The sequence below is a fragment of the Scomber japonicus genome, chromosome 3 (assembly GCF_027409825.1).
Source record: "Scomber japonicus isolate fScoJap1 chromosome 3, fScoJap1.pri, whole genome shotgun sequence".
NCBI classification, from domain to species: Eukaryota; Metazoa; Chordata; class Actinopteri; order Scombriformes; family Scombridae; genus Scomber; species Scomber japonicus.
This window is the reverse complement of record NC_070580.1, coordinates 26,847,441-27,135,798: the sequence shown is the minus strand read 5'-3', so window position 1 is coordinate 27,135,798 and position 288,358 is coordinate 26,847,441. Positions and strand designations below refer to the sequence as shown.

At 38.2% G+C, this 288,358-nt stretch overlaps 8 protein-coding genes across 11 annotated transcripts; 3 read left to right on the top strand and 5 right to left on the bottom strand.

Moving 5' to 3' along the window:
- The first annotated feature begins 8,884 nt into the window (after positions 1–8,884).
- On the top strand, positions 8,885–9,490 carry ngfb (nerve growth factor b (beta polypeptide)). Its single transcript, XM_053316323.1, has one exon. It carries the CDS (start codon positions 8,885–8,887, stop codon positions 9,488–9,490), a length of 606 nt encoding a protein of 201 aa, XP_053172298.1.
- Positions 9,491–16,394: 6,904 nt separating this feature from the next.
- On the top strand, positions 16,395–25,719 carry tspan2a (tetraspanin 2a). Its single transcript, XM_053316290.1, has 8 exons — positions 16,395–16,526; positions 19,143–19,245; positions 24,033–24,130; positions 24,858–24,932; positions 25,032–25,124; positions 25,214–25,285; positions 25,464–25,547; positions 25,654–25,719. Exons 1-8 carry the CDS (start codon positions 16,458–16,460, stop codon positions 25,717–25,719), a joined length of 660 nt encoding a protein of 219 aa, XP_053172265.1. The 5' UTR covers positions 16,395–16,457.
- Positions 25,720–28,926: 3,207 nt separating this feature from the next.
- Positions 28,927–35,588, bottom strand: slc25a55a (solute carrier family 25 member 55a). Its single transcript, XM_053316341.1, has 10 exons — positions 35,481–35,588; positions 34,650–34,766; positions 33,727–33,852; positions 33,197–33,252; positions 31,246–31,336; positions 31,046–31,164; positions 30,738–30,933; positions 30,481–30,635; positions 30,312–30,387; positions 28,927–30,209 (listed from the first exon to the last, which is right to left on the bottom strand). Exons 2-10 carry the CDS (start codon positions 34,667–34,669, stop codon positions 30,050–30,052), a joined length of 999 nt encoding a protein of 332 aa, XP_053172316.1. The 5' UTR covers positions 34,670–34,766; positions 35,481–35,588; the 3' UTR covers positions 28,927–30,049.
- A 5,281-nt stretch (positions 35,589–40,869) lies between these two features.
- On the bottom strand, positions 40,870–42,132 carry tshba (thyroid stimulating hormone subunit beta a). Its single transcript, XM_053316079.1, has 2 exons — positions 41,943–42,132; positions 40,870–41,496 (listed from the first exon to the last, which is right to left on the bottom strand). Exons 1-2 carry the CDS (start codon positions 42,099–42,101, stop codon positions 41,218–41,220), a joined length of 438 nt encoding a protein of 145 aa, XP_053172054.1. The 5' UTR covers positions 42,102–42,132; the 3' UTR covers positions 40,870–41,217.
- A 2,210-nt stretch (positions 42,133–44,342) lies between these two features.
- slc5a8l (solute carrier family 5 member 8, like) lies at positions 44,343–51,723 on the top strand. The gene is made up of 15 exons (XM_053315758.1): positions 44,343–44,714; positions 45,093–45,158; positions 45,374–45,425; positions 46,443–46,510; positions 46,747–46,901; positions 47,189–47,329; positions 47,413–47,542; positions 47,665–47,753; positions 48,088–48,200; positions 48,981–49,048; positions 49,163–49,249; positions 49,381–49,568; positions 50,259–50,368; positions 50,887–50,972; positions 51,093–51,723. Exons 1-15 carry the CDS (start codon positions 44,358–44,360, stop codon positions 51,204–51,206), a joined length of 1,824 nt encoding a protein of 607 aa, XP_053171733.1. The 5' UTR covers positions 44,343–44,357; the 3' UTR covers positions 51,207–51,723.
- A 2,373-nt stretch (positions 51,724–54,096) lies between these two features.
- sycp1 (synaptonemal complex protein 1) lies at positions 54,097–63,172 on the bottom strand. The gene is made up of 34 exons (XM_053315563.1): positions 63,083–63,172; positions 62,483–62,567; positions 62,344–62,387; positions 62,067–62,231; positions 61,836–61,903; positions 61,667–61,740; positions 61,523–61,581; positions 61,357–61,423; positions 61,104–61,177; positions 60,886–60,994; positions 59,613–59,707; positions 59,342–59,526; positions 59,187–59,254; positions 59,045–59,106; positions 58,837–58,966; positions 58,370–58,476; positions 58,106–58,209; positions 57,889–58,006; positions 57,682–57,752; positions 57,521–57,602; positions 57,360–57,422; positions 57,220–57,282; positions 57,065–57,127; positions 56,850–56,966; positions 56,658–56,768; positions 56,466–56,558; positions 56,293–56,367; positions 56,092–56,178; positions 55,849–55,995; positions 55,310–55,363; positions 55,099–55,167; positions 54,906–55,013; positions 54,731–54,793; positions 54,097–54,595 (listed from the first exon to the last, which is right to left on the bottom strand). Exons 1-34 carry the CDS (start codon positions 63,170–63,172, stop codon positions 54,461–54,463), a joined length of 3,105 nt encoding a protein of 1,034 aa, XP_053171538.1. The 3' UTR covers positions 54,097–54,460.
- A 2,444-nt stretch (positions 63,173–65,616) lies between these two features.
- On the bottom strand, positions 65,617–74,555 carry slc16a1a (solute carrier family 16 member 1a). 4 transcript variants are annotated; one of them, XM_053315351.1, is made up of 5 exons: positions 74,544–74,555; positions 70,134–70,403; positions 67,597–67,740; positions 66,616–67,389; positions 65,617–66,494 (listed from the first exon to the last, which is right to left on the bottom strand). In XM_053315351.1, the coding sequence occupies exons 2-5, from the start codon at positions 70,348–70,350 to the stop codon at positions 66,265–66,267; spliced, it is 1,365 nt and encodes a 454-aa protein (XP_053171326.1). In that variant the 5' UTR covers positions 70,351–70,403; positions 74,544–74,555; the 3' UTR covers positions 65,617–66,264. The 4 variants fall into 4 exon arrangements, with proteins under 4 accessions (XP_053171326.1, XP_053171324.1, XP_053171325.1 ...); XM_053315349.1 differs by lacking the exon at positions 74,544–74,555 and adding an exon at positions 73,857–73,893; XM_053315350.1 differs by lacking the exon at positions 74,544–74,555 and having other exon boundaries at positions 70,134–70,476.
- A 65,449-nt stretch (positions 74,556–140,004) lies between these two features.
- tafa3a (TAFA chemokine like family member 3a) lies at positions 140,005–242,177 on the bottom strand. Its single transcript, XM_053315562.1, has 5 exons — positions 242,154–242,177; positions 241,374–241,488; positions 211,716–211,865; positions 210,774–210,898; positions 140,005–140,124 (listed from the first exon to the last, which is right to left on the bottom strand). Exons 1-5 carry the CDS (start codon positions 242,163–242,165, stop codon positions 140,005–140,007), a joined length of 522 nt encoding a protein of 173 aa, XP_053171537.1. The 5' UTR covers positions 242,166–242,177.
- Positions 242,178–288,358: the final 46,181 nt, after the last annotated feature.

Below are 288,358 nucleotides of genomic sequence, written 5' to 3'. Positions count from 1 at the left end.
TTTTTCTGGCAATATTAGTTTTTTTTTAAACTCAATATATTTGTCAACTTCTTCCACTAGAACCTGATCACATTTCATTTTGCTCTTGCAGCTTTCTGCTCGTCCAAACTCTCATTTAAATACTGCTGTCTCCACCCTGTTGCACCTGTTTTAATTTACGCAGTTATTCTTAGTAGATCACCCGCTAAACGCTGTGTACGCAATTCAGTACCCTTTATTTGGGATCTTAGTAAATCAGGCCCCTATGCAGGTACTTAGCATCATTTTTATCTGACCAGAACATATTTGTGTCAATAACAGTAATTCAGCCTCAACCATATCGACCATAACATTTGTCCTCAGACACAACCCTAAACTGTTTAGTAAAAAAAAAGCACATCAAAAATGTTTTAACTGTGCCTGTAGAACATATGCCCCCAAAATAAACAGTAATGAAAAAATCTGGCCCATGGTTGAACCCAATGGTTGACCCCTGGTCTAGACCATATGCACCAGTGTTTTGCATTGGGGACTCCCCCTACTGGATAGTAGATGGTAATTGTCAGCAATTTAATATGCAGGCATGTAAATTAAAGACCAAAGGAAAGGAATCTGTGTTTAAAATCTTCAATCTTCAACTTACACATAATAAAATCATGTGTAAGTTGAAGATTGAAGATTTTAAACACAGATTCCAGAATTTGGTAGCTTTGATAAACAGCCATATTGAGCTTCAGGTATGGCAGGACAGGAATCTACTCATCTTCATGACAGCCCTCTTACACTTAAATATTCATATCTCTCAACACTGACATTAACAAAACATTAACATACCAATGACCAACAACAACCAAAGAAAACCAAGATCAGGCACGGAAAGATATTAACTGACAATTAAATACCAAAGGAAATACGGCATACTCTTACAGTAAATGACAGCAGCAGAAAAGCAGACACTAGCAGACAGTAGACGCTGAAACATTAAACATAAACAGATGAGCGGAACAGCAAGTAGACCAGCAGACTGGGAGAATTCTTGGGTAATTGCTAAGCACACAAACTGCAACTGAAGAAAGCCCAAGCAAAACACATCTCACACTAAGCGCGTTACAAAAAATAGCAAACTTAGGTTGATGTTGCGATTTAGTTTGATCCCCGGCATCTCAGCATTGAACTTCCGTTATGAGTTAACGGCCCAGACATCAGCCTCGCCTGCTGTGAGTGGAGTTCAAAGCCAACAGTTGATAAGACCAATGTTCTAGAATTGAATCAGAAAACATGGCGGGAACACCAGTATTGCGTCATGAAGGATTTCACATAAATGCTACGTGAGCGACGCTACATTAGCATCACATTTTAAAGTAGTCTATAAGCTAAAAAGCTAAAGTCTAAATAGAAAAAACTATGAGTTCACATGCCATGGTTTGAATTATTTCAAAGTCGTTTCTGAGCTATAAATCAGTGTGGTGATGGTGAATGGTTCTAAAAACTGTAATACCTCGAGAATTGAGGCGGGAATTATATATTAGATTAGATTATTTATTGACATTGTACAAAACATAGGTTACAATGAAATTCAGGTGTACTCTTAGGACCAGGCTCAAATATAGATATAGATAGATAGATATTATTTACGTAGCCAAAAAAAAAAAAAAATGTAATTGTGGCCACAATATAACTATAACATGTGCACGAAATAAGTATAACGTGTGCATGAAATACTAATTAATAATATTAATATTAATATCATTCCTGGGTGCTCGGTGCACTCTCAATGCATTGTAGAGCTCTGAAACTTTAAACTTGATTGCAGCTGATTTAAACATTATGTTCAAGCTCTGACACTGTCCTATGAAATCACTTTAGTCTTTGGCAAATCAAAGTAGTATTACTTGTTGTATCTACTTAAGGCCTCGTCAGACCTTAAGTAGATACAACTTTACTTATTCCACTTTACTGAACAGTCAAAAAGAAGTTTAAGTAACTTAAAGACTGTGTAAAGTGAATTCAGACATTTTCTTCTAAACACATTAAATAGGTCATAAATGTATTTCTAAAAAAGGTGTAAAAAGCATTTCAACCATTTAGATTTGAATTGTGGAGCTAGGCTTCACAAACTATGTTTCAAGATTTCTGTGTTCAGGATTTAGTGGGCGGGTCTGAGTAACGCAGTGGTGATTAGCATAAACCCGCCCCTGCTGTTGTAGATGTATAAAAACATTCAGCGCACACTACTACTACTACAGTCTACAGTTAGCCAGTTATTTGAGTTAGCTGTCGAGCTAGCAGCCGAGCTAGCAGCAGAAAACTCTCAGACGTAGCGTCCATGTTTCGGGTAGAGGTGGTGACTTTGATTGACAGGTGACACTTGGTTTCAGCGGACTCGGCGGGCACTCCCACAGTGTTTGGCAGCAGAGAAAGAGGTTGCTTTTTACACAACTTTGAAGCCTAATTTCATATATTTGGCGATTTTTTTAATCATTCAAATTTGACAGGGTGCTTAACAACACACTTTTCTGTGGTCTGTGATCTATCTATCTATCTTTCTATCTATCTATCTATCTATCTATCTATCTATCTATCTAAAAATAAAGAATAAAGAATAAAGGTATAACACTACACTTAAATAGCAACCAGCAAGTATATTGAGACACAAATTGCCACTAAGTACATTTAATACAAAAACTGTGACAAAGTGGGTCCCAGTATTGAATCTTATCCCAGTTTTGATCATATCCATATACTAGTGTGCATGTAAATGCACTCACTGACAAAAAGTCAGTCTTTGCTTTGAAGATGTTGTGTCTGCTGATAGTGTTAGCAGCATGACATACAGTTATTATAGTTACTTACTAAAAAGTACAGTTTTTACTTTCTTAACTTTTGTCCCAAATAAACGGGGGCAACTTGACCACAGTTCAGCCTGATTTATCGGAAATGGGTTTTATTGGACATTTTCCGCAGAGATCTTGTCCATGCCGACTCCACTATCATCTCCTGCAGTGTTATCATTGGCAAACTGTGCCGCAAACATCCTGGCCAACATTAACTGTGTTTTATTAGGTTAGGTCTGGGAAGTGTTAAGCCTTTTTCAGGAAGCCAAAGTCAAATCAAAACAAAAATGACTACATAGCAATGTCTGTTCCATGACATGGCACATTATCCGGTGGAAAGCATCTAATAATTATATACAATGGGGCCTTAGATGTGCCAAGAAACACTTCTCTCACTGTTCTTCCATTACCATCATCTGGCCAAGCAGCATTTTCCACTTTCCAGTCATCAGGTGGTGCTGATCACAGTCACCATGCAGCTTATTCGTTCCAGCATGGTCTTGTGCTGCTGTAAGACATCTACTTTAAGCCTGAATGAGTTGTGTGATCTAGGATGGTCCAGTGCACACTAATGTTGTACAGCAGTGTTGCATATTTGTAGCCCACCTAGTAGCTTGAATGAATGTTGCCATTTTCCCCTCACCACAGGATGAGACTGCTGACTACATGTTTCTTAACCACTGAGTAGCTGTTGCAGCTGTGAGTCAAGGGCTAAAATCAGATACTCCAAATAACAGAGACATTTGTTTTCTATTAACATGATCACTTTTTTATGATATACTAGATAATAATGCTGTTGTTGCTGTTGTTCTATTATTCTTATTTACTCCTTGGTGTTCTTACTGTTGCTGTTTCCAAACTGATATGATTGAAGTTTCTGTATTGCCTGCAGTCACTGAATCATTCTGGGATGCGATTTGAACAAAATCACAGATCATTTATGTCTTCAGAGTCTGACACTCACATTAATCTTCAACATGACATTTCTTGTCCAAACATTTAGTGAGACAGTAATTGAGCCTACGTATACACGTATTGTATGTCTGGATGCTTTTTTACAGAGATTTTTGCAGTTGTGTTCCTTTAATATACTTCAGTATTGTCAGGAGCAAAACGCAGCATGAATACACAGCTGGAAAAGACTTCCTGCTAGTTTTACAACAGTGTTAATCCAACAGATAATTGTGTTCATGAACACAATGATGTTCATGAAAGACATTCACTGGTGCTAGGATATTTTCAGTGCGTACTGTGGGGTCACAGGATACAAACACAGCGTGACCTGTTTCTTAAACAGTCCGTTCTGCCATTAAAAGGTCACACGTTTAGATCCTTTGACAGCCAGAGACCACCTTTGTTGAGGTGCCATAAAGCATGAACACTTCCTGTGCCAGAGTACATTCTTCACAGGAGTACACCACCGTCATTCAGATTTACAGCCCATTTACTTCTGTTTATGTATAGCTTCCATCCCTGTCATTTTGCAGGTATGCCATATCCTGTTCAGTGTTTCTTCAGCCATGATCGAACAGAAGTTAAAAACACCCACATTAAAAAAAAGGATTATTTCTCAGTTTTTGGCCACTTTGGACATTTGCTTTCAGTGTGTGCCAGATGATTGACACAATGCAAAGTGTAATATGACACATAGTTTGCTAACATGAAAACATGCAACTCAAGCATGCTTGAGTGCAGTGACATAATAGCAAGATAAAATATCAAAACAAAATTAAGGCTTCTGGGTAACTCTGATTGATTGTCTAACTCAACTGCTGACTGTGTTTCATGCTGTACATAAACTAATCACAGTGCTATAAATGTTCTTTCTGATTTTAAAATAAATACTACGTAATGCTGACATCTCTTTAACCCCTCTTGTGTGGCTTCAAAGTACTGAATTCCTAAATGTTCTGGTTTCTACTTGCTCCTAAATAACCCTCAGACTTTAAATATCCAGCCATATATCTGTCTGTTAAGGCACAGTAGTGTTCAAGTCGCAACAAACCTGTCAAGGCTAAAATATATCCAAGAATGCTGACTTTATCTACGACATTACCGTTAAACTGTGCTACATGTTTTATCGTAGATAATCTACATTATGCAGGTCTGCTTCTTTATTTCGGTATGTTCAGTATGTGAGTATCTGGCAAGCAGGAATAGCACATTAACTTTCTCTTCCCGTATCACGCTCACAAAGAATGTGTTTATAGTGGGTTTATGAGCTTGATGAGACACTTTCTCTGCTTCAACAGGGCTGAGGAGTGGAGGCAGAGGTGTGCTGAATGGGGGCCACAGCCAGGTCTGATGGCAGGAGCCCAGAACAGCGTATGCTCTAATCACATCCTCTAGGTGCCCCCGAGGTGCTACAGTTCCCTGAGGAGACACTGAAAAGGTACTGAGACGAATACATGAGAGCTAAAAAGAAGAGAACAAAAAGTATAGAGTATACAGTATATCCTGCTGATCGCTGTAGCAGCATGTATATCAATCAGTGTGTTGAGTCACAAAACAAATATCAAACATGTCATGAATACATGTATGTCATGACTGTTTTCACCTCATTTAATCATGTGTAAAACAAAGGCAGTGCTTGCACACTACTGTACTTCATAACATCCTAAAGTGTGACAAACGTTTTAGGTTAGTTAAAACTTGAATTGGTTGAAATGCCATATTTTTTATAACAGAGTTCATCTTGGCATACATAGAAATTACAGTAATGCTTGAGAAGTTTTTTATTTTTATTTCTGCATGACATATAAAAGATTTATTTTGGAGGAAATTCACTCACTACATTTAATTTACTTGACTTTGCAATAGTCAGTGGAATCAGTACAAGCTCAGTTCACAGTGTCAGCAGCATTGAAAAGAGAATCATCAATATAATATAAAACGCAATAATTAATAAGCATACTATTTGTAGTTTGGCAGAGGAAGCCTCACATTTAGACCTTTCTGGTGTAGTGCCCGTTCAAAACGTGCCTGTTCAGCTGATTGCTCATTATTGTATGTATGTATCAATGACAAATGTATCAATTAAAACAATAATGACTGAACCATTTAAATGATTTAAATCCAGACAGAAACTTCACTAGTAAAACTTAACAGAGGTTGAACCAGTGAAGAAGCAGTTTATGGCCTATCCAAGGTTGATTCTGCAGCCAATTAAACATGTCTGCCTTCCTATTGGCTACTTTTACTGGAGAGATCAGATGTACAATTTTGAAGATATGCAAATGACATACATCTAGACAGAAAGACAGAAAGACAGATTTCTTGAGAACTGCTACACTCAACACTGCACCCGCTTGGGTCCCTAGCATCACATCCACCAGGTATGAAGTAGATGGGATGAATGGTTTGTTTTATATGTGAAGGATTAACATACATATAGATTGGCAAAAATTCCTTGCTTTATAGAAAGAGAGATTTCAGAAGTCACCTCATCTCTCTGTTGTATGGGAGTAAATAAACTCGATATACGATACGATAGTAAGTTTCAAGTCAAGTTAATTGTCTATAACATGCATTTGTATAACTCACAAATATGACTTAGACCCTCCTTTCAGACCGGTCACTTGTTTAAGTGTCCTTAACAGCCTCACATTAGTGATTCTTAGTGACTCTTTTGCTTCCTACACACACACACACAAAAATGTTGTTGCTAGGGAGACAGTATGCTCATTCAAAGGTTTTTCTTTTCTTTTGTAACATTTTCATCACCCAAGGGTTGTTTTCAGAATCTTTAGAACTTTTCACACTGTACACATATTTTAGGTTGTATGCTGTTAATCAACTTATATGTCCTACAGCAATTACAAATAAAAAAAAACAAACAAATTAGCGCCTAATTGTCTCTTACTTGTCTCCCCTCCAGTGGTCTTATCTGTTCATCACAATTATGTGATATTATGTGTTATTTTATTTTTTTATACAAATGCTTTACCACACACAGAAGGAGAGAGCAGAGAAGTGTTAGAACTGACACTAAGCTGAATTGGACAGACCTCACAAAGGTCTAAAGGTGATTATAACTCGAATGATATACTTCTAGGTATAGACTATGATTTTTCTTTTGATCTGTTTTGCCAACAGTTTTAATCCATGTGCATTCACAGCTACACCTGAGGCAAACACAGAATATAATAAACCTGCCTGACAGCCTGCTAGCAGTGCCGTCGCAGGTGTTAACACGCCTGTGATTCCTGCTATTCTGTGTTAAATACAGTACACAGGCTGTCAATTTATGCAAGCCAGCGAGGACAGATGTTGTGCTGTGTGTTCTAGTGTGTGGAGTGTGATGTGCGATGTCACAACAGTGTCTGTTATATTCTAACACCTGACACTCTTGGTATGTGGTTTCATGGATATCCTGTAAGATCTACAGTGTGTATGTATATCATATTCTTCACTGGTCCAAAGGGAACTCAGCTCTGTTTCTGGGGAATTGTACTATTTTATCCTGCAAAACCACAGATGATTTTATTATTTTCTTTTTTGTGCCTCCAAGTACAGTTTGACAATTATATTATGTGAGTTTAGCCAATCTCGCTTTATATTGTGAATGTCTTTTGGCTCAAGAAGCAATTTCCAAAAATGTATGGTTAGTCTAATTAAACTACATATGATAATTCACAAATAGTCATGGTTCAAGTTTTCAATTTCATCCACAAAAACATGGAAAATATAGTCTGAAAAGACCCATTTTAAAAGTCTCATTAAAATTATTTAATTTAGATTACATTTATTTCTCTGGTTGTACTGCTCTGTCCCCTGAGGGGAAAAAAGTGTGTGTAACACATCATCCTTAGCCTGCCGCTGTATCAGCTATATACTGTCCACATGCAGCAGACGTCCTCCATAGTCATGTCACTGTCCTCTCTGTGGATATTATTAAGTTAATCATTTAGCAATTAACCAATAATTAGATATTAAACATTCAATCTTCCTGTTTGCATGTACAAATACAAATGAACTGAGCCTCTCTGGTTATGCTCAGTATCCTCCCTCCTTCAGTAGTGATGGCATACTCTAACTTTTACCCAGATCCAAATGATTAGATCTTTAAGTTATCTAGAACCAAAACATAACCATTTAATCTGTGCTCCTTGGTCAATTAGGACAAATCCTTGGTGGAAGCACTCTCTATCCAAAATATTCCTGTAAATTTCCTGTAAAACTATATTCTATTAGCCACACAAGAATTTTTTCATGTATTGTATTACTGTGTAGGCTAACTGTTGATGCAAGACCATTATAGCATTAGTGTTAGGGAAGGAGTGTTTTCCCACTTTAAAGAGGAGACGCTACATGCAAGCACCTAAGTTAAAGCGACATATGCACCATTACGTCTATCTAAACATCGCCCCAGCCCTTTTTTTTCATTTGGTCGCAAATTAGTGGAGTTAGAGCCATCAGCCGAATGGCTTAGTACAGGCACTAATGGAACCGACATTGTATCTCGTAAATTGCCCCACTAATAATGCCTGGATTGTTATCAAACTTCTACAGTAGTACAAATAGGGTCTTTACTCACAAATCAATGCATCGGAAAGTTTGTAAGTACACCAGGCAGGAGTTTATTAACGAAATCTTGCGCGATCACTGAAATACCGTGTGGTCGTGCGAGATCCAGCACAGACCACCTTCTTCACGTTCGATGTGTAGCAGCAGAGTAAAAGCTATCAGGTAAGTGTTATTTTAATAAACTCCTGGTGTACTTACAAACTTTCCGATGCATCGATGTATGAGTAAAGACCCTATTTGTACTACTGTAGAAGTTTGATAACAATCCAGGCATTATTAGTGGGGTAATTTACGAGATACACTGTTGGTTCCGTTAGCACCTGTACTAAGCCATTCAACTGATGGCTCTAACTCCACTAATTTGCAACCAAACGAAAAAAAAGGGCTGAGGCGGTGTTTAGATAGACATAATGATGCATATGATTCTAGGTCGAAATTACGCTGAACCCTCACTTTAAGTTGATTACAGCTCAACATGATGTACCATGAAACTGCACTAACAGGTGTATTTTCTCTGTTTGTTGACTCTTTCAGGTTGTGTGCCCATGAGGTCGTCTATGCTGGTCCTGCTCCTTTTCTTCAGTGCCCGGGCTGCGGCTGCCATCAGAGGGGACTCGTGCGCCGCCACGACAGCACAGCAGCAGGATCCAGGCAACAACCCCAGCTTCATCCCAACAGTGGACCCCAAACTCTTCACCAAGCGCCGCTACCTCTCACCCAGGGTGCTGTTCAGTGCTCAGCCCCCTGATGCACAGCCGGCAGGGCCACGGGGTGCCGGCAGGAGGACCCGCAGGGAGGCGGGGAAGACGCCACATCGTGGGGTATACTCAGTGTGTGAGAGTATCAGCGTCTGGGTGGGCAACAAAACCAAGGCCACGGACATCTCAGGCAACGAGGTGACAGTGCTACCAAACGTGAACATCAACAATGTCAACAAGAAGCAGTACTTCTTTGAGACGACGTGTCACAGCGCCCGTGCAGGCAACCAAGGCTGTCTGGGAATCGATGCGAGGCACTGGAATTCCTACTGCACCAACTCACACACTTTTGTACGTGCCCTGACTTCCTCTAATAACCTGGTGGCTTGGAGACTCATACGTATCAACGTGGCCTGTGTGTGTGTGCTCAGCCGCAAGTCATGGCGGCAGTGAAGACCTCACTTGCACATGACACACACAGAGACTCACACACTCAAAAAGGTCCAATACAAACATACAGTATACACTCAAACATGTCACACAGACATACTCATGCTAACATGCCAAAAGTTGTGACATTCTCTGCATAACTTTATCACCAAAGACTTCTCACCTTCTGCACAAAGTAAATTATTGGTAGGTCAACGTATCAGGACTGCATGTACAGTATACACCAGGCCTGGGTCAAATAGTATCTGCGGCTGGTTTGTAGCTTTTGAGTACCAAACACTGAGCTGCTGTCACTTAACATCTGCCTGTCTTCACTTTGGTTCAGCTTACAGAGGTTTAAAAGTTGCACCTGTTTGCTTTTTCAAACAAGCACACAGGAATTACTCCCAAGAATACAACAACAAGAAAAAAACACATCTATGAAGTGATTAACTGTATTCCTACTCAGAGCGAAGTGTTAGAGTAACCTTTAAAAGCAAGTGAACACAAGATTAATCACATTTCTAGAGCATGAACAACCAATCAGAGACAAGGATTTACGCTACATCTACACATAATCAATACTATACATTTAAGAAATACTTATATTCTACACAGTGTCATGTTATTCTGGGAAAACATATAGATATTTTTTAAGTCCTTAATATTTTCAGTATCAATTACCATGTGAAATAGCAACATTGCAATATATTTCTAATAAATACAGTTTAATAATATGGTTTATATAGAATAATATAAAACTGGCTACAATGGAAGCGAAAAGAAATCAGAGAAATAAATGAATACAGATAATTTAAGTTTCACATTGACATAAAATACTTCACCATAGTAAATGCCAGCTTTAGTCTCGTTTGAAAATCTAAAGTTTCCAAGTTTTTATCTTCAACTTCAAAAAGACAGAAAATGCTACAACTGCTTTCAGCTGTCAGCTGTCAGGTTTTCCTTTGTAACTAACCGCTAAAGAAAGAGAGAATTACCACTGGAACAATATTAAGTGCGTGCCTTTATTGCATTTATGGTCTAGTTACACTTTTGAGTATCACAAAAATAAACTTTTGTAAGATTTTGATACAAATGTAAATTATGAAATAAAAATGATATATATAATTATTACATATTGCCTAATACTGCCTAAATCAGTGACAAACTGACCTCATTTCTGCAGGTACTGGACTTGTGCTGCTCCATAAAGAGCAGATATGACATATATTACTGTAAATGTAATTTACACTGTAAATCAGAAATTTGCCTTTGTGGGATCACACAAGGTGGAAAAAAGCTGTAGAAATGACAGATTGCATATGATTTTGTACAAGATCCTTGCGCCAAAAGATGGCCACCTTGGAGTGCATGCACCAAGTCAAATTCCTTGTGTTACTTACTTGGCAAAATAAAGTAATTCCGAAGACAGTTCTGGTTTAAACCTGTCTAAAACCTAAACCACAGCTAAGCAAGTGAAAGCAAGAAAGAACACAATCTTCATTGAAGTCTGTTCCTGTTTTATTGTTTTGCCCTGTAGCACAACTCACTCACTTAAGTAGTGTGACGAAACCCAAGCTCTTTGGAAATACAATTTGACCCAGGTCTGATATAAACAAAACTTTTGTTAAAACGTTGTTGATGATATTGTTATTTATTAAACACTCACATACTTGCACTGTGTGTTTTATGATGTTTATTGAATGGAAAGTATGCCTGTTGTCCCTATCCAGCTCAGATTGAGTAAACAAGATAGAAAAATGAAGAGGAAACCCACATGGCTTCATTTTGCTGACATTAATTTGCTACTGTGGCTTTGTATTGGGGTTTTTGGTCCTGCTCTTCATAGTAAATATAAAACCACAGACAGACTTAAATATGAATAAAACCGCCCATGATTCATCATTCAGGCTGCAGCTTACAATAGCATGGCTTCTCATTTTCTTTGTTTTGGCAGTGATATTTCAGAGTAGGCAGTTGGCCTACTCTACAAATTGAGCTGGAGGCTACCCATCAGTATCAGTTGTGATTTTTTTAGGCTCATCGCCTATTTTTCTATTGCAGCTGACATGTAAGATGTCTGATGTGAGCTCGGAGAAGTGGAAACAGACACAAGGAAGAGCCCCTGAGATTATGTTTCTGGGAAACTAACTAGCTGTTCTGGGAGTTTTCATTTTACTACTGACATGTGTGAACCATCTCCACCTCACTGCCCCAACACAGCACTGCCATCTACAGGTTAAAGGCTGGAACATGTGTCTTCAAACAAAACCTCTCCTGCTCATATACTATTGTGATCAAGTAACATAGAACCAACAGAAACATCCTATATTGTATTCTTCAGGCATCATGATAATTATTGTTAATGTTTGTTATACTTGCAAACTTTAAAAGCAGCACTAAGGCTTCATGAATTTGATAAAACACGCCAAAAAATAATTTATTGTTCTTACAAAATTGTGTTTTCATAATCACCAAACAGTATTTTACAGGAAAACATGTCTCATAATGCTCAGCAAACTGTATTAAAGTTGATAAGCTCAGAGAAAAGCTAGAAGCTAGTGAGTGTTACCACTTCACATGCATCATGCTGAGCTCAGGCAATCCACAAAGACAAAATAGCTCTTCATTCTGTTTATCACTTCTTTACTGAACCAAACAATAATACAATAATACAAGGAGGGAAAACACAACCTGCGGATGCGATATAGATGTGGAGCAACACATCATAGTTAGATAAAAGTCCCATTTCATCTCAACACATTGTGTTGAGAATATACTGCAAAGTAACATCAGTGTGTACATTCCCATACCCTGGAAAGGCTTGTGTTATGTTTGAATTATATTTAGATCTATGAGTGTGTTCCTGTAATATATGAAACCAAAAATCTGACTTTCATCTTTGAGTCAAGTCATTAGTGTAAATTTACACAGGCTGCATTTTGTTAATCACAATAATAACAACATGCGTATAATGTATTGTTTAATGTCCAAGAGTAATGACATGAAGGGTAAAATTACCTTTGTAAACAAAAGTAATGAATTGAGCATGAAAGCTCATTCTGGACCTTGAAAGTAGTATTTTAGCTAAACAAAAACAGTTTATAAAGACCATGAGGTGGTTAAAAGCTTCAGAAAACGCAAGCATGAGGACCATGAGATTACTTGACAAATAATGTATGAAACAAAAGTACAAGCATCTATAAGACAAGAATTTTTTTTTAAATATTAAATATATATATTTCAAGTTGATGTAAAAAAAAAAAAAAAAAAAAAAAAGGTTCATCATAAGAAATACGTAGAATAAAATAGAACAGACCGACAGAGGAACTTCTTTTCTCTCATTTAAACTTTTGTACATAAATGCAGCACAACAGTCTCTACTTGCTTTTCTCTGTTTGTCCACTAGATGGAGACAACGATGAGGGCAGACACCTCTGTGTCTGTGTCCTGTCCATTTCTGTTCTTTGCCCTCTTCGTGATGCTGCATGCCTCAAATGCAAATATGTGCTTCTGTTTTTCACATTAATAGAAACTGTAAAGAAACTAAAGATCATTCACTTACAGGCATTTAATGTGAGTCTACCAATCTATTTTTTTTTAACTCTGTCTCACAACCCAAGAAGTCCTTTTAAGGTCCTTGTGATCTGAGCATGACCTCTCTTTCATATCACCACATTATCTCCCTTCACCTCTGATGTCTCTTGGATCATAAGGATGACGCACAGTTGCACCATATGGAGATCAGGTTACATTATTTCGCCAGATTTATGTATCAAGCACAGACGAGCAGGGTGTGGTGGGGGGTATTGTAGAAGGATAATGGGATTTTGACTCCATTATACCCTGAGGATATGGTTTCAGTTTGGGTATACTTCCACTGTGATAATTACAGCTCTGAATTCATGACAGTATTGGATGACCAAACTGATATTAGATTAAAATCGATGCAGTTCAGTGATCACATTCAGAATAATTAACCAGTTCTATCTATCTATCTATCTATCTATCTATCTATCTATCTATCTATCTATCTATCTATCTATCTATCTATCTATCTATCTATCTATCTATCTATCTATCTATCTACTTTCATAAAGGAATCCTTTCATAATTCTGCAGTTTTTTGTTGAAGTAGGCAGTGATGTGATGTGTCTCATGATCCGCCCGGACTGAACTGATCCTCACTGATACCCTGGCGGACAAACAGGGTGTCGCTGTTTCCCTCCCACATCAGTGCAGCAAACAAAGGCACCACAAACATGAGAAGCTTGAATGTGAGAGCGGGTGAACCAAAGCTGACCCCCCTTTGGCCTGTGGAGAAGACACATAGAGGAGCTTTGGAGATGTTCCATGCTGTATATGATCCTCATTCATATGCAGTGATTTTCAGCCAGTGTGCAACACTACAACATATGTACACATACATGTTTGAATTATAGTTGTCATTAAATAAATAAAGGAAACCAAGTTTACTAATTTACTAGTTTAATTTACTAACAGATACAAAAATAATCCAGAGGTTCACTGACATGTACTCTGCAACTCACTGTTAACATGCTACAAATTAAAGCTATAAGGTTGATTTCTTTTTGTTAGGCAAACTACATTTTATTTTTAATATACTTTAATATTACATATATTGAAGTCTGAAAGTTTTTTCAATTTTTTTTATTTCATCATTTGCACAAGATTGCTTGTCTCACTGGTGTGGGATGTAAATGTAGTTATACTTCTTTATGATACAGTATGTGTACAAATATTATCTTCTTCCATGCATGATATCAAAAGTAGATGTGTGAGGGTGTATTTATAACAGCTTTCATGGCAATCCATCCAGCAGTACTCGTAGTAGTAGATATTTCACTTTAAACCACAAATGTCAACCTCGTGGTGGTGCATTTTTTTTTTAAAGGCAAGTGATCATCAAAGTCAGGTTTCATCCTCTGGACATCATGAAAGTCTGTGTAAAATGTCATTGTAATGCATCCAATATATAAAGATAAAATGAAACACTGCTATCCCATAGAGACACAAGGCTAATATGTAAAGATATCATCATTCAGGACTTTGGGGCTCCATAGTATTCAGTAAAAGTTTTTAAGACTAAATCTAGATGCTTTAAATCTTCATGATGTGATATACAGTATATTCTACAGATAATATGTAACATTTAACTAGATAATAACAATTTATTTATAAAAGTGCTTTTCAAGGACCTCAAAGATGCTTTGAACAGAAGAAGAAAATACATATTTAAATATATAAAACAAGAGACACACTACATTCTACATTCAGTAAAATAAATATAAAATAGTTAAAACTCATCACAGACTTTATTGTTTGTGTCGGGTCAAAACTCTTCTGCAGGTGTGCAGGAGGACTTGTGACCTATAAAATTCTGGCTACAGCTCTCATGCAACTTCCTTTAAATGTTTAACGGTCAGTGATTTACAATAATCTCAGGTCACTGTGTCTTCAGGTGCGACTGTACACAAGGTCCCTTATTTCCATAATAAAAACGGTTGTTGGTAGTGTGGTGAAGGGCGATATACAGATTAAAAGTGACTCTGTGAGAAAAGATTATTAGGATGATAAACTCCTCTCTTATTTCATGAAAACCAACATGTCAATGGCTGCTGAGAAGATATGAATGTGGTTAAAAATGTTTTGTTCAGTCCTACATTGAGTCCCAAAGATCTGGAAGAGGCGGTATAAACTTCATCATATTTACTCATAGCACAAAGAGGTGGGAGATGCAAACAGATGGCAGGTTTCTACACCAGTTTTTCATCTTCCACCCACTTAGATTGTTACATAATTTGATGTTTTGTCATATCTGCAAGCACATTTATTTTTACAAGGGAGGTTTATTGAGCAAAATGTGATCAAACAGTCTCCAGATTTGCATTTAAACATTTTTTTGACAGGGATCATTTTCCAAATCGTTTCCTTATTCTCACCGTACACACCCTGAAATCAACCTGTTTCTCTGGGGACTTCCTTAAAGCTTCCTCAGGGGTCCCAGATTGTCCCTGAACCCCACCTTGGGGTGCATCTGCCTGGCCTAACCCTCCCTCACACACACATACAGGTTTACTTAAATCACTTTTGGGGTACTTACAGTAATCTCCTGGAGATTTACCCTAACCCATACTTGCCTAAACCAAACTCCAACCCTGATCTAATCCTTATCCTAACATTCATCACAGGCCCACAAATCAGGCTCCTGATAAATCTGGTTTATGTCCCCTTGCCTAATCCTGATCTTAACCCCTGTTGGGGACTAGAACCCTGATCCTGACTTTAATCCTGACCTTAACCTCCATGAAGGAGAACTTTGTAGTCAGATGCTTAAAATCCTGGAATTGGCATACTATACAATAAGACACAAAAACAATTTAGTGGGTATTATGGGAATGGAGAGCTGCATAGGATGTATGTCACCTTTGGCTCCCCAGTTCAACTTCCCAGTAAAACAGTCAGTCACTTTTGGAGTATGTACATAGCCTTACATTAGTTTGATGGAGACTTACCATTACTAACCATAACCACTACTTGCCTACCCCTAACACTGACCTTAACCACTGACCCCAAAATCTGCATTTTAACCAATTAGGGAAATTACTTTTGCCCCCAGTTGCACAAAATATCCCAAATAAACTCTGGTGTAATGTCTGGTTAGTGTCCCCGAAAGTGGCTTAAGTCATGCCCCTCCACACACACACAAACACAGAGGGAGAGAGAGAGAGAGAGAGAGAGAGAGAGAGAGATACACACGACGATGGGCGGTGCAAGACAGCGTGCAGCCAGCTTGTGCGCATGTGTTCATGTGTGGATGGATGTTGGTGGGTGAAGCGGTGCAGCTCTTATCTTCATCATTGCATGCTTGATGTCCAGCTGGAAGAAGAAGAAGCGAGGATTTGAAGAATATTCGTGTCCAGAGGGCATCGCGCTTCAGATCGGAGATATCGACAAATCAGGTGTCATCATGAGCAAAGTGCAAGGAGGGATGAAATGCGTGAAATATCTGCTTTTCATCTTCAACTTCATCTTTTGGGTAAGTCCATTTCACAAACGGGTTGCAAATGTATATGTATTCATTTTACCCACATATATTGAGCAGTCTGGTGATATTTATGTGTGTTTTTGTTAGAGATGGATTATCAGGTTTTGTTTTCATATGTCAGTGTCTCAGTTTATTGCAGTGTTTACATGTTAAACACACATAAGGCACAGGCTGTCTCATGGCTTTGTTTGACAAGGTTTTTAATCAGCCTGGTTTCAATATTAACTGGAGTTGGGAGTGATAATGTAATCGTGCAGACTGCCTTTATCTATCTGCTGTGTGCACACAACTCTGACTCCTCCACATTCTCAAACACATCCTGAATTATATTACCACTCTTCTTCTTTTCATTCATGTCAGTTAAGCAATTTATAAAGTGCTGAAACCATCTTCTATCTCTGAAATGTTTACCATCACTAGTATTATAATAGATCACAAAAGACCTTCCAAAAACACTAAACCTTTTAATATTCCTATGACTTATGTAGTACTTAGTGTACAATAGTCACACTGCAGCACGTACATAACATGTGTTGCAACTTTTCCAACACACCCACTCTTCAGATCCTCTCATGATTTGACATTGTGTTGTGACTTTACTGTGACAAGTCTGGAGGTGTTTTGTTTTTTTTCTTTCTGCAGACTGTGTTAATCTGTTTTAGGCACATCATGGAGGTTTTAGTTTTTGTCTGTTATGCTTCATCAGGTTTACTCAGATAAGGTTACTAGTGACGCCGGCTGGCAGCAGAGGCAACCATGGAATCACTTTCGTTTTGCTGTGCTGAGACTTATCATCTGACGTTATGGATGTTATGTCTGGTCTTGTTAATATATGTCTATATGAGGGTGTGCACATCTGGTTGAAATGTGCAAATGCCAATTTAGTTTGCTCATTCTCTCACCTAAGGTTGTAGGATCTGCCATTGCATCACACAGTGTTATTAATGTAACCAGTCAAATGAAAGTTGCTTTTTGGGCTATAAAAAGGAGGGGATTATTTTCATTTACATGTCAGAAAATAGTGAAAAGTCTAAGCAGACATCTTTAAATAGCTTATTTAGTGTGACGAACAGCCCAAAGTCAAAAGCTATAAACATTAAACATCACATAAGACAAAGAAAAGCACTATAACAGTGCTGGAACTGGGTGGTGTTTGGCATATTGCCTCGAAAAATTACTTTTATCATTTTATCAACAATCAAAATAGTTGACGATTTATTTTGTATTAATTGACTCATTGATTAACTGGCTAATTGGTCCTGCTGTAGATGCTATAGACTCATGTAACTGTATCCAATGGGTTCTCATGTCCTGCTGCTAGATGATACAGTATATATGGGTTTAGACAGTGGCGTTGGCTCATCTCCGCTCTGTAAGACGATCACTTGTGTCCAAAGTAGTGTCACCCAAACAGACAGCATCCTCTTTGTTCAGGAGTTTGGGGACTGAAAGCAGAGCTGTTGTGGTCCGAGCCAAAAGGGGCGTACAGTACGCTGTCATTTTGGGGTGCAGAGCCAACAAGCCGCCAATGCCAGCGTGAGTTACATCACCCAGGCACTGTGAGGCTGGCACAGCCTGTGGCTGAAATGCACCATGGGAGATAGACCACTGATGCTGATGGTGATGCTGGCGTTCAGATATGATACTTTGAAGGCCCATATGGAGACAGGAGCTGCCTATTCCATCATCATATTAACTCTTACTGCCAGCAGATACTTCCCTTTCCTGGGGCCTGATGAATAGAAAGAAGAGGCTTAATAAACGACTAAACAGACAGGTTTGGTTATAGATATGTTCAAAGAATTTCAGAAGAATTTTTCTGAGTTCACAGAGGTTTAAAGATTAAAGTGATTTTGACTATGCTGTACTTTACTTTTGCTCACAAGTCTGAAATATAAGATATAAACGATAGATGTGGTTTATTGTTATCCAACCTGTTTAATATTTTTTCACTTTTAGATGTGTTTTATGTTAAAAAACTGAACTTCGACACTGATGCATCTGTACACATTTAGTATGAAAACCACTCACCTGTCTTTTGATTAAATATAACACATGGTGGTTTAAACCAAAACATGTTCTTTAGGTGTCTTGAAGGCCGTGAAGATTAACTTTCTCATGGTGACAGATGGTGACTGAACTCATCAAGAACGTCACACTTGACATCCTGTTTTAATTTAGTGTTACCTCAGCATATAGTATTTCCACTAAAAATGGATCCTTGTCTTAAACAGAGAAGATGCTTTAGCTAACTTAATTTAATCGAAACACGTTCATTTGGCCACACATTCGCACAGTCTAGTCTGAAAATTCTCACGCTGTTTGATTCTTTGAAAAACCTTTAGTCATTCAAGAGGTGATGCATTAACATTTCTGGCAGCAGTTTGTTTAGAACAAACAGAAGAAAAGCAGGCAATGAGCATCAATAGCCACTTTACTGATGAGACAAAGAGAAGAGAAGAGCGCCACTTGCAGAATCTTAATCTTAAGCCTAAAAACAAGGAACATATGTCAAGTAATGAGTGTATTGTTGTTCTAAAATTATTAGTATTATCCCGTAGATGATGTGTCTAATTGTGATAAGATCTTATTTCCATTATTCCTCAGCTGTCAGGCTTGTTGGTGCTGGCTGTGGGACTTTGGCTCAGGTTTGACCCGCAGACAGTGGAGCTCTTGACAAGTGATAAAGCCCCCGACACCTTCTTCATAGGTACGTGACCGTTTCTGCAACACCTCAGTTCACATCTACAGAACATGAAACACGACTCAAGATAACTGAGTCGAGCATAGTGATGAACCTAATTTCTTGTGATTGTGTTAATGATACGACGAGGGAGCAAGTCACATGTTATTTTCTTTACCAATAAATCTGTCCATTATGTTCTTGGTTTAATCATTGGGTGTAAAAAAGGTAAAAGGTGGAAAAGTTCCCTAAAATGTCTTGTTTTGTTCTGTACCAAATGTGTTTTTTTCTTTCTCAAAAAATGACTTGACACAATTAATCAAGCATCAAAATAGTTGCCGACTAATTTTCTGTCAATCTATTATTCTTTACAGCTTTAAACCACAGTTCAACATCTGGTAGAACTTCACTTCATCCTTTTAACATTCAGAATACACAATCATTTAATACCACACTCTATAATGCAGTTCTGTATCAGCACAAATCGATAGATATAAGTGCTTACTAATGGATTTATCAGTAATTATAACTCCTCCTTTTGGCATCTATATGTGGAGGCTGGTGTATAAACAGATGATGAATGGCAATGTAGTAAAATACTGTTGCAATAATATGTCTTCATAGGAGAAGGTGTAAATGCTGACAAACATTGTACTTTAAAAAACACTTCAAAATGTCTTTTCCTGTGCCTATAACTACATTATAGTGTCTTATAAACCACGTATTAAACATCTGCTCCTTATAAATGCTAATAAGGAGGACTGAGCTGCTTGCTATAACAAGTATAGCGAAACTGATGACAATAATGAAGCAAGCTCAAAGAAATAATATATCGCTTCCAGGGGTAAAAGAAAACTAAATTAAGTGTAAAAACAAACTTTCAGTATGTTCTTTAATCAGTCTCCTTTTCAGAGTACACAGGCCAGGGTCAGACTTCATGCCCACTGACATCAGCGTTTATGATGTAATCATCACCCCCTCCGCCAACTTACTGTAGACCTGTTCAGGGGCCGCAGGTGTGAATGAGAGATGATGAATGGTTAACAGGCACTGTGATGTTTCCCTGCTTCTTTTGCACGAAGCAGAAATGAAGCTGGCAATTCTAAAAGGTTTTAATCTTTACTTATATCTTCAACCATCAGGTCTGCTTAGGGGCAAAAGTTTTCTGATTTAAAAAGTGCAGATCCCGCCCCGCCTTCTCTCTGCCACATGGGGAATGACGACATGTCAAATGATTATTGAGAGGCACAATTAGTGTTAGTGTTGGCGTTATGGAGGGAATTGCTTGTGTTTAAAAACATTGATTTGAGTTTGATTTTTTCCTGGAATAAAACAAATCAATCAATCAGACATGCACAAGTGGTGACAAATGGACTCCAGAGCTTTTATCTGATTAATGAACAGCTCTATCTCTGCATTACAACATCTCATTAGTTCTCAGCACTTCAGGCTAAGGTATCTTTTGATCAATCTTGAAAGAGTTGATTGCTAAGATCCCAATAAAACACACAGAAGACAATTAAAAGATACAATAGATAAGACAAACACCCTTCAGTGTTCAGTAGTGTTGCAGTACTCCCTACAATAGGCCCTCTCTCGCTCCCTCGCTCTCGCTGTGGGCGCTGATGATTAGAATGAAGCCTATTCTTGTTACTCCCGTTTAGACCATGACCTAAAATGGTGACTTCACTTCATCAGCTCTCTGCTGTGCTTTCATGGAACTGGCTGCCTCCCTCAGGATAAAGGAGCAGGCTGGGTGGGGCAGGTGACAGGAGTTTATCCTGAAGACACTGACAAAAAAAAAAGAGATCATAAGGGAAGTTATTTTTCTTATATATATATATATATATACATATACATATAACAATTATCTGATCTGATTAAGAATAAAAAAAAAATTTTTCAAGTGGGAAGGCAACATAAATGTTACAGTAAATATAAAACAGAACATACACAGCATATTAATGTCATCATACACAGTAGAAGAGAAGTATTATGCAGCTAAAATATATATTCTCACAATCTGTCTGTCCATGCAAACTACCACAGGTGTGATAATTTTTGTTCAGTTTGGTTTAATTTGACATGCAAATATTGTGCAGCTCCTCCGTTTACGTCAAACTTAATCACACACATTTTTTAACTTGTACATTTACTCAAGTGAATGGATAACTGTATTGCATTTACATATATAGAGCTTTTCAAGTCTCCTGACCTCTCATGGCGCTTTGCACTGCGTGTCAACATTCACCCGTTCACACATATATTCATAGACTGACAGCAGAGGCTGGAAGATCTAATCTAATACTCATTCACACACAGAGTCACACTCTGATGTTTTGCAAGCAATTTGGGGTTCAGTATCTTCCCCAAGGACACCACAGCATGCAGACTGGAAGAGAGAGACAGGGATCAAATCGCTGTTTTTTCTATTAGTAGACAACCTGCTGTGGAAGTCTTAGAAAGTATAATTTTGATATTGTACTGTATATCACTTTTCACATCTACTCTACTACATTCGGAAACAAATATTGCACTTTTCACTCCGGGACTATTTCCATCACTTCCCAGAGTCTCAGCTGGTTGCCTGGCAACCTCACAACAGCAACGACTGGACTCGAGGAAGTGGCTGCTGCTGTTATGAACAAAGTTATTTTAACTGATTGTTAGAGGTGCTTGTCGACAGAGTGAGGCTAGCTGTTTCCTCCTCTTTCCTAAGCTAAGCTAACTGTCTGCCGGCTGTAGCTTCATATTTACTGTGCAGACATGAAAGTGATCGCAATATTCTCACCGACGCTCATCAACAAGAAAACGAATAAGCAGATTTCTAAAAATCCTTCTGAGGTTTAAATACAAATCATTCATACGATTACATAAAACTTTACAGCTATGACATTAAAGTGTGTCTTACTCATTAATGTATTAGTAATAATAATGAATAATTTGTAGTAAAACACTGAAAAGGGGACACGCTGCATAATGGGAAATATATTTAGCTAGTGGTAACTCTAAAATGTATAATGCAGGTATTTTTCCATATACCTAAATAAAAGATCTGATTCTGAATATTTGGTGCACAACAGTTGATGTGATCTTGAACAGCCTTTATTGTTTAGAAGCAACAGTCACACTACCTAATGCAAAGTTGTCAATTTATCTACATATCTGTAAGATCCTTCATGAAGATCGATCACGGCGGAACCATAGCAACAAAGTAAATATCATGGCGAGCTGCTGGAGCAGAGTGGTGGCTGCCTACATGCACCCCGAGCAATGAGACTAAACAGAGTGATACCATAACAAGGCAAAGCGGCGGCATTCCCTGTGGATGATTCATTTTCCATTCTGTCACCTTTGTTGCCCCGTGCACCAGCCGGTAAACAGCCGTGATGTGCGCATGTGCAAAAGTTATAGACAGAAAGAAACATACAAATGCACTCTCTAATTTGTATTTCTAACTGATAACTGCTACCAGTTTCAATCAGGAGGAAGTTTACTCCTCCCACTGTCTGCTACAGATCACCGGTTTCACTCAGAGGAAGTGCTTCAGTGAAAACATCACAAGCTACGATCAGTTCAGTTTAGACGTTTTGTATATACAATAGAAGCTGTCTAGGCTCATTATATTTTCCATTGCTAACACAGACACTGTTTGAAGAAGTGCATCCCTCATTTCCAGTTCCCTTCAGCACTGCGGTCTATTCACCGTGGATGGCCTCGTCTTTACCTCCCCTTTTGTTCAACAGCAGGAAAACAACAGCTTGCATCCCCTCCCATGTGGATTAATTAAATTGCTGCAGTGGTTGCTGTCTATGTCACTGATTAGGCCCTTAGCATGGACCTCAGGGACCAGGGCTGGTGTACAGTTACAGTGTAGAGGGCTCGGTAGCGAGGGCTGGGAGCAGAGGAGGTGACGACATCCCGGCTTGTTGGGAGCCAGGCGGTTGAGGGTTGTAGTCTAATTCTCAGGAATCAGAGCCCCGAAAATTTGATTTGGCTTTTTACCAGTAACGTAGCATCTGTTCTGCTGCTTTACCTTGTAAGACTGTAAATGCACAAAGCCTGAATATACTAGCATATCAAAAAAAGTAAACCCTGTTTCTGATGGTTTCCAGCTATTTGCAGCTGTGCAGTGTTTTATATAGCGCTCAGATAGGAAGGCCTACTACAGGTATTTATTGGCAGCAGTTTCACATATTACACTGCCTCTACAATCCCTGGGCGACCTCAGAATCAATACTTTTCAAGGCATTTATGTGTCTGTTCTGTCTAACTTGCATAACTCAGACACAATGGCCACTACTGACCAATTCTAAGTTGACAGATGTAATATTATACTCATAATGTTATACTATAGTAATATGCAATGTGATCAGAGAAACAGAAAGCCAAACAAACTCAAAGTGCCTGTAGTAGTATCAAGTTATGTCAGGGATTTAGTGAATTTCAGACATTTCAGTCTTTCATCTCCACACACAAAGCTTCAAATTCACATGTGGCTGCACTAAAGCAGCACGCTGATAATCAGACTGAATGGTGGGAAGCAGTTCAAAGGTTTTAGGCTACTAAAGGAGTTTCAACCTACACGTTTCTGCTGGTAGTGAAGCACAACAACAGTCCTTTCATTAAATTCTGCTTCAACAAAGAGCTGAAAGCACTTGGACCATGCTGCCACCTTCAGTTGAAGCGTTGAACTGCAGTCATGTGACAGAGAGAGAGACAATATCATTAGATTTGAGACTTTTCCCATTAAGCAGAATTTCCTCATTCTAATCTATCTCTTTTTGTTTTTCTATCTTATTTTCTCTCCATAGCTGTGTACATCCTTCTTGGTGCAGGAGGGTTAATGATGATCGTTGGGTTCTTTGGTTGTTTCGGGGCTGTACGTGAGTCTCAGTGTCTTCTTGCATCGGTGAGTTAAAGTGTTCAAAGGTGCCGTGTCTCCTCTCGGGGCATCATTTGTGCACTGCAGTGTTGTTTTTTGATGTTTCTTTACTGGCATTTTGAAGTTAAATGTTGCACCAATATGATTTCTTAGTGATAACCCCTGATTTCTGAAAAAATTATGTTTTATTGAAATAATTATATGTTTTTGCTTATTATTGGAATAATACTGTTCACACTTCCAATTAATTGCTAGTGTAACCAATACTCTTTTCACTGTGTGGAAAGTAGGTCAGCTGAACATGCAAAAATGTGAAATTTGTTTATGGAGAAGCACACAACTCAGCAGAATGGGAGAATACTGTATCTCATTATGAATTAATAATTAATTAATTAAGTGAAGTTTTAAGTTTTCCTTTCATGGATATTCTGTTTTTTTTCTATAATTAGTACCAAAATACAATATATTTATGATTAGGTAATTTGACAAAACAATGATTTTGCCAACTGCTGTTTTCAGGTTGTCCACAGTTTGTCAATAATGTGTTCAGTGGAGACATATTTTGTATTATTTTAACTGTTGTGTTTTACTATGTTGTCATTTATTCACTTCATTATAATGTGTTGACTAACTATTTATTAAATGTATATAGTGCTTATAAATGCTGAATAGAGGTACAAAGTGTTCACAGCTTTTCTTTGTGACAGATGGTCTCCTTTTGAATGCAATAATAAGCCTGTCTCCTGTTCTGCAGTTCTTCGCCTGCTTGCTGATCATCTTTGGTGCAGAGATTGCTGCTGGCGTGTTTGGATTCATAAACAAGGAACAGGTGCAGTTTTATTGGGTTTTTTTATCAAAAAGCTGTCTCTTCAATTTTTAAAAACTCACTAAGTAACCATTTTTTTGTTTTATGTTTCATCAATAACAGATTGTTGAGGAAGTCCAAAAGTTTTATAGCAGCTCCATTTCTGACGTCTCCAATTCAAATGAAACCGCAATAGCATTCATTTACCACCAATCTGTGAGTAAAGCTGGGCTTGTGTGTAGTTTCCCTCTTCATGTGGTTACAGTTGATGCCTTAAACCTGCACGTTATGTTTTACATTTACAGTTGAACTGCTGTGGAGGTTCAACATCAGAAGCTGCTGCTACTCTGTGTGCAGATGTTCCAGAGGGCACTCAGGTAAACCTGTCTGCAGCAACACTTTACACCCACATGGTGGCAGTATAAGACCATTGTGCTGCAATTAAGTGTTAATTACCATAAGTGTCACTGATCCTTTTTCATGTAAAATAACTCACAGCAGGGTTGTGTAACTGTAGTTATTAGTATGAATGTCTGAGTGTTTTATTTGTTTTAGGACTGTCTGACTGCAATAACCGACTTCTTCAATGAAAGGCTGCACATTATTGGATTCACTGGGATTGGTATTGCAGGAGTAATGGTGAGAATTTACAAAATATATGAAGTCTACAGCTTGTAAACCCAACATAGTCATTCCTCTGTCAGTCTACACAGATGTTTTAACATGTTTTTAAAATCTCTTTCAGATCATAGGAATGATCTTCAGTATGGTCCTGTGTTGTGCCATCAGGAACAACAGGGAGGTTATATAGTTGATGAGATGACCCCCACCCACCCACCCTACACACACACGCACACGCACACACTGCCACCCTGACCAGCAAGCCCACTACAAGCTCACTGAACCCTTCATAATCAACCCGTCTGCATAAGAAGGGAAACACCAAAGTTACATTTTTAAAGCCATTTCTCATAGTCCGGACTGATCTGGTGGGGAGGTTGACTGAACAGCACAAAGACAGAGAGAGAGTTACAATAAATCCCACGGACCAAATTCAACACGATACGCTGGATTATCATCCTTACACCTTCCTCTCGACTCCACCAGCACTGAAACACTGATTCATTTCTCTTCTTATCCATAACACATGCTTCGCTTTTGGCACAACTCTGTGACATTCCTGTTTTTTAACGTCTTTTTGTTACACTGCTGGCTCTCCATGGAGTCTACAACACAGTACATGAAGCCTTCTTAGACACAGTAATGTTGTGACTGAGGAGTATTTCTGTAAATATGGACACCTATTTTATGCATCTGCTATTAACATTATTTATTGTGTGCCCTCTGTCACCCTTTTTGTCATTTATTGGCCTAATGCCAATCATAATTTGTGTGCTTAAATGTTTTGAGGACTAGCCTGACTGCAGAATACATTTCCATTATGTGCCTATTTAGTCACACAGTCGAGCCTCTCAGCTACTCTCCTACTTATCTATTCCTTGTGATTTGAATATGTTCATAATTACTTGCTTGTTCATTGCCACCACATTCAAGTATTTATACTTTAAAGCACAATAGAGGAAGTGTAGACATGATATCAACCCAAAGGGTTAGGAAAGGTCTGATGATAAACTGCCACTCTGTAAATCTCTAAATTCATCTGAAAGGTCAGGAGTAACCCGACATCCTGAGCTCTTCTGGAGCATGTGTGAACTGTAACATTGAGCTAGTTTGCATTTTGTGTGAATTATTGTGGATGTAAATTTTGTTGGTGTGCCAATAAGATGTGAATTATAGAATAATATAGTTATGTCACACTGTTAACACTAATAAAAATATTGGGTGCTTTTATTGAGATGTTTGTCTGGTTTCTGTTTCCCACATTTTGAGAGTGTGAACTGCAGGGCTGTTTCTTGTAATGGTGTCACAAAGCAGCAGTGTCATAAATGTAAATGTGGTCGGTGAGTTTCCTGAACACATCAGCTCTGTGCAGACTCACAGACATGAAAAGGCGGAGGTACAAAGTAGCAGCTCAGTGCAACACTGTAGTCGAGCTTTATTTGCAAATGCAAAAAAACGAGATCTTGTCATGTGACACTCAGCACAGTGAGACTCACTGAGCAATTTCATCTACACGTGCCATCTGTATGCACATGTAAATGTCTAAAATGAGGTTATAGTTATAGTAGATAACTTTGTCAAGTGGTGCAACAGTAATTATATTCTCCTAAATGTGAGCTGAAGCCTGGAGACATTTGAGTCAGTGAGGAATAGTAGGTCACTGAACAACCTGCTCTCCATCATGAACAATCCTCTCCACCTTCTCCATGACACTACAGAGACAGAGGAGCTCATTATCCAACACACTCATTCAGCTCTTTGTCAGAAATGATACCACACATTATCATTTTTACTGTTCATCATAACACTGCACAACAGCTCACCTCTGTGTGACACACCATTGCACCACATTTACAAATATTGCTTCTTATCACACTTGTATTAGGTATATTTATTTCTCATTTAACTTGTGCACCTTATTACTCTTTTTCTGTAATGTTACGTTTACTGTTTTTGATGATATATTGCACATTTTATAACTATTTAATACTTAGTGTCTGCTATCAATGCAGAACTGTAATTCTGCCTTTTACTTTATTGTCATTTGTTGTCATCCATCACGCAATACTGATCGCTCCCTAATTTATTCTGCAGCAGGTCAATAACTCCAAACATCCAGCCAGAGTCATTAAGAACTAACTATAAAGAAGAACAAGGTGTCTTGCAACAGATAGTTTGGCCCCCACAGAGCCCTGATCTTATCATCATCTAGTCAGTGTGGGATAACACAAAGAGACAGAAATAGCTGAGACTCCTCGATCCACTGAAAAAAACTGTGGCAACTTCTCCCAAATGCTTGAAACAACTAACCTGCCAAGTACCTATGTGCAGGTATACCCAAAAGGAGTGGAGCTGTTTTAAAGTGTGCTTTTTTTTTTTTTTTTTTTTGCTCTACTGAACTTTAAAATTAACTGAAGAATAAAAACTATGTATTGCATTGTTTTTTTTAAAGCATCTTCACTTTACTTTTAGTGCCTAAAGTTTTTACATAGTACTGTATGTAATGTGCATCATGCATCTCAAATTTGTCCACAAATTATGATACAAAATGTACTTACAGACACAATGAGTAACTCCATCTAATCAGCCACAAGATGTGCTTCAAACTTTTACAAAAACAGCTGTAGATGCACATTTAACCAGTTTATTATTGCATCAGCAGTGGATTTAGTGGCTGAACACTTCAATGTTGGATGACTTTTCCTATACAAAGGAAATATTAGAAAATATTACAAATTTAAAAAGTTGGTTATCATTTAAATTCACACCATTAATCCACATTCATGACATGTTTCCTCTCCTTCCTTAACATAGGACAAAACACAGCAATCTAGCTTAATGCTATACAAAATAATGTCTTGAACTTTCAAGTAATACATGCCCTATCAGACGTATACAGGATATTATAATGGTGAAGAGTACGTATTGAAACTTGCAACAGTTCCTTCTTTGTTCTGCATGTAGCAGTTAGAGGAGAAAAAAGGGGTGGAGGCAGGGGCCTGCAGGGTAGACTTATATAACGTTGGGGGAGGGTCTTCTTCAGGAGTTGTAGTCTCTGCACACAGGGGCAGGTGGGTTGGAGATGTGTTTTAACAGCTATCTGGACTTATATAATTGTCAAAGTGCAATTTTCCTCAATAGCTTCCAAAAATATGAAATATCAGAAAAGTGTATGTTAGTTGACACTTCTATTCCAATACATATTATATAATGTTGCCCCTGTTTGAAAGACTGCCATCATCTTAGCTTAGTCTAATATTTCAGTGTCTGTGACAAAGTGATAGCCCCACATAGTATAGATGTTTATTTCCGTTTTCTGTAGTTGTTTATCATCCTTCATGCAGCCTCACTAAGTATTCAGTCAATAAATTCAGTCACACAGCATGAATGCATTGCAAATTTTAATATATATATAATATATATGTGTAATGTATGTACAAAAAGCATCACAAAAACAAAGTATGGTAACAGGAATTTCTCACATGCTCACAGTAACAGTAATAATGCTTCTTTTTACTCCTTTTTTTAGTGGGGAGCTTTGCTTCCCCAGAATCAGACAGAAATGTCAATCTGCTCCGTTAAGGCATAAGCCAAACACGGCTGAAATTTAAGAGCGAAATCCAAAAAGGTATGCATATGTAAATACCTAGAACACGGAGGTTATGTGGACAAACACATACATATATAATGTGCATGAATGCATCTCAAGTTTCTGCAGATATTAGGATACAAAGACTGTGGTTCACAGATTGCTAAACAACTGTAGGGTTAATATCAAGTATATATCAGGACACTGTTTATGGTTTAGTAAACCGTATGGTCCCTGTCAGTAGGAAGGTTCATGATCAGTTAAATTAAACACGTACACTCAGTTATTCCTGAAAATGTATGTAAAAAAAATAAAAGAGACAACAAAGATCCCTTTGCAATAAATGATGTAAATTGGGCCCAAAAGTAAACCCTCGAAGCATTTAGCTCCAATTTGAGGGTTTTGTAACATGAGACAGATCAGATAAGAAAGAAACACATACAAAGAGCTACTGCAAACTACTGCATTCAGCAAGTCAAAATGAAACTGTAGCATACACATACAAAATCTTTTGAAAAAGGGATAGCATGGAAGAGAAAACAAAAACCAGGTCTGTCTCTTTGGTGGAGTGATTAATAGCCCCCCTCCCTCACAGAGGGAAACAGAACAGGACTCTTTGGGGACAAAGAAATAACACTGCAACTTTGAGTCCCACAACTCAGTAAGGCTAATAGCTTCAACTACAAACGTTGGCAATAGCCTACTGAATAAGCCACAAAAGTGTTTAAGTGCAACACAGCTTTTAGACCATACAGAAGATGGTAAGTGATAGTCTTCAAACCCGGAAACATTTCTGACTCATCAGACCCAACGGTCTCATTTCTTTATCTTTTCTTTTTTTTTTTTAAACTGTAAACTGATGGTGTGTAGCTGCCACTTGTTCCATCCGTCTACGCTCCTATGCACATCCGGCCAGCACGCTGGTACAGTCTTATGCCGACAGGAGGCTCAGAGGAGAGTTGTCCATGATATACTCTCCAACACCAACAAAGTACATAACTTGAGCGATGCCGAATAGAGGAGCGATGACCAGAGCTCGACAGCCGGCGCCTTTCAGGAAGGCAGACGGTCCCTCCTTCTGCATTATTTTACTGTGGGGGCACAGATGGGATGGGTTTATTTATAAACATGCACACAAAGACATGAGAAAAAAAATGTTATGTGACATATATTAAATGACTCAGCTGTCTCACCTTACACAATCCACTACTCCACTGTACGTCTCCTCAGCGGACCCCTTGTTCAGCGATTGCAGTCTCGTCTTCACAACTGGAGAAAGGGAAACAAAAGTTAGACAAACACTCCAGATTCTTTACAGTGATGCTACTCATACAATGAACACATTGTGGTTCTCAAACTCACCATCACAGGGGTTCACAGCCACTGCAGCTGTAGATCCAGCTGCACAGCCTGAGAGGAAAGCCCAGTAGAAGGGTGACGACACATCTGGGCTGGGTTGGCCAAGGCGGTTCAGGTTGGCGAACAGCGGGAAGTAGACCATAGAAAAGGGAACATCCCTGAAAGAAATCAAGCAGAAAATGTTTCAAATTTGAAAACTGAAAATAACCTGTCTAACAAGTTCACACCTGCTTCCTCTTGAGCAGGGAATAAAACTGTACCTAATTAGCGTTGCCCCGAGACCCTTGTAGAGCCCCTGGATGCCCTGGGTATGGAGGAGCTCCTTTGCTATCTGTGTGGCTGACACAGCTCGAGGTGGTGCGACCACGGTGCCGGAGTTGTAGGAGCGGCTGAGCATTGTGTTGGTGGCCACGAGCTTTGTGGGAGACATCATGACTGGCTTTTGCTGCTGAGCCGCTTTGGACAAAAAAATAAAAATAAAATAAATATACACAATCAATCCGAGTAAGACCTACACAGATGATTCAATACACCACTTCTTTATACATGTTATTCAACATTTTCTTACCAAGTCTGCCGGCGTCCTGCAGCTGTATCTTCAGCATTTCCATCGGGGTGGTGATAACGACTTGGCACATACCAGCACCACACCCAGCCAGCATTTCTTTGAACACTGTCAGTCCCTTTCTGATAACAAATATTTTGAAATGAGCCATAGATGATATTGATTTTTTGCCAGATTACTCAGTACGGAGGATTGTTGCTTACCCATCTTTGGAAAGATGATGGCGGAAAAGGTCATTAGCGGCCAGCTTGATTGCCTTCTCGGGGGTAACGAGGGTCAAATTTACAGCGGCACCTGAGGAAAAAAACCCACACAGTTACCACTGAAGCCACAATCGAGTTGTTTGCAACATTTTAGCACATGTACAAAAAACATTCCCCGCCACTATCATTACTCCATTGTACAGCTAATGTAAAATAAAAAAAAAGGCATAATGATGAAGGAGAATTACGTCAAGAAAAGTTACATTCAAATATGAGCTTCAGAAAGAAAATGAGAAATGAGCACAAAACACATGACAAGAAAAGAAAATTAGGAGGTTAATGAAATGTTGAGAAGGAAATGCAAACATCAAGTCTATGAAGTGAGATGCTTTATGATGAAAAAAAAAAAGGGGGTTGAGTTTGTGTGGGGAAAACTTAAAAAGAAAGAAAATGTGTGCATCTAGAGAAAAGCTACCAGTCAGTAAGTATGTTAATGACAATAAAACAGAGACAACACATGAATAGATGTAAGTGACAGGACAGACTGAATCACTGATTATGTACTGTGTTCACTGACTTCAGGTCAACTTTGAAAATCAATCTTTGAGTCTGTTGATGTTTCAAATAAACATCTTATTATAAATTCCCCACAGATTCATTTACAAGATCAACCAAAGCCCGTAAGTGCACAATCCATAGTCTGGAAACGGGAGAAACCAACTACGAAAATCGACAGGAGAGTAAAAGAGACAGCCAAGTAGTTATTGACGAGGAGTCAAAATACAGGACAAGTAGATGGCAAAACAAAAACAGTGTGCCTATAGTTTTAAGTAGAGCAATATTGTAAGAACCATGTAATGATTTGCCTCCAGCGTGGCTGCGCCTTATCGGCTAGCCTTCAATATCCCAGGGGGACCCAAGTCTGTAATATGAAAAACACAGATGCAAACAAACAGCATTCCTCACACAGGTAGAGACCCACACTAAAAGGCCTCCATTTTCCTCACATTAAAGACTCTAATACTTATTTTTTTACATTGACATAAATGAACTGATAATGAAACAGTACATTTGTTTTCTATTTCACTACATGTCATGTATGTTACTAAAACAGTTTACATACATAGAAGAGGTAAAAGTTGAAAAAACCCACTTAACCCTTACATACTGTTTGGGTCAAATTTGACAGCAAAAAAAAAAAAACAACCCAAATGTCATCCGTCCAGTCTGAAATTCCTAAAGTGGCTCAAAATGCACAACAATGAAAATATTTTAAAAATTGTTATGCTTTTGTAAAAAGGTGTTACAAATGTGTGTCCATCGAGGCTGTTCTGGGTCAAATCTTTGACCTGGCTTTTTGTAAAATTACTAGTTAATAGTTTTAATAAGATAGTAGTTATGAAGATTTCTTTTTATGATCCAGATTCCATAAAGTTCTAAAAGCTATGTTAAATTTGAATTTCTTACGTAAAATAGGACATGAAACAATCCAAAAATACACTCTCTGCTCTCTGAAACATTAATTAAAAGGTTTAATGATCCATTTACTGATCAGTCAGATCGACTATTGGTGTGTTTATAAACAGATCTGTGGTTCACAATTTGGTAAAGACACTTTTTACGGAGGGGATTCTTAAACCGGGTCAAAGTGGACCCAGAATATACTGTGAGGGTGTAGAATATGAACAGTATGTAAGGGTTAAACATGAGAACAGCTTTGGCTAATTCTCTTTTTTTATTTTTTAAAACTAATCACCATATTACTAAGTAAATCAAGCACTGACAATACAATGTGTCTCAGTAAAGACCAAGTATACCCAGTTAGTAATCATGTCACTGTTCTACCTCACCAGAGAAAAATCTCACCCCCCTCCTATATTTAAACCTCTTGTAAACACTTCTATATGTTCTAGCCTGCTGGTTCTTATATTCAAATGAGTTTAAATCTTACCTCTGTACATGCCAAAGTAGCCCTCTGATCGAACTGTTTTGCTCAGGCAGTCCAGCCTACAGAAAACAGAGCAAAGAAAAACATCAGTAAGACTAATTTTTTTTTTTATTTTATTTATTTATTTTTTTAAGGAGCAAAGAAACAAATATTCTACTTAATTATTTAAACTCAGTAAGTGCTTAACAGGAGTCTGGATGAGTAGGGAAAAGAGGCTGCTCTGTAGAAACATGGGCGTCAATAGATAAGTGGAATTTTCCACTCTGTAAAGGTTGTTTAAGGGGTTGGTCCAACTCATAGGACAGGAATGACAGAGCAACACTAGTTGTCACGGCCCCATGAAGTCAGAAATGTCACCCTTTACTCAACACGTTCATTTGCATATATATATATGTGTGTGTGTGTGTGTGTGTGTGTGTGTGTGCGTTTGTGGGATTTGCAAGCACAGACGTGGATTTAACAAGGGATGTAGTAAGTGTAGTGACGAGAGAATGAGTGTGTCGTGTAAGACAAGCGTAACTAAAAATACTCACATGCTCTTGTAGACCTGCTGACCTCGTCTCTGATTCTGCAACCTGGTCTTTGCCAAGTCGATGGGGAACACACAAGTGACCCCAACGATGCCAGCGATGCCTCCATTAATGAGCTTGGCTGGGAGACTGAAACAACACAACACCACAAACTATAAACATTGTGAAAAATAAATGGGTAGAAAGAAAATGAAGGAAGGAATATGAATTGAACAGGAAGTGAATTGCCACCAATTTTGATTACTGATCAATTGTTGAAGTCTTCTAACAATTAACTTTGCCAAATGTTCTCCAATTCCAGCTTCTGGACTTTGAGGATTTGTGGCTTTTCTCTGTTGTAAATTGAGTAAGAGTTGGGATTGTTGGTCGGCCAAAACAACCAGTTTGAGAATAAAAATGTGATGGACATTTTCTCCATTTGTTTGATGTTTTATAGATAAAAATAGCAGATTATTTGATGGTGAAAATAAGCAAGCTGTGAAGAAAACTGAAAAATGTCAATCACCATTTCTTAAAAGTTTAAGATTTCTAAGACTAAGACTTTGTTAAATGTCTTGTTTAGTCCCAAACCAAAAGATATTTGGTTCATTAGGGCTGTAAATAAGAATTATAGTTGTTTGGTCCAGAAAATGGTAAGAAAATGGTGTATATGTTCACTTCATAAAACAATAATCACATGAATTTTTGAAAATTTCCTCTCCAAAAAATAATAAAAAGATGACCAAATAGTTGACTCTAACTCTAAATAACATTTAAAAAAGAGAAAATGAGCAAATTCTCTCAATAGAGAAGCTGAAAGAGAGTACCGGTAGTTATATATAAAATAATGGACTAATTGTTTCTACTCTTGTGCCACAAATGAAACAAATGTCTACACCTGTCTACTTATACTATATTAAGTAATATGAGAAATGAATGACACTCACCTGATCTGCTGCTGAGACATGATGACTTTGAATTCAAAAGACAGGAAATGTAGTAAGAACTAGTAGTAATGAAGTGTAGGACCAAGTCTTCTTCAGTCAAATCAAATGAGTAGGTTCCTAAACACAGATGAAAGTAAGAGTTAGACTTAGACTGTGTGTGTATATAAATAAAGGCGGGTTCCTGAGTATTTAACAGACTAGGCCGTTATATCTAGGAGCTTATCCCGCCCACAGTGGCTTATCTCTGAGCCTCAGAGTCACGGGACCATGAGGCAGCAGACTGACTGAGACTTTGCAATCTGAGTAGTACAAACTGTGGGTGTGTCTTAGCTCACATACCGGAACTCCATAAATGGGCATGACTGCCTTTCATACATTCAAGATAATGGTAGCTAGATAAAAGACCCAAATTTCCAAGTAACATGCATGCATGTTGGTGCCCCAAGCTCTTAACCAAAGTCCCTAAGAGTGTTTAAAAGGAGATGCAAATCAATGAGGAAGACGCTTTTCTTTTTTTTCCTTCCTCTCCTCTTTTTTTAATCACGTTTGAAAAGAAGAAGAAGGAGAAGAAGTCCACAGTATTATCTTCTAAGCATCTTCCATCACAAGAACATTTGGGGTTTTTTGGGGGGGTTTAATAAAAATGTTAGGATAGAAATAAGGAAAATAAAAGCGTTGTGTCACTCCCATACATTACGAATGGCTAGCATCGTGAGCTAAGCTATTCATTCAAGAACAATACCGTGCATGAAAACCAACAAAAATGGCAATAAACGACAACTTTGTGACTATAAAATCCATCTTATATAATTAGAAAAGCCTTTTACTCACCTCAAAATTGCTCTTGTAGTTGCTCTTTTGGTGTGTTTGATGCCGTTTAAGTTGTGTTTCGTAGCGTCTGTCTCGCCGGTTGTGTCCGCTATTATATCTACGAGTAAGACAGACTGGAAATTTCCATTCAGCTTTAACCGGCGAACTCACCCCCAGTCTACACTGCGGTTGGACTGTTAAACCAATCACCACTGGCGGAATTCACAGACGAGAAGCTCATTGGCTAAAATTTACAGCCCCCTGTTTTTCATTGGACAACAGACCCATCAATCAAACTATTCCACAAATCAGTCAGCTACACACATGTTTAAGGGTGTAAAATTACAGATACATCCCCTTTGACTTAAAAGTTAAATGTAATACACGAATACACAAATGCGTATTATTAGATAGAGCTAAATTTGGGTTAGGGTTTTTACTATGAGATGTTAACATAAGGTCGGTGACGTGGCCAGGGCTCATTTCCTGACAGGATCTTAGGTTTAAGATGATCTTAGTCTCATGGTAAATCTCTGGGTTAAGATGATAATTGCATTAGATCACTTAGACTCATCTAGTAAAATGACATCATTCCCCACTTTACTCTCTCTACTCTTGTTTGGTGCACATTGGTTGATGCTGTGAGTTAGTTTTATGCATTTTATGAAATATGTACGCCATGTGTGAACTATGTCTTGGATTAGTTCATCTTAATCTCCACTGTTTTGTAGATTAATATTTTACACACAAAACATGTTTTCACTTTATAAAATGTGACCCAATAGTTTGCAAGATTGTTAAAATGACTTCCCAGTTAACAATAAGATGCTGCAGTAATTCTGGTGAAGGCATTTTTTTCTGCAATATGAATACTTTCACTTTTTATACTGATACTTTCATGCTTTTTTCAAAACGTAAGATGAATGTCAGACAATTTCTGAACTGTGCAATTGCTACTTTTACTGAATTGAAGTATCTGAACACTTGTTGGTACTGGTTTCTTCATTCTTCAGTAAAATAAATTTGGGTGGGGAGGTTTCACCTCTCATTACCCATTGTTCAGATGTCCACAGTTGAGTGCTCTGAACTGCTGTAATTGTGCAGGGCAGGTACTCACAGATTGTGTGCAACAGCGTCTACATGAAGCACACCTTACAGTGAAATTGAGCCTTTATGCTCAGTGACTCCACTTTGGCTAAATAAAAGTAAAAAAACATGTATTGAAGTGGGGAGACAAACATTGTCCATCTCTTATCTTGGTTAAACCAGGAACAATAATTGGCCTATTGAATTTCACAAAGGGTTTCCTGGTTTTAGTGAAGTCTATTGAATGTGTTGCAATCACAGGTGCCCTTTTTAATAGGAACTGGTTTATCTGACGTGTTAGGACAGGCCAAGCCATTACAAACCTACATATCACTGAAGCTGAAAAGTAGGCTAACACTTTGTAGTGCATATACATTTTGGTATGCAGGATCTTACACTTACATAACTATTACATTCTTTCTAGTCATCCAGTTTTCTGACAGTAAGTGAAGCAGAGCCAGGGCTCAGATCACTATTCATTGTGAACCCTAAGGCCAAACAAGGAGCAATCATTCAGATGGATTCTCAAGCACTTGAACAGATGGTCTATTTTGCAAACAATTTTTTAAATGTAATGTATTATACTGTAAGCTGCATCATACTACGATGTTATCTGTTGATCAGAAAAAAACTCAAAAGTTGATAATGAAGAACATGTATGGTATGGGTGTCTTACATTTACATTCTCAAGTCAATAGAACATATCTATCTTTGAAACCAGGTGTTACACACATTAGAGGTTGCATAACAACCTGCATATGCTATGTAGGCTGTTATGCACTTTATATTTATGTAGAGCAGAGTAAAGCTTTAAAGTATAGGTTTACATTTTTCAAGTGTGTCTTAAAAGAACAGTCAGGTGCCCATATGAACACTGTAAGAGGTTTTTCCTCTCTGTAATTATTCTTCCTGTTCATACTGGCAATTAAAAGGTCGTCCTCAAATGTGCTTCCAGTGTAAATGATGGAGGCCAAAATCTACAATTCATTTAAATGTATATCTATTTTAAATGAGGCTTCAGTAGTCTCAGTTGGTCATATCAAGTGGAAATCTGCCACATTTACAGTCTTTTTAGCATCACGTTCCCCCTATGTGTTTCCCTGTTGAGCTACGGTTGAAGTATCGTAACAAAAAATAGAACTTTGGTACTAAAAAGACGTGAATGATATCTACTTGATTTGACACATTTGGACAGCTGAAGCTTCATATTAGCTTCATATAAACCTTTAAATACATTTTTAAACAGAAGGAGGCTTGTTGTTTCTTGCTTCTACAACTTACATTGTAAGTTCATTATGAAGGGATTTTCTAATAGCAAGTATGAACAAGAGGAGTGATTATAGCATGAAAAGCCTGTTTCATTGTTATTTCAGGCACCTCACTGTTGTTTTAAGAAAGACTTTAAACATTGTGAAGCCATCCTTTAATGTCCCCGAGTGGCAATTTGGCTGCCAGCAGTCAGTGGCAGATATACAAAACACAGAATAAAAAACCTACATACATACATACATACATACATACATATTGTACAGTACAATACATACCAAAGAAGCCAAACACTGATGGAATAAAAAAGCCTCATACATCTGTTTGTTTTGTCTCCATGGAGATAAAACCTCCAGCCTAGGGGAAGCAGATTGAACTCACTATGTAAATGGTGCTCAGGTTGCAATAAGATTACCTGGGCTTTCTGTGTGGCTCAGACATGATACAAGTGGCAAAGATCATTAAAATGAACATCAGTGACTTTACAGCCAACATTCACAATTTAAGACAGCGTGTTCTTTGTTATATACACTGAGGTTACTAAACCAGCAAATCATAGCAAATGTTAAAAGTTACCCAATAAAACATGTGTAGAACATGTTTCAATAGTGATTTGTTAACACCAAAATTTCTGAGCTGCATTTAGAAAAAAGATCTTAGATGATCTTTTTTATAAATGAATTCAGTGTTAATGATGATTCTCAAATATTTGTACTATTTTTGTTTCTCTATTCTCCTTTTTCCTTCTTTTACAAGCACAGTCCAGCAGTTACAGTGAACTTAAATAAACACAAAGATAAAACAAAAAGCAGTTATTATCTTTAACAATGCAAATTCACACACAAGCAGCAGCGTGCAGTTGGTCATAGTGCCGCCATGGAAAAAAAAAAAAATCTCACATTTTTTCTGGTTGAATAAACACAACACAAACAAAACTGTATGGATTGTTTGAATGAAAGAGTGATCGGTATGTGCGCCACATAGCTGCCCCTCTCGGAGTGCTGAGGGAGGCAAATTCCATTTCATCCACTGCTTTATCCATTATAGTATTAGGGTTTTCAAAACACCACCACGCAGGGAATTTAGGCCGGGCAATTCAAACCATTGTGCCATATCAGTCCGATGATTTGATGAGTCAAATCAGGTCAGCTGTCAGTATGAAGTATGGAACATAATTCAGCCCCCAGTTATGTGTAATTACAGGTGCGGTAAGGCTAAAGTGGACCATATAATGTTTTTAAATATAACATTAAAAAAAGTTTTATTGCACTCCGTAGTTCACCTAAAAGTCTAAAAGTAAAGGGACACTCTTTTGAGAACATCAACATGGATATTTTGGATAGGGGCGGACAGATGAAAGAAGAGTTTGAAAGAGGAGCGAAGGTGGTTATTTATGTCAAAGAAGAAAAAACTTCCCTAAACATAGGAGGAGGTCTGCAACACCACTTACCCCCACCCCCACCATTCACATTTGACCTCATGAGGCAACTCCAAAGACTGCTGTTTACACTCTGCCACAGATGACTCTGATGACCGTCATTACAACAGCCAGGAGTGCTAATGAACCAAATATATATTGACCTTGATAATGACCCACACAGAGCTTAAATACTCGGGACTTCCCACTAGTCAGAAGGGGAAAAAGCCGCTTGGATGAGAGGAAATACACCTTCAAGTATCAAAAGCCAAGTCCAGTATAGTCCTTGATCCAACCCTCCTTGGAGAATGGTCACCATCTTGTCAGTGACTGTTGGCAAGGTTAAACAGAGTGTCAGGTTGTCAGAAGTTGTACAAGCTCCCTGAGGCTATAGTGGCTCAAGAACTCTGTCTGTCAGCACATTATTAGCTGGTTTTCCACTGATATTTCCCACATACAGTTAACTGGGAGTCATTCCACTTCTGCCCCCTGACAAACACGCATCACCTTGTCATTTTATCGATCAAATGTATGAGTTGATAGGGTAATGCAGATGGTGATGCTGTATCCTTTTAAATCTGATTATTTCATGTCCTTTAAGTCAATAACAGCTTTCTTTTTCACTCTATTTTCATAAAAAATGTGAGAAGCTGTGTGAGAAGCTGTAAAAAGCTGCAGAACCAACGAAACAAAAACTGAACCTGAGCTTATTTTACCTGACAATTGTATTTTATTGACATGAAGACACCTTCACACACACTAACAGAAGAATGCTGTAATATAAAGCAGTGACAGAACATGACATAAGGTGAAGAAAGAGCAATGTCACATGGGTCCACATGATGGGCTTATCATACAGTCTCCCTCTCTGAACTGCTGCGCTATTAATAAGCTCCAGCTGTCTTCCAAAATTCCCTTTGTGAATGACAAACTACAGACATAACTTAGAGCTAGGATTACTAAACAGTTACACAAACTCAAATTTAAAGTTTGGTAACGCTTCTGTGTGAACCGTGACTAGTATTAATATGTGTACACTCTTAGAAGGCATGTATTGCACATTTACTGTGTACTACTTTCTTTTACACATGTTGTGTGCATGTTAAATCAAGTTATGTTGGATAACAGTTTTCACACAGTTAAAAAACTATATTCATACTGAAAAGATATCTTTACCACCACTAATAGGCCAAAAGAAAAAGAAAAAAAATACATAGACATACACACATATGCAGTATACACATAATAGTGTTGGTTTTCAGGTTGTTTTTAGTGTGTAGCTAAAGTCAGCACATGTTCATATTACACATCTACATTTACACTCTTTTTTAAATGGAGTTTACAGCGTCACACCAACAAAATGAACACAAATGTCGTCCCCAAACCTATTTATGTGTTAAAATTTGACACAGTTTGTGTTCATTTGAAGACATCCCAAGAGTGTGTTTCATCATCCTGACTGATAATCCATTTCACAAGACGAGGTGAATCAGCAATCTCGTGCCTTCCAGAAAGAGTGTTGAGGCAAATATAGTATCTCGAGGTGACATTGTGGAGCGTCATGGAATTGTGTTTGTTGTGCGGTAAACAGAAAGCTATGGGACGAGATGTGATTAAGTCAAGCACAGCTTAGTCAGGGAGCTATTTAGAGGCTTTGGCTTTAATTGAGTTGCTTTCAAAGTAAATAAGTCTGGGAGTCACACACACATGAGTGTACAGGAGGATAAATAATGACGCTGACAAAAATACATACCAGGATCAACTCCATTGTCAACTGAGAAGCAGAGCAGACTGCAGCACACACACACGGAGGTTCAACAAAGGCACAATAAAACTGGCTGGTACAATAGGTAACAGGACAGGCATCACAGACATTACTGTCTCCATTAAAAGCTAAACGATACAACTTGACTTTCCTCAAAACATTCATGCATTACTAAGTTTCATATTGGTCATTTTAACATAAAAGAGACAAGAAAAGCAAAAGAATCAGAAAGGGATGACGTAGTTGCTCTGGCCGGGGTATGGGTAAATACGTCTAACTGGTTTGGTACATTTAGCTCCGTCCATACTGGCTCTGTGGGCGCACTCGTCACTGTCAGTCCTGCAGGCACCACAGTGGCAGCTGAGAGCCACGGGGTAGGTGAAGATGGGGTTGGCGTTGACAGGACAGCCGGGCAGTATGGCGGTGCGATACTCCACCTTGTCATAGGTACAACCTCTCTGGATGAGGAAGCGTGGGCCCAGGATGTCCCTCATGTTACTGTCCTAGTTACCAAATAAGCACATGATGAACAAAACATTAATGATCTCATTCACATTTCAGTCCCTTAAGCACATAAGTAAATATATAAATGAATCACACTCATATCTTTGATGATTGAGATTGGAGACCTTACTGCAAAATTCTGGTCAGATTTCAGTCATCTTTTTCAACATTACAGTCACAATTTTAAACTTTCTGCTATGCTTCTGATAAACTCTGATAAAAATGAATAAAACCAAAAAATGCACAAACTATTTTCATACATTTAATTCAATCTGACTTTTTTCTCATTGTGTTCTAATATTTTACTGTTTTTTCTTCTTTATTATCCTAGTCTCTTTTTCAAAATTTCATATGATTTGACTTTTCTCTCAACTTACACCGAACTGGAAATGGACTGTTTTATATCTCTTCCTGTCTTTTTTTTTATCACAAATGACATACATACCCTTGAGTAGCAAAATCCCATGCAAATTGTGGTGTTTATCGCCACACAGAAGTCACACTCTGGCTTCTCCGCATACAGGGTGAAGTCAGTGGGTAAACACATGGGAACAGCTGGGCTGAACAGCAGAAAAAAGAGCCAGCAGCTGAACATCGCAGTCATGTTAAGCAATGTTATTTCTTTCAAATCAATGTAAGACCTGCACAAAGAACAAAGGTAAAGAGACAAATTGACAGATAAGAGAGGGTCAAACATTTAGTATAGTATCTTAAATATTTCACACTGTGTGAAAGTCACTTGCTTGAGAGATGTGGGCACCTGCAGGCCGGATGATGCTGTGAGTCTGAGCATCCCTGTTGAACAGTATTTATAAGAACATTTTATAATCCACCAAGCTGTTATCTTCGATCTGTGATGAAAGAAGCACTCAGCTTTTAGTCCATTATGTTGATGGCATGAATTAATGATTTCCTTCATGAACAAAGTCCATGCAATAACCAAGGAAATCGACGCAATGGACTCTGTACCAGCTGAAACCTCTGTGCAATTATTCTAAAACATTGACCACTAGATGTCTCACATGTTCAAAAGCATGTTTTGTGTTTGAAAGACTGCAGATTTAATACAGACTCTCTCTTTTCTTCATTTTTTAAGAGACAATTTTGAGAGTTTAACTACCTCTACCAAAACAAACCCTAAACTGTCACCGAATGCTTGTCTGTAATGCAAAATATTTCAGCGCACTTTCTGAATGTGCATGCACAAGTGATGCTTTGTTAATTGTGGGTTAAAAAAAAAGTCTACACCAAAGAATAGTCAGCACTGTGCAAAAATCAATGAACAAACTGTCACAGCCCGTATTGTGCAGAACATAAGTCGAAAACATTCAGAGCAAGTTTATCTAATCTGCATTCACAGTAAGGCAACTAAAACTGCTGCAGTAGACATTCATCTCCACACCAGAGTCTCCAGATACGGACTAAAAACTAATGTCAACGTCAATGCCAGTATTTTGTCTCATAGAGAGGAAAGACACTACCAAAATCTTCCACCCAGCGCGTCCACACTACAGGGATTTCCTTATCTTCTTTTGTTTAATGATTGTTAAGGATAGTCTTCATGAAACATTAAGTCACGAATGCGAAGCACGTGATTGTTCTTTAATGGTTTTTTGATATTATCTCTTTTGAAAGTTTATTGTTTTATTTTGGCGCTGTAGCTTAAGTAGGCTTACCTTATCTTATGAGACACAGTGGACAGAGCATAACTGTTCTTGGCTTGGCATCACAATGTGTCCACATGGCTAACTAGTTAATATCCTGTGCGTTATAATTTTCTATCAGCACGTGGGATCAATTTCCTTGAAGAATATTACAGTGTCATTTTAGTTCAATCAATGCACGTTTTAACTGCCCACTCCTTCTCTTTTTAACAGCTCTTGCTCATCTTTACAAACATTAACAGTATCTGCCATTTTACATTAACTTTCGAAGAATGTACTGCATGTGATTTTCTCACCAAAAGTGACTGAAATTAAATCAACCATAAAATCTCTTTTCATTAGATAACTAACATTACAAGTAATCACACTTAATATCCGTGGTACTTACATAACTGTCCCTGACAATAGCTTTGCTGACACTTTTTTTGTTATTGTTTTTTTTTCTTTTCTGTAGTAGTCACATTTTACACTGACTCCTCTGTTTTTCTTAATTTGAAATGATAGGCTTCTCTATGCATCACTAATCCAAGACGTGGGAGTGCTGTGTGACACATAAAAACGATGTGACAGTAAGAGTAGTGACCATACATTAAGGCGTACATTTAGATAAAGATTTAACCTCCCCTGCCTCCTGAAATTCCTGACATAACCAATAACTACTGAGTAACCTGAAGGTTTAAAAAGACAACCACTTCACCTCAGACACACCTCAGAATCCTGTCTTTTATAGTCACTGAAATTATGGCTGACTTCAGTATCGTGTCCTTGATGGATTATTAACTCAAGTGAACTAATCTTTATAGTCTGTTGAAAAAAACAACGTGGACCAGACTCCTGCCAACTGCAGGAGAAGAAGTTCAGAAGTTCATCTCACTGTTGATCAGTAGGAGCAACTTTACTGTTAGTCGAGACAACAGAGCACTGTAGACCTGAAACTTCTGGATTTTTCTTTTCTTTGTTGAAGGTTTGAAGGGAAACTTACATTACTAATATACATTTTTCTTGTGGTCTTTAGTGAGCATTTTTGCTCTTGGCGTTGGCAAATGTACAACTGGACTTGAGGACCATTTTAAGACAATTTAACATTAAACATTAGCAAGATTGCATAATACAGAAATCCAGCTAAACATAAGAAATCGTCACTCCAGCTCAAGGAGCAGTGTTAGTACAAGGAAACTTCTTCTGCTGAACTAACCATGACTACAGGTACAGGTGGTCCAGTAGCCACATTCTCTGTGTGGGACTATGTGGTGTTTGCTGGAACAATTTTGGCGGCTGCTGGCGTTGGCCTTTTCCAGGCTATCCGGGGCCGTAAGGAGACCAGCAGCGATGAGTTCTTGTTGGGTGGACGGCAAATGACAGCTGTGCCAGTTGCCATGTCGCTCACTGCCAGTTTCATGTCTGGCATCACAGTCATTGGCACACCTGCTGAGGCCTACCGTTATGGAACTGCTTTCTGGCTCTTTGGCTTCTCCTATGCCGTCATGTCTGCCGTCACTGCAGAGATCTTCGTCCCTCTTTTCTACCGACTGGGAATCACCAGCGCCTACGAGGTATGCAGATATGTCATACTGTAAATTATTATAATGGTACAAAGTCTGGCAAACAGGTGTTGCAGGAAATGTAAGTAAAAGTAAAACGTAAGTAAAATGTAAGTAAAGAAAACATGCTTTATTGGTAGGTTACAGAAATACTTCACTTTTATTTACTTTTTTTACTTAAAAAAATTGTGACTAATAATTTATCCATTAGTCGGCAACAGTGCTGATTTAAAATGATCTGGGGTTCATGGCTGTCAGACAGCACTACAGTACCCAATTAAGCTAGTATCCAAAACTAAAAATAAATGTGAATGTAAACTGAGCTGCAGTATGTTAACAAAATATTCAGATAATGTTGTCTGACTGTGAAGGATTCCCTTTCAATTCCAGTACCTGGAGATGCGCTTCAGCCGGCCCATTCGGTTGATTGGGACGTCAATGTACATTGTGCAGACGGTAGGAAACTAAAACATGATTCTATTACAAGATTTTGCATTTAGATGACGAAACCATGAAGAATGGAACAAACGCCCATATTAACATTGTAAATGTAACATAGTAAAGAGCACCTGTCCTTTTTCCTCGTTGACTTTATGTAAAATTAAACATTCATATTAATCACATGCTTGTTGTGTTTCCATCCAATCAACTAATGGTGGCATCTTTATCAGGCTCTGTACACAGGTTTGGTAATCTACGCTCCAGCTCTCGCACTAAATCAAAGTAAGTCAAAACTGAAAAAAATCTCACAAAAAAAAAAAAGAATAGAAAAGTTTTTTGTTTTTTTTCAGTTTGAATCCTTACTGACATGTAAGTGAACTGTAACTACAATCTGCTGATAGTGTATCACATCATATATCCTCACAATTATCTTTTTAACAGAGTGATAACAGAGTTTATATACTATCCACAGAGTTGTTAAAGACCGTGTAAAGTGAATTCAGACATTTTCTTCTAAACACATTAAATAGGTCGTAAATGTATTTCTAAAAAAGGTGTAAAAAGCATTTCAACCATTTAGATTTGAATTGTGGAGCTAGGCTTCACAAACTGTGTGTACAGTATGCAGCAGAGCATATTCACAAACTTCACAAGAATACAAACACAGGACTCATATCTACAGTGTGGACTCTACAGTGTGTGCATGGCATAAACCCGCTCCTGCTGCTGTAGCAGTATAAATACATTCAGTGCACACTACTACTACTACTACAGTCTACAGTTAGCTAGTTAGCCGCCAAGTTAGCCACTGAGCTAGCCGCCGAGCTAGCAGCTGAGTTAGCAGCAGAAAGCTCTCAGACATAGCGTCCATGTTTCTGGTAGAAGTGGTGACTTTGATTGACAGGTGACACTCAGTAGGGGGTGGGGTTTCAGCAAACTCAGTGGACACTCCCACAGCAGCAGAGAAAGAGGCAGATTTTTATACAACTTTGAAGCCTATATATTTGGCGATTTTTTTAATCATTCAAATTTGGCAGGGTGGCTAACAACACATTTTTTTGTGGTATGTCAAACTCAGAACACATATTACTACATATACTTTACACAGACTTTAAACTTAAAGGAGCTGTTTACGTTTATCTGTGGTTAATCTTAAAGACAAGCCTCATTATTAAAATAAGAGAGATGAACAAATGTTTCCTTGTTTTAAGTTATATAACAACATGACTGTAGTGTCACAAAAGATGGACAATTTTGATATACAAATTACAATTATTATTATTTTTTCTTATTATTCAGTAACTGGACTTGATCTATGGGGGGTGCTGGTGGCTACAGGAGCAGTATGCATCGTCTACTGCAGTTTGGTTAGTACTGTGTATTTCAAAATGTAATTGAATCAATAATTTTCTTTGTACCAAAAAATTTTTTATAGAAGATGTGTCTAGTGTATTTAAACATGGACTCACATCTCTTTTGTGTGTGCAAGTTACTCTTTTCATGATGATCTATAATTTTACACATCTTAACATTACTGCAACTAGCAGTAGTTAGTAGTTAGTAAAGTATTTGCATTGCTATGCTGACAGGTATTTTGTTTCAGGGCGGCCTAAAAGCAGTAATCTGGACAGATGTGCTGCAGATGGTGATCATGCTGGCAGGTTTTGTGGCTGTCATAGCTAGAGGAGCTGTACTGCAGGGAGGCCTGACGAGGATTTGGGAAGACTCCCGCGAAGGAGGCAGACTTGACGCTTTTGAGTAAGCACACAGACAGTATTTTTTGTTAGTTTTAAACTGTTTACGTTCCCAGGTGGTTAGGGCTTCCTGAATCAGAACAGTTCAATTAGTGTCTTTTGCAAATAGAGGAAGACAAATTAGATCTTGTTTCCTGTAACTCTTAATTGCTTACGTATCCAAGGAAGGAAACCTCCCTGGAAACTGAGTGTCAATACTGGAAAGATTTCTTATCACTATATTATCACATCATATGTATACTGATATGTCTCCATACACTGCCCTCAGTTATTTTCTCTCTTTTATCACAGTTTTGACCCAGATCCTCTGAAGCGACATACTTTCTGGACCATTCTGATTGGTGGCAGCGTGATGTGGGTGTCTATCTATTCAATCAACCAGTCCCAAGTGCAACGCTACATCTCCTGTAAAACCTTGGGTCATGCCAAAATGTGAGTGTACCTGCATGGAAAGCAAACTAACACTAGCTGAGCCTGAGGGTTCATGCACTGACACGTCTTCTCTCATCACTCAGGTCTTTGTATGTAAACATGGTTGGATTGTGGGTTACTGTGAGTCTGGCTGTGTTTTCTGGTCTCACCATGTACTCCATTTACAAGAATTGTGACCCACTTGAAAATGGTGATGTAACTACTCTTGATCAGGTAATTATACCTGCAATTGTCTTATAACTCATCATCACATATATTGTAATAGTCACACTATTTATTATGTATGAATATTATGTTTAATGGTAAAAAATGTTTCTTTCAAATTTGTAAACCAGATGCTTCCTTATCTTGTAATGGATATTCTGGCAGCGTACCCAGGAATCCCTGGCTTGTTTGTGGCTGCTGCATACAGTGGGACCCTGAGGTGAGATCTGAAACCAGCAAACAAGGAAAAAATTATTGTTTTTTAAAGCAAGGAATGCTGTGATGGTAAGGACATATTCAAGTGTAACAGAAGATAAGCTATGATGGGAAACGAATGAGCTGGCAATGCCGCTATCATGTTACTTACAGAGAAATTTCCACTGACTCAGCCACAACTTGTTATTGCTTTCACAATTCTTGCCATTGTTAATAAATGATGCATCACACTACCACCTGCACTTTACCTGAAAACGGATCTTATCTGTAATTTAATATCTTTTGAATGTTTCAGTCTTTCTGTTCTGACTAAAAGTTTACCTGTTCCTATTTTTCAGCACTGTGTCTTCAAGCATCAATGCCCTAGTTGCTGTCACTGTGGAAGACTTTATAATGCCTGTGTGCAAAACCCTCACACCGAAACAGGTGACCTGGATGAACATGGGCCTGAGTAAGTTGTGTTTAAAAAAACAGCTACTTCCAGGGTTAGTAACAATCAGGCATTAGAAAAGCAAAAGGTAAAGAGTGAGTCAAGCTTGGATTGCACATTAACCGTCATATATGACTCCCATAAAGATATAAGATTACGGTAGGCACAAAAATAACCGCTATCTTATCTTGTTTTTATCTTGTTTATCTTAAAAGGTTGTTAATAGATCTACTGTTTGAGTTACACAATAATTGGAAATTTTAAGAAATAGGTGGGTGTAATTTAGGTAAATTAAAAGAAAATTGTCATCATTCATTCATTCAGCCTTGTTTAGAACAAAACAGTAATTAGAAATACTGGTCGACAATTAAATTGTTACGCTAAACTTTAGTAGCAATATGTTTCTTTAAATAGACTCAAGAGGACTTACTGCCCACACAGTAGTTAATGCTACAATCTTCTACAGTATTTCATCAGATCTGAGAAAATCCTGGACAGGCATGAACATGCAGGTCACATTCAGGAAAGACAATTAAACTGCTTCCTCGTGAAACTAGAAACAGCTAATTTTGGGTCACAATGTTCATCACTCAGCAAGAAAGCGAAAAAGTTATTTTGTTTTTAAATTAATTGATCCCTAGAGACACTATTCCATGAATAAAAGTAACTAAAAAGGCATTTTAATGGCAAAACTTCTAATATGTAGGGGATTTTGTTGTGAATTCATGTTGATAAATCTAGCTCATCTGCACTCATTGAATTTGATCTGATTATTAATCATTTTAAACTTCAAACTTCAAGGTGTCTTCTATGGTGCCGTGTGTATTGGGATGGCCGGAGTTGCCTCCACAATGGGAAGTGTCCTACAGGTAAACCTCTTCAACCCTTTGCATGAACTCTCCCGCAACCATTTATTGCTCTACAGCACCACCTGGAGCTGAAGTTTTAAAACTACATGCCACCTGATAGTTTTCTCTTTCCAGGCAGCTCTGTCCATATTTGGTATGATCAGCGGGCCTCTTCTCGGTCTTTACCTATTAGGCATGCTCTTTCGCACGCCAAATTCAATAGTGAGTATCTCCTGTTACTGGCACATTCACTAGCACCACTGTGCCCCTCTAAAAACACAAAGAAACCCTGCTAAAAAAATACATGTGACACATCAGGAAGCATTTTGACTGCACTGATATTTACTTTGCAGGGAGGACTTGTGGGAATGATCATTGGTCTGGTGTTGACTCTGTGGGTGGGAATCGGAGGCCAGCTTTATCCACCAACATCTGAAATGACAATGCCTCTCCCAGTCAGCACTGTAGGCTGCACAATAGACCAGAATTACACGACTATAGCTCCCTGGACCAGTCCGGTGCCTCTGACCACGCAGCAAGAGTAAGTCATATGATATCCCATTAAAAGTCCATCTGTGGTTACTCAAGCACATGATATGGCCACAGTTAATAGGAAAACTCATTAGCATTTTTAATATACCGAATGCATGCATTAATGGCTACAGGTGCTACGATGATATGTCACGGGCCACAAATCTGATGCACCCTCTGCTTTCACACCATCTCAGATATAGATTAACATTTAATTCTTAACCCTTACATACTATTCATATTCTGACTCATAATGACTCATAATTAGTCTCTACACCAATTCACATTCATAAATTCCCCCATCAGTCATTAATAAATGTTGTAAATCCTTCTGTTTGATTAATCTTATGGAAAAACAGACATTCACAATCACTATTTTATGCTCCAGGAGAACATTTTATAGAATATTATTAGTACTTCATTTGCATATATAAAATGTATTTCAGCTGCACAAAATTAATAATAAAAAAGCATTTTATTTCCATTTTTGTATACTGTGGGTCACATGAGGAAAAGTACAGCTGAAAAATGCATATAGGTTGTTTTTACAGCTCTAAAATGTAAAAATGAACAGTATGTAACGATTAAATACTTTACATGCAGAGCTACAGAGTGATAATCCAAGAACCTAAAGATAAGATCCAAACACATACTTTAATGGGTGAATACTGGTATAACTCCCTGTGTGTGTGTATGACAGGTTCAGGCCAGAACTAGCAGACTCCTGGTACTCCCTGTCCTACCTCTACTTCTGTCTGTTGGGCACAGTGACCACAATTGTGTCCGGCATGCTGGTGAGCATGATGACAGGTAAGACGTCTTTCTCTTAACCTCCAAATCCACTGCAGAGACACATGGATGCTTGTATTGGTCTAAATGTTATGTCTAAATGTTAATGCTAGAGTTTTCACAAAATCAAAAAAGAGGGATCACATCACTCCCATTCTCACCTCCCTACACTGGCTGCCTGTTAAGTACAGAATTGATATTAAATTACTAACAATTGTTTATAAGGCCTTGAATGGACTCGCTCCGCTGTATTTAACAGAGCTCCTGTCCCCATACCACACTGGCAGAGAACTAAGATCATTTGACCAGGGACTCCTGTCTGTCCACAGATCCAGCACTAAGTGTTATGGGGGCAGGGCCTTCTCCATTGCTGCCCCCAAACTGTAGAACTCTCTTCCTCCCCCCATTCACATCTCTCCCACCATTAAAATTTTCAAGAAAAACTTTAAATAAAGTTGCAAGTTATAACTCTATTAACTAGCAAGCATTTCTATGAAACACAATATTGACGTTATAGCTATTGATCTGTTTCTTTGTAGGTGGTTGCAAACAAAAGAAGCTGAGTTCTGATCTGTTTGTGAGGAAGCGTGATCTGATCTGTTTCAGCTACTTCAGTAAATCAGAGGTAGATTAACTTCTTTTATTACATAATTGGTAACAAATTAAGTCATTTTTGTTGAACCGCACTAGATTTTTGGCACGAGTTATAATTAATATTTTACTTAATGTTCTCCACCCGTTACAGGAATCCGACAATAATGAAAAGGCTGCATCAGACATTCACATGAGTGCCGACAAGTCAACATTACCAGACTATGAAGTGATGACTAAAGATGTTGAAAAAGCGACCAAACTATAATTCTGCTATGTCAGTTTTTTTAAACATATTTAATGCAAATGTTGTTTTTTTTAAAATTAACACATGAATGACAAAGCATAATTCCTCTGCTGCTACAACACGTTGGTGCATCTGATTCACAAAAACACATTACTGGAACTCAATGATGTGCCTATTTATGTCGGTATGAAATATGATGTGTTTTCAACATGTTGGTAAAATGCAAATACACAATTACTTACTCTAAAGTTTGACTGTTTATGTTTCAACCCTACAAACTCTTCAACAATAGCAAAAGAAGGAAAATGTTCAAACATATGTTCAGCATCCTTTAATTAACAAAATGTTCTGGCTATTGTAGCCTTTGTCATGTCTATAGGGAACAAGCATTTAAAATAGCTCAAGGTCACCACATCATTTGCTACACACTGATTGAGCTGCTCCCATTTCCTGTTTTGTGGGGATGTTGCAACAGTTTTACTTTTATTGTCCTTTGTTCAATTGTTCTCCTTGATAACGGCTGATAGCCCTACCTGAACCCTTCTCCATTTCATGCCTGACAAAGACACACACATTGGATTATTGTGTTTGTTAATATGCAATATGAACATGATGTATGATGATATAATTTTGTTTTGTAGGAACAAGAGCATTTTTTTTTGTTTTTGAATGCTGTAGTTATTTTTGTAGGAAATGTTGCATCCTTTATGACCTGTACAAATTATTGTTAATAAATATTTTCTATGTCGACTGAAAACACATGAACACAATGTACTATTCAAAAGAGAAACCTTCACTGAGCCCATATTTATTTATATATATATGTATCCATATTTATGTATTTATTTAAGAGAATGCAGAAAAGTGAGGCCAACACAAATACATTGACTGTATATTTAGTGCACTGGTAAAGGTGTTTCTCTTCCACTCCAGGCTGTAAATCTTATTTGAACTCACCGAAGGGAGAAAAAAAGAGAGGGAGGGAGAGATTGAGCTTTGGTCTAGGTAATAACTATGTCCTTTGTCTCCTTGGCAACATACAATAGAGGAAGTTAACAAAGCACTGACCTGCCCACTTTTACCTGCTGCTATGAAGCCAGGCAATCCCTTAGCTGCTCCAGGTTTGTAGGAAGTGAAGAGGTACTCGTGAAATTGGAGACATGCTCGCTCCCAGGGAGGTGAATTGAAACTGCTTTCACTCATATCATCAAAACAAGGTAAGCAGGATTATTTTTTTTATCACGGTCAACAACAATAAAGTCTGAAAAACCAAGTTAATTACTAATCATGTTTTAGGCTTAATATCACAGGGAAGGTCGGCATTTATGTGTCAGTTTAGTGTGTACAAAGTAATGTTCTACTGCAAATATACTGGTGTAACCTGAAAATGTGTTGCATATCATACATGTTTTCACTGCCTATTATCTTGGCCTTACAGAGCAAACTCAGACTTTAGAGAACATTACGAAGATAAGGGGAAGATACATGTTTTTACCAGTGCAGCGTTTACAGTGTTACATTGTTTATTTTACTCATATTTGACAGGTTTTTGCATCCTATGCTTTGTTTTGCCAGCACAGGACTTAACAGCCATGGATACCATCGTTGCTACCCTGGCATGTGTCCTTCTGGCTCCTTCTTTTGTTGTGGCACAAACAGAAAAGGGGAATATGAGTTTGGCTCTCACACCTACAATAACAACCCCTGACTTAAACTTGACGTACACCACTACAACAGCAACGTCATCCAACTCCACTGTGCTTACAACTGTTACTGGAAACTTGACTGATGATGACACAGCCTTTACCAGCATATCCTCGGACAATGACACATTCACCACGAGCGCGCCACCTGAGAGTACAAAACATCGCGAGACTTCTCAATCGATGACCGTCATGACTCCGGTAATAAACAGTACCTCACTGATAACCACGAATGGCACTCAAATGTCAACATTTACTGTGCAAACAACGCCAGCAGCAACCAAGACCACAACAGGTCACATAAGTATATCTGATCAATCTGAAACATCTGAAACTACAAATGCAGATTCATCCTCCACTGTCAATACAACCTCAGATTCAACATATAAAACTTCACAAGGTAAACAGCAGGCTCCATGTTTTTTAGTGCAGTTTTATTACATATTTGATTGTTTGTTGTATGGTTTTATCTGACTTTTTTCTTTTCTTTTGTAGTGCCAGTGGGGTTGGGACTGGACATTTCAGAAAAGAGTATGACTATTCTCTTCAGTGTTGTACTTGGAGTGTTTGCCTTTGCTTTGGTCCTGTTCATGTTTAACAGATGCAAGCATAAAACCCAGTACTTGCATCAACCTCTAAACAACACCAATGACACAGGTAAGGAGTTCCCCATTAATCACACAATTAATACAAACTATTTTATGGATTATTTGTAATTAAAAATACCTTTTTGATTTTCAACAGATGCATTGGTAGCAGACAACGACACGCTTGTAATTTCTGGAGGACTTTATGATGGCCATCCAATCTATGACAACATACCACCAGTCCCCGCAGACCAATCTCAATTCCGCCTTGAGTTCCTTCATTAAGGAGAGAGAGTTCCTACAGTTTGAAGGATCTCCTTTGATGCTGGACGTGCATGGATGAAACCAATTTTCCATTTTCAGGACCGAAATTTCACCCTTGTAAATTTTTGATTCTTAAATGAGAAGCAAACGGCAAATTGGAAATGAAAATGATGACCGGCAGAACATTCAAACAAGGGACAATGCTGAGAAATGTTAACACTTTTACTCTTATCACTGTTAATACTAAGTGATAGTAACACAGAAGTAGATAGCAACACATAACAACTACACCTTTCCTCATACAATAAATATGAATAAATAATAATACATATTACGTTTACAATATAAACGTGTGCAGAATGAACGAGATTTCATGTGAACTAAAGATAAATTAAATATAAATTATTCTATATAACACTACAACAAATAACAGAATCATTTTAAAAGTACTTAAAGCATTGAATGTGACTCGACAGTCACTTAAAAACTACCTTAACAACCCAAACAAACGAGCTAAATCAGAAAAACCTAAATTTGTTCTTAACAATACTGTTGATCTGATCTATAACAATACTTTCTATGCATTTTAAGAAAACATCATGCCATCAGTCTAACTTGGATAGACAGTGCTATAAATATATGCATGTTAAAGATGGATGATGGACATTTAAAGCTGTCTTAGTGTTATAATCACTGCTTAGCTGACCTGTAACAGTGCTATTTATGCAAAGATCTTCTCATTAGTCGTCTTCTTTTTTTTGTCACAGCCAGTAACTGCAGTCCAACCAGCATCTCTCATTCTTTTCATTGCAGCTAGCTTCAGGGAGTTCCCTGGTGACTTATGAGTGACAGGGCTCTGGATATGAAAAGATGTTTTTTAATTAAAGAGAAAATAAACAAAAACTTCACAAGCATTGTCTTTTGTTCCTTAATAAAAATGCATTAATTTAATTATTTTAAATTTAACATTACACCACTATGCTGATGTTACCTTTCTGAACATGCTGCGTTTGGAATGAGCAGAAAAACTGGATGCAGGTGTGTCTACAAAGGTCTGTCAAATAGAGAAACAAGTGGCCAAATCTGATTCTGGAAATCTTGCCCAAAAAATGTTATCAAATAAAACAAAACCAAACAAATGATCAACTAATGAAAATATAACTCACCAGAAGATCAGTTTGGTCAGAGCTGTCAGACTTGGGGTCGAGCTGAAAAGTGCTCTTCCCCCAGCATGTGGCCTTTTCATCAGAAGGAGGAGTCCTTATTCTGTAGGACTGTAAGAGAATTCAAAGAGTACATTTCAGATAGAGTCAATAATTTCACTCACTTTGGAAATGTCTGAATGATACAGTATATTACTTTGATCTTTGATGTTCCGCCAACCCTGTTTGTAATGCTTCTAGGGGTTTTCAGGTCATTGAGAATTTCCTATGAAGCAAAGTTAATGTTAGTCAGAGTAATGAATTCTACAATGTTGGACAGACTCACATAGACTTAACTCTTTGTGATAGTGGTATCTATTATGATGGACAGTCACAATTTAGTTTACAACCAGATGAACCCTGTCTACCTTGGACTTTGGTGTTGTTCCACATGATGTTCTGATTGATTCAGTGTCAGATTCCTAAACCACAGGAGACATACACTGTTATGGAACTGTTAAACTACTTATAGCAGAGGTTTTCAACATCTGACACCGAGTCTTCTCACTGTGGGTCTTCTGCTTTGACATAAAGTTAGATGTGAAAAGTCGCACTTCATGATTAATATCTTTAATCTAAACATAATGTTTAGGTGAAAGATGGACAGTATGTTTAAATAAAACAGTTACAGATTGTTAAAGGGTTATTAATTGATTCCCTGGTGGAATAGTGATCTAAAAAGGTGAGTGAATATGTAATGGAAACAGCATTTTTTACTTCTACATCTCTGCCTGAACATAAAAATGGCAATTAAATCCCAGTAATATCGCAAAAGAATACATAGCACACTATTACAACTAGATAATTACATTTTTTACTCACCTCAGAAATTAAGAAAGTGTCTGAAATGGTACACTTTATGTCAAGTGCACTTTATTTTAATAGCTTTTTGGTAGAGCAAACTTACAGCCTTCTTCATAACTGCAGTACTGCCAGCATCTTTGCAGTAGGAAGGAGTTTTCCCGGTCTTACAGAAGTCAAACATGTATTTTTTTGAAGAGCTTTCTTTTGGATTCTCTGAACATTGTTCTTGTTTGTGGCTGAAGGTAGATGACTAGAATTGTAAGAATAAATCTTGAGTAAGTACAAGTTTATCTCAAAATTAACCATTTAATCAGTTGTCCTGTTTACTGATGTAAAATGTTTCTACCTGCTTTTTACTTGCTTCCGACAGCAGATTGATCTTCATTGATGAAACTTCTTTCTTAAGATCACTTAGCTTGTTTTGTAGCTTTTCCTTACAGCAAAGAAAAGAGCCTTACAAAAACTGAGCTGTCTCTTAAAATGTGAAGTACAACCTAGTACAGCAAATAAAACCCCCAAAAATAAACTATAATTTATTTCAACATACCTTCTCTCTCTTTTCTGTCATCAGCTGTTTCTTCAGCTGATCATTTTCTGTCTTATGCTTCAACACATCCAACTCCTGATTCAAATAATTTAGTGTTTTTAAGAATATAATTGATTCATTATAATTGTTGAAAATGGTAATGAATGTTAGCTCACAATTTTCTAACATCATACCAGTGATTTTGTATGAGCAACCGCCTTAATTTCTTTGTTCTTGTTCTCATCAAGCTCTGCATCCTTTTCTTCAACCATACGGTCATATTGGCTCTGGAAATAAAAATGTCAAGTTTAATATCTCTGTGTTTGGATTCACAGTTGTTGTGCATAGGGCCAGCTCTGAACAGCTAAAAATATACTTGACCTTACCTTGTGTTTTTCCATCAGTGTGACCATATCTGCTATCTTGTGTTGACACTTGAGTTCTGTGTCTTCCTTGTTCTTCATGGCCTCTGCTCCTGTCAGTCTGAGCTTTTGTACCTTTAAGACAAGGTGTGTTCATTAGTTCTTTATTCTGAGGAGCTAAAAATAAAGCAAATAACATCACATTAAATAAGTAACCTCATTCTCAAGCTCTACTGCAAAGGTTGATTTGGACTCCAGATCCTTAAGCAATTTTTGACGTTCTTCCTCATTCAGTCTTTTAAGATTCTCTGTCTCCTCTTGAAGGCTGCTGATCTAAAGACACAAACAAGTGTGTCCATTACACAGGATTATACTTAATAGTTTCAATGTTTAAAACCAATATTAAGAAGTAGAGAGAAAAACCTCCGTACCTCATTTTCAAGTTGACTGGATTTCACTGTCTCTTTTGCTAATTGCTTCTTGAGCATTTTATTCTGAAAAAATACAAGTGAACTGTTGAACTGTGTTGAATAAATAACGATGTGACTCCATGTGCCATATATCTATAATTTCAGTCATCACAAACCTCTTTCTGGTATTCCTCCTGGGCTCTAAGTTTAGTTTCAAATTTTCTCCTGAGATTGCACAGCTAAAATAACACAATTTGTGGTTAGTTCCAGGAAAAAAAAAACCTAATAATAGCACTTGATTTTTTTTTTCAATCACCTTTGTCTCCACAGCTTTAATCTGTTTTTCTTTTTTTGTAATTTCTTCCTGGAAATGCTCACACTAAGCATAAGACACAAAGCAATCATCATTTAACATTTAACAGAACAGTATACATTTTGTGTTTCTCATTGCAACTGAGGTTTAGCTGCCATTCTTACATTTTCTTCAATTTTCTTCTGCAAAGTCTCAGTCTCTTGATATCTCCCCTGGATCTGGGTTTTAATTGAGTTTAGTTCCATTCTATATGACAAAATATATGAATTAATAATCTAAAAAAAACTATGTTAAAAACGGTTAGGTCTCTAAAATGCAAACTGACCTTAAACATTTGTTTTCCTTTTCCAGTCTTTGAATTTCTCTTGTGAGCTTCGTTGCCTTCTCCTCACTCACCTAATCAGTCACAACAGTTTTCAGAGTTCATCAATCATACAGGAAGTAAAAGAAACAATATAACAAACCGACAAATAAATGCAAACATATTGTATAAATCAAAACTGTCTATCACATTGGATTGGATAGCTCAGACCTTCATGTTTGCCTCAATATCTTTCACATTAGATGATCCACTCTCAAACTGCTGTTCAATGGCCTTCTTCTCAGACTGCAGCTCATTAAAGTTGGATAATAGCTCCTCGTACTTTACTCTTAAAAACAACACATTAAACTTTTAACATTCAGCATACAAAAGTTTGATATACTCAATATGCTACTATTAAGGAAAAGCTGGCCATTTAGGAACTCACTCATGCTGTGAGAGGTCTTTCTTCAGTTGCTCCATCTGATAAGTGTATTCTTCATTTTTCTTAATTTCACTGGACAATTGTCCCTCCAGCTCCTGCACTTTAATCTGAGGGTATAAAAAACACATAATACAGTGAAGCTTAGTTGTGTATATAAACCTCAGTATCACAAATTACTTTTCATTCTGAAAAAAATTATTTCTTAGGACCAATTTCCAGATTTATTAAAACATGAGTGTGGCAGGAAAATGAAAATCATGTATAAACCTCAGTTGTGTCAAACTTCTCCTTTAAATCCTCATGTGCCTTTTCAGCAGTTTCACAACCTTTCTTAAGTAGATCATTTTCAGCAAAGGCAATCTGTGCTTCACTCTGTATCAATTAAAGAAAAATGTGTTAGACTGTTAAATACATCCCTTCACTGTATGGGATTATCTATGGGTAGGGGTGGGGGAAATTTCCCATTCTTAGATGCATCGCGATTCGAACGTGGAATCTGAATCGATTCACACACGTCCAAATTTCAATTATTTAAATGTGTTAAATAAAGTAATACAGACGGTTCTAAAATGCAGAACATCTCCAGGACACTATGGGGAGCGCACAAGGAGTGGATACACCGCATGTTCTTTCATAATGTTAAATGTTCTGAGTTAATTAAATGTTTTGGATTGAATGAATCGTAGCCCCTGAATCGTAATCGAATCGTGAGGTGCCCAAAGATCAACCCCTATCTATGAGTATCACCGTAATTAGCTGGGCTTCTTCGGTTTTTCTTGAAAGCTCAGCTTTGAGTTGCTCCACTCTGGCCTCAAGGATGTCCATCTTACCCTTCATGGCCTCCGTGGATTTTGAAGCTTTGTCCTAAAAACAACATCATGAGTCTTTTCAAGTCATCTTCTGAAGTGTATGACTACAATAAATGATTAAAATACACTTCACCAGTTCATCTTCAAAGATTTTGATCTGCCCACTCTTTTTTCCACTTTGCTCTATGGCCTCTCCTGTTGAGTAAACATTTTCTTTAACTTAGAGGAGCATCAGATTCAACATCTAAAAAACTATTCTACCCAGTGAGGCTTACCTAAAAGTGTGTTTGTCCTTTCAAGTTCCTCGTTGTTTGCCACAAGTTTATCCTCACATTCCTTAACCCTTGAAAAGAAGTCATAAGAGGAACATAATGAATTGAGGAAAAATAATGTCTGGTCTAATGTAAATGAATGGAAATTTGAGGAGTACCTCTGTATTTCTGTTGCCAGTGACTCCTGTAGCTCCTGAATGGTTGTCTGAATCTCCTCCAGCTTTTTTGCTTGTTGATCTTTAACTCTGATGAGTTCTTGCAAGCTTAAGTCTTTGCTTTCAATGATCTGTGCATATTCTTCTTTACTTTGTTTCAGCATTGCAGCCAGGGCTTCTTGACTCGTCTTTGAGGGAAGGACAACATTGTCAAATCAGGCATTGCTCAACAAAGTCCTGTTCAATTGAAAATAACAAGAATCTCAACAGTCACCTCATTTTCTATATTGCGCTGCTCTGCAGTGTGCAGTTTTTGGAGAAGGGATTCCTGTTCAGCTTTTGAACTTTTGAGAAGTTCTTGTTGTTGATCTGGAAAAGTAAATATTTGATACAATCTTTGGTATCCTCCAAATTAACACTCATCACTGAACTTATACTGTATATATTAGAGAAAAAATGAAAAGTTACAATTAAATTTTATAGTAAGGTTTATTTATGTTCACAAGCAGTTATCCAAGAATCCTGAGGAACATAAGAAATATGAAATTTTATAACATGGATAGTTTGGGTTTTTAATTCTGTATTCAGGTATTTCATTGTTTGTCATGCTTATTGTAAATATCAGATAAAGGCAAGCCTGAAATTCACAATGCTAACTTAATTGAATCAAGCTGAGCTGATTACCAGGTAGGTGTTTGGTAATCATTGTCACTTGGTAAACCTGGCTGGTCATTGACCATTTGCATTATTTTTGTCACAACAGCTGGTCTCTCCCTCTTTTAAAGGGAATGTTTATCAAACACTAGGGGTGTGACGAGTTCTTGTGAGACGAAAACGCGACAATATTTCTCGTTGAAGTGAATTTTGTCTCGCAAAGCTATAATTAAGTTTTCTATCGCTCATTCACACGTCATGTCTTCTTTTTATAATGTCACGTGTGGATCATTAACCTTGTTGCAGCTTTTTTGAGAAGATCTCACAGAAGTATGAGATGAGGAGAGGAGCAGGTTAACCTCAGGTCTCTACACTGAGAGCCTGAGGTAGGAGGAGCAGAAGAATTGGATTCTTTATTTAATTTATATGTATATATTAGAATTGTTTCTACTCTTTATAATTTACTTTTTAGTATTTATGATTGTATCTAACTTTGTATTTATGGTTGTTATTTCCATAAATACCAAAATTATCCATCTATAAAATATCTATATGTGGAAACCTTTTACAGTGCTGCATACTGCATATGATAATTCTATATTTAGAAAGTAGAACTAAAGTGATTCATTACAAGATGATTAGTTAAAACATTTCAATTCAATTTCCATATTGTGAATTTCAAATAAAAGAACAGTCATGTATTTCCTCATTGAAGTTTTCTTTAAAATATAGTTAAAATCACGTCTCGATCTCGTGAACCCAATATCATGTCTCGTCTCGTGAGCTGAGTGTATGGTCATACCCCTACCAAACACTGAACGTTGTTTAACAAAGTCTTTTTTTGACAATATAACACATGTTGACACTTTATCATGAAATCTGATCAGTCTTACTTGTTGCCTCTAGAAGTTGTTTGCATTGGTCTTGGGTCTCACGGAGGTCACGCAGAGATTTTTGTAGTTCATTTACATTATCGTTCAGATTTGTTTGAAGCAACACAACCTGTGGGAGCAATGTCAATCATTAAGCTGTTTGTTTAAAAAAAAAAGAAAAAAAGGTCACATCAAGTTCCCAGATACATTTATTGGAAGAGTTGTTTTTTTTTACTAACCTCGTCCTCTTTTATGTTGTATTCTTGATGATATTTATCTTTTAGATCTTCACACTGCTGCAAGTCTTCTTTGACTGGGGAAAATACAACCATTAATTTTCTTCCTTGTGAACATGCTCTGATTGTCAGTCTATAAATAATTCACACAGTGTCATTTAGGAAAGATTTTATCCTTCATATTATGACTGATTTATGATTTTTTTTTTTGCAGAATTAGTGAAAAGTCAGTTATATATATATAAAGAAAATACACCTTTCAGCAGCTCTTGTTGATGAGCTTCTGCTTGAATACGAAGGCTTTCGAATGCTCCAATCAGTTTCTACAGAAAAAAAAATTGAAAATCAACCATCTAAACTTGTGTCCTTCTGTTTTATTAATCATGGCCGTCTTTATGATGTTTATGTGAAAAATGTTTTACCTGAATACTCTCACTATTGTCCATTAGGATGTGATGTGTTTCCTCTCTTTCAGATTCAACTGCAAAATGTAAAAAACACAGCAATGTATTGCTTTCTGCACCTGAAAAATGAGTTTTTTTGTGACACTGAAACTTTTTACTTACATAAATGTATTTTCTCTGCTGACCGCTGAAAGGTATCTTTGAGTATATTACACAAGTTCCGTGTTGCATTGTTTCTGTATATAAAATTGGAGCAAAAGATTTAAACTGAAATATCTTATTGTGCCCTTTATCTGGGTTTTAATGAGGATACTCAAAACAAAACCCATACCTGTTTGTCAAATCCTCATTTTCACTTATCTGTTCCTCTAGCTTTATGCTGAGACTTTCATTTCCAAACTGAAAAGTAGATATACAATACGGTATATAGCCCCATACAGTAGATACCAAGGGATGTTAAATTATTTGTGACTCTCTATCATCAATAATACTTTCATAAAAATACTGTAAGTAAAAAGAGAGGGGGGGAGACAAATACAGAAAACATGACTGAGGAACACACCTGCAATTCTTGAATGGCTTTGCGCTGAGTTTCAATAGTTCTTTTGTTTTCTTGGAGTTTCCTTTCCCTTTGCACAATGTCAGAGTCAGCTTTGACTTTCCAACACTTGATTTTGTCAACTTCATCAAACAGCTTAGAATAAAGCTGTCCTGGATTGCAATTCTTCTGGAGAATAGTCACAATGATGGGAAGTAAACTGACATACCTCACAATAAACATGTTGCAAAGGCCAAGTCTTTACATTCATGCCTTTCATCTTATACAATGAAAATATTACCTCCTCTTTTTCCATTGGTGGCACAGCCTTCATCTTGGGAAAATCTTCAGAGGGAGAGACAATTATTAATTTATTATTATGACATTCCCCAACTTGTTGTATTGAAATTATGTAGCCAGTGTGTCGTGAGAGGAAGTACCTTGTCTGGTTGGTTTAGTTGGTGCAACCACACTTGTATTGGGGAAAGGCATATTTTGCTCTTTGTCAAAACATGTACTGTAACCCTTGGGATAAACAGCAGTTATGCTTGAGTCAACATAAGTATTAATGCTTATGCCTCTTAGACCACAGCTGCCTCTAAAAAACAATGCCCCAAGAGTACATACTCATTTTTAAGACTTTCATTGTTGCTTAACCTTTATGCCACTTTTGTCATTATAGTTAACATGTATCTGTGTGGTCCACAAAATATATATTCCTTCAGTTACAGTTTTTGACTCACCTATATTAATACAAAAACTAGAGTTTCATAAAATATTGTACAAAGGTTAAGTTAAAAATGTAAATGGCATGATATCAACAACATGTTTTGTGGGGAATAGCTAGAATATGAAGTGATAACAACTTTTCATTACGAAGATATAGTTTTTTGTATTTTGACCCACTTCTTGCTTCTAAATTAGAAAATTATTATTTCTGGAGGGGCTTTCTCAGTGACTTTTAACGTTATGTATTGGCTTTTTTATTGATAGTAACTTACTTGCTGTAATGTATTAATGGATTCACCACAGTTCTCAACAATTTCCTGAGGCCTTACAGCAGATACCTGACCATTATTCACCCTGGGAGGCACCAACAGCTTGAAGCTAAAACCACGGTCTCTGTCCATCCTGAAATGATATATACAGCATCTGTGGTCAAAAGCTGTTCACCAAACTGTCATTGTTTAACAGTATACAGGACATTTTTAGGGTTACATTTAGCATTTTAGTTAACCTCATGACGTGACGTAAGGCTAACACTAGTAGGTTAAGATAACGATAGCTAGGTTAATTGATTGGCTAGCTGACAATTATGTTGTAAATTAAGAAAGAGGAAAACAACGCCAGGCAAAACATAACGGTATTACGCCGTTATTTAGGCAAACAAAGCGTATTACCTACCTATAATGTTAAATATTATATGGATATATGACCAAGACTTCACTTAACGGTGGTTAAGACGTAAAGCGCCAACTGTTTTAATGGTTTAACGGTTTTAATCCAATAGTCGTTAACGTGCGCGAGCAAGAATTCCTAACTGAACTTTAACGGTTTATTTCAAATTTAACTGGTGAGGCGTTCAGGGGCAGTCAGGATTTATCAATAATCAGACAACTGACAGTTTACCTCTATCATCGGATACACAACACAGTAACACTGCTTTCAATGGAAAATGAACACATAATATATATTTGCTGTTGTTAGATTGGTATGTAACAAATACATGAATTCGTTGCAAAACTTGTGAAATTAATCTGTATACTTGGGTAGTGCTAATTTAGGTAGGTCTAATTTGATTACAAAATAAATGTAACTGTAATCCGTTACAAGTTACTTGTGAAAATGTTGATAATTGCAAAGATTTTGCTCAGGAAGACGGATTTTTCCTCATTTAATTATTTAACAAAACATTACTGAATACATATATTGCAGTTTTTAGTTCTTTGAAAACATTTTTTTATATCCTATATATTTCGTAAATAAATAATGATGTGGACGTTATTTGGAGCACACATGGGCTTAACTTGTGCCAGTAGCCTACCAATTAAGCACATGCTAGACTTTTGACTTTTTTCATACATTTTATTTTCCAAAATCTACATGAACTAATGAATACATTTTCAAATGAGAGATAAATCTTGCATTATAAGAAACCTTCTCCCTTAAATCATGTCAATAACCATGAATAACACCTGAACTTAGATTTTGGTGGGTTTAATAGGTACAACTCTTCTATAATAGCCTACTAGTAGGCCTATTACTAGAGTGTATTGATTAGATGATCATTTTTATAATTGCTAAGTCATATAACTGACACTGTAGCATCTCCTTGTCCCATAATGAAATGGCTGACAAAGCTGTGGGCTTGTCACCAGTTTCAAATGTGTAAACAAGTCATGATGATTAAGTAAAATATGCAGCAGATTCTGTGCAGATAGGGGGTTCATTGAGGAATCATATAACGATAAGCACAGAATCATGAGACGGTCTCATTAAAATCACATTGACCCCCTTTTTGGTTAGGTTCAGATGAACAGGGTATGCATTATGCATGCCAAAATGAAATAAAAACGTGCAATCCTCAGTGCAATTCCATACAGATCTAATTTTCTGAAAATTCTCAGATGAAAAAGGCATGAAGAGCCTAAACAAGCTATTTTATACAGAGCATGGGGAGGGGGTCGAGCTTTTTCTTTTACAGGTTTATCATCCCATAAGAACTTTATTCTTGCCCTAATAATAACATTGTCATTATTTTTATTAGCTGCATTACCATTCACATTACAGCATCATCAGTATCACAAAAACACTATTGTGAATGTATCAAAAACAATCACCATTTCTGGCTGATGCAGGCTATCTAAAAAAAGGTGTTACTTCGCACCTTTGTTTTCTAGATAGACATCTATCTAGACAATAGACATCTACAAATTTGTTGTTGTCATTATCACTGCAAGAGATGCTCCCATAAGATTTTGTACTATCCTCCTGTACTTTGATTTATTTATGTGGCAAAAGAAACAGCCTCTTGATTAGTCTTGAAAAGCTGCTTTCTAAATTATAAACATGCCTTCAGCACCAAGAGAGGTGTCTTTGCTAGCTGAATGTTATTCTGCTTAATTAGAATTGCAGTAATGCACTGATCTGTATCTGTATCAGAGGTTAATATTATCTATCCATTATGCAATAAAGACATTATTGTATGGGGAGGTCTGTTAGTGCAAAGTTTGATCATATGACTTACATGATACATAAGATGTCACAAATGATATCTAATAAAGAATGACATGGTTATAGTTAGGTGTAGTCTCTGAGAAATATTAGTGTCAGTGCATCTCTGAAGAACTAACATTTTTTCTGATCTCAGATTTATGAGGAACACAGAGTACAATACTTTCATAGTTTTTTCAAATGACAATTTATTTGACTTTCTGAAATAACTTGCAGTCAGTGGCACATTTTCCTATCATGTGAATACACAAAACAATACAACAAGATTGTCATGGCCTCAGAATTACATTTTCATCATCCATCATTGGAAATGGACCAACAAAACATGTTTAAAAGAAAAAAAAGAGAATTAATATGAATCTATTTGTGGAATGAAAAAAAAATAGTGGCACAAAGGATATTTTCAAACCCTCATTAATAGCTCAGTGCTGTCAGGACCTTGTAAACAGGAAAAGGTCTTTAAAGTGTTTGAGAAGTGGTGTGGCAAACAAAGAGAGGTGAATAATGTAATTATACTCTTTCACTGAGAACATTTGCAGTCTCTTTTAAATATATAAAGCTCTGTACTGCTCATGTTCCTTCTTGAGTATAAACTTTAATTATCTGATGGTACACAGTAGGATTTTAAACACTATAATATGCAGCAGGAAAGTTAGAGAAGTTATAATGATACAATCTGAGATTAAAAATTCCATAACATGCTATTAATATAAGTGACATTAAAGGCCATTGCAAACATATATACCAGTCCCTATAAGAATATTAGAGGTATTCTATGTGGCTTGTTCATAAGAGTATACATGTTTTCCATTGAAGTGCATGTTAGGTTATACGTGATTTTCCTTGTGTTCTTAAAAACACTGTATTAAGAAACAAAAGTTGTAAATGAGTCTGCCCTGTTTCAATCAAGCATCTATTTTGTCATGAATGAACATCTCATAAGAAACATTAAGTTGAATAGAAATGCAATTTCACATGGGTCAGAAAATTAGACAGTGTCTTCTGTGTTCTTAGCCTCAGCCACCTCCTTGGCAGCACTGTACGACTTTTGGTCTCTACCTCCCACCCTGGCTTTCCTCTCCTCTTCTTTTTTCTCTTTTGCGAGCAGACGATAGTTGAGTCCCATTCCAGCAAACAAGAAGACACTGGAGACGATGAGGAGGATCCCACAACCCTGGTACGTGTACTTATAATCATTGTACACATCTTTGAACTTTCCTGTGAAAACAAAAAGAATTGGACCATTACTTTTAACATTCATTTGTGGTAAGCTACACAAAAATACATGTATAGTAGTATCAGTGAACTTGGAAATTCATGTAATGGGTAAGAGACTTACCAAGCAAAGGGGGCCCCAACAGCACCGGACCACACTCCACAATGGTGACCAGCCCAACAGCACTGGAGAAGCGCTGGGCTCCCACCAGGTCCATCAAAGTCTCAAACAGTACTGAGCTCAACCAGCCAAAAGCAAAGCCAAAGAAAATGGCATAAATCACAAAACCTTTGTAGTCTACTGACATTGGTGCTAGGACGTGACACACACCATTATACAGCACAGAGGCAGCAAAGAAGTACTGTATTCTGGGTCGCACAAACTTGGTGTTGGCCACGATCCCCATTGCAGGCCGGGCAACCATGTCAACAAAAGCTAGAACAGACAGTAAGAAAGCTGCTTTCTCTTTAGGGATATCTTTACTCTTTGCAAAATTACTGAGGAACACCAGTGGGGCAAAGAGTCCGAAAAACATCACAACATTGCCCATAATATAGAGCAAAAAGCCACGGTGCTTGAACAAAGAGAGGTCAATGAAGCTGTTAATGACCTGTGATACAGTCCTCCTCTCTGTAGTCCTCTCTACAGGTTTGGGTTTTGGTCCTATAGGCCGCATGAGGGAACCAGCAACACAGCAGTTGAATAGCAGGCCACCCAGGATCAAGAAACTTCCTCTCCAGCCAAACTTATCGAAGAGCCAGGTGTTTATAGGAGCCATGGTGGAGAGAAAGACAGGACTTCCAGCCATGGCAATCCCATTAGCAATAGGCCGCTTCTTATAGAAATACTTTCCAATCATTGTGAGTGCAGGGTTAAGGTTGAAGGCCAATCCTAAACCTAAAAGAATAAATTAAAACAGTAATAGTGTAAGTACATCTGATTCTATAAATGTAAAAAAGTTGAAAAAGAAAGATCTGAGCATAACACAGTGTTTGGAGAATAAAATAAGACTTGGTCTTTTATTTTTTAAGAACACTAGATGGCAACAGTATGCAGTGAAAAATTGGTGAGTCATGTCCAAACTTAAAAAATATAGAAAGTTACCTCCCACCACACCAATACAAAAGTACAGTGCCTGAACTGAACTGCAGAAAGAGGCAGCAATAAGGCCCATTCCAGACAGGCATCCTCCCGCCATCATAACAGGACGACTCCCATATTTATTAACCAGGATACTGCTGATTGGACCTGAGGAGCAAAGAACAATGCACAGACACATGCTTATTGATAGGTAACAGACATTGATTTGGAGCCAGTCGTCAATGCACAGTTCTACATTTGGCCACCAGAGGGCTCCAGTGGCACAGCTGTAGCATAGCAAATTCAAACAACTTCTGCAATCATTTTTGTCAGTGCTGCACTGCAGTAGATGTGTTCTCATGCCATTAATAATGCGATCTGTCAGAAAAACCATGAAAGCTGTAATGAAATAATCATTTATTTGGTTCAGAGATTCATAAAAATTGACAGAGGAATAATTTGTTTGTGAATTCTCCTTAAATGGACTCTAAATGCATTTGAAAGATTATTGGAAGTACTCAGTTCAGACAAGTGGGTGGGTGTATTGGTGTGTGTGTTTTGGGGGGTTGTAGGCACTGGTGTGTGTATGGGGTCAAAATACCAACTTGTATCTTTTTTCCATTTTTTCCCCCCACAATTTTGGCACCTGGTGCGCAGGATCCAATAAAGGAATGAGTGAGTCAGTAAATGAGAACAGTAAATCATCTCATTAATATGCATGTATCTTGGATTCAACATCAGTTCAAGGAAATCACTGACATGTAAACAAATGACTAAAATGAAAGGAGGGCTCAGGTCGTAAAACTCCATCTCCATCTACAGCTTATAACAACTGGCTTAAATGAGTATGAGGATCCACACGGAAGACACTTCTGCCTCCCTGCCAATTCCGTGCACTACCCAATGAACCTAAATAGAAACTGACAGTTTTTGTTTAGAGGTTGTCCAGACTCATTTGCCAGCACGGTGCAAGACAAAGGGTTTTTAAATTGTAATGCAGGCAGTCTCCACACTAGCAATGAGTTCTTTCCTTCCGCATTGCAGGGAGAGTTGCTTAGGATAAAAAGGTTGGAGACAAACCAATGTAGAATATTATGAATGTAATGAATCAAAAATTGAAGTAGTACAGAGGTACGCAACAGTGGGTTGTTAATGAACTTCTCCTGCTGATGTGCACAGAATGTTTAACATACAGATGGTAACGAACTCTGTCACAGCACTGACAAACATTTCCTCACTTGCTTTCAATTACCATGCAAAGCTTGCTTTCATCTGTGTGTATATTTACATCTAAACATTTGGATTAATTAACACCGTTATGTATGAACATGCATTTTAGATTTCAGTTTTACAGTCATGAAAAAAAAGGTCTGAGGTAAATCCACAGGCACTTACAGTAGATCCATTTTGTTCCACTACTGACATGTCAAAATAACATCATCTTAGTGTAACCTCGTAGCCTTTAAATTATGTTTGTACATTGCATGCCATTTTGAAGCTACTTGTTAAGTGAATGCGTTGCTGAACAATAAGCAGCATTGATTGCTGGATGGGAAACACAGTACTTCTCTTGTACGGTAATGACGGCTTAACTTGGATGTGACGTCTTGCCTGCCTTTAACATGTAATGTTACTGTCGAAGTAAATGGCAGACTTGCTTTTACAGAATGTTTGTAGCAAGAATATAATATAAACATAAAGTTTAGATGCAGTGTATGCAATCCTAACGTAGCAAAAAATAAATACATACATTCCATGTCTAACTTTAGTTCACTGCTCGCGGATCTTGCAAATAAATTTAACAATCAGGTCAGAATAGAACATTTTATAAAAAGCAGTTTTATATGGTGTAATATTTTCCACTTCACATGAGTTTGGCAGTACACTAAAGCAATACTTTCCACAAACTTCCCTGATATTACAAAAAAATGCCTTGGTCATCATTTTACTAGTTTATAACACATTAGAGTAAAAAGAACTGCAGTGTTCTGATTTCAGAGAAGACAGTCTTGAGGGACAAGTAGAGCTCCTTTGAACTCTGTTCTCCCCGTGTTGAATATCACGCACATGAACAGAGCCTTATCATCACCTGCCTGGCCAGACCTGTGTGACATCACCCAGCATCTCATTCATCTCACCAGTGCAGGAATACAAGCAAACCTCTGGTGGTCTTCCACTCTCAAAGCAAATGGGAAAACAATCAGCGGGTATACAAGTCTAAAAGCCATTCAGGTGCTCCAGAGACAGATAATGTTGCACTTTTATAAACAACACTTCAGTAGAGGAATAACAGAACAGTTTTATCCCAGTATGAAATGTTTGATTGAAAGCACATTTTAATTGAGAATTGGTGGCCTCTTTGTGGACAAGTCGAGATTGCAGGGCGACATTGTAAGTGTGCATTTGAGCAGATGGATTGGCTTTTAACTGAACACTGCGGGATAAATCTTTTACAGTTGTGCTGAGAGCCAGAAATTGATTCTATCTATAAATCTCTTTGATGTGTTCAATGTTAAGTGTTAACAAACCCACGCATGGTTGTATTTTGGGTGGTAGCTCACCTCCGCCGTACATGCATGCTAACATGATGGAAGAGATCCAAGACACCTGGCTGCTGGTCACATTGAAGATCACCTCAATCTCTTTGAAGAAGACAGTGATGGACTTGGGGAATGCATAGGAAAAGCCAATGGAGATGAAGGCCCCAACTACCACCATCCATCCCCAGCCACCCTCAGGTGGAGTGTAGCCTTGAGGACCACCGACAGCAGGCGCCATTTTCCTTCCAAAAACGTCTCTTCTATTTCAACACGTTATACAGATATAAGGACCTGTACAGGAGAGAACACAACAGCATACAGCATATTTCATTATTTGTTTGTATTTCTCAAAAAATCTTTTTCAACTTTGGTCCTCATGTGCCAGAGCAACCTGGTTCGACATGTTTTGGTTTAAAAAACGTGTTGATTGGTCATAAAATAGTGGGGTTGTCAAAAAACTAACTGCAATATTTGGTTCATTTGAAAGCTGTTTTCACTTGAACTTTTTTCGTTCTCATCTTTGAAGCATTTGTCAACAATACTGAACAGTCTGATATCAACTCAATAACATCAGCAACACTTTAACTTAATATTGACGATCATCTTGCCACATGTAGCCTTGTAAGTAACCTTGCAAACTGTTATACAGTAAAGGATTTCATCAACTGAACTAAAATGAGTGATTACAAAATGACAAAATGAAAATAAAAGTGTGACTTTCATTGGTTGGCTAAAAAACCTGAGGCTTTTCTGTGAAAAACTGTTTGCTTATTGTTGCTACACTATACTGGGTGATGTAACAGGAGCTCTGATTGGCTATCACCTGCATGCTGACATGCCCACCCTTGAACCTTCCATGATAGTAGAAATGGATCATGGTTGTGAGCTGTGATTCATTTTCGCCTTTTTCGATTGTCACATTCAATTGGCTAATCAGATTCCTCTATTTATTTAGGTATTATTTAATTTAAATTTTTACTATTTCAGTCTTAATTAATTGGTTTACAACTCACTGGGTCCTCCAAGTACAAGAATATACCACAATATATGATGTGTTTCATATTGAGCATTGATAATGACCATTAATGTGGGAGAGGTTAGGGAGGATTTTCAAGTTTGATACAAAGCTGTTCAGAGAGCTGCTGAAACCATGCATTTATCTTTCTAAATTCCAGTAAGTACTTGTAACATCTTTTGAACTTTTTCTATTATTATTTTGCCCTTATGAAGAAGATATCCATGTTAATTGGTAGCTGACAGGATTGATCTTCATCTTTTTCCATCCGACTTATGCCCTCTGACCACTGTTTTTCTCTCATGAGTCTCATCTTCAGATCTAAATGACCTAGCTGGCCTTCACACTCTCAGTTGGCACCAGGCCTCTTGTTTTTTTCATTATAAATTCACCATCAGTATGTGCAACATAGAGTACATGTTCTAAAGTTACTAACTGCCTCTGAGTACCTCCGGTTTGCTAATATGTGATGTGTATTTGGAAAGAAAACAGATTTGTCAAAAATATTTTCCAAACTGGATAACAGAGTTTAAGATTAAGGAAGCTATTTCTGGAGTTTCTTTGCTTTGAATTGCACTCTGCATGTCTTCACTGAGCTCCCACCTGCTGGTCTCCCACAGTCTCACTTTACAAGTGATGAATAAGAGTCCATCTGCAGAGTCAAACAACTTACTGTATTGTTTACACAGGGGAGACTATTCAGAGAGAACATCGATCAGACCACGAACACATTGAATTCACACTGCTCAATAGCTCCAAGCTATGCTCAAGTGTGGGTGATGATATAGTGTTTTTCAGCCAAGGAGGACTTGATTTGGTTGATGAATTGGTTTAGTGCTCTGAAAACTTATTGGATAAGCCAGTTGTGTGCAGCAGGTAGTGAATATTTAATGTGTTGAAGAACTTTTGTTATTGAGCTGGGATTTTAGTTGCTGCTATGCAGCTGTAAATGTGCCTTCTGTCTTATTATACTAATGCAAAAGGTAATGGAAGAGAAATAAGAAGTCATGTCTCTTATTTGTTCATAGAAACTTGGGGGTCACTTGGAATAATTAAACAGTGAACAAATGGGTGTAACAAATTAAATTTGCATATAGATAACATTTTCATGTTTTACATTGGATGATCAAGGATTTGTCATGCTGAGACTACATGAACTCCAGACAGTGACAGATGCATGTTTGCTGTGTCAAGCTTTAACTTTAACTTGAACACCATCATAAGGAGGAAGCAGTGATGTTCACAGGTGTACTTGGTTTTAAGACCAATGATCTGGAAAGGTTTATATCTACTAATGAAAGACTACATCAAGGAAATAGTTTGGAAGACGTGCTTTTCCCAGCTTTCTTTCTGAGAGTGAGAAGAGAAGATCAATATCAATCTAGCTTTGTCTGAAGTCCAGAAACAAGAGGTGCAATCTTCTCACCTCACTCTTGGAAAGAAAACAACTGAGCGTATTGCCTAATATGCTGAACTAATCCCAATACTTGATTAAAAAAAAGATATCATAAGTGATCTCTGTTTTTATTTGTTACTTGATTTCCCTCCTGGGGGAAGATGGACTCAGAGCCATTGACTGTATATAAAAATGGATGTCATGACTCTCCCCAAAAATAGAGCCAAAATATCTTGAACATCTCCTGCTGGCTAGCTGCATTATAAGTTATAAGTCCTGTTTCCTCCATTTTGGAAGGGACATGAGCCAAATTTTTAAAAAGTTAATGTCAAATAATCCAACAATGGTTTCTAACTGTGATGACATGATCGACATCTGTGACAGCCGCTCTCAAACCTATGTCTGATGGCGGGATGGCTGACAGGGCGTGTCTCACAGGCTGTCATCCCACCACCCAACCCGGACAGGAGATGTTTTGGCTCCATTGTTGTATGGTGGTAGGAAGTGGAGATGAGTCATCTATATTTATATACAGTCAGTGCTTAAAGCCAGCACCACCATAGCAGCAAGCATGCATGTGCAGTGTGGCAGCAGGTATGCAGCAAAGTAGCAGCGGACCACTGATGGCTTGACACCACCATGAGGGTGCACTGGATATATATGATACAGTGGGAGGAGTGAGGCAGGTGTTGATTCATTTAGTATCAGTGTTGTTTAATGTATAAAAGTATAAATGTGATTTTTGTCACAGTTATACTGTGATATAATGTAATTATAGTCAAATTTCACAAGTAGTAAAGCTGACTGTTCTGGGTTTCCCTTTACACTTGACACCTTTCCCTCTTTGAAAACTTAAGGTATGCACAATCTCAAGAAAGGTTGCTTGAAAGATATTCACTGTCTAAAAATAGTCACCACACATCCACCAGGCGGCCTTTCAAATACGACTGTATGCTTGGGAAATGTGTGCTGGTGTTGGGCTGGAAGAAGAGACAGTGTTGTATTTCTAAGTAATGAAAAAATTCAGTGGTGGACATTAGATGATGAATGGAGGAATGGGTAAAGATAGACAGGGCTCCAGTAAAAATGGCGAAAACCGCAGAAATACTGATAATTTCATACTAAGGATTGATCGCTTGGCTCTAAAATGGAGAGAAAAGTATCAAACAATTCAGTGCAAACCGCAGAGTTGATTCACTTAAGCCAGGTAAGAAAATAAAATAAGTAGACAAATGATCAGAGGCATCAACGCTAACCCCCTCATATTGTAAAGGTCTAAATAAAGCAGTCAAAGTGGGCGGCCTGAAAGTGCCACTTGACAACACACACATACCAGCAGAAAGCAGGGTGGGCTCTGCAGAGGGCAATAGGAGGGACACAACAGGATTTGATATCAGTGCGGGAAGAATACAGGGCTGAATCTTCTTTGGAATTAATTTGCATAACATGAATGAGTTAGACAAAGCACTGTGAGGACTCAGGTTTGATATTTGAAGTAATGACACCCTGTTGTTGGACTGGACCAGACTTAGCAGGATGGCAATGAGGCAAAGCACCCATCCTTATAGGCTAGAAATATCATCCATGTGCTGCATTCAGAGCTCCATTTTTACATACGCTCTCTAAGGCCAATATTCTTTCTCATTAGTTCATTCAATTCAGATTGCAACTAAAGTAGCTGTAATAATTTGGAATGAACATGAGGTTTTACATCTTTAACTAAATTCATGTGCTTCTAGCAATAGAGTATTCGTTCCTTCTCCCTGCAGCCACGCTTTGGGCCTCTTAAGACCCCAGGTTTCTAATACCACTTATTAGATCTGGTGCTTTTGTCTTATTAAATATAGATGACAATCACACATTAAATATTTGCTGAAGGAAATTGCACATAATAGGTATAATTGTAACACTGACAAAGCAATACATCTTTCATGAAAATCCAGTTGAAAATAGACTACTAATGCAAGTAATTATCTTCAAAGTGATGTCTGGCAAATGTTAAATGTTCACAGCATCTTACCTTGGCAGGAGCTCTCCAACAGGGCCAGATGAGCTCTGCAGATAAACAGAAGTCTTGGAGGCACGTTACCACAGTGCACACATCATTGAATAGGACTTAGAGTCTTTGAATGTATGAAATAAAAAAAATAAAAAAATCACTGCATATCTTTCACCAGAAGTGATCTGTGGGTCTATATCCAGTGTGACAGTCCAAAACTTGCCAGTGGCACCTCAGCCTCAAACTTGATCTGTTTCCAGTGACTGAAAGTGAAGTTGAAAAGTTGAGTTCATTCAGTGCCCAGATCAAACAGCTGGATGATCTGGACACTATGGTGCTAAATGGGGAGGTCAGTCAAGTTCTTATTGGCTGTGGGAGGTTTAGTGCCGTGCCCCTACAATGCTTTCTCCACCCCTCTGTCATGTGCTACACTCACACACGAGGTTAGAGTAATTCACTGCCTGGCCCTGTACTACGTGTGACCCAAAAGGATATCCAATAATGTCTGCACGCTAAGAGATAAGATGCTTTCTGAGACACTGATTTCCTGCATTAGCTGATTTATCAGTGCTATTCAACTGGATATTGGAATTTGTGATCATAGGAAATCCGGGTTATTTAAACAACAGACATTGTTCACCTCAACCACCTGAAATAATCATATATAACACTTGTGAGGTCAGAGCAGGTTGAGCCTTTCTCCTTAATTCCCTTTGGAGCAATTAATCGGTCTTTATCAGGGCTTGGGAAAGGAAAAGGCGAGAGCAGGCTACAGGTTATTCAAACAGCATGTGCTTGCAAAGTACCCTCAACTCTTGACACCCCTGAAATGGTCTCTTGGTTATTTTGTTTTATGGTCTTCCCTTCATTTTTTTCACTTCAATAAGAACTTTTCTTGCTTTTCAAACAGAGGATACAATAGAGCACCGCCTACAATTAAAAGTTTTCTCCTGTGTTTAAATTTATTCACAAGTACACAATTCAAAGAATGGGAATGGGTTTGACACAAAGGCATATGCACACAGTGTACATATTCCCCTAACACGCATGTACCCACACACACATACAAGCATGTGCAGTATGCATGCAATCTACAATTTCCCACGAACTTTGCCTGCATGCTTAACAACACAGGTAGTCTTTATTGTAGCTCTTACTCATTTTTCTCTGTATGCACAGTCACTGTTAGCTGACATTTCTGCTTTCAATCTGAAAAGGACTCCTCTGCTTCTGTCAGATTAAACTATATCACCACAGCATGCCTCTCTCTTGTTTCTCTGATTGTATCTTTTGTGTGAACTGTGAAGGTCTGTACGATCTGAGCTATTCTGTCTCTATCTGTGTCTCCCCCTGCAATTCCTCTGAGGAAATAATAACATTTTCTGACATACAGCTGATCAGTGGAGGTACAGAACATGCTCGCCTTATCAGTGTATTCCCTTTCAGCGAGCCAAATCTCAGCTGAAAGACTTAGGGAGGGTCAATGACATCATCCTCTCTCCCATCCCAGAATGTCTGGGTGTCTATGGCCTACGTGTCAGACCTGTCGTTCTCTGGGGAGTTAATTGTTCTAATCCTATTGTATGAGCAGTCAGGAACCAGAGAAGTTTCTTACTAGGGGGACTGCTTGGTCAGGGGCCAGATGCATTAAACCCTGTGTAGATCTACGATTACAACTGTGTGTACGCACAAGGCCAGCAATATGCATTCCTTAGTTGTATTTATAAAACTGGGCGTATGCATGGTTCTGTTTTCTAAACTTGAGTCATTAAGGAACTAGGTGCACACGCACAAACGTCATTTCGACTTCCACCGGTAAACCTTTATCGCAGAAATTAGCTCTCCTATCTAAACCAATTGTACAAGGTGTGACAGAATTAAAGATAAAATAAATTAAAATTTTAAGAGCAAAATAAAATGTTGACTCCTATGTAAATCAAAACTATGATAAAATTAATCACACAGTAATTAACCAGTGTTACATTTATGAACGTACCTGCGATCAGCATTTTACTGTTTACTAAAAGATTCTGCCTCTCACTTTATTTAATCTCCACCTCATTACATCACCCTCAGATCGCTGTAGAAAAACATGTGTACAACTGGTCTGAAGAATATATGAGGTGCACACATTCTCACCACACATTGGGCCTCATTCACAAACTATGCATACACACAAATCTGTGCTTAAACCTTGTATGAACGTTTTAAGCACAAATCCGGGATTCATCAATATGGTCCGATGTGAATGTGTTATTACTCTGCCTTAGACCATTCACATGCACAAATCATAAGTGTCCCACAGTCTTTAAAAAAATTATATGGTGTTTATTCAGTGTGAACAGTAGGCTACATTAGTACCACAGTTATGTAAAAATCATTGGGCCTAAATATACAACAGGTAAAAGTATCAAATTGCTAATAATACATAATGTATAATGTGTCAAATGTAATGGAATTATTAATATAATAAAATTGTCTTGTTTCCATTTTTAGATGACAATAGCTCATATATCAGAATTTCATTATTGGAATGTGACAGTAATTAATCTCCCTCATCAGAGGTTACAGTATAGCCTTCTTCAGTGTCCGTCGCCTGACAGGTCAGTAGTGACACTGGGAGGGGTGCACTGCTTTCAGTTCATCATGGCCTGTTATGGACAGACACAAAAAACTATGCGTACCTGGCATCATAGATTTATATCAGTTCTTAGATGTTCATATGTGATGTTTTTTGGGGTTTTTTTTTGTTACAGACAGACTGGTACTGTTGTGTGGTACTGGTGCAACAGGTATGCAGGCTGTATGATTCACAATCAGGCCCCAAATTGTTGTGCCAATGACATGTTTACCAGCCAAATCCTTTTCTGGCTTCTATTTCTGAGACTATTGTTTGCATTTCACTAGCAGTAAACGTTTTCTGCATTTTTAGATTGCAACCTCTTTGCAATGAGTAACAGTTATCTTCACTCACTGCTTCCTCTCTCCATCAGATCTTTCCTTAAATAGAGAAATGGGGGTGTGAGAGAATGCTGATTACGGTAGCAGTCACACACCTGTCAATTTAGAGTGATTCTGATTCACTGATATATGCACGTTGGTAAGAACAAAATGCACAAAACAAGAACATTCCTATGCAACAGTTTTTGTCCATATGCATTGTTTATGCCTCTGGCCCCAGGTGTTTATGTTTATCAAACTGTAGATTTTAAAGTGGCAACAGTAGAGTAGTGCCTCTTCATTGCACACTAATAACCTTATCTGTTCAGCTGCTGTTTTATATTTAATATACATGCCTATTCATCTCAATCATATTTATATGTTTATGCTTGTTTGTCTTTTTTGTTGTTTGTTGTTGTTGTTGTTGTCTTTGTGTCACTAAATGTATATTTGCATCTTCCTACATTGGAGAAAGTAAAAATACTTGGGCACAAAAGTTAATTCTGATTCTCAAATTCATATTTAATTCTGTCATGTACTTTAGTTTTCAACTTTCCATTTTATTCAGCTCAACTGTTGTTTTGTGTCACTTATGAAAACATAAAGTAATGACTATGTCTGACTTTTCCTCTAGCTCCACCATGAGGTTAACATTTGTTATTGTAATGACATATTGTTATAACCTCTTAATGTTTCATATGCAATCAAAAATGTTATTTGTCCATTACTCTGGGTTATATCCAAATAATGACATCACATCAGCCTCAGCCGTACTTTGTGGTTGCTGCTAATTAGTTAATGTTAACATGCTAACATGCTAGAATAAAGAACAGCCTCATAGCATGGCTGTACACTTTTAAGTCTTGTTTACTACTGCTAGCCAACTAGTTGCAATAGTAGAAATACATCATGTACAGATCGAGCACCGAAATGGGTAAGGCAGGGAGTGATGAGGAAAGACAGAAGCATATAAATCAAATGATCATTTAGTTGTTTTTGGTCAAATCATAATCTTTCCTATCTGTGTGGTAGCTACTGCTCTGAGATCTGGTTTGCTCCATGGCTCAGTGGTTGGGAAACACTGCCGTAAAAGACCTTATAGCATTTTCAGAGGGATTAAAACTGATTAGTTCAGCTATGAGAAACACAGCTCCTATACAGTATAATAAGCTGCAGTGCTACAGTGCTTTAGCCTACATTCTCAGTCAAAATAGGCCATTCTTAGTCAACATTCACCACCAGTGTGCTTTGTTCATTACTGTGACTGATTTCCAAGGAGCTGACTTGTTTTCAAACACAATGCATTGCTGTACGCTATTTCTCACCTCAGTGAGTATACAGCATGTACTTTTTTTTAAAACTCAGATACAACAAAAGAAATGTGGTCTGCCATATAATAAGAGCATGGGGTCTAACATAAGGTTATTTGAGAAAAACAACACCAGCAGTGTAACCAGGAACCAAATAAACATTGCACCACCTCCAGCTTCAACTACACTGTAATTGCACCATGGCCTACAGAATTGACACTCACAGGTCAAAAGTCAGTGGCAATTACCTTTTGCCCAGGCAAGGTGGATGAAAGTGGAGTAAATCCAAGCTTGCTGGACCGAGAGAGAGCAGGGTCTACATATGGGTCAGGGCGAGGGCAGAATGTTGTAAAAGCTAATTAGCTCACACATACAAGTAGGGAAACATCTATTCCATTTAGTGGCTGTACTGACAGGAGAGCCTTCACCTAAAAAAAAAGGCCTTATGCACCCCTGCGTCAAGCACACATACACATAAAGTTTTTCTCTGTTCCTCTCAGGACAGAAAAGTCTTTTTTGGCAGACATTTTATACTGTGGAGGAAGGCCAGAGAACATAGTCACTGAGACACTGAGCTTGAAAGTGACTGAAGGTCTGTCCAGCTCTAGCTTTGACAGCGATGCATCATTTGTTCAGGAAAGCAGTTCACGAGATAATAGTCTGAATGGTTTACCAAAGGATATAATTAACTTATTAGATCCTTAAGACTTGTTGACAATGCACTTTTTAATCCCGAAGGTGTAGCACAAGGTTCATATATAAAACCAAATATGGGTGGCAGTAGTAGTTAAGTATCAACTGTCAAGTGCCATGACTTGAGGCTGATGATGCTGAAATACCTGAAAGTCATAACTTTAAAAGAATAAAGTATAATTTTGGTGTTGGTATTGAGAGTTAAAAAAAAAATCAAATTCAACTCAAACCCAGCTTTATACAGAACCTGATTCCTAGTTATTCATTTTCAAACATCTGATGTCCACAGCAATTATAAAATGATGAGGATCATGTATTATAACTGACGACTGTGTCAACAGTTACAACAGCCAGCTATTTTCTAGTATACACCTGAGTGCATTAATGCCATTACACAGTTTAATCTTTCTAATTTGCACTGTGTTGTTTGGCTAAACACAAGGGTGACTGTGCATCCTAATGTGAGTCAAAAGACCAGAACATAGGCCTATGCCAGGCCCTCCGGATCATGCACCAAAGGCATTTTATTCAATTACAAAGCATTTTGGAGGGGTATTTGAATGCATTGTTATGTGTCACAGTGGATTTCAATGTTATCGCACTGATTTTGAGACACATATGGAACACAGTGATACACACCAGTGGGTGCCACAAAAAGAGGCCAGTGAAAGGATCGGAAACTACAACTCTAAAGAGGTTTCTGATAAACACCTCAGTCACACAAGCTTTGTTTTGATCTTTTGTTTTGTTTACAAGCTTCCTCCCCTTCCATCAAACACACACACAAACAAACACATGCTGTATACTCTCTCTCTTCTGGAGCACTTCAAGCACTCCTTTGTGCTGACAGATATCCGGCTACACAATGCTTTCTGCCATAAAGGCTTCAACCTCGGCCCACTATAAGTTACGTTGAACCAAGGGCAATGTGCACTGCCCAAGACAGATTTTCTTTTGCTTTGGACGAGTTTGTATCCAGCAGTTAAACTTCTGTACACCTGTCATGCTTGCACAGTTTTCCTGTGCTCCCATAGGAGAGAGGATGCTTCCAACCAAATATAATCAGACGGTGCTTTTTTGCAGTTTATGGACACAGGTTAAGAATACTAAAAAACAAAATTTCTCTTAATTCCAATTTAGCTGGTTGTCCTGTTTTCCCTACTACATGTGCCTCTAAGAATTTAGCAATTATCAAGCTCACAAAACTCTTTAATAAACACACAAGATTCATCATGCACAGTTTTCAGCAGGGTTTTCTTTCTTTTGTGATTAAAAAAGGATAAGAAGGACACATATTTTAATATCAGAGATATTAATGTTTCTACCTAGACGGAATATTATTCCAACAGGATCAACAAGACACAGTCACATAGAAGGATGGATGAATTCATTATTCAGTGTGCTCAGTTACAGATAATTTCATCAAACATATTTTTTTTTACCTGAATAAAAATTTCCCTCTTTTTAACTGAAATCCCACAACAAAGAACATGTGTGTTAGTTATTAAGTGTTTTAGCCTGAGTGTGTTCTTTGCTTTAGGCCTTTGTTGTATTATCTTCAACATTCTCTGTTTCTGCTCAGTCTTATCTATAAATGTCTCCTGCAGCTCCAACAACCCAATTTTTCTTCTATGTGGATGATTAGAGATTCAGATAATATAATAGTAATATATTCAGATAAAATAATCTAATCTAATCTAAACACGCAAAGCAAGCACACAACTTTTTTTTCAGCTTTTCTGATTTCCCCACAAAAAAAGTTAGTTCTAATTTTTCTTTTTTAAATGACATCTACTCCTTCTAATTGAAAATCAGGAAAAATCTCTAAATATGCAAATATTTTTAATTTAAAAAGTTTAACTGCTGCATTTAAGATGTGTGTAACTTTCCTGTTGGACCACAGTTTACTCCCAAACCAGTATCACAGATCATGCTTATAGGGTTAAATCTAAAACTCAGATTTAACAAGAGCATAGATAAATGATGAATTCATCAGCAGGTGAATGTGGTAACAACCTTCTGCTGTCAAACTCTGCACAATGAAGCTCAAACATCAGACAAAGTAAAGCAACAATAAGCAAGACACAGTTTTGACTGGAGGGGAGCTTTAACAGGTCTTTCTTCCACTCTGGGGAATGTACAGTTCAACCTATAGATTTGTCACACATCAAACACTCAGCAGCAGATTCCTGTGTATACGGATGAAGTACCTATAGCAGGGCATGTTCCGTCACCACAGGGGTCCCATTGTTTGATGAAAAAGTGTTTTAGGAAATATGAAGACCCCTGCAATAGATCTCCAGTGATGTATAGACTGAACAAGTGAGAAAGGGCAACAAAGTCCCCTTTGAGTTGAGCTTCCTGCTCATTGCTGTTAAATTATTAGCTTTTGTCTATGAACAATAACAACAACGCACTATAACACATTCACACATTCATTTTAAACTATGAATAACTGTCACTTGGAGACTGTCGTCACTGGAAAAACGACTCTTTAGTATATTCTTGTGGCTGAATAATGGTTGTTGTCTTTCAGAGGCAAAGGCAGAAGTAGCCTGATGATGTTATAGGATGTTGTCTAAGGAGGAGGTGAGGATGGAGTGCACAGCAATCTCTATTGGTTTTGTTAAATCATAACCATAATGTTTCTATGACCTTAAAAAATAAATAGTTATAGTTGAATGAATGTATCAAATCCCAGGTAACAGACTGAGATATCAGAAAAGTTTTTTGTAACAGTGATATGAGTTTTGAGTACATGAATAAACAAAATCGCCCTAAGGTTTTGGCACTGATCAGAAAATGGTCACATCAGTCCTTTTGGAAAACAACTTATTGTGTCATTTAGGTTGTAGGACTCATTGGGGCCTAAATTCATCATTTTATCAATTAGTTGATCAACAAAAAACTAAAGCTAATTTTGATCACCAATTCATTGTCAGAAGTCACGCATCAAGTAAAAATGTCAGGCATTCACTGGTTTGTTGCTTTTTATATTATTGCAAACTTAAAATCATTGGGTTTTTCACTGTTGGTCTGAACAAATAAGAAAGCTGAATACATCACCTTGGGCTCTGGGAAACTGTGAAGGACTTTTTTTGGAGTAAACAATTATAAATGTAATCAATGTAAGGCAGTATAAACATTTGTGAGAGAGTTGAATGCCTTTGGGCTTTAATAGTGTTTATAATCCCAGTGTTTCCTTGATTTGGAGCTGTTTTGTGTTGTGAACATGTTCTTTCCCCTCTAACCCCTGTGGTGCTGCAGGAAGGTGGTTGTAGTCATTAACGTATCTTAAATATGATTGGAGAGAAAGGGCTGAGGGGTGGAGGCGTAAGGGCTGGAGAGCTGGATCTGAGGTGGGCAGGCAGTAACAGGAAAGCTGTTCTGCTACTTTATCCAACAGCACGGAGAGCTGACCTTGAGGGGAATGGGGAAAATTGACAGGGGGGAGAGCGGTAACAAGGGCCAGCTATATATCAGAGAGGCAATTTGGAGCGGTTTATCCGATGAGGGTCAATTCCTGCTGCAGTAACATAGATCAGAATTTCAAGCCTGAGCATGCCTTCATGGGAAGAGGTTAGGATAGATCCATTTTTGAATGAGCCGCTGATCAAGCCCCAGCAAATCATTCACACAAAACACAGACGAGTGGGGGTAATCATCAGGATTTGTGATGCATCAGCAGATTTATCTCCTGCTATTTGTGGCCTTGCTGCTCTGGCTCTGGTCCAAATCAAATCTTTTTTAAGAGGCAATTTCACAATGTTCCCTTCAATTATTTTACATATCAAGGACATGGAACAGGTTATTATCGAGATGATACAGGCATTAATGATATTATTGCCGGTGATAAAAATGACCCTAATTTATTACCAAAGCATATTCCTCCTCTGTAAAGAAAAGAAATCAAAGATCAGTACTAAATCTGTCACTGTGTTACGGTGCAATGCCAAGAGAGGGTAATTTTACAGATGCCTTTACTCTGTCTGACCTTTTCTATTACTGCTTCTATTTTGGATCACTGTCTCTCTGCACCTCTGAGACAGGCCAGATGGCAGGTCCATTGAGTGATAAAATTTGAGAGACAAGAGCACTGTTACACCACAAGACTCTTTGGCTCGAGCCCCGGCTTCAGTCTAGGCTGGAATGAGCACATAACTCCACCCCAACATTTGAATTCCCCTTCATTATCTTCCCCTCCTGCGTGACCAACAGACTGAGCCCAGCTCAGATGCTCTGCAGTTTTCACAAAGTGGCAAGTCAACATAATGTAGATGGTGATTTATAATGGACATGGCTAATGTTTAACACTGAATGACTTGTTGTGCAGGGGGTGAGATGTTTCTAATATAAAATTATTATAGCAAGTAAATATGAGACTCATAAATGTTATAATAAACTAATGAGTGAGGACATCTTGTGGACAAAGTTTACTATGCAACATGTTGAAGATTTAGATGCAAAACTTGACAAGAGGCCTAAAAATGCTCTAAAAAATAAGGAGACGATTCTGCTTTAGGTTATTTTAATCTTTTGAAATCTTTATTGTTTTTTACTTGTTCATCCCCTCACTAATACCCTGAAGCAAATTGATTAAAAAAAAGTTATTAAAAATGATCTGAGAATATAAACAATTAGCCTTTCCTTTAAATAGGTTGCGATCATGATCATGCACTGTTTCATTTATTAATCTAGGTCATCATACCTATTCAGTTATATCTACTTGATCTAATGGTAAGCCAGGGACTTCTCAATGGTGTGTCTAAAGGTGAACAACTTAACCACTTAACACAACCATTGTTGGTGATTAAATCCCTTGCTGCCACAAATTTTGCTACTAAATAATGGCACCAATTTAGAATTATCACCACCACAAAAGCAACTGTAGCTGGTCTAACAGCAGCTAAAAAAAGTGATAAAACTACATTATCCAAGTGGGAATAGTTGCTTTCTTAGATTTAGTGTCTCTTACGGGTTCTGCAGGAAAAGTGCATGGCAGTAACATCTCCTGAATCCATGAAAACTGCACTGTTGAAGATCAAATCATACCTGCTTGGGGCCACAAGTAACGTTTTTACAATTTCTTTCTTACATATGTAAAGGAATTTTGTATTTCAGTATGTGTTTTGTTTTGTATTTATTTGTATTTCTGCCATGTGTCTGAATGTATATATACACCCCTGCACAAGTTGTGAACAAACATTGCAATGTGCTACTATGAATCATGGATGGGATGTGTCATATAGAGGACATGAAGGATATGAGCTACTGCATGCTCCATTTTCTTTAAAGATAAAAAACAATAAAAAAAAAATCATCATAAAAACATACAATACTGTATATGGCTATGTTTTACATTTTCCAGCAGCTATTTTAATGGTGAAGTGCCTATCCAAGTGCTGTACAGTTTTAAACTGTTCTATCTTATTATAATTCAAATCTCATCATTGCGTGACTGCTTGGGTCAATGACTCATTCATTCTAGTTAGGTGTTGGCTTCAACTGCATCCATTAGTGTCTGTGCGATGCCATGGCTGTGTCGCAGGCATTTATCCAGGGTTTAGTAAATTCATTTATCCAATAATACATAAGTATAACGCTTTGTCAGTTTGAAGGCCAAAGTGTATACATATGGCTAATACCTAATGAAAGCACAACAAAACAGAATCAGGGCTAGGAATGGTCGGATGAGCCAGGTACATTACCGTAGAGATCATGAGAGAATATTTATGCAATGTGGTTTAAGCTAGTTGGTTCCCTGCTGATAGTCTACAGGATTTTCACTGTATGCCATCATAAAGCAGATATACTACACAGTCGACAATGCACTTTCACATCTTATCTTTGCACTGCTCATTTTCCGCTTGAGGAAGTTGGGAAAATTGACTTAGAATTGCTCCATGCAAAGTAGCTGTACTTTCCACTCTCATGGTTAGACACAGGGCATCAGAGTGTGGCACAGGTATGCATGGTTTTCAATAAAACCCACAATGCAAGACACCCAGAGCGTCGGTGCTTGCAAATAAAAACCATCAGCACTCATTGCTCATGCTCTCATTAATGTACTGAAGTGTGTGGAGGAATTTAAGATGCAGCCTCTTTCCCATGGAGACACATAAAAACGCTGTGTATGCCTGAGTAAAATAATGGATTAGGCAGCCAAAGCGCTGCCTTGGTCTCCATCTGGAACGCAATTTGTTGACTAGTTAGAACGGATTACACAGTTGTTTAAGGTTGTCCTTTACTTAAACATGTGGGTGTAGTTCTTTGGGATTAAAACCATCTAGATCTTTACAACAAATTCCCTCATTGCACTTTATTTGAACCGCCTACTATTTGCACCCTCATACTGCAGCAGTCAGCATACTAATTTCATTGAAACCCTGAATGCTTCAACGCACTACTGTAACAATGCAAACTGTATGTTATGGTTCCTTTGGCAATGTGTCCGCTTGTCCTCTTAAGCTAATGAGTGGTAATGTGCAACACGACCACATCCATCATAATAATTCTACATTTTTCAGAGGATAAAAAATGGTAATTTTGAGACCAACAGAGTAAACAAAGTTCTGAGGAAGTGAAGAAGCCTGTACTACAATTTCATTTGCATTTCATACATCTGTTTCCATGACAGGTACATACAATCCTTTATTTCTGCCTTACAGAGCTTTTTCTGAATGCTAATTCTGTCTTGCCATCAGAGGCTTTGTCAGGAAAGGTATGTAGGCCTGGACTGCCTGAAAAGCTCCTAATGAATAATTAATTGGTGTCACCGCAGTTAGGGCATAATTTACACCACCATTCCAGTGTGATTTTATTAAGGATTGGAGCTGGCTGGCCAGTCAAGTTGGAGTCCATGTAATATTCATTAGAGAAAAGATGCATGGGACAACAGCTCATAGCCTGAGGATTTATTTGGAAACAAGCCTAGGTCAAATCCTAGTACCATGTATGGAACACTAGGGGACTTTGACTGAAGAAAATCTAACATAAAGCCTTTCTCAATACCACACCAGGTATGCCAAGTTTACACTTGTGTGCATGCTAGTCTGGAGTACAAGCTTCACATAACTGGAGGACATAGTACGATCTTTCACTTGCTGGCATCACCAGCTCAACTTCAACACACCTACCTGACTACTGTGACTGTAATCTCAACCTGAAGCTCCCCTATCACTCATAAAAATAACCTTACAGACAGAGAAATGCAGTCAATTATGTTATATGTAGCTATAATAAAAATGTCAAACTGTTATGTAGCTTAATAAAATAAAATGAAATTTAATATAGACTGATCTGTTCATTTTAATACATTTATATTTATTGAAATGTGGTGACATCTGTATATATAGAGCCCCAGAGGCAGCACTCTTGTTCTGTCCAGTAATTCAGACAAACTAATGTGGCAGCTACAATTATTAGATTTCATCTGTGAGACCAACATTTATCTTCCAAAAGGAATTATATCATATATCAAAATGCTGTGGAGACATTAGAGCCAGTGGTAACTTACCAAAGAGCAGCACAGATCAGAACTTCATCAGTCAGTCAGTCACGGACATTGGTGTTTATAGGGCTGGCCCCACCGTTCTGGACCAGCATAAAAAAACAAGAATGACATCAACAAATCCCACCCTCTTGTAAAAGCCTGGCATGCTTCACAGCTTCTCCAGCCTGTGTGTGGTGGATTTGTGGCAACCTCTCTGCAGGAGGCCAAGGTTGAGAGGAGCTGCTTTTATACCTCATAATGCCACAGTGGCCTCCAGAGAATAAAGTAGCAGAGCAGTGGTTCAGGGTAGGAGAACAGTGAATGCACGACCATGCACGCTGGTACAGTCTTAGCCATGAAAATGTTCATTCATTCATAACTGGAATGCTACTACTACTACTACTACTACTGATAATAACAATTGGTCATTAAACCTTGATCACTAAAACTTGTAGACCCCAAGAGACGATTTACTTGATCAGCCTCTTACAATAAATGTAAACACGAACAGTTGGAACAGTTAGTTATACAACACATTTCTGTCTTCTCTGTTTTGTCTGAGCTCTTCTCACTTGTTTAAGGGGCCTGGAACTCAAGTGACATCATGTAGAACACCAATCAGAATTTAGCAACATTTTTTTTTTTATTGCCAAGCCACACCCACAGAGTTATAACAGAGTAGATAAACTGAACAGAATTGTTTTTAAATAGTTGCTTATTTAATCATGAATATGTACATAAATTAAATAAACATATCTAAATATAACTTAATATTGCATTCTCTGCCAAAACCTTCAATTTTCATCAGTGTGATTGATCTTATCTCATCTTATGGAGTGAAACAGAGTTCCCTAAATTTAGCCAAAATCAGATCAGCAGTGCTCATTTAATCAAAAACTACTCTCTAGTTTTGATGACTTAATTAAACAGATTTGATTTTGTGTCACAAGTGCAGCTTCATGATTGACTTGCATTGGTGAACAAGCCAAACCATTCACACAGGAACCACCATAAACCGAAACAATGTTTTAATGCAGTGAACATCTGTATGCAGGCAGGAAAGGTTCGGTAGGCAGGGAGGGATGAAATATTCATCAGTTGCCGTCTTTTGACAATGAAGCTACATGACAATGGTCTCACTTTCAAATGTCTGAGGTGCACAAATCCAAAAGGGAACTTACCTTACATAATTTCTGCTTGTTTCATTCAGCGCTCGAGTGCCAAAGCAAAGTAGACACTTGGAATTCAACAGTGCAATTAAATGAAAGCTTAGTAAATCACCATAATAAAAAACACTGCCCTTGAAAAAGGTTCACCTGCAGAGAAAAAAAAACACACAGTGTATGTAAATATGGGGAAAGCATCCCATGAATATTTAATTTTCTGGCAATGTAGCACAGAAGATAAAAATAATGCTTCCTTCAAGTGAGGACCTCCTTATGAAATCGGGGTAAAAGCTATCCTGTGTTATCAGATTTTCTATGAAGCCTGGCACTTCTTTTGAATTGCATCCTCTTTTATTTAAATGTCAAGATCTGGCTTTCTGGGGCTGGTGTTAGATGATGACTCAAGCATTTCTCAGCTTGCTGAGATCAGGTAGATGAGGTGCACCTGAGAATTAGATTTGATTGAACTTAGAACACAAAAGGTCACTTTTTTCACATTTGTTATATGAAGGTTTTTTGTTTTCCCTTTTTTGATGGGGGATTGTTTCCTTCTAGTAATAAAAATGCACTCTGACCTTAAATCCATTCAATATCTAATATCTGTCAACAAACAGGACCAATTTATATGTTTTTAAAAACAATGACATAGGTATCACACATCAGCTCAGAGCCTAATGTCTTGAAAGGTCAGATTAATATAAACAGAAAGAAACCAGAAAGAAATAAATTGAGAGGAATGTGTTATATAAACTGTTGCCCTCGCTATCTGTCCGTTAGTAACCTGATGCTAACTCCACAAACAACAACAACAGCACAACCAAAAACAAAAATCAAGCATGAAAGCTGATTCCTGACTTTGGAATAGTTTTTTAAGAACCAATCCCAACTCCAGGGGGGTATTCCAAGTAGGAGGTTCAACAAACTCTCTCTAACCCTGAACTCTGAGTTGATTTATTCTGAGATGGGAAACATTGAGTATCCGGTTCCAGAACAGCTGATGTGAATTAGTTCAATCAACTCTGAGTATGTTCACCTTGAGTTTAGCGTGTGCACAACCGCTATAAAAAGCCATCATCAATGGAGCCCCGATACCTTGATTCACCATGGTAACTACTGAGAAAAAAAGATTGAGTCACGTCACCTCACTGTAACTGGAGCTCCCCCTGCAGGCATGCTAGCTCGGCGGCTAACTCGACGGCTCGCTCGGTGGCTAACTCGTCAGCTAACTCGGCGGCTAACTCAGCTAACTGGCTAACTGTATAGACTGCAGTAGTAGTAGTAGTGTGCGCTGAATGTACAGTCTAATGTAGCAGGGGCGGGTTTATGCTAATCACCGCGTTACTTAACGCAGCAGTGATTTTCAGACCCACCCACTAAATCCTGAACACAGACATCTTGAAACACAGTTTGTGAAGCCTAGCTCCACAATTCAAATCTAAATGGTTGAAATGCTTTTTACACCTTTTTTAGAAATACATTTATGACCTGTTTAAGACATTTATGACCTTTAAGTTTTAATACACTACTCCATTGACTAACTTACCTCACTTAAAACTGTAGCATACATGTGAAAAAGTGGTGTAACGTAATTGGAAGCAGCTAAAAATGAAATAAAAAACAGAAAAGTAAGGCACATTTTGCTGGGCCATGATTGTACCTCGCTGTTATTTTATTCATAGTTGAAATAAATTAAAGTAAAGTAAAGTAAATGTTAATTCATGTGAGATGTGTACTACATGAATATTAAATAAAAATACTTCCTAGAAATAAGATTAACAAGAAGGCAGATCTAATGTTAAGCAATTATTGAGTGTAATGAATAGTGATACCGTTCTCTAATATTCAGCGAGCAGGTTATGTTCACAGAGTCAGTTACCATGGCGACTGACTCAGAGTTTCAGTTACCTCTCTTTCTGGAACAGATAATGCAGAGTTTCCCTCATCTCAGGGTTAACTTACTCTGAGTTTTGCACATAACCCGCTTTCTGGAATACCCCCAGATCTACTTACCAGCGTTTTGCAGAGCTTTCAATCACATCACATGGTCTTTACCTGCAGATGAACTTTGCTTAGTTGTCAGATGGAGATGGATACGTAGCTGGTGTAATTTCATCCATAGCACTTACGTAGTACTCCATGATATCTGATGAAAACCATGTGATACAGTCAAAAGTTCTGGACAAAAAAAATTATAAGTAGACATTGAGTTGGGATTGTTTTGTAAAAGACAAAACACAAACACACAAACAAAACAAAGTCCATACAGAATTCCACTCAAAAAGTCCTCAAGTTAATATTATTATTTTAAAATTGTATATAGTTATTGTCTTAGTAGGTAATTTCTCTTCTTTCTATTTTCCTTTTTTATTTTGAGATGTTCTGTTCATTTATGGACAGATTCTAGTTTGACAATCGCATTTTTATTTTATTTTTTCATTTACCTGATTCATCTGAGATGTTCTGAATAAAAAAGCCTTTCAGGAGTGTCACCATGAGTCTTGAATATTTGATTATAAAGGGATGAGTATCCAGCATATGTCTATTCATGTAGCTATACCAATAATTCCATCATTTCTTATACAAAGAGAGCAATGTCAAGAGTAGTGAACAGTATGCAGTATATTCAGCCTCCCTTTGTGATGCAGCTCTACAACACACACAAAAAGACGAAAAATGCAAAAATGCTCTTTTTGATGTATACATTTACTTTCAAATGTATTTTTTGAATCATTTGAGAGGAAACTGGAGATGATTGCAGACTATCGATCCTTTCGAACTATGAAATTGTTGTTATCTTTGCACATGAACAGGCGTGGGGGAAAAACAACTACATAGCATTTGAGACCCTTGTGATAAATGTGGTGTCATCTATAATGCAATGTTTTATTTCATGGCTTTGCTTTAGGAGCAAAAACCCGTTAATTAAAAGGTCATGTGCTGCTGGCTAGAGATGTCAGTGCTGACGCAAAACTTGCATATTGTTTTGCAGTTGCTATTCTCGTGAGTCCAGGGCAAACAATACAAATGTTCCCTGTTTGATATTTCTGCTACTACTACAAGAAAGTTCTTTCTCGACAAATCACAAATGTTGACAAGCGTACAACAATAATGGCTTTGCTTAATAAGGACGACTGTAAGGAGCATATATTGCGTGGTTTATGGACTGGAGAAGTAAATTGGTCCGCTATGGAGCATACTGAAAGTTAATGTGTTGCTCATTGAAGGGGCCGATAGATCATGAAATGTTTGTCGGTATGCACACATGCATTTCAGATTTGATAAGGAGGGGAGCTAACAACTCAGTGATGTCAATTTATTATTTAAAGCTTCACCATAGGTAAAATTTTTATTTCACCAACATCACATGGATGGCAAAGATGACACCATTACATATATCTATTTTATTTAAATTAAAGCGGCAATGATTATTTGCTTTCGTGGATCAACAGCAAATTGACTGGCAACTATTTTGGTCACTGAATCATTTTTTTAGTCATTTATTTAGCAAATCTTAAATGTGATGATTTTAAGCTTTTCTGTGCCATACTTGCAAGTAAACAGGATGTCTTTGGATATTTGGTTGTTGGTCATACAAAATGAGACATTTGAAGAAATCACCTTCACAATTTTCTGAAATGATTTCTTGATTAATAGAATAAATAATTTGCAATATACTGTACGTCCAGGTCAAACTTTTTTTTTTCTTTGCCTCTGCCACAGTTTTTCCTACAAGTGATACAGCATTACCATCATTTGTCTCTTGCCCCATTTTGCCTCTTTGTCTTGGACAATCCACTTGTAAAATTGCCAAGTTAAACATATTGGTTTGGCGGATTATTTAGCAGGACTTAAACCTCATTGTCTGTGAGATTTGTATGCTTTTCCTTCTTGCTTGCTCCAGTTTTCACTAGCCTACAAAACGGGATGTTGTTATGTTGACTTCGGGGCATTTTTCACAGTAAATAAGCCTGTGTTTGAAATGATTGATGAATGTAGAACAGGTGGAGTCTATGATTGTCCACAACATAGGCCCACAGGTGAAGTGATTGTTTTGTTTCCAGTTTGGCAGTCATGTTTTTGTAATTGCATGAAGACAAGGCAAAATCTAATTTTAATAATCAAAATACTTTCATCATAGTTTGATTTTTACTTTTATGTCACAGTGTTATCACTATGGTTACTTATTACATGCCATTACTGTAACAACAAAGGTGTGCATTAATGTGTATGGGAAATATCATGGCTACAAGACTCGAAATGTATCCATAAATGTGAATTTGACCCAAACAGAGGTTTAATATATGCTTGGGCTGCTGTTTACTGTATATAATCTAGTGTCCCCTGTGCCCAGAAACAAGAATATGAGTTTAGATGTCTTAAATGGTGGTCTCAGCGCTCATCATCAAACTTTCAATACAAGAGGCTGAAAGGGATTTGACCTGATTGGCAATGATTTCTTTATCTGAACTGAGACTATAAGTGTATAGAGGAGGTTGTACGCATTATATCCCTCTAACAAAAGTGTGTGATTTTTGGCTATAAATAATAAAACCCACTGAGTCCCACTGATAATGTATGAAAATTGATTCTAACTTCTGTGTATGGAGGGTTTTAAAGGAAAGAAAATGAAGAAATGAGACATAAAATGAACAAATGTTAAATTTATTTGTGTATTGATTTATTCACACGTTTACATTCACAACATATAGGCCTATACTTTTATTTGTCCATAGTGTAAGTTGCTGCAGCAAAATAAATAAATCTGTCGTCAGGGGGCATGTTAAATCTCTGATTGGTGAATGAACAGTTACAGACAGTTACAGACCCAGCAGGATCTGGGATCGTGAATACAGATTTCTTCATTTCTGTGTCAGGCAGGACTGACAAAACCCTCAATGTGATGTAAAAACAGCATAGGAATTGGCATTTTTCTCTATTTGTTAAGCTACAGCCAACTTATCTAGAGATTTCATTAGGATCTACACCAGGAAAAAGCAGTAGATTCAATGGGAATGTTGGCACGAGGAGAAGTTGTCGTACAGACGTCCCACTAGGCCAAACCGACACCGACACATTTTTAGGACAAGTGATTCGGTCTGTAAGGTGGTTATGGGAGAAAGCCAGTGTAGTCTGAATTAGATATTGATCCTCTCAGGATAACAGTATGGAGCAGATAGTACCTGCCGAACTGTGCCTCATTTTATTAAGAGTAAGCACAAGGGGAACCTCAGTGAAAATCACATTGAGAACCAACACAGCTGCTTTATTCTGACTCTGAACAACTGAAATCTTTCAACAAAATCCAGTCTGTCAAACTCAGAGTATACATAAATATCTCAAAAATCTAAACTAATTGATTAATTGGGGGAAAAAAGCCCAACAATTTAGGATGAACTGGCTTTCTGCATCAGCCTTTCATTTATCAGGTATTCTACAGAGCACAACTGTCTGTGCTTCAACTCTAAACTTAAAAGAGGATTTATTTAGTTAGATCTGGTCTGTTTCAGAGGGAAAGTTCAGAATTCAGCATACGATCTTTGATCTGCTATTGATAATTGGATGTGCAGTATTCAGCTTACAGTTAAAGAATGTGTTGTTCTGTTTTGTAGATAGTGAGATTACAGAAGAGGTTAGAAGAAGATTGATGAGTCTATAGATTAATTAATTTATTACATTTACTATTAAATTAAAAAGTTTATATTATGCTTGTTTTGTGAAACCAATCCCAAACCCAAAACTATTCACGTTATTATCACATAAGACAATGAAAAGCAGGAAATCAGAGAAGCTGGAGGCAAAGAATGTTTGGCATTTTATCTTACAAAATTATTCAAATGATTAATTTATAATCAAAATATTTGAAGATGACTTGGTTGCTGATTGAATAACTGTTGAATAAACTAATTACTTAGGTTGTAATATATAATATTTGTTACAAGCAGCAAGAGGAATGAGAATGATGAAAACGTGTTGAGTCTAACCAGGGACAAAGACCTGCCAGTGACGTACAGTATGAACACTGGGCCTGCGGTGTCAACCCATTTTTTTGTCAAGTAAAATGGAGCGATCAGCTGTATCAAAGGCAGTAGTAAGATCAAGAGGGATTAAAATAGAACAATCTTTAACACTGGCAGCCAGTAGGAGATCATTAGTGAGTTTATGGGCAGCTGTTTTGGTGCTGTGAATGACTTTATAGTCAGACTGATTAAAAAAAAATCAGATTCTTAAAAGGAAATGACTTTTTTTCTAAAATTCTTGGATTAAAGAAAGTTTTGGAAAAGGTCTAAATTGTTGGGTAGAGGTGGTGGATATGAAGTCAACTTGTAAGCTTATCACAATTAGTCTTTCCATGTGACTGTTTCTAATATTATACGTTTGAATGTGGCTATACAAACACCCAGTATTTGTGCTTGTCTGAATACTGTATTTGGGTTCAGCTCCACCCCCAAACTTTTTTAGTAAAAAAGAAAAGAAAAGAAACAAATTCAAACAAGTTCAAGTTAAAACCCAAATAAGTGAGATAGAATTAAAAACAGATTACAGACAATTAAAAAGCCAGAGAATAAAAGTGAGTCTTAATGTGCATCGTAATGTGCATCTTATAAGCATCATCAGTTTGGCTGATGGCCTCTGGCAGGCTATTCCAGAGCCGAGGGGCTAATACAGCAAAAGTACTTTGACTTTTTTGTTTTTCTTTCTTTTTTTTCTCCATTAATGGGACACAGCCAACATGCCAAGGTGGTAGGTGCTGTAATGGATGAGAAGTTTTGAGATATATGTATAGGGGCGAGACCATGGAGAGATTTATTGACAGACAGTGTGTGGGAGCTCATCTACAGACTGTAACTCTCGGTATAATACATGCATATTGAATATAGTTTCAGACCTATCACTATTGAGGCATCTTGTCAGCATCCTACAACAAACAGAATGTGTTAAAAGCAAACCTTTAGTCTGGCAGGAATATTTATTTGTTTAGTGTTTCAATGCTTTTTAGCCTCTATAAGCTGCAGATGGTTGATTGCCACAAACATCCCCATCCAAACAAACACACACACACACACACACACACACATGTCTTTTCTCCACTGTGTTGATACATTATGAATGAGTCAAAGAACAAAAAAAAGTTTTGGTATTAGAGATTTATGAATGTCGGAATCTGACAAATGTTTGAACCAGTCGCAATCGAAATGAAACAAAAGTAAATCAGCAATACAAAATGAAAAATCAAAACAAAACTATTGCGTGCATATAATCATAACATCACTTGTAAAGACCAAAATTAACCTTGACTACAGTGTGTCAAAAACATTATCCGCCCTGTAATAAGTGTTTGTTTTATTTAAATTCCAGGATAAATTGGAAATCTTAGGGGCTCTACAGTCCATCAAGCAGGTCTTTCATGGCCTGTCACACAAGACTTTCTGAAGGGGCCTGTGTGACTGAGATACAGCGCAATCCAGCCAACTGCAGCTCCTTGGCTCTGGTAAGTTTATAAGACATGTTGCCAACAGATAGAGATTGATGATAGCATCTGATGCAATTTACTACATGTCCAGGGTTGCTGGTTCACGTTCTGTGGTTAATGGTGAAAGTACAGGTTGTGGAGAAAATCTCCTGGAATCTGTCAGCCGGAATTGAACTCTGAGCTTAAACAGCAAAGCCAGTGGATTGGATTTCTTGTTTATCTGCAAATGCAGATAAGAACATTCATAGAATTTGTGTGGTGTGTAAATGACAACTGTACAGGGTTTAGGGTACTTCACATAATTATGCTGACAGGTTAAAAATCATTGAACAGAAGTAAACATGAAACATAACTCACGATCATCGTATAACTGGGTAATAAAAAATATAACTAGTTATATTTTAAAAATGAGTATCAATTGGCTGCTCTTCAAACTACACCACACTCACAAGAACAACAAGAGGAACTATTCGTTTCCCAATACGATCAATATGGCTGGCTTTCCCATTTAGAAGAGGGAGTGCCCACAGACTGGACTTTGTTGAGGAAATGAGTCATTAAAATGTGAAAAATTACCACGTTAACTAGATTAGGCAGGGCAACTTATCAAGTAATCTCTTGATAGGGCATCTGGATGGCGTGATGGATAGTGTGCTGTCTTTTTTTCAGTGAAACGTATTCTTAATTGCTCATTGCAATTAGGCATTGTCACAAAAAGACATATTAGTAGATGTTCTGTTTCCCCACAGATACTTTATTTGAATTTGTTTTCAGGCTTCCAGCAGTGTGTGCTGCTCTTTATGCATATGAGATGTGGTATAGAGCAGAAGTGCCATACAGGTTTTCACATCGTAAAAAATACCCCTACCACATTTATACTGCTCAATCAGGTGGGCTAAATTATTGTGTGAAATGATCTTATAGTAATAATAATATTATTAAAAATAAATATATTAATAACTAACAAGAAGAAGAAAGAAGAATGAAGGGTGATATTACTGTGTTTCATCAGCATAAATGTGAAAAGAAACATTACACTTACAAATTATATGACTAAGAGGAAGCACGTAGAGCTTGGGGCAGAGAATTGAGCCCTGTGGAGCCCACAGGTGATGTTTGCTGTGATTGATGAAGACTTGACTGTTGTGACAAAGAAATTCCTATTGGATGAATAGGATTTAGACCAGCTTAATGCTAAGTCTGCAATATCTCCCCAATCTTCAAGGAACTCAATTAAAATAGTATGATCTACGGTGTTGAGTGCTCCACTCAGATTTAGAAGGATTAAGACTGAGCATGAGGAGGTCATTTGCTACTTTGACAAGGGCTGTTTCTGTACTGTGTAATGCCCGAAAACCTGACTGGACTTTCCAAAAATGTTATTATGGTTTAGATAAGATATTATTTGGGTAAAAACCTTTTATATAAATTGGAGACTTGGAGATGGGTCTAAACTTAATGAGATTAGACAGATCAAGGCTGTTTTTCTAAGGAGAGGTCTAACTACTGCATGCTTAAAGCTAAAAGGAAAAGTATGTGAGGCTAGAGAAGTGTTGACAATAGACAAGATACTAAACTTTAAATGATTTAGTTGTTTGAAATAGTATACTATCGAGTACTCTTGACAATTTTATTTTAGTTATTTAAACTCATGGGTTAGTGTATTGTTACAAGGAGAGCAGAGCAGGTGAATCCAAATGCATGAGACGGCAGGCAGACCAGATCAAGAGCAGAACTATTTATTGAACATTGAACAGAAACTGTAGCACAGGAACTAGCAAACTGAACAGATGACTCAACAAAAGCTGAACTGCAAACTGGACTTAAATACTAACGAGAAGATGAGGTGCAGGTGGGAAGATGGGCCAAGACGCTCAGGTGAGGGGAGCAAGGTGATGAAACAGGAGAACAGACAGGGAGCCGATTGGCTAGGGGAAACAATGCTCTCTGTGTTTCCCCTAGCCAATGGGCTGATGAGACTGATAAAGGGCAGGTGTGAAGAGAAGAGTAGGCTCAAGTATAGAGCCTCATCTGCAATATGAAACCCCTAAAAAAATTGTTGTTTAAAAACGATTTAAAACAGCTGAGTTATGTGACATGACAGATAAGTCTGGGATCTGACATCTTATATGATCAACCTTTTAAGAAGAATAAGCTAAAAATTCCTCACACTTCTCTGTGGAGGCTTCAAGGCTGTGGCTGGGGGAGGGGGAGGGGATAATGAAAGAATATATGGCTTACAACAGAAACCTTGATATTGTGACAGTTTTTAGGTATAACGACTGAGAAAAATGAACCTTAACCATCCTTTGATATGCAAGCATTCGATTTCTCAAAATATCACGGGAAGATTTGAAATTTATTACCCTTCCACATCACCGTAGTTCTAAAATCTCTACACTGGTTGCCAGTAAGAATTGATTTTAAAGTCTTATTACTTATTTATAAATCTCTACATGAAGTTGGTCCTAAATATAGGACTGATATGCTTAAGCAACATAGCCGTGCAAGGCCTCTTGGATCACTAGGGAGTGGACTGCCAGTGATGCCCAAGGCAAGACCTAAACAAGGAAAAGCGGCTTTTAGTCATTATGCAGTGCTGCCTTATGGTCGTAGATATGCCCCAACCCTCATAGCTTTTAAATCCAGACTGACAACCTCACTGTTCAAGCACTCTTTAAAACTCAAGTTCTTCTTTTTCTTCTTCTTCTTCTTCTTCTTATCATTATTCATGTTTTATTATTTTAATATTTTATTCCTCTAAATTATTTTTATCTTACTTTTTCAATTGTGTTGTTTCAACTTTTTATCCTATCTGTACAGTACTTAAATCTACCTGTGTGTGAAACATGCCTCATAAATAGAGCTGCCTTGCCTTGTCTGCCATTTACATTTGGCTTTCTACATTCTCTGAGAAAGGCCTGAGTTTTCTCATTGAGCCATGAAGAACCTTGAGGCTTTGGCCTCATCTTTGACCTCCTTATTGGTTACATTGTGTGCCACATAACCGGCATAACCTGGAGTGTGTCATACCCCTCTCCTTTTTTCTGTCTGCTTTCATCTCCTTTAATGGACACCATAAAAGAAATAGAAGTAGATGTATTTAAATGTAGGTCAGTTCTCTCTGCCAGTTACATGACATGCAATTGTTAGGTTAATTGTCATTTTAAAACTTTTTTGTTTGGACTAAACAAACCGATATAGCATTTTGAATAGTGAGCTTTACAAAATTAGCTAAGAGGCAGATTGTATTCAGACAGAGCCAGGCTAGTTATTTTCCCCCATCTCCAATTTTCATATTAAGTTAAGCTTACCAGCTGCTGGTTGTAGTTTCATATTTGCTATACAGACAATCTTCTAATCTAACTCTCAGCAAAAAAAGTGATAACGTACAGTCCCCAAAATGTTGAACTATTCCTTAAAACAACAACAACAACAAAAAGTTTAAAGTTTACATATATTCTCACTTTATGTTCATATTCATGTGCTAAAATATCAAACTCTTACACAGATATCCAGTGGTGTTGTTTTGCACGACATATACCCTGCTGACTTTTTCAGATAACTCATGTTATTGAATCAGTCCTTTGTTGGAGCATGCATTTGATGTGAATGCCAAAGGTTGCAACTGTGAGGTCAGGAGATGTTGTTTGAAAAGAAACAAGCAGAAAATCATGTAAGCTCTCCCCCAAGACATGTGTGCTGGACAGAGACGGGAGATTTTAGATTTCAATGACAATAAAAACCTGAGAGAGCTAAAGATTGAATCAGGAAGAGTGTGTGCGTGTGCGTGTGTGTGTGTGTGTGTGTGTGTGTGTGTGTGTGTGTGTGTGTGTGTGTGTGTGTGTAAGTGCTGAATGAAAGAACAAAATGGTGGAGAGATAACTGTGTGTGTGTGTGTCTGTGTGTGTGTTCCTGTGTGTAGAAGACTCCGGCTCTTAAATGCCACTTATTTTAGGTGCATTAATTTAATGTCAGTGCTAGTTTCTGAAAATGAGAATGAATTACACTGACCTCCTCCTAAGTGAATTAACATGGGTGATTGTGGATGTAATTGCAAATTAGCATGACTCACTGATTCTGCCATCTCACAGGTGGATCATTTGCTCTCTCACAGGGTTTTTTAAAGCGAGGGAACCTCTTGAACAAAGCTACTGGAGTAATAGAAACTTCCCCTAATTGTGAGAGCTACCATTAATCTCTTTGAATAACTTTAGTGTACAGAAAAGTGACTCATAATGATCAGCACAATGCACAAAAGTATAGTAGGTCTATTTCAGACCTGTAAAAGAGAGTATAAGAGTATAAGATTTAATTAATATCACCAAAGGTTTGATTGCGTAGCCTTCAATCCTATTTTTCATCATATTTGGCAGCACACACTATCTACACTATCTCCCCTGTTATCAAATACTTCAGAGACAATATCATAATGGGAGACACAAGCAACTATCTTCCCTCTTCACCTTATGATCTCATAAAAAAACAAAAGAAAAAAGCTCCAAGATCCACTGCTCTTACTTTCACCCTTTACGAGGGTCGAAGTAGGTGTGCACCTTTGTTTACTTAAATCAAAATCCAATACACCGCCCTGGCAGTTTCTCTCTAGTTTTTTTTGCTACCCCAGCACTCAGTTGTGGCACAAAGATACCCTTGACTTTTCATTAGGTTATTAACCTTTTGGGAGGTGAGCTATGATTCAGAGTTAGGCATGGAGTCCCTGGAGGCTGAATTGCAACACTACCAGATAACTGAGGCGAAGAGAACAGAGGAGATGTAGAGAGAGAGAGAAGGGTGGAACAGAGGGGAACAGGTATGGCAGGTGTTTCTGACAAATGGAAAACAACAGATGTTTCAAAAGTCTTGTAGTGTTGAATCTCAGTATCACTGCCTGAATGAATAAAGCCTCAAACTATTCTTCACAGGAATGAAAAACAACAAATGTGCTATTTTGTCAGGATAGACATTAGTATTGTATATCACTGGTTGGATATATATGTCTTATACAGGAGCTCCAGCCTGGCTTGCTTTTAATGCAGAAGGTAGCTTGTACACTGCAGGAGGTTTAGCTGAACTTTGTCAAGTCTTCATCCTAATTTATATCAGCCTCGACATATAAAATGCGAGACACAAACTCTCATGATGACTAAAATGACAAAGCAACAGGTGGTGGTGTCAGCTTGACAGAACAAGATTTATATTTCAAAGCTACAGACTGGTTAGCACTCAATTCATAATTTGAGTCACTCTTTACTTTAAGTTCCCCTATTTACCATTTCTAAGCAGAATATAAACAGTTAATATTAGTTATTATTTGGTTTATAACACACTGTGATGTTGTTGTAAGCAGGTATAAGTGTTCACTAATGTATTTGTCAATTACTTATAACTGGATGCCGGTACAGAATAAGATAAGATAAGAATAGAACAGATAATGAAGAACAATACACAGTTTTAATAATATGAAAAATATCCTCATAGAATTAGTTTCATAGAATTGTCACCAAACACTATACCTTAACAAATACATTATAATGTGTTATAAACCATTGATTACATTTGATTTACTGTTTATAAATGCTAAATAGAGGGATGTTAGTATTTTTTTCTTAATGTTAACAAATCTCATAAAAAGTAAAAAAAAAACAAAAAAAACACAACAACAAAACAATGTGTTAGTTGTTCTATTTTTTTTTTTTTAATTCTTCCCCACCCTTAGTTGCAAAAAGCCAAGTAAACTCAGCACTGTAGTTTTTAGGAAATATTACTCAGACAGGAATTAATATTGCATTTGTTGGTGGTTATTTTTAGCCACAGACTAATGCACATTTGGTGCTCTTGTGAATATTTGCAGCAGATGTACTGTATGCGAGACTGAGTCAAAATAAACTACAGTGCTCATGTTCACTATAATGAAGTTACATCAGGTTTGGCTACACAGATACTTGGAAAAATTCAAAACCAGTCTTGGACTTTTCAGTGGACTTCTTGATAAATTTATTAAAACAAACATTTGGTGGAAAAGTTAAGCATTTTTAACAGCATTTCAATGGCTATACTTCAATGTGAAGCGGATCCTGACTACACATTAAAACATAGTCAATGGAATATGGTTGATACTATGGTAACAATGTAAACTGTAACTGTAGAAAACCCAAAAATATATATATTTTTCAGTCAAATTTGGTTCAGTTTTAACCAACACACCAGGATGTCTATTGACATATAAATCACCAAATAATTGCTTATGGGAATTTCTAAACTCTTACTTCCATCCATTTTCCATTTTACATCCATTTTTTAACTATTTTTGAATGTCATGATATCACTCTGCTGAGTATTGGTACTCGATGCCTTTAATGCAACTGAAATAACCCAATACTAAGTAGACCAGAAACTCCAGTGAAGCGATACCTGCATTCAATCCTCTTTGTACCCAGACCTGGAAAAAAAGGCTATTTGCATGGTGTAGCTTGCAGCCAATCAGCACAAGTATTCTTCAATTTAATGCAACATGCTACTGGCCCACTACCACAGCAGCTACAACCATACAGTCTGTGGTGATAATACTTACAGTTTTGTATAGTATTTAATGAAGTGTTCTATCCGTAGCAGTATCACTCTGATACTGCTACTGGTATTGTAACTTTTAAACAATACCCAGCCCTATAGCTCTTACACAATTTGTATCTGGCACCACTGCCTCCTGCAAAGTCCCAGGCAGGCAAGTTCTTGATTGATGGAAGTGACCCCAAGTGAGACCACATGACTATGAGCTATACTGATGGTGTAAGTAATGGGAAGCACATGCAAACAGTTTTGAATGTGAAGGTGGGGAAAACTGCATGCCACTTTGTGTGTGTGTGTGTGTGTGTGTGTGTGTGTGTGTGTGTGTGTGTGTGTGTGTGTGTGTGTGTGTGTGTGTGTATGTGTATGTGTGTGTGCATATTCAATGGCATGACTCAATTATACCCTCAGGTATCTTTGTCAATACTAGAGAAGAAGAAGAAAACCAAAACCAAATTCAAAACGCAGCCAAAAACTCATTACAAAATCCTGCTTTATACACTCACCACGTGAAGACAAACAATAGTGAAAGTCAGCAGTGATCCATAAATCCACAACAAAAGACTATTCATAATCATTTAACCTTCATGCCCAATTTCATGCATAAAAAAGAACTTGACTCTTTTCTTTTGACTCTACACCTGTATTACGTGCACACTGGCTCCCGTGGAGCTTCAGGGAGCAACAAAGGAGAGTTCCACATTAAATAAAAAATGAGCAAAGCGAGGGAAGTTTCATTATTCATCTCACACTGGCATGCCCAACTCCCCAGCTTCCCGAAGGGAACACTATGAAATTTCAATTGGCATCATTCTATGTGTTGAGTTTTAATGTCAATATCGCAGACAGTCTTCAACAGCCTCGCAGCCTCCCTTCTGACTCCAACAAGAAACTTCAAAGAAGCACTTCTCTGAATCCCTCAGTCTTGCATTAAAAATGTTAACCTTGGAGACATGCTAACTACCCGGCCGTGTATGTTGCCGAATTCCAATGAAGATTCTGATCATTCAAGACAAGGAAGAAAAGAGGAGTCAACCATGCCCTACCTGTCCGTCTGTCCATCTTTCCACCTGACCATCAGCCTGCTTCTCTCCTTGAATCTACAACTTATGCACCTTCATGTTCCCTTCATTCTTAGAAAGACTGCTGAGTCAAGGGCACCTCTTAAAAATGAAAAGCTTAAGATGAAACATGGCTGACATTTATTGTAAGAAATATACTATTCTCATGTTCATGCGTTGTGATGCACATGAGCAAATTCAATAAGAAAGAGCTTCTTAATAGATGTTGTCTGAACTCAAAAATAATAATAATAAAAGCAACAAAAACAACACCATAGTAAAGCTGAGCTGGTTCTTTTGGGGCTTGTGTGACTGCTGCTCACTTAGCCTCAGGTGTGGAGCTCTAATGGTTGGCAGCGAGGACTCCGCCTGTGTGCCAATGTGCCTCCAATGTTGCCAGAGCTTTGGAGGTAGTATCAGAGGTACACTGGCAGGAATATTTGTGCAGGTGTTGTAGTTAAACTTCTGTATATTACTTAGTGAATGACACACTATCCTCCAGCAACAGTGTGTGACAAGATGTACAACCCCAAAAGGCAGAAAGAAAAGTTTTAGGAAAATCTTGTCAGTTCAGTATTTGTTGTTTTTTCATAATCTCACCAATATGTTTGATTATTTTCTCAATTAATCAATCAGTTGTTGGCTATTAGATGTCAAACAATTGTGAAAAATACTGATAACAACGATATCTCAAATGTCCTTCTTTCATACTGGTTAACAGTCCACAGCCTAAAGATATTAAGTTCACACTCAGAAGACTAAAGAAACTACAAAATATTTGGGAAGCTGGAATCAGAAAAATTTAAAATATGATTCAAAATGATTAGGTACCTAATTGATTAATTGACTCACCTAGCTCTATTATGTAATTCCCTAGCACACAGTCCCTATTAATGCTAACTCTAATTAATGTTGTCATGAGAGGGAGTAGTCATGTCCTATGTATGATTAGGAACTGGCCTGACACACGCACACACACACACACACACACACGCACACGCACACGCACACACACACACACACACACACACACACACACACACACACACACACACACACACACACAAACTAAATGCATAGAATTATTTGCAAATACTGCAGTATTTGATCACAGTATATTCACTGTACATACTGCTATTCAGGATCTAATTATCAGTGTGATGCCCTCAGGGTTCAGCTGTAGTGAGCTGAAGTGTCATGAATTATTCATCACTTTAAATAACGTAAATAATGTCATTCTAGGAAGTAGATTGTAACCACTAACAGTTCAATAAGAATAGTTAAAAGAGCTGACATTGTGAAAAAGTTATGTGCTTTGTTGGAACTATTTATATTAAATTTTTTTGGGGGGGTAACAAGTGAAATGACTTTACTTTTTCTTCTTGTATCTTTAGAGACCTACAGTTCATGGAACTGACAGCATTTTCCCCATCTGCTATAGCTGATGAAGGGCTCAGTAGTTGTAAATAAAACCTGGATGTCAGTCTGTCCTCATGTCACTTGAATTAAAATCTTCGTGAAGGGAGAAAATAAAAATCCTCTTTCCCCTTTTGCCCTCACTTAATATGTGGAGGGGTTCGAATAATCCTTATAAAGTTCATCTCATGCAGCTGGGAATCTCAAGAAAAGCATTTATACATAATGTGAGCTGTCCATCTGATAGACCTGTAAGGAATAGATAGTCATCATCATCGCCGCACATTTGGAACACCCACACAGTCTCTCAATCGTCTCATTTAGAGAGGGCATGAATGGGAAGGAAAATGACATTAGTGAGATAGGTAATCTGTTTCTGGAGAGGAATCAAAGATCATAATTGGATTTTCTTCAAGGCTGCTCAAAGCTTTTCAGAGACTCAGCCCACTTTCATATTAATGATTGTAAGCTGACTGAGCCTGAGAGTGAGCTCTGTGAAAAATAGCCTCCTCTACAGGTGCCCGCCTATAACTTAAGTTAGATTGCAGCGTGTGCGGAAAACACTCCCAAGATTGACTCCCAGTTTGAATGGATTCATAATAAATGTATTGAATATTGTACAAATGATCAGAAAGAAGTGGGAAGAGATAGAGTAGAAGAAAATGTATTATACCACAAAGTGCAAAACTATGACAAAATGGGATTATTCTTATGAACAATGAAAACTGAAAAGAGAAGCAGATCACATATTTGGCAGCTTGGAGGAGCATCACTAGTTGTTAAAACATGAAGACCCTAAGAAGTTAACACCTATACTATAGAAGAATCTGACACTTCAAAACCTTTTCTTCAGAATAGTCTCTGCTAATGAGCTTCACTTTAGCTCAAACATGCACTGAAAGGCTCACAGTTGGCGCTCTTCACAGAACATCCAGCTTTAGTATAAAGAATAATTTAGTGATCTGGTTATATGCTGACACTGATAGCCATTAATCAAGTTGCTACATGACACAAAATGGTATTAGTCAGAAAAGAAAGGTATGTAGTTCCTGTTCAATTTACACTTTTTGCATGTTATATCTGTCTGAATTTTTTTTTTTCTGTTTGTGGTGAAGCACTAATGAACACTAACACTTGACATTAATAATTCATTGTGGCACTTTTTATCTATATTGTAGCATTTTACACTTGAGTTCCTGTTTTTCCCCAAGGTATAATACTTTTGCATATCTTACACAAACTTTCACGTATATGCACTTTAAGCTGTTAAAGCATATGGCTGGAGATTTTCTATATTTTTCTCAGTTTCTACAATTCTCATGTGCAGAGCCAAACCAACAATGAATTTATCTACTTAAAAATACAGTGAGTGTATCCAAAGTCTCATATATCTTGTTCCTCTGTGCTGTAGACATCTGCCATCAAAAACTACTAAAAACACATCAGTGAACCACACGCTTGGACTGGGTGACATGTTCCTTTATTTTGTTTAAAAGCTGCAAAGATCAATAACAGAAATCATGTTTTCAGTCTCCGGAGATTGGTTCTGTATAAGAGAGACACCACTGTGCATTTGTGGGAACGTGGTTCCGTTTACCAGCTTTGTACAGAAGTTCTTTGAGAAATACCATCCAGTAGTACAACATCAAGAGATTTTGATATGTAGCACAACAAGCTAGTGAAACCACAGCCACAGAACTGTGTTCCTGCGCATACGCAGTGGTGTCTGCCTTACACAGAACTACTCTCTGGAGATTGGAAACATGATAGCTGTTTTTAGTCTTTCGAGCAATTTCTAAACAAAGTGTCTAAACATGCTCAAACTCTTCATGGTGAAGGAACATGTCTCCCGGTGTAACTGTATGGCTCACTGATGTGTTTTTGATCAATTTTGGACAACAACTATGGCACAGAGGAATACAATACATCAATCCTGAGATTCACACAATACTTGTAAGTAGGATCGTTTCAGTGTTAGATTGCCTGTGCACATGTGATTTGTTGACATTAGGAAAAAAATAGAAAATCGCCAGCCTTAAACTGAGTGAAATGAATTCAAACACTTGTGTGGCTATCACCAGAAACAGGACAGGATCACAAGTGTACATTGATTTAACCTCAATATTGATTTTATACTAAATTTGGTACATGGCTTTTTCACTGTTCTCCACCTTCCCCAAAGACCCAATCTCAGCACAAAAATGTGAAATTTTGTTAACAAATACATTTCTCATCATCTTAACATCAGCCAATTGCTAATTTACAGTACTTTGAAAAGGTCTTATGGATTATGTGCCTTTGCAACAGGAAGGTGTATCAAGCTGCATCTAGTCTTGTGATGTCTAAGCAGATGATAGCTCTGCAGTGATGGAAGAAGGTAGCTATAATCTAGTGCTACCAGTCTGAAGTGCTTTGGAATTTGCTGTAATGGTGCAACACGTGGAGCACTATTACAGCAATGTTATTTCTCACACAGTTGTCTCTGAAAACTCATGGTTTATTACAAATTATACACTAGGCTTCTGAATCAAACTCAGTGGTACATCAGTGGTGTACATTTAGTCCAATGACATGTCAGTCTTAGAAACTTGGTGAACATGTTCTGCTTCTGCCTTCTGCTTCTTCTGAATAAAACTGTAAAACTAAGAGTGGAGAAGTTTGATTTGGCAATCTTTACTGATCTCCACTGAAATGTGTGGGAAGTTGTTAAGAATGTTTCTTTCCCTCCAATTCATTGTCTTTTTCTCCCACTTCAGATAAACTCACATTGGCTATTGGCAGAACAGCTCTCTGTTTTCACTCTTGCCAAATCTTGGACAGCTTCACCTTACGCAAGCCTGGCTGGCCGGACTGGACCTGACAAAATCAAACACTTTTCAGAAGTTGTAGTTTGGCTCAGACTGGCGTCAAGTCTTCTGGTGCTTTGGGAGAATACATGAATCATCATCTGAAAGTGAGTTTACGAAAGAGTGGATGACAAGAAAAAAACAGGGAAATTCAAGAAATGTCCTTCAAGTTGTGGCTTTTGGGTAGAATGCCTCTGCCAAAAACTACAGTATGAGATGGGAACCTGTGCACACATGCTTATTTTTTTATTTTTAGATGAGAAGAATAATCTGTCATGTCTGTTCATTATGGAGCCTGAGTTTAGCATGATGGCTGAAGCAGGGGGAAACAGCTAGCTGGTATCTTTGTTTAATATGAAAACAGAAATCTGTGGAGTTATGTGCTATTTTGTAATGAACAACAGTTAAACTGTCAGTAAAAACTATTCCTATAATATTTGCTGTTGAGAGGTATGCTGTGCAGGAAGTAAGCACAAAGGCCACATTCAAAGACTGGGTCAACATCCTTGCTGCTCTGCATAGCATAAGTCATTAGTTATGTAATTTGTTGTGTTATTTACATTTTGATGTATTTCCCTTAAGGCCTCTTGCTCCTTTTCTAAGATTTCCAGCATTTTGCAGAATAACTTGATGAAATCTATACAATAGTTTTTGGCATTTAAATTTGGGTTACAGTTGGAAACAGCAGAAGAAGAGATTTTCCACCGTGCTTGCTCAAAATGAAATCACGCTTATAAAACAAGCGACAATATGATATACCTGCCTCCCTGCTTTCCACTAAACCAGGATAAAGTTTCACCTTTACTTAGAGATCAAAGGAGGGTTACTAGAGGTGAAATAATCAAAGATTGGAGGATTGGATAGACGAGAGTCTGAGTATACATGTCATTTGAATAAGACTCTTATAATTAAAATATAAAAAAGCTGAAATGTCTTTGACTTCCAAGCATTGTTAATATCATATATACAGTGACATGTCAACCATGTAATTGTAAATAGTGTGGAAACAAACATCCTGTCTGTCTTGTGCCTGAAGCTCAAGAGAAACTCGCCCCAACAGCTGGTGTGAAATAGCCACAGAGAGCACCAGGTAGACTTTAATACCTCACAGGGATTTCTCTGTCAGGTTGCATTTTTGTTGCATCATGTCTCTCTTCCCTCTCTGATGATAGGTTGCTTGTGCTGGCCCATCCCCTCCACCATATCATAACTCAATAAAAAAAGATGTCATTAACACTTTCAAAGCCAGCAAAAAGTGAGGAGATGTTAAAAACCCTTCTTTTCTCCAAGAAGTCAGAATCATTTCAAATGTGAATATCAGGTGTTTGTTGTTTCCTATCACTGAGGTAGATATTTTTGCTGACACCCTTAAAGGAAGCAGTTATTAACCAAGCTGCTATTATATTGTATTACCTCTACAACACAGACTAGAAGAGAAAGAAGGAGAGCTATTTGGCCAGAATGGAGAATGAAGCCCTGCCGGGTGTCATGCAGTCAATGTTTTTTTAAAGGGGCATAGTTTCACAATGCATTTTATTAATGTTCACACCAAACCAAGTTGTTACCAGTATTAATCTGCTTTGGTTCCCATGTTTATAATTAACCACCCTGCTATCAGTAACTATAATTGAATAAAACGTATTTACTTATATTGCATTTAATAGCAATATTGAACAAGAAAATGTTAGTGAAAAGGCTTTGAACTCAGGTGTAACATTAGCTGGTTAGGTACCCAGGACTGTCTAATAATGTTCAGAAAGAAAGCTCACAAACAAAACAAGAATAAAACAATTTGTAAAGCCACCCAGTCTCAATATCTCTTAATAATATTTAAGGCTGCATGTGGTTTAAATTGAATTGGCAGACCTCTAAAGCCTAGTATCTAAAGAAGGATGTTCATATTGGATGATTCCAACCTTTATTAGGACCAATGCCATCATTCAGTGCCAATAAAGAAAGATGTGTATTCTATATTTTATGTAGCAAGGCAGACAAAGGTAAGAATTTCAAGAACAGTGGCATTGGATGCAAAAAAGAAAGAAAAACAAACAAACAAACAAAAAATAACATAATCTAGGGTTTTGCAGAATCATGGCATGTTTGTCTGCCAGTGGAGTTGGGAAGATGACACAGTTGTGATGTGCCAGGCCGAATGACTTCAGTGACTTTCTGCTCAACAAAATATCCACAGTCAAAAGTTTCATGACAAGCATATGTAATGTGCAGAATCCTGAGCTGCAATACAATAAGCTAGAATTTACAGACTTCAAACGCATTTTCCTTTAGGGCACAGATTTCTGGCCACTGTATCTACACAGAGAGTGGAGAAGAACATGCTAATTTCTTTTCTAAAACCCCCAAACACAGCAGTGTTGACTTGAGTCTTTAATCACATCCAGGTAGACAGAATCACCTGTAGTGGTGGATTTGCCGGGGCCATTTATATTCAAGGTTGATTACTAGTAGGGTGTCATTTGCATTATCAGAGACTCAGCACTAATGAGACTCCTGGTTTTAGGCCTTAATTAGATTGCTTCACCACAGTCCCTTATTGATATTTGCATGCCACAGTTCATCATGATAAGTAATGAGAAGATTATTCACTGGAGGTATCCAATTTCAAATTCTTTCTGTGAAGCAGAGAGGGCACTGTCCATGCAAGGGTCCCCATGGGGGCGGAGAAGGGACAATGGCATGCAATGACAAACATATGTGACCACACACGTAATGCAGTATGGCAGATACTGCTGGTTACAGCCACAGTCTGATCAGACAGAGTCCACATTTAGACTCTGTATTAGCTCATGTTTACCATTTCACTAAGAAGCAGTTGTTGTTTACCTGCTCAGTGCTGTTATGGCTTCTACAAGAAATATATTACTACCGTGCAAGCCAAAATTAAGCAAACATCTGCCAGGGAGCAAGGGAAGGGGATTAAAAATATAGCAACCTGAGAGGAACATAATCTGAAAAGAAGCATTTGCAAAAGAAAAGACCTGTGAATGGAGAGCCTAGGGTTCCTATATGGCTAATTTCTTTCACTTGATGAGAAAAGACCTCCATTCCATAACTAGACTGCATAAATCGCTCACAAAGCCATCAATCACACTCAGAGTAAGGCCTCGCAGTGTTATTATAATTTATATATTTTCCACAACAAAACAGAACCACCAGCCTGCTATAAACATGTCAATAAAGCTGTGGGACAAAACCTTTGACTCATTAAGGCAGATAATGAAAGAGAACCTGCTCATCAAGAAAGCATTTGTCTAAAAATGAAAATGGCAAAACGTTTATGGAATGCTGTACAGATGGTGCTTTTCCTGTGGGCATCACAGCGTGGAAGCACTTTGGCTGGAATTCAGAGAAATAACTTTCAATCATTATAACTTGTCAATTAGCTCGGAAATGGCTGTGCATCAGCGTAACAAATGTTGTTTTTCAAAATTGTCATCATATTGTACATTTACACATGCCGTGATTCGTATACCGTTGACTTTTTTTTTCCATTGAGAGATTATTCGCCTCGTTATCCATTTTTCATGAATCTTTGTAGGAAAAAGAGGAAGCTGTTGCATCAAATATAAAGCAGTGCATTCATCATTCTTCCTTTTCCTATAAGCTCCTTTTCTCCCAGGAAAATCTTGACTATTTCTTTTTTATTTGCAATACATGAGCTGCAGGATTTTGCCTGTATCTGGGTTTCGACTCAGATGCACATGTACAGTGCTGTGACATTTTCCATAGCTACAGATTTATCTAGTGAAATTAGTCATGTGGCTACCTTCAAAGATTCAAACTGAAACTATCTGATAGGGAAGAGAGGTATCCTGATGACTGTTGCCTCATCCCTGCTATCATGTATCCCTCGTGTTTCCACTGTGGACACCACCGAGGTCCCTGACTGCTGGTTTGGTGCAGTGTGAATCCCATTAAAAAACATTCCTCTCTGCTTGATAGTCAGCTCTGAAAAAATACAACTGGGCTCGCAACAGAACGACATATTGTTGTTTCACAGGTTTTTACACTTTCCCCAAATACATTCCAGCACCAAGAAGTTTGATTTAATGGGTAGATAGAAAACATAGCTGTAATGGATTCATGTGCATATGAAAATATGTCTCATTTAAAAAAGGGGCCAGTTCAGATTATGAAACATTCAGGTCTGTAAAGGACATCCTGTGTGTTTAGGGAAAGGCCGAACTGTTTTGCTGCAGTATTTTCAAACCTCACTGTCATGTCAGACATGATATGGCTACATCTGCAACTGTCGAAGCGTTGGTCTCTTCTGACCTGAACTGGGAGATGGGAATATGCCCAGAGCAGTATTTGACACCTCAGTGAATCTCATTACCATAAAGCAAGGTGGAAAAAATGCTGCACTTACGCAGCATGGAATATATAACAGTGTCCCCCAGCCAGCTGTGCTGTCATAGCTCATGGTCAAAGCATGACAAGTGCCACAAATAAGCAAAAATGTTTTGTTTTGGAGAATTAATCAGTACTGAAAATGTTTACACAAATCAACATGACTGCTTGCAGTGTTTGCTTCCTTTGAAGGTGCTGTGAATGAATAAAAGCAGTGACAGCCTCCTGCTGTGCTCACCGATGTAACGTTGGACTCAGAGTGGTCAGTGCAGCATAAAGTTGGCTATCGCTTCCATCGTTTGGCCTCTCCTGCTTTATCTAATCACTCAGACATGGCCAGGCCTCAGGCATGCTGCCCTAACTCTACGTAGCTCCGGGCAAGGTTGAGGCAGAGGGTACACTGGCTAAAAGCACATCCAGAATCATATCCCCAAGATTATCTACAGTAATACCCAGACATCCTCTACACCTCTCATCTCTTTTTCCACTCAATTCTTTTATCTCACTCAGGTCAGTTTTATATTCAGGTAAAAAAAACACACATTCTTGTTGCACACTAAAGTCTTCAAAAATATTGGAGCAGAAGAGTTGATTGAAGGTGCAGGAATGATCAAACGTTATGAATGAAATATGAAGTGAAGATCTGTTAATTGTGCTCATAATAAATTCTAAATAAATCTGTGCATAACCTTGTTCATACAAGACAAATGAAAGTACAAATTAGCCATTACAAAATCTTAGAAAATGCAAATATGCATGCAAATTGGTTGCTCTGAGGGCAATTTCCTTAATAGTTTTAATAAATTGCTGTTAACCAAACATTTTACCCATGAAAAGAAAGTTTCGATAAGATATGATTTAGCAAATAAAAACCTACATAAAGGTCACGGCAGGCAAAAAAAGCTCCCCCACAGATGTAAGAACTGATTGTATGATATTGCTACAAACTTGAGGTTGTACGTGAAAGTTCTGCTCAAACCGAGTGCCTGACTTTCCTTCTGTGCCCTGAAGCACATCATCCAGCTATAAACTCAGATATGTTGCATCAGTAATCGCTCCACCTCTCTTTGTGTCTTATTGGCCGCAGGTCTATTGAGGCATCAAAGCAGCAAGGGATCTCAGAGTAGAGAGGCCTGCTCGGCACGCTTCGTCTGATGGTCTGGCAGATGCAGCACTTTCAAAGCATAAAGAAGTAGGCATGGATGAACGATGGTTGAAGGCTTCCAAAGGAGAGCTCATTGGCAACCACAGCTTTTTCTCTTTTTATGCACTTCATTAAAGGTAATGAGAGAAATATTTCAGACACCAAACTATATATGTTGTTAACTATTAGATCTGAAGTAATACACAATAACCACAATTTATTTACTTTCAATTTCCTTCTTCTTATTTTTTTATGACGGGGATAAATCACATTCATAAGAGAGAAAAAAATCATATAAATCATCTTTTTAAAATCAAATTCTGATGGCAACTCTGTGTGTTGTAACATATTGAGGTGCGAACTTAAATTTGTACTGCAAAAGGAACAAGAAGTCATCATAGTGACAAAATTTAAATTTAACCTCCCAAAACACCTTACAGATTTTTAAACTTTAATTTTCTGTTTCCAGTCTTGTTGATATTTGATATTGATTACAAATCAAAGGCTGTGCCTCCCTAACAGTAGTTTCACCTGAGACAATTCAGACAAATCTGAAATATGGCTGTAGCATCTGTTTTCAGCTAAATGATGGACAAACCTTTACTGAAATATGTTGAGACAGTCGTAAATGCTGCAGAGGAGAGCAGAAGGAATGTCCTGAGTCGAGATGAGAGGATCTGCAGGGAGCAACCTCACAGCCAGGGAGCAGGATGGCCACAGCATCACTACAGGACACATGTGAGGGAAAAGAGGAATTTTAATTCAACAGCTCAGATCATACATCACTAAGCTGCTGGAGCATCTACACAGAAACGTTTAAAGATGAGTTGCCCCACTCCCTCTCTTGCTGTGGTTTCTCCCCTCCACAGCTACAGGTGTAAGTTTAGCAACACATTTATCACAAGAAGTGTTGCAAAAATCATGCAGTTGTCATTGTATTTATGTGAATATTTCTTCTATGACATTCAGAATTTTTTTTTTTTGAAGTTCACCTTTTTTCTACAAGCTCTTCAGTTTTTTTCAGCTCACGTGCACATTTAATTGTTAAAATTTAAACGTACGAGTTTAGATTTTTGTTCTAGAAGTTCTCAGATCGTAATCTACAAGTTTTGATGTATTGCAATATATCTACCTTCATATATGTGCCTGTAATAAAATATCAGGTTGTACATGTGTTTATGTTGTGCTAAACAGATCAATTTTGAGATCAATCTGCATCAAGAAGTTTTGCTAGTTCACCACATGAACACCAAGCTGAGGCTGTAATTAAACTCAATGTGAAATATTTCTATCATTTTTGGTCTCTGCAGACAGCTCGGATTCCTGTGGCAAATTGTGTGCTGCCAACTACAGTATGTGGGGTCAGTCTCTCAGGCGTGTTTAGCTGGGCTGCCTTATCCCCTGTTCAATCTTGCCTTTTGTTTTCCTTCATGAAAATAAATGAAACAGTGCAGTCATCTGCAGAGGCGAGTAGAGCCCTCTTGACTGAGGAGGCCTTCGGGCTTCGTCAGGCTTTTCCAGCACGTTGTCATGGCAGTTCAGAGAGAGTGAGGGAGAACATTGCAGCCCAGTACTGCTGTGGAATGACAATAGGAAAGGGCTAGGGAGGGGACTGCTAATGCAGAATGCCAATCATAGCAATGTTGAAATGTGTTATATGAAAGACAGGTAATGGAAGCCTGAGGCCCATAATCCTCCTAAAGGGCAAATAATTTATGTGGAGAGAGCTTAACAAAGGCTGAAAAAATATACAAAAATAAAATAAAAACTAATATAGGTTCCCCAGCACGATCTGGAGACTAAGAGACCTAGCTAGAGCTTAAGTATATTTGTAGAATTATATTTCACTTATTTATTCAAGACCTGAGCATTATAATCTGTCACTTGTAATTAAACACATTACCAACCATGTGCTATTATTTCTTGTATGATTGATAGTCTCCACTGTGTGCAGGATGGGAATAACACTGCTGATTAGAAAGCAGAACAATGGGTATAATGATGCTTAATGACGCAGTTCAAATGGGCTGCCCTCAAGTTGAATCGAAGCTGTTAGATCAGAAAGTTTTACAGAGTTTGTGGGTGTCTCATAGTTCAACCTTCTTATATGGCTTTATTTGCTCAAAGGCTGCAAGTTTAGAGGGATGAGGAACCAACCCTGGAGAGAGCAGTGAGGTCTTAATGAGTTACGTAACTTCCCCAGCACTGCACATCCTCTGATGTAGCACCAGCCCAAGATTTCGGAGGACTTAAAATCTAATCCACAGATGGAGGGAGATTTGCAGGTAGACAGGCTGGAATTCTTATTTGATGGCTTTCTTTTTACAGGCAGAGAGAGATGTCAGCATCTCTCTTTACTCAGTGACAGATGAAGAAACCTGTTTCTGTTCTGTTTCATGTGTTATTTAAAAATATATAAAGCATCTGTTATTATATGTCAACATGCTCAATGATTCTTCAAGAAAATTCTTTAAGAAAAATCAACACAGATCAAAATTTAAACAAGCTGTGGTTTATGTACACACTCATATACATGTTGGTTTGAGTGGAACCCTTTTCTGACATTCAAAATAGTGTTTTAAAAAACTACTCATAATTAGCCTTGCATGCATAACTCAGGTCTTGAGACCATATTAAACACAGTCATTTATTCATTTTATTCAATTAAGTACTCAAGTCCCAGCTGTACCTCTTTTTTTTTTCTTTTTTTTTAAATCTTGCATTAAAATATCAAGATTTTTTGAAAATTGATGTTTTCCTGTTTTGCTCCAAAAGTTTTATCTTTACAGAGCCTAGGCATAGAGTAATATTGTTTTTTAATGTGGATTATATCTGCAGGTGATAGCACCACTTGATAACATATATTTTTCCTATTTGGCTATCCTGCTATGTCACCAATACTACAAATTAATACAGACAAAAAGATGAGAAAAAACTTAGGTTAGCTTACAGCCCAGTAACATCATGGTGCTGTGTAGGCATGTCAGGTGTCAGAGCAGAACTTTGTTTAATAATGGAGGTTTTGAGGACAGTTGCTTTGAGGGCAATGATGGCCTAAAGGCTCGGAAAGCAAGCTTCTGACATCTGTTCAATCCCCTGGGCTGGTAGGATAAATCTGGGTGGGGAAAGTGAAAAAGAGGAGCTTCCCCCTTCCTCATTGCCACCACTGAGGTGCCCCGGAGCAAGGCCCTTAACCTAAACCAGTTAGTGCGGCTCCTGTTCCTGGGGGCTCTTGTGGTTGCCACACACAGTAAAAGACACCCATGTTTTACCAGTTCAACACTTTAATGTGAAGCAGAGTAAGTCAGATGTTTAAATCACCAGTAATTCAATTCTGATACAATGTTAAAGGACCAGTATGTACAATTTGGGGACATCTAGCGGTGAGGTTGCAAATCACATCCAAATAAATACCCCTTCTACTCACTTTCCAAGCGTGTAAGAGAATGTAAAGTGGCTGTGAAACTCACAAAAAAGACAAAAGGCAAAAGTGTTTGGTTTGTCCGTTCTAGGCTACTGTAGAAAACATGACAGTGTAACATTGTGGACTCAGTGAAAGAGGATGAGCTCCCTATGTAGATATAAAGGGCTCATTCTAAGAAAACAAAAACATAATTCTTACTCTCAGGTGATTTTACATGAATTTAAACATACTTATGAACATTATATTCCATTTCTGCCGAGTAGATTCTGCTAAATGTCACTATATTCCACTCTGCAACTTATTCTGCACATTTAAGTGAGTAAAGTAAAGTTGGGTGCACTATACACATTTTCCTGTGAATCCCTCATGATTGGGAAAGCAGTCTGCATCTAGTGCAGGGAAACGGAGACAGCGCCACCATCAATACCAACTACAATACAAAAATACTACCACAAAAAGGGTTGACATCATGAAAATCTTAGGGCTCATAACTTCAAAATCATATTGCAATACTATAGTGTGATTTCTGATTACTGTGTTTATTGGTATGTGCCATTTATTGAGGAGTTACAGTTGCCTGTAATAATAAAAAATATAATGGACAATGGATATGTAAAAAAAACGCTTTGAAAATTACACTTTTAGGCATCGGTTAGTGATTGCAGAAACACAAACAAATAAAAAGATATAACTCTCTCAAAAGGCATTTCTGTAAGTATTCCTTATACCAGATTCAGTAGTACTTTAAATCAGTTCACTACTAAAGTGTGCCCACTTAGGAAATGTGTGATTTTGAGGTAATTACTGATTAATTTTGAAATTAGTTCAGATTATTCCATTCCCAGTGGATGCAAATGAATATGTATCTGAGTTTCCTTAAAACATCTTCTTGCAGCCTCACTCACAGGCAGCACCACAGTGGGTGAAGGGATTGGCACAATTCTTTCATTTGCAATTTCCTGACACATGATTTCTGTGAAAATTGAATCCCATTTAATACTCAGAGGTCTTTATCGTAGACTAAAATATGCAGACTTTAGGATAAGTGAGGTATTAAGATAATATTCAGTTTTTGCGGAATGCTTATATTATCAGCAGTAATACCTGTATACAGTACTGTAGCTCAGTACCCTGGAGAGGAGCACAGAGTGGAGTTTTTATGCTTCTATCTTGGCTACCACTAAAACTGTCCAAAAGTGTTTATTTTTTCATTTTCATTTTCAAAGGTGTTGCAGCATCTCCATCATCAACTTTAATAAATCATAACATCTCAGTGATTATTCATATGAGTGTGGGGTGTTAATGGAGGAGATGGACTCTATCTGGGGTGGAGCGGTCCTGCGAATGGCCACCAAGCTGAGGCATGCACCGCACGTTGGGCCTGCCAGGGAAAATAAAGTTCACCAGATCACAGTTCACTCTGGCCCTGTATGTAATCAGTCAGTGGTGGGGCCTGTCTGTCAACCCCCTGACAGCTGCCTGTGCCGTTAAATGTGCAGAGATCAGTGGTCGTCAGAGCCCTCCGTGTGACAACCTCTAAACGAGGACTTTAAATTAGTTCCATGGGTGGTGGAGCATTTCGCTTGAGGTCTGCTCTGCACACACACACACACACACAGACACACACACACACACACACACTCCACAAACCTCTATTTCCATCACCACCTCCCGTTTCCCTTCTCCAACTGCCACCGCCAACCAGACTCTGTGATTACATATCATTAATGGCTCTCTTCACCTGATATTCCAGTCTGTCTGTCACATTTTGCTTCTGTCCCACTGCGGACACCAAGTCTCACATGAGATCCGTAGCCGCAGTCACTATCAACAAGAGAACTATATTCTATGTGAGAGATACTTCCTCACATCTCTTCTCTTTCTATTTAAATCTCAACTGCGGCTCCTAGGAATTACATTCATGTATCACTAATTTAGAAGAGTAAATATGTTTGCTAGCCCAGATTGGATCTTTTTTTAATGAGAAAACTGTGTTCATTCTTGTTATCTGGCAAGTCACAAAATAATCACACTGACTACATTCAGTATGAACATGCAAAATGTTTAGTGGCTGTGTTTTCCTACAATAACTGGTCTTGCAATACAATATCCGCTTGTAGTGAATAAAGTGGTTATGTTTAGGCACACAACCACACACACACACACACACACACACACACACACAGACAGGGCGACAGATTGCAGTCTTTGTTAATATTTTTAAAAATCAACAGTGACTATGTGACATGTACTGTAATGTTCCTTTAAACACACTGACCTCCTACTTATGAGTTTCGTATGTTATGAGAGTGTAGAAAAAACGCTCCCACTGAATATATTGCAAGCAGCAATTACGTTTCCCTCAAAACCTAACTGGAAAAAATATATATATAAACATAATTTCTAGAGGACAGGGTTATTAAATCTTTCAAATACAGTATGTGACCCAGTAACTACTTAGATATCTTATATGCATGCACTAATCTTTGCAAAGTAGTCCCAGGTACCATGCATCTTTTATCTTTCGCTTGGATATCTGAAAGTTTCACTGTCTTATGTATTCCTGTGACTGCTGTAATTGATTTTCTGAATTCTAGTTGAGGCTTGATTGTTGCTTTTCAGGCTTTAGACGTTTTGTTCTTGTATGTGAGTTGTGTGGTATTTTCACTTGATTATCAATGTTGTCTCATCTCAGGGCTGTCTTGAGTAAAAAATTTTGATCTTGACAATCTGATCAAATGTAGTCACTTACAATTAACAAATGCAATGTGATTGGAGCACGAAAAGGGTTTGACAGGGTTTGTGTGACAGGATGACGGATGAGAACCTTGAAGAGCATTTTTATTCTGTGACAAACCAGCAAGCCAATCTTAAGAATGGATGCCTCTTCGTCATTAATCCTGTGCAAATTTCTTTAAAATCTAACCCCAAGTGGTCTCCATAATCTAGGATTACATCGGATAGAAAAGGAAAAAGAGGCAATCAATCTTCTTTAAAGGTTTTAATCCTTTATGAAATAGACTGGATTATTTCCTCGGGTTAGGCTTTATGACCAGGATTTAATTCCCTTGGCGTTTCAGTGCCAGCTCTACGCATTTCCCTCTCTCCCCAGCTCCGTCTCCCTCTCCGCCAGGGGATCCTTGATTTATAGATATCATTTGACCTGTTAAGGCAACAGTCTGCCAAAAGTCCAAGATTAAGTGCCAATGTCTGGGTTGACAGGGGTTCCTGCTGCTAATTTTACATGATCTATGGGGCTAATACCTGTTCTCCATCTACCCCTCTACGTTCTGTAGGGGGTCAGAGAGAAACTGCCTGTACTTCAGACTATCAAGCAATTATTAGAGCAAGTTTTGGCACTCGGCTTGAAAACCCAGAAAGAGAATTTTAGTGGATGTTACAAATGCCCTCCAAGAATGACTTTGCAGCTGCATATAACAGGTCCACACTTCCTCTGCAGTTTCAAAGTGTATGTTATCAGCAGACTCTTCAAACTGTACCCATACATTTCTGTACACTAAAGAGAAAACTTTGTCACAATTCAAATGTCTTCTTCAAAGCCCACAGTAAGACAGAAATCACCTTAATGAGTTGAGACGGTTGTCCTATTTCAGTGGTTCCTCCAAATGTGGCTGAGAAATGCCGTCAAACTTAGAAGAGACAACAAGTGTATCCTTTTTGACCTTCAGCATCCCAAATACTACAACTACAAGTCACTTATTTAATTATGTGTTCAGATGGTCTTTGTTGGGTTATACAGTAAAATTAGCTACTAACATACCCCACTGTAAAATTCACCTCTCAACATAAAGTATTTTTGGTCCCTCAGGCTATGTATTAGTGGATTGCGTCTTTCCACAACCACTACACTGAGAGACCAGTATAGACAGAGAAAGAGAGAATAAGAAAGAGACTAAGGGAGCAGAAAAGAGAGTAGGTTTAAGAGAAACAGATAGGACATGATTGACAGATTGTCTCTTGGCACTCAACATGATTGAAATCCATGATATGTCACTGACATGACTGGTACCTTATCTTTACCAAACCAGTCTATTATTCTTTGCTCTCTTAACAGACTTATGATGACCATGATAGCAGCGCGTCAATTCAATCATCCTCCACTGAATCCACAATTTCTTATGAATAAGAAATATTATAATAAAAAAAAAACAATTTGACAGAAACTTGAGGCTAATTGTAGGGAAAACCTACATTACTTGATTGTAATACAACTGCATAAAACACCATATGTAATCCTCTTCATATTGCCTCTTTTTACTCGATGACAGACGACTGAAAAACTGTTCTTCTTTGTGTTTTTTGTTTATGGCCACATTTCAAGTGCTGTATGCCGAACCTGACAAGTCAATGAGTTTTCCACAACATAATCCAGCAAATGGTTCACAAGAAAAGCCTTGAAATGAAAGGTTTCTGTCCGTTGAAAACGCACTAAATTACTATTTGAGGAAATACAGTATGTCTGTAAAGACCATAAAATTGTTTTTTTTAAAAGTTAAGGGCCACTTGCATTTACACCACAGACCACTGGGGGTCCATGGACCCTGAGTTGAGAAACAATGCTCTATTGGCATTTTTCCACTATACAGTTCTAGCAGTACTCGGCTCGACTCAACTCAGTTTGGTACCAGGAACGACCTTTTCCATTACTATATTACCTACTCAAAGTGGGTGGGGTCGTCATGGCATGGCTGCACGTAACTGCTGTGACTTCATTTTATACGCGACACAAACACATTAACAACGGAGGACATGGAGGCAGTGGTGTACTTGCTGCTGTATGTGGCTTTCTGTCACACACAAAGCAAGAAAATTGAGCCATATGGCTGTAACACTGTTGCCGGTATTTTAAAATGGTTGGGTTGTTTCTGGTGTCGGACAGCTCATGACTCTTCCAGTGAAGACTCTCTGACCAATCAGTGGCCGGCAGTCTGTTGACGTCACATTCAGTATTGGCTCGACTCGCTTGGAACCTTGGCAGAGCAGGCACTAAAAAAGTACCAGGTACCAGGTACCAGGTACTATCCCTAGTCGAAACGCAAAAGTTGTGCTAGAACTGTATAGTGGCGCCACATATGACCATGAGCTTTAACGCAACAGAGATCTCACAGGTAATGAGTAATAATAATAATAACAACAATAATAATGATTATAAAATTAAAATGCGGATTTTGAACATATTGTTTGACTCTCAGCCTGTAACTCATAGGCACTAGACAGACAATACTGTGTGTGTGCACAACAAGTTGTGAAAGAAGCATCAAGAGTCAGATTTACCAGAATAGCTGCACTGGTGCAATGGGAGAGAGGCAGAAAGTTGGGACACCTTGACAAGATTAAATTTACCTAAAATTTTTTTTTTTTTTTTTTTAGAAATTGCCCAAGGGCGAGAAGCTGAAGCACTTTGAAAAACTGAGAGGATTTCAGTTCCAACTCCTGCAAGACTTCTAAGGCATATCACACAGTGAGGTGATTAGCATCTGTGCTCAATATACATAGGGATATCCTTAAACCTGTAGAACATGTAGAAAAGTGTTATAAGGAACACATGTAATCTTTTACTGTTGCCTCATCTCCACATATATTGCTACCTCTAAACCTACCTCTAAAAGCTACAATAATTACCAAACAAATTACTAGGGTTAAACATCAAAAGAAAACTTGGCTGAATCATTTACATAATGGGTTTACTTGAGAACAACTCCCTCTGCTGCTGTGGGTTGCCACATAACCTTTATGAAATGTGTGGGCAGACTGATGGGAGTAAACATGATGATACTTGCTATCTTTATCGACAGTTGAAATCTCTCTTTCAGCTGAACCCCCTTCCAATTTAAATATATTTCCATGTCTTACGGGTGTATCCACCTGCTTTCACAATGGGTTGTACGAATGAATTTGATAAAAATCTATATTTGTCTAATAAGACTTTGCAACACCCTTATCATCTTTGACAGCCAAGATTTAATTATGTACTAATGTCAAGAAGCTTTTTACCATAAAACACTTTGGACAACTATCCAGATAAGTCCAGGGTATTTCTTAATATATGTAGCTGCCTATGCAATAATCCATGATGGTCATTCCAGGCAGCTGGTTTCTGTGTTTACTTTCATTCAGACTTAGAGACAAGCATTTGGAATTACTATTATTATTACCTATTATGCTTTCCGATATTGTCAGTCATATAATGTTACAATGTCAGATATTGATGACTCCACTAGTGAGATATTTTTTGGCATCCAATTTAAGTTAAAATCATATCTTTTTTTATTTCTGTGACAGTGCACGCAACAGCTGAGACAGTGCTCACAGCACGGGTCTTTTTTTTCTCATTCCTTGACTTTCTCAGGACCTTTAATTCCACCACTTACACACTAAATAATAACATGTACTTCTGTTGATCTATTTCTGAGAGCAGGACCTCAGTCTGAGAGCTCATAAAGTTCTTCTTCTTAGTCTTTAGTGCCATATTCATGAATGGAGCCTCTTTACAACCTGCCGGACGGCTGACCTTATGTGGTATTTTGATGGCGCCATTCATGTTAATTTACTATTCTCAGGAACGTGCGTTCATTTAGAATAGGTGGGATTCATCATGTTTATGCAGGTCATCTATCTTCCAGGTGATACGAGTATTTGGTGAATCCGACATGGCACACTCGTAAAGGTCCACCTCACGAAAAAAGTAGGACAAATTAAAAAAAAAAAATATGTACATGATCTTGCATATGGCCAATGGTTCATGTTTTGAAACCACTGACACTAATCTGAATCAAAGGATAAGGATACTGATATTCCATACTTTTCTTAGTCTTAGTAAGTCTACAGTATCTCACATAAAACATTAGTCATGGTACCAAATGACCGCTGGTTATGCTTCCTCGAATCATTCCTCCTGTTCATTCACTATTAGAAGATCCCCTCCAAATGTACTTACAATTTAAGTGTAATGTTTGTGTAAATGTGTATTAATCCATGGCTGAAATACTCTGCAACAAATATACTATTTACTTCTGTTTGAGAAACATCTGCTAAATATTACAGCTATTTTAAGAAATTCATTCATTTCCAGAAACCACAATACTCACAGTGAGTGCCAGAGGATTACAGTATTATATAGGCTACAGCAAATTAATTGAGAATTTACTTTGATTAAAAACAAGTCTTGCCAGCCCATTTTCATTCCCAGGGTGTCAAATACTGATGCTTTGTCACGCCCTTACTGTAGGTGTCTGATAAAGATACACAAGGCACCCTTTGGCATCTGTATCAAACACACTAGGCTTTCAACTATTTCCAATGTAAAGCCATCTGCGTCATTATTAGGCACCATGAAACTGATGATGTTTAAATAAGGTGACAGTTTTCCTCTATAACGGTAGGCGAGTTGGGTTGATTGATAGATTGATAGATCTTTTGGTTGTGATGTTTACTGTTGCCATGACAACAGTCTTACCATAAACCTAACCAAGTTCAACCCATTTGAACAAGATTTTGGACCAACATGTCATGCAGCACTCTCTACTACCATCATCAAAACACCAAATGAAGGAATATCTTAAGAATGGTGTTCATCCCCGCAGAGATTGTAGAGTCAATGCCAAAGTGCACTGAAGCTGTTAATGATGGCCCAACACCTTACTAAGACACTTTATGTTGATTTACACTAATGTGTCTCCCATTTGAATGTATAAGCAATTACGATTAATTTAAATACTCACAAAGGAGCCAATGCATCTGAAGAATGAGATAAAAAATATACAGTGTGTTTTACAGTATTTCACAACACTGAGCAGAGAGATAAATAAGACAGATTTTCTCCAATATTCATTCCAGTGACATCCCATGACAATAGCACCTTATAAAAACACTGAAGCCTAATGTTAGCCATTTGCTGAAAAGCTATTAAAATCTGTTCAGAACAAGTGGGCTTTCTTTTATGGGAATCCAGTAGGCCTATCTCTGAAGAGCATATTGGAGAAAAGCTGTCACACAGTTGGACCACAGGGAGCTACTGCGAAGTGTTTAAGTAGCTCTGTATTATGCTGCCGTATCCAATTTATAAAGATGGCTACAGAACAGCAGATCCATCTCTGCCACAACAATTCCCCTCAGTCTTCTCACACAGAAGTACACCCATACTTTTTTTATGGCAACTCATACACTCAATTCTCAAATATGATTTTAAAGTGCTGACATTCAGCTTTAATACGAGGCTTTTTACATCAATATTGGTCGCACAATGTTAAAATTGTAGCACTTTTTTTTCTATATCAAAACATATTGAATGATTGACTGTTAAAGTGTTTCTCAGGCAGGTGTGTTTAGTTTCATTGTTACCTTGTGTACAGAACAGTGCAGCAACAAGTCTAGAGTTGATTCTAACTGTTAGTTTCTAGAGACATCTTAGGGACTCAAGGAGATTCAGGGCATACTCACACTAGGGCCAGTTTTTCTGTATCGTGCTGAAGCACAAATGTCCCCCCGCTGGCCCGCACTCACATTACCTCAAACCCAAGGGTACTCAACGATATATGCGTTGCCTCCAATACATGCGTTGCGTAAAAACATATGACAGTTTACTCTCATAAAACATGCACACGTGTGTGTTCACGTGTTGTGCGCTGGTAAAACACAACACAGCTGATCAATTAATTATCATTTAACAACGCACTATGATTAAAAAGTGCAAGCTTGTTCTTCTGAGTCATGCCTGTGTAGTATGCAGTACTAGATACTTGTGTAAAAAAAGACTGATTCAACTCTTTACGCCAGTAAAAATAAGACTTAGTTTAATGACTTAGAAGTCACCAAATGACTTACTTTTACTTACTATAATGCAGATTTGTAAAATATTACTTTTATGAGGGTCACAGTCACAGACAATAAACTTACCATTTCATAATTGTGGTAGCAGCCATGCAGCAGATGTAATGAAGTCCACGCCGCACGCTGGATACAAACTAATATTAAGCTTATAGACTATTCATTGTAATGTTGATGGACAAAAATTTAGTAATTTTGTCTTAATAATGATAAAATAATACACACAAAAAAAATGGTTGGATTGGGAAACCATATAGGCATAATGTCTCTGCGTTGCATTTAGTGTTGCTTGAAATGACCAGGACTCAGCTAGTGTTGCCTTTTAAAAATTGTTGATTTCCCGGGATTCCCTGGAAAATTGGCTCATTTTCCCGGGATTTAAAATGTCTTATTTTCAATAAAAAATATTAATCCCTAGTGCGCATGCGTGCGCAAGTGTACCATGCTCAAGCACACCTCTTCCAAGCGTACCGTGCCAGGGAAGTGTACCGTACTCAAGCACGGTACACTTGCACTCACACTAGCCAAATAATCCGGATTTTAGGGGGCAAACGTGATTGGGCACGGTACGATTGCCTAGTGTGGAGTGCACCCTCAAAAAACCGCAAATCACAAATGTGTTTTTTAGTAGAAGGACCAAGAATAGACAGGTGAATTCATAAAATGTGGGTAATGTCGTACTGTAATCTCATGTGAGATTGAGGAAGGCTCTGGTGTTAGCCAGGCTATTATTTTATATTGCACAATTTTATATAGTGTTTTAAATAGCTTTTACTGCTGTGCCTAGTTTTATAAATTTAAAATCTGCTGTTGTTTAATGTTTTAATGTACATCTAACTTCCTGCTGGTTCATGTGATTACCACTAAATACCTGCAACATGGGGTATCATGTAAAAAAGGAAGCAGAAGCATGCGTCAGGAGTAGGAACAACAGAGCTGGGGAGCAGCTTTAGATCTACCTGTGGTCCAGATAAGAATCAGGTGTGGGCAACTCTGCCATGCATCACTTGAGTAACTCTCTCTCAGTGCACCTATGGGCATGCCATGGCAGAATAATGAGGAAGAAAGAGAGAGAAGGCCCAGGAGTTACACCTTTGTGGTGATTGGGAACTGCAGGCAGGGTGACACTCCACAGTCTCCCTGTAGCTGTAGCCTGTAGTTCTCCTCCAGGCAGCTTGAGGGTATACAGGGGGATTCTGACAGAGGGGAAAAATTAGCAGAAGACACAGGCACCACAGACTCACCTGCACAACACTGGAAACCACCATGGTGCAACACAGGCGATGTGCAGAATTCAAGCTCTGCCCAATGTTGTAGTTAAAAAAGAGAAAGTACTCTTGGGCATATGTAGGCAAGCTGGTGGAGTTGGGACTAGTAACTCCCAATTATCTCTCATCACCAGTGAGCCACAGAGGTCGGGGGCCCATCAGAGGACAGTGGCTCTGAGGAGGACGAGCCAGCAGGTGACCGAAAAACAAGCCCCACTTACAGATAAGTTCAGCACCCCCTACAGTCATTGTTAAGTAGGCCAACAGTCCACCCCCCCCCCGGTCTCTTCAAAGATGTGTGAAGACTCTTCTCTTTTCTCTAAAAGAAAGCAGAACTTTTAAGCTGTTTATTTAGGGGACACTATAGATGTTTAAGTGTTCTTAATTTCAGCATCTTTTTAGTTTTAGTAGTATGTTTTTATTTTTAACATTAATAGCTCAATAGTTTTTAATGGATTGTATTTATTGCTTTTAGTTATAAATTATTGTCGATTTACCAGTTGGTTTCAGCTCTTTGGTTGCCTCAGTGTTGCTCTCTATCCAATTAAAAACTAATCCTTCATGTCCTACCTGAAAACATTTTTTTTTAACAATATCTTTATTGACTTTTTCCAGATACATCAACATTACGCAATATTTGTGACAGGAGAAATACAGAGATTGTCAAAGCCTCCCTCCCAAACCAACTCCTGCCAGTCTTCACCCTCCCTCCCCAGCTAATCTATCACTTCTCCAACAAAAAGCAATACGTAAAAAAAAATAAAAATGTATTAATTAAAAAAAATAAATAAATAATAATGATAAACAAATGAGTGAAATAAAATAAAACAAAAAAGGTGGATAATTATATGAGTGGTATGGAGTTAAGTACAATAAATTAAAAACACATTAATTAATGAATTAAAAAATAAACAAATAAAAATAAGAAATAAATGTATGTATGTAAAAAAATGTCCTCACTCTTCCATAATATAGCTATGCATTTGTTTCCAGCAATCAGAGCTAGTTTGATAACGCATACATTTTTCCTCCTGGCCGACAAGTCTCCTAACAAAACCAGTCTTGAGTGAGGGATCTCAGCTCCTGTGATCTTGTTTAGTGGATCCAAAATATAGCCCCAATATTGTCCCAAAGTCCAAAACATATGGATGAGGCTTCCCGCTTCTATCTTACATCTAGGACACTGTTCTGAGATGGATTCATCTTGTGGAGTCTTTCTGGTGTAAATATATAAATAAATTCTATGAATGGGATTTATTTGTAAAAGTTTGTGGCGGCTATTATAAGAGAAATTTTGAGCTCCCAGACAAATTTCTTCCCAATCACAGTCTTCAAAAGTCAAATTAAGGCCTTGCTCCTACTTAGCCCTAGATTTGAGGGTTTTGTTTGCTGAGAGATCTAATATTCTGCCATAGATTAAGGATACAGTACCGTTAGGATCTTGAATGTTTTTAAAGATCTCGTCAGTTAAAGGAGAGTCTAAAGGATTTGGATGGCCACCCTGTTGTGTGCTAATGTCTACCTGAACAAATTTGACCACACGGTAGAGATTGTATTTGGCTTGACTGCTAGTGATTCAAGATTCAAGCAAATGTATCAAAACTGATGAGATATTTCTTACTGCAGCAGGACAATGATTTAAAAAAATAAGTTGTCTATGATAGTAAACTCATATCTTTGGATTTTGGAGTTTTCTGAGAAAACAAGAAAATGTTATTTGGGCCAATGGGAAATGGTTTTTCTCAGTTTATGCCATTTTTTAGACTAACTCAATCTAATAAATAAAACAACCTTTATTTGCAGCCCTACAAGGAAGACACCCATGTAAGAACAGTGTTTTTCTACAGAGACTGGATCTACTGAAGTAAAACCAATACAGGGGTGCTGTAATTTATGACCACAAACAGTAAATATTTTTCTGTTGCTGGTTTAGATTGATTTTCTAATAGCTATTAAGGGTGTTAAATTATTTGCAAACCATGTTGCTGCTTTGTGTGCATTTCATTAAATGTTTTGAACACTAAAACTCTGAAGAAATGTCCGAAATTGGACAAAGAAACTCTTTGTATCTTTCATCTGTAACCTAATGGGTCATAAAGTTAACAGAGTGAAAGTGAGTTAATATAGACAGTGGCGGTGTGAGAGAAGATGAAGAGCCCAGCTAGCCTGCTCCTGGACCAAATATCTCTGTGATGGAGACAGATTTCCACACAAAATCCAGATTGAGCCTCGCTAGCTGGGGATCCCTTTGATATGAGAACAGGGCTAATCCCTCTAGTTCTGGCTGCTGCCATGTCTTCATCCTCCCAACCAGGTGCCCTTTCATTAACCTTTGACTTGCACTGGCACTCTGTTTGAAGAGGCTGGTATTAAACTGGCTTATCCTAGATTGCTACTGCTGCAACAGTGAGAAGACTCGCGCTGTTTCTCACCAGTTTTTTAAGGCGCCGAACAGTACAACAGTAACATTATGTAACCCTCAGTTACCAGCTGGACCAGTATGCACTGCACTGCACCCTCTATCACAGGGCAACAAACTATAAAACTCAAATATGTTTCATGTATAAAAAGCCAGAGAAATGCAGGTTAACTATGACTGAAGCCCTAACTCATAAAACAACTTTTTAAAGATTGATTTAAAATATCTTCCAAAAAGTTGTGGGGGTTTTCTGTCCTTTAACCATCACTGGATCCGATATGTATATTTGCATAGCAGCAGATAATGTGTCAATTTATAATGCATCTGGACCACTGAAATAACAACAATATGATTTTTACACCCACTTTTCACTGAGTTTAAAATATTTCCAGCCAACCAATCCATCAGCTCAGGACATCTCTACGTGGTCACCCCCACTGCTCAAGGGAGTCATTGTCTAATTGTTTTCTGTTTGTGTTCAATTTGTACTCTTGTCACAGTTTGTATTACTTGTCAGATTTTCCCACCACATAAGGATTATATGGCGTTACCTAACCACATCATTGGTGTCTCATTCATGCAATATCATGGGAATGTGTCCTTTTCTAAATTCCACTTTACCTGAACTAGTGACAATCAATAGTTTTACACTTTATTGTTATTTGTTTATGTTTCACTTGGGTGTATACTGTTAATCTAACACAGGCCCATGGTGTTCTGTGCGACAAATGTAGTTGAGCGTATTTAAATAGTTTGTCCTGGACAATAGCACCACCCTGTGGTAATATATGTACATGTTTGTTTCTCGTTTACTTATTCACTTCCTGTATGAGCCAGATGCTAATAACCAAGCAACTGGAGGTCTCTGTTTCCCTGGCAGCTAAAGTAACATCTGTAAGTACAGCTCAACTAACAACATATATTAATTTAACTGGCAGGTGAATGGTAGTCTGCACAAGAAAAAAACAAAGAAAAGTTCAAATACAAAATAATGTTTTCAGAGATTTTAATTTCTTTTCAGCCTATCAAAACACTATATACACCTTCAAAACTTAGTTCCAAACTTTCAAATCTTTTGTTCGCTTTCAAACACGGAGTTTCAAACTTTCAAAGTTTTTTGTTTCAGTTTCGCGTCATGGCAGTGTCTTGGCTCCATATCGTGCCAGCTTAACCCTTCTTCCGATAGTAAAAACACACTAAGCCATAATGGAGCAGTGTTTCAAAAAGAGAAATTGAACTAAAGGTTAAGCAGGCACACATTAACGTCTCTTTTAATGTATTAAATCATGAAAAGAAAGGGATGCTGTCATAGTTGGGGTAATGGCACTGTAGGCCAGTCTATTGTAGGCTAGATATTGAAGGACACAGTTAGATCTCCAGTCCAGCCATGCAAAATGGATAATACCAGTGCACCACTGACACAGCAAGTCAGCATATGCACAGGTGAGAAGCCTATCGGAATAAAGTGACAGTGTTACCCAAATATTTATCCCATCATAGCTAACTGCCAAACAAGATTAAAAGAGATGATTTTAACATCATCCTGCCCACACAATATCTGCCAAACATCAGCTGCTGCTGCTGTCTACACTATGCCTCATTACACATCCAAGGCTTCACGGCATAGCAGAGCACCACCAGCTGCTGTTTCTACAGTACCTACAGTATTCCTCATTATATGTCTGCTTGGCATAGTGGAGTACCACCACAACAGAGTATTGATAAGCAGTCCCCATTTCCTGTATACCAGTCTGTTCATGGTGTGCCCTACAGAGCTATGACCATCAACCCACCAGCAACTTCGCTAATTACCCCCCCAGCAGCTTGGTGACCTCAGGACTCACATATGATGACCAGCCAAAGAACTACCAGGGCTTGGAAAACCTCATTCAAAAGTGTTATTGTCAGCTCAGAACTGTGTTCTGGGAAGAACTCGACCTGCTAACCAAGTATTTAGGAAAAGAGCCAGGAGAACTGATAAAAAGAATTAAAGCAGTCAACATCATGCACCCCCCACTGGACTGATAATGGCATTGGACCAGCGTAACAAAACATGTGACTCACCTGAGGCCATTAAATTCCTCTGAGGCTCTATTCAGCAAGCTAAGAAGCCTCCCCAAAGTTTTGATGGAAGAGCCCCAGGGACTTTGTTGCATGCAGTATGGCTACCTACTAGGCATATCATACGTAGACACCTCCAGAGGGGTTAATCCAGTTATTGAGAAACTCCTGCACACCATTCGAGAAAGTGGATATTTTGGGTAAAGATATAAGTGTAAACATTTTGCCAGATTCCCTCCTGTTTCCATGTTTGCAGACTCAACCAACATGGAGGCACAGATCCCAGTTCTCCAACAGGTTTCAACAGCAAGAAATCACAACTGGGAGAGGCCTATGAAGGTTTCTGTGTATTGTTCACAAAACACATGTTTAAGAAGAGAAGATAAGAAATCAGCAGACCCAAACAAATACTGCCCTAAGAATAAGAAGAAATGCAGAAGCTTTTGAGAAAAGAGTTTTGAAGAATGCAAGTGGTTCTTAAGTAACACTCCATCTGCTCCTCAACTTAGTATCTTGCCAGGATCTCCTCAGCTGAGGTCAGTTGCATAGCATTTGAAAGCATCGGACTTGTGACAGACTGGAGTGGAGTGCTAAGCTGTTCCCTCCTCCTTCAGAGCATGACAGGGAGTGGGACAAAGCAGATGCCCAGGAGGTCACTTCAAGGTGCCCATGAGTGTGTGGTGAAGGACTAAGCACAAGAGTATCCTCCAAGATATGCCTTGTTTCCAACCAGACACAGGGAGGTGTCCAAGAAAGTGTATGCAATACTGGATGAGCAGAGCAACTGCTGCCTGAGTTCTTCAATGTCTTCAAGACTTGTGGGTGCTCTTACTCATACACACTGAAGACATAATGGACTTAAAGGGACTACGGGGAGAAGAGCCTGTGGTTACACTATGGAGTCATTGGACAAGAAGCTGAAATTTCCTCTACATTCTGAGATGCCTAACCAAGACACAGCCAGTCATCACACTCAAACACATTGCTGACAAATTACCACCCTCAATCTGGATGCTGGGCAGAGGTATCCTGAGGGTATACAAGGTCTGTGAGCCAATTAGTGGTGAAGACAATGCATGTTCGCTCAAAGGCTGGAACTAGGATGGGTTGTCATGGGTGATGTGTGCCTTAGAGATGCCCACAGACCAATACAGGTGAGCAGCTACAATTAATCAATCCTAGAGAATGGTTGTGCAAGCCATCCACAGTCATGCAACAACCACATTTGAGTGAAGAAGATAGTCACTCAAGCACTGAAGCATCAACATCATCTAGCACTAACCTCCACATACAGCTCAATGATGCAAGGACAAGCCTGGGCCAAACTAGCTTCATTTGTATTGGCAAAAATCACAGATTTGCACCATCAGTCGAGGACATGAAGTTTCTGCAGATCATTAAGGCTGAGTTCCATCACAACAGCTGTAACCACTGGGTCACAAAGACAATGTTTGCCTAACAATAGGAAACAAGCATACGACCTAAGGGTCGACCAATACATCGGCCGGCCGATACAGACAGGCGCATCTACAGGCAGCCCTGTGTTGGTGGGGGAGCTGCAGAGCATGTGCAGCGCATGCATTGCCCCTCCCTCGCTGGCAGCATGCAGCTGGAAATTTTGGAAGCCTGCCAACAACAATACAGCTCCCGGAGTCCCGTGAGAGAACGCAAAGTATGTTTTCACTCTGACTGAGAGCGGGACGGAGCAGCCATCACTGCGGTGTGTGTGTGTTTGTCTCTCTCTCACTCCAACTGAGAGCGGGGCGGAGCAGCCATCACAGCGGTGTGTGTGTGTGTGTGTGTGTTTGTGCGCTTTTCCACTGTACAGTTCTCGTGTTACTCGGATCGACTCGACTCGACTCAGGTTTTTTTTGCGTTTCCATTAGGGATAGTACCTGGTACCTAGTACTTAGACTGCCGGCCACTGAGTCATGAGCTGTCCGACACAAGAATCAAACCCGGCATTTTTAAATACCGGCAACAGCATTGCAGCCATACGGTTCAATTTTCTTGCTTTGTGTGGGACAAAAAGCCACATACAGCAGCAAGTACACCACTGCCTCCATGTCGTCCGTTATTTATGTTCCTGTCGCATATACAGTTTTGCGCAGCTGTGCTATGATGACCCTGCCCACGTTGAGTTGGTATTACAGTAGTGGAAAAGGTTGTTCCTGGTACCAAACTGAGTTGAGTGGAGCTGAATAGTGTAGAACTGTATAGTGGAAAAGAGCCATAAGAGGTCGCATAGGAGTCTCAAGTCTAGACTGAATCATTATTCCTGGCTGGATTCATATGACAGCCCTGCTCTGAACACTGTCATGGCAATCAAATGTCAAATGCATTACCTGTAGGAAAAATGCAGAGCTACCAGGTAAAGGACTGTAAGTCACACCTCCCTTCACCTATGTTAGTGTAATAGTCTTTGGGCTGTGGGATGTCATCCCATGCCGCACAAGAGGAGAATACTCCAACTCTAAACAATGGGATGCAATGTTCTCGTGCACGTGCTCAAGGACATTATATATAGAAGTGATTGAGACAATAAGTGCCAGCAGCTTCATCAACACCTTAAGAAGGTTCTGATACAATCTAACTGTGGCATGAACTTGTCAGTACAAGTCAGAGCTTCAATAATGTGAAGTAGTACCTGATCATACAGAGCTGCACCTTGGCTTAAACCACCTTACATGTTGCATATGGATGGCATTTGGGATTGCATGATTGGCAACGGCCAAGATATTCTGGATAGAATGCTGTTTGAACTGCTAGCTGAAGTTGAATAGCTGGATAGCCAATGGTATCAGGTGGTATCTTTCTGACAGGTGTCTGTCAGAAAGAAATGGGTATTGACTCAGTTCCTGATGAAGAATCTTTAAAAGTGCCTCCCAGAGTTCCAAAATGTGCGATATACTCCACTATCCAACAGAAGTAAATAATGCAGCTGGATCTGGCTACACCAGGACAGAGATAGACATGGTAAAAACTGATCTAAGGTTGAGCAATGTGATGATATTGTAAGCTAGATATTCTAACCCTAACCCAGAAATGTTACCCTGTGGTTTATACCATAGTGTTAGACCATTGTGAACAATGCTGCAATTCTGATGAATTGTTATGATATCATTCAAATCATCAAAATCTGTGCGCATAAAAAACATAATCAGTGCGCATAAAGACCACTCTCTGCGCACTCGCCGCCACTCTCCGCACGCTCGTGGTCTCTGTATACGCTCACGGTCACTCTCTGTGCCTTCAACTCGCTTGCCTTTGCTGATTTTTGGCATTTGGGGGGGGGGGGGCATTGAATAGGCCGCCCCGCAACCCCTCCGCCCCCTTTCTGATTGGTCACTACTCTTTCCAGGTCAGAGCCAATCCGAGGCAGAGTAGGGCGGGTCATCATTGCGGTTGAGGAACAGACAGATATTTAAATTTAAATGTATTGAACAGTTGGGGAGTAATTGTGATAGTTTACTGACTTGCTACAAGGGAGAATGGAGGCTCTCTTTCTCCACCGCAATCGGCTTCATTGAAGTCAAATTCTGCCGCCAACCGCAATGATGACCCGCCCTACTCTGCCTCGGATTGCCTCTGACCTGGAGACAGTAGGCGTTTAAAGTGACCAATCAGAAAGGAGGGGGGGGTTGCGGGGCCGCCCCCAAAGTGCCAAAGCTCAGCAAAGGTGAGTGAGTAGAAGGTGCAGAGAGTGACGGCGAGCGTGCAGAGAGTGGTCTTAATGCGCGCTGATTATAGTTTTTATGCGCGCAGATTTTGGCACTGAAATGATGCCATAAATGGTTTGTTTGGTTTTTTTTAATCTTCAGTCTAACAGCTGGCAATATGGATAAAGATCAATCTATCTATCTATCTATCTATCTATCTATCTGTACAGTACATGTATATGTATAAATACATATATAACTGTCAAGGTGAGTTAATGTGGACATACTACAGTCCATTATGAAGTTCAGATTGAGATTTTTCTGGTCACTCAAAATGTTGTCTGTAGGGTTTACAGCAGTTTTAGCCTCCATATAACCTCACACGTTCAAGAATGCATGCTTTTTTCATCTTCAGTCAATGTTGTCTCAAGAAATAATTTATTGCTATTGCAGCCAGTAGATGTGGTACATTCACTGAATATGTTCCATCTCATAGTGCACATTTCCGGCAAAGTCTAAACACTCTTTGTATCTTTCTGGAATCCTAATAGACATTAATGTATTTTGACTCATACAACCAGTATAATCAGAGTGACAGTTACTGCTGCACTGCATTTGTAAGACCACAGGAAATGCTCACTCAGTTAAATAATTCCAAATGAAACAACAAAACTTTATTTACATAGATAATGTATACAAGCATTTTTAGAGGGATGGGAGGATTTTGGCACAGTTTCCTAATGCCATCTTTAAAAAGCAAAAACAATTAAAGCTGCAAGCAGCGTTGGGCGGGACCTCGCACCCTTGAGCACGTCGGGCTGTGGCGAAGCAGAAAGGTTTCTGTTAGGGGCATTTCGATGCCTTCAGACCCGGGCATTTATCAGACACTGCAATAAGTGGAGATACATTACACAAACACACACACACTCTCGCACGCACACACACAAACACACACATACACACACATATACACACATACACTACGGCTGCTTTAATCGAAATTTGATCGTGATTACCATTTTGGAACCAGACGATCTCAAAACTAATAAAATCGTGTTGAAACCTTTTTTTGTCATTTCCCTGCAAAAAGCTGCGCATGCGTATTTCCGTCCCTCCTCCTCCGCAGCATGCACTGTACACCATAGCTGCCAACACTCCCCTTTTCCCCGGGTTTCTCCCGTATTTTTAGACCCATCTCCCTCCGCCCTCCAGTTTTGTCTTTTCTCACGGGAATCTCCCGTAATTTTACAAGTCCCAACTTTATTTGTTGAAAATAATGAGAAGCGCACAATAACAAAGGTTTTATTTTGAAAGCTTAGACCGGAGGCCGCCGCAGCCCCGTAAGTTTGACAGAAGCTGAACCTACTAACTGTAAATAAAAGTGCACATTTTCCAGCCTGCATCAGACAATACTGACTAATTATTAAGTGCAAATTATTATAGTGTTGTGTCAACTATCATCTTAACCCGCTCGGCCAGCACTAATATCTCCGCACATTTTCTGCTGTGTGTTGCATTAAGCGGCAGCTAAAAGGCTGCTGCTTGGAGGGGTGTCAGCGCGTGATTTGTAGGTCTTGATAAGACATACAATTGAGTTTTGGTTTGATCATTCTACGACATTACTGTCAGGCGTAGTGGACGTCTAAGTGTTTCAATGTGGTGCTAGAGAGCACACTTTGGCACTTTTAAGGTTAATTTTTCCATTTTATCAAATCTATGGCCAGACCTGATGTACGTGGTAAATTTGGTCTGTTCTGGAGAATGTTTAGGTCGTCATATTTAGGGTCAAAGTGGCATTAGACTCTCCTCCCATTCATTGTCTATGGGAGAGTTTTGGCGAGGGTTTTTGGGCACTTGAACTTTGAGGGCTTCTAAAATCCAAACTGGAGGAGTAATGAAAAAGTTGTTCAGAACTTTTGTTCAGCAGGGTGTGCTAAGTCAGCTATTTAAATGTGAAGCCGCCACGATGAACGCCCTCGGACAAGATAACTCAAATATTGCACTTCCTGTTGGATTTAGGTCAGGGGTGTCAGCGTGTGATTTGTAGGTATTGATTTGTAGGTCTTGGTCTTTCTACGACATTCCTATCAGGAGTAGTGGCCGTTTTAGTGTTTCTAGGTGGCGCTAGAGAGTTTGATGTTGTTTGTTTTTTTCGCCAGACCTGATGTGCCTCCCAAATTTGGTGAGTTTTCGAACATGTTTACGGGGTCAAATTGAGACTCAAAATGTCGATAGAATAATAATAAAAATCGATACAATAACAATAAGGACCCCAGGCAAGGGCGAGGACTCCAGAGGAGCCTTTCGGCTCGGTCCCTAACAATGATTCCAATGTTGTGATTTTTATCTTCATGTGTAGTTTTAAGTCTTTTTGGGCCAGCACAAAGAGGATCAAAGAGATTTGCTCACTCTCTCAAAAAAAAGGAAAAGAAAGCAGAATATAAAGACTCAGTTCATCATTCTCTCTCACTATCTCATTATTTTTTGGGTATTTTGATTTAAGACAAAGCAACTAAGGATCCACTGCCTTTTCACAGCACTCGCACACAGTGAAACAAAATCATCCTCATCATCCTCATTTGACCTACCCCTCTCACCAGGAGCAGTAATAATAATACTAATAAAATAAACTTTATTTATATAGTGCCTTTCTTAACAATGGTACAAAGTGCTTTACAGAATGAATAAAATCAAAGAAGGCAGATAAAAGTAAAGCAACGAGGAGTACAGAGGTAAAGACGGGCACAGAAGAATAATCCATGGTTGATGAATTAATAAAAGGTGGTAGGAGGTAGGCGGTTGGGGACCAACTCAAGTTCTTTTTGCCAGTGCCAGTGGTCTGGGTCACTGACAGGAGGAATAACCTAACATGGTAGGGGGAAAGTGGAGTACATGGGGAGACCATGCAAACTTCTTACAGGAAGGAAGCTTTTCTTGCTATGAGGCAACAGAGCTAACCACTGAGCCACCGTACCTGCTCAAAAAGTTACTCAGTGCAGTAGTAGCATCATTAACCTGTAGTGTTTTTCATTTTTGTCCAAAGACCGGTTTTCATTTCCTGTGAGAGTACTTTTAAACTTAACACTGATTCAAACACTAATCTGAAGTCACAGCAGATGTGTATAATCAGCTGCTCACTTTCAGTAGGGAAAATGGTGGACATTGAGCACTGGTCCCTGAAATTACAATTTTGTTGTTCAATTATCCATGATGCCACAGAATGATACATCTTGGCCACAGGCCCATGTGGTCAGTAGCCTCATGTGAGCGCTCCCTCCCTTTCACTTCTCTTCTCTTGTGAATCATATCATTGAGTGTAAGTGCTTTGAGAATGACAGACATCTGATAATATTTACCATAATATTACACATGCAATAACTCGTTTTAGATGAACTTTCTGCACGGTCAAAAGGCATACTAAAGGGGAATTGTCAGCGCAACAATACAAGGAACTACAGCATTAGTAACCGGCTGTGCATGAAATTATGGCCATTAAGATAATAAGATCATTAATTTTGTTACACTGTGGCAAAAAGACCAGGATTTGATTGTTTGGTGGCATTTCTGAAACCAGACATGGTTTGCAATTTCAAGCTACAGAAGAACAGCATGTCTCCAGATGTCTTTGATCTACACAATAGAGAACATTTCTCCATTATACCTCACATTATAATTAGGCCTGCAGTCTTTTCTATGATTCTTTTAGTAACCAACAGAGATGCAGTATCACTGCTGTTACACATTTGTTCAAGAGAAATTATTTGTCATGTTTATAAGTGGGAATACTGCCTGTAAAAACAGTTATAATAGGACTGTCACTTTATATTCAAAATTCAATCTGTAATGATCTGTTTGGATTTAAAATTCACAGTAGGTGTGACAACATCTCAACTCCACCAGCTTTTCAGAACTTTAAAGAGAAACTAATGACTCCGTGAAACTTCTTTCAAATCTGGTGTTACATGAAGTGATTTTCTTTTACTGCATTTCACAGTCAAGAATGAACTTCTATGCTCAAAATTCACATTTAACACACAGTAACTGCTATTAAAGAAATGAAGTGGAGTAAAAAGTACAGTATATCAGACAGAAGTATAATAAGGTAGGTTCATCCTGCCAAAAATCATTTAAAAAAGTCAAAGGGAAGCAAATGCAAGCAGAGTTATTGCATACACTAATCCACATTTTAAGATGAGTACCAAGAGCAGACAAATACGCACTACACATTCTTTATAATACATATATTATGATGAGAACATTCATGTGCAGGAAACACACCACCCTAAAAGAGCTGTGATACTTAGGTAACACAATCACAATCAGTCCATCTATACAAGGTGACAAGGTGTGACAAGTCCATGTAACCATGCCCTGAAATGTTTACTTACTTTTAAACATGATATATATATATATATATATATATATATATATATATATATATATATAATTTTTTAATATTTTTTAAATTTAACCCATGACACAAAGGTTGGCATACAAATAAACCTGGGAAATTAACAGCTGCTTTATTGGTAGTCTCAAACTGAAAGATTATTTTTGGAATGAAAGGCACAATAAATACAATTTTACACAATGAAAGCTGTGAAATATCCAAAAATTGTTTGAGTGAATGGATTGCAAATCCAAGAGTGGTTGGCCATGGATTCATAATTCAAGGGCATTGTTTATAAATCTGTGGACAGGGATTTGTAATTTGAGGGCACGCTTTACAAATCCGTGGGCATGCATTCATAATTCGAGGGCACGGATTATGAATCCAAGAGCACAGTTTATAAACTGCGTGCACAGATTTATAAACTGCGAATAAAGATCTACACATGTATCCTTTTTTTTCAGCTGACCCCAGGGGAGCTCAGGACATAATAAAATCAGACTACATGTGTTGGAAACAGAAATACAGCTATAGAAGCAGCTACTATATACCTCTTTTTTTGGGTTTCCAAAGAAAAGCCAATGGCACAACTAGGCTTTGTTCTTGATGATTGTTCACTGTTAATGACAAGAATCATCTTTATTCTACAAACATTTCAGCCTTATGGCAAAAAAATAAGAATTGGCTAATGCTTAAATTTAAATAAAATGTTACAGGTGTGTTACTAATAGGGGTAGATATTTGTAGAGGCGACTTTGGTCAGCCAGCTTACTGTGCAGCATGCACCTAGTTACAGAAGATCAGAGGCGCACCACCAAGCACTGCTACAATATGCAGAGCTGACACATGCTGCATAAAGCTAGCTTCAGTGGTGGCATAGTTGGCACAAGATCTGCCTTGGTGGTGTGAGAGCATAAGACAAAGCCTGAAAGCATAAGTTTCACACCAGAAGCATGAGAGTTGGCAGTTCTGCCTGCACCTTTCCATCACTGCTCTCTTTCTGGAAGTCGGCATCAAGCTGCTGCCCAAAGGCCACGTCCACCCATGGGTGATTTCTACTCTGGCAATGAGGGAGTGAGGTTTCTTTCCTTGTAATCAAACCTGAACACCATTACATAAAAGATTTAGGATGCCTATTTAACATCTGGTGACTACAGATGACAACTAGCTTTTTGGCTAACTACAGCACATTCACAATAATGTTTATTAATGCACAGCCTCTGTGTTAAATGAACCAATAAAATAGCTTCTAAATTAACCTTCATGGTCTGCTGTGAATGACATTTTTAGACAGGCCTGATTTGTAGGCAATATACAGAAATGAAAAGATACCTCTAACGTGTGAATACTTACGCAGAATTAAATAGGATATGTCCTACATTAGTAACCTTTGGCTGGGTGCCTGTGACTCTTTGTGTATCATTAAAATACCCTGCTCGTAGTATTTTGGAGCATTTACAGAAGCTTGTGATGTATTTTACAGTATTTCTAGTCACAAACTTGGGGAGTAACGGAATACATGTAACGGCATTACTTAATTAGAATACAATAAAAAGGTAACTGCGTTCTGCTACAGTTACAAAAAAAAAGATGTAATCTGCTTACAGGTACATTTTGTAAATTGGGGATAAACATTTTACAATACATAATTTTATACTACCTTGCAATGTAAAAATTCCCAAATGTGAGCAGAGCAAAAGCGATGGTCTGAGTAGAGGATGATACCGCATTACGCGTGCAGCGGTATCATTTTTGTACTGTGTCAAAGAATGTCAAGAAGGAAGAAAAGTCAAAGAAAACTCGGACTCAGACTTCACACAGCCAGAGGGCCAGGCGGTGTGTTTCATCAGAGATTTTACCTGACAATGTTACAGCACCGTGAATTCTGCAGTATTTCAACCCTAATCTGCGCTAATCCGCAGCTGAGAGCAACTCACAGCTGGCTATACTGTATGTCACAGCTAGCGTACAGCAGCCGAAACTATAAGTGAGCTGTTCACACTGAGAAAAGGGCTGTGCGCATTTACGTACATGGTACAGTAGTGGTAACTTCATTAACACCATGTTGATCCGGATCTAATGGCAATTAATGTTCTGTTGGTCATTTACATAGATCAGCTGTTACACACAAAGGTTTATACGTGGGATAGTTTGATAAAGCAGAATTTATGGATGAAACCTGAGCTCCATCAGAGCTGTCAGGACATTTTTATTTTTAAGTAAATTACGTTAAGTACACCCAGAGTCTGACCTTAGTTAACACCAACTCTCTGAACACTTGAACATCTCCACCCTAACTGCGTGTGGGAATTTGTGGTGGTCTTTGTCAATTAGATGTTTTTATTTTCATAGAAAGTGGCCAATTTTGCCTTTATTGTATATTTGGTATTGCAGTAATCCTAAAGAAATGAAAGTAATCAAGTTACATTACTTTAATATTATGGTACTTGGATTACATTACTGACTACACTTTTTAACAGGTAACTAGTATCGGAATACAATTTAAAGTATCCCTTCCAGTCAGCAGTGAGCCAGAATGTGTTTACAGTGTGATGGTAGTGACTAATAGCAACAACAAAAGATTGATCAACTGTTGGAAATGCAAAATAGGAAAGCCTAAAAAGTGGCAGACAAAGACGTAGAACTTGCATTTCCCAGCTACACAAGACAGATGAGAGATGAGTCATTGAGTGCTGTTTTGCCATGAGATGACAAAGACTGTAGTTTTGGTGTTAATACTCTACATGTGAATTACATGATATCTGGATTATTCCAGGAATGCAATAATTTACACTGCAGCCATTAATGCTGAGCACCTAGCAAGGCATCATGGGACTAAACAGCATCTGCACTTACAGACTGGCTGTGTCTGCCATCTGCTCCTTCATCTCCTGTGATCAGGTTTTTGGATGCTCAGCCTCAGGCTTGATGTTGTGTCAATGTAGACTCCTCATCAAGATGAGTGACACTTTTTAGGGCATAAACCTGTCCACCTGAAGTGGATGAAGGTGGGACTAGCAGTATACCTTACTGATATAAGTCAAAAAGTAGCATTAGAGCCTTGACTAATGCTGCCCTAGAGTGCTGTGGGGTTTACATTTACATTGTAAATGCTATTCTTTTCAATGTAGTTCATTTTGCTCTGTCATTTGTTTGTTGTGGCTTTTCATCTCAGTTATCTTTTTAAAGCATCTTTAAGTTACTTGGCAGGAAAAAAAAAAGGTTTTCCCTGTGAGTGTGTGAAGTGCAGCAATCTCATAATGTCAAAACAGAATCCAGATATTATGATATAACTACTTGAGTGAAAATATGTTGCAGCTGTTTGGTCAAGATAAAATATCCACAAATAAAGCTTCTAGGTGCAAAAGCATAGCTTGCAGCAGTCAATACACACAATGTAATAAAAGTGAAAGTTCACATTTAAACTAAAATACCCACAACTACACAACTGAAAAATATAATATACATATGATAAATCATAAAAAGGGAATTCAGATCTGTGAAGCTCAACATATTCAGTTTATCTGAAAACAGCCAGAGGATTCCACCAGATGGAAAACTGAACTTCAAAAAGTTTTTTTCTTTTTAAAGTGAGCATTTGAATAACGGATTTACATGCATGGCCAGTGTCAGGATTGTTTGTAGTTGTTTAGTTAACACAACTCACTGACAATAGAAAATAATCATCTTCTGCAGAATAATGACATGGATATATGGGTATGTGCATTGTGTTAATAGGTAAGAATTTAACATGTACTGTAATGTACACACCACATTATAGAGCTCAGTCATGTCTGCTTCAGTTTCAGTGTTTCTCAGATGGTGCATGCAGTTTTCATATAACCCAAAATATTAATTAAATACTCATTCAACACTAAATTCATTTTTTCAAGGTATTGGATTATATTCATACTCACTTTATTTACACTGTGTTATTTTCCTTTTCCCAGAGAAAAAGGAAATTCTGGCCCCAGATATCTATAATTATTATTGTTACTATTACTATTAGTAGTAGTAGTACAATCCTGCAACACAAGAGATAGGGTTTCACATCCCAAGTCTGTCGTGGGGTGTGAGGTCTAGGCGACAAAAGCACTTTGGGTAAGACTAGTGAAAGATTGTTGTTTTGTTTAAATGTTAATAAGCATGTTGTGCCTTCAGTCATTACAGACTTTTGCTGTTTTATCTTTCCCAACCTTAACCAAGTATTGCCAGTTCCTAAAAATTGACCATGAGAATTTTGATAGTATAGTTGCTATTAGCGGATATGCAGGTTTGGGTATTTTGGTGGAGGAAAAAAAGTTTGTAATTAACATTTTTGTAACTTGACAAATATGTTAATTAACATTTTTAAGAGATTTTTTTGAGAGTAAAAAGGTAATTCAGCCAAAACATATTTGCTATTGCAATTTAATCATATATGAACATAATTTCTCGCAGACGTGGATTACTAAAATAGTAGTAAGTAGTGTTATGATGTTTGTGACAAATTTATACTCTTCCTGAAACTCACATACCCTGTTCTGTCACTTTGCCTTCTCTCTGCTTCATCTGTTTAAGCCTCGCTAAGGTAAGCTAAGCTGCTATAGCAGTTCAAACAGCTCTGAATGACCATCTGTACCAACAGTGAGGATGGAGACTTGGGATATTTAATTCACTGCTTTCAGTGTCGACTAATAAGAAATACGAGGCATTAACAGCCAGTGTAGCTTTTAAAACAAGAATATAGTTAGAGGGAGAAGAGAGACATTAAAAAACAACTGCCACCAGATTTGAGAGTGTGTTCAAGCCAAAACAGCACGTTAAATGTTTCCTAATAAACCACTTGTTATTACTCTATAACACGCTGCAGGAATTAACTGCATTTCTGATTCTTGTAGCTCTTAAAGATCCTGTGAGATGTGTAGTGGTAGATGGATATGGGTTGTTGTTTTTTTTTGATGAAGTTTGGCTATAGAGTAGCTTGACATTTGAAAATAGAGAAGTGCACACACCCATTCCCAGAGGGCCAATTTGAAAGAACCAGAGGGTTGCAGTGTGACATGCTGACATGCTTAATGTCTGTGAGAAGTGACAAACAATATTAATACAAGTGCTCTGAGGGACCAACAGTCTCTCTGCCTGACATTTCTCCATCCCATCTAATTGATAAGTATTTCAGTGGGGCACACACCCTCATTCTGCTTCCAGACAATGTCTGATAAGTCTGTGGGTTTTGACCAAACACAAAACAACACTTTAAACCCTCCAGCGTTTGAGGCAGTTCCCATATGACGTGGATGATTTATCAGACTAATTCAGATGTGATGGTCACAGTAACAAAGTATAAAGTAGAAATTTTCTCTGGGGAAAAAACATAAACAGTCACAGCTAGGCACAGTAGGCCGTATACCCAGAAGAAGAGGAAGCATTTAAAAAGTGAACTGTATTTTAATCTCTTTTGAAAATCTTTCCCTCTGGCACAGAAATCCTCTCCATGCTCTTTCCCATTGTCTCTGCTTCACTGGGGCATATGATGGGAGAGGTTTCAGCAGTGTCCCAAGGTAGCCGATCTTTGAGAGATGACAGACCACAAGTTCCATTTTTATTATGATTTATTCGAGCCAGCCAGTTTTCTGTAATGGAAATTCGTTTGATCAACGCCCCTTCATAGGGCCAGTCGGGAGCCACACGGGCCATCTGTGAGGAGACCGGCCTCATTTGGCAAAATGAAAGGAACCGATCTTAATGCAAACATTTGCTAAGCATAAAGATCTGAAAACAGGTGTCAAGCCCCATTTCCAGCTTTGTGGGCTTAGTAGAGTTTTTTGTTAGATATTTCTAAACAGTTCAAATACAAGTCTCAATGTAACTAAATATAAATATGATGACGATGTGTTGTTATTGATTTACAGAACAACATTGTCTGTTTTTATTGCCCCCCCCCCCACTCCCCATGCACAGAGTTTATATCAGAGTATTAGTGAGTTGACAGACTAGCATATTAGCTTCATCATCTCAAGAGAGCCACAGGTATTAAGAGTGACTAGTACAGTGAAGTGTTGGATCTCTTAGCTTTGTTATAGATTAGTAATGTGTTTTGAAGATGTCAAACATTGAAAATATACCTCTGGCACTGCACTGTGTTACTCAAATGGTTTTCAAAGTAAATGCTGATCTCAGATATAGTTTTGAATTTTCAAAGGTAACCACCAAACACTAACACCTCAAAGCTAAAGATGAGGACGGTGAATGCGAAGGTCAAGGTGTTGAATTTCATCTATCTGACATCTGAGGGCTTCCAAAAGGCTTTCACATTTGGTATATTATTACATCCAATCAATAATAAAAAGGTTTTTTGATGTTTAAAATATCCTGTTCATCATGTTATTTTGCAAAGGAGCTTAGAAATGTTGATTTTTAAGTTAGTGAAAAATGTTAGATTTTTTTTTTTTTTTTTGCCAGATTGAGCTAGTTATTTATGATAAGCTCAAGTCGAACTGATCTGTGCATTCTTTTCAGCTGTGCCATGCAGAAGAACATGTGCAGTAACTTAAATTTATGTGCCAGACCAACCCACGCAGTGACTTACACTACATGCTGGTTTAAGCTAAAAAAAAAAAAAGCAGATGTTTGAAAATGTGGTTACTTCAAATTGAACCACTCTGTCATGGCGACAGCTGCTCCATCCTCCTCTACCTCTAGTTCTCCTTCTCACCTGCTGCACTGTAGTGGTGGTATCAGACTGTTTTCTGTGTTTATGAATATTGTCATGCATTTCAGGTTCTGTCATGCCTCACCTGTCTACCAGTCACCCACGTTGAGGCCCAGTGTCCTGCAACCTGAACCACATCAGAGAACACTCAAAGAGAATCCTCCCCTGACAGGTTACCTTAGGCTCCTTCTTATGAGGAGGACAATACTTTCTCTCCCTCTCCCTGTATGCTTAAAATTCCCCTTTTGGAAGTGATGAGCAGTCTTATGGCGCTGCTGGGTCAGAACAGCTCAAATCCTTGCAATTTGAGGGGGCGTCCAACCTTGGCAACACGGGTGACACTGAGCCCTCAGGCTTGGACATCATCTCAAAAGTTATGAGTGATAATTTCCCTGCCTCACAACTTGTGTTTGCTTAATAACCTCTCAAAGAAATTCCTTTTTTTTTTTGCCGCGTTTGCATTTATGTCCAGCTTTGTGCTTGTCACACAGAGCAAAATACTTGCACTCATTTTCTGCATGAGCCCAAACACCTGCACCATCTTATTGCATGTCAATGTGGCAGAATACACGCCTCCTAGATTGACACACCTCAACTACTGTGGCATCAAAGTCTGGTGTGTGTTGCAATATACACATTTAAATTTAATCTAACAATGCTGTTCTACTATACATATTTGAAATGATAGAAATGGAAAGGGTTGTATTAAACTTGTTGTTGTTGTTGTTGCTGTTTTATAGAAAGATGCAGATTTATTTCATTAGAAACAAATCCCTTTACAAAGACCAAGGCCAACAACACATTAGTCCAAATATCTTTCTCTTTCTTAACCTTGTCTGAGGAACTCGGCCTCAAGCTCACTGAAAATGTAAACTGTTAAAAACAGGTCACAAATATATACCTTCACCTTTTTGTAAAAACAAAATAATGTCCTAAAAGTTGTGCACTGTAGGTTTTAGAAAAAACTTCACTCAAATAGGAGAAAATATAGAATATCTTTGGGGACTATTGTTAGGAACATATTTGGTGTTCCAGTTTGTATTTACAGCAGCAGAACACTGTGTGAGATTAAATTAAACTACAGGCCATTGTAATGCAGGAACATGTGACCTTGTTCAACAGTACAGTAAATATGTTTTTAATAGTTTTTGGACAACAATAGAGGTCAATGATAAACAGGAAAAAGTCATATCAGGCTTTGGCTACTTGTAAGCCGAATTAATTTATTGTTAGTTTTGGTCTTTTCATAATTTCTTTTGTCAATGAGAAATAAAATGCGAATATCACTACACTTGTTCTTTAAAAATGCAGCAAGTGTCTCTCTCTTTAAATCACTGGATTTCTCTTTTACAACTGCTCAGTTAGACCTCAAAGCTGAGCCCAAATATGGAACTTGTGTTCTGCACCACTGCAGACCCTCAGGTGCTGTCTGTGTCGGTGTCCATGGAGTCTGGATTCAGTGTCAGCTGCAGTGAGACATCAGCGCTTAGGGCCGTCATAAGCTTCTCCGTAAATGTCAAGTGACAAAATGTGAACTCTAGGCGGCATAAAGAGGGACAACCCTTTAAAGAATGACTTTGTATAGATGTGACAAATGTATCATCACAGTGTCAGAGGGTTCATCCATAATTCAGTGCTTGTGTTCTTGTTTGTGTGTGTGTGCGTGCATTTTAAAAAAAGAAAAAAGTATGATGTGCCAAGGAGAGGAGACATATGGAGGGAGACAAAGTGAGGCGGTGAGTAGAGTACAACCTGGACATATTCCAGCAGTTATGGAGGACATATTTTACACCGGGACTTTAAACATTTCACTATTTGACGTCCTGTCTGCTGTTGTAAGACTGTGAGTGTGTGCATGCATTTCTACGCTGTTTGTGTGTATGGCCAAAGAGAGACGAATACTAAAGATGATTTCTGACGCTCAAAAACTGATGTTTTCCTGAGCGTGAGAGAGGAGGCGTCGTCTGCTAGCTCGACTGAGCGAGCACTGTCATGTTCTTCACTGGGACGTCAATCACTCTCGGTGTATAGGTTCATGGTGCTCGCCAACTGTCAGTTGAGCTATGAGATGTTTTTCAGTTAAGGTTAGTCAGTTGGGTTCAGTTGCTGCCTAATACAGTTCAGAACAATAGACTTCAGCTTCATCTTATAAGTGCATAAAGTGTTATTAACTGTCACACTTTTAGTTTCTGAGTTTTCTAAGCAAAGACAGATAATACAGCCTTCTCCGAAAAAGTACTGAGGAAAGTAATTTTTCAATAACTTCTATTCAAAGAATATCAATTATAATTGCTCTATTTGATTGAGAGTCTCTATATTCATGCATATAAGCTGTCGCCCACATAAGCTGCAAACTAAATTATATGTTCAATACACCAATAATACATATCACTCTTTTTGACAGCTCATGCGGTTTAAGTGGCAGAGGATATGAAAAGCAAATGATAGAGAAATATATGAATAAAACATTGGCATTTGGAAAACATATAGATACGGTGGATATGTCTTATGTAAATATGCAAAACAAATATCATTCCAGGGTATATACATAAATGGAATCTTCGCTAAGACTAGGGAGCATGAGGATATGCTTTGAGAATGGAAATCTCATTAGTTTGATATCAAATAAAAGCAGTCATCTGGAGGGAATGGCACCGACACTGCAGTGAGGGAGCAGAATACACAGAGGGAGAGTGAAATTTGTCTTTGAAGTCAATGGTATTTACAGAGGAAATTCTGGGCTATTTCAAGCTGTTTTTGTCCTGAAAAGGCAGCATGTGTATTCCTCCAAAAATTTGCCTCCAGAGTGCTGGATAAGGTATTGGCAACTTCACGATTTTTTCAGGTTGTTAGTAACCTGCAGCAATTGTACCTTTGTTGCTGTCATTTACCAAAATAAGATTGTTGATTCTCCTTTTAAAGGGGTCACTTTATGCTTTTTGTGATTTTATGTACTGTTAAGATGTTGAATATCTATGCCAAACATTGTCAGAGCTCCAAAACTTTTGTGAGATTAAGTTATGTAGAAATGCTTCCTGCAAAGCCCAGGCTTCAACCTGCTGATATATTGAGATGACCATTTATGATTGCATGCCCATAAATGGCCATCCTTTCGTAGCTTTTATTGCTAATGTTATTGCTTAGGTTTTTCCATGCGTTGTTAAAATTCTTCCCTCTGTAAGTGAGATCCTGCTTCTGCTGTTTGTTGCATGGTTTGATAATGTAGCCTCCCGAGCTGCTGGAAGTTGGCCGAGGAGCAGCTTCCAGGAGCTGGTCAGTCAGAACAGAGCGGGGTCACTGGGAGTAGAGATGTGCAGAGAGCCCAGCATTTGTATTTGTGTCTGTATTTTTTGAGGCAGCAAAATGATTTGTGCTTGTGTTAATTATTTTAATTGAATTTTAACTGTGGAATTCAGCATAACGATCCTGTTTCATTTTTTTTACACTTCTAATTTTAGGATATTAAAGTGTGAAAATAAGTGCTCTTTAACTAAACTATTAAAACAATTATGAACATATGAATATGTGGTTTTCATAAACCCAGCAGAATTTTTTTTTTTTGTATGAAATAAATATTGAAAACTCGCCTTGTGCTTGTGTTTTAGACATAGGCTGAAGTGAGGGGCCCCATAAAGGGACAGTATCAGATAAATAAGAAGATGCATAATAATATAAAAGAGAAAAATAACTGTAAATATATTTCAGTTGAACCACAGATTAAAAACATTGACCTGGAAGTGTGCATAATATGTCCCATTTTTAAGGGAAAAAAACAGTGCACTGGTAACCATGACGCAACATTTCATACATCATACATGTATTTCTTTTTGCATCAGATTCTGTGGAAAACATATTAATGGGAAGGTGATTTACAATAACAGCACAGCATCACTCATGAAATATAATTGGCAAAGCATTATTCCAAATGAGTGTGTGTGTGATCTTTATTTACTGCCGCAGTGTCATTCATCCCATCACCACAGTCTGTGGGGGATACGATCAAATAACATGCAAATAATTTTTTTGACATATAATCATAATTACAACCTGCATTTGCATGAAGTAGATTTATATTTAATTGTCTTGCAGCCTCGTTCTCAACTTGTCCCGCTGATGACAAAGCCATCTGACAAGTCGAGCCTAATGAAGTAAACGATGGCAGTTAATCTGTACAAAAACATTTACACAAGACGAGTTTGTGCAGATGAGCAGATTAGAATCAATAATGATGTCAGATCAAACAAGTGATTATCAAAGAAATATCGTTTGCTTTTTGGGTCATCTGTCTTGAATTCATTTCAAACCACTTAGTAGCAATGACGATGAAGAAAAGACTTAATTATTTGCGCTTATTTGACTCAAATATCTCCAACTACTTCACATGAATAGTAATAGAAATGTATAGAAAAAACAGATTTTATTTATTTTTCCACCGTTGTATTTTATATTCATCTTTCAGATTAGATTCCTACTTTAAGCTCTATCGTGATTATATGTCTGATTTTTCTGATTATTTTCTGATTATATGTCTGTAAAATGTAAAACAAGCAATCATGTTCCCAGCAGGACACAGAAAGGACATAAGATTTCCTGTTCATTCGTCTCTTATAATGATTATTCCTCAGTGCTGTAAATTAAAAAAGGTCCAGCTTGCTGTTGTCGTAGCTTCAGGACATTGCCTGATCTTGTATAATACATTACTCACCCCCACTGCAACCCTGACGGGGATCTAAATGACGGGTGCATCTATTTATTTATTAATCAAAACTGCTGTATACATCGAACTTCAATAAAATGTTCTCTATCCATTTTGGAGAGCGCCACTACATCATAATCATAGTCATCACCACCACCACCAGCCACCACCACCACCAGCACCATCATCCACTATTATAAAAAGCCCAAAATGGGGCGTGTTGTCACAGCCCATGATGGATTCAGGGGGCAACGCTGAATGTTGATCAAGGTGAGGCATGGAGGAGGCCCTGCTTGTCAGGGACCCGCCAGCATCCCCAGGCAATCTCTGCAGTCAGGAGATGGAAAGAGCACAGCTCTGAAATCCATCATGTGCCACCTACGAACAGAGCATTGATAGAGAGGAGCCGCTGTCCCCCAAGTAACAACATGTGAATGATTTGGGATTTCGGAGCTTGTGGCGCAATTTCAGGAGGTATAATTAATTAATGGTGTGTGTTTGCTGATGCTGAATAACTTTCTTTTTTGCTGCTGTATATAAATGTGTTTTAAAGCTGCTTTTTGTGAACTACCAAATACATTATAGTAGCTTAGGGTTTAATTTATACTGCAATATACAAGCATGACATTTTAAGGCACATATTCACTCAACAATAATCATTTTGGCATATATTCAGTTTTCTTAGTCCAAACTGTATGTTTACCAATATAAATATTTATCTAATCTCTGTCTATATCTTCTAGGTTTTTTATACCTGGTCTGTGAATCCTTGTAAGCAGCAACAATCACACCTTAGTTTCATCAATTTCAGGGAGTTTTCCTAGAGCTTGCAGTAACACAGTATGGGTTAATGTGAAACTTCCAGTCTACTCTACCTGGTACAGAGAGAAAGATCAGAAATAATTGGAGTCAAACAATGTGTGGCATCAGGATACTATGAACTTGAAGAACCAACTGCATTTGAAAGATCTGTTGTCTCTGCTTTCTAAATGTAACAAACAAATTACAACATTAAGATTTAGCTTAATGAGTTACACAGCAGACGTAGAGTGAATTTACATCTTTGTGATGCTCATAATGTTCCATTTTTAGACACTGTGTCAGAGAATGATTGTTTTAACTCTGGGGTCATTTGAAGCAGTAGTAAATGACTTTGTTGCTCATAGTCTGAATTATATTGAAAAGTCATTCTTCTTCCAAACCAATTTTCTGTGCATACAAGAGTGCAACAAATCATTAAAAACACCTCTCAAAACTCTTCAGTAGCACAGAATCCACAATGTATAAAATCTGTGTGTGTGTATCACGTTTCCACTCATACAGAAATGTTAAATCAAAACAAATTTGAATTACACGGGGGAACATCTCCATAACTTTTTATCATCATTACTCTCATTATATACAACTTAGTCTGATTTATTTGCTGTTTCTACAGATACTGAGACCATTGCATATTTGCACTGAACAGAATAGCAGCAGCATAATGTTTCTACAGGAAGTGGTTAAATCTAAGAATTAGTGAAGAACCCTTAATTTCATTTATAGTGCAAAATTATTAAAGAGCAAGAATGGTGGTAAGTACTATTAACTTGCTAAACATGTAAAACAAATATGTCAGGTAAGAAGATAGATGTTTAGTTCCTGCAGAGGGTATTGCAAATACTTGTGTCAAATAAATGCATGTGGTTCTGGTGTTGAGGGAGAAGTATAAGGAATTGATTTTGCAGTAGTGAATTTGATTTTCCGTGAGTCCATAGAGAAGATATCTAAGCAGTGTTGATGAATGTGGTGCATCTCATAGCATTCAATATCTCGTGATGCAATTTAAAGTCAGAACACTTCCTCAGCCTTAAATGCAGACAGCTTCCACCTAAGCGAAAGCACCCGCTGCAGGTCTGCAGTGCTAGGACTCACGCAGCAGATGACAGGCCCTGTGAATATTCAACACAATTACAGTACGTGAAATATCATGCAGATGGAACAAACCTAGATCAAAGCATGTAATTAACCATCAGAGGACAGTTTCCAATGAGGGAGGAGAGCCAGAGATTAAGGGAGTTGGTGAGGATTGCGTCGATCATGGCTGCATGAAAAGCAAGGCACTCAGCTCTGCAGCAGCTTCTCCAGTAATAGGTATACGTGTGTCCGTCTATAATAGGCTACTTTTGGGTGCAAATATCAGACTTTAGACCAAATAATTGGGGATGCCTTGTCCAATTGGGGCAAAAGCCATTTCCCCAACAGGAAAGAGACGATTTTTTGGTCATTGGTAAGGTAGGCAATTAACGATTATTGTTAGGATTATGAGTCTCCAGGAAATGAATGTAAGTCTACATAATGTCCCCAAAAGTGACTTTGATCTGAGGTGTGTGTGTGTGTGTATGTGTGTGTGTGTGTGTGTGTGTGTGTGTGCGTGTGTGTGTGTGTTCAGAAGGTGCAAGCATGCATATTGTTTCCTATCATGTAAAGGACTTCGGTACAAATGTGGCTTCCCTCTTAACAGCAAAATGTAAATGTGCTCAACAGAAAATCAAGATATTTCAGGGGCTAAAATAGTTTTCCTTTCAATCTTAAATTATCAAATGCAGTGCTGCTAAATTTCCCAGGTGAGCTGAGCAATGAGTGACTCATTTCCTGCATAAAACATACAAATTCAACCTCTGTACTTGTTTGGGTTGAGAGCACAAACCAAGAGAGAAGGAGAGAGGGTGAGGGGAAAAAAACACATCAGGCTTGGGACTGGTGCTCAAGGTTGAGGTTGTCAATAGAGTCACAGCATTGTTAGGCAGAGGAGGGACAGGAGCCAGCCAGAAATAGCATGGAGTCCAAACCATTGTCATGAAAGTCGTCTCCATTTCCCATGGGTCGCAGAGGGAGATAGAGATCTGAGAGGCAGTGCCTTGATAAAGATCACAGATTGACTAGGAAGCCTCCCTCAGGATTTAATTGAAGTCAAACCAAGTCACTACATCTTAGATCTAAAAGATGACCCAAGCAACACTCAACTTTTCATTTTCTATTTTTATCAGTACGCCCACCCCCCCTCACTTTAACTTATTTATTTATTGAAATACACAATGTCCATGAAATGAGTTTGAATGTCATCCAGGACTCCTCGGATTGATCTGTCTCACTTGTGACTGGAAACCTGAGAAGTGTAATCATAAATTCCCACTTAAAGTATGTTTTTGTTGCTGTTACCATGGGCACGTACATGGACACGATTATATGACACTTAAAGGAGTACTTCAGTTATTTAATATTGATTTAGTGTTGAATAGAATTGGCAAAATTAGGCCCTTGGATGCTGCAATTCCCATTATGCAACTCTATAGCATTTTTTTCATAATGTGAACATGTCATATCAGAGATTCTTTAATTACCAGTTTCCGACTTGGTCAACCTCCAGGCCGTAATTACATCTGGGAAACTTAGATTTCCCTGCAAAGCTTCTACTGTTGTGTATATAGCTGACTAGGCGATGAAGAGGGAATAAAAACATCAGCCATTGTTCAGGGTAATTAAGCCCAACTTTAAATGTCACTTTTTCCTGAGCAACGGCCACTGTGGCCACAAGTGACAATTATGGGATAATGGTAAATTGCAGTTTAACAATCGCACAAAAACAGAAGAGTCAGATTCAGCAAACTGACTCAGTAATGTGTTAAAGAGCAGTATCTCTCTAAAATGTGCTAACGTTACACCTACTAGTCATACCATACCAAATAAAGCTGCAGCAGCAAAACCCCAGAATGTGTTGAACTAAACGCTGTGTTTTCAACTTTCATTGATTTCAAAGAAACTAAATGTGTTATTTTTTCTTTTAAAAGTTACAAAGTCTCACTTTAAAGGCTATAGTACTTTATTGTCAAAGTACAGTATTGTTATCCCTCACATGATCATCTTAGAGTGCTTGACACTGTGTGGAATATTTCCCATGTTTCAATCCACCCCACTAACATCAACATGACATTAGACCCACCCTGCAGTAAATGTCAGTGTTTTTCAGATTCCAGGCCCCTAATTAATATTATAAACCTTCTTTATAAAAACAAATTAAGAATACTTTCAGACATTTCCCTATATATATATATATATATATATATATATATATATATAATTTTGAGGCATTGCAATCCCTAATAGAACTGTACACAGTGATGTTCATTTGATTGAATAATAATAATACATATTATTTATAGAGTACTTTTAACAATACTCAAAGACACTTTACAGAAGGAAAACAATTAAAAACAATACAACTCAACAGAATAAATGACTGATTAAGAAATACTTTATTGTTTTCTCAACTACAGGTTTAATTTGCAATTGACAATATGTTGTTAGGCATCTATACCGTATCACTCAGCGGTCTTTATCTTGTAAACAGACTTATTCATCCCCTGCTTAAATGTTTTCCTCTTCCATTGTGAGGTCCTAACACCTGTCTCTGCTCAGGCTGTGCTCTGACAGTTATGCCTACTATATGCATTGACATTGTCAGACAAAGTAAAGCCTGACAGCCATTCAGGCATGTATTATTGCTGTCACGTTTTCAGTCCCTAATCTTAATTACGCACTGTATACAGCCTGAGCCTGCTTGGACCCATCCTGCTCAGGTTCAAGTGTGCCCTTATGGTGGGACACAGCTCTTGTTGTCTCTGAGCTGAGCTGTCAGGGTGGGACAAGGAGTCGGTGATTGATGCATTTCCCAGAGTGGCGGATTGTTCCGCTGAGTTGCCTCATGCACCAATAATGACACATGATGGAAACCCCTGTCAGTGAGCCATGATAGGAAATGAAGATGGATAGTGTCTTGGATGGGAAGTGATTTTGTCGAGCAGGAAGTTAAGAACATTTTTGTAGTGATAATCTTGCACAATAACTGCCTGCAGTGCAGCATTTTCAGGTACTGACAACACGAATTCTAGGTAACAGTTTCAAAAAGATCAAATACTGTTATTTTGCTTTGGTTTTGTTTGTTTGTTTCATTTTCTTTTTTGTTTTCAAAAGCATACTGCATACTTTTGTGACTGTTTCTATCTTTTGCTGTTGATATGTTCACATATCAAATAGATGTGTGGATTGCAGTTTCCAGTGAGACGATTTTATAAATATATAATGCAAGATTGAAGTATATTAAAGTCAGAAAAGGTTATTTCAAAGTAGGAGAAAATTGCAGATAGTGGTCTGAGGATTATTAAACCTGCTGTAGGTTTAATATATCCGTCACAAACATGTTTTTAGAATCACTGGATTAATAATGTTTTTCATCATTAATAGATTACTTTCTCAATCTGTGTTTATATGGTTGTCACAGTCACACATATTTCTACCCATTATGAGAGCCCAGGAGGCTGAGGTACTAATCATCATAAGGGAACCCCTGTACGAACCACAACACACAGCAGGAAAGCATGAAATGCATTAAACAATTTCATATTTTTAACACCACTGTGTTATCTCGACATCCTCACAGATGACACATTTGAGTTGGCAGTTGTCTGAGCGTTACACTGAAGATTTCTGTGAAATGAATCATTGTAGCAATAGCTTTCTGAGTAAAGCCACGAGCACAGTCGACACAGCGTGTACTTGAGCTGGCCTTGTCATTGGAAAATGGTGCTAAAGCCCTCCTCCTTCCCCTGGTTTACAGCAATAGTCTCTTCACTTGAGCTGGATGATTTTAATTTGTCAAAACTGTTTACCAGCATGCCTCCAAGGCTATTACTGGTGTGTCATGAGGGAGCAGATAGGTAATGAAAAGCATACAAATGGCAGATGAAAAAAGAATTGCTGAGAAGGGGAGAGGGGCTGGGTGGATAATGTAGGTGGCTCTTTCATGTAAAAGAGGCCGGCAGTGATTTATTATTCCATCTTTTCTTGAGAATCAATTATGCTAAAATGCTAATCGGGGACATTATGAATTTCTCCATTTGTTATGAATAATTCAAATATTTATTGGGTGTGGGTTGACAACTCAAACAACTTTGTCCCTAGCACAATGCATAACCTACGCACCTACCTAATGAGGTGATGTCTGATTGTCTTCTTTTCACAGAGATGCTCACCTCTTTCTTGTCATTGCAATGATTCACCTTGTTCAATACCAATAAAAGGGTTGAACGTCTGTCCTCAGCTGCTTCAAACCAAATCCTCCTCTAAAACTCCACATATAAACACCCATCAGATGGCACAGAGCTATGCAGCCACAAGAAGGGTACAGTGTGCCAGCGAAGAGGAAGAAGAATGCAGCAGAGGAGGAGGAGGAGGAGGAGGAGGAGGAGAAGTGTCACTGGCTAAAGAAGTAATGAGGCCACACAGACACAAGGATGACAAGGACACGTCTGGGTGGCTGTCGTCATTTAAGTCCCACAGAGCGGACCACCACACAGTCAACCCGCATTAATGTCACACTGGCCCATCATGGGGAATTAATTACACACCTGTTAATGAAAGGCCACTGGAACGATTCCCTCTAATATCCATCTGGGTGTGATACCTGATCACATGATGTCATGGAAGTTGCTGCTTCTCATAATCAAAACACACCAATGTGCCTGTGATCACACTAACCGCTGCAACATATGCCTTTTCTGCAGAGGCTTTTATCTGAAAAGTCACGGTAGCATGACTGCATATATTTTTAGCTTGGATGCTCCAGCAGGAAATCAAACACCTCATCTTCACAAAACACAATCCTCCAGGCACTCAGCAATGCAGCAGGACTAACTAACAATTATTCACACTTTCAATTAATCAGTTAATTATTTGACAGATTAAATTATTAGTTGTTTATTATTTAAACTCTACAAAATGCTATCAGTGTTCCACAGCCTAAGGGGGTATCTTATTTTTTTACAGCCTAAATAATTAGTCAGTTAGTTGATTGGTAACAATTTTAATAATTTATTAATCTTTTAAGATTTCTTTTTAAAGCAGAAATTGAAGAATTTCATAGATTTCAGTTATTAAAATATGAATTTGTTTGGATGTGTCCTTGGTCTTCTCAGATAATACATTTAATATTTTGGTTTTGGGACTGTTAGTCAAAAAAAAGACATATGATGTCACCTTTAACTTTTTTTTTACTATTTTCTGACATTTTATGGATGAAACAAATTATCAGGAGATTAATTAATGATTAAAATAACGCAATGGTTTCTGGCTAATTTATTTTCTCAAAAGATTAATCATTTGTCATTTTTCTATTGCACTTTGACCAAACGCCTGTGTCAATTTTCCAAAACCCAAGAAAATATTCAGTTTACCTCCGGATGGAGCGAGAATCACTGCCAAACTACGTTTTGAGGAGGATTCAGTGAGGGAGCGCAGCAATGACACGCTGGTGTTAATTAGACAGCAGCAATGGAGGGATCGCTTGATCCAGTGCTCTGGCAGCCAACCACAGCCTGGTAATCAGGTCACGCAGATTGATATGATAATCCCAGGGGCACAGCATGAAAGGAAAGGCTAACTCTGCATTGGCAGGGTGCGAGCCACGGATGTGAGGGGGAGATATCCCTCTGAAGTCAGAATCATTCTCAGGCCTTGGATGGCAAGTTGAGTACTGAGGAGAGAAAGCGAGAGAGAGAGAGAGAGAGAGAGAGAGAGAGAGAGAGAGAGAGAGAGAGAGAGAGAGAGAGAGAGAGAGAGAGAGAGAGAGAGAGAGAGAGAGAGAGAGAGAGAGAGAGAGAGAGAGAGAGAGAGAGAGAGAGAGAGAGAGAGAGAGAGAGAGAGAGAGAGAGAGAGAGAGAATAAGAGAGAAAAATCATTCCTTCTATATAGATAATAATCTTGGCTACTATGGAATTTCACTCAGTGGCAGGAAAAGATGGTGAGAGCTAAGGTGCACAAAAAAGACGGCAGATGGGATCCAATACATGTGACAGAAGATTGTGTAGCATTACTGCATCCTATCTTGTTCAGAGTCATGGTGGTAAAGCTTAGGTATCAGCAGTCAAAATAAGGTGCAGAAATCTCCATAGAAGTTTCTGCTGAACAAGTTCCACTAAAAAAACTTCAACTGATGAAATTGCTTCATGAAGATGGTCCACATGTTGCTTTGCAGTCAAACAAACTGAGAAGATAATACGAAGGCATTAAACACCAGAATAATACCTTCGGGGGGTTGCATAAGGGGCAGTACAAGATCAATGTTTATTTAAAACTGTAAATCATACAACAATATTCCAGATGAATAAATAAATAAATATAGACTGGGAAATGTGCTTAATACATCCCCTTTAATAAAATATTTTTAAAATGATAATGTTTTTTAAAATATAATCTCTAATGGCTGCCTATTTACTCAAGCATATTTGATTTGGTAAAGAAATACTATTGTTTTCAGGGGCTAAATGAACAGGTACTGTAGTTTTAATTTGGCAGGTACCTTATTTTACAAGGCCGTATGGAATCATGCTGTAAAAATATGCCATTTGTGTACATCAGAGTCTGAAGCAATCTCATGTCAGGATTTCTTTGAAAATGTCATATCTGTTGTTTCATCTAACAATACAATCTGTCCCATTATAGAAAGAAGAGGAACAGTGTACATATGGAACACCTGCCTATGTATACAATGCAGCGCACATATCAGATACATTAGATCCTGTCCAGCTTTGATCCTGATATGCACCCAGTTCACATAAGGGAAGGTTATTTTTCCCCATATCAAAGAGATTCTGTGTGGCTGCATCACAGCCCCGGAAGTTGCCAGACAACAGTCACTCATCAGCATTGCACTTTTCTTGACATTTGCAACCATGTGCTATTACCAAAAAGGCCTCGACTCTCCTGGAGTGACATTTAGACCCTGAGTGAGATACACTGTATCAACATTACACATTGCAAATAGGAACCAATATCTATTCTGACTCCATGGAAATGTTAAGAAAACACAGAGGGTGGAAATGGCAGGTGGAAATGCAAAATAATAGAATGCAAGCAAGATTCTTATTACACACACACACACACACACACACACACACACACACACACACACACAGACACACAGACACACACACACACACACATATCTATTAACAAAGCTTTTTTCTTTTTGCTCTGTTTTGGTCTCTGAGATTATATCTATCTCTCTAGCTTCTAAGAATGTGAGATTCTTACATGCTAACTTTGGCCAAGGACTGTACTGTGTGAGGTTTTTTTAAACTATTCTTGCTGCTGTTGCTGCTGCTGCTGCTGCTTGAAACATTTTTGGTGAGAACAGTCAAACTGAACCATGCTGTAAATTTACCAAACCAAACCAAACCAAAGTTTAAAGGGGCTCAAAAGTATTGATGCAAAGTTCAAACTTTTTCTCTACAGGTATCGATTCCAAGAGCTTGCCAAATTTAAAGTATGTACACCCTGAAGTGTGGAAGTGAGCCAGCGGCCCATGATAACAGATAGCACACACTTTGAAATATGGAATAACATTGATGAGGAAACGTATTAAAATGTATGATAGTAAGATGGCTGATATATAAAAGGTGTTTCAGTGAATCTATTCATTGTATCCCTACTGAAAACTGCAAAGTTTCATCAATGCAAGCAACCCATTGCACATTGAATATATTAATTGGATTAATATATAAAAAATATTAAATGGACCTTATTTATATATGAAGTGTACATGTAAGTACAAAAATTCATTTTGTATCTTCAAGTCTTTGCAAGTCCTCAAATAATCAGATCACTTTCTGGTCTGTATCATTAAAAATGCCAAACGCTTAGAGGGCATAGCAGCGTATTCTGTGTTTCCTGAATATCATTGTAGGGGCTAATGAGTAGTCACCAGAGGAGAGAGATACACAAGCTCCACAGAGAACACGATGTTCAACAAACTGACAGAAAAGAAATGAATGAATGAGAGAACCAGACAGAGAAAGAGGCGTTATCAGATGCATTTTAGACAGCATGTAACCCAATGGAACGGCTTTGCTTTAGAGAGGCTGCCTTGACCTTTTCAGTATTCATCACCAGATTGCATCTCCAGCCCTTAAACCAATCAGCACTGTGGAATTTCCAGGTCAGCGTAACCACCTCAAAGTAAAGGTCAGTATGGAGCATCCAGGTTCTGCAATAACTTGGAGACGGTGCATGGCGAAGAGGTTTATCTCCCTTTTAGTCATCTGTGGAACTATGTCGACGGGCTGCAGAAAATGGCTTGTCATCTTCAAAAAAGTGCTGGTTCAGTCGGTGTCAACCTTAATTCAAATTGTGCTGATACACATTGTGGACAGACTGCAGAAAAAGCATATTGTTGTTTTTGACTGGTGGATCAATGCCATATGTATTGATAGTGTGTTACTTGCTAGTATCACTTTTAGTTGTAAAACTTATAAATATTTCAGTCTCCATCCAATGTTTTCCACAAATACAGATCATTCTTCTTCTGTTTACTGTTAAATTTCAACATATCATCTACTGCCAAAGAAGAAAAAATTAGGTTGTGCAATGTGGAAAACAAGATGATTGTTGTACAGGCAGGAATCTGATTCTTATAATCAAATATATTCATCTTGGTGTCGCTATTGTTTTATTTTCCCAATAATATAAATAGGCAAATTAGAAACATACTCTAAAAATAGTCCACTTAATATCTGCCAAAATCTGCCATAACACAGTTTTGCTTGGATTGTCCCGCTGGCTTAAGACAAAAAATATATCCATTGGCGTTATGGGGATACTTTTACTCTGCCAACAAAGTGGTGTTTCTGAGGTAAGGGTTTAAAAAAACTGGACGAGGCAAATCTTTGGCTCAGCCCTTCCAACATGGCTCCATCGATTTCCAACAATAGTTGTCTATCTGGAGTCTCTACCTCCACCTCAAAGATATAGAGATCAAAACACTGATAGAGCAGATGTGTGAAATCACAGGCCTGACTGTGCTCTTGAACCATCTCTGCAGTTACATGCAGTGGGCATTAAATAACCAACATGTTTTTTCTTTAGAGAAAACATGTTTGTGGTTTGTGTATTGTATGATTCTATATATTTTTTTTACTGTTTTAATATTCTGTCAAATTGTATTGGCAGCAACTATAGCTGTGTCTAAAACATTTTTTACAAGCATATCATCCTCTCAAATGTCACCGATCACTCACATACACCACTAGAAACACCCTTTTTTCAACTACTGTATAGGTAATTAAGAGTCGATCATGGCACTTAACAAGAGTCATTATGCAACAGTAATTAAACATCAGTCACAACTTAAATTACAATGAAAACCAATGAAAGCTTATAGTCATTTGTATTCTTGTGAGCACACTGGCATGAAATGTCATATGTAAACATTTTCTGTAACAGTGAAGCAGGCTGACATTATTTTTTTAATCATTTAGTAAGACCACCTGAGGGTTTGGAAAAGAAAATTCTGTTAACAGGTAATTTCTTAACTCTGTTGAATCACAGCATGAGTAATGAAATGAACAGGACGGGCATTCAGAACAGCAAGATGTTAGAGAAATGTCACATCAATTAAAACTGAAAGGTAATGATTATTCTTGTGTGTAGATGTGTGCGGTTTATAAGTTTTAGAAGAACTAATGATTAAGTTTATGAAGTGAGGGGTTTTGATGTGGATGTAATAACTGTAGGGTCTGTGAAGTCCAAAATATTTATTGTTGAAGGATAATTGACACAGTCACCTCACAAAAAGGTCCTTGTGCAGGTCCAGTTTTTTTTGTGTTAATCATAAATTCATCATGTCATCTCTTTCACAGACTGGTCATTTGTGCAAAGAGTTTCACTTCCTCCTGTCTAGTTAATGCTAGAATACACGGCAATAAGCACCTCTGACCATGTAAAAGTGGGACAATAATTATGGGAGTATATTAAGCTTTTATACAATTTTATGTCAAAATATTATTTATGATGAAAGTTTTGGAAGCAATATTTAACTTTTTAAATTTTTAAAGGTTGTGTTTTTGATAGTATGAAATGAAGCATAACTACTGATATACACGATTTGTTAATTTTTGATGGAATCATAGCCTAAGCAGTTCTGGATTTGTTGGGCAGATGTCAATGTTAATATGTCAGAGTTTATAAGACTAATATATATCGTCCAATGGTCTAAAACTTACATAACTATTTTTAATAATAATTCATTAAATTTGTTTTTTTAAATATTGTGACCATGATTGATCGGTGACCATGAAGAGAAAACATTATTGTTAAAAAATAAATCAGTGTTCTCTGATAATCAAGCACACTGCTGATTTAACAATCCATTTGTAGTTTGTGCCAGCCAGCTTTGTATGCCACGGATGAATCAAGAGAGCTAGATACGCACTGACCCTCAGCCTTGCTGCCAATTTTCCCTAGTGGTCAATCACAGTATTGCTGAAAAAATAAAAGTCCTTGCAGGCTGAAAAGCATGTCCCCTGTAGATTACCATTATAAAAGGACATCTTGAGCTGCACAATCAATTATTACTTTTCATATTATGAAGGTTTTAAATTTGCAAAACCTTCCCAAAGCTGAAAGTTTTACCATTTGTGATGTCATCCCAACAAATCTAGGAGGCTAGAAAAGTTTTTTGGGCTATGCACCATCTTTGAAGGGTATGCAGTTCCTATAATACTTTTTGTATACACACAATGTATGTAGAGTAGTAGATCATTTCAAAAGGTATTAACAAAGATTAGGAATAGTTGAACCTTAAAGCAGAATTTGCAGCAGAATGATGTGTCTTAACAGCGTCCTATGAGCTGAAGGTTATCGGATTCTTGTGCAGACACCCTGGATGTAAGGCCTATGCTTTTATGACTCTTCGATTTTGTTGCAACAGAGCTGGAGTACATTCCATCATGATAGCATGGAGGATTTGATAACTTGGACTAGAGGTTCTGCCTTTGCCACAGACAGTTTCTTAATGCATCTCTGCTGCTGCCTGGCACTAATGGTCAAGAGTGGCTACTAATACTCTACTGCTGGATATTTAATCACCCAATCAATCTTACCTGTGACAAAGGCTTCTTAGCTACACTTGGCAAGAACATCTCTGCCTGCAATCTCCACCACATTTCCCCCGTCAATGGAACGGGTGAATAGGTGGAGAGGAGAAAAGAGGGGAGGCGAGGGGGAGAGAAGGGAGGGGAAAGGAGATGGGAAGAGAGAGGAGGAGGAGGAGGGGGTGTTTAATCTACTGATTCAATTCCTGCCAATGCCCGTCACTCTCCCTCTCTGTCAGGGAGGGCAAATGGAGCATGCAGCCCAAAACACCAGACCAAATCACATTTTCTCTCAACTTCTCCGTCTCTCTCTTGCTGTCTCTTTTGCATCTCTCTCTATCTCCTGCTCCATCGCTCATTCTCTTGCCTTCTTTCTGCCTCTCTACCACATTTACCTACCTTTTCTCACCCACTCTCAGACTGACTCCCACTCTTCACATCCTTCAACCCTGTGAAAACGAAGCCTTTGAATAGAGCACTTATCTGAAAGTATTTGTAACCCACAGACATTGTGTTTCTTGCTCTTGGTCGCTGTTTAGACATTCAGACCTCTAAAACAAAACCGCAAAAATGATCAACAACACAATCAATGTATTATCTTAGAAAGAAATGTAGCTGTTGGAGTACGCCAACCAGTCAGACACATTTTTCTAAGAAAAGTCAAGTGGGGGAATTTATGCTTAATTGTCGGCTGCACATATAGCACCCTGAACTAGAAGCAGTGTTTATAAAAAGAGAAGTCCAAGGATTTTTTTGATTACATTGGGTATATTCCAAAGTCCAGCTGAAATTAAATTGGCTTTTTTTGTCTACTACAGCATATATATCTGCTCTGTAAATCACTTGTCCTGTGTTCTCCTTTGCGGAAAAAAAAATCAGAAACCAAATGAAAGAAATGTATATTTTAAATTCTACATGATTATGCCCCCTAGCCAGACATTGTTTTGATTAAATACCGTTCTGCCAACTGCTTGCGTAGCTGCAGAGCAATTTTCATTGAAGCAGTAAAGCAAATCTTAAATATGGTGATAATGTGGTGTTCAATCATTGGCAGAGCAGATGGTCACACTGAGCCTGATAGCATCCTGCTCCACCAGTGGTTTTTCCTGGGGGTCCCTGTCAAAAAGGCATTTATTTTCACTATAATCTAATTTATGTCTGTAGTCTAATTTGTGTCAGTTTAGGGGTGCTTAACATGAAAAAGTTTGAGAAGTATTATGCCACAGACTCTGAGCACCAAACAGCATTGACTTTCCAGCTTAAGTCTTGTTATCTAAATTACTTGAGAATATGCCTTCTATGCTGGTCCTGGTCAAATAAATAAAATAAATCAATAAAAACAACACGCACACCTTGTCCTGCAACTTGTTGAATGAACCACCAGACATCCACCACTCATTCAGTTACCAGGCTAGATAGCTAACGAGTTCTGCTCAGCTGCAGCACATTAAACAGCACATAGCAGCATACTTAACCCAAACATCACCTTGTCTCCATTTGATGCTGGTTTGATGCCATCACTCTTCACAATCCCTGTTTGCAAAACATAGTCTGCTCATGACTTGTGGCTACAGCAGTTTGTCTACTGCCATGAAATTTTGTACAGACATTTGTCATTCCAAGGTGAAATCTGCCTCATAACCTGCCCTGGCTTTTCCTCTAGAGTTTGGAGTCTCCACATCACACAGTAAATTACATATTGAACCATGTTTGGCTCCAAACTGGTGGAATGTCACAAATCGTGCTCATACTGTAGGTACATGCCTTCAATCCAGTTTTAAAATAAGCAGGGAGAAACTTCCCACTGACAGCAGATGAATGTGAAAATAGTCTTCTAGTGTCAAACTCTGCACAATTAGGCTCAAACATCCAACTGAAGGAACAAGAAGAAAACTATTTACCTGAGGGGGATTTTTAGGAAAATATTGGCCATCAATCTTTTACCTGCATGTTTGAGAAAATGCTTGAATAATTATATGAGCCAACATAAAATCATTGGTCATATAAAATACATTTCTGAAGTACTGCTTATCTTCCCCGCTATATAATTATATTGTAATTCATAATAAACACTCCTCCCTGAGTGTTTCTGGCGATGGGTATAAAATGGGACCTATATGATATATTTCCACTGATGTGATTATAAAGAGGACTGCAAGGGTAAATATGTGTTGTGATATTATATTATTTTACTATGCTTCCATATAATTTTCCTCTTGCCTTTTTCTGTCCAGTCGTCTAATTGTCCACTGAACCTGCATTTCTTTCTACTGCGGTTCTGCACCCTTTAACAGGGAGAGAGGTAGACATGCAATATGGCTGGATCACTCCCACAAGCCACATACTGTGGGTTGAATTATACTGTAATATTTTTCTCAGTTTCCTTCTGTTTAATTGTATTATTCATAAAGTGTATATTCCCATGTCGCCAGTGCAATTTCAAGCCAGGTGTTTGCATTCAAAATTTAGTGTTACAGGTCAGTTAATCCTCAACACAGTAGGTCTCAAATTAAAAATTAAGTGTCAAAATCAGAGATATACAGTATAAATCTAAAAGCATACATAGAGTATGTAATTAGTAAAATGTCTGTGTCTCAATGTATCAGCTTTGCTTTGCAGTGCTGGAGATGAAGCAGCTTTATTCATCTTCCTGCCAGCTTACTGAGTTGACACATTAGCATACATGCCTTATGTTCTGTCTTTTTTCTGCCCTCTTTTCATCTGTGCAGAGCCCGAGGCTGAGAGTGCCACTGTGCCGCTCTAAGCTTTGTCACCCTCACATGGGGCCCCTGGCTAGCCACGCCAGCTCTCTCTTCAGTCCTCTCATTTACACCCGGCATAATTAAGAGCTTCGACCCTAAAAAGCTGGTGACTCTTGTAGAAACAACTCCAAGAGGATTTCACACCAAAGCTGCCAAAGTAGCTGAGGGACTGAAGTCAGAAATAACGGTGCAAACTTTCAGTGAGAGAGACTCACTGGAATTACAGTATGCAAGAGACTCAATATATAAAAAAAGACCAGCCTGGCCTCAAAAGAAAAATGAAAGTACAGGTTAAAAAATTCAGCCGGCAAAAATGACCTGTAGTTAGACATGAGTGACAGACGCTATCTATTGGCTTTTTTAATTATGGCCCATAACAGTGATGAAGTTCAGATGATGTCAATATTTAGTGACAAATTTCCAGATAGATAGATAGATAACTGGGATTTAGCTGCACTACTTGAAGGAAGTAGTAACTTTCGTTATGAGGATGTGTTGAAAAAGTAATTAATTGATACGGTTTACCCATTATAGCTGCTTGCCAACACACCCATATTTAGTATTAAGGGAAGTCTTTGCTGCTGTAAAGACATTTTGAAAAAGTCTTAAAAGAAAAATACTTCTATGCCTTGTGGTTTCTCTTTCATTCTCACTGACAGCTCTCTAGGTTTCAATATATAATGCAATACGTATAACTTATATTTTCCTCTTCTGCCAGTTGGACCTACAATCTATCGGAGTCTGAAATGAGTCTTCTTGTATTACATATAGCTTCTCTTCACCAGGGAACATCTTTGGAAACTCAGTGAGTAAGTGGCAATTGAGATAATGCACTTAAAATAGGCAATGCAATGTGGGCTTCTTGGGCAATCGTGGGCAATCTTGAAAATGTTATACTACAAAACCACTCTGGAGATTGCACTGTATTTCATTTTTGTAAATAGACCTTTTCCCAAATCATACATATCAGTAAGCCATTTTAGTGATGGGATGTATTCCATTAAATTCCATCTGAGGAGTTTGCTGATCTGCAGACTGAATTGGTGGGAAGATACACCAGTAGTGTATTTTTTTTACAAGTTTAGGTTTAGTTTAATTTAAAGTACTTGAATAAGGTTTGGTTGAGGATATGGGAATATTGTGGTTGTGGCAAATGGTTAAGTTAGGGCACCTGTCAGTATCAATAGTTTTTAAAGGAACACTTCAGAGTTTTCAAATCTGTTTTAAGACGTTTTGTGATGCATTCACCCCAACCTGCTTCCTCATTTTTCAGTAACATGGAAATGTGAAATTACTGCCAGTTTGCTTCTCTTTAAACCAACACCAACATTTGTTTCACTCTAATTAGAGTAGTCTCTAACAAAAGTGAAGTACAACAGTCAAAAAAGACATTGTCATTCTAAGTGTCTACTTTGGTGTTAGTCATAGCTCTATTATTGAGTCTGATACTATTTTGATCCCATCAGAGCAAAAGTCTCAATTTCTTGGACAAATAAATTCAGGACAATTTGATGTCAGCATCAAGTTTCCTTATTCAGGTCCACAGTGAACCTCTCATATGGCAGCCAATAATCCACAGGATAATCAACAAGGCCTGTATCGCTCACCAACAGTCCGTGACCTCTGTTATTATTCCATCAACAGGAAAACCAATACTAACAGTAAGATTACCGACAACACGTGTGTAATGTATACAGCAAAGGGCTAGCAGGTGGGCTTTACAACACGCTGAATAACAACACACTCGCATCCTGTACGCAGGCTGGAGAGATCCCCCGCGTCGGAGATTAAAGAGGTGACCCTTATTTCCCGTAGGAGCACTTACATCCCATCTCCCTCGAACCCCACAAATCCCCCCCGAATACATGATCATTGCTGAGACGGCGACCTGGAGGATTGGATGTAAACATCCCAGAGAGAGAGGAAGCGAAGCCTGCTCCTCAGAGCTCTTCTATCAACTTGATGGGAGGTGTTATTTCTTAAGCAGGCAGCCAATATCCATGCGATCAGTCAAGGACAGGCAGAGGATGGCGGGGTAAGGCAGGAGACAGCCCCAGACAGCATAATGTCCTTTTGTGGGTGCATATGTGCATAAATACACAGATATACATACTCCAATCTTGAAGTTCTTGCATAATTCAACAATAAGAGGGATTAAAGACCTCCATCCTGGAAACCCTGTGTTATTACAGGGATTTCAGTCTGGATTGTGAATGGATGATCATATTTAAATCACTGCATAACAATGACTGAAAGGCAACCAATTACTGACATCGGTGACATTATACTCCACCTTATTCTGAGCAGGTATCCCTGGGAGAAGAAATAAGAGATATGAGTCATTGCACTCCCCCACACAGCTGTCTTCTGGGGTTGTCTTATGAAGTGGACACATCTGCTTGTCACATTTCATTTAGGTCACTTTGCATTGCTGTCATCCTCAAATAAATAGCTAATTGTGAACACATATAATATACAGGACGATTGCAAACACCAGAATCCATGGCTTATAAATTGAGTTATTATGGTGGCACAGGTATTATCACAACAGGGTTCAAGAGTACTGTAGACTAGCACAGTTACATTTAATGGTAACTTTCATGCTGTAACTTTAAATGTCACAAAGCAATAAGAAAACAAAACGCACATCACTGTTATATTTCTGTAGTAGTTGAGTGAAAAATGTCATAATCCCAAGTGTTGCTTTTTAAATGATTAATTTCTAAGATGTTTTTTATCTTGCCCTTATTATTAAAGAATTTTTACAGTTGAAAACTAAACTTGTCAGTGCTCTCTCGAGGACAAACTGTAACTGTAAATTACTTTAATTTTTTTTGTACTTTCGTTCTGTTAGCCTATTTCTTCTTACTTTGGGTGACACATCAATACAAACATATGATATAAGTTTACATCACTCAATGAAATCGTCTATGTGGATGCGTCAGTTGTGCTGTAGTAGGACTACAGACTTAAACAAGTTATATGACCCACACAACTCATCTTCTTTTGGTGAGAGTCACCATTTTTTAAAACAAGGTAGCAAGCTAATCAAGGTGTCCTGATACAACTGAACACATGTGGCCTTGGTGTAGATTAACCATTATTGGTGTTGTTTCCGAAAAACCCATTTATAAAATGGACAGATGTGTGGGGAGAAATTAAAAACATTACTTTTTGTCAAATATGCATCTTAATTCGGTCATATGTTGGGGCGGGGGGGTTGTTGCAAGTATGATGTTTATATTATGTTGTGGTTAATTATTATTTTCACAATAATGTGTCTAATGTGCCTGCAAACCATCTCCATGTACTGCAGTAGACATAAAAAAGGCAGTGTCATTGAAAGTAACGAGTGATACCATGTAGCCAGAGGGCATCACTTGGCATGACTCAGTCATTTGAGGAATTTAATCTGGCGTGTGTTTTTTTTTCTGAGTCAGACAGTAGGACAGAAAGCTGTGTTGGGTCATCAGTCTTTATAAGTTGGCTCAGGTGCCCTTTGGTCTCGCAGTGGCTGGTTTATTATCAGGGCCAGAGGGGAATGTCAGGGGCCAGAGGAACTGTTGAGCTGGAAGTCCCAGCTTCACGGCTTGTTGCTCCCACCTCTGCGACCCACAGCACAGGGTGCACAGCTTTGAGCAAGGACACCAGAGAGACCCTGTGTGTGTAAAGGTGTGCTTGTGGTGTTGCTGTTTTTGTGTGTAATTAATAGAAAATGTTTTTGCATGAGTAGATGAGTGTGTGCATTCAGTGTGCACGTGTCCTCTCTAATTAATTTCTGTGTAGCATAATTAACAAAATACCCCATAGGTAGATTGCATCACTAACTTGAATCTAAAAGTGTGCAACATTCCTCAGAAACAACCACTTCTTTATACCATCTTGCCTTGTTTACCTTTCACGTGTCTAGGATTCATCTGCTGAACAAGAAGCAGTTTGTGACTGTAAACGTGAGCATGCACAAGACAATCTGAAATGCATTCATATGAAGTATGCTGCCATTTCTCCAGATATATATTCATAGTACACACCTGTTTTCTCAACAGTTGTCTCCTCCCCCTGTCTCCCCTTCACTCGCTCTTTGTTTTGTATTCTGCCATGTTCCTTCCCCATGCTATAATTATTCATTACAAGGATCTTCAATCCACTGTGACAGAGCTCCATTATGATGAAGTGGGCTTTGTTTGGGATCACACAGCTGGACAATCTGAATATGGAGTAAAAATCTACCTCTGCCACTGGAGCACATTTCTTATAAATCTTGAGTCTGATATATTTTTGATGGTAACTGATCAAAAGGAGATCTGCACTGCAGTAAAATGTCTTTTCTAATGAGAAACACAATTTCGATATAAAGTTAGGACAAATTGTGTGTCTAAATGCGTACCATTATCTTTGTTATCATATGAACCTTCTATTCATCTGTGTTTCGTATTTTTAGCACTTGTGGGCTTAATCCATTAATCGATTAACTTTTCTGTCTCCAAAATGTCAGAAATGATCCTTTATAGTTCCCCACAGCCTCTTCAGATGTGTTATTTTGTCTGAGTGAAAAGAATATATTCAGTTTACGATCATGTATATCAAAGAAAAGCATTTAATCATGACATTTGAGAGCTTGAGACAACTCATGTTTGGCATTTTTGCTTAAAGAATTACTAAAATGATCATTTGATTATCAAAATTGTTGCCGATTAATAGTTTTTGACTAATAGATTAGTTGCAGTGCTACTTGCAACTCAAGTGTCACACCAAATACTATGACCTTTCTTGGTCTGTGGTAAAAGATGGACTTGAATTACATCATACCTTCCCCAGGATCCAAGATTAAAAATAGCTGTATTAATATAATCAACCATTTATATCGTCGCTCATTAGCATGAACACTTCTTAGTGATCACAAGCACACAGAGCATATGCACTCTATTTTGGCAAAACTATGACAGTTGGAACATATTACAATGTTGAACAGCAGAGAAAGGGATTATCCTGCGGGGGTGGGGTTTTTTCTCCAGTGACGACTTGTTACCTTTGGAGAAAATTGTAACTGACACGAATTCAAACCGACCACAACCGCTGTTCTCTAGAGGGGAAAACTACCAACGTTTAAATGCCACCTTTCAAGTCTACAACCACTGAATCTTTGATAGTGAAAGGATATTTTTTTAACAAAATGCAAATGTTGTACCATTGCAGTGCATATAATCAAATTACACTTTTAACAGTGTCTTTCATCATGGATTGTTGACCAAAACCAAATGGTACGTATGAACCAAACATTATTATAATAGAATTTTTAATATTCAATTGCTGATTTTTATTATTATATTGAATTCAGTGAGGAGCGACTTGTTTACGACTCAAACATCAACATTTATGACTTGAGTAGAGGCTTCAGTGCCAAGATTTGAGAGTTAATTTTCAAATCAATAAATTTGTTCTTCTTTTATGGTGTTACTGATTACTGCATATTTGAAGAAAATATTTCACAACTCTGGGACAAAGACAAACTACTGGTCCAAATAAAGAAGTAAATAAACTGCTTTTGTAGGTATTGTTATTCATTAATAGTTAACTTGTGGAGGTATTGGGTTTAAGTAGAGTGCAGCAAGAGATATCAAGTTAATGCCTTGTATCTCCTATATGATGAAAATAAACCGTCAGTTTGATTGACTATGGAATTAGTCATTCAGTAAGCAATTACAGCAGCTGACATGCAGGAGGAGAGCTGTTTATTAACTCTCACATTAAAAGACTTTAACAACGAAATGCTCCTGTGTCAAGCGGCTGAATGAGCTAATTATACAAAATAACACAAAATCACATTACTGCTGCAAACTTAAATCCTGTTAGAGTGCTGTATTGTCTTCACTGGGCATCTGCAACCTTTCACATTCTCCTTAGAAGTCACCAAATGTGTCGAACGGGAGGTTTATTCGGTATCACCATCTCCCCCTGGTAAGTGAATGTGAGAGGTAATGAGTGGAGAGGGCAGGGTTCAGGACATGTAGGTGGTTGATCTGTATTCGCCACAGGCAGCCAGGCCCCTGGACCCCTCTCTGGGGGTCACACAGATCAGAGGCAGCCTGCTGCTGCAGCTGCTGCATCGCACACCCAAGCTCTGGCACTTACATTACAAGAATAGCAGTGAGGTAGAGGAGGGTTAATGTTCTGAAGGCTTAATATTACAGTTTATTCACAGCCTGCCTGTTCATCAGTACTTTAAATTTCTCATTTGGGTAGTTTGCTTTGGAGGAAATAGCAAGGGAGGGCAAAGGATGCTGAAATCATACCAGCTGGGTAAGCATAATGTTACACTAAATGGGTCAAACGAGACAGCGCTGATTACTGGAAGGAACTGAATTGAGTGTGGGCGGTTTGCCCTCAAACCCACTGAGGGGCAACCTGAGAGTGTATTTATGTAAGCCGTTGCCTCCGTCCCAGTCACAAGAAGTCTAAATACTTTGCCCAAAAGGGCCATAGGGGATTTCTCTTGGCACTATAGTACACAAGATACTCCAGCTGGTACATTCGATACTTTGGATTTGCATCACATGTAGGACACTGCGTTCCCAGCTATGATATGACTATATGTATATGGATTTTTTTTCTGAGGCTCGTGATTCAGTTTACAAAACTGCTCTCAGTGTATGTTCTATCCTCACAGTACCCAGTCATCAAAACAGCATGGCGAGACGTCGTTCTGTTTTGCCCTCTAACTATCGAATAGCTGATTTTATCCCAAGATCATTCTCTGTTTCCTTGCTGTTTGCATTTTCATTTTCTGTCCCCTGTAGTAGTAGCCCAGCCCTGTGTCTCTCCCTCTCTCTCTGTCAGGGAAGACTGTTTCTTTTGACTTTGACATCATGAGCCAATGAACCGCACCGAGCATCACATTCACTTACTCTAAGAAAACATAATCTTCTCAGGGTGAAAGACTATTTAATCAATGTGAACGGGTTTTACAGGTCCTTTTTCTTCAAACAATTGATGCTTCACACGCATGTACCCTTGATTAAAAAAATTAAATAGAATGTATCAGCATTCAAACTGCTGTGCGATAAAAGAAAATTGATTAAAAAGGGATAGCTGAAATTAAACAGAAAGGGAGAGATCCTGTGGGACATGGTTAGCATATAGATGGTAGGCTACAGGGACAGAGGGGAAACTTCAGCAATAGTTATTGGTCTAATTATTTAACTCCATTCCTTGGGGTTTAGTGGTCTTTATTTATTGAAGCAATCACACCTTTTATCACTGACACCAACAAGTCTGTCACGTCTTAAGCAAGATTGCTCCAGTCATTAAAAGCTTGGTAACATATTCCCTTTATGTTCCTAAATGGAATAATGATCTGCCTGCTAGAGGACACAGGAAAAATATTGTGAGGTTACTGAAGAGCTGAACCAAACCCTGTAGCACTCCCTGCTGAAATTCCCTGAGCTAATAGTGGGTGCTAAGACACTCTTAAAGGTCCACTGCCAATGTATGTTAACTATGATTTAGCCTCCAGTGTATAATGCACTACGGAATCAATTTTGATTTTGTAAGGTCTGATTAGTTCTCTTTTTTTTTCTTGGTTGGTCCTCAAACAGGCTGTCTGGTCAAATCACATGGAGTTCCTATTTTGAATTTAAAACTCTTTACCATCTGTTTTATTCAGAACTTTTATTCTAATAGAGTGAAACACTTTCGTCTGTACTCTCATCTTTCTCATCTCATGGCTCGAAGCAGCCCTCTGAGCTCACTCTTGATATAGTACATCATGGCACTTCCCAGTTTTCTCACCTTACCCGGAGCACACTGTGAAAGCCTGCACATCACACCAGGGTGTGATGATGGCCCACTCAGTCACACAAGGGCATCTCAGACACCAGTGATTTAGCATGCATAAAGCAGATACACTGCACAAAAAAACACTGCACACAATGTGTGCACATTGTTATCTCACTCTTAAAGTCTATATGGTGCTCAGAAAATCCTGGAAACAGCTGCTGGAAAATAGAGAAGCAACATTCATCTTCGTGTTCTATTCATTTAGTGAGTGAAAATTAATTTATTTCAGTCTGGATAAGCTCATGGCCCCTGACCAAAGTGTACCTGGTGATCCCAGCTGTGCAGGTGAATATTAATGATAGGTCACAATCCAGGCACAACAAAATCAGTCTGTTGACTGTCAGCTCAGGGATTGAAAAGCAGAATATATCAATGTAAAGGTATTTGGTTGGAAAAGATGGAGTCATGAGATTTTATAAATTCATAACCTCTATACGGTACGGTATACGGAGCTCTTAAGTCATTTGACGAGATGTGATATATTTTTAGCTAAGCTAGCAGTGTGACTCAACGGATGGCAGTGACCTTGTCAGTCCCAGTCTGTTTGCCCACCACTTTTTAGACTGAAACATCTCAACAAGTATTGGATTAATTTTTAAAATGTGTACAAACACTCATGGTTACCAGACAATGACTAACTAAATACCATTGTCATTATGGGCTTGTTAGCATGCTGATGTTAGCATTTGAGGGTCAGGGAGAGCTGCCTGGTGAATATCAAGGTGCTAGTCTTTTACCATGGACTTCACCAGCATTGTGCAACCAGCAAGAAACAAAAGCTGTTTCAAATGCAGATTACCAATCCGTGTATCATTCGTTCTTTCCATTTTTAATTGGCAATCAAAAATGAAAAAATGAAAAACTGACTGGTTATTTGTTTTTTGTTTTTTATTATAACACCAAAAAACGAAAAAATGCCTGGTTTTTCATATTTCAATTTTAGGCTCAGATCAAAAATACGAAATGGAAAAAAATAAAAATAGTGTTTCTTCTTTCAAAGTAACCTAATATTCACGTCGATTGAGATTTTTTCATTAAATTTCAATATTTTCAATAACATTTATGGTATGTCATTTGCATTCACATTCTCAGCTCCTCCTTTAGAGACACACGCTTTGATCCTCGAAACAATACCATGGCTGATAGGTCTGACTGGCTTATCTGGTCCTGATCGATCGATCGTGGCGGCTAGCAAGCTAACGTTTGTTGTTTGCTAACACTCCTTACCAAACTTCCGGGTCACGTAAACCCGACCAATTAAATATTAAAATCAAATTCAGTCCTGTTGCCCGTTTTTCCATTTCGTATTTTTGATCTGAGCCTAAAATTGAAATATGAAAAATGTGTTTGTTTTTTTTGTTTTTGATGTTATAATAAAAACAAAAAACAAAATAACCAGTCAGTTTTTCATTATTTGATTTTTGATTGGCAATTCAAAATGGAAAGAACGAATGATACACAGATTATTACCATCCTTTGCTTTTACTGAAACAGGTAACTTCTAGTGTGGTGTAATTTAATAAATAGATTCTTGATGTGTTGATGAAGAAGGATAACCACCGCTGACATGTCTCACTTGTATATTTTAAAGGTTTTATTACAAAAGAGAACAATGTCAAACATTCAATTTTGAGAGAGTCTTGGTCCCAATCTGAGTCTATCTGCCTGTCCGCATTCCTAAACTAAATATATATAGTTCCCTGTCTCTAAAAGCTCCACCTTCTGAACAAATGGACAGTCAAGAAACACAGCCCTGACCACCCATTTATGACTAGCTTTTAACAAATGGTCAGTCTGGAGAAATAGCCTCTGGCTCGTCCTTTATGGCTTACTTTAATCTTGAACCTAAGTAAACACCCTCTGTTCCATGACCCATGACTTTTAACCTTTAACCTAAGTAAACATCTGCTTTTGGATGATATACAAGACAAAGGCAGGACGTCTCAAATTATCACAAGATAAGGGCAATCCAGACACTACACTAGTTAAGGCTGTGTGTCATTTCAAAGTGGCTTGTCAACTTTCTAATTACCAGCTATGTATTTTTAACTTCATCATGTTAAATTTTTGCTCAATACCCTCTTTCTAAATGTGACACAGAATGAAATGAGTCACTGAGGAACACTAATACTATTTCTACAAGGCCTTTTATCACATTGTCTGTTACTACCACCACTAGTACTACCATTCCTGTTTCTTAGGAAGGACTGTAGCCATACCATGTACAGGAATGATTGCACCCACAACTTCGGAATTTACTCCTGCAAGCACCTTTTGGGGTAGAGCCTCTGAATGCAGAGCACGGACAACAATGCAATATAATTCTCAAAATACTGGAATTGCATTGCAACATTTTTGGAAATATACTTGTTAACCTTCTCACCCAGACTCAAGATGAGAAGATCAACGTCAAGATCATCCATGTGTAGCCTAACAAAAAGACGTAGGGGAAAACTGCAAGTCTTCTTGGTCAAAAAGAAAACTATGGTCTTGTTAATGTACATATTGATCTTTGAAAGCAGGTGTGTAATTAAATGTAAACATTGAACTACATAGCTCTGAATATGCTTATCATAAAACCACAACAAGAACAACAAGAATTGTATTGCTGTTGCAATTCACTTGCAAAAAAACAGTAACCTTTAACAAAAAAGCATATTCTTATAGTTATCATGCATCATAGTAATATTTCAAGGACGTATTAATATCAAATCTGCAAATGCAGTTTTAAATGGCTCCAAAATTAAGTCTTTGCAGTTTTTATTGTTGGAGACATGCCATTCTTGCTGTTGTGTGTTTCTATTTATATCAGCACACAAATACTGAGCACTTTCTACACAATGTAGATGGTTTCATCAGGGCAGAGAATAAAGGGCAAAATGATGTCTTTCATTAGCTCCTCTCAAAAGTAAAGTGCCAGAGCTCACTTGTAGACTGCTGGTTTTGTGCATTTCGAATGCTCCCTTTCATCCATCCAACAAAGGCTGCTATCTTGAGTTCATAGCCTTTTTAGTCATCTAGGATCGTGCATGTTGTCCTGCTTTGGCTGGAGCTGTGTCTTCTTGCTTTTTGATGTGCAGCAGGACTGATGCTTTTTTGTGGCCAAATGGTCCTTGGGATCATTAAGATGTTGCAGATCCTTAGTGCCACAACAAGCTGTTGAATGGCGTCCCTAAAGGATGCAATTCAAGGCTTTTAATCAGGATTGATCTTTCATTCTTTTTCTGCATTTATTCTGTTTGCTCCCTGTTTTGTATCACTACTACGTATCTTTGTATCATCCAGGGTTCATGAGATGTCTGAGCAAAATGTTTGCACATGTGTAAAGGGAGCATTAAAACTTGCTATTACCCTGTCAAATTCCTTGAATTGTATAAACACTTGCATTTATGATTTTAATCTTTTGAAATCCTGCCGGTTGATGACCAATTTATATGAATAATCACAAGGATATTTTGTGCTTTCCCAAAATGAATACAAACAAATTTGCACAGTAATTCTACTTTGAGAACAGATTAAGTGATTCATAAAAAAACACGCAATTCCTACTGGAGTAAAGAGACATTAATCAGCATTCAATTTATTTATTTAGGTGATATGTGCAGTGTCATAGAGTATAAATTTGATTGCTTTTTATTGATAGTATTTAATGTTTCTCTTGTCCACCTTGAAGTCAGGTTAGAGGAGAGCCACTGCTCCACCCTTCAACAATCACGTTAAAGCTGCAATGTGTTATTGGGGACACACAAAGGACAAACATCAAAGCTGCCGTCCCAACTTGTCAGCAATTGCTGCACTGCACCCAGGCACTGTATCATTAAAGGCAAGGGGCACAGTGACAGGGACAAGAACATTGGGCCATACAGGTTACTGCAAACACATATACAGTAAACCTGCCTCACCTCTACATTAAAGTGAATATTTCTCCTTGCATGATCAAAGGTCTGCCTGGTAACCGTTAAAGTATAAATTGATTTACAGTAAAGGTAATCTAGAGTATTTTAAAGCACGTCATGTCAGTAATGCCAGTAAGAGCTACAAGAAATGAATGATCCCAATCCCAATCATTTCAGATTATTGATTTTACACTAAATGAAATTTCTAAGCGGATGTGTTTATTAGATTATTGTTACTGCAGTTCATCTTTCTAAAATGCTGCCATGTCATGAAATATTATTCAAAAAAGAAAAAAATATAATTTCAAGGAGTCTGGTCAAAACCAAAAAGACATGACAAATGACAATAATGACCAAGAAAAGCATCAAATCTTAACATCTGAGAAGACAAGAATATGTTTGCTTTTTTTTTTTGCTTGAAAAATGACTAAAACAATGAATAAATACTCAAATTAGTGGCTAAATACTAGAATATGGAAAACCTATATTCAGAAAATAATATTAATATCACTTTCTACCCCAAAGACATCTCTCAAATAATTTCACCTTTTGCTATAAATTGCTTTCCTTAGCCATAATTTAGCTTCCCCGTTTTCAGTCACTGGACATGGGGCAATGTCAGGCCAAACAACAACACCAACATCAACAACCATTGGCTGATGAATGAGTGCTGAGATGGAGAAGGGGATCGAAGGGATTGATCCGCGCCCTGCTATCTCATCCCTGTTTTTACCCTCTGTCAAACAGGTGCTGAGGGGAGATGGATTCTGTCTGCCGAAGGAGTGGATTAATGGCAGTATAAGAGAGGGGGGTCTGGCAGCGCCCTAGACCCAGCCGAGTGGTGCTCTCCTCTGGGCTGAATGGAGGTGGCAGAGGTGTTATTGACAAGGCTCCAGGAGAAGAGGAGGTGCCAATGCCTCAGGTAGAGTGGAGAGAGGATTGGGAGAGAAACTCTCTGCACCCTTACTCACATGCCAACAAATGTACACACACACACACATACACACACACACACACACACATACACACATGCACACGCACATGTGCACACGTATAAATAGACCCTCCTCCCAGAGTACCTCTAGCAAGCATAATGATGGATGGTTAGAGGGTTCAGTCTCTCATTCACCTTTGTTCAGACTTCTTGCTTTGTGAATTGAGTGGCCATGGTAATGAATATGCATGCATGCGTAGATGATGTTCACAAGCTCAACACATAGCATATAAATTGCCAATTGCACTGAGTTAATGACACAAACATAACCCTTTGTTCAATTTCCATTGACTTATTGTGCGCTAAATTAATTGTCTGGCTTCCAATTACAATGGATATTTTTAGTGTGTGGAGATGTATTCTGTAAACATAGATTACATTACTCTAATTGAGGGAAAAGAAAATATGTCTAAATCGTTCCTGATATCACATTTGTGCTAATGGCAAAACAAATGGAGCGCGCTCGTTCATCTTTGCCAACAATTACTCAATTAATTGTAATACAATAGATTTAACGTTGAAGTGGTCACACTTGATTGGTATTTGTTGTAAACTTTGAAGGTCACAGTCCAGAGTCTATACTACTTGTGTGGAAAAGTGTTATAGATTCACTTGCTGGCTAGGAGGCCCTGAGTGTTGTGAGGAGGGCAAGCAGAGAAGCTCAGTATGCTACAGGCATCCAGCTCTCCCTCTCTCTCGCCCTCAGCACATCTCTCCCACGAAACATCACTGACAATTTCTCAATGCAGCAGAAGTGCTAATGCTGGTTTTTATAAAAGATGCTCAGCAAGACAACAGGGTGTGCCCTGTCTCAGATTAATGAGTACTCAAATGCAAGCAGACAGCAGTGGAATTAACAACCTCATCTCCCTCCATCTCTTCCTCCTTTCTCCCCCTGCTTTTTTTGTTTTCACAAGTCTCTGGCAACTAATTAAAGAAACTACATCATGAAATGTGTGCTTCCTTCTTATCACTCTGTAGTCCTTCATCACTGAGAAAACAGGAGAGTGATTGCCATTCTCCCACTCACTGCTCTACTTATGACAAGACATACTCACTGGTGTTTTATGTATTAAGACCTTTGTAGGGTTTGTCACACATATGGAAATTTGAAAAGTGTGTAAAACTATGAATCATCACCTGCAGTGATTCACTGGAGAAAATGATGTACAACAATCTGAGATAGAAACCAGGGTCAAAGCAAAATCTTATTAGATTTAATGTAAGGGGTGAGGTATCACATCTACTTTACCCATAAGCTATGGTTCACCAAACAGATGAAGTCATGTTGCATGCATTATTAAGCTGAAGAAGTAATTCATACTGTTAAGAAGATGAGTGATGTGATATCTGTTTAAGTAAACATGACAGTTTCTAATTCGCAGATACAAAAATAGGCCAGAAGCAGATACTTAACAAGTACAAGATGTGCTCTCAACACAACATGTGTGACATTAATGTCAGGATATTGTAAATGTAATGTCTATAGAACATAATCACCAAATATTTACAGTTGGGGTGAACACAAAAGTCTTACACTAGCATGATCCTTTATCATTCTTATTTTCAACAAATCCCATAAATACACAAAAAATAACCATAACAATAAAACCATATCTCAGTACTTTCTGACTTCTCCAGTCTGTCAGTGACTCTCAGCTACAAACCCATTTGTAATTAGTGAAAAATGGATCATTAATAAGTTAAAATTTTTAAGAAAAGATCCCCTCCACATATGTATTAAAACATGTAAACTCTGCTTGGAACAATAATGTTTTTTCTGCAAAAAAGTTAAATTACCATATTAAAATCCTTAAAATGACATCTACTCCTTCTCCCTCATTAACAATTTAATAATCTATGAATATGTAAGTAGTTTTGATTCAAATGTTTAACCGCTGGACACAAGATGTCTAGTAATTCACTGAAAAGTCCATTCTCACTGTATAGGCTGCAAGTTTCCACATTAAATTGAATATTGGACCACAATTGGCTTAAAAATCATGTTCACCCCTGAAAAACAGATTTCCAATGAGCAGAGAAAAACTTTCCACTATCATCAGATACATGTGAAAACAGCCTCCTAGTCTCATACTCTGCACATACATAATTTTGCACAGTGAGGCTAAAACACTCAACTGGAGTTGAGTGTTTTACTCAACAGATGAGTTGTATTACTATAGTTACCAAATAAAAATGTTACTAAAATGTTTGACACACATACTTGTATTCTGCATGTATCAATCAATCTAGAATCTAATAATGCTTACTATTGTTGTCTTATTGAGTCCATATTTATCTTAACATAAATATTCTCCATGTCTTTGCTTTGCATGTATTGTATAATGTGTTTTGGTGCTGCATGTTTTAATTAGTACCTGATAATGTAATATAATGTCCAGTATGATATTTTTTACTAACACTAATGTTCTGTTATCTTTCCACTATTGTTCTGCATGCTTGTAAAATATCTCAATAACTTTGTAATTTTGAATCTAATATTCTAAATTGTTTATTGTGTTTTAGGGTGACTTTGTAACATCTGTCCAGGGACTATAGATGGAAAATTGCCTCTTGGCACATTTACAGCAATGTTTATTAATGTCACTGTCCTTGTCAAATAAACCTGTTCAAATAAATAAAATAAATAAAATAAATAAAAGATGTCAGGCCATATTCTCACTTCTCATCTCATCTGTGTGCAAAAATGTAAAAATTATCTGGCTTATTGTAAAGGAGCAAAGTCTTGACAATCATGAAGACATATGCCAGACACACATCTGCGTCAGCTGTCACTGATTTAAAATAACCAGCTGGGATATGACAGTTTGCAAGAGTTACAAATATTGATAAGTAGCATGCAGCCCAATATGACTTCACTTTGTAGCACTGCTTTGTAATGTCATGATTTAGTGGCTTGAAAGTTGTTGTTTTTTATTAAATGTTTTTCTATTAAACACACAATATACCATACTTGTCACCAGGACATAATGTAAACTGGAAGTATATCTATTCATCTCCACAAATGAGTCACCTGGCAGGTTGTAGATGATAGGTGTAGATTGACCTTTTGCGAAACTACTGGTACCAGTTAACCTCAGCTTATCTTCAAGCTTCTCTTGTAGAAGGATTACAGAGTTGTGTGTCCGTGATGTGCCATTCCATCATAGGAGAAAGCAGCAATAAAGTCAGGAGAGATGTGTGGGTGGAATTGGGATTGGGATTTAAGCGATTTGCAGACAAGGCAGAGGCACAGGCAGAGGGGTCGGCGGGTGCCTGATGGATCGTTTTCTGTGAATAGGTGAGAGGACTTGGAGTACTTTTTCTACAGTCCCAAATTGTCCCATTTGTCTGTGTCACGGTGAAATACAGATGTGTGAGTGTAAGACAGGAGTTCATTTTGAAGAGCATTTTGGTAGAAAGCACAACCATGTGATGATCACTTCGATCTGCTACTCCATTTCAACCAGAGACTCACTTACAGGTCCATGAGGAAAGCTCTATTTGTATGCTAAACATTTCACTTTTGATTAAAGGTGTGACATGCAGCGTTTCAATATCAATAAATCATTACTACATTAATTTTGAGACACCAGTATAATTACTTGCGGAAAGACCTACAGTATGGAAAGATCATTTCAGAGTTACTCTCTCTAGTGAAATAAAAGAGAAGAGCGATGCAGGAAAAGGGATGGTAGACTAAGACCACTACATGACACACTAACCACTGTGTGAAATACAGTAGAGGCCTCAAAATGTCTCAACAAAATTGTTTTGCTGGGAATTCAAGCAGGATGTTGGAATTTACTTGATTAACAATAAAAGTCTCTATTAAATATGTGTTCGACATACCACAGAAAAGTGTGTTGTTAACCACCCTGTCAAATTTGAATGATTAAAAAAATCGCAAAATATGTGAAATTAGGCTTCAAAGTTGTGTAAAATCAGCCTCTTTCTCTGCTCCCAAACACTGTGGGCGTGCCTGTTGAGTTCGCTGAAACTCCGCCCCCTACCAAGTGTCACCTGTCAATCAAAATCACCACCTCTAGCAGAAATATGGACGCTAGGTTTGAGAGCTTTCTGCTGCTAACTCAGCTGCTAGCTCGGCGGCTAGCTCAGCTAACTGTGGACTGTAGTAGTAGTAGTAGTGTGTGCTGAATGTATACAGCACACACTACAGGAATGTATACAGCAGGAATATAGCAGCAGGGACGGGTTTACGCCAATCGCATACGTTACGTAACGCAGCAGTGATTTTCAGACCCGCCCACTAAATCCTGAACACAGAAATCTTGAAACACAGTTTGTGAAGCCCAGCTCCACAATTCAAATCTAAATGGTTGAAATGCTTTTTACACCTTTTTTAGAAATACATTTATGACCTATTTAATGTGTTTAGAAGAAAATGTCTGAATTCGCTTTACACAGCCTTTAAGTTATAAATGCCACATAGAGCAACACTTAATTAATAAATGGAAAGCATAGAATAAAAATATTTTTAAAAATGTATGTACGCTCTCATTTACTGTACATATATAGAACTAGGCCAACACACTTTTAGACCTACAAAGTCTAAAGTAAGTATGTGGAACAGTTTCATCATGTGCATATAACCAAGCACAGCACAACAGATATTAATGACTGACAATAATAACCTCTCCCCAGGAAAGGTACCATCATTTTTAAAATCACAATCAATCAAATTATAACAACATATAACATCCCTAGTTCGAGTTGACTAATTGATATGCAGCAGCAGTCTAAGACATGCACTATGCACAGCTATCCACTCAAACACGTGCTTTGCTTCTAGTTTCTTCACTTCAGTGTTTGAGCCTCTTTGAGTAGAATGATGTATGTGCAGAGTTTGATGCTAGAAGGCTGTTTTCACATTCAGCTAAGTGGAAAGTTTCTGGGCTCACAGAAAATCTCAGTTTAAGGTGTGTGCTATATGAGCTTGATTTGTGACATTACAACTAGTTTTGAGCCAGTCATGGCCCAATATTCAACTTACACAAGTATGATGTGGAAACTTGAAACCTCCAGTAGACTTTTGACTTGTGTCGGGTAGTCAAACTTTTGAAATTAAAAATATTTTCATATGGTACTTCCTCAGATAGTGACCTCAACTGTAGAGTGTATGAGGCCTTAATGGAAACAGGTCATTTCTACTACACTTTAGTATAAATCCTTGACTTTTGGTCTGTTTCCATTTGCTCTGTTCAATTTGTATTACTGCATTACCTGTAATTACAGCAATACTCTGATGTGCAGAATAATAATTCTAGTACTTTTGGCAGTGCACTGTTGCTCATTGATATATGCTCTCTGTGTGAGCCAAGTTACCCTGGTTATATGGCTTAACCATACTCATGTAGTGTTGCTACTGTCAACATGTGTATCCACGTGTATCCACCCCTGTTTTTTCTCTGGCCTGTTTTTGGGGTTGGCCTTAATTTGTTTGTGTCGACCCCCAGCCACTATCATAGGACCAGCTTTTAACCACTTAACGCACGCTGTTCCGTCTACGGGACGGGACGGATGATAGGAGGTAGCCACAAGTTCTTCTGAATGTTTTATACAACAACCCTTAAACATATATATTCATGCCGTACATCGTTGGAAAGCTTAGATTGTCCTGATTCATTCAAGACCACTCACGACTTATATGGTTGCTCACAGCCGTAATAGTATTAGCGATTAGCTCGGCTAGCCCCTGAGCTAAGTAAGAAAAGCTATAATGCCTACATACCTTCAAAGTCTTCCCTTTATCCACAACGATCATCTTATGACTCAGCACTTTCTGTACAGCTCGCCAAGTATCCATTCTTGTGAAATATGAAATCCGTTTCCATAAAACCGAAATATTTTCCTCAATATGTCCATATATTTAGTCCAACACGTAACGTAATAGCACAAATAACAAACCATACACGGTCCGTTTACGTTATCTCAGAGTACACGTGACTAGATGTTTACGACCGTGAGCCTCTTCCGCTTCTGACGACACCACACACAAGCCAATCGATGTTTAGGATTAGGCAGTACATGTCTCCAAAGCCAATGAGGACATGTGGCCGACAACAATGACGACATGGCTTTGATTGACTGCTGTTCTAGCCTATGGAAATATTCGGTGAAATGAAGTTGATAACCTTTTAGCCAATAGTCAGAGGTTTCCAACGGTGTATGACACCAAAGTCCTTCTAAGGCTCTCTCTCTTATTATAATGTCTCTGATGACACTAAGCTATTAAGTTTGGCTGTCCATAAACAAACTCCAAGCGTAACCGGCGTGCACCCTGTGCGTAAAAGAGTTGAACCATATCATTACGCACTCGGCATTTTGGTGCACGGTTGGTTCTTCTTCGACTTAACATGTGACTTATACCAAAATAAACAGATAGATAGATAGATAGATATGGCCAAACAAAAAAATATGGTTATATGTAATAATAATAATAATAATAATATTAATAACAATAATAATATGGCGTCAGCTTTCATTAGAGACCAAGATTTTGATTGTAGGCAAAGGGGATGTGAAGTTATAGGTGTTTGATTGTGGTTATACAGCTTTGGTAACCAAGTGTCCATTTGGAGTCTCCAAAAAGGACCTGAGGAAAACGCATGGACATACCTGTTGAAAAATAATACTGAAAAATTCATCTTTTGGTCTTTTGACTCCAAATTTGGACTGCATGAAGCCAAGACATGTGGCTGTGGCCTCATTGTGTCTATATCCTGCTGAGAGGTCCCTGAATGTCTGTACACATGTCATTGTAAAGGCAAACCTATGGGCGAGTAAACAACCCCATCATTGTAACCTCTGCCACTCTTTGTCAGTAAGTCACAGAATCACATAGACACTTTTACAAGAATCCCGAGAGTGTTACCTTTCCAATGATACCAGACACATCTCTGAGTCTCAAACTATGTGGGATCTGTGCTGCTCACAACTTGGGCATGTCGTTTAGGCTAACAGCATAAAAAACAGGGGCGTGTGTTAAGTGGTTAATTGACTACCATCTTTTATTTGAGGAAATATGGTATTCATACTTTCTGGATTTTTAATAAGGTAGAATGAGTGGAGTTTAAGAATTCAATCAGGTAATTGAACGTTTATTCAGAAAAATCCCACCAGACACAAATTGTTATTTAAAGCAGATTATTTGACATGTTTTAAGACAGGTCTGGATGGGATTTAGGAAGATTATATTTAGGTTGCATTGACAGCAGATGACCATCGGTACATGGATATGAACCTTAGTTTGGCAGTTCTGTTCAGAAAATGAATGAATTCTATTTAACTGCTTTAGTTTAGAGTCCTGGTATTGTGCATGTTGGCTCATACTCACACTGTAATGGTTTTCTGGGAGCCATCAATAATTGTATTAGTAACACCTGTCTGTATACTTAATTTTGTTATCAAGGATACAATTGGGGCTTAAGACTAATGCTATGCATAGCAACAAAAGCAGGTAATGCTTAATGAAGAGCAGTGATCCTCAGTATCTCAGAAGAATTGGTGAGACCCACAAAAGTTGTGTGCTTGCAAACAGCAGGACAGGAAAACTTCTCTTCAAGCTTGAAATGGTGCTTTGAGGCTGTTACTGTAGCTGATGAGATAAATGGCTAGCTAACAGAATCTCAGAAATTGCGCAGCAGCAACAAAATGACAAAACACAATTGTTCCTCCACAAAACCCTGCAGAGGTGACATCAATTCAGACAGTTGGTAGCTGAAATTACAGGAGCAGCAGCGCAGAGCAAACAAGTGGGCAGAGAAAAGTTGGCAGCTATAATGAGATCACTACACAAGATTTAAGTCATAATATTAAGAAAAACAAGAAACAAGTTGTAATATGTAAAATAAATAAATAAAAAAAAATTTAAAGCCACATTTTTGAGAGAAGAACTCCAGAGAGTCAGAATTCAATAGGTTGCTTCAAGGGTCAATGTCAGTGGAAATCGTAATGTGTCATGAAGAAAAAATAGGAGGACACGTACTTTACTTTACTTTCACATGCAGCAAGTCCAGGAAACCTTACAGCACTCTTGAAAAAAATGGTTACAGAAAAGAAAACATTCTTCAGGCAGAGAAAGGACTAAAATGTGATCGTCATTTCACAGGAGAACATGAATGAATTCATCTTTCATCAGCATTTCCACAAAACGGACAGGAATCATCACTAGAAAGATTTCTTGTAATCTTAATAGAAATACAGAATATGTAAGGCAGAAGCAGAACCCAGAAAGCTTTACACTTTTTTCCACGTTTATTTTTACTCAGAAGAATTTGATTAATATGTTTATCATTACTGTACATTTCTAACATACAGTATGTACAGTAATATTCATGAGGAATGAAGGTGGTTCTTGTGATGCCACCTTCCCTAAAGAAGTGACTTCTGACAAGCTGGATTAGTATAGGTTGAATTGGCTGTGTCTGAATATAAAGAGTTAAAGCCAATTCCCAGTTAAGTTTGAGCTACATCCGGCTCAATTGCTGCTAAATATTCGGCCAATGATAGAAATGTGTCATGTGAAGACATTCTTTGGAAATGATTTGTACTGACTGTAAAGATAATCAGAGTGGCTGACTGCTAGAAAACACCAACATTTGAGGGCACATGCTAAAAGAGGTTGTTCTAAACTAACGACCTTCCTCAGATTCTCCTCTTTGTCTTTCCAGCTGAGAACTCTGCCCTGCCTGATCTCTGGCACACATCAGCTGGGTTGTCCCTTGCAAGCCTCCTGTCACACAAAATAAATTGCCTTCACTGTGAATGGGTCAAAACAACACAGAAATGTCATTATTTCACTGCAATTGATCATACCTTGGGAAACACAAGTCAATAGTTTCTATAATTGCAATGTCTCCAGCCCCTCAGAGATTCTTCCATGAGGGTTCCTTTGCTTCTTTTCATCTTCTCTCTGATTACTATTTGTATCATATTGTTGCTATCCTTTAGATGGCTAAACATTAGGAAAATATATATTATAATGCTTTGTATGAGTTGTTTATTTGATATAATTCAAGCTAATACATTATTTCAGTTCAGCATTTCCATTTTGCACTACAGCTTGCTTTTGACATGTTATATTTGGAATATACTTTCACCACAGACATCAAAGCTTTCACTCTTGATTTCTTTTGACTGAAGCACTTTAAAAAGTTATTTTGCTTTGCTGCCTGTTAAGCATCTTTAGAGGTAGGATGTAAGTTAAGGGTGAAGAAGAAAGAAGTATGCAGAACAACTAATGAATGTATGTCATAGAGTTAGATCACCATAATAGTTTGCACTTCGGGCATTTAACCAGAAATCAGCCAGTGATTAAAAGACAATCACATTGTCTATTAAGTTCTGATTGCATGATTCAGATGTTATTTCAGATGTCTTCTATGTATCTAGTGCATAGCTCATTGTATATCATCATGTACTGTATGACAAAGACTGAATCATGCTAAATCATGGAGTCTTTTGTCTTTTCTGTATTGTGTTTTGTACTGCAAGATGCTTTCGTCATTTGATTGTGTTTTGTGTTTTCTTTAGTTGCAGTGCATTGTATCGCATGTTATTTTGCCTCCAGCTATCTAAATGCTAGCCGAAGCTTTTCCACATTGCACAGGGTTACATTCTGGCAGAAATGTCACTGAAAAGGACAAGAAAGACATAGCACGTCAATCAATCTTCAATCAGTCACTTGGTTGACCATTCAAATACAATTCTTATTCAAAGACTATAATATCAGCCTGTATGTTTATTGTGATTGACAGCTTCATTTAAAACCTATTGATATTTGTCCTCAAAAAACCCTGTGTCACTCAAACCTGAGTCTTCTGACTGAAAACAAACCTGCATGAATTTGTTTGAATGAATGAATTGATATAAACGTGATGAGGTTTGCTGCAAAACTATATCACATAATTAAATCCACCACAGAGCAAACTTACCTTACAGTACATTCATAAAAAAGGAGTCATGCAGTGGCTCTCCAACTGTATACAGCAAAGTGAAAAATGTGGTGCTTAGTAGAGAACAGGCTGAACAAAGGCACACGTGCTGAGACTCACATGGAGCTTAATGAAAGTGAGGTCCTGCAGTTTAGGGGCCAACCAAGCCTTCTGTTGGGCCTCCCTTGTTCTGACACTATAGCCAAAAATGTGCAGCTTAAATGTGCAAATGTTCCTACTTTGTGGCCTAAACATTGATTTGATGTCTGCATTCATTTTCTATTATTAGAACAAATTAATCCATAACCTGTCAAAAAGTAAAATGAAGGATATGATGGACTATGCAGTGTATGCTGCACAGACATGCTGTGATCGACACACATCATCACTCCCTAATATCCTAATATAATGTGAGCACATAGTAATTTATTCCCATACACAAACACACAGACATGTTCACACGCTGCATTGTGTCAGTATCATCAGTCCCTAATGTAACCATCTGCTCTACTCTGTATTTCTTTTATGCATAAAATGCTAACCAACTCTTGGCAAGCGGCCCTCACTTCACCATCTCATATGCATCACAGCAAATTAATGAGTTACCTGAGAGAGGACATGAATAGAGCTTTTGTGGGTCTAATGGGAAATTAAAAATGGCTAACAACCCTGAATCAGCCAAACTAATGGAGAGAGTGCCGCTCAGACCATTTCGGACTATGCCAGAACTGCACCAATTCTGCACCTATACTGCCAAATGCACTGAGAAATAAATAGGAGGACCTGCATGATGGTTCCATAACTGACAGGACTAATGAGCAATAAAAAAAACAGCTAGATTGATCCAGTAAGGCACACAAAACATTACTTGGTTGAAAAGAATTCCAATAAACATTGAAACCCTGGTCTATAATCAGATACAGTTTATCTATAATGAATCAGCATGCTTTTAAATTTATCATTTGAACTTCTGCTGAGCTGTTTAAAAATCTGATTCAGAAGTCTATTTGTTGAGATATAAATTGGCTCTACAAAGTGTTACTTTGGTATAGCATAATCACAGATCTTTGGGTTGAGGATATTCATAGTCATGGGACACAAATGGCATCAGAGATAAAATAAAAGATAACAATATAATAAGTATGACTTTGGCAATAATATTTTGACATTCTCAACAAGTGATTGAACTGATCCAATATTATTGTCTGTGTAGCCAAACTGATTTAGCGTATTGCTCCATCCTATTGTGGGTATGGTTTATAAAATTATGATACCAGTACCAATATGAGTGCCCTTAAAGTGATACCAGTACTAATAGAGTATTTCATTCGATACCCATCATGTGAATTGAGGCATTCAGTTACATACAATGCTACCACTCCTCCCCATCTAAATTAGTTTTACCCATATAGATTTTGTGCTTAAATTATTATTAAAATATGTATTAAATGAACCCAGTAGTTTATTTTTTAAACAATTCCACATACTGTACATCATCCTACTGCTGTAATTAATCACTGGAGCAACAATTGTGTGTTAATCTGTTGTGGTCTGGTGAAAATAGTCCCCAACAAATGCACAAATCGTTCCTGGTTGAGTAACATTTGCTAAAAGCTATACAGTGCCAGGGTATTTTAGAAAATGACTCAGCTTTAAAATAAGAGATATTTTTGTAACCATCTTGAAAGATTTATAACTTCAGTCGGAACAAATGTTGTAAGGGCAGAGTACCCCAGACAGGGTATCACTGAGAGACAGATTTGCACGTTGTTGTTTTGGCCTTTTCATGGTATTTGTTGACAACCTCCCTCCCCTGTGTGAATGATGTTCTTGTCTCTGCCTCTCCTGTGTGAATGGTGGGTTTCTCCTATGTGTAGCCTGTCCTCTTATTTTTAAAAGCTTTATTAATTATTAACAGACTCACAATTTACAAAACAAAAACACATATATAACACACATATCACAAATACAATGAATACATATAAAGTGCGGAGTGAATTAAGTGACTATTCAGGTCAGTCTGGAAGTGCCATGAGTGCATGGAGGCCCCTCAGATCAAAGATGCAGTACATGCTGAGGAAAGTTTTGATTTTTGAGTTTTCCTCCTTCTAAGGTCTGCAGGCACATGTTTAATGAACATGTCGCTGTCAGTCACAGTTTGTTTGATGACCATGATGCTATGGTCATTGAACACATACTATACTGATGACCAGTTGGAACAGTTCTTGTTATTTGGAAGGCAGCTTTTCTTCCAGCAGACCATCCATGATGAGTTGAAGTTGAAGTTAAATACCAGTCCAAGGCCTTGCAGTATAGACCAGACCTCCTGAGCGCTGTCTCCATGATGGTTGCCTGGCTCAGACATGGCATCTGTTTTTGGCAGCACCTGGGAATTTCCCGAAGTCCTCCTGATGAAATTCTTATATATCATCAATCCATCTGTAAATTGGTCATTCTGTTTTGTGGTCTGTGTTGTACACCCATCTGTCTTTCCTGGAAGAGTTATCCCTCCTCTCTTGTGGGTTTCTTCATTTTGTTCCTTGTTAAATGTTTTTTTGGGGGGCGGTTTTTCCTTATCCAAATCAAGGGTTTGAGGATAGATGATGTTGTATTGCTGTACAGATTGTAAAGTTGCAGAAATATGTGTTATGATAAGATGATATGTATATAGGTACTGTATATTGATGCCTTTTTTTTATAGAAATATATTGTGACCATCAATAATACATAGACAACTGTAATGTACTGTTTACTTGATGAAATGGTGTGAAGGATACCGGTAACATTTAACATCACGTCAACACTCTTATCTAAAGTGGTTTAGAGGAGGGGACTGTAAATTAAAGGGGGAAACATCAACACCCTTCAAGTCTCCCTTTTACACCTCCTTTGACTTCACCTCTTCTATCAGCCAACATGGTTTAATCTGAAACACAAGCCTCAGGTTGCAAAAGTCACTCTACATCTTGTCAGGACAATATTTTCACTGCCTCCTTTTCCCAGCGGCGATGACCTTCCTGCGTCTCTCTGATCTGTGCTGCACAGACACCCAGCCCACATTGACAGGACTGCAAAAGGTAGCCAAGCATATCTTAATCCATTCGAGCTCTGCTTTGCTGCGGCCTGGGTTGTCTAAGGTGCTGCTGAAGGTCTCTCTATGTACACGAAGGGTTTTCTCAACCACCTAGTCCATTAGTCTGAATGGAAGATGCTACTAAAGGCTGGGGAGCTTCAGACAGCTGACAGATCCAGGGGTATTCTGTCATTTTAATGTCATGTTGCTAAACCCGCCATTTTTCTATGACCTTTTCCTCCTTAAATATTTAGACTGTTTGTGAACATGTGGACACTGGTTCATTTTGCTCTCCATGTAAACGCTCTTTTGTTAAATTATTCATCAGAAATAAATGTGTCAACTTGCTCATCATAGACAAGGGTCTTAAGAGCAGAAACCTCATTTTCTAAACACTCTTGAAAAGAGATTCACACAGAGTTAACTTTGCACACCATCCACTTGCATGGCTTACAATTGATAGAATGCAGTCTTTCTTCTCCATGCTTCAGCTCTCGTAGAATTAGTTCTACTTGTTGAATTGGATGCGTAAAAATTAATCTGAATGAATAGCTGGATAGAATTTGCTTTAAAATGCCTAACAAGCAAAGATGTTCAAGGGTTCATCCATGCATCCATTTTCTTTACCATTTATCCTCTAGAGGGTCATAGAGCCAATCTCAGTTGACATTGGGCAAAAGACAGGGTACACCCTGCACAGGTTGCCAGTCAATCAAAGGACTAACATATAGACCGAGGCAAACAATCATTCACGCTCACATTCAACCCTACAGGCAATTGAGAGTCACCAATAAACCTGAATGTATTTTGTCTGTGGAAGGAAGCCAGAGTACCTGGAGAAAACTCATGCAGGCACATGGAGAACATGCAAATTCCAAACAGAAGGGCCTCATCCGGCCGGTGGGTTTGGATCCGTTGCAGTAAATAACCACATGAAAGACCAGCTACAGCTGATTTTGCAAAGCACACTTACTGTAAACATCACAGCTGTAGCTGGTTGCACTTTTTGTAACACCTTTCCCATTGAGCTTAAACAGCAGGATAAGGGGGGTGTTTGCACTTGAAAATGACAGCTATAGGTGTGTGTATGTTGCTGGTAGGATAGTCTGAGTGTCTCTTCAGTTCCCTTCACAGATGGAGAGGAGTGCCCCAGGTAAGTGGAGACCAAGCCAAGGATATGAAACAGGGATGACCAGGCTCCCACCGGAAGACAACAGAGGAACTGAGGGATTCTGGGATCTGTGCTACAATAGATAATTAGTCAAGAACATCTGTTGGAGGAAGTTCCCCTGCACCTCATGGACCACAGATCTTAAATCACTCTTTGGCTCAGAGTGGATAGCGAGCAGCTCAAGCTATTTACTTTGATAAATTATTTGAATTAATCACCGACGTCCACCTGTACACTTCCATATGGTTGTAATGGGGTGGTGCGTGAACTTCAGTTGGTCCCACTGTGATGAAAAACTAACCCAAATATCAAACAAGATGGACTGAATTAAACATTTTAAACAAGTTTGAGCTTTCTTAGACGTCATCATTTTCACTTTATAGTTAAATCTCTTATCTGAGCACTTAAAAAGCAGCCTTAATTGTGGTAATTCAATTTTCTGAGCATTTTATTTGAATGCAGAGACACAAGCTATCTGGAAATGACATCAAATGTGAGGGGGTATAGATTCCCACTTTCAGCTGTAAAAGTGTGTGTATAATTCTAACCTAAGCCACTGTGAGTGCTCATCAAAGTGGAAATGATATGAAACTGTATTGACAAATTAGATTCTTTGATATTCCCCATTGTTTCCATTTCATGAACATTAGTTCAGGAAACTATGTCTGAAAACAGTATACAACTACACCAGTGCCCATGTGAGGCTGTAATTTGATGCAGCAGGTATAATATTTAACAGGTTCACCATAAACACAGGTTTAGTGTGTTAGCATGCTAACATCTGCTTTTAGTTCTGCAGGCATTTGGTCATAAACCATAGTTTTGTGCAAAATCTAAGTCAGTGGATCAACAAAGTCAGTATGTTTCATCCTCTGTGGATCACGAATTTCTGTACACAATTGTATGTCAATCCAGCTGATAGTTATTGAGATATTTTCATGAGCACTAAAGTGGTGGATCAACAGAAACAAACAACAGATGGGCATTGTCATCCCTGGAGCCACGCCGGTAGCAAGGCTAAAAAAACAAGCATTGAAGGACGTTTGCACACGCAAACATAATGGAAGGTCCCTTTTAGCAGAATGACAGTCCATTGACCTCACATACCTCTAAAAGAAATTATACAGATACTTTAATTTCACTAGCATCATCTACTAGTCCCCACAATCATCAAATGTCGCACCGGGGCGGCGTTGCTCCTGGTGCAGCATAACCTGACCATTAGCACAAAAATGGATGCCATTTAAAGCGTTGAGAAATAAGGTAAATAAATAAATAAATGCTCACTTGCACGTTGTGAAATGGGGCCAAGGAGAAAAAAGGCAGTTAGAAATCCATCAGAATGTCATTTTGTGTGTCTCTGCTTCTCCCTCTCTGCCCATCCAGATAGATATCAGCTCATTTCGAACCTCACTCCCATTAACCTGTTCACAGGTTGCCAAGAGAGGAAGTAGTATTTTTCACCTTTCTATCAACTCCCCCTGCCTATAGACACCCTCTCACCCCCCTCCTTTTTCTTCTTCCCCTACTTTTTGGTCTGTCTGTGTAAGTTCCACAAAAGATAATTTCCTTTTCAAATTACAGCAGGCCTTTTCACTGACCCGAGGGCATTGTGATAATGCAGTGTGGGAGTGGAGAGTGTCTCTGATGAGGGGTGAGAGCAAATGCACTGGCCAGCACTAATGTCTTGTCAACACCATACTTGGACATGGGCGCCTATACAGTGCACAGCATCAGATTTGTTGAGCAGGGCAACCCAGTCACATTCTTTCGCAGCATTATGGGCTATAAAAAAAAATCTGGTATGATTAGCTGACACTCCACACAAAACGGGCTGGTGCTTGTGAGGGGACAGTATGTGCTGTTGTAAATAGCCAGAAGAAGAAAAAAACGTAGGAAGCCTCAACAGGATGTGTGAGTGACTTGCCGAAGCAGCTTGCAGGCTATGTCGTGATTCATGAGCTAATCGCCTCTCAGTCCAGTCAGGCATGAGAAACACAGAGAGGAGGAGGTGTCAGGTACAGCAAGGAATACTTTGATATTAGAATTCCAGGCATCTACGTCTTGCCTTGAGCAGGATAATCCCATTATGCCTCAGGTCACAGCGGTGCACTCACAGAGAGAGAGGCACAACTCACTTCAAAATAAACTGCTTAGGGATGACAAGAATAACACAAACAGCCGTCAGAAATAACATCAGACTCAGACCCAAACTGAATTAGAACATCCAATTTAGGGACGAAAAATACCCTTGATATTGGAAGAGAATAACACAATTAGATTTTTAAAAAGCTGGAAAGTTTTTACAGCCAGACTTTTTACAGTTCATCTTGGGTGTTTTCAAGAGCGAGCAGTTTTTCATTACAGTCTGTCAGCTTTCATTACGAAATGAGAAAATTTAATTTTGCTCGGTGTATCTGACAGTTTTTCAAACTAATTCATCCTGTCAAGATAAAGCCCTGGCAAACCCACCAGATGGTGTTTGTGTAACTGAGAGCTTTGTTTTCGGTGTGCACATCAGAAAGTTCAAGACCCTTCTTGATTTAGATCTAAATGTTCTAAATTGTGTTAAGTTTCTTTTTGCTTTGGGAGAGGGGAATTTGTCTCTATCAATCTCTGATTACTATCTTGTATAAACTAGATAAACCTAAAAGGAAACTGGTTGTTGGTGATTTTCAATTTATATTCACTTGGTCTTTGATCTATATTAATTTTAGATATTCCTCAACAGACAAAAAATGCTACAAATAGAAAGCTGCAACTCTGAGATAGGTTTAAGACTGAAATTTTGGTCTAATACTGGCCTTCCATTAAAAATAGAATTGGTGAGTCAGTGTTATCCACTTCCAATAAGATGTGTGTGTGCAGCTCCCTGACCACTGCTAAAAAATGCAATTTCACTAATATTATTCTCTTTTTCAGATGGCTGACCAGGGAATTTATTCCAGGGATGAGGTGTGGGAGGATTTTAATCAACAGCCTCAGAGGCGTCAGTTTGTAAATCCTGCAGTGAAACCAGCTATAAGCTAATAACCTACATATTATAACCCACGTCAAAGAATTTAATTAGCAGGAGTTACACTGAATAAGTTTAATGTGCATGATGATTTAAATGCAGGTTTTGGAGTATTTTCACCCCTGATGAGAATGAAATTTAGAGAACTTATAATAATTTGGCAGGACAATTGTTATATTATCACCTGTAATATTTAATCACTTTTAAAGAAGTAGTTCCACCTTTTGGGGATTTGTTTTTGTTGTTGATGTTTTTTGGTTTTGTTTAAAAAATTAGACCAACATTAAGGTAGCTTGTGGTATTTAATATTTCAATTTGACAGCAATGTCTATTTCCTTTGTATATATTATCGGGTGTTTTTTATTCTTTCAGTTTCATATGATTGTATTTTAGTTTTACTGGCTTTTAGTTGGAGAAGCCAGTATTTCAATTTAGCATGTTTCCTTAATCTCTGATAACATATCATTGTTAATTTATGAGTTAGTACGTGAAATAAATTAAATATTGGTCATGAACATTTAACAAGATAACAAGATAATTAAGACTGGTTATTGTTAATCATGATGAACAGCCAGGCTTTGGTTATGTGCTGACACTCCCCCAAAGATGCACCGGGGAGCCTCTCATAGTAAAGCCGGTAGCTCAGCTACAACACAGGTACTACACAGAAAGGGCCATGAATGTGCTTCTATTGACTTTCAAAGCTCCAGTGGATTCTCTTTCTAAAATGTGGAAATATCCCTTAAACACCCATATCAGTCAAACCTGAGCCTGCAGTGTCTGAGCACATAAGTGGAGGGAGGGTCACAGTGGTTACAGGTGGTCACTGCCTACACAACAGGTGACTTGTATCTACAGTATATAATCTGTAACCACTGCCAAACTCATCCCATGTGTGCCCTGCCCACCTTATTTTACTGCAGAGAATGAAACACTGAAGTCAATAGCAGCACACACACTTGTCAAACAGCCAGCTCTCAGATCCACACGGTGGTTTCCAAACATGCAGAATACATTCCCATTCAACTTTTGTGAAGGTCTTTTATGGCAGAGCAACAAAACCCAGAGGAGCTATGGTATGAAAAGATTTTTCATTATTAATAGAATATTAGCTCACATAAAGGTGAATGACTGAAGGATTGTGTTTCAACACTGCAGGGGCTGTAAAGTGCACAGAGGTTAATTCTCTGATCCAAGGGTAGATTTGTATCATTGTTTGTAGATAGAAAGGGTTTTTCCAGGGGATTGGATTCATGTCTTCTCTCTGTTCCTTGGAGCACTGTGGTGGATTGCCTGGTCTGATTAATCTTAATGAATTATGCAAATAACCTTTATCTCAAATGATTTAGCAATGTTTCTGTATTGTTTTATTAATGCACTTTTGAATTACTCTGTATAATCACGTAGCCTTTCCTCAGCCATTTGCTGTTTGTAATTCATCGCAAGCTCTTTATTAAATCCACGGTGGTCTCCGGCGAATTGCATGCAGGAATGAGAAATTAGTCATTACTGTAATTTAATGATTTCTAACCAAACAAGAGGCAACCTGGATCGCTAACCATAGCAGCCCCCCACACTCCTCCCCTTCAGTGCCAGTCCCTCGGGTCTGATCTTTGGGAGCGAGCCTTCTACATTTTTGCTTAATTAATTATGTTTAGTATAAGGAGCATTCTGTAGTGAATGCACTGTTTCAATTACAGACGAAAATTGACTTACAAAATGTGAAATTCCCTACGAAGAGGTGGTTTGTTTGCAGTCTAGACACTCCTACACTTGACTAAAGCTTTCTGTTATGGTTCTGTCCCAATCTGGCTCTGTGCACCTCCACCAGTTCACCAGAAACCCTCAGAGTTTTTCCCTGTTTGTTGAATTGGACTGAATGGGATAAAGATATATAGATTCAAGATCATATTTATGGACAACTTGAGATACTGATGCTGTAATTTAACTGCCTATTTCATTATGAATATGCTATTGGAAGACAGAAGTGAAAGCTGAAATACTTTAACGTAGTTCAAATGAGAATATTTGTTAAATTACCAGATTATTTTGTGAATGTGTTTCAGGCTGATTTCACTAAGCTGCCGGTTTAGTGAAATCAACCAATTCTCATTCCAAGTGGTTATGTATCAGTTTTTGGATAATGGAACAGATCTGTGTTTTGGACTGAGTTTACATGTCTCTGAGATTATCTTGCAGCCCCCTTAGCTCTAAAGCATAGTGTTTCTTTTGTTTGTATTTGGCCTGTTGGCATTTAAGTCTTTTTCAAACCTACTTATTGTGTTCTCTGGTTTTTGGTTTTGTGTTTGCTCTGTTTTTCCTCCTGAGTTCCTGTGCTTGCTTTTCCCTTCACACCTGCCCTGCATTCAGTCTCATCAGCCCTGCCCTGCTCCTTGTGTCTTCCCCAGTCAATCAGCTCCCAGCCTGTCCTTGTGTCTTACCACCTGTTCCTTGTTGTTTTATTAGTTCAGTTTTTATTTAAGTCTTGTTTTTCAGCTCACTTTTGTTGGATCCTCTGTTCGGTTTGTTCAGTATTCTGCTTTGCGCTGATCTGCCAGCTTATTTTTACTCCCGCACAAGCCTAGAATAAAGACATTATTCTTCAGCCTTGCTCTGGATGCAGTTTCCTGCATATGGGTCCACCTGCTTTGCTCCACTGAAAACTTTCTCTGCGTGAATGTATGAATGCATGCTAGTTTAGTATTAAATGTGTCTTTTTGTGTGAAAAATAAACTAAGGATTTTTTAAAAATTCAAGTCATTCTCACACAGATGGTGTTCTGACACTCTGTGTTGATTCATACTGTAACCATAACAGGTATATAGAAAACTAACATTACTTATTATCACATCGACACCAGTGGTTTCCTGTTAAAAAAAACAAACAACACATGCAGGTGAAATATAAATACATCTTACTATTTCCTGCCTCCTCAGGGCTGTCTGCCTCGAACCTGTTTGTCTTCTGCAAAGAGGATAGAGCTGCATGTTGACAATAAGCATCATTAAACTGTATATATTTCAAAATGAATGGACGTTTCATTTGCCCTTAGAACACAGATAATACAGTGGCTGGCATGGACACTAGGGCTAAATAATCCATCTCCATTGTGCTTTGGTTTCTGTCTTTGTCAATTTTCTGCCACCCTCCTACTCCATGCCTCTAGTCCCTCAGATGGTTTATTTTTATAAGCTTTTAATGACATGCACTAACAATGCTTCTGGGACTTCTGACAGGCAGCGCCTTACGGGAAATCATTTGGAATAATAATAATAATAATAATAACAATAATAATAATAACAATCATCATCATTGTTATTAGTATTATTATTAGTAATACAAAAAATAATAAATATAATAATAATAATCATCATCAGGGAGAAATCAAAAATAGAATGGCTTGGTTGGTCATAGGCAGCATTAATTTAACAACAGCAGGATAAATGAAGGCTTGAATGATGACAACATGTAGTTTTGGAAATGAATCAAAAAGGATTAAGGTTGTTTTAGGGTGAGAGCTAATTATCAGACCCTCCCTGGACCATATTTCAGATAGCTTTTTATGAAGTCTGTTCATTTTAAGACACAGTGCAGGGAGATTTTCCCTTTTGTATTTTTCAACGTGGCCTATTTTTACATTTGCTGATTTTTACATTTCAGTCCCATCATGAACACAACCTTGATTAACTGTGAACTCTCTTCTTCCTTCTCCTCCCTTTTTTGTCAAATTATTTGCTTGAGCTGCAAATTTTAAGCCCAAACAGCTCCTGTCTCTACAGCATTATGGCCTGATATACAAATTACATTAACTGATTGTCAAAAAAACCCAAATTTCTCCAGACCGGAACATCCATTGAGTTAAATTTATTGATATAATACTGACATATGTAATCAATGGTAATCACCAGGCTTTGAAAACAACATATACCATTAAAACATTTTGGCAGAACTCAGCTGTGTTGACCCTTGGTGACTTGTAGTCAACCATCATTACATTTTTTCAGGGTTTTATTGTTGTGGCGTAATTTTTTTTGACACATCAAGTCTTTGAAAAGAAGACTCAACATCCTAACAAACTTAAAAAAGCCAAACACTCAGTAGTTTCAAATCAAAGAAACAAAAACAGAAGATATCGGCTCCATAAGGCTAAAAGGAATGAAAATGCTTATGATCTCACTAGATCTTTAACACAGATATGCATCAAGAGTCCTGGGACTCTTTATGGCAAGAAATTAACACAAAAGTTTCACATCACATGGTTTTGTTCTAAGAATATTTTTTCAGGTGGAATCCACAGTCTTTTTAGTCAATAAATATCTTCATGGTTGAGTCTTCTAGTCCATAGGAATAAAACTATAATACAAAGAGAGATTTGGTGAGCAGTAGAGTTCAGAGACAGCTACTGTTGATGCTGGATCTAAAGTCAGGAATCTTTTCGGATATGTAGTCTTATATGATGCTTCCTGCTCCTTTTCCTCCATTCGTTCAATGGAATGTCTGTGATTATTGTTCTTATTGGTCCCTGGTTTCCACCAATCCTCAAAACACATGATATCCAAATGTCCTATGGTTGTTGGTCAAAGAAAGAACGTCAGGTTCCAAACAAGGGTATCCTGGAAACAGATGACTATCGTGTGACCTAGAGAGAAAAGGAAAGAGGAAAAAAAGGGGGGTTAGGAAAATATTGTCAGTGACGTGAACGGATGCTGAGGATAAAAATGGATTTGACTCATTAATGATGACAAATTGTAGTAGTAACACTCACAAAACCAGTGTTATCTGACATGCAGCATGACAGAGACCACTGGCAGAGGAGGGGGAATAATTACATCGTCTGTACTATCCCTCCTAGTTGATAGGGTAGCAACACAAATATTTACATTCACATGACTATTCATCATTACACTAAACCCTTTATCAAAAGTGTTGGCGTAGGAATGTCGGTTGATCCACCACTTCTCCAAACTGAAATTTCTAAACAACTATAGGACTTTGGTAATCCCCTGACTTTACATTTAATGCCACCAGTAGGTCCATTTGTCACCTGTCCCTGTGAAATATCTCCACATCTACAAAGTGGATTACCATGAAATTATGTGCTGACATTCTTGACTCACAGACTTTGTTGCCCTCACATTCCTCTCGGGCCAGCATCAGGTTGACATTTGTGCTTTTGAGTGAAATGGATTATCATAAACTTCAGTACAATCATTCACAAGATGATTTACAATAACTTTAATTCCCCCTTAATTTTCCCTCTTTCCTTCCTGCCCTGATTTGTCCAATAGACAAAACTGAAACTTTCCCATCACCCTCAGCTGTACTTTATGTTTAATGCTAATTAGCAAATGTTAGTTTGTCATAAAAGCCTTAATAACAAGGATAGTCAGATGCTCAGTGACCTGGTGGTGTATCTAATGGGAATTGTAGTGTTTTGTTAACACAGAGAAAAAAAACTTGAAACAGTTGAAGTTTTTAAGTTTTGTATATTTTAAAGGCCCTACCAGGGATAGGCATTGCTAATTATCAGAGCCTATAAATGCTCTGGTATGTGACATCAGTTCATGCTTTATTGTTAATGTCCATTTGTACAAATACATGTTAAATACATAAAATAAACTCAAGTGGTCAACATGTTTTTTTGTTTTGTTGTATTAGCATCTTGCTCTGTTTCAATACAGACTTTAATAGCTACTAGTGTGGCTGTAGATGCTTGTTTTCATCTTCCAGATTATTTAACACTGACTAATCGTTTCAGCTCTACTTCATGAAAACGAATCATTATTTTTTAGCTTCACATCTAACAAAAGCCTAAATGTCAAATATGTGACAGTTCCAAGGTGCGCAAATTCCCAGTTGGTATGTTTATAATTCAGACATCTGTGGTGTTATACAGTGAGAAGACAGTCAGCAGCTAGAAGTCAGACATAATGCGATGTACATCATGCTCAATGATTTCCATGCAAACAGGGGGAAAATTATTATTCATGATGGCATACTGCTGGCATAAGTATTCTCAGACGTTTTCATGAATATTAATCTAAAGGAATGAAAGACACAGTTTGTACTACTCTCACTTTAACTCTAAAAATACTCTGGTACCTGAATGTTGTTCTTTGTTGGCTTGCCCTTTAAAAGTAGAACACAAGTAACTTTTTGACTTGCCTTCTGAAGTGGGAGGCAATATTAAACACACACACACACACACACACACACCTACACACACACCTACACACACAACTACACACACACCTACACACACACCTACACACACACCTACACACACACCTACACACACACACACACACACACAAGAGATAAAAACAGATGTTCCTGTGTGAATATTTGCACATTACTATCATTCAATTAGCAGTTGTAGATTCTCACCAGTTGAGCCAATAAAGGGTTTACTGCACACAAGCACGTCTTCTTACAATACAATTCTAATATTTTGTTGGAGTGTGATATTTTTTCTGCTGCTCAGAGCTGCAGTGAAAAAGGGGCTTGCTGTGTAGGGAGCCGCAATTTAATTTTCACTTCCATGTGACAATCCTCAGGAATCATGGGTGTGAGAGAGAATATGAAAATGATTTGGTCTGTCTACGGTTGCAGCAGCTGGCGGTAGACTTACATTCATACATTAAGTTAAGCTATGTTACTTGGTCACAACATTATGGGAGACCAACGTTTTTAGTAATGCAGCAAAGCCACATTTTGGATCTACTGCAAAAGTAGTCCTAAAATAAACCCAAAATGCATTTATAATGTATGTCATATACACACAGTACATGTGTATAATTTCAATTCTTACTGACGTTTCTTTTTCTCTAAGATTTAAGAAAAATGAATGCCATTTTAATTACAAATTAAGCTTTAAAAGGACATTTTGCCTCATAATCAAGTGGAGGGGATAAGAGTTTAGATACATAAAATTAATAGAGTCAAAAAAACAAAAAATGTTGTAGTAGCAGGAACAAAAACTTGCAGTGGAACCTTATCAAAGCAATTAGCATGCCGCGGTGTTGAGGGTGTCACTGTGAGGGTTATTGGTAAGTAAACACACAAAGGGGAATCGGGAGAACAGAAGGCAGCTCCTTGGGGTTTGATGGTTAAGCTGCTTCAGGATGGAAGACCACACTTGACTGGTCAGATGTAGGTTCAAAGATCCATTGACAAACAAACTAAGGCCCACCTTTGATGGAGAGGTACTGAAGCACGTGTGTGTGTGTGTGTGTGTGTGTGTTTGTGTGTGTGTGTGTGTGTGTGTGTGTGTGTGTGTGTGTATCCCATATTCATCAAAACAGTGAAAGGACCTTGGAATATTTGGTTTTTAATGCATAGGTCTTGTTTGGATCTTTAAGACACTCACTGAAGTATGGTAAATATTATCCCCCTCTTCATTGTTGCTCTAAAATCACAAATTGCATACTCAATGTCAGCTCCAGCAATGTCTTAATGGGCTACAAAAAAAACAAATCAATCATCAATAGAAGGATTTAGCTCCTCTTTTCAGGCTTGCAATCGACTAAACGTCTCACAGCATTTTCTGGCTTTTAAACTCACTTCCTTTCACACAACGTTTTTGACAATAAAAGGTGGGTAAATTTCAGTGACATAAGCTTGTTTGTAGGGATAAAGTGAGGCATATTGAAGTTATGAATTCCAGTTTCTTTTTTAAACCACTCTTGAAAATGTATGAAGTCATTACCTCAAAAGCTATTTGAGACACTTAAAGTTGTTAGAGTTATTTAGAGTAAATTAGTTGACATTTGTTTAAGGAATTTACAACCGCTGAAGGATAGTTGAAGAGTCATTTTAAACTATGGGAGAACTTATCTTCACAAAAACCCATAAGTGAATATGCCCCAACTTCATTTCTTCACATGTAACCTTCTCTTTTATATCTACTATTTTTGCTATTACCCATAATAATGTGTTTAGGGCGTGTGTGTGTGTGTACATACTGTATATATATTTAGGTATGCCTTTGTTGTACTTTCCTGTTTGGTACAATACAGCACTTAGATAACAATGGTTTTAAGATTGAGGTTGATGTATGTTTTTTTTTAAAAGGGTCAATGTGAGAGCATGACAGAAAATTTTTTTAACTTTTTCTGTCAATAAAAACAGAAAGTCAGTTGTCATAATGTAAATGCCACATATAATGACATTGTATTAGTCTATTAGAACATACTGTACAGACCATGCTTCAATTCACTTTGGTTGCATGTATCAACCAACACGACACAATCTCACCAGAAGGTCGGTTTAATAGATGCATATCTTTGAGGCGAGATTCTTTTGTCAATTGTGATCTCCAAGGTCAGGAATAAACTCAATTTGTATCTCAATCTCAAATCTGAACCTTACATTTGAAGTTTACATGGATGAAAAAACCTGGAGGTGCTTTGCACATTACAGATTCATGGCAATTTCATGTTTAAAGTCCACTGATGAAGACCCTATGGTCAAATAGGGTGACCAAACAATTTGGGACGGTCCTGGGCATCTTGTCCTGACTGCAGACTGGAGGCAAAAATGATGAGGCGACCTGACTCAGTGACACAGTAATATTAAAAAATGCTGCACTAAACATTATGTCTTTTGGAGTGCTGCCACATTATCATGAATAATGAATAATATAATGGATATAACCGCAACAGATTGCTACTGTCACCAGAAGAAAATGTAGAGGACTCTAAATTCAAATGAGAGAACCCTTTCATTAAATTATCAATTAGACCATGGTCACTCAATAGTTTTTAGTTTATTTTTTATCTGAATCCATGAAAATATGCTGCTAAAATCACTGGAGCTATCATTCCTGCATTTAGTTATTAAAAATGTCCTGTTCTTTTTTGTACAATATTTAACAGTGATGTGTTTTCACTTTTGCACTAAATAGGCTAACATGAATAACAAATTGTTGATATAATTTATCATGATATAAAGCAGATGATGGAAAGTGCAGCTGCAACTACAGGAGGAATTTGTGATGATATTTTCAAAAATCTAAGATTCAGAAAAAGATTTAAAATGACTGTAACACATCTGTCACATGTGTGTAATGACACTGTAATTCATATCATCCTCGGAGCCAATCTACTTCCATCTGTACAAACTGTTCTTCATAATATTCATAACAAATTATCAGAGTTAGTCTGATGTTACTCTAAATTATTCTTTACATTTTTATCCTTTTGACATTTAAAATTAAGCCACCTGTTTGAGTCATTGGTTCAGCTGTTTTCACATGAAAATGTGAGTGACTGCTATAAAATTTTGAGGTGAAATTGTTTAATCAGCTCCAGTTTCCAATGTGAAGTAGGAACTTTGAATGCAGAAATGTGTCTGTGGTCTGGGTGGGAAGCCAGTGAGGGATTATGTCCTTGTTACTGCACTAGCACCATACTGGTTTCAACTATTGGGGGTGGGGATCTAGGAAAAAAAGTGTGAATGTCTACGTGTTACATAGCAGTGACAAGGACCCCAGTATAGGGGAATCATGTATACCTAAATGGGGTGAAAAAGGAATAAAAACACACACTGTTACAGAAAAATAACTCAGTATACAGTATACTAAGAATAGAACACATATCATTGATATAGATTTGTGCAGTATATTTATGTAGGGTATATTTTCATTTTGTCTTGAAATGAAATCACCTCAGATAGCTATCCATCACCAACCCTCAACACATTCTCTACCAGCATCATGGCACCTGTCAAGTGGAAAGGCTCTGTGGTTCTTTTGCCACTCTGTCCTCTGATTGATAGGAAGTGAAAAGCAGGAGCTGCCATAGTTATAATTCCTGATATTACCAGCAGGACTATAAAACCAGCTGCTCCTGGACATGCAGAGAAAGAGGAAACAACTAGAGTTGTCCAAGAAACGGCCTGCAGGGTGTAATGACCTCTGATTTATTGATGTGACTTCATCATGAGGTGAAACGACACCATCATTTTTTATCAACAACGCGACTGCTGGACATCAAAGAGAGGATTTATAGTATTGTAAGGGTTTTGTATTACAACTGAAGAGGTTTTACACCCACACTATGTATCGTTATGTATTCAGATAAAATATGATCTCAAATTCATCTTTTGATAATTTTGAAATTTAAAAACGGATTAGATTATATCTCACCTAAGTCACAAAATGAAGACTTAAAATTTGACTTGGACTCCTTAAAGATATGAGATTGAAAAAATACTCAAGTTTCATGCTTTGACCACAGAACAAAAGAACGTAAAAAAAATTATAAAATTTAAAAAAATAGCACACAGCATGCAATGATTGCAACTGATATTTAAAAAAATAATAAAGTACTTTGCCATATAATAACATTTATAAAATATCATTTTAAGAGACTGTACTCCCAAGAAAAACACATCTATCCTACATTAGAGACTATTCAGGACCTGTAATTTTGATAGCATCAGAGTCACGTTTGACAGACATTCAAAATTATTGAAAAAAAAAGGACAGCAGCTACACCAACTCCATACTCGTGAACCTGATCTCAGTCCTCAGCTGAGCCTCTCATTGTGTCTTCAGAATCAGGCCTGGTCCTAGCTATATGCCAATTTCACTATGTGCCAGAACAAGCTGCGATAACATGCTCCAGCGCCCTTTGTGGCATCTGCTCAGAGCATTGATACAATTTTTTTGGGGGGGGGTTGGGGGGGGGGGGGGGGGGGGGTTGGTCTTTCAGTAACATCTCACATGTTATGATTTAGGGCGCCCAGGCTTACAGTGCAGTGATCATCACTTCTTCAATGTCAATTCTTACTTCCAGACATGATTTCCCATTCATAATATAAAACAGGCTACAGTGTATGTACTATATAAACAGCTCACAATAAAACACCTAAACCATCAAGGAATTGTGTTGTTGTGCAGTTTGCTCAATATGCAACATTAATTACATGACATCATCGTAGCTTTCTTTACAACTACCCACGTCAAACGAAGGCTCAAGGCTGAGCAAATGGAGCATGTAGGGACTGGAAGAGCCAGAAGAACGCATTTCAAGATGAAAAGAAAAAAAACATTATTTTCTGTTGGATCGTATTCATTAATATTTTGCATGTATTTTGTATGTAATAATGTGATAAACAATCCTCACCTTTCAGCTCTATATAAAAGGATTGCCTAGTGTGAAGTTTGAATGTTTTGTGTTTTCTGTTGATTTTTGATTTGTTCTATCATGTGTTGTAATTACATTCATTTGTTTTGGTAAATATTATCATAAATGAAACCTTCATTATTTTAATATTCAGTTATTTGTTAAATTTTTCAGTGTGTGTGTGTGTGTGTGGGGGGGGGGGGGGGGGGGGGGCAGGGGTGAAGCTTCCCTATGGCACCAGATGTGCTATGACCTGCCCTGTTCAGAATGATGTTAAATATCCAAGAGGCTCGACCACAGACCCGCCTAGCATTAACAAACCATCCTTTGCTGGCTCTCTGTGGGAGGCAGCAGGGCCATGAGCATGGAGGGATCACCGCTGACTCCCAAATCAAAAAGGAGTCGAGGTTCTGACGGGTTCTACTAGCCACCTGGACCCCTGCTTGTCTGTGCCTCTGTTTCTGCTTTCCTGTGGCTGTGTGAGAGGGCATGAATTATTAACCCGGCTAAAATAAAAAGCTCTGCTTCGTCCAGGCCTCCTGTAGCCATGAATAATGGAAGAGGCAGCTCAACTACAGGCGTTTGGTGAGTCAAACACTGAGCCATGATGGATGGCTAAGGGCCCACTGAGGCCCCCCGCCCTCACCTACCATCCACGTCAGGTCTACCACACCCTGAAACCCAAAACACACATCCAGATAACCTCTATTAATCTCTGGAAGTGCTACAGCTTGAGCCCTTCTGCCCTGCCTTAGTACATCCCACTCAACGATTTGGCTTCCTGGAGGGATTATTGTTTGTTGTTTGTTTGTCTTTCTCTTGCCTTCGCTTGCCTTTGTTTTGCTTCTCTCTGGCACTTTTGAAGTCATATGCAAGCCTGCTGCTGACTTTTTAAAGGCAGGGCCCTACTCATGCCTGTTCTTTCTTACCCTTAACATTAAAACCATGGCGACGAGAAGCAGACATGTGAGCTGAAATTCTGCACAGTCACCAACAATGTTCTGTTATGTCAATCCCGAGAGGCTGTGGCTTCCAATTTGTACCAATGAAGTCACTGGTGTACAATCACACTGCTTATTACAGAAGTGATAATTGATTTTCTATTTACAAAGCTGTCATGGACTGCATCTCATTTCTCACCTAAACCACCAACTGGGAATTGTTTATCTCATTATAAATGTCTTTTTAATATGTACTTTATCCATTTATATACATATATTTTGTTATCAGCATAAATTGTATTTTTGGTCTTATTATTTTCAGGAGAATACATCTGACACATGTTCTTTCAACCCTGTAATTCATATTTTTATGAAATTATACAGTAGGTCCATGCAGAGACAAGACAAATGTCTTGTTGCATATATTAATGTGGCACATCATGTATATTCATGAATAATTATGACACTAAATATTCTGTTTTGCAGATCAGCTCTGTATAAAAACAAGCTCAGATCTCAGCTCGTGATGAAAACCCTGAAAGTATTTAATGTTTATTGAAGAAAGCGAAGGATTACAGAATAGGCATCAAACTACAGTGTGTTTTTAAGTGCTAATCACTTTTCAATCAACTAAGTGAAATTGCAGTTTAATTGCCCTGAAAATTGCATCGTACACCAGTAAAAAACTATATCATGAAACTTTAACAAAACGTCTTATCATAATGGAAAATACTGATAATTTTTTACGTTTGATTTAATTATTGGCGCCTAGTAGTTAAGGTTCATGTCACATAACCACGATGTTCAATTCCTGCAGTGGACCTTTGTTATATGACTTTCCATGTCTCTCTCTCTCCCTTTTTTTCTGTCATCTCTGAACTACCACTGTTCACTAAAAGCATGAAATGTTCCAAATATTAAAACTTCAACTCAGTTATTAACTGTATTTTTGAATGACAACAGTAGCTAGAGGGTAACATAAGTGTGCAATAAAATCACACCACACTGGGGCATTTACCCTCTAGGAAAGCAACAATGCTTAAGCTGGTTTCTCTTTGATCACTAATGCTTGGAACACACAGCCTCTGTGAGCATTTCAATACTCATGTTAACAGGTTAGAGCAGCCACACAGCCCGCACCTCATACGTGCCTGCAGCTGTGCATCATCTACACATTTGGCTCCTTGCTTATTTTTTCCACATGAAACTAAATAAAATTGATCTGTTGATAATCATATTGACATCAAAACAGAAACATTACACTGTTTACTATAGTTTCAATGTGTAAATCTATTGAATATGACACAGAGATAAAAAAAATATAAAGTGTCACCACTACAGGACAGTTTGCATTGTGCATGCCAGGGCTCTCTGCGGGGAACTCAAGCGCAAAGTCAGAGACACTGAGCATCTTTTCCCATCTCCTGCTCACTTTCTGTGATATTAGTTCAAACTGAGACTCCTGCCTGTTGTTTTACCTGCTTCCAGATGGAGATTTGGTGTTGTTATTTTCCTTATTTGTTGTCAGTTTCCCTCCTGACAGTTAGTTTGGAGGTTTGTTTGTCTGAGTGTGCTTGGGTCGTTTGGGGAACTTAGTTTCGTCTGGAGAGATTTTCATCACTTGAAACGGTGACAGCAGGGATTTAGCAGGCAGAATAATCAATTTAAAAAATGTAAAGACCTTCCTGTGTGATGAGTATATGTGGCTGACACAGAAGAACCCAAAACTAGACCCCACCATGTCCGTAAGGAAGAAAGCAGATTTCATCTCACATATTACTATTGTATGTAGAAAGATAGGACTGGCAGTAGCAGAGCCGCAGCAGTTCAGCAACGTACAGATGCAGCTCAGGTAGAGGTTGTGTTGGCCGGGTGTAAGTATTTATGACAAAATTTGTAGTACTTATGATAATGAATATTCACCATGGAGAGACATATTAGACAAAATATTCACTGAACACCTTAAACTATACCAATATATCTATTTTGTGAGGATAATTATTTGTCTTTAATAATGAAACACCATTATGTGTATATGTGTACAGCTAAACCAGAGCATCCTCATCTATTCCACAGTACTGCTCATTCCCTCCCCAGCTGTGCACAATTAGCTGTTAGGTTCCAAGACTGCACACTAGTTGATCTGGGTCTGCTAAATTAGCAACTTAAGTAAAACACGATGAACTGACTATGGTTAGACTTGCACAATACAATGAAATGTAGTTAAATAGATAGTTGAACTTAATTCACCCTCATCCTACTGTTGTAAGCCGATCGCTTCAATAAACACTTCACTGACTCTCCGGTGAGTCACATCTTCCTCTTCTGCTGCCTCCTACTCTTCTATACTCTGAAGTAAAAAACAACTTATCCAGTGCTCTCTCGCCTTTATTTCTTTATTTTCCAAAAACTTCAAGCACTCCTCCATTATTATAGGGTCATGTTTTGTTATCTGAGGCCCTGACTCTTGCAGTCTTTTGTTGTCTGTAACCAATCTAAGAAATCTACTACTTCTAAGCACAGTTACGAATGTCTTCTATCTACCCACAAATATAGATTTACTGCATGAATGAAACCAACCTTGGTTGTCTTAACTTTGTTTCCTGTACTGCAGCTCCATCCTTTGAGGTCTGGCAGCACTTTACACTCTTCCCCATCCATGCAGGGATGCATCTGGCACCACCACTTCTGTGCAACTATGGATGCTGTGAGGGAAGAAAGAAAATCATAAAAAGGCTACTGGAGGCAATTAACAACATGCTGTTTGAAAGTGTAGCCTCGCTCTGCCATGGTTGGAGCAACAACAAGCGCTTTCGGTTTTTATACACATCACAGTGATTGAAGAGAGTGTCTTTTGATCTCTGGCTGACAGTGGAGACCCGTCAGTCCTGCCCCGGTGTGTTTTCAGGGCTGAATTACAGGGCGTGGGTCAATGTCAAGCCAGTGAGTGTTGAGAGCAGCTCCGTGCTCAGAGGAGGGTGAATGTTTGTATGAGGGAGGGGTAATAACGTGAGCAGCAGAGGTTGGCGTGTCAAGGTCTTAAGTGCCTCCGAGGAGTCCTACAGGGGAGAAACAGCTTCCCTTGACATTTTTAAAGTGAAAAGAGAACTGTCAAAATCGAGGAAGCCCCTGTCAGAGCCATTACAGTGAAAACAGGAGTTGGAGATCAATCCACCTGAAACAGAGGCCACTTTTGACATGATATTAAATGACCTGGCCTTCTTTCTACTCTTCTGAACTGATACAGCTTCAACAATGGAGAAAGAGATGAATGAATGACCTGCTGGGCATTTTGATTTTGAAGATTATAAAGCCTTTGTAATACACTTCAGCAGGATCATGAAAATCTCAACAGTATATTTTTCTTTCATACAATAAACCTCTCATACACCAAATACTCATTGAAATGAGCACCAGAGGCACAGTAACAGGTGTGACAGTTTTGCAGCACAGTGCATTTCTACCCTAATCAGAAGCCAGTCTCAAATCATTACCAAAACTTTAATGAGAAGCTTGGCATACCGTCTACACAAGATGGAGCCGCTCTTGTTGTTCCCGCCACCTGTCCAGGGAAGCAGGAGCATTTGACGGTCTGGGATCGCTCTTCGATCTTGTTCTTGTTGCAGCATCGGTGTGCAGCAATTACCTCACAGGTTCCCGCTTTCACATGAACTGGAAGCATAAACATACGACAACAGTTAGAATGAATGAAGTTAATTTCGTTCTTCTTGGTATTTCATCACCACAACATTATAGCAACAATATTGTTTGAGACTGTTATGTATACAGCTTTTCTTATTTATTGTTAAGTGTTTATGTTAGTCTTATTTTATGATGTTGTTTATATTGTCAAAATCCCATTTAAAAAAGTGAAAATGCAAATGTATGTAGAACACAGCTCCAAGCCAATTGGAAGATATAATGGAAATATTTGAAAGCTCACAAATAGTTTAATATCATTAAAAGGTTAAATTGTTGTTTTTAGTAAACACTACCAAAACACACAGAGAACAAAACACTGTGGCTATTTTGAGCTGTGAATTAATGCACATTATTAAATGATGTGTGATTGATTCAAATTGAACTATAATGCCAATGTTTATCATAATTAATGTACATGCTGCCCAGTGCAATGTTCTGGCTAATTGCTGTGATTCTGAGTTAAGTTTCAGACAACAATGGGAGTCTGCAGAAAACAATACTCGTTAATGGGATCCATTCACTGTTGGTTTCATCACTATTCCAGTCAATACTTAGCCAGGGACTTTTAAATAACAGAACAGTCCCATACATAATGGTTTGTGGAATCTATTAAAGAAATAAATGCTACATGTGAGCACACTTATACATACTTGTACACACTTATAATATCTATGACCTTAAATAAAGGGCAAAGGCTTGGTTTACTATAAATACAATATTCAATACACAGGAGCCTTCCATGCCAATCAGTCTTTATGTACAGAGAACCATGCACTTTGTACATACAGTATAGAGAACACACAGTGCTTCAAAAATGTTCAATACAGATGCATCATTGAGGAGGAGAGATTCCTGTTTTATCTATTGTGCTCACAAAAGCAGCTGTAAAGCTTTAATCCAGTATATACCGGAAATCCAGCACAACAGAAGGTCAAACAAGATTTCCTCAGATGTGTGCCTCCATGCTTCCATTTGGTATTAAGAGAGTCCTACAAGGGTATTTGAGTAATTTCTCAGCAGTCTTGCTTCAAACATCATACCACAACGGCTACTTGAAATCCAGGTCATCCCCCAGGTGGAAGACCCTGGCTTTGAACTCCAGTGTAGCCCCACCTGTCAGGGAGCTAATCCAGTGACCCTGGACCCCAACCAGAGGACGAAAAGAGAATGTCTCCATCGGGATACAGATAATGTAGTTACATCACATCAAAAACACACATACTTCTAGAAAATGACTTGATTAACACCATGAAACTGAAAGAACATTACAATATCAATTACTTACACTCTGTTTTCACTGCCATTAAGTTGGATCAAACATCAATACTGCTTTCTGTTTTATATTCATTACTTTTTCTGCATACACTCATCACCATTCTAAATGTGTTTGTGTATTTACACATAACAATCAGGATTGGATGGGTGGGGGTGAAAAAATTGGAAAGTTTTGACATTCCTTTCAGATAAGCCTTAATTATGCCTGTAAAGATTTTCAATTTGGAACTTGACTTGAAAATAGATTGCAGTGAGCTTCCATCTTCCCATTAGCTAGCAATCCAGAAATCTCATCTACAACATTAAAAACATTTTGCCTCCAATCAATAAGGTGCTATTCACATTCACACAAAAGGCAAGACAACAATTGCCGATTGAGTGCTTTCTCCAAGCAGAAACTTACTGATGCAAAAACAGGTCAGGCTCCTTGCCCTTGATGTGATTATCTTTAAGCCACCAGCACGCCCTCCGGTCAAAGTTAATTTTAAAAGTTCTAACAGCTTGGATAGAATATTCAAACTTTGTTTAAAAGATAGATGTGGACAATATAGGCAATCACCAGGTGCAATGAGCAAAGACAATCATTGTAAATCACCCGATTAAAAGGGAAAACAACATGCATTTGCTGTTAGTGTCTAGAAGCTCTTTTAACTACAGAGCATTACGAATCACGAATCAAGACTGCAATGCAATAAGGAAATATTATTTCTACATTATAATTAAATTAACATTCCAAAAAGACAGTGTCAAGAAACAGATGTCACTCTCAAAGCCTTTTAAAATCCCTCAGACTTGTCTGCTAAGCTTGCACAGTGATGTGCTTCATTGGATGTAGTTTTGATGTACGCCCACTCGGCTATGGTGTGAAAAGGAGGAAAGAAAGCTTCAGCACGAGTTGCAGCTGGGTCTGGCCTGGGACTCTCGACTCATTAAGGTGCAGGAAGCGGCTGGCTGGGGCTGCCCGTGTGGAGAGAACTGCTGATTAAAAGTGGAGTTGCTGGCCAAGGTCGCTGACTCTGAGGCTGGACCCAAAACCACCACGCAGTGTGGACAGGATGAGAGGTCAGAGGGCAGGGCGCGGTGGTCAGCCTGAGCTGGTAACGATCCATTTGAGAAGAAACAACCATGAACTATCAGACTGCAGCTGTTGTTACTATCAACTAGGTATAAAAGACAATGGAAGCAGAACTGAATGAATGAAGATAAATGTCAAAATAACAGCAAGCCACAAAAAATACTGATTGGAAAGTATAATTGGAAATAAATCAACTCATAAAATACAAAAAACTAAGGCTCATATTTAGAAAAAGATGGAACTTAATTGATGCAAATTTTTAAAAAGACTGAAAGCTACCAAACAGGTACGAAATTAATTGTGGTAAGATTGTGGCTTAAAGAATAAACTTTAAGCTTCAGGTTACAAAATAATTTTTGCTATCTTGTATGATTTGTTTAGAGTTGTTTTTTTTCTTTTTTGGAAAGATTACAATTACAATTTAATTATTCCATGAGTTAATAACTAGGGCAGTGATCTCATGGTCTTTGGTTCAAAGAAAAGGGAATGTAAAAAATCAGTGTGAAAAGTGACATTTATAAAAAAAATAGGAAATAAATTAAGTTTCAATGACTATTTTCATTTTACAATTTTCTAAATTATAAATAATTCATAATGGTTTGATAATTATTCATTTTCTCACTGAGCCGTCAGATTTGTCAAATATATGAGAACACACATTAAAGAGCTGCAGCTCTGGGAAAGGTAGTCAGTCAGTATTTTGTTCAAGGACAACTTGAATACGGTGGGATGACCAGTGAACCTCTGATTCTCTGGTTGTAAAATGGTCTGTCTAACCACCAGGGTCACCCTGTCACCCTGTCCACTGTACAAACCAGCTCTGTACTTGGAATTACTGGGAGCGACCGAGTGTGAGTCTTGAAGTGTAACACACACATGTAGGAGAGAGGCTGCCTGTTTTCTCCATGTGCTCTGTGTGTGTGTGTGTCCAGGCAGCTGTGTAAATGGCTCACAACACCTGTGATCAATACATTTCTATTAAAGCACTTAGGACTGTCATCAGTTAGAATCACCCGGCTCCCACGTCAGCAGGAGAGAGAGAGATGAGAGACAAAGAAGGGTGAAAGGACAGAGACCACTAATGAGAACTGGCATGAGGCCCAACCCCTCAGCCAATCAATACCACTCTGAAGCAAAGCACTCTGTTCTCCAATCATATTCATCAATCCCGTATTGATAAATGCCAATATGCAACCAGAAATTGCACCAAGCTGAAGGGGAAAAGCCTTGTTCTACCCTTATCCTATTACATCTGCTGTATACCCAGATACAAGGTACTTATTACTTTTAATATAATATTGCAGAAAATGGATTTATGACCATTTTGTCAGGTTTGAAAGAATATGAAACCTCCATAAAGTTTCACATTTACCTTAGTAATATACATATGATCATCTAATTTACAATTGTTAAAACAAAAAAACTAAAAGAAATTGTGTTAGCAATTGTTTTGCATTGTTCTGCTAGCTCATTCCTGTTGCAAAATTCCCCGTTCTCATCAAGCACAGTTGCTTAGTTACAGGGACAAATCCAGACAATTTTTTAGGTTTTATACTGTACAGTTACTGCTGCTAAGCCATCATTGGACAATCTTTGTCTGTGGGAGGGTATTAGTGAACAGAGGGCAGAGCAGCTTAAAAGTTTAGTGCTAATGCAATGAGTAGTATGCATGTAGGGAGAATGTGGGCGACTATACTTGCCATACACACAGACACTGGTCAAAGTAAACATATTTTAAAACTTTGGCACCAAGCATACGAAAAAATTGAAGATAATCCAGGGTTTTGCAGAATCTCATAACATCAATGCTCTTCTTAGGTGATATGTTTCTTAAGTTTAATTCATCCATATTTTTCCTCCTCTGCTGTCTGCAAATGGGTTGTACAAGTGACAGGTTTGTTGTGACAGCTGATGTAAGAGAACAACAGAGGATTCAAATGTTTGCCAACATCATCTTAGTGACAAATTCTATATTTAGCAGCTTTACATAAAAGTGAAATTTCTACTATAATGAACGAGAGGAATGTATTAACCAAATATAACAATATGTAAATCCAACAGAAGAGACAAAAAGCTACGTTGACTGTATTAAAAACATTTTTTTTATCATCACAACATTAAAACAAAACACTTTTGTACTGTCATCTTGGTTATAATTAGACAAGATCAGTTTTGGTCCAATTGTTTCATCCCTGAACCACAGTAGTGTGTAAGAAACACGTACTGTATGTGACTCTTGTGTATGAGGTATAACAGCCCCGGTACTAAAACCAAAAGATTAACTTCAACTTAAACAGTGGTAATAATATGTAACTGGCAGAAGACAATGCTTCTGGCAAGTTATTTATTTATTTATAAAACTATTGTGTATCAAATACTGTGGACTACACAGTAATGTGCATTAGTTCATACTGTAGTGAATTGTGTAGAACATCTAAAAGCAGAACATATAAACCTGTCATTACTTTTATGAGGGCACAGGGCATTTATAAATAAGACTTTGCAATGTGTGGATGCTCTGACACAAAAAGAAAGAGTTGATGGATGCACTTTCCTTTCAATTTGCCTATTTTACCTGTCTCTCTGACTTCATATCATTGTTTTCATGAAAAGTTTGCTTGTGTGATGACAAAAGGCAGGCAAGACAAGAGAGAACAATTTCCCTTGAGTTTATTTATAAAAATCTGTTTGTGGGTAAATTAGCATTTTGCATATGGTGGAGATTTTGTTTTCACAAACATGTCTTGTGTTTTTTAAATTTTTTCACAACTGTAACATGAAGGTGGCAGCAAGACACATCCATTAATTCAACACGGATGAAAAAATCATGTATTTAATTAAATGACTGTTGGTCACATTCACACATAATAAAATGATTTTAAAAAAGCCTAATTGGATTGCATGATTAGCACTGATTATACATGCAATTAAAAAAATTACACCACTAACTAAAATATATATCCAAAGTCAAACTGTACATACGTGGGGAAAAAACAATGTCAGTGTTTTAAAGCTGCTCTCTGCAAAAACTCACTGACAGACCACACATACAATAAAAATAGGATATAAATTGTCCTGATTCAAAATAAATCAGGTCCCAGCTCAGAAAGTCCTTGAGAAATTCCACTGGAGACTGAACCTTTTGGGGCAGTGCTGTACATTCATTTTTTGTACAGAAACTTGTTGCCAGTCATTGAGTAAAGTGGTCTCCCATTGCCCTTATCACAGAACTAATCTTGTGGGTAAGAACGAAGCCACAGGTCGCTTTGCGCCTCTACAGCAATCCAACAATTGATCTAACATGCAGGTAGGGAGGCATCGAGAACAACATACTGTTCCAACTGTCAGCTGCATGACTGGGTGTATCAGTCTCACCTGGCCAGTCAAGCACAAGATACAGTAATAGAAGCGCAACAGTGGATACATGAAGAACATCATCCAAAAGACTCTGCTCATTCTAATACTGACATGGAGACTTGACTGATGTGCCAAGTAATTGATATGCCAAGTATGATGCACAGGATGTTTCATTTGTATTTATGATACTGAGCAGTTATCATGTAAAAAATAATCACCAGCTTTCTATTATAAGTCTATTAAGTCCTAGAAAAGAATCGGTCATTGGGGGTAAAAATGTGTAGTAATTCCTGAAATAGATGCTTTCCAAAATGTGGAACATTTCTGAAACCGGGGTAAATATAGTTCACACCACTGGCAGAATTCTGTCTTGTTTTAAAATGTTTGAAGTCTTAATTTAAGACTAAATGTTTTGGTAACACAGATGTTAAAACAGGACCGCAAACTGCAAAAAAAGCTCAAGACGGATCTACTTAAAAAAGCAATTACTTAACATCATAAAGAACTCCTTAAAGTCTACATCATGAGTTTACAACTATATCAGAGATGGCAGAGCTTTTAGTGTTTGTTTGTTTCATCTTGCTGAATGTCTTCAAGAACATTATGTTGCAGAAAAATGACAGGATCGGGCGCTTATGCCAACGCCCCAAATACCACATACTTAGATTCAAGTGGCAGAAGCCCTCTGGACCAATCTCTGTGATGACATGTGGAGGAAAGCCTGAAACACTGGAAACCGCTCTGCTCACTCAAGGAGACACAAAACAGGGGCAAATTGCACTCAGTTGCAAAACTTTATAGGCGTGTTTGCACTGGCATTTTATTAACACAAAATCTTTTGTGGATCAGACCTTAAAACCTGGCAGATTCTTTGTGGATTTGGCCCTTAGTATTCTGTTACTCTCTCCTTATAAAAAGAGAACTTCAAATTATCTGGCCAGGAAAGGACAGAGAGTGGAGTGTGATAATGTGCACTCCGTAATTCTTCAGGATTGTAGCAACAAGAGTTTTCTTCAAGGTACTCAGTGGACATAAATGTTTAAAATTAAGAAACTGCTACATGGTGAATAGAAGAAAGACACAAAGTCTTGAATGCCAATGGCCTGTTACATAACATCAGACAGGATATTCAGATAAGGCCATTTCATGGTTGGCTACATCACTTTGATGCTGATTAACTGACATCAGAGCAACAAAAATGATGATAAGGTCAAAAAATGAAGTACAACAGAATTATTTTTAATCAACAACTGTGTTCATAAACACACAGAATCACACACAGTAAATCACTCAGCTATGCACACGTCTTCACACTTGTTGTGACAGCTGCAGGGAAAAAACATAATTACAGAAGTACATCAGGGCTCAAATTTTTTAAAAATTAAACCATTTAACTAAGCACAGCAATTTACAGCAAGTCACTTAAAAACTAAACCAATCAAGAACATAGTCACCTAGCACCGAGTGTAGAGATCAAACAAGCACACATAACAGATCTTGGTAACCAGTCATGGGAGGCTGAATCAAGTGTCCAAAAATGTTCAGTTGAATTAACGTCAAATCAAATACTATCTCTTGACCACATTGTTGAAATGAACAGATGTATCAGCCTGACAGCTAACAAACTTCTTTATCTACTGAGGCATGAAGCAACAAGTCCGGCTTCAGTAGGCTTTCACCACAAGAGCAGAATATACAGTGTGTATTTTCTGTTTCAATGTGGCCTCATGCAGTGTGCTGCCTTTTTCAGTCTCCAAATGCAGAGGTAGATCAAAACACTGGAAACTGAGTCACGTCCTGGCCACAGGCCCAGACCGCAGAAACAGCAACAGCCATAAAAACAGAGGTTGTAGGCCTCACAATAAAGACACCCTATGAATTAATAATGATTCAAATCATGCTGTTTGCTCCAGATGCCAATAACCCATTTTGTTGGACTCAAAAGCCTCTACATGCTGAACACAACTATCTGCAGCATATTTTCCAGGTAACACTGTGCCTGTGATGTTAAAGGACGACAGCTGCCAGTGTCTCACAGCCAAAGCACTCATTAAAAGGAAATGTGAGTGGGTATTAAAAATAGATCCAGGTAAAACAATTCAAATGGCCACATGAAAAAAAAAATGTTAATGTGGCAGCAAACTCACCACAGACATACTGAGGTATTGGTTTATGAAACATTTATTCATTTTGCCTGGTGAGAAACACGAAGAAAACTCTCACAAGATCAGTGTTTAATTTGATTACCATATTCAGAGAAGATTGATGTATTTCTACCTATCTGCAAACCTGCTGAGGAAACAATCATGCCCACCCAAGAAATAAGCCTATTTCTAAGAGAAATACAGAAGTAGGAGTTTAGTTGAAAGGAAAATCTCCATATGAATATTAATACTATGAATATTGGTATTGGACTGACAAGAACAATAGGGGCAAGGGCCACAAGCCTCCAGCAGCTTTCCAAAAGAATCTTAGGCTGCATTAATCAATAGTTTAGCCATGCTAGCAGTATGACTCCGAGCTCTATGGATGGCAATGTCGATTATTCAGTCCTCCATTTGGTGTAGGCTGAAATACCTCAGCAACTATTGGTTGAGTTAAAATATCTTTTTTTTAACAGGTGCTCATGGTCAGCAGAGGATGAATCCTAATGACTTAGCCTCTCAGTTAGCCTCTCACTTTTCATTCCTTCCCTTTACAAAGAGGTTAACATTTGTGTGTGTGTGTGTGGGGGGGGGGGGGGTCTGAGATGTATACACAACTATTGGATCAATTGCCATTTAATTTGGTGCAAACATTTTAAATGGTGTCCAATACTTTGGTTTATGACCAAAATAAATAAATAAATAATCCTAACCCTAACCCTATAAATAAATAAATAAATAAGTAAATAAATGAAAAATCCAGTTAGCTCCAGCTTTAGTTTGACACTAATTGGCATCTTCAGCATAAATGTACAACTAATGAGATGAATATTTCCCTCAGAAGTTGGTGGAGACCAAAACAGAGCTAAACGGAGGGTAAATATTGTAGGCCACTTATATTTGTGGACCAAGACATCTATAATTGCTAATGTTGCTCTGTGTCTGCTAGATGTGTAAATTAGCTCCCCTTTGGTAACACAGTCAACATATAAAGTGATAGGCTGTCCATTTTGCATTTACAAAAAGGCTAAAAAATACAACTTATGCAAACTTCAATTTAGCTTTTAACTTAAATTTTCTTTTGGTTCCACTCAAAAACAGGTGTGTCAGATGAAGAATTGACCACATTGGTTATTTGTCTAATATCTGATAACTACCTCTTTCTACTGTCACGAGCTACAGCAGAAGTAGCTTGGCATATTTCTTAAAGAGAAGGTCAGAGTGGATGGCTGGTTGGGTCATTTGCTTCCATCCTCATACCAAACATCAACATCAACACTGGTTTCTTTTAACAATCTTCCCTTAACCATAACCAAATCAACGCTAGTCTAAACCTTATCAAATCTGAACCAAAGGTGACAGATGAAAAAACTGCCATTTTAATCCTTTTTGTAATGATGATTTTAAACGTTTGGAAGGCAGGACATATTATACTCAATGGTTTATTATTCCTGTGAGAGAAACCAACCAGGCTGCAATGTGAACCTTTATAGATAACACTACACTGGAATCGCATGGAGACTTACAATTACTAAAATAAAGTGTGAGTATTGCTTGCTCATCGCTCTTTATTCTCTTAGGTCAGTTCCTTTGTAGAAAGAGCAGAATTTTATTTTATTTTTTAATCTTTTACTCACTGAGGATGATCTTTAGAGAGAAAGAATATAAAAACAGATGAGTGGGCTCTCACATTCCCCGAGTGTATGCTTTAGTGGTTTAGATGAAGTCCATGTCAGTACCATTCATCTGGCTGCCATGATGTTAGAGCCCACCACTGACTGATCAATTGGAGTCCCTCAAGGAATCATACAGCCTTATAAGTGAAAGGCTACTGAAGTTATTAAATCCAGGGACAGCAGCAGCAGGAGCAGCAGCGAGGGGCAGAAAAAGACATATACACAGACTCAAAGTCCTCTGCAAAGCAAGTGTTGTCTTGAAACGGTTACTCATTCTCTAGACAGTAACTGAAAATGTAATAAGGGATGTTCAGGCACATCATCAAAGAACCATCAGAGTCTTTTTCTCATTTGATCACGTATGATTTTCTGCTGCTTTTTAGCGTATCACACTACATGTACATTTTTCAAAATCTCATAATCTTAACATTGCCAGATCCAGTACACCATACAGCATTTTTGTGCATTTTTCTCATGTTGCACTGCAAGTACTTGAATGAAAACAGTTTTCCACATTTATCCTTAGATTGTCTATCACTTTGTAATGTATATTCATATCTTAAAACATTCACTATTATTGAAAGTGAACAAGAAAGTTAGAGGATTTTGCAGCCTTATGAGAACTAAATGCTCCCTGAGTGCGTTCTAGTTATTTTGGTTTCTACTGTTAGGCACAGATATTGAAACAAATATTTGAAGGCATGCAAAATAAAGAAAAACTGTAATGTTTTGTTGTAACTGTAAAATCCTTAATTACCACAATGACCCATGCCAGCTGAACTTTGGCTTGTTTGTACTTTGCTGTGAAGTGAATGACCTAAAGCAATTTGCAATGTAACTACAAAGAATGTAAGTTTTAATTTTGAGAGTAATTAGAAATCTCCTCTGGTATCCTTCTCATTTGGCCTTTCAAGCAGCATAAACTGCCAAATAACTCTCTATTCTCCTATCTTGACTCTTGCACTCTAGTTTTTGCAATAATGTGATAATGAAAAACAATGGAAAATGGCCTGGTATTAGCATTCTGATGAAAGTTAACAAAATAGGATTTTTGTTTTCCTCATTCATAGTCAAACAACATTCAATGAGTTGTTTTCTCTGCTACTTGGGATTTAATTGAACCCAACAGGACTGACGATACAGCAAAAGTGAATTCAACCTCTTAAATAACACACTGTGTGAATATAAAATCAGAATTTCTTCATTTTTTGGGGGGTGTAAAATCATAACAATCAAATGATAACATCTGCATGGACAAAGACTGTTTCTAATGGCAATATTACTTTATGCCATACTATTAATCTTATAGGCACACAACTAGGGATACAGTACAATAACTTGCATCATTACCACACACTGTGCTGCAATCATCCATCTCTTTTAAGAACAAACACACAGGTAAAGGTCATGGACAGATGAGAGGAAATATTTGTGACAGAAGGCAATGTTCATGGTCAATCCTTTCTTCTGCAAATGTCCGTGTATATCTCGCTATCTAAGTTGAATTAAGATAAGTAACATTAGCTCAGAGCTAATAACTATAGGTTATAGGTTTGCGTCAAAGGTTCCTTGTACAAACTCAAACAAAAATTGAACTACAACACAGCTTGAAGTTAGAGACACTTACCTTGGGACACACTACCTACCTCTGCATGAGTGGTGTTTGTGCGTCGCTGAAATTCTGCAGCTTGCACACATGCAATGTCCACACAGACAGTGTTTCTGCTGTGGCACTGCTACTGCCTACAAACTGTAGAGCAAGGGTTTTCAAAGTCTGAGACTGAGGGCCTCACCTCAACCCCTCTTAGTTTACTTCCTTAATTTCCCTCAATTCCTGTTTGCTGGGATCATAATTATGGTACTTGATCCCACAGACACTTAACAATTGAGCCAAGATAGACTACACAAAGTACATACAGTAATAGCCGTTCTGGGGCATTTATTGGTTTCTGATTCTGTGAAATAATTATCTCTTTAACCAAGTTACACACATTTAGGCTATTCTATTTGATCTCTTTTGGATAACTAATGTAATAAGTCATATTAACTAACTCCTTGGGGAGGCTTGCCTCCCACTTAGAGATCCTCTGCTGTAGAATTTGACTTTGATAATGGCAATCAATAAGCAAAATGCTTTGTATCGTTTTATTATAACTTTAATTATATTTAGTTTAGACAGAAAAGTCTCTGGTTGGGGCTACTTCTGAATCCGTCATACTCCTCACACAGGATGGTTTATTTATTGATTATATTGATTATTTCATTGGTTAAACTCCACTGTCACCATTCCAAGAGCATAAAAATCCCACCAGCGAACAACAAGTTCCCCAAACAAGCCAAAAACACACAAGGAAAACAACAACAACACATCTCCGTCTGGAAGCAGGTGACACAACAGGCAGGAGTACCAGTTTGAAATAATAAATGAGAAAGTGAGCAGGAGTCGAGAAAAGAAGCTTTATGTGTCACTAACTCTCCACATCGAGTTCCCGGCCCCAGCGTGCTCCACATAAGGTGTTCTGCAGTGGTGACACTTTTTTTCATGTCTATGACATAGTCTACAGAGATACATATTGAAACTGTAGTTAAAAGCAGTAATGATGCTGGTATATTGTCAGTGTGAGAACAAATCATTTTAACAGTCTAATTTTGCTGAGAAACGCACGTCACTGATAAAAACAGGTGAGATGCTGACTCTGAAGATGACGTGCTGCTGCAGACGCAGATCTCACGTGGGCTGTTAGGCTGGTGTTAATGTGTATGCCCAAATGAAAACCAAAAGGTTTTGTGACACATAACACTGCTGACGCAGGCTGTGTGTCACAGACGTTCCTCTGAGGAAAGTTAAAGTTTCACTGATGTGTTTTATAATGTTTGTGACCACTTTAGTTAGTGTGTATGATGTTTGCTTTGTTATTGTGATGTGAATGAATCTTACGGTGACGTTATCTGTTCTCAGGTCTCCTTTGCAAAAGAGCTTTTGCTCTTAACAGAATTCCTGAATAGATAAAGCTTAACTAACATGCCCTGCATGCACATGTACTTGCCTAATATGTTTTGGCAATATAATTGCTGTTTGGAATACTTTGTTATGACGGATGTCCATAAGGCCTTGTTCAATTTGACCAAAGTGGAAAACCACTGGTAGTGGCTTTTAACAGATGAAGAATCTTGATATGAATGATTTCCTGAGGTAGTCATTGATGAATGAGTGAGAGAGAGCATAACATGCAATGAATGGCTGCAATGCTAACACAATGCCTGTAGCTAGTTAAAAACATTAGATTTAGCCAAGTATAATGTTGTCAAGGGATTATTTTAGCAAACAGTTAGAAATAATGCAGGGAGGAATAGTGCAAGAAGAAACAGTGATGAAGATGTTTGATGAAGAGCTGCAGACGACCAGCATACCTCCAACAGGCAAACAAATTATTTTACTTTGCCTGCTGTGTAATCATGGCTTGGCATGACTACCCCCAAAACAATGAAAAACGCCATAATAATTGTCATCTTGCATGCTGTGCATGGAAAAAGATTATCATATCAAGAAATCAGTAACAAGCTAAGACTGAAAGTAGAAAAAAAGCTTTTAAAACTGAGTGTTCAGAGCAGTCTGAAGCTGATGCTTTTTACTCCGATGGATTACTTCTCCATACATCTACCTCTGTAATTGACACATTGGCCACATTTAACATGGACATCCAACCTTGTAACATTACATATAGGACTGAAAATAATGAAAAGCATGGTAGGTCCCCTTTAAAACAGCATAATACATTTCTAGATTGAACCTGAAATTAACGTGAAGACAATGATTTTTTTTTTTTTTTTATCAACCAAGGTTCAAGTTGTTTTGCATTTATCCATCTTTTTCATTTTCATGGATGCAATTCTTATACAGAGCATGAAACTGATGCTTCCTGGCTCAGGAGCCGATGGGCGGGACTAGAGAGGACATCAGGGAGACTACCTGCACCTGTGTAGTTTAGGCCTCTGCCACTGTCTGACATTATTTGAACTTAAGCTCATTATAAATATTATTTTACACACTTTATGAATGTGTGATTCCCATTTTTGTTGCAGACTATGAGCTGATTCATAACATCAAACAGTTTATAGCTATTGCTCAGTTTCAACTCTTGTCCTTTACGTGTACAGTGTAATTAAAATATACAGCTTTCATTATCATAAAACCCAAGTACACTACAGATATGGAAGTACAATAAAATTCATTTACTGAACTACATCGATTGTGATGTATGGTTTGAAAGAGTAAAAATTATCAATGCAATACAATTAGCGTACTCTGATTATCTGAAGTATAATAAGGGTAGCTATGCCCCAGTCCAGCAATTCATACAAATATCTGGATAAAGGTAGAAAACTGCTACCAGACCCCCCTTGTTACAGTTATATGGTCTCAGTAATTACTTTATTGCAACCCGAGGCAGTGGTTACAACTAGAGAAGTAGAAAGAAATGTAGACATGCACAGCATTCATTTTGACTTGGCATGTTTTGGAGACTGGAACGGGGGCAGATGGAGGGGGATTATGGTGCTCATGTACCAAGCCAAGAACCCACATACTTTTAAAATCACAGCTCCACCCCTGTCTAAAAGCATAATCAATAGCACTCCATGCCCTGCTTCACCATGTCTGTGTTGGGCTCCACAGAGGCAGCAGACAAAAGAGAAGCCAGAGAGATCCTACTCCTGTCTCTGGTCTCTCATCTGACATGCACACAAGCTGGTTATCTGTCAAGTGGATGTCATGTCAGCTCTAAACGGCTGCCATCTCTGCTCTCCAACTGGATTCTCATGTTTTTCATCTTGAACAGATTCCACTGTTGCCTTTCAGAGCTGAGTGACAGGCACAGTGTCATGAAACACAGAGGATTGGTTCAACTAAAAGGAGATGAGGGTCCCCCGTTAAACAGTACATTTCTGTAACAATGACAGGGCCACAATGATCTGAACTGCAAACTGAAAATCCATCTTCATTAGACGAAGAAGACGGCAGACAGCATTAAAAGTAGAACAACAAGCAGAGTCTGGAAATAAGAATGATTTGCTTCACACCATAGCTGAGAGTCAGACATTATTATCTTCTCAATCAAACGGCATGTAATTACATTAACAATGCTGCTAACTGAGAGGTATATTTAACCAGGTGCTCTAAATCATACCTCACCCTGGAAAACAATATTCTCGTTAGTGGTGAGGCAGCCATCGGCACTGATCCCCTGTTGAATTTCAGGCCGCCTGAGGAAACTATTAAAGGAGCATCTGACCAGTCCACCCACTGACAGCTCAATATAAATGTTCCTCTTTTTAATAGACCATCTTGCTGAAAAATATGTCGACAAACCTTTTAAAAAAGCCATTTCTAGAGAACACCAGTGGTTCCACCCATTACATTTTATGCTCCAGTCCATTCACATAAACTTGATGCTCAGCCTCGGTTGCTGTTTTTATGGTGCGATGTGGACACTCGGCACTGCACTTCATTCCTGGGGAGATGTGTGCCAGAAGGCGAAAAGTCATGGAGCGCAGCCAAAAGACGGAGGCAAGCAATTGATAGACTGCATTTTAGAAGCTTATATTTCACTTTATTCAGTCAGTATCCAGCCTCTAGTGAATAACTACCAGGCCATATAGCGTAGCATTACTTTAAAAGAAAAGACGTAACTACCCAAGGCTGAACAGCTGACGAGCTTCTCTCCGGCTTCTCTCTGACATGACTACAGATGAGCTCACGTAATTTGTTGTTAGGATTTATATGATCAAACTGCATGGAAAAGTAGTTTCTGGGGACAGTTGCTAAGGCAAATGTATTACATTTACAGATGAGGGGTTGCAAATCTGTAATTGTAAGTGCAGGGAATCAGCGTTTAGAGAGGACATCAAAGTTTCCTGACATGTTCTCAGATATCTTGGAATAATACTAGATGCCAATTTAGAGACAGATGTCGAATTGTTGAAAAGCATTCACTGGAAAAGCATTCTCAATGACAGCAGAGCTACAATAACAAGCCCTCAGAAAGAAAATAGAAAATCCTTAATATGAATTTCAATTGATCATGACAGACACCTAACATATCACAAAGCATGCTGTGGGAATATTGTTTGTATCTAAAAGGTGCCACATACCAAAAATGAATTAAATTAAAATAACTGCTATAATGTATTTTTTTCTCATCACAATTGATCAAAAGACTATGTGTAATATGAAACACACATATAATTACCATCCCAACTATCCTCAACTTTACATAGTATTTTATCATCTTTCAGCTCACTGTTGAGCTGTCCTGCATGTTAACTGTTTTGGTTCACTCTCAGCACTTTCATAGCACTGTTTTCGGCAACAGCAGGAAGCTATTTTCACCTAAAAAGGGCTAAAAATCCACTATCTACCTACTACTAAACAACAGGGTTAGCAAAGTTAGCAACTTGCTGGTGAACATTTAGCAGGTAAAGAACCATCTGATTCCCTCAGGAGTTGGTGAAGACAAAATAGAGCTATGAAGTCCAGAATATTGGGCTTACATGCATCAGGTAGACTGAAGCGTGACTCTAAAATGAAAGCTGATGTGGCTCGGTGTTCGCTACATCTGTAAATAGGCAACTGTTTGCTAACAAGTTTAACATATCGACTTAAAAGGTGATATTCACAGCTGGTATCTGCTGCCCCCGAATCAATTATCAATTATCACAGGTTTAACTTCACTATAAAACATATTAATACAGTTTTTTGATCTTTTTAATGTGCTTTGTAAATTAATTGACTCAACTTGACTTGAATACAAATGAGGCGCTTTGAGTTAAAATGATTTGGATATTAGTATTCACAGTTCAGGCCTTTCATGTTCTAAGTAGTGATTAAAGAATGATCAAACCGCCATTTCACATTTTGTAACAGTTTTGTGTCTCTGTAAATTTTATTTAGGATTTTTCTGCCTGAACTCACGTTTAAAGTCAGCCCGTGGTCTTTGAAGTGTGTAATCACCGTTCACCACAAGAACAGACAAGACATTGTAAATATCAAATATTTGATAACATTGGGGCAGTACAGATCATCACTGTGGTTAAGACACAATTTGTAAACCTCTTAAAATACGACATAATCTAATCTAATCTTATCTGGCCTTTGAATTCTAAAAAAGGTACGACTTTGCTTTCCTGCTTCTGTTTCCATAATGATTCAAACAACTCTGTCTGCTCATCTGAGGCTATTAAAACTGCTATCATACACTATACAGATATACTGTGTGTCTGCCACTCTTAACAAGCTCAACTTAAGCATTAACAAACAATTTATATTTCCTACAGCATTTACTATGCGTGAGCCTGAAATATTCTATAAAATTAGACATCAGAGGAATAAATGTGTAATCTGCTACTCCATGCTGCTACCACTGCTTTGACAAAATCTAAGAAAAAGAGATTTTTTATTTATTTTAATTCATAAACATATCATACAACACCTATCTAAACTTTACTGAGGATGTGTTGTGCTTGTACAGTCTGAGCACCCACTCAACCCCAAAGTAGTCATCTACATAGAGGTATGAATCTTCAATCTTTTCTCAACTAAAGAGTAAAAATTTCCTGTAGACATAACATGGTAAATAAACTTTTAAAATAGATATGACCTTTTGTGCATAAATATTTCCATTTAAGACTCGTATATAACCTGTATAAGAATGAGAGAATGGCCAGGAAACATCAGAGTGTGAAGTTAGCAATATATATCCTGGGTAGCAGCTTACTGTCAGTCTCATGTGGACAGGCCACTCAGTCTTCAGCAGTTTTTGATTAGTCCAAAATTGGTGCACCACTATAATGGAAGCAAAACATGAGGAGATGCTTGGAGTTTTAGTTCTCTCTTTTCCAAAGTTAAAATATGAGCAGTTGTTTGTTAAAACTGGAGAAAAGTTAGTTAGAAATGTTCTTTGATCATAAACTTCACAACATGTAATAGGTTCTGCAAGATTTCCATGGTAAACGTCTTGTCTTCAGAAGTGAAATCCTTATCCTTTATCTTAATCAGTCAGAAAATACCCCAAAATATAATATGGTTCAAGTGGCAAAACCCAAGTAGTGTTTGTGCCTGAACCTAAACAAGGCTTAACCAGAGCAGCATAAGATCAGGAAACTGATTTATTTTTCAAAAGTAATTTATACCAGTTTTGGAACCCACTGACAAATGTAGTGTTTGGACTTGTTGGATGGTGGATTTTTTGTACTTCTGCCTACAACCAGGATTCATCTATAAAGAGGTCATTCATAACCAAGAAAGACCTCCAACATTAACAGGTCTATATTCTCCACACACGTTAAACATATGCATCCTGGTTACGCATACAAAATGTCAGGTCAAGTAAAGATGAATTGTAAATATTAAGTATGTAATGTTTTGAATATAAGGTACAATAAAGGGAATCACTGAATAAATATTGCAGAATAAAAACAAAGGTCTATGAATGGTTTCATTCTCTGTTCATGCTGATTTCCCTGTGGGCTTACTGATTTGAAGTATCTGTCTCATACACTGTATATGTCAGTTATATGATTTTATGCTTTTATCCAGAAGGTGGCAATATGCAATGAAATATTAACTCATATAATTAAAAAATAAAAAAGGTACATCTAAGTTATATTTAGCTTTTCCCTCATTTCTTTAATATTATAGCAATGCTACCAGAGCATGAGAACAATATGTTTGAAAGCCATACAATAGTGATATGATACATAAAATATACAAAGTCCTAATTCAAAAGTTAATGATCTGAGTACCAAGAATCAAATTGCCTCTCATATCACACAGTCTGTGAAGCAGTGAATTGCCGTCACTAACAAACTAATCACATCAGAATTTTTCTACACATTAAAATTTCAACAGAGAACAGAAACCGTGTGATAAGGAACGGAGCTGTGGCCAATTTGAAAGAGGACTGTACCTCCTTGTGCTAAGCTTCAACCAAGCATAGACCATTAACAGCAATACAATCGACTAACTTTAAAGGAGGTTGCTCTAATTGCTGGGTAAGGGCAGGCTTTTACTTTGTAAGACCCAATTACCGCCATGCTGTTAGCACTTCTCCACTAATTGCATTCATCAGCTCAAATCATTATCACCAGGCTCTCCTTCGATTTCTACCAAAATCCAAAAATCCTCATTTCTTTGAGTTTCAGAATTGCTAGAGGTAACTCATAATGTGGCGAGGGATAATGGGTTTACATTTGAGCTGTAATTAGAGAGGGAATGGAGATGGAAGACCGCTGGCATGTTATCTGATTCTGGCACAGTATGTGTCCAATACCTGCCACAATGAAACACTGAGACACATCTTTTAATGCAGGCAGAGTGCAGACACGGACAATAAAGTAAAAGGCTGGCTTCTGGTGGTTCCAACTTGACTCTTACTATTGTAATTTTGGCAACATTTTTATCATTTATGATGACATTGTGCTCACCAAGGTAATTGTTATGATGAGGAAATATGGTAGCATTGTGATCAGACAAGCTGTAAAAAAGACAATAATAATAACTTTAATTGAATAGCAACTATCACACAAAATAAAAAATGCAGCTCAGTGCTCAAGTGCTTTACAACAAAATAAATGACATGCACCAAATTAAATCCAAGAATACATGATGGTAAGTTGAGAATTAATAGGCAAAAACTCAACAAATTTCAACAATGTGGGCACAATCTGTAAATTAGCCTCTAGCCTCATGAAGTATGAGCATAAAATAACCTCATTTTTACCAATGGACACAGATTCACCACTGGTCTTGACAACAATTTAGATCAGTCAAGTTTATCCAAATCAAGAACATCTACTGAGGTTGAATAAAAATATACATCCCCATATTTTTGTAAAGGAGGAGAATTAATTCCCTAATAGAATTACAAATGAGTTTTATGAACTATCATACATATTGTAACAAGTAGCCCTCCAGCTACTAGGCTGAATCAATCAGATAGTTGAAACATAAAGACTTGTTGTGGTTGGAATTTGAAATGAAAATGAATTAGCAGACGAGCAGATAAGTCAAAATACCAGCAGGGGACCGAACCATTCCCGGAAGCCATCGATAGCACAGGAATAGGTTATAGATTAGCCGCTAGGTATATGCCCACAGCTTGGAGTGATTACAATTGGGACTGAAAGGGAGACAATTTGCCACTATGGAAGAAATCCAGGATGAATCACAGGAGGTGACAAAAAATAACAACTGGAAATGTTTCCAGGAATGGCAGAAGCGCTGGGACAAGTATGTCTCAAGGAGAGTGCTTTGAAGGGTATTCAAAATGTACAACTGAAAGATTTATAATTTTTGAGTCCCCCCTGGTTCATATGAAGCTTAGTGAAAGTTCAGTCAAGAAGACTCTAAATCATACAGGCATCCAGGGGTTACTTTCTAGCCTTCTTTCACACATGCTCATCTATTACCTAGTTTTCTATGTCCAAGGTCTGCTGCAGCCATGATCTTAATTGTTGCCAGTCACCTGTCAATCTCGGCAACCAATAGCAAAACGCTACTCTTCAGCCTTAGCCTATCATCTCGTATCTGTTTAAATATGCCTCTCTCTCTGCTTCAGTCCTGTCGTACAGCTGTTCGTGCGCCCCACCACCTCCCCATCTCCGCCATTCCCTACAGGATCTACTGTACAGTCCATCTCCCATCTGCCATCTTCTCTATCTATATATATATATGCAGCCGTTCAGGGATGATTCCTCAAGCGCCAAAGACTTTGTTCTCTCATATATTCACAATAAATATCTTTCTATCACTTGTCACTCCTGATTGAAATGTAAAAGGAATGGAAAACTATTGACAAAAAAAGAGGAGAGACCAAGCTTAAAGCCACTCTTACCTTTCTTGCATTTCACACAGCACTTTGAAAAAACTTGAACAGCAACACCCCCTCCTCCCTCCTATTTCCCAACCCCCATTCGGTCCGAATGATATGATTGGTCAGAGTTTTCACAGAATAATGATGAGTTTCTATGCCTGGTGAATCTCTCTAACATTTTAGAGTGCCATTAACTTTTTAATAGCATTTTAACCTAAACAAAAAAATGCGTAAAAATGTAACAAATGTAAGGGTAGCTTTAAAGACTGTGTAGACATTTTCTTCTAAACACATTAAATAGGTCATAAATGTATTTCTAAAAAAGGTGTAAAAAGCATTTCAACCATTTAGGTTCGAATTGTGGAGTTAGGCTTCACAAACTGTGTTTCAAGATTTCTGTGTTCAGGATTTTTTGGGCGGGTCTGAAAATCACCACCGCATTACGTAACGCAGCGCTGATTGGCATAAACCCGCCTCTGCTGCTGTAGAGGTATTTATACATTCAGCGCACACTACTACTACTACAGTCTACAGTTAACCAGTTAGCTGAGCTAGCCGCCGAGCTAGCCGCCGGGCTAGCCGCTGAGTTAGCAGCAGAACGCTCTCAGACGTTGGTCAATCAACCTGTCAATCACAACGTAGCCACGTAGCCTGCTTTATCGTCAAATATAAAATCAGGGAGGCCAAAATTTCACAAATGAACATCATACTGCATTGAAGAAAGCTTTAAACTAGCGATTGAGATCATAAACACATTTGGAAAACGTTTACTGAGGTTAGAAATCAAGTGAGAAATTGGTGAATTCTCCATTGACTTGTATAGACCCGGAAGTCTTTTTGAACACAAAACGGTCGCCCCCTGGTGACCTTTTGATAGAATACAGCTCTAAGTTACTTCCACATTGGCTTCTTTTCAAAGGACTGGAACTTGGACAGCTACTTACGGCAAACCACTTGGACAAACTACTGTTATATGTTGGATAGATGTATTTCATACCCGTTTCAGCAGTTGGATGCGAGTCTGCACAAAGTATAGAAACACAAGTTTGTACATCTGTATGTAACCGGGGAAGTATTAATACACGAGCCGTTTTTCGCGCATGTGCAATGTCGCTACCCGATGTGAGTCTGACCAAGTAGCCAATGTAAGTCGCGCATGCACAGTGTTCATTTGTTTTTTTTGATATAAACTTTATTGATATATTCTGATCTGAGTTAGCGGCTGATGTGACTGACTCTTTTTACTTAGACTCTTTTATATTTAAAGGAAATATTTATGAGTATTAATGTGAAGAATACACAGACACAAACTTTCCTCTGGTCACGTGTGTAATGACTGACAGCTCTACACTCCCTCTGCTGGAGTCCTGCAGTTACTACACAACACTACTGCTGCTGTTAGATCATATTATACACATAAAACATGAGGAAACACAGAAATAACTCTTCTCACAGTGCTGCAGCTGACAAAACAATATTTAAAATACAAGATAAACTATAACGTTAGAGATGTAAAAAGCACTCAAAAGTTCATATTTCTCACAAATCGCGTTTGAGTCGGGTAAATAATGTGTTTTTTCCAAGCGGAGTTGCAGTACATAACCGTCCAATATGGCGGACCTTGGCGGATTCAACTGCGCATGTGTGACTCACATCGGGTAGTGACTCACATCGGGTAGGGACTCACATCGGGTAGAGACAAGCGTCCATGTTTCTGGTAGAGGTGGTGACTTTGATTGACAGGTGACACTTGGTAGGAGCGGGGTTTCAGCGAACTTAGCGGGCACACCCAACGCGTTTGGGAGAAGAGAAAAAGGCTGATTTTTACACAACTTTGAAGCCTAATTTCATATATTTGGCGATTTTTTTAATCATTCAAATTTGGCAGGGTGGTTAACAACACACTTTTCTGTGGTATGTCAAACTGAGAACACATATTTATTCTTACTTTACACAGACTTTAAGCAGAGACACTTTCAGAATCACTATATCTTTTGTTGATTCACATGTGCAGCCACAGTCACTGTACCCATTATGTTTTCTCTGCTGTGAAATACTTCTGAACATGTTCATGAGGCTGTCCCATCTAATAATGGGGTACGATGAATGTTTACTTATCTGATAGGGCTGTGGGGTAGGACAAAAAAGACTGGGAACCACCTTATTTGGAGGTAAAACTGAAAGTGAGTGAGACTAAAATATCTGTAATCAATGCATTGAATACATCATTGCACAGGAAAACTTTTACTCTGATCTTAACCATTGACTTGAATGGTGTAACATTATTATTACCAATAAAAATGATGACAAAAACTATAAAATAAGGCCTTAATTGCATAAAACCAGAATTTGTCTTTAAACACTACATTGTGTCTTTCTTTTTTATGACCATAACGTTACACACAATAAAAAGAACAAGCTCAGGAGTAAATGTAAATAAAACTATTGACATTCTCTAAGCACATACACTATCCTCTGCTCCCTTCAGTTGACTACACAACCACTCGACCACACACACACAGGATACAACCAAGGCCACACACAGCCACTCATGGCTCATCTATACAGCTGCCATTCAGATGCGTATAGCAGAGGACGTTTGATGGTTTTCTAATCTCAGTAGCTGCCACCGGGAGATGGGGCGAGCTGACCTCTGTCATCCCCACAGTGCATCTCAAACAGCTTCACATCTCCATCTCAATCTCCCTCTACTTGCAATCTCCGTCCACCATTGTGTCGTCCACCTGCTCTCCAAATGTCAGGACGAATGCTCTGCAGCCGCATCCCCACACATCCCCAGGGTGGGGGTGACCTGCTCAGCCGCCGCTTAGTATAATGTCATGCTATCCCTGGGCAAGGGTTCCACGCTGACCTGCTGTGTGGAATGTGCAGCAGGCGGCTGTATGCAAAGCAGGCAAGCAAAACTTTATTTATATAGCACATTTCATTCCAGATGGAAACACAATGGGCTTCATAGAGCGTGAGCTACCATGGAAGTTGCAGCCACAAAAGCTATGTGTATAGTGTAAAAGATAAAACATTAGGGAACACACAAAAACACATTAAGAATTTAGGAATAAAATAAAATAATTAATTGATAGGGCAGGATGTTCCAGCAGCTTGGAGCATAAAAGCTAAAAGCAGTTTCACCAGTTTTCGTGGAGACCCAAGGGAATAACCAGATGGCCTGTTCCAAATGACCTGAGGGGTCTAGTTGGTTCATTGCTCACAAGCATGTCAGAGACATATTGGGGTGCCAGACCATGTAGGGCCTTAAAACAAGCGTTAAAAATTTCAAAAATTTACTGGAAGCCAGTGTAAAGCAGCACCTCAGCACAGGCTTTATGTGGTTGTATTTCCTTTTTCTAGTTAAAACTCTGGAGCTGGAGTAGCTGCAGTCCATCAAGATACTAGGTATTCCTATAAGCAGTGAGTTACAGTAGTCTAGATAACTGGAACGCATGGCATGTTGTCCTGGGATAAAAAGCTCCTTATCTTTGTGATATTTTGTAAATGCTAAAATAATTATGCTGCTTTCACACAGAAAACAGAGATCTAAATACAGATATTATACTGCATTACAGGGTACCTCACAAGCCAGATACGTGGAAGAACTCAAATCTTGATGATGAATAATCAAGTAAAAAATTGAATCAGAAGAAAAATGAATCAGCTGTTCCTCATCTTTGACACCGTGTCCTACAGAGCTTCTAACATAAGCGACAGGAAGTAAATAGGAACAGGCTAGTCGTACAGAGAGTTGTTGCTTGTCTAGTTGCATTGGGGTAAAGTGGCAAGTTTCAGAACATTGCAGACTGGCACATTGCATGTAGTTGCAAGTTTCTAATAGTCTCATCGTGAATATTTAATCTTAACTGGCCTTAACAGTAGCTAAATTAGTTAAACTAAAGCAGACAGGTCTGCAGTAAGAAAAACCTATTCTACAAAATGAATAATGAACATTACACATCTTAAATAAAATAGTACCTACAGATAGTGCTCCACCAGGTGTATTTAAGGGGCTGGATGGACATCAATATTTGCTTAGACATAGATCAGCTATACAACTGTGCCAGTAGTGGTTGCTAATAAAACCAAAATCAACTAACTGGAACAAAAAATGTATTACTCAAAACCAAAATACTAAAGGCCCAAAAGCAATAAAAGCATCTGAAACATTTATTTTGAAGTATACCCATTGTTTTAAATGGCTGAAAGCACACCAAAAGCGTTATGAGGAGCGTTAAACTGTCTTGACACTCCTACTCTGACCTTGGAGTACCAAATGAAGACAAAAAAAACATATTTTTCTGTTGCTTAAAAAGAGAGAGATAGCATGAGTAAACTGAGAGCACCAGCAAGAGAGAGAGACAGAGATAGCGAGAGAGCGGCAATGGTCGAGCAAGGTAAACGAGAGAAATAAAACGTGATATTCCGATTGTTTCATGATTGTTTCATTATGTTCTAAAGCACAAATATATAAGCATCAAACACTTAATAGATCATTTCAGTTTCATTTTTCCCCTCTGCATTTCTGCTTATTCTCTACATTAATTCATTACATCCAATTAATGCAGCAGTACATACAAAACAAACAACGGGACAAATCTGTGTTGGTTCTGTGGTGTTGGCATTTCAAACCTGATGCCTGCAGTGCGCCATAGGAACATCAAATGACGCGCCTCATTTATCACTTTCAGTGCCTTAAATCTACCCCAGAGGTATTCACGGCTGGACTGTCTCAAATTATATTATTTTGAATTTCTAAAATTATCTAAACCTTTAACACTAAAAAAGTATCTGCTGCAGCCGGGCTCTCTTCAACATCCATCAACATGAAAAGCTCTCCTCACATCCTTACAGGCTTCGTCTGCGACAGCATAGGGAAACAATTCTAATTTAATTTAATTTTTATTGTTTCCAAAAAATAATCTGACTGAGACAGGGAAGAGGAAAAAACGTTAATGTCAGGCAAAATAAAATAAAGTTTTTGTTGGATACTACCATTAACTTGGGCTCTGGAGAATTAGTTTGTTCTTAATATGAACACTGAAAATGAAGGGGGGGGGGGGCTAAAGCCAATTTGCATAGAATACAAAAAAAATCCCCCGAAGCACAAAAATCAGCTTGAGAATGAGCCATTAGAGTGCATCACACAGTTTTTAGAAAGTCTCTACCATAAGCAAATATGGAAATATCTCACTGAATTCAAATGAGAGCCAGTGCACAATTTTATCTTATTATTAAGGCAACATGGCCCCTTGTGCGTGTGAATATAGAACAGGACCTTCATTTAAACCCAGCATAAGCCTGAGCTCCAAAGTCATTTTGATTCCAATTTGTGGCGTTATCCACAAGCTATGTGGCTTAATGCATATTTAAAAATGTAACAGAGTTTATGACCTGTAAACAGCACTGCTTAGAGTGTTTTTGTCTCAATAAGAGGAAGCTGCAACATTGCATCACACAGCCTTCGTGGGAAACATGTTTTTCACGACTGTTTTACTCTTTTTTTACCACATTTCAGCATTTGCCCTCGCAGACACTGACCAACAAACCACAGAGAACTTCATTACTGTTTTCTTTTTTTTAATAAGACGGGGTGAGTTACTGTTAAGAAAAAAAACTATAAAAGTATATAAATAGCTGAGTAATGAGCCTCCCATTTGACCTGGTCACATCATCAGTCTAAATCCTATTGACGGCACCAAAACAAATTGTACAGCCAAAAGGTGCTAGTTATCACGCTCACTCTCTCGCTCCAGACCACTCTCCTCTCGCACACTCTATCACCCTTCCTCTCCCTCTCCACTCTTTCATGACTAGCTAATGAATGTAGATGGTGCTCTGGGGGAAGCAGTGGTCTTATTACGGGGGTTATGTGTGAGCGTTGTAAGCTCAGCAAGCTGCAGTCAAGCTATGGTGAAAGGTTCAATTGCTTTGGCAAAGCCCCCACCTCAATAAACAGAGGGGCTAAAGAGGTTTGTTTATTGGGCCCACCTTGACTTGACCTCCGTAGCTCAGGGACAGGCTGCGTGATTACCTAAGTGTCAGTACAGCCTGGGGAGAACAGAGGAAGGCTACTTGTGCTGGCCCTCTCTCTCTCTCGCTCCTAATAAATCACAGGAATAAGCGCACAAACCACGACAGCAGGACAAATGCAAAACCAAAGAGACAGCAGTGTAAGCCAGAAGATTAAAGGGTTTATCTGATATGTTTGCAGTCAAACAAGTGGGAATCACCACTGTCTTGTCAGTCTACAAAGATCAAATATAGTGAGAAAAAAATGCATGTATTGATCTGATTATCACATTAGACGGTGAAAAGTAAACGTGTAATCCCCCATGAATAATGTGGAGTTGCAGGTGCAAAAAGAGCAGTACATGTCCAAAAGTATGTGGACACTTTGAACATTGCATATGTGATTCCAAACCCAGCCTGCGTGTTTTCCAATTAGGTATTCCAAACCATAGACTTCTGGGAATATTTTTTCCAAGATTGACCTGACAGGTTACCCGACAGCAAGCAGGTATTGCCTCCTCCAGGCACAAGATCATTAATGAGGTCGAGCAGTGATGTTGGGTGATAAGACCTGGCTCACCAGCGTTCCAGTGCATCCAATGGGGTTGAGTTCAGAGCTCTGTGTAGCCCAACTTGGAAAACCAGATACTTTGTTTGATACACTGGTGAATTCTCTTGTTGAAAAGAAAAGAACCTTCAACAAACTTTTCCAACAAAGGTTGAAGCACAATAATGCATCACTGTATACTGTAGAATTAAGGCTTCCTTTCATTTGAACTAAAGAGCTTATCCCTGACAAATTGCCAATTGTGGACTGTGGTTAGTTTGCTGTCTGTTCAATTGGCTGTTGAGTTGCTATTTGATTGATGAGCTTTGGCACAAGTTTAATGTGTGTGTTTTTTTTTAACACTAATTACCAAAATAGTATAGTATGACAATTAGTATAAAGCACTTCTTTTCAAGATCTTGCTCGAGATGTTTCACCATCATTTCAATTTTTTTTTTTTTTTTTTACAGTACATTAAAATAGTAATTTTGTTTTAACTCACTATTCAATATCCTCCTAGAATCAGCATGTATGGAATTGGGACTCAGCTTATCTGCTTTTTTTTACAGGAGATATTGTCATATCAAAAAACATACAGGTATAAGTTACATTAACATTTACAATGGTTTTGCTCAATGAGGTGTCCCAGTAATCCATGCAGATAAGCGTGCACATTATCCTGGCACTGGAACTGGTTCCGTTAAATGGATCAATATCATAGTAATACCTGTGCTTTTACTCTCATGATGTGTTGAAAAAGTTCTGTAGTCCAACAGTATGACAGTATGAAGATGCATATACATGGAAAAATTTGAAAGTAAACTAGGGTGATGAAAGCAGAAACATGAAGCACTGTCTTTCTTGTTAACTTTACAATTTTTACATCAGCAGCGACTTTCCAATGTCTAATGTCTGGTAGCACAATTCTTGTATTATTTGCAGTTACTGCAGCTTTTTTGTGCATTTACTGCCAAAATATCATACTGTGATCAGTGGTATTTATTGTATGTTTATTATTGTATTAATAATATATAGTTTGGTTTCGGGACAAAGCAACAGAAAAATGAACATAGTGGTGCCCTCCTCAGGCCAATCAATGTAAACATTGGAACATAAAACAGTTTGATCAGCATTGCTGTTGTTCACACCTCAACAAAGAACCTGCTATTTTGTATTTCTGCTATTTTGCATTATGTTTGCATTTGTGTTTGTGTTTTTGTATTCCCTCCCCATGCAGTCCCTCCTGTCTTGGATCTGGGTTTTGATGTCTTATAAAAGTATTTTTGCTGGTCATGTTTTTGTGTTTGGCTAACGTGAGGCTGTTTTTCTTTAGCCATGGCGTGCTATTTGTCCTCCAGTGGAATAAGGCTCATTATTTCAATGTGTAGTCACAGTTTCTGCCGTTATGCCGAGGGATCAGGCCATCTCTCCATTAAGGGAAATCGCTTTGAAAGGTCCTGTCCCCTGCCACATACATACACACCAACAAGCAAACACAGATGCATGCACACAGTTACTGTACTGGTATTACTATTTCCATGTGATCTTTGTCTTGCATGACTGCCTGTTGAACATAAACAAAACAAAACTATCTTTGTCTTGATGGTGAGCACACAAACTCGACAGCTCTGCTAATTATATCAGTTTCTTTGAAAACAATCATGTGCTCAGTTCATGTGACTGGTCTGTAAGGAACATGTTGTAGAACACAATGACTGCTGTACCGATTATAATACACTTAAATCACTACATGTGATATGTTACAACTTAATGATACAGTGTAAATTGATGTATCATATTCGTTATGAAGCATCTAACTGTCCTTTTGTGATTGATATATTGTTCTGGGTTAAAGAAAAGTATAGAAATGTATGTGACTATCTTTTTTATAAACTTAAAATGTTATACCCTCCCTATTTTAATAAAAGCTCTAAGAGCAGGTAAAAGGATTACTGTATCTATTTAGTGATTCCACATTCAAGGCCTATGACAGAAAGGTCATTGTATACCTGTGATATCAGAGGCTGTTAATGAGTGATGTTTTGTCCTCCCTAAACAATGGCCATTAAAGTATATTCAACATGAAATGTAAAGGATTATACCAGACTATGTGTGTACTGGTTTGTTTGTTTATTTGTTTTTGTTCCTAGTAGGATTAATGCCTTTGAAATACCAATCCTGTTGGTCTATTTGCCACAGTCTGATACTGCTGCTTTCTGTTCTCCTGCCATCCTGTAAGTCAAAAGTTCCCATTATTCAAAAAGAAATACATTAAAAACTGTTTTCTGGATTAATCTTTTTAGTCTTTTCATAGGCATTGACAGTAATTCCTTTAATCCTCTGCTTCTCCAGTGGAGCTGTTGGTCAGTCAGTAGTATCAGCCTTTGGTGGTTCTGGGCAAGATGCCCAGAGCCATATATCTTGGTGTGAATGTTTGTTTCTGTGCATTATGAAGACAGCACCATGTTCAGCCATCAATCCCATGAGAAATAACAGTGATCATGCAGTGTTTTACCTATGTGGCTTCTGTGTGATGATGCACTGGTCAGCTGTCCCCAGAGAGACACCATACAGACGGTCAGCAGCAGCACCCTTCTGCACATGCTCTGTAAGTCCCTCTCCCGCATTCTGTAAAAAAAAAAAGAAAGAAAAGAGAGAGAGACAAAAAACAGTGCCGGTCAGCCATATTTGCATAACATGAACACTCAGATGTGCAGGCTGGCTCATTTGGGCTCATGCCAACAAGCTGCCAAAGCTTTGGCTTGGCAGTCAGAGGTGGTCAATTAGAGTAACTCCTGAAATCACAAAGCTTGGATCTACAGAGCTTTAAGTGGACGCCTTTGCTGTGTTAAGGATTAGCCTGCTGAGAGCAACAACAGCCAAATATAAATAAGTACCATAACAGCACATACCAGCAACAATCCTCTATTACAGCTCAGTCACACCAGCATTTCATAGCAAAATGAGTTCATTTCAGCAGAATCACAGTAATTAGTGGATTTGCTCACAAAGGAAATGCACAAGTTCAACTTTGGTTAACCTCCTAGTTTCCGTTTGTACTTGTTTGTAGCCAGAATAGTATTGACCAATACAATTGAGCAGACTTCAGTTATATGCAAGTAAACAGTCTGTGTGGAGAGTAAAAGAGGCTGAAAACACTAGGGAACAATTTAGCTTTTTTTATCTTTTTTTATTTATCTGCATATGCGTATATTTGTTTATTGATATTAGCCGAAATTTGGATTATCTGGATCTCTCAAATTGCTAATCTAACTGTAAACAATGACCAGTGCATGAAGGAGGACATGTTGGCCCAATTACAGTAAATGGTAAATGGACTGCACTTATATAGCACCTTTCTAATCTTATGATCACTCAAAGTGCTTTTTCTCTACAGGTCAAAATATTGACCATTGCCCCCATAGACGAATGGTGAACTTTGACATGCAATTTTGCCCTCTTGACAGTTTGTCCCTTTGAGTCCAAAATGGAAGACGCCATTTCCTGTGTTGCCTCACTTTTATTTAATCCTCCTCTGTCAGAGAATGAACTGCTCCACAAAAGAAGAATGGTTGAGAGTTATGAAACAAGAGTCAACATTAGTATAAATTAGTCTTTTGAATCAACTGTGCTGGCTGTCAGTTAGCAAGCTTGATATTTGGGAGAACTTCTTTTCTGGCATCAATTACTTTTTATTGAATGCCAGAGGGGAATGAAGATCACAGTACAAAGCGAATAGTAAGAAACTGAATAGTGGTAGCAAGATTCTGGCTGGCTAGAGCGTTAGCAATTAGCTCACTAACCACAGTAATTTGCCAATTTGCTGGTAAGGCCTTTGCTATGCCAATCTGGCCCTATATTTTGTGCTTTTTTTTAAGCAAAAGGATAATCCAGTAAATGTTGATTTAAAGCATGTTGACTGAAAAAAATATTATTCTGCATTAATGAGATGTGCTGCATATTGTGCAGATCTGATAACACATTCGGTGATCATTTCAGAAACTATAAATACACTGTAATTCATAATACTATTTCAGATCTGGAGACAGCTAGAACAAATGAAGTCTGTTTATGCTCTCAGTCTCCTTCTCTCCCACTTGCTGAGATGCTGCTAACTGGGAGGTGAGTAATGCTGTTTGTGTGGTATGTCTTATTGCGCTTGGCTCGGTAATCTTCATGTACTTTCAGAGGCCTGTTGTCCAGTAATACTCTCCATCTCCATCTGAGAGGCCCGCGGAGAACAGAACAAGCAATGCAATCAGTGGCTCATCTTACTGCCAACAGAACTGCTCTCCTCTCTCGTGAGGAAAACAGTTTCAAATCACAGCTCTGCTTTGAACTCTGTTCCAGTGCAGCCACTCAAATTAGTAAAATGCTTGGTTTCATGCAAATAGATCTACTCTTGCATATCTGGCAGGGGCTAGCATGAGGGAGATGTTTTGCCATGACTGCCTTTGTACTGACAGCCAGAGCTGGGTGATCTTAACAGGAGACTCTAATTCTGTACAATATCAGACATCTGATGCTTTTAGGATGATATGAGCACATAGACAGACTGTATGTTATGGTTCTGTTCACAGTCTGACTCTGTGTCCCTGGCAGCCATTCTCCAATACTCCTCCAGAAGCCCTTAGACTGTTTTCCCTTTTTGTTTGTTATACTGGACTAAATAGGGGAAGGCCCTTGTACAGGACATTGAAATTTGTTTTCACACTAGTGGTGAAATGTGACTCAAAGTTTAACATTTGTTTTTGTAGATATTAGTTCATCATTAAACTGTCAATAAGAGAGTTTGCAAGTCATATTGTTCTTATGTATTTAGGTTATATTCATGTTTATTTTTAGACACGTTTAGGTATGTTTGTCAATTATGAAGAGGAGTGGGTTTTCAGGGTTCTTCTGGTGTCTGTCGTGGATTTGAAGTTTGAAGTTTGAAGTTTTTTATTTTGCACAATAATAAGACAAAAGAAAAAGATAAAGAAATAACAACAAAAGAAAGGTGCAAGGTAGCGGCAAGAAACCTAATAAGGCAAGTACAGGGCCTCTAAAAACAAGTAACTATGAAATAGAAAAAAATAATAATTACCATAAAAATAAAGCTAAATTATAATAATATTAAAAATAAAAATTTTAAGTAAAACAAAACTGTAGAAATGAGTTCTCTCTACAAAACCCCAGCCCCTGTTCAGTGTTTAGTCTCGTTAGCCTTGAACAGTTTGTTGCATGCCACACACTTGTTGTCTTCATTGCTCACCAATCCTTTAGCTCTGTGATTAGTTCTTTGTATATTAGTTCTTTCAGTTCTTTGTCAGTTCATGGTCAATATATTCTGATGTTTGCAGTTGCAGTTGTTTTTGCTCCACGTATTTTCTCTGTGTGTTTCAAACCAGCCAAGTTCTGTTTTTTTGCCTTCATCTGCCCAGACTCTGGCAATAAAAAGCTATTTTCCTCGGTTCCTCTTCACTTTCTGCATTTGGGTCCAACCGTGACACAGTAAACATCTCCAATAGGTTTCTGAAAGGAACATTTGTAGACTGATGTTTATGTTTACAGGCATTGCTGTCTTGTGTTGAGGCCAAATAGTCTACTGTAGGGGCAAAGGGGAGAAGTAGGTGAAAACAAGCAGCACCCCACATCTGACTGCACTAAGTTGAGACACATTTCAGTTAAGACAAACTCAGCCTACGAAACTGCAGTAAGCTTTAATATCCAATGAAATATAATGTTTTTGTTTTTTGGGGGGTTTTTTTAAAAGATTTTTTCAGCACTGACGGCTTTATTTAACAGTAGACAGACAGGAGAAATATAATGTTTAAACAACCTCCAAGACACATATGAAAACATTTTGAGTCAAATGTATTGAAGTGTTTCTTGAGTGAGGTTGGGGTTGTCCCATTTGCAGATGTACCCCATGGGAGTTTTTGACCCCTGGTAGCTTTATGGAGCAATGTTTCTAAGAGTGAGTCGTCAATTAGTTAGTATCTAGTGCACACATGCGAACGCCCACACATGCTGGGATGGAAGCGAATGATGTGATATGAAGTCTTGCTGATGGTTTCACACCATTCCACTGATCGACTGTTTGCAGCGGTAACTTGCCAAGTAATGTAGCAACGTGCCAACAAAGGCAAGGAAGAAGATGGCTTGCAAACAAACACGAATATCCACAATGTAGGTTTTGGATTCTTCTGAGAATCTGCTTTGCAAATATTTCATTAAGTAGATTATGTGTTGAAGTTCATTAGACCTCAAGGATGAATACAGTGTATTTAGGTAAGAAACTGTGAACGTTAACATAACTTTGTTTACAGAATAACTGAAAAGGGTACCTTTAACTTCTTGTGGCCAGGGTACCTTTAACTTCTTGTGGCCAGCAAACCTCACACTGGCTTCAGCACTTGGCCATTGTGATTGCCTCCATCTACGCTACAAAACACAACCACCACTGTACCCACTGTAACTGAGGTGGTTGACTTGATCTCTTTGTCTGTTGATTACAGAGAAACTACTTCAATTTACACCCACTGAGAGAAAGAGAGACTCATTCTCACCTGTAGACCTTAAAATTTGGCACAGCACCAACACATCCCACCCACAACATCAGACCAGATGATGGTAACATCACACAAAAAAAAATTCACAAATTTGGAGCACTACTCTAAATACAGTACTTCAGTAAGAGACACAAGGAAGTGGCCTTTTGTTGTACAGTTAGATTTGGCCAAAAAAGGCTTTGCTCTTTGAGGGAGTTCTCAAAGAATCCAAGCAGTAACAAGCATTGTGCTGAGTGTTAATCTCTCTAACAAACATATGAACATTATTCTTGAACTAACAATAGAAAATACCACATGAGAAGGAAGAGGTGGGTGGAGGGAGAGACAGCTGCCAATGGCATTGGCATGAGCATGATCAGCAGAGCAAACAGTGGTAAGTGTCACACTGAATATGATTGGATGTTACTGGCCACACAGCTGTGAATGGACCAATGGTTGTGAAGCATATTAGAAGTGCCAAACAGTCAGTTCAAGTGTGACTTCAGTGCTGTGCTTGGCCTAACACTGTGTTTCATTTCTAATAGACTCGATAGTTCCATGTCACTTTCATTTTATGAACTTTCATTTCTTACACTTGTCTTTCTCTTAAAAATTGAAAATTAGACCTAGATTACACATTTCAGTCTGTTCTCAGTCTCACTTCTTAATTTTACTCATTTGCAGTTATTGACAATAAGAAGAATGAAAACTAATGAATCTGCTGTGACAGCTGAAATTTCAGAAGTAATTGGAATTTGAGGGCATGCCACTATGCTTGTTGAAAATTAAATGTCTAGCAGTGAGCCTGTGGCTGCTTGTAGTTTTAGGATGGGTAGCAGAAGGCCAGGTTTTATTCCAAACAAGATTTAAATCTAGCATCTAATATTACAACTTCCATCTCGTATCTGGTAGTGTTCAGGTGGCCTGATAGAGCTGGTTAACAGGCAAATTATTCCACCTGATGAAAGTGACACTGGGACCAGGTGGCTCATCACAAAATGGCCTGATCAGGGTAAACCTATTTTGGGATAGGGTAAGGCTGATTTTTACATGCTGGAGGCACACGTTTAGTCTGGATACATTCATTTATTTTCCATACCGCTTATCCTACAGAGGGTCACGGGGGGGCTGAAGCCAATCACAGCTGTCATTGGGCGAGAGGCAGGGTACACCCTGGACAGGTTGCCAGTCCATCACAGGGCTAACATAGAGTAGATAGACAACCATTCACACACACATTCACACCTGCAGGCAATTTAGAGTCACCAATTAACCTAAACTTCACGTTTTTGGTCTGTGGGAGGAAGCCGGAGTAACCACTGCATCACCATGCCACCTGCACTGTACCAAAACGGTAACTCTGGATACAGCTACATTTTATTATTTCCATCTACAATCTGTCCACCTTTTGTACATTCTCTTAGATTAACCCTGTGATTTATTTATTACACAATTTCACTCTAACAAACTGTACATGTAATGTCTCAGTGAATATTATATTATCTTCATATAGTTGACTATAACTATAGGATATAGAAATGTAAAGACAACTGAACTTACTGAATTCTTCAGGCCACTTTCACTGAACAATACAATAATAAGCTAATGTTGCAGATTTCTGTATCAACAAAATATTTAATCAAATCTAATTTAATGTATCTGTTAAGTCATAAATTGTTCACACAGAACATGTTTTCCTACAATATCTCCTTGTCGTTGCTGTTTTTATCAGGCATCTCAAAACACGAGATTAGGGAAACATCATGATTGTTTATTGAAAAAGTGAACAATGAAATGAGACAGAATATCACTACTTTGTTGTTTTTTTTACCAAAACCATAATATTTCCTCAACCTAGTATTTCTGTAGCCTAAATCCAACCATAGGCAGGATGCAAACCCAATCTGCAGTGTTAAAGTTGTAGGCTTTGTGCAGTTGCACTGACAACCTCGACTACTTCTGTGCAGTATGTGATGTTCCCTTTACTCAAAAACCTTCAGTAGTATACATTAGTAGTACATGGATGTAATTCTAAAGAGTTCTGACTGCAACATAAACATCAAAACAACCAAATCGTGTGTGAACACCACAAATTACTTGAGTGCCTTCTCAAGAAACAGGTGCTGCCTAGATGTTGCTTTTACACGAGGAGACATCACAGAATGAGTAACTACCTTGTTTTAATGAGCAAGTAATTTCTGCTTTTTAACTTTATCCACTTTGTTATTTCACGATAACCAGCTTATATTAAACAGATAGCTTGCATGCTGCCAGCAAATTTTGTGTTGCATAGCAACCACAGTAATATAACACTCCTCACACCCTTTGATCCCCTGCTCTTTCTCTTATTAGTGAATCTCACAGCTGCTCATTGTGGAAAAAACCTCCTCTCTGATTACTGCCTAATGGATAGACATAATTGACACACAAATGTGCACACACACACTCATACAATCTTTTACACATCAAGCTTCCCCCAGAGCACCTCTTGCCCTGTAGCAGCAGTGAGTCAATGGGACCAATAAGACTGAGGAGTGTGTTTACAGCTGATACATGACACAGAGTGGACGAGCTAAAGGTAGCTGCTGTGGTTGGAGGGCAAAACCAAACCAATGCTATTGTTTATATTGGGCATTTTTGTTTACCTCTTATCTAAATATGACACACAGTTGGTTGTGTACCAGCAGTCATGCCCCAGGCCAAGATGTCCCTCAGTTACATAAACAGCTATTACACTGACATAGAAAGCATGGATAGAAATTACAGACTCACTGAAACACAGCACATCATTCGACTTGAATTAAGTCCTAAGTTCAGGTGCTGCTGTAACAGTCAGACTTCATATACATGCTTCTGGAGGAAATAATATAAACTTATTTTTTCTTTTCTTTGCCCCTTAAGTAGCTTTATAGTTATTAAAATCATCTCAGTTCTCATTCTGTATCTGCTTGTTCCAGCTCTTTACTAAAGCTGTACGAAAACATTCTGGATGTGTTTTGCATCATTTTATATACATTTCCTCAAATGTTATAGGTTAGGTTTAATGTAAGTGTGATACCAACATGAAATGTGTCTGAATCAATGAATGAATACATGAAAGATGGAGTTAAAACCTTACAGTTAACACTATAAAACTGCAGACTTTTCTATTTTTTTCATCCAATCTTACAATCAAATACTGCAGCAACATAAGTACTGCACAGTATATTGGAAAATCCCTTTTAAATGACTGTCTTGTGGGCAATTCTACATCTGATGCAGAAATGTAACACTCGCAAGGTCAAGTATTCAACCAGCTCATTGACTTGGTGGTTAACTCTTGACAAGTTTGTAATACTCCCTGTCAGATTTAACACTTAACATCAGGACATGTGTTACAACCAGACCAGCAAGCCAGAGGGATGTACTACAGTATGTACAGTATAACTTATGTGTCAGATCACTTTATATTGAATGGTTCAGTAGACCAATGTGTCAAAACACACCATGTGCTCTCTCAGTTCAGTGTATGACAGCTAAATTGAACTCAGTACTCAAAGTGTATTTTATACATCAGATTTCCTTCAGCTATCTCAACTGCACAGAAAAAACACAAAGTATCACAACATAAAAACACGCACTAAATCTATTACAGTACTTTATTTCAAGCATTAGTGTTAATGTATAAATTACAGTAGAAGTCATGGTATTAAGAGAAAGAAAATGACAATGTCAACTCAATATTAGATGAGAGAAAGGCAATGATGACTTGCTGTTCTTTGGCTACTGAGATATGTTGTTTAATGAAGAAGTGATATAAATGCTTACAGCAGTCCTTGTAGTGTTAATAATTAGTTCCTCTGCCATCCTCTCCTACACATGGGAAGATGTCTGACATGTGTTTCCAATCCTTGTTTTAAAGTTTTTTCTTGATAATAATGATGAGGTGAAATGCAAAAAAGTGTCTCAGAAACAGAGACGCTGCCAATCCAAATGGCTGTTGGAACGACTGTTTTATAAAAAGGATTGTAATGACAGGATGAGCAGGAAAGCGTGCTACTTAAATCCCTAGATGAATGGATTGAGGGAATGGCCATTTCCATAAAGTGATGGAATTTGCCCCAAGCGTGTTTTTGTACCCTCAAATCCTGTGCAATCCTACAGATAACTGGAGACAAGAAAAAGATTTGCACATTACACAACTGACTGCCATGGGAAAATCACAGATACCAACAAGTGACAGTTGAGCATCAGACAGCCTGTCAGCAACAGCTTTAACTCAGCAGGACTGATTACCTGACAAAATTATAACTTCTTAGGGAATAGTACATGGCATGTAATCAAATGCACAATTAACACTGCAGCATATGGCTCAGTTGGCAGTTAGGTACAAGGCATTTTAAGTATGTAAATACAACAGTATCATACATGGAAGGCGGCAAAGATCAGCAAATTAGGAAACCAAAGAATACTCTTGCTCATTGATGTTTTTTCTTTTCTCAAAAAGTCTTACAAAAGTGTGCACACTGTTACACACAGAAAGGTGAGACGATTATATATTCATCCTTTCCTGCCAACCTGCAGTCTTAATAGATTGTACGTGCAGATTTTCACACTTTAACGCATCAACCATGAATTAAATATAATTCACATTACTGTATAGCACTACTTTGGTGATCCCAACATTTCATCTAGTGCCAATTATTTGGTTTGTGACTAAATACTTGCAAACTAATGATATTTCTATCAAACTCAGCTGTATTTTTCATTTAGTGCTAACTAGCAAATGTTAGCATGCTGATAGGTTAAACTAAGGCAGTGAATATAGTAAACATTATACCTGCTACACATCATTATGTTTGAATTAAATATGTTAGAGACACTAGTGTAAAATCAGCCTTGTTTCCATTCATTTCTTCATAAAGGGAGATATATAAAAGATATGTAAAAGAATGACAAAAAAGGGAGGAATGGGAAGGTGGAGGACACTAGACAGAAGTGAATACAAAATGCATCCACTCACTCAATAATGTGGCAGAGTGTGTGTCATACTCACTCAGCTGTATTTTTTCAACCAATCAATTAAAGCTCGCCCCACTGTGCTCCCAGGGACAACAGCAACAGTGTTCGAAGACCTATTAGTTCGCACTATTTAACAACGGCTCCTAGATATCTGGTGAACAAATTGCCTTCCATTCAGACTATATTTCTGACCATGAATTTGTGGTTATAAATGTGTTTTATAACAGTAGGACAAGCAGTGAAAGCAGAGGAGAGAAACTTGTCAATTCTTCTGTTGACAAACTTGATATTCATAGTTCTGTTTAGTTAATTCTGGTTCTATAACTCACCACAATCAAACTGTATGTGACTTGCAGCATCCCAATGTGTTCAATGCTGACCGAGAAAATTGGAGTTATGAAAACAGCAGTAAATTTAGTGGGCAGGGGTGGGAGACTGCGGCCGTGCTCCAGCATTTACTCCCCACCGGCCTTGGTGTGGTGTTATTTTGGAAATGGCAAAGAAGAAGAGGCCGAGTATTTAGTTCCAGAAGCCAACATTAGGCTCAGACCTGTTGGAAAACATCCCCTCGGGTGCAGAAGCAGAGGTCATCTTAGTGTAGCTGGAGTCCTCTGACACACTTGGCTAGTCCCTCTATCTCGTTCTGTCCCTCACTATCTCTCTATCTCCCCCGCTATTGTGGTTCAGCAAGGTCTACTTGCTTCTGACTCATCCTGTGTCCTCACAGCATGTCCTGTGCCACCGGACACACGGTACAACACAGCAGGGATCAGATAGCTGTCCTACTGCATCATCACACTGCACAGGCACAGGGAACAGAGTCGTCCACTGCAGGTTCAAGAGAGTGCTGCTAGCATTACAGCACACATTGTTTTTCATTTTAGTCACATTTTATGCAAATGAACCACCAAACTGCATTCAGTACACTGTACAGGGCTAGATGAAAATTTAAAAGAGACAAATTAATTCTTGACTTACATGTACTGTACAGTTAGACTCACAGTTTTCCAGTAGAATGTACCTGGTCACATCATTATTTTATCCACTGTAATTAGCATTCATAAGTGGCACATACACAATTAATAAATGGTTTATAATGCAGTTGTAAGCAGAAAGGGGTATTTGTAACTGTAACACATAATTAAGCAATGATTTACAATATAACACAGTTCTAATATTTATTAAGTTATTTATAATTATTATTCAGTCTCCATGGCATCTAAGCAAATTCTGTCCACTACATAAGTCCACCGCCAGATGCAGCAGAAGGTGGCTGTTGATTTAAAAAAATGTTCTCACATATTCTGAGGTCTAGATTGAACATTCAAACTCAACACAAATTATCTTTATGAATTTTGAATGCATTTATAAACTGTTTTAAGACAGCCCGTTAATGGTTTGTACAAATGACAGTTGACATATGTTTTATGATATGAATAATGATTTGTCCATATGTGTAATTATATATCATTAAATATGATTACAGCTATGTTTTACTTGTTATGATTTTGTGGGTACTTTTGAGTAATTTTCTTGTGAGTTTTCTTGTTGTTATTGTTGTTGATGTTGTTGTTTTTTCCCCGGAGGCAGTACTACTGCCTCGTATTATATTGATTCAGTCACAAAATGCTGTTTTGGACTGTGTGCACCATATGTACCACAGACTTAAATGAATATTCAAAGCTGTGAAAAGTATTTTGACATAAACTGAATGCATGAGTCAGGCATAAGATGTAATAAGATCAAACTAATGCTAAGTGGATCTTCAAGCTTTATTTCCACATTTCATCCAACCATGTGTCTGCTGAAGCAGAAAATAATTCTGCTGCTTTAAAGCAATATAAGTCACTCTAGAATCAACAGTGTTCAATCGGGTCCTATTACTCATACAATTCAGCTCCATCGACTGACTGAGCAGATAAGAACTATCAAGAAATGAAGCCCAAGTAAAGTGACTAATGATGGCACAAAACCAGCAGAGCAACAGTCTCTGTACGGTAGGTTAACATTTCTCCTCAACAATTTCAGGAGCGAGTGATGTGGGAGACATTTCATTCACTGTTCTACAGTTTACTTCTTCCACCACCAATGCAGTCCTGATTGTCCCCACAGCCCTCTTTAACCTCTCTGTCAAGATTGCTATGCCTGTATAACACCTAATGCACAACCTTGTGTATTATTTTTGAAAATGCAATATTATATATTTTACTTTATGGTTAGTGAGCAATTTTAGTAATGATTTCAGCAATTGCTGGCAACTACAAGCTGGGGCCAGTTTATCTAAAAATACCTCCACAAAAGACCTTTTTGAAAGAAAGTTTATGGGTAAGATTTTCAAAAACTGCTACTGAGGAAATGGCTCCACGTAGGTGTAGATTTATGTAGAGTATGGATATGTTTTTTCCAAAAAATCACAGACATGGGGCGTCTGGAATGGAAATGGGCGTTGGGTGTGATAGTTTCTTGCTTCAAAAAAAAGGGGGGAAGCCGCAAATGCAGGAAATTCAGAGAATGTAATATGCAAAATATGTGCACAAATATGGGCACTCAATGGCAAGAATACCACATAAAAGGATTGGACCGGCAGCTATGGATTTCAACACATTTCAATCTTGGCGCTCTTCCTCCAACAGCAGCTCCTGTATTTGTGCATATATTTAGCATATTCAATTTTTGTCACTTTTCTACATTCAGCAGCTCCCCTCCTTTTCTCTGTTTTTATTGCTGACCAATTTGGAAAGTGTCTTTCTACTTTTTCCATGGAATCCAACAAAAACACTAGTGTGTCAGATGTTTTTGCCTTCTCTCGTTAACCCTTGTTTTATTTTAGTTGAGTGAACCTGTAACCCATTGAATAACACCTTTGTATCAGGAGATGATACCAAATTAATAATACCTGTGGATGCAACAACACCTTCTGCAGACTCTCTTTTAACAAGCAGGGAATAGGAAAGACAGAGCCCACCCATTCTGCCAAATAACTATGATTTTAGTTTTCACTTTCATGCACAAAACCTCATAACCCACTTTTCATACTTAAACTTCATGGCTTTAAAAGGTAAAGTCAGCGATTGTAATCCAATACAGCTTTTGTTAAATTCTGTGAATATGTCCTCACAGTCAACTAGCTGTCCTTTCTGTGTGTGTGCTTAAAAAAAAGAAGAAATTTAGCACTAGCTCGATAAATGGGCATGTGAACACAGTGTCTTGGAGCGAGCAACACAACACTACTCCAGCCAATCAGCAGCAGGGGGAGTTCATGCTCATGCACAGGACAGGGGGAAGTCATCGGAGCAGCTGTTTGTGTGAGGGCATGACAGCCTGCCATCTCCAGCACCCATTGAATAGTGGGGGACGGCTCGCCACCTGGGGAGAGAGAGGCCGTGGCCAATTTACTAATCTACTAAGTGTTTTCTCACAGAAGAGACAGACTTCCATCTTATGAAACATATCAGTCCACACTAAATCGGAAACAGTCTCATAGAGATTCCCTGCATTTCTTATACCCTGAGTCTGTTTCTGTCACATTTAGTGAAATGTAATCTGAGCAGGCAGCTGTTTAGATTGTATTCCACTTAATGTGTGCTTTAAACTATGAACCATATCAATGAATCAATAAATACAAACTTTGTCGATTTCTTCCCGTAAAGCCAACATGAAAACTATTTTGTTTCAGTAAATTTCTGATGTCAGTCAACCTTGTGAAGACTAGCTACTGTCCTCTCAGCTCACCAGGAGCTGCATCTGACAGACGACTGCTTCTGTGGACAGAGACGCTGAACACATGTCGAGTGAGAAGTGGGGGGGGCAGAGTCTGGATGGACTACTGTGCTACACATGGGTTTCTGCCATATTTCTCTTTTAGTTGTTGCCTTGGTAATGCATGTCCATTAATTTGAGGGGGTGCGACTAAGTTCAAATATCAACAGTCTTTCTCCGGAGTGACTGACTCGTCATTTAAAGAATTTGTTTGGCTGATCCTTGAAGCCAGATCCAAGTCCTCAGTCCTGACCCTACTCCATTCCCTGTCTCCCGGAGCTGTGGGTCCTGGTCAAGAGCATTAAAGACCACTGCAGATGCTCCTTTTCAATCACTGTTACTAGTGGCTCTACAGTGTAGCAACTTCTTCGCTCCTCTACAAGTAGAGCTCTTCAAACTGGCTCTGGTATCAGGGACGTCAGGAATGTTGCTGCTGCTGCTTCTGGTCAGCCTGGCTGCTCTACTGCAGTGGGTACCACACTGCCCCCCCATTGGTTCAGTTGCTAGTGGTGCTGCTGTGCAGAGAGGACATGTCCACCATTGCCCAATGGCAACTGAGCACAGCCTGGACATGAGACTCACTGACCGACGGCTTCCTTCTACTGCCTTTGGGGGAGTCCAGGCTGCGTGTCATGCCTGACAGCTACCCTGTCCCCTACTGCTCTTGTGGTCAGCACATTCATGGTTCCCAGAACCCAAACACCCCACTTCACCCATAACATTTTGCTATTGAGGCATCAACATAGCTGTCTTGCAGATTGGTCTCCACTGTTGTTATTCATGCAGGAATGAACAACATCAAACTTTGACAATCTGAGAAACTCTTGTTGACAATGTGCTAGATTGTGGTACACGGTGTCATTTCCAGCCCACTCCCCCCTTCCTGCTTTGAGGATGTGAAATTCAGTTCATCAGCTCCATGTGGTTGAGGGGGTACTGCCTGGGAAGGGGCAACCCCTTTGTTGACAAATTTACCTACTTTTCTTAACTGGCCAAAACTCTTTAAACATAATAGTCTGGACCCTAACCACACAGGATCCTACCATTTGTCCACAAACAATAAACTGACGTTACATTTCTGCAAAAGTTACACACTCCTACCTCTTATCTTTTTGTTAACCCTTCAAACTTCAGATCTGTACATTTTAGCAATCACTGACACATCCCAACCAAGCCTAGTTCTCCACTCATATATTTTACAGTTGCTTCTATTTTTTCAATCCCTGACCTGACAATCACTCAGTCTGCTACCAAGTTTAACAATTTAACTTAAGCCTCTAAAGTCCACTTCTCAAATTGTCTTTTCCCTTTTCAGCACTTGATCACTTTCAAATAAGTATTTTATTCTTGAAGGTTTTGTCACCTTCTATTATAGATATCTTATGTCTTACTGACACTTGGCTCTGTGGACTGCTGCCCCCTGGTGGAGGTTTGCACCTCTAACTGAGTGTCCTAAGGTCCGTAGGTCATTGTGGAGGCATTGCAGTGGTTTATTTGAACCATTTCAAATATGTCCCACTTGCTGTTGAATATGCTGGATAATTATGAGTTAATAACTTTCATTTAGCATGTGTGAATTATAGTGTGACATCCCAATGTGTTATACCGTCATTCAAGGGCCCCTGAGATCTTGGATTTTTTGTGATTGATTTCTCCAGTCTGCTTTCTTCTGTTGTGTTCAGAGTTAACAAGATCATTATTGTAGGTGATTTTAAGATTCACACTGATGATCCCTCTTATTCGCCAAAGAATTCCTAAACACTGAAAAATCATTAAACCTCGTGAAACATGCCCCACACGGGCACACTGTTGATCTTGTTTGTATGCATGGCCTGACTCTGAACTCCCTGCATACGCCTGATTGAGTTTCTGATCACAAATATATCATTTTTGACACGGTCTTACAGTCAATGTTGATTTCTCAGAAACAAACTACAGTCTTGCATCTTTAACGAGCATTCTGCAGCTAGGTTTTCAGCTCTTTGATATGTCCAAGACAATTCCTAAAATTTTATATATTAATTATTATAGATTTTTCTCTCTGACATGAGATGTGAGAATCAGTATGTGTATGCTTTTTATGTATAAGGAGTACACTCAACATCTGTTGATTTGTTTGTTTTAAGCTGCTGCTGCTGAAAACGAATTTCTACAGATTCTACAGATTAGATTAGATTTTTGAATTACTCTCTATGCACTTTTAATTTTGATTATCTTGGTTGTGTCCTTCTTTCTTGTTTGTGTATCAGGGTATTATGTTTGTATGTATGTCACATGTGCAACATGTATGTATGTTGTATGTATGTAGGTATGTGTGTATATTTGCATTTGTAATCCTATATCCTATATCCTATCCTATATGTGAACACTGAGAGTGTAACTTTTAAAGTGCTATATACATTTTATTATCATAAACCATGATAACACAGATAAACATTTGCTGTTGGCGCTGTCAGTTTAAAGAGTGATGCCTGGCACTGACATCACTTTTTCATGATTGCTGTAATTTATAGCAAAAATGCATGACTATGATCAACTTATCTGAACAGTGATAATTTCCAAACACTATGCCTCATCCCGGTATTACATTGGTTACATTGTAGGAAATTATGTTGTCCGCTTTATTTGCAAATATTTAAAGAATTAACCGTACGACTATGACCTCTCCTGTGCAAATATTTAAAGAATTAACCGTACGACTATGACCTCTCCTGTGCCTGTTACCTTAACATATTCCACCCATGTCTCTTAACTAACTCTGTCACTGTTGCTGCTCAATGCAGACCTAAATTCTGATATAAATTCTGTACCGACATTAAAATTCACATAAAGTGACAGGTGTGTGTATCTCAGAAGAAGACACATTCATGATGTCACACCTTTAGTCAGTGAGCACATTGCACTTCAGCTATTGCTCTACTTAGTCTTAAATAGGTCAATTTCAACTTGTGAGATGAGCTGTAAAAGGAAATAAGATTTCTAATAGTGTGATACTGGCAAAGGGAATGGGAGTGAGGCGGTACTTGGCACTAATGCTAACCAGGGGCGATGGCTCCTGAATCTGTTACAATTGAATCCGTTTTGGATCATCGATAAGCATCTTGATTGTTCTCCGTTGAGAGCGGAAAGTTTGTTTTTGTTGTTCTTGGAGGTAAGATTCTCCTTTATCGTTGTACTTGTGGCCAGATTGTGGCATAGCAAAGCTTTTTAGCAAAGCAAACTACCCTTACCAGTCATAGAAGCGCTTAAATAATGAGTCCCCTCGCTGCTGCTGCTGCTGCTGCTGCTGGACTCTCTGTTCTGCATCATAATAAGGGTTGGGTCACAATATACAACAACTTCGAAGTACCATACTGCACCTCATTAGTCCCTTTTAGAACAGCAGAATGGGTTCCAGAGACTCTAAAGGGCAACACTTCAGGACATGGGCTCCAAGACAACACTGTGCTCCACTACCTAAAAATCCACCAATACATTGAAAGACTGCATGTTCGTGCCAAATGCATTATTTACGCTGGAGCAAGGCAGGGTTCCCGTTCTATTTGCTTCAGCAGAAGTAGCTTTGCATGCATTCATAAATAATAAACGTGCAGCACAACGCGTGGGAACAGGGAAGAGCAAGCATGAAGAAGAGCCCAGTCACACAGCATGAAAGAGAACAAGGCTGCTTAATCTGGGCATGGTAAAACACTGTCCATGCAAGTGAGTCACCCATGAAGAACTAAATGCCAGATGACAAAATGCAGACAGAAAAAACAACAAGGGTGAGTAGGCCACGAAAAGAAACAAAATTTGCATCTCTGGTGGCACTTGGGCACATCGCCACTGAGCTAAACTGATCTAATCACCATCTGGCAAGAGAAGGAAAGCAGAGAAAGGGCGGCTACAGCTGAGATGGATATTTCATGCACTATAACATATACTGAGAGGCTTTCAATGACACTTATGACAACTTAGCTGAAATACACTGAGGCATGGTCTATTTATATACTTTCATGCAGCTGCCACTTATCTAATTCTTCTTCTAAGCTGGTGGCGAGAATTCCACACAGGCTGTCGTGACTTGTGCCATAAAAATGAACGAACCTTTTGAATGGGATTAGACGTCAACCCCAACCCCACACCAATCTAGTGAGGATTTACAGAGTGTTTGGATTCATTTTTCATAAGAGAGTAGTTAATAAAAGTTGTTACAGCCGATAGCCCTGGGAGAGCAGCAGCCGTAATTGGATGTCTAACTGAGTCCTCTGACATGTTTGGACAAGCTAATTCTCTGAGCAATTTAGATCTTTAGTTTTACTCCATACAATGCTCCAACATTGCTTTCCCCACTGAGTCATTATGCACTGCCTTGCACAATTTTGGTTGGTTGGTTGGATGTTTTTATTGGACTTCGGGGTTACCATTTTCACATTTTGTTAATGTAAGACATTGTGCAAATGGACAGTACAGTATAAATAGTCACAAAAAAACTGGACAAATCTTTGAACAGATATTACTCTTTTTGATGGTGTTCTCATATATTTGTGTTTTTTCAAATTCTTCATTAATTTGGGAAAAAGTTAAATAGACATATTATCTATCTTTGCACAAAGGCAAAGATTACAATTTGCATGTATGACCCCTTATTATCATCTTAGCCAGTTCCATATGCTGATGAATGCTGTTCAATTGAAGGAAAACTTGGGTATTTTTCAACCTGGACCCTATCTTTCCATAATTCTGTGCTTAAGAGACTAATGGGGATAACAATTTAGGAAATTTGTCCAGGACTGAGCAAGAGCGCTTCAGCTGGCAGCCGCAAAACATGTGATGCTTTCAGGTAATTGCGTCCGACGTGGAAAACTGAAGGTGGAAGTTATATAGTGAGGATCAAATAGATTCAGTTTTGAGTTTTAATAAATTCAATTCCAAATGATAGTATTCTGGTTGAGTTTTTCAATTAATTATTCAAGTTAAATGATTCATATTACATGTTTTATGCAATAATTCAAGTTAAATGAAAATGATTCAAATTCAGTTTCTTCTGACACATATTTCTACCCATAGTGTAACCTTCAATTATCAATTGCAGAAAAGGAAAGTAGTAGAAAAGGGTAGTGGTGGTTAACACCAACAAGATAGATGAGTTTAAGTCTTCAAATTTTTGGTAAAAATCTATATTTCTCCTTCTCATTACTGAAGTGTTTTATGTGCAAGACAATAAATGGTATTAACACACTGTGTGAGGTTTTCCTCCATGGCAGAAAGATCTGCAGTGTGGACTGCAGTGCCTTGGCAGAGCCCCATTTATTCTGGGAGAAGGAATGGCGAGGCAGAAGAGAAGAGCTAAAAGAATCCCTTTTCAAACCACAGCCAGTTTAATTTTTTGACAGGCCTGCTTAATTCCCTTTTACAGTCCCTTCAAAAGATTTTGTTCTGTGCTGCTCCTTTGTGCATTTCCAGCGGGGAGTCTTGTGTTTGTGTTTTCCGGGCACACTTCAGCCTATTTATGCAAGCTAATTTAAAGTATAAATGAGGCCGCATTTTTAGTGAGTGCACAGACAATTGCAAGTGGGAATAGAGTTTACTGTTTATTTGTTTCACCTATAGTCAGTTGAGCGAGGATGCAGTGTCTCCTGTGACTTCTCGAGAAAGTGCTGCTGCATATAATTACTGAATTCAATGAAATATATAAGTTGCATTATATAAAGTGGACTTTGCTGTAACTACTGTATATTACAGTAAATAATGATATACTTTTACTTTACAAAAACAAACCCTTTCCAAAACACAGATTCAGGTCACAGCAAGCTATCAAGTCCCAGCAATAAGCTCCTAAAAAGACACATCATTTATCAAACAAAACACGTGACATGTAAAAATCTAAATAACCATCAGTCAGTCAGGATGGTTGGATGACTGCCGGATGTACAAACTACAATATTTTAAAATGAAGGACTGGGGTTTCTGTCCTGTGCTCCAATGTGTTTCTAGGTTTAGACTACTAAAAAGCTTGGGTTTAAGAGTAACTTAAAACTAGGCGAGGAGACAGTTTCAAGCCTGTTGCACCTGAAACCACGCCTATGGTGTTACTGACACTCCCTGGAACATCTCTGCAGGAACCACTGGAGGTCAGCAAAATACTGACTTTCAGCTGACGTTAAAGAAGACACATATCTAGGTCTATATTAATATTCTAATGGTATATCTTTTCATGATTTACAGTTCCAAAACATCCTTATTCATCTTATCCTGGCTCTTTAGCCACTTAGTTCAGCCTCTGACTGAAAGATGCTGCTCTAGCTCCTGTCTCTTTAAGAGAGCTCATGCCCAATGAGCTCTGTTCTGATTGGTTAGTTCCTAGAAACTGCCCCTCGGCAGACTTCAGCCGGCTCTGGAGGCTAAGTAAAAAAAAGTATGAAAGTAAGGATAAAATCGTAGTAAGACTTCACTTCTTTTTCTCATTCTTTCCTCAAAATATAAACTTCTCAGATACATCCGTACATCTTTGTGCCTGAATCCAATCCAAAATATTTGAATGGAAATCTTGTGAAGCAATCTTACCAACAATATGTAATGGGTGGCCATTTGTGGGCATGTACAAACAATTTGACATTCACTTCAAATTTTAGAACTATGATCATGTTTAACAAAGACATCTGATATCAAAACAGTATAAAAATAGCTGCAAAAATAACCCAAAGCATATGTCCCCTTTAAGTTGCTGTTAAATTCTGAAACAATTAACACTGCAGGGTCTTCTGACAGTTTGGGCCTTTGGACTTTTTATTTTAGCTCTAACTCTGTAAATATACCACTTTATCCACATGTCTAACCTTTTTAGGCGAGAAAGTAGCCCTTTAGATCCACAATGTGACGCTAATTTGTCCAAATAACATCGGCTTAAAGTTTTATTCCTGCGAATTCGGAGCCACTCAAGTTAGCCGTAGCGAGTATCGCACTTCCGGTCATTTTCACAAAATAAAACACCCGTTGCCTTTTATTATTAAGAAAACCATACCGATAGAGTTGGTGCTTTTATTTTGAAAACAGGAAGCGAACATACCCTCGCTGTAACTGACGTGAAACAATGTCTCTGCTTGAAACCACCGAGGTACATTACATTGTAACGCCAGTGGGAGTAGCAGCAATGTCTCTACATGTACTGCCTAATCCTAAGCACCGATTGACTTGTGTGTGGTGTCGTCAGAAGCAGGAGAGGCTCACGGTCGTAAACATCTAGTCACGTGTATTCTGAGATGGACGCGCAGGTCAGGAAATGACGTAAACGGACCGTATATGGTTTGTTATTTGTGTTATTACATTACGTGTTGGACTAAATACATGGACATATTGAGGAAAATATTCCGGTTTTATGGAAACGGATTTCATATTTCACAAGAATGGATACTTGGCGAGCTGTACAGAAAGTCCTGTGTCATAAGATGATCCTTGTGGATAAAGGGAAGACTTTGAAGGTATGTAGGCATTATAGCTTTTCTCACTTAGCTGAGTGGCTAGCCGAGCTAATCGCTAATACTATTACGGCTGTGAGCAACCATATACGTCGTGAGTGGTCTTGAATGAATCAGAACAATCTAAGCTTTCCAACAATGTACGGCATGAATATATATGTTTAAGGTTTGGTGTTTAAAACATTCAGAAGACCGTGTGGCTACCTCCTAACATCCGTCCTGTCCCGTGAACGGAACAGCGTGCGTTAAGAGGTTAATGATCAAATATCAAAATCCGAATAGCGTCAGAAAGTCAACCCACTCTCCACATTTCCATTGCTACCGTTTTGATACTTCATGGTACACAAACAAATAGCATCTCATATGAAAGCTAAGACCCTGGCGAGTTCAACAGTACCACTATTATTGAGCTAAAAATTCAGTGAACCAGCAGCCAAACAATACAAAGGTCAATAACCACTTATCTACAGCTACTAACAGATATTCTGTCTTACCTTCGAAGTTTTGTGATGAAAAGTTGTACTTGAGAGCAAAAAACGCTGGGAAGTCCAACACGGCTCTGCTTGTTTACAACTCCATTTCACCCAGTGCCAGCCTGCAGTAGCTGCACCGGAACAACAGACAACCCTGGCAACCCGCAATTCCGGCCGCTAACTGGCTGGTACAATGTACACAGAACGTGTCAGAACGTCATTGTCGAATCCGTCAAAAAATTTTAAAAATATTAATTCAGACTAAATTTTTTTTTTATGGAAAAGTAATACTTTCATTTTGTACCCCTCAAAACGCCCCGTGGCTGTATTATTTTTTTTAAAAATATAGCTTTTAATAAATATTCTACATATTCAACCTTTAATCATATTTTAGTTGCCAGGAGTAGACAGTAGATTTGTCAGGAAAACAAATGCAATACATTAACAATGCACATTTGAGTTGGCAGAGAGCAGTTTTCAGAACATGTACATTCATAATAAACATTTTCTAGTTAAAATGTAAATCTGGCAACATTATATTTCGTCCAAGATGTATTGGTTGCTTTTGCAGTTAGTTGAATATGAACAGAATTTTAAGGAACGGTGTTGAATTGAACTGAGATGTGCTTACCACATTACGTTTGATGTAATGTTGTCTCTTAAGCTTATTTTAAAGCATACAAGATATGCAAATGCTATACAAAATATCGTCATTCTAGTGATTTATGTCTACAAAAGAACAAATTCAAAAGTATCACAGAGGAAACTACACACAGACTAATGGGAGTTTCAGCAGACCTTCCCTCTCAGGTAACCTCCAGCTCACATGCCACCCTTTAGTGATAATGAGTTCCTCACTGAGCTTGTCAGGGAGTTATCACGCCAGTGGTGCAGGAGAGCAGGAAGAGCCTCAGGGTCATCCATATGGTGCATAGTGTGCAGTGTGAGGTATATGTTTATGTTGATAGTGGTGGGAGATAGAAGAGTGCAGTATGTTGTTGAATGTGTTCTTTCTTTTACATACATTTTTAATTTGTTTACCTTTTTTTAACTGTATATTTTGTTTCTATAGATTGCTTTCATCTAGTTCAAAACACCTCTTAAATCTCTTAATAACAATAATGTACAGCTACTCTGCCGGTAGATAACTAACACCGAAAATCTCTTGAGTTGGTTTAAATAAAATCTACCTATAACAAGCTACTGTGTGCAAGTGTATGCGTACAAGTGTTTGCATAATGAAGTGTGGTGCTTGTGTTGCCTTTCTGTGTCTCTTTCTTCCCCCGGTGTGTTTTTTTCTTACTTTGCTTCGTCTTTTCATTCAGCTGCAGCGCCACTTAAATCACAGTCTCTGTCAATTTCCTTACCAAAGTATCTAAATACTGTGCATACCTTCTGCTCTCCTGTGTGAGAGAAACGGCTCTTGGCTTATCTTACAAACCCACTCGGAGGAATTGATTAATTCATCACTGCGAGCTGTTTTTAATTACAGTGTCAAATGATCTGTTAATGGACAAAGTGAAATCTATTACATCATTCTATATATAAGTGAGCTTTTTTTGCATCCAAGCCAACAATTCCTGGTCTCCAGTGGCTGAGGTCATACAGGATTACTGATATATGAAACTGCATTCAGAGGCAAAAGGAACACTTAATTAGCTCCTGCATGCTCACTTATCACCGTCTAAGTCTAATCCTAAAGCTTGGATGTCGTTTGACACCACTTTACAAAAGAACATTTATTTTAACGCCTCAAGTGCCAATCAGACCAAGACATAAAATGATAATATCAAACATTACAAGTCTACTTAAAATTAACTGATATTTAATACAGTGTTTTTTTAATTCAAGGAGGTGGACTCAAAATATGGAAAGTGTGCAACCTTGACATTGTGGTGAAATAATTGGTTGCACATTTGCCAGCCTGCAAGGCGAGCTCAAGGCCCCAAGGTTGAAAACTGCTTTCACTGCGTTTGGCCTGAAACGATAGCACAGCACATATTATAATGGCATTCTACCTAACGTCAGGTGAATGTTGATATGTGCTGTGTTATCAGTTTCACTGAGACTCTTTGAAGGCTTTTCTTCAGCTTTGTACTTTTTTCCGTAAATGAAAATTTAATCTCCAGATCAAGGACAGAGGGCCTCAATTATCTGTCTCTCCACAACATATGTCTAGACAATCTTTTTTTTATTCCTTCTTTGGTTTTTGTTTATTTCTTACTTTTTCCTTTTTGAATGAGAAAGCAGGCCAGGTGAGGCAGAAATGACATTTTCAATAAGAAAGATTTATGGATGCTATCTGACCCAGAAATGTGAAGAATCCTAGCTTTGCCTTGAATGCAATCCTCACAGGACTGAAAAGTAAGACTGTTTCATAATATATGTCTTTGTGATCACTGGTATGTCAAGCAACCTTAAATATATACGAATATTTGTGAATATGAATTATGTTCTTAACTATCACAAGCATGTCCTTAGGCAATCCAGAAATGGGATTGTGGTCCCCAAACACTTCTGATATATTGTTATATAATGGAGTCAAATTCTTACAGGTCCCATTAGCAATGAGGGTGAGCCAAGAAAATGCTTCTTCTAAACCATCTAACTTCCGCTTCAATCTGTTACGCTGTATCGATGTAACGACTGCACCAACCTCATTTTCCCGTCTGCCACATTTATGAAAAATATCAACAAAGAATCATAGGAGTGAAAGGAAATGTGTCATTTAATGAATCATACAGGGAGTGTTTTTGTTAAAAGACACGCTCTTTGAGCATTGAAAAACCGCTATGAGTGACAGTGTTTCCCTCTAATGCGCATCCCTTGACCTGAGAGTTGAATTGGCTCAGTGGGGGCTCTGGTGATGATCTAGTAACCACTGCTCATTAAAATATTACCTTACACTGCACTGGCACTGTGAACAACATTGTCTGTGCTGCCGAAGCCGATTTCCACTCTTTTCCTGGTTCCTATCCCCTCTATCCCTTTTAACCACACTTAACACTCTTTTCCACTTAGTGTTGCCCATATTCAACGGGCCCCCTCGGGGACGAGCCATGCACATATGTCGGGGGAGGAGGGGATGGGAGGGAGAGTGGAGGCTATTAAACACAAAATTAGCCCACTCTGCCTCAGATCTGTGCAGAACTCTCACTAATTCCTCTAACCACATCTCTCAAGCGCTTTTCGGTATTAGTCCTGTCCAGCCGGTTGTGGCAGCAGCAGAGAAGCACCACACTACGTGTGCTCTTTTAATATACACTGCCGGATTAAACACAGCTTCATGCAACAAGTCCTCCAAATTAAATGACCACATGGGTCGTTTGACCATGCACTCCAGAACGACCCATAGGAGCATTTTCATGTGCCTCTCTCAGCAGTTATCAGAAGCACATAATTTGTCAAGTCGCTGTTTAAAATAATTATATTTTATCATGTGACAATGCTGTGGTTAAGATCTGATTAGGTTAAAACACAAACCAAGGTTAGGGAAAGATCATGGTTTGGGTTAAAATGATCACTTGAAACACTGATTGAGTTAAAATTACTGCTTCCTTAAAGCTAGGCAACCTTCGTTGTCATGGCAACAGCAGTTGACACCACTACAATCAATCTTAGGGCTTTTTTTTTTTTTAAACTGTCCTGATTAACGGTTGGAAACCTGCAGCAAAGTCTGTTAAGTGCACTTTTTGCAAATTAGGATCTAACCTGCCTCCCGAAATTACCCGAAATAACCCACCACCTCTGAAATTTGTCACGTTATACAGATGTCATCTTAGTCTTGCAATATCAGACAATCGGACATCTCTACCTCCCGAAGTTTGGGGATTTTCTAAAATCTCCAAATGCTCAGTATTTTCATTGAATGGCAGTGAGAATGGCCCTTAACAAATCCATGCCGCTTACATTTAGTCAAGGACACTCCTAACCAGAACTAACTCTTCCATAGTTAACTGCATGTCACAGCTCCAATATGAAGGACTACCCTGAATTGGTTCTACAATGCAAGGTTTTGGTTTCAACCCAGTTTTAACAATGAAACCTGGGAAATTGTCCTCAGTCTCTGTGAGCCATGAGACTGGCCTGTGAGTCATCTGAACTGCGCCACTTATCAGGGTCATAATTACTACAGCCGCTAGATGGCATCTGTCAATCAAACATAACTGTAGGCCATTTTTGGTGACTGACATTATGACCTATTCTGTTGTTTTTCTTGGGAGGACAGGCTTGGTCTGGTACATAGAATGGGTCATGCATTTGGAAAGGCCTGACTGGCCCAACAGATGGGTTTTATTGAAAAAGACAACGTTGAATCAATCCAGTTTGCACACTGTTTACAGGACGGGCTTTCTGGCTTGGAGAAAGGAAGGGGGGGGGGGGATTCATGGGGAACGTTGGGAATGCTATATAAATGTTCGCATCCTCTAATTGATTTATTTGTTTTTGTGTCTGGGTTTTTATTGACTGATTCTGAGTCAACCTTGTTAGCCTTGTTTGAATTCATTTTGCTGTTAAAAAAAACTAAGAAAGAAAGAAAAACAATAATAACCATAAGGTTACTAGATATATATATAAACTGTATAGTAGCATGTGAGTTCAATAGTCTCTGGGCTGACATTTCTCAGGTGGCCTGAAGCCAATAGCATGCAGTGCACATGTAGCAACAGCTGTGATCATTAGGTTACCAGTAACAGGGAGACCTCAGGTCAATGCACACTTGTTTACATGCTGGGGGAAAATTGTATTCATTACAATCCAATGCACAATTCTTTTGTTTCTCTCTCTGACTGGTTGACTGAGATAGCGGCTATCTAAATGAATCTGAAGTTGAACAGGCTTGTGCTAACAGCAGGTTTATCAAACATCTGCATTCATGACAAGGGACAATAAAGTAGAATGGTTATCTCTTGTGGACAAACAGCACACGCTCTATAGGGCCAAATCTTATGTAACTGTCTATAGCTAACAGTATCTTAGCATTTATGAAAATTGATACTCTTACAATGCATTGACACAGTGATAGAATATTTCAATTCTTGTAAATGAATAATTAAGCAGAACAGAAACTGTTCCTTTAAATTGATGACCAGAAATATAGAACATAAAAAAAATATATTTATATAAATGTCTCACACTGGACTGTTACCTTTGTATTTTACTATTTTCATTTTACAATAACGATTATTTAACTTAATTACATTGTAAGACAGAAAGAAAGTAAACAACATACAGTACCTGCAGTTATGGCAAAGGACAATAGAGAGGAACGGTCATCTATTGTGGACAAACAGTGCATGCTCCATTTGGAAAGATGGCATCATGTTAATGTTAGCTAGATAATTTTTACAAGCGACAAAACACATCAAATCGAATGGTTAACAGAAAGACATGACAGGTTTAATTTAAGACTAACTATATCCAATCAAATAAAGACAGCTCAACATTTGTGTGCTTTTCATTTTAGTTAAGGTTATTTGGACAATTACAAATATGTTACCTAGAGGCGAATCCTTTGTTACTTTGTGGATTGCGAATTACCTAAAGTGTTTATGGTCTCAATTGCTAGTTTCAGGTCTTCATCAATACAGCTTCATGTTCATTATGTAAATTATTAGAGTAAAATAGAAGACAAAGCAGGTATAGTTCTGGGCGTGGCTACCTTGTGATTGACAAGTTGCTACCACAGAAGTGCATGAGATGCTGTAGTTGGACTCTGGAGCACTCCTCTCCAGCTCCAACCAAAATATGGTCACCAAGATGGCGACAGTCGAAATGCCAAACTCGAGACTTCAAAATGGGAGCCCAAAAAACAATGTGTGACATCACAGGGGCCATGTCCATTATTTTTATACACTATGATTTAGCCTCACATTTTTAACCTAAGTACGGTATGTTACACATCTCATCATTTATCAGCTTTTCATGCGGTGATATACTGTGAACACGCTGTGCTGTGATTGAACTGTCAACAGTTTACATGATCAATATTGTGATAAATGACACTTCATGATTCACAAATTGGTATTAAAGTAGAGTACAGAGTAGAAACGTGTGAAGTGACAGAACATGATGATGGTTTCATTGCGCAGTGATGACAGTGGATCTGAGCTGAAGGGAAGTCAATGGAGACTCATTTCGACTTGTTTTTTTTAATCGCCTTAATGATTGACATTTTTTTGAGATCACGATTTGACGCAGAGATGAAGATGACAAACATCACAGTCCTTGTCAACATGTTTTAATGAGATATATCAAGTGATGAAAATAGATCCTTCTGTTTATACTTAAGGATCCACATATTGTCCTGTGTTACAACAGCATATTCTCAAATTTTCTCAATTTTATTGCAGCATCTTAGATCAATACTGAGTGAGGCCAAAATGGTTACCACACTCACAAAATCCAAAACAAGCTGATGTTTTATATTTGTACTGTCATTAATTAGAGAGAGAAAAAAAACCTGAGCACTGTCTCTGTTTCTGCTTCCTCTTTGATCAATCTTCCATTGTGTGACTAAAATAGTTGTTGCAGTTTCACCACTTTTTTATCCAGGATTTATTTGGCCTGTGACTGCATGTTAATACTTTATTACAGCCTGTACACTAAGTGGATTGTATAAACTTGCTTAGCATAATCTCAGAGGTGTAAGCATATGCACCGCAGCATGCTAAAAACCATGCACACACACACACACACACACACACTAGCACACACACGTTCTTTTACTGCTAACGGATGCTAAACCTTCACTTGATCCAGGAGCTTACTTACCAATTAGATGGTGTTTTTTTATTTGTTTGTTTTTTTTAGTTTTTTTATCTGGATACACCTTACAATCTGTCTCTTAAGACTGGGCATTACCTTTCAGTGTGTATAGAAATAAGGCAAAGGAGGTGTGTTACTGTAGCCAGTTCCTTCCTTGCCCTTGTGTGTGCAGAGTAATCTGGGGAGCAGTTTGACATGTTGCTGACTGCTGACTCCAAGGCTTTTTTTCCCCTCCTCTCCTCATTTCCTTCCTTCTGCTCACTGTCATCTCCTTTTTTTCTCCCCTTGTTGTATCTTCTCCTCCCTCCCTTCACTCTTTCTGTGTCCTTTCCCTCGCAACCTTTCCCTCTCCGTCTCTGCCTCCTTTCTTTTTGGCAGGTGTCTGTTCAGCTACCTGCGAGTACAGTATCACCTTCCAGACAGGGACATGTACTGTACAGCTCACATAAATAAACCTCTTACCTGCACTAATATTTTGCAGCTGAGGTGCAGATAAGGTAGAGAGAGGTCTGCTGTGAGAATGACCTTTTTTTTTTTCATTTCAAGAAGCGCAAAAGCACGCCAAAGCATTAGCATGGATCAAGTGAATAATCTTCCAGCGTGAATGTAAAATATGCACATAATATTTCTTCCCTCTAAACTAAAAGATGATGTACGCACCCAGTGGAGATTTGCTGTCTTTGAGGAATAAAATATTCTAGGAATACCTGAAAATCAGAGTTTATTTTAAATGTGCATGTTTTGTTTATTTTTGTTATTTCTGTCTTGTGTTCTTTTCATCAAATTTCACATTCAGTTCCTCTGGAATCTGATCAAAGCATTCCCACCTCCACTATTTCTCTTTTGTTGTCCTCTGCATTCAATTCTCATGTAAAACAACACACAATCACATTTCTCAGCTAAGGCGGGGAGATAAACAATATTACTTCCGCGAGAATATCATCTGAATAATAAAGTGACACTTTACATGACCCACAACACATTTGTATGTATAAGCAAACTGACGATTGAGGCAGGTCACAATAACAGCAATATATCTGAAATAGAAAAGGAGACAATCGAGTGAGAAACAAGAGAATTGAAAAAACCTGTTCCTCAGTCAGTTAAGGGCCTACTTTCGTGAACTCAGTGATGTAGCGCAGATTTTTCATTGAAGTGCGCAGTGCGGCCAGGGGTATGCCCAGTGCACTTGTAGCATTTTTGTAAACAGGCATGCTGTGTACATCGATGTCACACACGTTAAGAGTCCCATAAACTGTGATGTGATTAGACACTATATGCTATTTTAAGTGGCTAGCTGTCTCTGGCTATATCTCGTAGTGAATAGTTGCATCTATGAGAAGGCTGATCTGAGTTAGAGTTGTAGTGGCGACTAAACAGTTTCCACATTCTACATTGTACAGTTTGTCTCTACTTGCTGTGTAGCTGGTTTGCATAAATCAAGCTGATGTCTAGTCTAGAAACACTGGTTACTAAACTGGATGCCTCTGATCTGTTAAGTTGAAGCAACTCGTACTGACAGTCATTAGTCATTGGGACAACTTTTATTTGAATGATGAAAGCCTTTCAGGTGATGCAGGTCTTTCATTGTTCCCCATCAGCTGTCATAAAGTCTGATGTTTCACTCAAACATTGATTAAAATCATGATTTCCCTTTAAGTGTCTATTTAGGTAGCACTTGATATTTTGGCTTGTTTATTTGAACTTCAGTATTCTCAAGTCAAGTGACATTACATTGATAAAGAAAATCTAGTTCTTATTTATATAACCAAAATTAACAAATCCAAAATGTTGATAATAATCCAGATCGTACTATATGAGATAACCAAATAGTTTACCTTATTTTCTTTCTTTCATATAAGTTTAGCCAGGGACTGTATGATTGGTCATTTCTTGACCAGTTAGCCAGATAGTAATGTCGGCATTTTTGTTTCAGTGTAATTATTATCACTCAGAATAATGATGAACTGGAATCATCCTTTACTTTGACATGAGTCTGTTTCTGGGGATAGACTTCACTCGCTGCTGTTGAGAAGCTTTCACTCTGATGGTTTGGTTCTGTCACTGTGAAAAAATGACCTGACAACTGAAATTATGGCAAAACATGCCATATCTGAGCACCAGCTATAGAGAGGGGATTCCCTCTCTGCTGTAGCTACACGTTTTTGATTTTAGATGATGGAAAACCTGCATTTTACAATATACATACATGAGATATATAAGATTACACGGTATATGCAATTTTAAGACTCTGCAGCATTAACATGGAAATACAGTAAAGATAATTTATTCTGCTAAAATCCACATCATTCACAGATTCCTGGCACATTTACCGATCATCTCTTGGAGGTGGCGCTAATCTGACTATTGACATCATCCTTCAACCTGGGATGCTTGTCATATTGAGTCATGCTCAGCTCTGTGTTGCTGCTTCACAATACACAACTGAAATGTGTCACTAACACAGAAGCACAAACAGCACAGCAGCTCTGACCGTACAGATGCTCAGACCCAGGAGGGGAAAATGAGATTACAAGAACTAAAATAGCCGGCATGCTTCGTTTGGCAGCGTTGTTATTTTTCATCCATTGAGTGATATGTCTCATTAAATCATTCCTCAAGTGTACCTAATGTTTTGTTTGCCTGTTTTATAATCCTCATGTTTATTTAGCTGTCTTGGTCAGAATAAAAGAATAAAAGTTTCAAATGTGTCTTTTCGTTTTTGATGTATTCATTATATCTGACAGATGTTTTTATTTTAATATAAATGTCAAAATGTCTTCGGGGTACATTTTATGTCAGATAATAAATATGAAACAGCAAAGAAGAGAGTGACGTGTGTCATCTATCAGTGACTGTAGCTGTGACATCATGCCTCTACAGGTACAGTAACATTTAGGTGTGTTTGTGGTGCAGCAGGTAGAAAACAGTGGGACACCATTACACTAAACTGTGTTGTTTCTATTCAACAACTCTATCTGTCACTTAAGTTCAAACACAACAAGAAGCTGAAAAACATGTTTTAAACCAATTAACATATATTTTACATCAGTACTACAGCTGCAGCTAATTATCAATTAATCTGAATATTTATAAAATGCCAAAAAAATACGGTAAAAAATTAATTTCAACTTTCTACAGGCCAAAATGATGTCTTCAGCTGTCCAAAACCCCCCAAGGATATTCAGTTAACAGCAGGAAATCCTTGTTTTTAAAAGGCTGGAACTTGATTATTTTTTCCATTTGTCACTATCTTTCCTTGAAAAATTACTGAAAGGATTAATTGATTATTAAAATCATTGCCAGATAGTATATGATTTTTCTCTCGACTCAACTAATCAAATAATTAAATAATCATTTTAGTTCCACAAGCAAATGTTTTGATATGCTGTAGAAATTTGAATGTCATATCTATCATCTATGTATTAGTTTCAATTCATTGCTATTATTATTGTTGGTAAAAGTTTTGTAATTGTTAGTAGGTACTGTAATTAACTATATTTTCGTGAAATGAATTCTAAAAACAGTTTTCATATGAGGCTCTAACCTTCCAACAACGTGTTAGTCAGCTTCTCAATACTTATTCTCAATGTTTCTACTGAAGACTATGAAATTCCAAAGACTGTCAATCACACTTTATTCACAGCATTCCAGCCCCGAGGCCTTTATCATTAAAGTCTGAGAGTATGCGGGTGATTGACAGTGCGAGGGACTACCTGGTGCTTTCACAGAGTTTTTGATCTGACACACTTGTCAATGAGATTTTCTGAAGTGTAAGAGCCTTTAAGAAACTAATTACACAAGGCGTGATCATGATATACAAATATATAGTGTCATCTTAAAAAATGATTCAGTAATAGCTAGACAATATAGCTTTTAGCAAGCATTACTCAAAGAGGAGTGGATTGTGCATTTGTTAGAAACTTTTTTCACACATGGATTAATATGCATTTGGTACTCCAGTCTTGCTGCAGGATGGTGTATGTGTGGCAGTGATCACTGTAATGGAAAGACATGTCACCGAGTGTGATGTGTGACATGTTCAGTGCGACTCTTTTATTCATTTATTTTTTCAGTTCTATCGTTTAATAGGTTTTGGACACATATGGAGCAGAGGAATGAGATTTATACAGCTTGGCAGAAATTAAATATAATATTCATTTTAATCAGTGTATAATGTCAGTGTATTATCATCAAAAAATAAGAATAGTTGTGTTTCCATTACCCTAGAATGTGTCCTTTATATCTACACAGCGAGCAGGTATTTTGCCACAGAGCCCACTATGTTGTATGTTTGTATGTTTCTACAGTGGCCCAGAAAGGACAAACCAAATACTCACTCTAAAGCAGGTCTGTCATGTTTGTGGCTCGGTTCTCCTACAGGCTTGAAGGAGAGGGTCGTTTGGGTATTCAGTTTATTGCAATCTGCATAGATGCCACTAAATCTTACACACTGGTCTTTTAAGTATAAATACCACAGGGATAAAACTTGCAAACACGTCTACACACATGTTTTGATATTTTCAAGTGACACTGGTGTGTGATGATTAAATCATTCTCACACGTCTACAAACGCCTCCTTCACTCTTATCACACAAATATGTACAGCAAACATAAACACCAGAATGGCTCAGGCATATTTTAACCAATGTGCCCACTGCACACACCAGGACTGCAATCATTCAATTTTATTGATGGACCATCAAGACACAGCTGGACAGGCTCTGCACAGGACTGAGGGAAAGGTGTCCGGGATTATTATCAGATCAAGTCGGCCATCTTTTGAGCAGGGAAGTTGATTCGACATTCAAAATGGTGAATATTGATTTCTCTATTAGTGTCTGCCTCTTTCTTTTCCCATCTGTGTCACACTCTGTCATGACTAACCCTCCTCCCCTTGTCATTGTAGCTGTAGCTTATGCTGCATTTAAGTGAGGAGGGATCAATCCGTCTAACAACATGACAGCGGCTTGAAAGTGGGGATGTATTCAAACTCTTAGTGGTACATTTTAGATCAATTTGTGATTTGATGTATTTTAGAAGCAGAGCAGATGAGAGGACCGGCAGAGAGACTGAAACGCCTGTTTCTCTTCTGTTTTCATCTAGAATCCTTTGATTTGTCTTTTCATGAATAATGGGATATTGCACTTTTTTTAGTGCCATATAATGCAAATGAATTGGCTGAAACTGAAAAATTAATTTCTGTTTATTTTTTTCTATATAAATAGCAAGTAGTACACAAAAGCCTTGAATTTTCAAAACTCATAACAGGATTACTTGATTGAGATTCATATGGACACCGTGGCAATAAAAACAACAGTCACCTAAAAGTTATGTTCATATAAAACCAAAAAGTTATGTTCATATAAAACCAATATCCTGAAACATTATGGCTCAGAGAGTTTTTAAAATGCTTATTCTAAACGTACCTGAAAAACATTCAACGTCAACAAATTTAATTCGTTTTCTCTGCAATATGAACTCCTGGCAGCTGAAACATGATTTACATTTCTATGTTTAAGGAACTTGAAGCACTTAGTTAAGTACAGGGAAAGATCATGATCTTGGTTAAGTGATGATGGGGCATATTGACTTTTTCAGTATTTAACCAAAACCACCATCTTTCCTCAATCCTACTGCTGCGTTACAGTATTTTTTCAGCCTCTTGGTGACAAGTGAAATGACTGAAAACACAGTGTTAGCATTAATGACATCATCTTTGAAAGCTGCTAAGGGCAGAAACAGGGTTGATGAGGGCAGTAAGACTGAATCAAAGCAGTTGAGTTTCATAAAACCAAAACAATGAGCTGAAAGATGCTAAAATGCCCAGTGGAGCTAAGAGGAGCAGATTATTATCTATGGGTTTGTAACCACGAGTGACACCTTTCATATAACACATTTCATTTATTGTTAGCATTTAAAATAATGAATAGTTGGGGCTATTTAATCAAGTAGCTGACAGACGCAGGATACAAAGTCCTGTGGTTTGTGGTCTGTACATTAACACATAACTGGAAAATGTGTTAAAATGTATTGCTTTAGATTTTTTTATCACACTGCAAATAACAGACAAATTCCCACTGAGGCGGACAATAAAGTCACTTTGATTATGTTAATGGTTCCACCTAAAATGAGGGCACTATGATATAAATCGTATTGCACTTCATAGTTCGGAATCATATCACAGATCGCACAGACTTTATAAACACACAAACACACATCCTGTCATCTCCTAAACATGCTCATGAGTGATAGGACAAGTAGGCAGTGTTTTGAGTGCTGCTGGAGACTGTGTGAAGCCCCCTTACCAGACTAGTTAATGAATTGGCAAAAGCCCCCTGCGTCTTCTTGTCAAACAGCAGAGAGTATCAACAATACAGCCATGGCATCTGTTTCTCAGCTAGGAGGGCCCATTCCTCCTTGATCCCCCCCCCCCCTCCCTCTTCTGTTTATTCATCATCACTTTTTCACAATCTCCATGAGATCTCCTGTTTTTCTCCTGGAAGAGCAGCGTGTTTCTAATTACCTCAGGGCTATTCATTACAAATGACACCCTCCACATTGCACCGCAGAGATATTCAGAGTGCAAAAGAAAATGGGGTTTGCCTTCACACTGTGTTCTTCTGTATTGATGAAAAGGCAGATAGAGGGGAGGAAAGCTTTTATCTTTTGACAAAATGCTACGCCAGGGCATGAGTATCTGCTTTTATTGTCAGACTATCTTCTGTGTGAAAAATCTGTTAAAGAGAGTTGGTCTTACTTGAGAGAGCACAGAAAGAAAGTTTGATCTGTGGCAGTGAATCACCTGGAGGAGGCATTCACGGTACAGGTGACGTGAGAGAGATTCATTACACCGCAAATAGGATCAAACCCACAGGAAGCGTCACATCTACACCACAACAGTACAACTGCTCTGCATTTCTATTTTTGCTGGTGCATTGCTCCCAAATCTCTTACCATTAGACTTAACATAAGAGTAATACTTTGCGGTAATAGTTGTGGTAATCAGACATCCGTCGATTTGTTTTGCTTCTGGCAAGAAATTAAATAAACATATTCAATCAGCCCCCAATGGTGTGCAATATTTACCTCCTGCTAGTTAAGGCGTAGCGAGTGCAGCTGTCGACAAGGCTAATATTGCAATCACACAATCAATAGTGTGACGTGATTGCTTTGTACTGGCCGTTCTGAGAGAGTTTTCATGTTTGTTAGTTCTGTGTAAAGTGGAGCTAGATTAAAATGTGTTGATTTTTTCCCAGATGGTTGTTTGCAATGTGTTTGTGGCCCAGTTTGATATATTTTAAAACTCCCCCAAGTACAGGAAAGTTTGAAAAGCATTGAATGGGATTGCATACATTTCCCTACATAGACCTGTAACCTTTTTTGTGTGTGTTTTATAGGTCAAAAGATGCAAAGAGTTGAGGGGGGAAATGCATTTATGGTATTTACCATTACCATTAACTTCAGTATCAATTTTGTTTTCAATTTTATGAATTTAACTTCTAATGGAATTACTTAAAAATCTCAAACATCTGGTTCTCACAACCCCAAGAATTGTCATTGGTACTTACTGTTATGGTGTAAGAATATCCAGCTTCAGCTTAACAACTGTCTTAGGCCACTAACGACCTTTTAATATTCTGCCTTCTGCGTTATTGTGTCCTCTGCCATTCATTTAAAGTAATTCCTAACAGTGGAAGTACAACTCTAAACAAACCAATACAGGAAAGTGGAGAATGGATTCTTTCATGATTATTTATTAATTTTTTGCCAACTGAGGACACACCAGATGGCAACTTAGAGATGAAAATGAATGGGAAATCCAAGACAGACATCGCATCCAAAACACAGTTTCCTTTTTTTATCTCAACCAGCTGGAAAATCCACCTTTCAACACTGAACAGTGATTTTAAAAAGCTACTGGCATTGTACTATTTCTGAATTATTTTTGAGCGCATTGTTTGGTGGTTTATTTGTTTCCTGGCAAAAATGAACAGAAAGTGACATGCTATTTGGATATTTGTAGCTACAAACAAGTTTGATTGCAGACAACTTTACATGATGTAACCATATCAGTAAATATCAGATTTACTGTAGGTGTTTAGCTTCTTTTAGATTTAACAACAATTATAGACTGATTCAAAGCACCATAGAAGAGGAAGGGATGCTCAGTGTTTCCACCGATAGTGGACACTGCCCTATTAGCCCATAATGTAGTGCAACCACAGGACATGTGGTGATTTAACTAAGCAGTGTGAATGTCACTTTGTCTCTTTGCAGATACACTTGCTCCCTCACCCTTATTATGCGATCACTGTTGCTTTAGCTCTCTCCACCTACACATACAAGCCCGAGCTGAAAAGCACAAGTTCAGTTTAGCAGCAAAGGTGTGATCTCTCTGCTCCTGTTTCACAGCTGTTTGTTCTCTCCAATATAACTTGGGGAAAATGTTCTGCACAGCCACAAAAATATAAAATGGGCATTTTTGCATTTGTAAAATCACCTTGAAGCTCTAGACTGTGGATAAATATGTGGCAAAATAATGGGCTTCATTAAAAAAAAGCTGCTGAAGTCAATCACAGTTAAATCATCTGTGATTATTTCATATAAAGAAATGTAAGTTAAACTGTTCATTAGCTCATCAAATGATGAACATTTTGTTTTGTAAAGACGCTTACTGATTTCTGAATGTCTCATGCTAGTCAGTTTACTATGGTTAACACAAAGATTTTCCTTTGGGAAGAGACATCACTCTCTTCTTCCATCATTTGAAATTTACAATCACTCTAACGCCATATTTGAACATGTTTCCTACTCTTGCAGGAATAACATTTCAATAACTTCACTACATCCTAAAAAAAACCTGTTTGCTTTGGTGCATGAGCAGAAAGCACAACAGTACCAAACACTTGACAGTGTGACTTTAGAAAAAAAATTGAAACATGATGGAGTATGTTGCCAATATTAGCACTGCTCTTTCTGACTGCACACTGTGCAGCACATAAACATCTCATCAGGACACCTCATCTGATGATCTTATGTGACGGACATTTAAATAGTCTCATGGGGATTGCAAAGCACATTAATTATATTCAGATGCAAGACAGGCTGTAACTGCAGCAAATGACTGCCAAACAACATAAGCTGACATTCGGGGCAGCAATAATTCAACCCAGTCTCCAAGAAAGTATACGCTACTAATTTGTTTTACCAAATATATCAGTGTAATTGCTGGATTATGTTTGCCTGCAATTTTCCCAGAGAGGAAAGTGCTTGTTGTAGAAGACACAAGTAGAATAGTAGATGTAGACAGTGCAGGAATTTATCACCAGAGAGTTTTGTATATTAAAATTTAGGCAACAAAAGTAGTACAGCAAACATAATTTCTGATATACATGTTTGAAATCATTTGTGGTGTTTTATTGATTCACAGAGTTTTGTGTAGCTTGGAGAGAGGGGCGATCTTTATTTCACAGACAAAAATCTTGATAAGGAAATTAGCTGGGCTTGAGCCTACTAGTTCCCTGGTCGACTGTATCAGCCACCTCTGACACGGCACCACTGAACAGTAAACACACTCAAGCAAAGACCAGAGAGCCTCGTTTGGTGCCTCTGAGTGAAGACAGTTGGGAGAAGCTGGAGGAGTGACGCTCAAGATGCTGCAAAGGGAGAGAGGGAAGGGGGCTGACAGAGCAAAGAGGGAGTGAGGAAGCATGGGAGGTGAGGCAGAAAATGAATTAAACAGAGTCAGGAAGATACAGAGACGGAGAGGAAGGCAGAAATTTAGGGGTGTAAGGGATGAAAGGGTTTAGGATTCAGTAGAGACGGAGACAGTCTGGGAGAAAAAAATGGTGATTTGATGTATTTTAGAAACAACAGAGACAAGAAGAGGGAAAGAGATATAGACTGGGGAGAAAAAGTCCAGAGAGACAGACAGGAAGAGGCAGGATACAGAGAAATGAATCTAAAAGGGGAAAAAAAGGAATTGTATGTATGGCATTAAGATCCATTAAGATCTACAGTGAGAGACAGAATGAACAGTAGGAGCTCAATTAACCATATTTCCCGCTGATTCTCTCTCTGCTTGTGATTGGACAGCATGAATATATCACCTCTCACAAGTAACTAATTAGTGTTTGTTTGGGACGATCATTTCAAACAAAGTTTAATTTTGCATCATTATCACACACAAACTTCCAAGCTGTTAGTGCATTGTAAACATTTGATTAAAATTAATTGAGCAGTGGGGAGTGCCATCAGAATAGCAGCAGCATGAAGAATCAGATGTTTTGGAAATATTGCTCACAAAATCTCTTTACGATTCCCTTGGAGATATGATGTCATTATGGGATAATAATAACAATAATTTACCACACTTTCTCAGCTGCTTGCACCCGCTCTCGGCTTGATTTTTCTTCTCAAGCCAAAGAAAAGCAGACACTCACACAAACACAAAAAAAACACACACAAGATATATTGAAAGCGGCAGTGGAGAGATCTCATGCATCTAAGGCTGACGGAGGCCAGATCAATAAAGCTTTTGGATATTTTAAGAAAATGACTGAGGAGGCACGCAGCCAGCCCAGAGCTGCACCGAGGCTTCAGCACTGTGTGTATTTAGAGAGATATTCCTGAGGGGAAGGCAAAGAGCAGCAAAGCTCAAACAGAGCCACAGAGTCATTATTTTTAGTCCTGTTTGCTATGGGCTCGTTCGAAACGCCCTCTCTCCTCCCCGGGAATAAAGAGCAGCAGCATGAGGAAGAGAAATGGAACAGGCCCTGAGGAGAGCACACATAGGCGCACATATCATTATAAAATCAGATACAACTGTAATTATAATCACTCAATTTAATTTTTTACAGTTGGGCAAAGTCATTGTGGTGTTAGGTGCATGCTGGAAGAAACTACAGAAGGCCGTGAGATGAGAATCACGTGTCTCAGTGGTGTGTTAGCTCGGCATACATCTGACTAAAACATTTTCCACATCAAACTACATTATACTGTGGCTCTTTTTTGCTGCTGGACTTTTACAGGTCATTAGAGAAGAGGAAAGGTCCGACACTGCGGTGCTGTGGGATTTCAGGGCTGAAAAAGCTCCTTTATCATGGCTGGTCTCTTCCGCTCTTCCCTGCAGGTGTGTGTGTTTGAAAATGTGTGTGTCTGTACGTGCACACACAATTGAATCCCTATATTTTTACATGAGGAATGCTGTGCCTGTATATGTGTGTGTGTGTGTGTGTGTGTGTGTGTGTGTGTGTGTGTGCGTGCATGTGTCGATGTCCTTGGCTTGGACATACAATACATATACGTGCACCACTGAAGCACCAAAGACAGGAACTCATTCTGGTAGTACTAATACAGAACAAAGCAGAGCCAGAGATGACATCTATGATCTATCACACTCAGCCACCTGCTTCCCTAAAAGAAGGCCATTTAAATGCCACATCTGCTCTGGTGCACCACCACCCGCCAACCGTAAAACACAAAAGAACACCAGAATACTGCACTCACAGAACATATCTAATACCCCCTATAAAAATGCACATATATATAAATGCCTCCATATATATATAGCATGCGCACACACAAGGGAGGACACTGAATCCTGACAAATAGGGAAAAATATATAACCTTATTTTTGGTCCACAGTAACCCACATGGAGCCAAATGATGCATGCACAGCTGCCATGTGTTTTAGAAATGGCCGAGAATAACTACAGAGGTCACTAAGGCTGCACACACCAACAACCAAAAGCCCATTGGTCACAGAGCAAATGAAGTCCAACAACATCTGACCAACTGTCTGTGTTGGGTTGGCTCACTGCATGAACTGGACTGTATGGCTGCGCAATAAAAGGAAATGATGTAAGGCCACCAAACAACCACCAGTTTAAAACATGTTCATATCCTTACCTTATGCAAGTTTTTTTCAATTTGGTTGCAGGTCCAAATGTAAATGTAAATTAAGAATTTTCTGAACATTTTCCATAGTTGAAGTCAATTTAGAGGACTGTGCAGCCTTGGTGGATGTATGTGCTCTCTGAGTGCTTTCTAGTTCAGCAGGTTTTAGTTTTCTGAGTCACTGGAGCTTCTGCAACACTGTCTGCCTTTCTTTTTACTTTCTTATTGAAGAACAATGTCCATCAGCACCACAATTGACCAAAATGGTAGTCTTTGTAATGTACTTAATTATGTCCCCAGGATGAACATGTTTGACATATACCTGCACAAAACAATGTCAGAATTAGTATGTAGATGGGAAACAGTATGTATGTTTACAAAAACCCCACCGTTTCACATTGTTACTTTATTGACAATATTCATTTTTGTGAAACAATTTTTACACTTTTAGTCACTCTGCCTCGTCTATTTGTACTTCAGTTGGTGATCTTAACACCAGTTCCCTGTGCTATACTATATGTGAAAGTGGAGAGTGATGGTGAAAGTGAGATCTAAGAAAATGTTTCCAGGCAACATAAAGTGAAGATGTAGAGAGACAATGTCTTGCTGTGCCAAAAGAAGCGACCAAAAGTAACAACATTGTTATATATTATACACAATCCATGATAGAGCTATACAAGCTGCTCTGCATTATGATAATAGAGAGAGAGAGAGAGACCCAAATAATGCTGCCAGCAGGTCCATTGTGTTTTTGCCAATGTCATTTTCAAAGATTGAAAGAGGGATATTTTTTCAAGTTCTCATTCAGATTTACAATAAAACCAAGAAGAAAGACTTGTATTATTTATTTATCTGTGCTCTCAATGTACCTACAGTGCCAGAACAAACACACAGTATAGTACATGTTGCTTCTATATACAAAGTAAAGGTACAAAAACATCAAAACCAACAAGCACCCCTGCTGTTGCTACAGTATGTAGCCTACAGATAAAAGGGTTAAAACAGGCTTCTGCTCTAGGAGGACCTTCTGCAGTTGATATTGCACCAGTGATGTTCTCCATACTATATGTCCATAGAGAGCAAGAGTGTGACTGAAGTGTAATAATAGGTAGATTCTTGATGTGTTGATGAAGAAGTGAACAGTATCAAAACATCCAATCTTGAGAGAGTCCTTGGTCCCAATCTGAATCTCTCTCTCTTCTTCAGCTGTAGCTCCCGCTTATATACAGTAGTTTCTTCTTACCTAAAACAAACATCTTCTAAATAACTGGTCAGTCAGAAAAAGACAGCCCCTGACCTTTGACCTAAACACAGCATCTGTTTCAAATCCATCAGGACACCAAGAGATGCTGATCCAGAGTAAATACTACATGACAAAGAAAATGCTCAGTAAAATTTAAAAGTCAAATATTGTGTGAAAAGATGATTTTAAACTGTATGTACCGAGAATACGACCGGATACCTCAGACTTTGATTATGCAACATACATATAATGGTTTGAGAAAGTTTAAGAGTTATTATGGACATTTTGATGTTTTGCTGTGATAATATGGCTCTTTGATCAACTTCACTATATCGCTAATGACTGCTTCATTTTTTAAAAGCTCTGTTTCTTTCCTCTTCCGTTAAGGTTTTATCTCTCAGCAGCTTTATTCTTTCAGGGCTACATGGAGTGAGTAATTGATGCAGAATTACAATTTAGGGTTTTGGTTGAAAGAACTTTTGTCTCTCTTCTTCCTTTTCTTTAATTATTGAATACTGGTTACCTTGTGAGGCAGCTGGATTCACAAGATCACGTGAGAATCCATCTCGTCAGACTTTGAATTATGCGCATTAATTCAACTGCCTCGCAAGGTAAGATGGTGATAGACATTGATGGACGGTTCGGTTTCATTCAATCACCTGCCAAGTATTTTTATGAAGGTGCCTTCTTTTTTCCTAACAGTTTCCATGGATGACTTCTCAGATAGTCCTCACACCATCTGGCGAGAGAAAGAGGCACATTTAAACCTGTTCACAGCTGATATTTCAGATTGTTTCAAAGTTTTCTACAATCAATCTAAGACACTTCAAAACATACTTACTTACTTCCCCATATCCTCTAATATCTGCTTTGTGGAACAATCATTCTCAAAGTCATCATCAAAGACACAAAGAGAAGAGAAATGAACCATTGGGACCATAGAAAATATAATGACTTTGAGAAATGTCGATGTTTCTGGTAGTTGGTTTAAACAGACTTAAATAAAGTAAGAGGTTTTCTTGCAGTAGGAAGCTGGTGGTTATTTATGACACACTCTGCTTATCAAAATACATCAGAACAATTCCTGTTAATGACCAATTAGTGTTTAATATTCACTTAACAAAATGAGCAGCACATTACCTTTGTCTAAATGAAATGGTATAGTAGTAAATTAGAAAAAATAGGATTTAAATCAAGCATTATCTAATCAAAGAATAAGTAAAATACTAATCAGACAGATTTTAGTTCTTGATAGTTTTCAATAGAAACCCAACCTGTTAAGAATTCAAAATAATCAGGGTTTTGGGGTGTCCTGAGCCATTTATATGCAATTTTAAAAAATACATAAACACGCTGCAACCAACAGCTTTTTGATTTTGTAAATAAGAATAATTGTTGTATCTTTTTTCAGCATTTGGTATTCCTGGACTGCATCAGTGTGTGGTGAGATCACATTTTGACCCTGTTTGTTTAGCAAGAAGGTCTGGCTCTGGTTCAAGAGCCACAGAGGAGGCTGCGTGGGCTATTTTAATGAACTCCCTGCTTCAGAGTGATGAATAGGTGTGTCTGCGCTCGGAGTCTGCTCCACCCTTTCAGAGCGATCAACTACCAGGGCGCTCATAAACAGAGCCTTGTACTACCCACACACACACACACACACACACACACAAATGTATCGCTTTTATACAAATGTCAGCACACACACATGTATGAACATCTAAAAAAAAAAAAACACAATCAATGCAACAGTATTCTTGGAAACAAATCAGATACCGAGATTCTTGGCAGATGAGAAACGGTGAAAGATGAAAGAGCATACAGTATTAACATCACTCTGAATCTCACCCAGAATCAGAAGACAATTACTGAAGAAAAGCCGCTGGTTAATATTACTATTGCTTAAAATGAAAACCACACACTGCTAAGTCCCAGAAAACCTATTTTCTCCATCAGTGTCTGGCTATGAGCTACAAAGTCTTATGTACTGTACAACAAATATACAATTTTCTGCATTATATATTTTTTTATCTTCTGCATTTTAGTGACAAACAGACACATTTCCCTTATTTAGAGATTGTGCTTGGGTGGATGATATAACCCAAACTGTGAAAACATTTGACTTTGATACAGGAGATCCTCTGTTTCCCGTTTCCAACCGCAAGTCTCATTTTCAATCGTGAGTCAGAATATATTTTTTAAAGCATAATTGCAGTCGTCCCCTAATCTTAAACCTCCCGTGGTTATTATGGTCGCCATGAAAATGAATGTTGCCTATCTTTAAGTGAGGAAGTAACTTTAACCCCCATCACATTTCTCACACCTTAACACAGGTTAATCATTTCAACCCCAACCATGATCTTTCCCTAAATGTAATCAAGTGGAATTTTTTACCTAACCACACCTTAACCACAGTGTGTTTGTAACAGTTTGCAATTGTCCTACCAATTACTGACAACAGTGGCACCACATTAGCTATGTGTTGTTCTGTAGTTAATGGCTATACTATATGAATTTGGTTGTTTAATTTGGAGGGCTTGTTGTAGTTTTTATACTTTGATGGCTAGGTTTCACACACACAAAACACAAATGATCTTATTCTCTATATATTTTGCTGCCAATCCTTGCAAAAACTATTGAAGGACCAGTGTGTAAGATTCAGAGGCATCTAGCAGTGAGGTTGCAGAAAACACAATGATTCTTATTTTCATGGGATGACACACTGATTAATACATATACTCAATTTCTGGGAAGTCATTTCTGCTAGATGCCACTGATCTTACACACTGGTCCTTTAAGCCACTAATGAGCACACTCATTTCACTAATAATCCCTTGTTGCACTTGAAAACTGTGTGTGCACAATTTGGCAATTACAGTCAGCGTTTAACTGGAAACTTATTCTGCAAACTGTGAAGGATGAGATGGATGAGTACAGTATCATAACCCATAGAACCAATTGTCATGACCTACAAAAAATAAATTAAAAATGCTATAACAAACTGTATAACTTAAAATGTAACATGAAGCTTGTTCCTACAAATAGAAAATGGTTTTACCCTGAAGATCTGATGTTAGCACTGTACAATTACGTACTGCATAGCAGGAGGCTCCCTGATGGGGAAAAAGCTCAATGTATTAACCTTTATTTGTCCATGGTAGACTTGATGAGCAGGTTATCTTTGGTTCAGAGATGTTGGTGTTACATATACAAAACCATGCTGGAGGGCATAGAGACACATACTGTGTATATACTGTGGGTTGCCATCACTGGAGCTGTTCAGTGTTTTTCTCATTTTTTTCTTTCTTTCTTTCTTTTTTTTGAGTAGATGGAAGAGACAGCTTCTATAACATATCACAGTTCATTAGCAGTGAGGCAGAACCATTTTATTCTATTTCCTTTTCAGTGAAGATTTATTCTTCCCCTAACAGCGGTCAGGATGATGCTCTGTCAAAATCATACCATTGTGTCATAGAACATGCTCTTTGGAAAGGACGTGCTCTATCTCTAGCCTGGTTTCTCTCTGGCTTCACTCCAGAGCTATGAGGGGAAAATGCCTTCACAAACCTTGGTGTAATGCAAATGTCCACGTTCCTGTCCAACTCTGAAGTCCCAGTGGTGCCCAACGGGCCTTCAGGGAAAGATATGGCATATCTTAATACAGAATCACTGTCTGTCAAGTCTTACACCATTAAGGCTCCACAAACTGTTAACTGTCAAGCTATCAACCCCTGCACCTTCACCCCCTGTCTCTCTCTCACTTCTTATAGACCTCATTTGAAGATAATAAGCAATACTGTGGGAAAAGTGCCCTTTTTAATTATCCGGAGGATTATAAGGTTTGAGTTGTTCCCAAATGCTAATACATAGATCGTAGCTGTGCATCTTTGCATAAGGAGGAGTATATTACCCTTCCATTTGGCCTCCGTTGCTGATGGCTTACAGCTGATCTTTGCACACCTCATTTGACAGGAAAATAAGAGTCTGCAAAGCTCTGCATGAGAGACCTGTGAACGTAATGAAGTTCTAAGATCCGATTAGGGAGTAAATGCCAGAACTCACACAGTTAATGACAGAAATGAAATATTGAATCAATCAGGAACTCATTTTGAATAATAAAAGATACTGATGAGAATGATTTTATGGTGGTGAGTCGAACTCATAAATCAGAACTTACACTATTGATCGGGATGATCGAACTGTATGCACAAGCAATTCTTAGAGTTTGATTTAATTTACAGTGTGATTGAAGTAGATGGGTGAGGTTTTCTACATCAGGTTAATTCAGGAATGTTGTTTACTTCAGAAAGTGTGCTCAGCTGGTGTTCCATAAGTCTGCTATAATCTTCCTCTTGTTTTTGTATTTATTGTGCTGCTGAGGTAAAGTCTATCCATCTACAACTACAAGCAGCTTTAAACACACACGACACAGCACTGGCTTCTCTAAAAAGAGGACGACAAAGGGGAGTAAATCTATTTTCTACAGCATGGCCTTGTCTGACACTGAATGGACATAATAGGCATGGACACAGATATACAATGCATGATTCATATACCCAAAAGACCCGTTACAGAGTGCTGGTTGTGTAAGCAGTATGATAGACACAAAACTACACTTAACACTTAACACACTGACTTCAAAAATCTTGCCTGACCTGATCATTTATTCTGAGTCTAGGTTTCTCCATTACACACGGTAAAATATCAGAACAGGTTACAACAAATCAACAGCATTCACAGTCCTCATTAATTACAGCTGCTTTGCAGAGCTATACAGGATTTCAAATCACCCACATGTTGTTCAGTCCCCAAACCCCGCAGTAGAGACTTATTTATTTTCTACTCTTTAATTCTGTATTTTCTTCTTGGCTCGCTTAGCTGCTACTTTGTCAGCGAATGTGGGAGACAAAATAATTGCCTCTATATTTCCTGAATTGATTTCTTGCACAGTTCTAATACAGTGGTCAGGCTGGCACTCAGGCATCCATGACAGGCCCCTTACTGCAGGGTTTGTATTTCAGGAAAGAAAAAAAACACTTAAGAATCAAGACTTTTTTCTCTTTGTTTTCCTTATATGCAGCTTGTTACCAAGGTCAAGCATTAGCAATCAAAACAGAAATCCCTTGAAGGAAATCCATTTTGGAAAGTGGCAGTAGAGGATACTAGAGGATACTAAACTAACCTTATAATACCATGCAAAAATGTTTTCATAGGAATATGTGACATATGCTTTGTAACCTGGAGGTGAGCATGCCCAAGTGGTCGCAATATGATTAACAAAACAGGAAATGCAGAAAAAAACATTTAGTCAAAAAAAATGTATGTGTATTATTTCTGACTTTCTTTAGTTTCTGCTTCTGTATTGTAATATTAATACTGGTCTCAAAAAGCTAATACATTTTTATAAGATCACAACCACTGCAATATTCACTTGTTGGCCTACCAAAAGTCAGCATTGCAGTAGTATTTTGAATCACATTTTATGTAACTAATATTGCAAAAATTATAATGATGATATGATGATGTAGATCACAACCTCCTGTTTTGCCCAAAGCTTTCTCTTCCTGTCGTCTATTCTTTTTAATGGGTAGAAGAGATGGAAAGTTTTTCTTGTATTATTTTGCAGCTCTTAATTACTTCACTTTTCATCCTGTTTTACTCTTCACGTTGTGTTCCCTCTGGTGAATGTTCAGTATAAGACCTGCTTGAACCCTCCCTTCTGGTGTAGACAGGTCTTTAAATTAGGCAACGACAGAGGAGGTATACACCACCCACATACTGTGTTGATCGAAGGGCCTGTCTCTGGAGAAGTGAAACGAGGACAGAAGTTGAGAGTACATCTGCTGTTATATTGATTTTTTTGTTACCTGCACAGATTAGCAAAGCCATTCAAACCATTGTGGTAGCCACTATAAAAAAATTAAAACTGTCATAAAACACTTGGTTCCTACATTTTTTGCCTCATATTTTCCCAAATATGAGGCAAACCTGATTGTAAGACGACCACCCCATTTTGAAACCTTTTTTCAATATAATTTACATCACAGTAAAGTTACATACGCATATACTCTCCTACCAGGCTCTTGGAAGCAAAAATAATTTTGTGTTTTTGAGCTCCTTATCATCTGTGACAGTGGAAATTGTCAGCTTGACATGTACCGTTTCTACAATAGAGAAGTCGGACTACGTCAGACTCACTTTCACTTAAACTGGACTAACCCAACACCTTCAGGGCTAACTGAATCTAACACACTCACTATAAATAGAGTTTAAGAAACTCACTAGCCAAGCAATATTAAGGCTACGAACAACCCATAATGCAACACTGCAGGAGTCGGTTTACACCCATACTTAGGGTTGCCAACTCC

What these genes read in the sequence shown, in the direction of transcription:
- tspan2a (XM_053316290.1), top strand. Translation starts at nt 16,458, where the DNA reads ATGAGCAAAGTGCAAGGAGGGATGAAATGCGTGAAATATCTGCTTTTC. An exon ending in CTCAGTGTCTTCTTGCATCG is followed by an intron (nt 24,131 to 24,857) that starts GTGAGTTAAAGT and finishes CCTGTTCTGCAG; the next exon opens with TTCTTCGCCTGCTTGCTGAT. An exon ending in CATTCATTTACCACCAATCT is followed by an intron (nt 25,125 to 25,213) that starts GTGAGTAAAGCT and finishes TTACATTTACAG; the next exon opens with TTGAACTGCTGTGGAGGTTC.
- slc5a8l (XM_053315758.1), top strand. Translation starts at nt 44,358, where the DNA reads ATGACTACAGGTACAGGTGGTCCAGTAGCCACATTCTCTGTGTGGGAC. An exon ending in AGCTCTCGCACTAAATCAAA is followed by an intron (nt 45,426 to 46,442) that starts GTAAGTCAAAAC and finishes CTTATTATTCAG; the next exon opens with TAACTGGACTTGATCTATGG. An exon ending in TTCGCACGCCAAATTCAATA is followed by an intron (nt 49,250 to 49,380) that starts GTGAGTATCTCC and finishes TTTACTTTGCAG; the next exon opens with GGAGGACTTGTGGGAATGAT.
- sycp1 (XM_053315563.1), bottom strand. Translation starts at nt 63,172, where the DNA reads ATGGACAGAGACCGTGGTTTTAGCTTCAAGCTGTTGGTGCCTCCCAGG. An exon ending in TCAACAAGAGCTGCTGAAAG is followed by an intron (nt 61,178 to 61,356) that starts GTGTATTTTCTT and finishes TATTTTCCCCAG; the next exon opens with TCAAAGAAGACTTGCAGCAG. An exon ending in GAACAACACCAAAGTCCAAG is followed by an intron (nt 55,168 to 55,309) that starts GTAGACAGGGTT and finishes TTTGCTTCATAG; the next exon opens with GAAATTCTCAATGACCTGAA.
- slc16a1a (XM_053315351.1), bottom strand. Translation starts at nt 70,350, where the DNA reads ATGGCGCCTGCTGTCGGTGGTCCTCAAGGCTACACTCCACCTGAGGGT. An exon ending in AGCATGCATGTACGGCGGAG is followed by an intron (nt 67,741 to 70,133) that starts GTGAGCTACCAC and finishes TTTGCTCCTCAG; the next exon opens with GTCCAATCAGCAGTATCCTG. An exon ending in GTTGGGGCCCCCTTTGCTTG is followed by an intron (nt 66,495 to 66,615) that starts GTAAGTCTCTTA and finishes TTGTTTTCACAG; the next exon opens with GAAAGTTCAAAGATGTGTAC.
- tafa3a (XM_053315562.1), bottom strand. An exon ending in ATCACACAGAAGCCACATAG is followed by an intron (nt 211,866 to 241,373) that starts GTAAAACACTGC and finishes TTATGCTTCCAG; the next exon opens with TTCATGTGAAAGCGGGAACC. An exon ending in GGCTCCATCTTGTGTAGACG is followed by an intron (nt 210,899 to 211,715) that starts GTATGCCAAGCT and finishes CTTCCCTCACAG; the next exon opens with CATCCATAGTTGCACAGAAG.
- tshba (XM_053316079.1), bottom strand. Translation starts at nt 42,101, where the DNA reads ATGACTGCGATGTTCAGCTGCTGGCTCTTTTTTCTGCTGTTCAGCCCA. An exon ending in TGGGATTTTGCTACTCAAGG is followed by an intron (nt 41,497 to 41,942) that starts GTATGTATGTCA and finishes TTTGGTAACTAG; the next exon opens with GACAGTAACATGAGGGACAT.
- ngfb (XM_053316323.1), top strand. Translation starts at nt 8,885, where the DNA reads ATGAGGTCGTCTATGCTGGTCCTGCTCCTTTTCTTCAGTGCCCGGGCT.
- slc25a55a (XM_053316341.1), bottom strand. Translation starts at nt 34,669, where the DNA reads ATGTCTCAGCAGCAGATCAG. An exon ending in ATGTCTCAGCAGCAGATCAG is followed by an intron (nt 33,853 to 34,649) that starts GTGAGTGTCATT and finishes GTGTTGTTTCAG; the next exon opens with TCTCCCAGCCAAGCTCATTA. An exon ending in GGCTGTGAACCCCTGTGATG is followed by an intron (nt 30,388 to 30,480) that starts GTGAGTTTGAGA and finishes CCCTTTCTCCAG; the next exon opens with TTGTGAAGACGAGACTGCAA.